The sequence below is a fragment of the Eschrichtius robustus genome, chromosome 10 (genome assembly GCF_028021215.1).
Source record: "Eschrichtius robustus isolate mEscRob2 chromosome 10, mEscRob2.pri, whole genome shotgun sequence".
Lineage (NCBI taxonomy): Eukaryota > Metazoa > Chordata > Mammalia > Artiodactyla > Eschrichtiidae > Eschrichtius > Eschrichtius robustus.
In genome coordinates this window covers 9,145,942-9,434,299 of record NC_090833.1, presented here as the reverse complement: position 1 = coordinate 9,434,299, position 288,358 = coordinate 9,145,942, and the positions used below count along the sequence as shown (strand labels likewise).

The following is a 288,358-nucleotide window of genomic DNA, read 5'->3' as shown; positions in this document are numbered from 1 at the left end:
TGTGTGTGTGTGTGTGAATAAGAGGCCATCTCCCAATGGTGTCCTGGATATGATTCCCTTAGGGAGACTGGTAGTCTCCCTCTGAGATCTTGCTTCTCTTCCTTTGGTAAATTTCCTCAAGCACCATTTCTGGTGTAGCAACAGTGAAGACATGGCCCCTTCTCTAATGCTGTGTTTACCTTTCCCTTTCATATTCATCTCTTCTGCCTTCAAGATCATATTTGCCATCTCATATCCATCCAGTCTGGTCCCAAGGTCTTAATCTTTCTCTTCCTCCAGCTTAGTGGAGCTGCTTTTAATTGTTTCCTTTTTTCCACTGCTCCCGATCTGGTAATTCATCTGAGGGATACTTTTCTCTGTATACGTTGATTTTCTGGACAACTTAATTCTTCGAGACAGAGTTCTCCAAGAACAGGCATCCTTACCTCCTTCTGTAGGTTTTGGGTTTGCACTAACTTTACTGAGTTGTTCTCTATGAACCTAGGAAGGTAACACCTCTCTTTATAAGACTACCTTTTCCTTTTTATTTGTCCATTAATAAAATATGCTGTTCTTCTGAGAATAAATCCTCAGTTTGGATCTCTAAAATTCAAGGCCATGATATTTCAGAGCCAACTCTAGACTACATGGTGGGGTACGTGACCCCTAAGAGTCTGTGGAGAAGCCACATAAATGCACCTGCTTTGGCCCTGAAGGTACCATAAGACAACATAAAAGGGCCTGGGGTTTCGGCAGCCTACCTATACTGTCTATGTTAGCCTCATACTAACAATATAAAGGTGAGGGCTCACACGTGTACGTTTGTGTAGCATGCATGGAACTTGGGTGCAGGATAAGTTTTTCTTTTTTAAATGAGATTTTTAAAAAAATTATATATTTATTTATTTTTGGTTGCATTGGATCTTCATTGCTGCGCATGGGCTTTCTCTAGTTGCATTGAGCAGGAGCTACTCTTTGTTGCGGTGCATGGTCTTATTGCGGTGGCATCTCTTGCTGTAGAACACAGGCTCTAGGCATGCGGGCTTCAGTAGTTGTGGCTCAAGGGCTCTGGAGCGCAGGCTCAGTAGTTGTGGCGCAGGGGCTTAGTTGCTCCGCGGCATGTGGGATCTTCCCGGACCAGGGAATCGAACCCATGTCCCCTGCATTGGCAGGCGGGTTCTTAAACCAATGTGCCACCAGGGAAGTCCTGGGTGCAGGATAAATTTTATTTAAGAAACAGTGAGGGCTTCCCTGGTGGCGCAGTGGTTAAGAATCTGCCTGCCAATGCAGGGGACACAGGTTTGAGCTCTGGGCGGGGAAGATCCCACATGCTGCAGAGCAGTTAAGCCCGCGCGCCACAACTACTGAGCCTGCACTCTAGATCCCACGAGCCACAACTACTGAAACCCACGTGCCACAACTACTGAAGCCCGGGGGCCTAGAGCCCACGCTCCACAACAAGAGAAGCCACCACAATGAGAAGCCCACGCACCGCAACGAAGAGTAGCCCCTGCTTGCTGCAACTAGAGAAAGCCCGCGCGCAGCAACGAAGACCCAACGCAGCCAAAAATAAATAAATAAATAAATAAATTTATAAGGAAAAAAAAAAATACAACTAAATGATTTAAAAAAAAAAAAAAGAAACAGTGAAAGCAAAAAGTAATTGTTCCTCCCCTTACTGTCTAAAAAGGTCAGCAGGGTAGGCTGAATAATGCTATCCCAAGATGTTCATGTCTTAGTCTCCAGAACCTGTGACTGTGTTACCTTACATGATAAAAGGGACATTGCAGATGTAATAAGTGAAGGATCTTGGGGTGGGGAGATTAGACTAGATTATCCCAGTGGGTCCTAAATGCAGTCCCAAGGGTTCTTATAAGAGGGACATTCAGGGTGAAGAAAAGTTGATGTAACAACGGAAACAGAGGGAGAGAGATTGGAAGATGCTAGGCTGCTAGTTTTGAAGGTGGAAGAAGGGGTCAATGAGCCAAGGAATGTAGAGGGTTTCTAGAAGCTGGAAAAGCAAGGAAGCAAATTCTTCCTAGAGCCTCTGGAGGGAGCACAGTCCTCCCAAACCCTCAAGTTTTGGTCCAATGAAACTCATTTTGGACTTCTGATCTCCAGAACTATAAGACAATCGATTTGTGTTGTCTTAAGACATTAAGTTTGTGTTAATTTCTTAGAACAGCAGTAAGAAACTAATACAGTGTATATATGGATAAATACACTTTTTCTCCTCTGTAGTAAAAGTGTTCCCCTGCTATGCCTATCCACTGCAGCCCCACAGCCTGGTGTGTGTGTGTGTGTATATAAAATATATGGCTATATCGATTGTGTATATATATATGTGTGTGTGTATATATATATATATATATATATATATATATATATATATATATATATATGCCAGGTATATCCTCACAGGAACCACATGAGTCTCAGTCTATTATTATCCTCATTTTACAGATGAGGAAACTGAGTCTCAGTTTGCCCAAGGTCACGTAACTAAAAAGTGACAACTGGGATTCCATGTTCCATGTCCATATTCACCACTGCCTCTAAAATAAATGGCAGAAGGAACAGATGGAACGGAGCAGTCCACGTTCTTTGCAGAATAAATTGCTTCCAGGTAGCGTAGGAGAATGCTGATTGACTAAAATCATGTTTAGTCCTGTGTGTGAACCTGAGAGGGCACAGGCAGCCTACCTCTTAGCTCTGGTTGGCTGAATTGTAAAGTAACCTTGGGCAAGGAAAAAAAATAACTTTTTATAGTATATTGTAGTTGGTTGTCTTACATATGTGACATACGTGCATATTTTTAAAGAAAACTGTTTCATAGACAGTTAGCATTATGAGTGAATGAGCATTAAATGGGATATGATTTTATGCCAAGATTTTGGCTATTTTTCAATGCACTTGGCAAAAAATGGACTCTTCTTGCCATGCCCTACCCTCTGAAGGACTTCCTGGTAGCAGTAATTTTCCAAATGCTGCCTAGACACTGGGTCTTGGCCCAGACCCATTCACTGATGTGTCCTGGTTTAGTGGAAGTGTAATCAGTGTCTGACACTTTGCAGGATTTAAAAGAGTTCCCCCAAAAGAGAAAGCAAAATGACTGCAAGAAAAAGCAAATCAGGCATGTGGCCACCAAAGAGAACAGTGGCCAAAATGTCTGTGATGTTATATTGTGAATTAGCCCCTAACTTTAAAAACTTCATAGTAAGATATATGGTGGTAAAATACCTTTATACTTCATGCTTTAAAAAAAAATGAGACTAGTAAAGTATACCAGCAGCTACAAAAATAATTTTGTGTTTCCAACCAACTCATTTAGCAGGAATCTGTTCACTTTGTTCTTGAGTTGACCCTACATGACCCCTCCTCCAGAAACAAGGGCAGCTTTGTGTTTGAGCTCTAGTGAGCACTGGAGTAGGGGGTAGGGAGGTGGTCAGCTTTTCTTTCTGTATTTCCCATCTGCCTTCACAATCATGGCCTGTGTGGAGCTTTGTAAGGCAGGAGGGCCCCAGACGGGGAGAGCTAATCTGAGAGCAAGCCATCTCTCCATACTTGAATCTTGGATAATTCAGGACGAGGGTCAGCCCTAAACATTGCGACGGCAAACAAAGTCTTGTTTTAGAAAAGCAGATCTGACACTGTGACTCTCCCACTGAAAATCCTTCTATGGCTCCCCTTTGCTCCTGGGAAAAATTTCAACTGTGAAGGTGGTCTGTGAGGCCTTGCTGGGTCTGGTGCCCATTCCCCTCATTTCAGGCCCCCTTCTGATTTCTTTTCTTTTCAATTGAATTTAAAAATTTATATTAAAGTTCATGGACATGACTTAAAGAGTTGAATAGGAACATAAGGTTTATAACAAAAAACAATGGTCCCTGCTACATCCTGAGTTTCCCCTTCCCAAGAGACAACTTTCAACTTTTGGCGATCTCTTTTGCTATTTGCCTTTGTACTTCGAAGCAACTGTGTACACTGCTAGTTCCACCATGTTGAAGAAAAATATATTGACTTTCTAGTAAGAAAGATGAAGATTTAGTGCTCTTACATCATACTTCCCCTCTTCCCATCCTTCCAACATAGCTATAGCACAATTTTTGACAATTGAACATTTAATATTCATATAATTAGGACTATGTAAATATTGGTCCCAGTTGAGCCACATAGTACTATTAATACATTCTTTTATTGTACAACTTTTGTTATTCGTGGAGTTAATAATTGCTTCGTTTGCTGTATTTGCCTAGTTTTCTATGATTCTTCGCCACTTCAGCCTCAGACTTGCCAACGAACTGTAAAAAAAAAAAAAAAACCCTCCCAATATGGTCAAACTCATCAGGTAATATATCTTTTTTTCCTTCACTGGACACAGTCCTCCTGTGGCTTTCCATATTCCCACTATAATCCAGGGTGATTTTTCTCTAGGCCTAACTGGTATACAGCTGTCATCCTGATACATTTCCTTCCCATCATTCCAAGTTTTCCTTTTGCCTTTCTGTTGGATCTCATTTCCTGTATCCCATGCTCTTGTCTTTCTTGGTTTTCTCCCTTATTTAGCTGTAGCATGTCTTCTAATAGCATCCTGAAAAGAAATGCAGAGAAGCTAATATTTTTTTAAAATCTTGCATGTTTGAAAATGTATTTATTCTTCTTTCATAGTTAGTTGATAACTAGGTGAGATTCAGAATTATTGGTTGGAAATTATTTTCCTTTATAATTTGTAAGTCTTTGTTCCATTTCTTCTAGCTTCCAGAGTTGCTTACTGGGAAGTTTGTTACTATTCTGGTTCCCAATTCTTTGTATGCAATGTTCTTCCGTCCTGAAAGTTACTAGGGTCTCTCTTTATTTTTGGTGTTCTAAAATTTCACAGTAACATGCCTAATTGTGTGTCTTTTTTCACTGGGCTGGAGTGTTCCCGTTCAATCTGGAAATTCATGTCCTTCAATTCTGGGAAATTTTTTTGTATTATTTATTCGGTAATGCTCTCTTTTCTGTTTCTCTTCTCTTTTTCCAGAACACCTATTAGCATCATTCTAGATGTCCTGCATTGATTTTATTTCTCTCTTTCTTGATCTCTGATTAGTTGTATGTTGGATGGGTTGAGCCTCTTATTTTCTCATATCGTATTTTCTATTTGAAAGAAACTCTCTTTATCTTTTATTCTAATTTCTGGGTTTATCGTCTAACCCTTTCATGTTCTCTCAACATTCCCTTTAAAAATATATACATAGCATTCTAATCTTATTTTATAGCTGCAACGCCGTCTTTTATCTTTCAGGGGAAGAGGAAATTATTTATAGGTGTTTATTTAAATGTTTCCCTGCTCCCTGTACTATCTCTCTTTCTCCTAGTTGCTTTTTCCTGTTTCCCTGAATCTTTGGTCTCTGTCTTATATTCTAGAGTTTTCTACAAATATCTGATGATAGTTGACTGTCATTCATATTTCAAAGTGTTGCATAAAGAGCCGAGTGGAAGCTTTTTACACGTAGGTAGGGGGTCACCCAAGGATCATTAGGCAGGCACTGGCTATTTCACTGGAGGGCCTTGAATGGTCTCTATAGACCTATTCCTTTGTGCCAGGCACTTTCCCCAGAAAAAAAAGTTTTCTAACTGCCTGACCTGAAGGGAGAAGGAGGCATGGAGATAGCCCTCAGCCCACTTGCCAGCGTCCTGTCAGCAACATGGGAGGACAGAGGTGCCAGTTTTAGCCTGGGCCTCACTCTTTGCTTAGCTAATGCCCCAAGTCCAGAGCATTCTCTGTCAACCTCTCAGAGGGTAAGCTTCTTATCTTCAGCTGTGGTGGGGGGTATGGTTGGTCCTGCGGCTGAATGAGGCTTTCACCTGCCCTCTCATGTTACTCCCTCCCAGGCCCAGTGGAAGCAACCAGCTTCCCATCCCTGAGCCTTTCCCAGGCCCGTGGGACTAACTGGCTTGCCCGTAGTCGGTCCCCCTTCCTACAGGCTCCAATTTCAGCTTCCCCTGCTCTGCAAGTCAATTACCATCATCCGTCTTCGTTCTAGCTTCCAGAATTTGGTCAGCAACCCTTGTCTGCTTTTGTCTCCTCTCCTGTTCTCTTTTTCCGGAGGATTCATACATCTTTAAATTCCATTAAAGTCCATTTTGGTAAGATTTCAGGAGTGAGTGGAAATAAACACATCTTCAACCAACCATTTTACCTATCTTTCTCCGTTACAGTTTTCTTTGCTTGAGCCGTCTCTGTCTCTCCGATTCTTAAACGTGCTGACTTCCTTTCTGTGTCTGGGCCTTTGCACATGCTGCTCCCTCCTGGAGCACTCTTCTCTTCTTTCTCCTGCTCATCCTCTGGCTAACTGTGACTCATCAAACATGTCTCAGCTTAAAAGTCACCCCTGCAGAGGGACTTCCCCAATCCTGGGCCTTCTGTCTACTTAAAGGAGCTCCAGTGGCTACCTCTGCACAAACCACGGCTGCTTCCTCTGGGTCTTCCCAGACCTCCTCCCTCTCAGACTCTTTTCAGAAAGAGGGAGAGAAGAAAGGAGGAGAGCTTCCTTCCCAGAGCCCCCTGCGGCCTGGCCACAGCCTCATCCATCCTCTGACCATATGTCTGCTGCCCTAAGTGGCTGAGCTGGTCCCTGGGATCCCTCCCAGCTGCCAGCCAAGAGCGAAGGTCACCTGACACACGCTTCCCTTTGTTCTCTCAGCCTCCCCGTGATCAGGGACTTTTTACTACACTCCCTCTCTTTCTCTGCTCTGTCACTGTCTCTGGGTCTCCGTCTCAGTGTCTCTCTCCCTTTCTCTCTCTGGCCCCTGTTCTCTCTCCACTGTTCTCTCCTCCCCCCCAACCGCCCGTCCCGCCTTTTCTTCTCCTGTTCTCTCTCTCTCTTTCTGTCCACCCACCTCATTTTCCCTTTGTCTTTCTCCACACTCCTCCTGCGCCCTCTCTGGCTCCGGCTCTGAGAATGCCTCTCTCTCCCTGGCACCCACACACTCAGAATCCTTGTCCTGCCCCTCTTGCGGTGCCTGGTCGGCGGGGGCCTTCCTGCAGTGGCGCCCCAGGTGTGGCGTGGCCTGGTGGCCGGCCGGACCGCCTGCTGTCTAACGCTCTTGTAAGGTTACTATTTATCTAGTGCAACCAAAGTTGGCACACACATCTGGCGCCTGGTACTTAGTGCAATTATTTATGATTTCCACCAAGATTTAAAAGCTCATCGCCGGCCTTGTAATGCAGTAACTGATTGCGCTGCTCATGTAATTAAGAAAAGATTATGATGTCCACGTGGCGTACCAGATGGTGGCATTCATAGTAATAGGCGCGCACAACTGGCAGACAACTGCGCAAGGGCAGCCGAGCGGAGGCAGCTGGAGACCAGTGTCTTCCTCCAGCCACTCAGGGAGGCGAGGAGGCTGCTGGGGGTGCTGGTCAGTGTGGCTGGGGGGGGCGCAGGGGGAGGGGAGGGGGGAAGCCTGGAGGGGCGAGGCGGGCTCCGTCTCCCCTGATGTGCTGCTCCGAAGTTGGCCTCTTTGTTATTACTCCCACCCCACACAGACTGAAAAGTTTTGCCTGTGTACGTACACCTGAAGGCACACACGGACACAAATACGCACTCAGATGGCCATAAATACGGGACTCTCTCCTTCATTTATTCAGAAATTTTGATCAAGCAGCTAGCTGGGCTAAGCCCTGGGCCTGTACTGATAAAGCAGACGTGGTCCCCTTCCTTGTGGGGCTCAACAGACTAGGAAAGGAATAAGCATTGATCAAAAAACGACAAGAATACATGTAGAATTGAATTGCGTTCAGTGTTACACATCAGAGGCTGGTGGTATGATGAGGGCTTCCCCAGGGCATTCGACTTGGTCAGGGAGTCCAGGGAAAGCTTCTCCAAGGAAGTGACAACTGAGGTGTGATCTGAAGAGTAAGAGCTAGCCAGGTGATGAGAGGACGGAAGGGTGTTTCAGCAGAAGGGACACATGCAAAGGCCCAGGGGTTAGAAGGGCCACGGCAAAGACATGCATCTAAACGGAGGCCAGTGCCCAAGAGTAGCCAAGGCAACTTGAAGAAGAGAAACAAAACTGGATGCCAAGAGTTTTAATGAGACTATAGTAATTAAGGGAGTGTGGTGTCAGCACGAGGATAAACAGATTGACCAACGGAACAGAGGAGAGAGTCTGGAAACAGCCCGGCACATACAGGATTACCATATTTCTGACAAAGATGACACCGTAGTCCAGTGGGAAAGGGATAGTCTTTTCAGTAAATGGTGCTGGGCCAATTCGATGTCCATATGAGAAAAAGTATATCTCAACTCCAACCTCACATTATACACAAAAATCAATTCCAGACAATTTGCAGAGCTAAATGTGAAAGTTAAAACAATACAGCTTTTAGAGGAACACCTTGGAATAGGCAAATACATCTTAAACAGGACACAAAAAGCCTAACTAAATAAGACAGAAGTTGTAAATCGAACATATTGAAACCAAGAAATTCTATTCCTAAGAGATACCAGCAAGAGTGCCATTGTAACTGAAGGAGAGGGAGGAGACATCCGCAATTCACATGTTGTACAAAGAACCTGGATTCAGAATATATATTTTTAAATGCCTACAAATCAGTAGGAAAACAAAACTGGCAATTCAACTTTTTTTCGACTTTAACAGATTCTTCACAAAAGAAGATGTTCAAGAGACCAGTGAATATATGACAAGGTGTTGGGCTCCATTAGTCATCAGGGAAACATGAGCTAAAATTACAGCAAGGTACCACTACCCACCCACCAGAATGGCTAAAATTAAGAAGGTAAAATCTTAAGTATTGAAGAGGATGTGGAGAACAGGAACTTCACGCACTGCAGATGGGAATATAGATTGGTACTTTGGCAAATTGTTATTATCCAATAAAAACTGAATATATGTGCAATGCACCAGTGACCCAGCAGTTCCACTCTGAGATGTATGGATGTATACCACACTAAATGTTTCCCAAAGACAGGTGCTGCAGTGTTCATCAGTGCACTACCTGCAAGAGTCAAAGCCTCAAAACTGCCTAAGTGCCCATAAATAGCAGAATGGATAAGTTTATCAAAATAGATAGATGGTGGTAGATTTATACATTGGGATACTACACAAAAATGCAAATAAGTAAGTGACTGCTGCATTCAACGTGGATGAACCTCACAGATATATTTATGGGTGAAAGCAGACAGAACAAAAGCATAGATACTAGATAATTCCATCTATGTCAAGTAGAAAGACAGGCAAAACTAACCCATGGGGTTAGAAGTCAAGAGAATGGTTATCCTTGGGGAAGTAGAGACTGGAAAGGACACAAAGGCAGCTTCTGGAGTTTGTGATTTTTCTGTTTCATGCCCTGTGTTCTGGTTACATCGGTCTTTTCATCTGGTTAAAATTCTTGGAGCTGTATACTTATGTGCATTTTTATCTGTGTGTGTTCTACTTCAATAAAGAGTTAAAAGGAAGAAGGAGGAGGGAGCTGATGTGGAGCGGAGCAGGTGGAGAGAAGCAAGATGAGGCTGAAGGGATAAGTAGGAGAAAGGGAAGCAGTGCCCGACAGGCCTCCTAAGGAGCAGTGGGGAATCCACGAAGGGGTTTAGACAAAAGTTGGGGTGGAGGTGGAGGGTGGAAAGGTGGTGGCATGGTCTGTTTTGCATTCACACATTTCACCCTGGATGACAGATTGAGCACGTGCATTTATCTCCTTTTCCTCCTAAGATGCCACCAAAAGGGGTGGAAAGAAGTAAAAAGGAAACGCCCTTACAGAGATGAAAGGAACCAGGAGAAGATATATCATGGTCCAAACCTTTCACCGAATTTCTGGAAGCCAAAAAGTGGGTGGGAGAGAGGTGCTGGTGGAGCTCTCAGGAGGAACTGCGGTTTCAGTGTAGTCCAAATGGCTCTCCTTCCAAAAGGACTTGATCCCATAGCACCGGGGAGGGTCTTGGTCTCCAAGATGATGTGCGCAGAGGCGGGTGGGAGGGACACGGGACGCTTAACACAAGAGGATTAATTGAAAGGTGGCACAAAAAGCCGTCGATTTTTATACCTTCCAACAGTACTCCTGTACACACAGAATGCACAGAACCATCAAATAATAAAGACTCTGAGAAATTAAACATTGAATTGCTCACATGAAAAAGTCAATAGAATTAAAAGATGAATTCAGTGAAATCTCCCAGAACATAAGACCAAAGAAAAAGAGGCAGAAATGTGAGAAGAAAATAAGAAAATTAAAGGATTTGTTAAAGGGTTTCAATAACTGACTAATGGTAGTTCCAGAAAAAATTAATTTACCAAAAGGAGTTGGGAGGAAGAATTAACAAAGAAATAATACAAGAAATTTTCCCACAAATGAAGGACATGAGTTTCCAGAATAAGACAGGCCCACTGAATACAAAAATGAATGCATAAAGGTCCATATATAGACATGATGTCTGGAAATGTCATAACACCACAAATAGAAGCTATTAAAAGCTCCAAGAAAGAAAAATATATGCTACCTAGAAAGGACTGAGTACCAAAATGACATCAGATTTCTCCTAGCGACATTCGATGCAATATTTCCAATATCCTCAAAATTTTGAGGGAAATGATTTTTGGCTATTATTTATATGCCCAGCCAAACTGCTGATCATTGGGAAGCGAGAAGAAAGATAGTCTCAGAAAATTTACCTCCAGTGCACCCTTTTTAAAGGAAACTACTTCAGAAGGTGCTCCAGCAGAATAACAGAAAATATCAAGGAAAAGGATTACATAGTGTCCGAGAAACGTTGGGCCAGTTCAGAAAGACAGTGAAGAAATTCCAGAAGAGAAGCAATGCAGCAGCTCTAAGGAGGGACAGTCCATGTTGGAGATGGAGTCTCCTGGAAAGGGAGAATGTAGCAAAACACAACTGGATGGGGAGGCTGGAAACAATGAAAATATGGTCATGGCAGACAGCACTAGTGGGAAGGGCAGGTGGAAATTCCGGTGGGGGAATGGTATTCAAAAAAGAAAATGCATATAAGAATAATACACTGGGGCTTCCCTGGTGGCGCAGTGGTTGAGAATCTGCCTGCCAATGCAGGGGACACGGGTTCGAGCCCTGGTCTGGGAAGATCCCCACATGCCGCGGAGCAACTGGGCCCGTGAGCCACGGTTACTGAGCCTGCGCGTCTGGAGCCCGTGCTCCGCAACACGAGAGGCCGCGACAGTGAGAGGCCCGCGCACGGCGATGAAGAGTGGCCCCCGCTTGCCGCAACTAGAGAAAGCCCTCGCACAGACCCAACACAGCCATAAATAAAATAAATAAATCAAAAAAAAAAAAAAAAGAATAATACACTACTTGACTCTGCAGTGAAGAGCATTTCAGTGTTTTCTGTGAGCTAAACCTTTACCTATCACAGCAGGAATTCAATGAATAATGTCTAAGATACATAAGAAACAGAAACGGAAGCATATTATTGGAAGGCATCAGGGCTACTGTAAATAGTAGTTTAAAGGAGCTGGAAGTTTCCGCCAGGATGAGGGCTAGGGGATTGGGGTAAATAGGGGGTGGCGATACATTGTTTTTAACCATGGCATATAATACTCGGATATCATTTTTTAAATTGCTTTTTCATTCTGGCTGCAGAGCGGAAATCTGATTGGAGGAGGTCAAGAGCAGACGCAGGGAGACCGCTTAGGAGAATAGTGCAGCAGTGCAGGTAAAAACAAAGGTTTATTAGACTAGATTGGTGGCAGTGGGGATGGGGAGAAGATGATGGATAAAAAAACACGATTAGCTCCAAATATATAAACAGTTCATGCAGCTCAATATTAAAAAAAACAAACAACCCAGTCCAAAAATGGGCAGAAGACCTAAATAGACATTTCTCCAAAGAAGACATACAGATGGCCAAGAAGCACATGAAAAGCTGCTCAACATCACTAATTATTAGAGAAATGCAAATCAAAACTACAATGAGGCATCACCTCACACCACTTAGAATGGGCATCATCAGAAAATCTACAAACAACAAATGCTGGAGAGGGTGTGGAGAAAAGGGAACCCTCTTGCACTGTTGGTGGGAATGTAAATTGATACAGCCACTATGGAGAACAGTATGGAGGTTCCTTAAAAAACTAAAAATAGAACTACCATATGATCCAGCAATCCCACTCCTGGGCATATACCCAGAGAAAACCATAATTCAAAAAGACACATGCACCCCAGTGTTCACTGCAGCACTATTTACAATAGCCAGGTCATGGAAGCAACCTAAATGCCCATCGACAGACGAATGGATAAAGAAGATGTGGTACATATATACAATGGAATATTACTCAGCCATAAAAAGGAACAAAATTGGGTCATTTTTGAGACGTGGATGGATCTAGAGACTGTCATACAGAGTGAAGTAAGTCAGAAAGAGAAAAACAAATATCGTATATTAACACATATATGTGGAACCTAGAAAAATGGTACAGATGAAGCGGTTTGCAGGGCAGAAATTGAGACACAGATGTAGAGAACAAATGTATGGACACCAAGGGTGGAAAGTGGCAGGGGGGTGGGTGTGGTGGTGTGATGAATTGGGCGATTGGGATTGACATGTGTACACTGATGTGTATAAAATTGATGACTAATAAGGACCTGCTGTATAAAAAAATAAATAAAATAAAATTCAAAAAAATAAAAAATTAATAAAAAACGCGATTAGGTCACATCGACAGGCCTTGCAGTGGGTTGGATAAAGGGATAGTGAGAAGGACAGGGATCCAGGGATGACATCTAGTTGCATGTGTCTGTATTTGAGTGGACAGTGGAACCATCTGCTGAGAATCCTGGCCAAGAACCAGGTCATTAGGAGAGTGTAGTGAGTTCAGTTGGACACACGTTGAATCCGAGGTGCTTTGGGGACATCGAAGAGATGTTAGGTAGACAGTTGTAAACACCATCTCTGAGCTCAGATCAAATACCAAGGGATAGGTAGTGACTAACGCTGTTAATGCAGATGAGGTCTCCTAGGGAGACGGTAAGATCCAGTTGCACTGGAAAGATTGAGTAAACTGGAGAGAAGTAATTGATGGCGTAAGGTTGACATGAAGTCTCCCATTAGATACATTCAACCCAGATGACACAGATATAAATATATCCACACAGGCATAGTGTCCTTACAGGCTCATAATAACCCAGAGGTTCAAAGATTACCCCTTACTTCACGTTAAAATCAGATAGTTCAAGCTCCCATCCGACACGCTGTGGAAGATCCCTCCATGGGTGTCCAGGCGGACTCTCCAGGGTCGATATGCACTGTAGCCACCCTCGCCACTATTCCCAGCCCCTAACTGTGGCTTTGACCTCCAGCTTTGGCCGTTCACACCCACTTCTATCCCGTTATTCTCCCCCAAACAGTACCAACAAAGGTTATTGTGTGAGCAGACTTACTGAAGGTTTGGGGCAGTGGGGACAGTTATAGCACACAGCAGGAAGCAAATTAAAACTCAGGATCAGACATCACTGTTCCTAGAAAACTAGCAGCTATACCTCACCATAGAAAATTCTGCACTGGCCTTGACCTTCCGTGGAATCCCTGCCTTGTTCCCTGTTGGGGTCCTCTTCCTGCTCGCCAGCCTTTCCCCCGCCTCCTTTCGTCTTGTATCTGTGCCTCTCACCCGCTACCTCCCAGGCTGCCCCCAGAAATTCTGTTGAGAAATCCAGCTGCCTCTTTGTTGCATCCCTTGCCTTCCAGGCCTTTTGCCAAGCCACTTACAACACCCAAGGGGGCCAACAATATACTTTTCAATATAAAGAGCCTTCTGCCCTGAGATGAATTACGTTCATCACCTAGAATGGTAAACTGGCTGCCTTCAGTTCATTCTTTAAAAAGCTTGAACTCACGTACACTCACGTGCAGACACGCACACTGACCATGACATTCATTCACGTACACAGATGCTTATGCTCTCACCGACAACCATACACTCATATGTGAATGTGAGCACACACTCCCAACTGCATGTACACACTGTGTGCGCACACACATTCATACATGCTTGGACATGCAGATGCACTTGCAGGCTTTTTTTTTTTTTTTTTAATAATATACTTTATTTAATCCAGTGTAACCAAAATAGTATCATTTCAACGTGTACTCAGTATAAAAAAATTATTAATGGGATTTTTAACATTCTTCTTAAATTCTTTTTTTAATTGAAGTATAGTTAATTTACAATATTATATCAGTTTCAGGTGTACAGCGTAGTGTTTCAGTATTTTTGCAGATAATACTACATTATATGTTATTATAAGATAACATTTATAATTTCCTGTTATATCCTTGTTGCTTATCAATTTTATACATTGTAGTTTGTATCTATTAACCCAATACCCCTAATTAGTCTCTCCTTCCTTCCCTCTCCCCTTTGGTAACCACAAGTTTGTATTCTATATCTCTGAGTCTGTTTTTATTTTACATATACATTCATTTGTATTATTTTTTAGATTGCACATATAAGTGATATCATATAGTATTTGTCTTTCTCTGTTTGATTTATTTCACTAAGCATAATATTCTCTAGGTCCATCCATGTTGCTGCAAATGGCAGAATTTCATTCTCTTTTATGGCTTAGTAGTATTCAATTGTGTGTGTGTGTGTGTGTGTATATATATATATACGTATATATATATATATATGTATATATATATATACCACATATTTTTTTATCCATTCATCTGTTGATGGGCACTTAGGTTCACTTACAGGCTTTTAACAACACCCAGGGTCAATCCTGAACCATTCCCTTAGGTTAACCCCACCCTCTATATGTGTGCATGTGTCTGTGTGTGCACAGGTCTGCCCTTTGCCACTCGGGTCATTGAGCTGTCCTAAGGGAGTGTTCTATTCCTGGACTGGTGCCGTCACCTGGGGAAGAGGCATCTCCTTGGTCCAGAAACTAGAACTGAGCTAGTGAGCCTGAAGGTACTGGGGCTGGGCTCTGAAACATGACCATATCATAATGTCACAAGGCAGCCCCATCCTGAGCACACAGCCAGGAACTGGCATCTGTGGTGGGTAGAAAAATGGTCCCCCAAAGATGTCCACATCCAAAACCTGTGGGTATATTACCTCACATGGCAAAGGGCCATTGCAGATGTGGTCAGGCTAAGGATCTTGAGATGAGCTGGGTGGGCCCAATGTAACCACAATAGGAAAGAGGGAGGCAGGAGAGTCAGAGAAGGAGATTGACAGCAGAAGGAGAGGGCAAGGTGAGGTGATAATTGATTTTGAAGATGGAAGTGGGCCACGAGGCAAGGAATGCAGACAGCTTATAGATGCTGGAAAAGACAAGGAAAGGATTTACCTTGCCTTGTAGATATTAAACTATACAGTAAAACTACTAGAATCTGACAGTATGGTAATGGCATAGGATTATTGGATTGACAGAAAACTTTGGAACAGAATAAAGAGTCCAAAACTATATCCCAGTGTATATAAGAATTTAATACCTAATGAATGTTTCACTCTCAGTAAGAAAAAATAAGGTTAATTGGTAAATAATGCTGGGAGAAAGCACCTATCCATTTGTAAGAAAATGAAGTTGGATCCTCACCTCACATCATATAATAAATTAAAACCCAAAGCATTAAGACTTAAATGAAAAAATAAAATATAAAAGCCTTAGGAGGAATTTTAGATGAATATATGTATAATTCAGGGACTGTAGGCCAGTAGGGGTGGGGAAGAGTGCATTTTTATCTGTGACAGGAAACCTAGAGTCTATTTAAAAGAAAGATGAACATCTTTTAGTACATAAAATTTAATTTCATCCAGTTGATTTTAATATTAATTTCAGATACTGTATGTCTTGGTTCTAGAATCCTCATTTGCTTATTTTTATAGTTTATTTCTCTGCTGACGTTTTCTATTTAATCATTCATTCCTAGCATATTTTCCTTCATGTCCTTGAACATAGTTATAATAGCTGCTTTAAAATTCTTGTCCATAAATTCCAAGATCTGGGTCACCTTGAGGTTGGTCTCCATGATTGCCTTTTCTCTTGAATATGGTTCACATTTTCCTCTTTTCTCATATGTCTGGTAATTTTGGATCAAATCCTGGACACTGTTGTAGAGACTCTGGATTCTAGTATATTGCTCTGAAAGAGTGTTGGTTTTTATTTTACCAGGCAGTTAACTAGCTGAACTCAAACTCCAAACTCTCTCTCCCCTACAGTTGGCAGCAGCTGAAATCTGTTCACTTATTTTAGCCACAGTTAGACTTCTAGGACTTTCTCCACTGAATTCATAGTTCAAAAAACACCCCAAGGCTTGGATGAAGTTTATAAGCAGAATTGGAACACCCTCTCCATGAACTTCTCTTTCTGCAATTTCCTCCTTCATTTTCCAACTACTGTGGAAACCCCCAATTTTGTCGTCTGATTCCTCAACAAGTAAAACTGCAGATTTCTATGCAGTTTATCACCAACTCATGTGGCACTGCTTGGGGCCCGCACTTGGGCACAAAGATGTTAAAATGAGAAACTCTTTTACTGTTGTCCCTTTCTTCCAAGTGTCAGTCTCTGCAGTTTCTGCCAGACTTCGATCACTTTCAGTGCCTTTACATAGCCTTTTAAATATTTTCTCCAGTGTTTATAATTGTTAACTGTCAGAGAGATTGTCTTTTACAAGGTATTCTGTCATTATCAGACGTGGAACTTTCTGACCACATAAAATTTAAATTTTTTTAGATGAGTAAAGATCCCCGTAAACAAAGTGAAAAGACAAACACTAAATTGGAAAAAATATATTTACCATGCCCATGACAGGTAAAGAGTTAATTTCTTGTTCTTACAAATTGGTAAGAAAAAGACAAAGCAACCAATAGAAAAATGTTCCCAGGATATGAATAGACTCAGAGAAGAGTAAACCCAAATGGCCAATAAACATACAGCCAGGCCTCCTCATACTCAGGGAAATGCAAATTAAAGTAACTTCTTGCCCATTAGATTGGCAAAAATTCAAAAGAATGTTCACACCTACTACTGATGAAAGGAAAAGTATATTTCCATATGTAACTGGTGAAAAAGAGAATTGATATTGTCTTTTTGGAAAGCAATATGAAAATTATTTTTTTTTAAGTATTTATTTATTTATTTATGGCTGTGTTGGGTCTTCGTTTCTGTGCGAGGGCTTTCTCTAGTTGTGGCAAGCGGGGGCCACTCTTCATCGCGATGCGCGGGCCTCTCACTATCGCGGCCTCTCTTGTTGCGGAGCACAGGCTCCAGACGCGCAGGCTCAGTAATTGTGGCTCACGGGCCTAGTTGCTCCGCGGCACGTGGGATCTTCCCAGACCAGGGCTCGAACCCGTGTCCCCTGCATTAGCAGGCAGACTCTCAACCACTGTGCCACCAGGGAAGCCCCTGAAAAATATTTTTAAAAATTCATTTCCTTCAACCCAACTATCCCACTCATAAGAATTTGTCCCATAGAAGTAAAGAGCACATTCATACATAGGACTATATAAAGGTGTTTAGTGCAGCAATATTTGTAGTGGCCAAAGAACTAGAAAGCATCCATCAATGGGAGAATGTTTAAGTCATGACACATTCATGCCACGGAATAAGATGTAGCCATTAAAAAGAATGAATTTACTTACAAGGGTTTCTACAATATTATTAATTGAGAAATTCAAGAAATATCTGTAATATGATCCATTTTGTCAACTAATCATGATCAGGATTGACAAGCCCTATATGTATATAACTATATGAGCATTTAAAAAGAGTGTGGACGGATTCACACCAGATTTAAACATCGGTTGTTGGAATGCTGGGGAAGGAGTAGGGAGATGGAAAAGGGGTCAGATAAAAAGACTGGTTTGAAAATGTCTGTGAGGGCTTCCCTGGTGCTGCAGCGGTTGAGAGTCCGCCTGCCAATGCGGAGGACGTGGGTTCGAGCCATGGTCCGGGAGGATCCCACATGCCGCGGAGCGGCCGGACCCGTACGCCGCAACTGCTGGGCCTGCGCTCTGGAGCCCGCGAGTCGCAGCAACTGAAGCGGGCGTGCCTGGAGCCCGTGCTCCGCAACAGGAGAGGCAGCTGCAGTGAGAGGCCCGCGCACCGCAACTAGAGAAAGCCCACGCGCAGCAACAAAGACCCAACGCAGCCAAAAATAAATAAATAAAATAAATTTTTTTAAAAAAGTCTGTGGAAAAAAAATGTATGATACATTTATGTGCAAACATACGTACAAAAGCAGAGTAACAGAAAGGTGTTCGAGGCACAATCATCAAAATGTGAATGATGAGGTTTCAGGGATTATGAATTTGTTCTTCATACACTTATATTTTAAAAAACCTTTTAATCACACGATAGAAAAATTAAAGCTATTTTGATCACAAATCAAAGATTTTTAAACTACAGAAGTTGATTTCTTCCCTAGGTGATGTTATCCAGCCCATGGCTTACCTGTACACTGATGACTTTGAATTTCCATCTCCATCTCTAATCATGGTCATGAGCTACAAGTTCGTTGACCAGGATACCTATTCAACAGTTCCACCTGTATGGGGATTTCAAGCTGGAGAAAGCCAGCATGGATGGCTTTATTCCCTCCCTTCCGGCGGGCTCTTGCACCAGTCTTTTCCATCTCAGTAAATGCTAACACCATTTAACAGGTTGATCAAGGCCCAGATCTGGAAGTTAGTCTTGATTCTTCTCTCTTTGATCCCACATTCACTCCAAGGGCAACCCCTGTCAGGTCTACGTTCGAAATATGTCCTACATCCTACTATCCTCAGTGCTAAGTTTGACCCCTTGGTTAACGGGGTCTGCTGGAGTCTGCCGTTGTAAAGGAAATTTTCCTACTTGACGTATAAAATTAATCCATTGGATGATACTCTGAAATTATGTGAACGTTCTGTGTCCCCAAGATTTTCTCCAATGGTTTTAGCATCCATTAGTGAATCTTGTTTGAATCAATTATTATATCGGTGATTGCAAAACAGTGATTTTTCTAATTTTATTATTTCCTCTATTTTTGTTCTACATTGTTGAGTACTGGTATAAATGCATGGATTATTGTTCAAGTTGATGTGCTATAATCATTATTGTCATTCTTTTTTATGCTCAAATTGTTCAAAATTGGGCCATCTCCATCAACCCGTCTCCCGTATCCTTTTGACATGTCCCCCCCAACTCTTGCAAGATACTCTTGTTTTCTGGCACAAGAGAATAGGGATAATTGGAGAAATTTAAACATAGGCCTTATCTTAGATATGATCAGTATTAAACTCTGAGGTGTGGTCATGGTATTGTAGTTATGTAGGAGAATGTCCTTGCTCTTAGAAGATATTCTGAAGTCTCTCAGGGTGAAATGTTGTGATGTCTGCAACTAATTCTCAAATGCAGGGAAGAGGGGAAGAAAACAAAAGTTGCAAAAATTTAACCGTCGGTGAACCTAGCTTATATTAAAACTATACCTTTCTTTCAACTTTTTGGTGGGGTTGAACTTTTTCAAAGTAAAAGTTGTGGGAAAGATAGGTTCTGTATCCAGTCGCTGGTCACTCCCTCCACCGCTGTCGAGCTGATTCTCACCACTAAGGTGGCTCGCCTACACTCCTTATTGGTCCCGGCTTCTCCCCTCCCTGCACAGTTCATTCCCACGGAGCTGCCAAAGTGCGTGTCTCAAGACTTAAATCAAAACTTGCCATTCCCTTGCCTGAAGCTCTCCGTGACTCCTGAAATAAAATCTAAATTCCACACTGAGGTATCTAAGGCCTTCTAGGTCTGACCTACCTGCCTGCCTTCCTCACCTCCACCCCTTGCCCACTCACTCTACTCCAGCCTTGGGTCCTTAACACAGGCTGTTCCCTCTGTCTGAACATACTTAGCCCAGATTTTCATGACGTTTTCTTTTTCTCATCATTCGCACTTTTGCTCAATGCCACCTCCATCTAAAAGCCCTGTCTGCCCACTCTTACTTAAATAGCTTCTCCATTTCCACCCAAACTCTATCCTTGACCCAACTTAATTTTCTTCTTGGTGCTTATTTGTTGTCTGTCTCCCCGGCTGGAACGAAACATGCTTCCAAAGCAGAGACTTTGTCTATTCCACATTGTATCCTTAGTACTGAGAACAAAGCTTAGCACATAGTAGGTGCACAATAAGCACTTACTGAATAAAACGATGTCGTCACTCACTGATACAGGTACATATACATAGATGTGCTTGTACACACAAATGCACACCACACAAATGCTTCCTGAGGTACATGTAGAGAAACAGAGTCACGTAGAAACATCCATGAACAGACATACAGCTGTACAGTTCCTACAGACACGAAAACACACACACTCATGCAGGACGTTCAAAGACAGATACACTCACGCAATAACCCACACTTACCTTTAGACATTTATCCACTGGTCCATATACATTCTCAAACATTGACCTACATAGGCACAAACATGCTCACACCATCACACGCACGCACAGAGATGCAGACATTTAGGCGCAGGAGCGTAAGTGAACACCTACACACACTCCCGTACATAAGTGTGCATGCACACACTCACCTTAGCCCGACCTGGCCTTTTACATCTTGCTAAGCCCAGCTTGGGTGGGTGCTGCTGGGCTACTCTACAGCCCTTGGCCGGGAGCGTCCCAAACCTCCTGGCGACACTCCCCTCCCGGGACAGACAATCTGGGAGGGGCTGGGGGCTGCTGGGCAGGCGCCCCCTGATTTATGGCTGCTCCAAGGCCGCCATTTGCAGCGGCAGTGTCACCGAGGCCGTTAGCTGTCTGGGCAGAGCTGTAAAACACGCCTGGCTCGGCGCCCCCTGCTCCAGCCATACTCGCCTCTGTGGTCGCCTGCCTCCCTGGGCAGGACCCGAATGCCAGAGGCGGGGGCTTCTCATAGCCACACACACGGGAGACAAGGGCAGCAGGGAAAGCCTTCAGGCCTCTGAGGTGTCCACTTACGTGGCTGGGCGGGGGGTGACCCTGTGGCGGGGTGCAGACAGAGGGTAGCGGTTCTCAGCAATTCCAGGCAAACTGGAATACGTTCTGCCCACATGCAGCTGGAGCAGGCAGGGCTGGGGGTGTGGAGAGGGCTACGGGTACCAGGGGAGGGGCTGAGATGGCACCTGGTCCCCCCAGGTAGGCTCCGCTGGTGCCAGGAGCTCCTGAGGCGCACTCGATGCCAGACCTGGGTAGCATACCCTCTCCAGGGCTCAGGAACTGGTGTAGCCCAGGCTGCCCAGGACTCCAGTCTGAGCTCAGGAAGCCTTCAGGGGGCTGGATGTCTCTGTTACCCCAGACACCTGGGTGGGAGACCCTGGGGAAACTTCTGCGTCTCCTGTTCATATGGGACCTTTGGGTGACACCCTCTGCTGGGCTCAGGAAGCAGAGGGCAACTCCCCAAGGGTTCCCGACAATATGTTCAAAAGCCTAGAAGCTGGAGAGAATACAGTTTGTTCAGGGGCTCCGTGACATAGCTGTGAACAAGGACCAGCGCAGTGGGGGGCTGAGGTAGGAGAGATGTGCTCAAGGCTTGAGAGAGACCCAGGCTAGCTGGGAGGGAGAGAGTGAGGAAGTGCGCGGTGGGACGGGAGGCCAAGGAGCAGGAGGTGCCCAAACCCTGCAGCCCCAAGACAAGGATCGGGGGTTTGAACCCAAAGTACTGGGGAGCCGCAGATGGGCCTGTAGCAGAACTGATGTGATCTGATTTGACACAGCATTCCTTGCCATCTCATACAGCGCATGGCTATCATTTCATTATGGAAGCGCAGGGGTGGACCCGGGCAGGAAAAGGGGAGGAGGACATTTTACAGCGTGTCGGGGACTGCACCAGCCCCCTGTTTTTTGCCAAAAGAACAACTGCTTGCAACCAGTGTTCAAACAAAAGGCTGGGTTTCTTCCATTCATTCATGCATTCATGCACTTATCCATCATCATATAGGCCCCATGGAGATGAGAAATAAACCAGGTCCTGCCATCCAGGGGTGTCCAGCCCAGTAGAGGAAGAGGAAAGGGAAGGGGCAGAAGCCGGGGTCAGCATTTATGGAGCGCCACTTGTATGCTGGACACCGAGTTGGGCAGCTGACATGCATGATCTCCTTTTGGCTTCACGATCACCCAGTGAGGCAGGTACCTCCCACCCCATTTTACAGATTAGAAAACTGAGACTCAGGGAATGAAGCCACCCTCCTCTAAGTCCTCACAAAGGGCTCTAGCCCCCGGCAGAAAGTCTTCAGAGAGTGATAGAGAACAGCCTGCGGTACTTCAAGGGTAATTTCCATCCTTGTCTTCAGGCCTGGCAAGGTTCTGAAGTTCCCAGAAAGGATGAGACCCTGGAGGATTCGACCAAGGGCCCAGCGCTGCCTCCCCCTTGGCCTGTGATTAATGCCTGACAGTCCCTCCACTCGCAGGGAACTCATCAGACTAATATTTCCTGATACGAACTCCGTGTCGCCCTAGAATGAGAAATCCCAGCCCCCTCGCATTCCGTGCCCCAGATGAATGGGCTCCCATCCTGGGGCCTGTGAGTGATGCGGCCTGTGGCTGCAGAGGGAGGTCGTTAAAGGCCCTTCATCAGCAGAATCGTGGCCTCTCCTGGCTGGCCAGCGGGCCCTGGTTCCCCTCACCCTGCTGCTCCCCTGGGGCTGGCCCTGGACTGCCCATCAGAGATGGAGAGGCAAGATCGGTGCTCAGCAGATGTGCAGGGGGGGGCCTTGTGAACAGAGCGACAGGCCTTCTCCAGCCCTGCACAGGAGTCAGGGCCCTTGAGAATCAAAGGGAAGTGGCAGGGTCTGCCTACATTTTGCCTTGACTTTGAAGCTCCAAGGAGCCCAAAGGAGGGTATAAGCGTGTAGCCCAAAACCATGAGCAAATGCCTCCTTAAGGTAACCTGGGACCTGAAAGGAGCATCCCCCCCACTGTTGGAACCAAGTGATTCTAGGAGCAGAAACACCAGTGCTTGTTGCTGTAGTAAGAGAAAATAGAAACGATAACCAGTACCATTTATTGAGTGCTTGCCATGTGCCAGGCGTGGAGCCACACATTGATGCGCGTTATTGCGTTCAGTCCTCACAGAGCCTCATGGAGAAGGTGGTATTATTCCATTTTACAGATGAGAAAAGTGAGGCCTAGGGCAGTTAAATGATACTCTTAAGTAGTGGTGTCAGGGTTAAACCTCAGATTTCCCTACCTTGAAGCCTGTGCGTTTAGCCATTCATCATCCAGCTGTTCAACTGATATTTGTGAAATGGCGTCTTCATGTCAGGCATTGAGTGGGTGCTGGGAACACACAAGACAGGCCCCCTCCCTGCCCCCGTGGAGCTTGCCGTCCCGTGAGAACCAATATCAGACAAGGTGACTGTGGTGCTTGGCTGAGAATGCGGCTGGGACGGGGTGCTCAGGAAGGTCTTACTAAGAGAAGGCGCAGTGTCTTGTCTTGCCCTCTCACAAGGAGAAACCAGTCCACCTCCCGAGGATAAGTCCTCCGTGAGGTGCCAAAGGTGGAAAGAATCCAGGGCTGGAGGTCAAAGCATTGAAGGCAAAGCCAGGGCAAAGAATGGTCCTCCCGTGTAGCAGGCACTGACGGGCTGATAGCAGAAGGTGGGGTCAGGACGTGGATGACCGGAAGGAAGCAGGGGTCCCCTGTGTGAAGGCAGCAGCCATCATGATCTGAACGGTGTGGTCCCTGGCTGGGTGGTGTTTGGCTTGCTTAAAGGTGGAGGTCGAGAAGGCAGCTCGTCACACCTGAGAGGGATATCTCCTCCTAAGGGTGTCCTTCAGCAGCAGGAGATACTTAGAGTCAGATACGCAGCAGCACCAAAGGGATCAGTTCAGGGGAGGTCCCCAGCCAGCAGCCAGAAGCTTGGGGAGCTGATGTGACTTTGGGGGATGGGAGCCGGCATGGTTTATGCAGGGGTTTCAAGCCCCAGCCAAGCAGGGTGGGTTTGGGTGGGTTCAGGGCAGAGTTCCAAGCCCAGCGGGAAAGCGGAAGTTGAGGGTGGAAGCCAGATCTGAGCCGATCCAGAGCCCGTAAGACAAGTACCTGCGGCCACCTGCTGGTGGCGCTGTGGCCACCAACCTGCTTTCCGCTCTGTCACAGTGGGGAGTGGTGGAGAGGGCTCCACCTGGAGAGGCAGGGAGGCTGAGCCACCCCAGGCCTGGCACTGCCAGGGCCTGGGAGGGTGGCAGCCTCAGTCCTGCTGCAAAGAGCTTGTCCTCTGTCTGCATGTTGTTAGTGCTTCAGCCCTGTGGCATGGGGTTCAGCTTCTCGAATTGCAAAGTTTGGGACCCTCAGAGCCTCTCATCCCCTCCCTCCCTGAGCCCCTCCTGCTCAAGGCTTCACCCTGTTGTTGAACCTGCCCTGAGCCTGACCCTCAGTTCATCCTTGACCCTTGCCCTGTCCCTGACTCTCCACTCCCTGCTGCCCTGCCCCTCCCCCATTCGGTTCCCCCATCTCTGACTTCTGCTCCGCCCCCACCATTTCACACCCATCCCAGATCCTTCCCCCATCCTTCCCACCCACCCTGCCTCTGGAATGGGGTCAAGACCCCATGTGAGATTCCAGGAGGAGAGATGGGGGTATCTGCTGCTCATATTCCTTATAAATTATTTTAGAGCTGAGAGGTCCCTCTTTTCTTCGGGGGCCAAAAATCGGTGGGAATTTCAAGATGACCTCATTAAAATGCTATGTGCAAAATCAATCCACAGCTTGAGACATCAGAATAGTGGTCCCCCTTGTGGGAGGTGGGGGGCAGAGGGTAGAGGGAGGGCACAGGGCGCCATCTGGGGGCTTCTGTCCTGTTTCTTGATCTGGGTGCTGGGTACACAAGTGTATTCAGTTGGTGAAGATAAATCAAGCAATACAATTTGTGTACTTTTCTGTATCTATGTTATACTTCAACAGAAAGTATTTTTTAAAATGCACTGTAGTCTGGGCATTTTGGGCCCTCGGGGCAATGGAGCTGGCCACAGGGTCCCTGTAGCAGTTGGAACATGACCACCTAGAAGGCTGGTTAAGCTGATTCTGCCTTAAATGGGCTCTTGGAAAAGCACAGTTAGGCTCTCAGTGTTCCCAGCACAAGCTTTCACCCCAACGGGATGCAGACACCAAGCCCCACCCCACCAGGCACCCCCTGTCCGCTGGGACCCTGCCTTGGTGCCAGCTGCCTTTCCTAGCCTAACAGCCGTATTTTTCAGGTACAATATGACAGGCTCAATCTATCCCTGTTATATATTTCCCAGTAAATGGACAAGGTGAAAACAGTGTCAGTTCAAATCACCATCATGACACTTAATTCTGATTTACTGTACCTTTTGCTGCAATCTTGAAAGTGCCTGCGTCTTTGCTGAGCTGGATTGCCCAGCCAGGCCCCACGGGGTCGACGTTAAGATCAGCTTCAATAAAAGAATTTAGGGTAAGGCAGCCCCCGGTGGGCAGGGGGCAAGCTGGGGCCCAGAGGACAAACCAGCAGAGACGCTGGAGCCCGGCTCTCCCGCGCCTCCCTCCCACCAACTCTGTGTCCCAGCCCTGTGTTTGCAGCAGCTGGTAAATTTACGGCGGCTCCATAAACGGGTTTTACAGACAGCTGTTAGAGCGTGCGGGGCAAGGCTTGGCTGTCGGGGGACCTAGTCGCAGGCTTACAGCCAAGACACTTAAATATTATGGCCTCACATATATAAAAAGCGTGCTGTGCACGTCCTCTGCTACCTCCTTCCTCCTGACCCAGGAGCGTGGGATATGGCCAGAGAATAGCATCGTTCCCGGCTGCCGGCTTGCCGGAGACCAAATGCCTGCAAACTCTCGCTCCAGCCCCTGCCACCCAGGCCAGGAGCCTCTGGCTGGGCTGGCAGCATGCATGCAGGGAGACTCATCCAAACAGCAGTGCCAGAGGAATGCCGGCCTCCTTCTGCCCTGTCCTCCTGACCCACTGTGCCCAGGCTCAGCTCACCAAGTTCTTTTAGCCTCAGGGCCTGGCTCCAGCTCTTTTCTCTGCCTTGAAAGCTCCCTCCCCACCCCCTCCCCCAAACTTTTCTTGCCCTGGCCAGTTCCTACCTACCCTTTCAGAACTCAGCTGAAATATTCCTTTCTCAGAGGCATCGTCCATGCTTTCTAGAATCAGGTCCCGTGTTATAAATGCTCACATCCCCCTTGGACTTCTTCATAACATTTATAACAATTGTAATTAACTAATTATTGGTGTCATTATCTGTTTAATGTCTATCTTCCCCACTGGACAATAAACTCTGTGAAAGCAGGGACTCTATTTGAATGTATCCCTAGTGCCTTGCACAGGGCCTGGCACTCAATAAATATTGAATGAATGAATGAAAGAATAAATGAACAAAGGAAGAGGCAGAGATGAATCACACACGACCCTCAGACATAGCACAAGGCAAAATGTGCTCAGATCCTAAGAGCAGGTGAAAGGTTTGTGAGGGTTCAGTAAAGAGAAGCCACTTTGACAAAGGGGGAATCAGGGAAGGCTTCCTGGAAGAAGTGCCGTGGAACCTCTTGGTATAGTAAAGTGCTTTCATTCAGAAGTCCCAATTGCGAAGCTTAAGATGTGAGTCAGAGGGCTAGTTTCTTAGTCTCGTTGAGCCTCAGCTTCCCGGTCTTTAAAATGGGGCTAATGATAGTGATACTGAAAGCTTGGCGTCTCTGCACTGGTGCCTCATCAAATCTCACAGACAGAGTTTTGGGTGAAGTAGAAAAGAATAGCTTTATTGCTTTGCCAGGCAAAGGGGGACACAGCGGGCTCCCACCCTGGAAAACTATGTGTCCAAACCCAGGGGAGTTCAGTGAGGAGTTTCATGGCAACTGTTCAAGGGTGGGGGTGCTGATAAGATTAGGGTGTGTGCAGGGCCTGCATTCCTTTAATCTCATGTCAGGTAATTTTAACTTGTCCGATTCCTTTAGTCTGGCCTCAGGTGGTCTTCTCCTATGAAGAATGCTGGCATCTTCCATTTGCTGGGTTTTAATTCTATAAAGGGCTTAAAGTTATGTGTATCCCTTGAGGGGAACCAGGACCCTGCCCCAAGACTACACTGTTGTTTCTTGGCGGCCCCTCCCTTGTCTTTGCATCCTATGCTTCCCTTCCTGGATAAGCAGCTGTTCGAATCTGCCCTTCAGAACTCAGGGAAGGTCACAGAGGTCGGAGTCAAGAAACGGGGGACAGAAAGGCTTCCATGCTCAGGAGCCCCACAGAGCCCTGCTTGGTTTCAATAGTGACTACATCATGTGTTTGTTGTGAAGCTTAACTGTATTTATAGCACAGCTCATGTAATGAGAGTTCCTTAAGGTATATTACTGCTGGATATAGCCAGAACTTGGTAATCCCAGGCAAAAGGGGCAGCATGTGTGAAGGTATTTATGAAGGATAAAAATCATTCCCCTTGATGTCTTGTGCCTCAGAAGCCATGTTTTGTATCTCATAACTTTAGCCTGAGCTACTTGACCAGGGGAGAGTGTCTGAGCCAGTAAGAGCCAGTCATAGGCTGGCCAGTGACCTAAGACCTATGGCTGGGCCAAACAGATTTCCTCTCTTGGGTGTTTGATTGAAGAGACATGGAAGAATAGGCAGGAGAGCCAAAGCTGAGAGTTCCATGATGAAAATACCATTGCACAGCAAAGTGGAAATTATAACTAAGCGCAAGGAATTGGAAAGATGCCTCGGATGCCTCAGCCCCCAGCCCATCTGTGGCCTTATGATAGAAGTGGTTTTTTTTTTTTCTTTTCTGTTTGAAGAGGCATTGTAGCAGTGCAATTAAATTTGACTTCTCACTCAAAGACATATTAGCTGTGTGACCTTGGACAGAGTACTTAACCTCTCTGAGCTTCAGTTTCTGTGTCTGTAAAATAGAGATCATAAAAGCATTTATCTCAGAAACTTGTGGTATGGATTCAATGAAATAATGAAGTAGATAGTGTTACTCTTCACTGATACCCTCCTCATTAAGAACACCAGCCTGGTGTAAAAGAGATTGTTGTAAAAGAGACTTCCCTGGTGGTGCAGTGGTTAAGAATCCGCTTGCTAATGCAGGGGACACGGGTTCGATCCCTGGTCACATGGGTTCGATCCCTGGTCCGGGAAGATCCCACATGCCGCGGAGCAACTAAGCCCTGTGCCACAACTACTGCATGCTGCAACTACTGAAGCCCGCCCGCCTAGAGCCCATGCTCCGCAATGAGAGAAGCCACCATAATGAGAAGCCCGCGCACCTCAACGAAGAGTAGCCCCCGCTCGCCGCAACCAGAGAGAGCCCACGCGCAGCAACGAAGACCCAACACAGCCAAAAATGAATAAATAAATAAATTTATAAAAAAAGAAAAAAAAAAAAGCAACCACCTTTTGGGCTCCAATCTTTCGTGGAAAGAAAAAAGGCAGAGAAATCTGCTCAATCCTCAAACTGGGCATGTTCTCTAATGCTCTCATCATATGTGGACGCGGAAAGGTTGAGCCGTATGAAATTGTCAATATTCAGTTCAGTGTTTTATGGACATTTTGATCCATTGAAGTGGATTTCCATATGGTTCAACTTCAGAAAAGAAAGGATTCCCCAAGAACCAAGAGCCACAGGGAATACTGGACCGGGGCATTCCTCCCAGGAGATGGAATTGGGGCCTAATCAAGGAACATTCCCGAGGCCCAGGGAATAGACCCCTGGAAATGTGTGCCCAGACTGATTTCAGAACCTACAGAGCTGTGACTGCCATGTGCTCCTCTTCTTGTCCCTTCAGAGTGGAAGTGTTTCTCTGTGACTCCCCGTCCCATTTCACTACAGCATATTGGGCCTGTGGGTGGCAGGTAGCTGGTCGTTTTGGTTCATAGGTCTCTGAACCAAAGCAAGTCTGTTCTCTCTTCTCTCTGACGATGAGAATTCCAGGCATCACACAGGAATATTGGACTTTGAGCTTGAGCCAGTGTCTGGATGGGACTTTTTGGCTTGCTTGCCTAGAGGCGAGCAGGTTCTACAAGTAGGGTGGGGCTGGGGAGATGGAATGTATGATGACCAGAAGGGCAGGCCAGGGTAGATTATTGTGTTGGTCACCAATGTCCCACCCCCTTGAAGTCAGTCTTGGCCACGCAGCTTACTTTGGCTAATGAAATGTGAGTGAAAGTGACACGTCACTCTAGGCAGAAACTCTATGAGCTAGTTTGTGCTTTGCCACACTCTTTCTTGCTGAAATGACAACCACAGCCAGCAGTGTTCCAGACAGAAGAGGCTCCAGAAGCCTGGGTCCTGGAAGAAAGAAAATAGGTTTCCAAGCCACAGCCAATGTACCTCATGCAGGTAGCATGAGTGGGAAGTAGACTTTGGCCATTATAAGACCCTGGCATTTTGGAGTGGTTACTGCAACATAGCTGGCCCATCCTGACTGATAAGATGATATGCAAAAAGCTTAGCACAGAGCCTGGCTCAGAATAAGTGCCGTCATGATTTTTCTCCTATCTCTTGAAAGCCAAGGAGTCATATTAAAGGCCTGGAGGCAGAAAGTATGATTTTGGTTTGGTAAAGAATTTGACGTAACTGGGGTGAAGGCAACATGAAGGGGAGTAGTTAACAATGAACGTGAAAAAGGGAGGCCAGATCATGGAGAACTTGGAGTAGAAACCATATGTCTGGCTTAACTAGCATAGAAGATAAAAAATAAAGTCACCTTTTAACATTCCACTGACTCTCGGACCCCATCTCCCCGGAGCAGAAAGAGTGTCTTTCTTCTCTCCTGACAGCACCTGCCCCTAAAGCTCCCCACTCACCCCAACTTAAGTTGAGATCCTCAGCAAGCATCCATTGGAATTACTTTTGTCTCACAAAGAGGATCAGAAAAGTGAATCTGTCCATCAGAGGGAGGGCCTGTGTTTCCCTGCCTCACCATGTCACTGCTGCAAACAGACTGGCCAAGAGCAAGCAGCATGAAACCAACAACTGACAGAGCTCACTACACTAAAATGCAAACCTTCCAAATGACAACAGACACCATCAACAAGCTAAAAACAAGTAATAGCCTGGGAGAAAGTATTTGCAATTTATATAACAGATAAGGGATTAGCATCCAGAATATATAAAGAATTCTAACCAATCAATAAGAAAAAGACAAATGGCCCAATAGAGCACTCCGCAAACGATAAAAAAAAAAAGTCTATTTATGGAAAAGGAAATTCAAATGGCCAATAAACTTGAAGGATGTTCAGTTTCACTAGTAATCAAGGAAATAAAACATTAAACTACCACAAACTATATTTCACTCATCAGATTGGCAAAAAAAAAAGAAATGAAGTTTGATATTAAATGCTAGTGAGCGTGTGTGGAAATAGGGACTCTTGAATACTGCTCGTGACAGTACAGATCGGCACAACCACTTTGAAGGCCAACAAGTCTACTTGGTAGTATCCCCCCTAGAGAAAACGTTTGCACACGTGCACAAGGAGGCCTGTGTAAGGATGTTTACTGCAGTACTGTCTGGAAGAGGAAAAAATTGGTGAAAAGCTAAATAGCCATCAACGGGGGATTAGCTAAATAAACCATAGCATGGCCATCCTATGAGGTACTATGCAACCATTTAAGAGAATGAGATAAATATATGACATAACATGAAAGGATATTCTTGGGTGAATAAAACAAGTGGCAAAAAATACATAAAGCAGGAAACTTTTTAACGTAGAGATAGAGAAACAAATATACACGATAATTTTTAAGAGATATAAACGCATAAAATATCTGCAAGGTTGATTCAAAGGGGAATAAGAGTAGCAACTGTGGGAAAGGACCTTGTGTGGTGGTGGTGTTGGGAAGGTGGTAGACAAGTAGGGTTAAGGAGAAGGAGTCAGAGGGGACTTGAGGGACTTCCATGGTGGTCCAGTGGTAAAGAATCTGCCTTCCAGTGCAGGGAATGCGGGTTCGATCCCTGGTCAGGGAACTAAGATCCCATGTGCTGTGGGGCAACTAAGCCTGCGCGCCACAACTATCCAGCTCATGTGCCACAACTGCTGAGCTCACCGTGCCTCAACTAGAGAACCCGTGTGCCACAACTACAAAGCCCACATGCTCTGGAACCCGTGTACCACAACTACAGAGCCCACGTGCCCTGGAGCCTGCATGCTGCAACTAAGACCCAACGCAGACAAAAATAAAATAAATAAATAAATAAGAAATAAATCTTAAAAAAAAGACTCATTTTGAGTTCTGAAATGCAATGTGCAAAGTAAGAATTAACAAAAACAAAAAAACAAACAAAAAAACAAAGGGGACTTGTACTGTATTGTCAATATTTCTGTATTTTTTACAGACAAGAAAAAGAAGAAGGTATTTATGGACTGCTTGTGTGATTGAAAATGAATTATTTATAAAGAGAAAAACAGGGTGTCTGGCCTGTGAAACCCCTCCCCACTGGCATCACTGCCACTGATGGGCAATTATTCTTTAGGTGCAAGGGGTGGAGCAGGAGCAGGAACTGTGGCTCAGTCGGGAAAAGGTCACTGCTGTAACTAACACCAACACCACCATCTCAGTGCCTTAACACAACAAAAATTAACTTCTCACTTATGTGACAATTCAATGTGCATGGTGGGGGAGGGGAAGCTCTGCTCCACACAGTCACTCAGGGGCCCAGACCCCTTTCATGTTCCGGTTGTATCATCTTGTGGTACCTTGTTTTCCTCTGCAACTGGCTGGTGAGTAGGATACAAGAGGCAGCGTGGAGGATTGCTTGGGAGACTTGTAGAGTCCAGGCTTGGAAGTGACCATACCTCACATTCTGTTGTCCAGAACGTAGTCATATGGTCCCACCTAACTGCCAGGGAGGCTGGGAGCTCTTGTCTAGCTGTGTGCTTGGGAAGAGAAACTGGCTTGGTGGTCACAGAGCAGTCTCTGCTTCACACCGGCTCCTATTTATACAGATGTTTTGGGACACACCCTGGCCTACCTTCTGGCAGCACCTCCCCCACCTCCCTGCACCTCACACTGTCAGCTTAGGAGGGGTTTCCGACTTTCACCATCCTCTGAGCCTAGACCTGAGGCAGGAGATAGACGGGCCCCAGGCTGAGCAGCTGGAGGTTGTCCCTTGTGGGGGAACAGGAGCAGAGAGGAGCTGAGCCCTGCCCAGATAAAAGATAAAGAGACCACATATTCCTCATTCTCGAGGTCAAGGAGACCTTCCCAACTACACATGTGCAGAAAGCCTCCTAGGAGGTCAAAAGGGAGGGGCGTCACTCCATAGTACGTGATGTCAACCTACCCACAGGCCTGTTCGCTAGAATCCATCTTGGCTAAGAGATGCACGCACGCACATGGGAGGACCCTGAGATGAACCAAATACGGACTCAGAAGCAGGCAAACAAGATGATTGGCCAGAGGAAACCTGGAAGAAATGCTCCATGTAAGTGATTCAAATTGCTACGAGGGCGTGACTCTCTCTCTGAGTCCACCCGTGTGAGTCTCTTCACAGGTACCCTTTTTCCTCCTAATGAACAGTTTACTTGTTTCACTACTTTCCGTCTCTTTGTGGGAATTCATTTCTAGAAAGCCAGCGGGCCAGGGCCTTGTCACTGGCCACTGGTCTAGCGGCTGGGATTCGGCGCTCTGACTGCCTCGGCCTGACTTCAGGCTCTAGCTGGGGAAACAAAATCCTGCTTCAAGCCACTGCAGGCCAAGGCCACCTGAGATCAGACCCACCCTCTGCCCTCACCTCAGTGTCTTGGCCCTGGAGAGCAGAAGAAATCCCTCCCCACCCTCATGTCCAAATGCCCATCCTATTTTTAGTCCAGTGGGATGTTGAGGCACACACGTGAGCAGAGGAGACACGCACAATATTTACGTCCACTGTTCCTTGCCTCCCTGTTGGTGTATAGTGTTTGCAATGCCCCACAAGCACAGAATACCGATGGACCCACAATGTGTGGGAGCCCAGTGAGACTTCAAGCAACTAGAAGGTGCCCACAGCCCCAAGTGGTCACATGTTCCCTTCAAATAAGAATTTGCTTGGAACGTAGAAAGAAGGCAATTGTATTCTAAGAAATATGAACTACCAAGCACAACCCTATCACATCCTTTGCTCCTTTCCGGTATTAGCCAAGCACTTAGGTTGTAAACGGTGACACGAAGGAAAGGAAAGATAGAGCAACCATAGTTCCTTTTCTTCTGATACTTCCTTACTCCTCAGTAAGCTCAGGGTGGACAATGCTAAGAGAATGTGCATATCAAGAAGTAAATAAGAAAAAAAACCAGTTGAGTTTGTTTTGTGCAGTGTTCCTATTATTCTGATAAGAAGAAATATCGGTCTATGTGAGCTACCAAATATGTATGTAATTTTGGTGATTCTGCATATGAGTTAAATGCTCTTATATATGCACTTAAGACTGGCATTACAAAATATAAAATACAGTTTATGCTAATAATTTTAAATTATATTATTTCTTCACCTAGCGTGGCATTAACTAGCAAATAAAAATATTAAAAGTCAAGAGATGTACCACTGAAGAAAGGAAAAAGCTTTGTATTTTAATATTTTTTATTGCACTTTTCCCCTGCTTTTTGAACAAGGGGCCCATGTTTTCATTTTGCAGTGGGCCCTGCAAATTATTTTGCCAGACCTAAGCTCAGGGTTTTGCTTAGGGCCTCAAGACCCAGGGAAAGTCTGTGCTCTGGGGAAAGCATTTGGGCTCACTTGCTTCTTGACCAGGCATTCGAGTTCTTCTGTAATTTGGGCCTGTCTCTGATTGTGGTGGCAGATTGCCCCATGGTTCAGAGCTAGGCTTGAGCCAGTCTGCTCCAATTCAAGCCCCAGCTCTGCTGCTTTTGCTGGCTGTGTGATCTCAGGCAAGTTACCTTATGTCTCTGAGCCCCAGTTTTGCTATCTCTTGAGCGGGGATTTTGATAACACTACTCACCTCAAAGAATTGTTGAGATGGTTAGGCCAGTTAATACCTGCAAAGTGTTTGGGACAGCCCTTGGAACCTACAGTTGGGGCTCAGTATGTGTGAGCTATTATCCACATGGCCCATGAGGCAAGTCCCTGGGTGCCCTCTCCTCTTGCGTCTTGGTGACGCTGAAAGATGGGACCAAACTCAGTCCCTGTGCTTAGGAAGGGGCTGGGAGGAAGGGGGCTCCCCAGCAGGAAGTGGGCTTCTGGTCTATGCGTGTGTGATGTGCTCACTGGGGATTCTGTGCAAGGCTGTGAAGGCAGCAGTGGGCCTGGGGTGGTGTTTGGGGGATGTTGGCGGTCACATGGTCTCCATGTCTGTTTCTAAGGCTGCCATAATGAAATACTCCAGGCTGGGTAGCTTAAATGGCAGAAATTTATTTTCTCATAGTCTGGAGGCTGAATGTCTGAGATCAAGGTGTTGGCAGGATCCGTTCCTTCTGAGCCCTCTCCCCTTGGCTTGCAGACGGCTGTCTTCTCCCTGTGTCTTCACATGGTCTTCCCTCTGTGTGCATCTGTGTTCAAATCATCTTCTCTTCTTATAAGGACACCAGTCAATATTGGATTAGGGCTCACCCAGTGACTTCATTTGACCTTAATTATCCCCTTCAAGCCCAGTCTCCAAATACAGTCCTGTTCTGAGGTACTGGGGATCAGGACTTCAACATGTGAATTTGCGGGGGAACACAGTTCGGCCCGTGATAATGTCTGTGAATGCGTGGCTGCTCCGTGGGTCCCTCTGGTCGCATGACCGCACACCTGTGGTTCTCTGTCAGTGTCTGTGTCCGTCTGAGTGTCTGACCGTCAGAGACTGTGAGTCTGTGAGGCCAGGCTCCTGGGTCTCTCAGTGTGCCTGAATTGGTAGACTCTGACAGTGTTCTGTGTTAACCTGCCTGTGTCGTGTGTCCCTCAGTCAGTCTGTAATCCAGGATGTTGTAAGTCTGGGAGGTGGGGGGCCTGGGGAATGGGATCTGCTCACCTCTGGGTCTCTGTGCATGTGAGTCCTATCCTGTGTGTGTCTGTGATTCTGAAATCTGACCAGGCATGTGGCTGGCAGGCAGGATTTGAAAGGAGAGGGGAAGGAGCATATTGAGATTTGAAAGAAGACAGCGTGTTTACAAAAGCGGGAGAACAGCGGGTTAAACATATGTTGGCGATGACGGTGAGAGGACGGCAGTTGGGGCCGGGCTGGCTCCGGTGTGAATTCTGAGGCATGCTGGTGTCTTTAAAACTGTCACGAAACCAGATACAGAAGGAAACAATGGGACTGAGCGGGGAGAGGAGGAAGCGGTGTGTCTGGGAGGCGGAGTCATGGTGGAGGCCGCTTTGTCTCAGCACCAGTCCGCACACAGCAGGGGGAGGGGTGGGGGGAGGGGTGGGGCCCGCGGACAACAGTGAACTTGGTCTCACTCTCCACCCCCTTCTTTCCAGCTGAAACAGGTCTGCACCCTGAGCCCCGGAGCAGTGGGGCAGTGGGGGCGGGTGGGACTCTAACGTCCAGAGCCCCAAATCAGGCGGTGCTGTGTTCTCTACTCCTCCCTACTGGCCTGCAAGGGGGTATTTATTATCTCCATCTAAGAGTTGAGGAAACTGAGACCCAGTGAGATGCACCGCCTTGGTCAAGGCTTTAGCAGCCAGGGTTTGAACTGAGGACTGTCTGATAGCTCTCAGGGTTCCTGGATGGTGTTTGGTTAAGAAACAATGAATGAATGAATGAATGCATGAATGAATGAATACATGCTTGAGAGAGAGAAGGAAAGAAAGGAGGGAGGGAGGGAGGAAGGAAGGGAGGAAGGGAAGAAAGAATTGATAGAATAGTCCCTGTGCTTTGAGGTAGAATCTATGTCCAGGCACTAGTTAATACCCTGAAGGGCAGTAGCCAACCCTTATTTTCTCCACCACACCCATCGTTCCTGTAATAAATGGGGTTAAGCATTTCGATCTATTCTTTTTGAAAAATCAGTAGCAGTCAAGGGACAGTGGACACGGTGTCTTCTAACTGAGGGAGCAGACTTTTTCTTAGGAAACAAACAAGAAAGAGATGGTCAGGACAGAGATTCTTTTGTTCCCCACCCTTCCCCAACACACAGACACTAAGTGCCAGCCTTGGTTTCGCTCAGCTGTGGATCCGGGTTTGAATATCGGCTCTACCACAAACTAGCCTGTTCATTTTCCTTACTCTCCTGTTCTGGCCTTATGCTTTCACGCCTCCCTTTATTTCACTGAGCAGGCTTAATGCACAGGGCTCTCAGGTTGTTTTCTCATCTCCAGGTCTTAAGGTACAAATGTCCCCCCCTGGATGTACCCGCTGGGTCTTCCTCTTGGTGGCTTGTTTCCTTGTGTGCTTTATAATTGTCATCTGTAAACTCACACACTATGCTTGTTTCCCCTGGGGGGTCTCGTGTACCTTGGGTCGTAGCTACAGAGCAGGTTGAAGCTGGCCTCCACTGGGGATTGCAAGGTTTTTTTCTCTGGTCCTAGATGAGTCGCCACAGCTCCAGGCTTTGTATGGGAGCATGTTGTGGCCCTGGAATCCCATTTCCTTTTCCACTCCTGACACAGGTGGATGGTAAGGCTTTTTGTCTCTTTCACAGACCAGTGGGTGGAAATTTTTCCCTATAAGTTTTTTAAAAAGTTTTATTGAAGTATAGTTTGATTTACAGTGTTGTGTTGATTTCTGCTGTACAGCAAAGTGACTCAGTTATAGATATATATATATGTGTATTCTTTTTCATATTCTTTTCTATTATGGTTTATTACAGGATATTGAATATAGTTCCCTGTGCTATACAGTAGGACCTTGTTGTTTATCCATCCTATTTATACTAGTTTGCATCTGCTAATCCCAAACTCCCAATCCATCCTCCCCCGCCCCCCTGCGCAGCCACAGTCTGTTCTCTATATCTGTGAGTCTGTTTCTGTTTCATAGATATGTTCATTTGGGTCGTTTTTTAGATTCCATGTATAAGTGACATCATATGGTATTTGTCTTTCTCTTTTTGACTTCTTTGCTTAGTATGATTATCTCTAGGTCCATCCATGTTGCTGCAAATGGAATTATTTCATTCTTTTTAATGGCTGAATAATATTCCATTGTGTGTGTCTGTGTGTATATATATATGTACCACATCTTCTTTATCCATTCATCTGGCAATGGACATTTAGTTTGTTTCCGTGTCTTGGCTATTGTAAATAGTGCTGCTATGAACATAGGGGTGCATCTATAAGTTTTAATAGGTAGAGTTTCTGTTCTTGTTTATTATTATTATTTTTAATATTTATCTATTTATTTATTTATTTTGGCTATGCCAGGTCTTAGTTGCAGCATGTGGGATCTTTAATTGCAGCATGTGGCGTGCATGTGGGATCTAGTTCCCCGACGGGTCGAACCTGGGCCCCCTGCGTTGGGAGCGCGGAGTCTTACCCACTGGACCACCAGGGAAGTCCCTGTCCTTGTTTATTTGTAAGTGTGGCACTTTCTTTTTTTTTTTTAAGTGGTAGGTTTCTGCTTTTAAGATTTATTTATTTATTTTTATTGATTGATTGATTGGTTGCTATGTTGGGTCTTCGTTTCTGTGCTAGGGCTTTCTCTAGTTGCGGCAAGCGGGGGCCACTCTTCATCGCGGTGCGCGGGCCTCTCACTATCGTGGCCTCTTTTGTTGCGAAGCACAGGCTCCAGACGCGCAGGCTCAGTAGTTGTGGCTCACGGGCCTAGTTGCTCCGTGGCATATGGGATCTTCCCACCAGGGCTCAAACCCGTGTCCCCTGCATTGGCAGGCAGATTCTCAGCCACTGCGCCACCAGGGAAGCCCGGCACGTTCTTATTTCCATGACGACATCTTCTTGGACCCATCATAATCTGGAAATGTCTTTGCAACTAGCTCCTTTCTTCCTTTCCAATTCCCTTGTTTATACTGTTGTCTTACCTAGTAATGTTATGTAGCTTTATTTGTTGCCTGATTCTTCCACCACAGATTTCTTTGAGGGTAAAAGTTCCCTGGTAACCTTGGCTTTGGCTCTAATCTATGAGTTTTGATGAGGCGTGTTCTCCAACTCAAATGTTCTAACGGCCATTGCAATTTCATCTTTGATCTTTCCTGGATTTATAAGTGCTTTGTTCACTTCCCAAGGTTTCTTTTCTCTTCTTTATCTTTTGTCAGTTCTAACAGACTTTTAGAGTAGGTACTAACTAGAAAGGACAACATGAGAGGTGTCTAGAGATGGTTTATTTAAGTTGAATGTTTAAATAAATTGACAGTGCCTGATGGGGCCGTACGCAGGAGGGGAATCTGGTGGCCAAGTTGAACCCCTGCTCCAGGCCTGACTTAGTCATGTCAGTTGGATGATCCAGCTCCGCTAAAGGTCTCGGGGCCTCTGGCTGCTCATCAGGAATATGGCGGCAGAGAGCCCTGGGCAGAGTGGGGCCTCTTTCTCTTAGCAAATACTTGCCTGTGGCTCTTGGCTTTATGGACGTGGCTCAGTTCCAGCCCATTGTGTTCACAGGGCCCAAAGCTCCCACTGGGCCCCCTCCCCAGGGAGCCCCTCAAGCTCAGATCCCGCTCACTGTTGCGACTCCGAATTCCCTCTTTGTCTAGTTCCTGGGGTTTCCTCTTTTTTGGCTTTGAACTCAGCTATGCATTTCCATTTTGGGGGTTATATTTTACCAAACATTTTAATGTGTGTAGAATAGGAGGGGGGATTTCCCATATTGACCCAATGTACCACATTGACTAGAAGTTTCTGATGTGATTAGCTGTATATCTTTGAGCAAGACCCTTAACTTCTCTGAGCTTGTTTCTTCATCTATAAAATAAGTAGGTCCCATAATAGGAATATCTACAAAATATTGAATAGGTTGTTATAAGAATTATGTGAGACAGGCATGTGAAGAGTTTAGCATATATGGTGCCTGGAACATAGTAGATGTCTGAGAAATGGTAGGTATCATTATCATTTCTGCTCCTGTTTTACATAATAAGATCTCGAGCTCAAAGTGATTAATTTGCCTAAAGTCACACAGCCGGTCAATGGACTAAACCCCAGATGTCTGAGTCTTGTCAGCCCAGATCCAGGCATGTGAGTGAAGAGGTCTTTAGAATGTCTGGGGCCCAAGTCACCAACTGAATATACCCTCATGAGGGACCCCAGGTGAGAACTGCCTAGCAGAACCCAGTCAGCCCCCAGAGGCACGAGCAAAGTAAACAGTGGCTTGTCTTGTAAGCCAGTGTTTGGGGAACGGTTGTCACACAGCAGTAGAGAGCAGGAATACTGTCCTGTTGCTTACTAGCTGTAGTTAAGTCCTGGGCAGACAGGAGGAAACAGCGCTGCATCATTTGTTCATTTGTCCGTTTACTCAGCAAACAGAGGTTGAGCCCCATCTGTGCCGCAGGCTCTTTGCTGGGCACTGAGGACTCAGTGGTAAACAAGACAGGCAAGATAGGAAACAAACAAATAAATTAAGAAAAGAAAATACCAGGTAGTGATAAATGCCGGGATGAAAATAAAGCATGATGAGACAGAGTGACAAACGGAGTCTTTTCAACTTAGGTGGTCAGGGAAGGTTTCTCGGAGGCATTTAAGGTGAGATGATGAACAGGAGGGAGTGAGAGCTGGCAGCAGAATATTCCAGGCAGAAAGAATTGCCAGGGGAACTGCCCTGCGGTGGGAGTGAGCTTGGGGTGTTTAGGCATCACTCAGAGGCTGGCATGGTTAGAGCATAGTGAACATAGGAGTACGGAGCAGGAGAGGAATGTCAGGTGGTGTGCGGGGCACAACGTGTAGTGCTTTGTAGGCCAAGGCAAAGATTTCAGATTTTTTCCAAGAAGGTACTGGTAGGTATTTTAGCAAGATGGTGTGTCAATAAGAATAGGACAGGCTATGCTGCAGTAGCAAATAAACCCCCAAATCTCAGTGGCTTCCCCAACAATGGAAGTTTATTTTCCTCTTACATCACAGCCTGCAGTGTGTGTGTCTGCAGGATTTCCTCTATTTGGCAACTCAGAAGCTCAGGCTGCCTCCATCTTGTGGCTCCATCATCTTGTAGCTTCAAGGTCATTGTGATGTCATCTACCTAGGGACAGGTAGAAGGAGAAGAGAGGGTGGGGAAGGCTCACCAGCTACTTATCTACCTTAACCTGGAAATAGTACAGATCACTTTGCTCACATCCTCCCATTGGCCAGAACTAGTTGCATGGCCAAGCTAACCAGGAGGCTGGGAAATGTGAAGGAGCACACAGATATATCTGAGAGCTCCCAACAGGCTCTACCACAGGTAGTAATAGAATCTGATTTATATTGCAAATTGGCACTCTGGTTACTGTAAAAAAAAAAAAAAAAAAAAAATGTGAATCATGAGTAGTGGGAAGCCGAGCTATGGTTAGGTTCTGAAATTGTAGCCTAACTTCTTTCCCTTTAAATTGGTCACTTGTGGTCTTAAATGCTGGGCAAATTTTACCTCCTGGAACAAAATCCACTGAAAGTTGTGTCCTGAAGGGATGCTCAGGTCAAAGCTGGAGTCAAGACTTCAAAACCAAATGTTTATGTCACACCAGTCAGAATGGGCATCATCAGAATCCCTACAAATAACAAATGCTGGAGAGGGTGTGGAGAAAAAGGAACCCTACTACACTGTTGGTAGGAATGTAAATTGGTGCAGCCGCTATGGGGAACAGTATGGAGGTTCCTTAAAAAACTAAAAATAGAGCTACCATATGATCCAGTAATCCCAGTCCTGGGCCTATATCCGGAGGAAACTCTAATTCGAAAAGATATTATACGTGCACCCTAGTGTTCACAGCATCACTGTTACACTAGCCAAGACGTAGAGACAACCTAAGTGTCCAGTGACAGATGAATGGATAAAGAAGATGTGGTACGTATATACAATGGAATATTACTCAGCCACAAAGAAGAATGAAATAATGCCATTTGCAGCAACATGGATGGACCTAGAGATTATCATACTAAGTGAAGCAAGTCAGCAAGAGGAAGACAAATATCATATGTTATCACTTATATGTGGAATCTAAAAAAATAATACAAATGCACTTATTTACATAACAGAAACAGACTCACAGACATAGAAAACAAACTTGTGGTTACCAGAGGGGAAAGGTCAGGGGGAGGGATACATTAGAAGTACTGTATAAAAAATAGGTAAACAACAAGGACCTACTGTATAGCACAGGGAACTATATTTAATATCCTGTAGTAACCTATAATGGAAAAGAATCTGAAAAAAAAAATATATATATATATCTATAAAAACTGAATCACTGCTGTACACCTGAAACTTAACACAACGTTGTAAATCAACCATACTCCAATAAAAAAACCAAAACAAACTCCAAATGTTTAATTAGGGAGGCCCTGATTCCCAGACTTTGGGATCCTGGATTGGTAAATTCCAAAACTAATTTGGAAACCAACAAAGAGTTATTTTGCCTCATAAGTACATACTGTCACCATCATTTCACTTTAAAAAGGGCATCTTAATATTTATAAGTTGGAAGGAAATAATAGCACAATATAGAACATTCCTAGAAAAGACAGTTGACAACTTTACACAGATCATACGTGCACACGCATCACGCACAGGCATAGACACACTAGCCGAATATGCACAGACACTGTACATTAGTGCTTCCTGAATTGCCCATGAGAATATTTTATCATCATTAAATAAGTGAGCTACTCGGAGTTGCCTGTGTGAGAAGCTGCTTGAGGCAATTTACCACTTCTCATTCAAAGCATCATCCTCAAAACTTTCAATTTGGGAGTCACAATTGAAGTCACTGTAGGTCTTCTTTTACTGTGATACCTTAATCCTCACGTCATGTGCCTCTTGATGGGTCACTTGACAGGCCTCTAATTGTAATAACTGTTTGCCTGTTTGAGGCATCTTTCCCCTTAGGGCTCCCAATGTGAATTTTGTGCTCACTGCGTAGCTTAAATTTTAAGCCAGAGCTTTCCAGACATTGTACTCACATTCATTATGTCCAGCCATGTTCCTGTGATATGGTAACAAACAAGAGGAGATGAAATTCTGTTTATATAATGCCACATTGTCCTTACTTTTCTCATTTCCCGTCTCACTGACAGGCACTGGCCCATGAACTGGTATTTGGAGGTTACAGGGCTGGGTGAACAACAGCAGCCAAGGTCCAGAGCCAAACACAGAGGTTTGGGAACCAGGATGCCAAGAGCCAAGGGTGGCCACATAGACAAAGGGCGGGAGTCTGGGTGAATACAGAAGGGGCAGGCACACGCCTTGGTGATTGGTGACAGGCCACAGAAAGCCTGCAGGGTGAGCTGGGGGACCCAGAGAAGCCTCGTCAGGCCCTGCAGGAGCTGGCAGGACTCTACGTGCTTCTCCAGCCTTCCCTCCTCTGGCTGCCTGCAGTCAGACTGACCTCCCTCCTTCTCCTATTCCTGTGCCCTCTGTCCTTTCTGCCTGCTTGACCTCCTTTCTGTGCTGCGATCCCACCATTTTCTGCCTGGCCAACTTGTATGCATCCTTCAGATGGAACATGCTCTGTCTTCTTCCACCAAAAAAAAAAAAAAAAAAAAAAAAGACAGAGGCAGACACAGGGAGAAGGAGTAATAGGAGGACACACGTGACTCTGGAAAAGCCCTGGAATTTTCCTGCCTTGTGATGGCTCGCATGAGAATCCCCATTTGTTCCAGGACTCCCAGTGAGGGATTGAAGGAACAACCGTTACCCATAGAGTAGCAGGGCTCTGTCCGTCAGAATGTTCTCCAGGACTCTGGGAATCCTGTTCCAGAGTTTTGTACAGCGAAAAAGCATTTGATTTGGAGTTTGATGCCTCCAACCCACACTTATAAAAATAAACTTGGCATTCAGGAGAGGCACCTCCTTTACTTCCCCGAGCCTTGAGGCTCACACAATAGATGTGAAGTAGAAGAGAGAAAGAGGGGGCAAAGATGGCTCCTGGGTTTCTGGCTGAGCACCTGGAAAGATGGAGTTTCCAGCAGCTGAGATGGGGAAGACTGAGGGAGGGGCGGGTTTGGAAGGGACCATCAGGAACTGAGTTCTACATGTGATGCGTCTGAGGTGCTGGCTAGACATTCAAATGGGCAAGTCAGGTAGGCTGTTGGATATATGTGTTTGGAGTTCAAGGAAGAGGACCAGGCTAGGAACATAAATTTCGGAGTCATCAGCATAAGGCTGGTATTTAAGGTCATTTGGGGGATGAGATTATGTGGAATGTGGCTCCCAAAGGCCTTCAGCCTGGGACATCAGAGCCTTCTAGCTGGCCTCGGCCATCACTTAACCTCACTGTCTCCCCTCCAGCCGTGTGCCCTTCACAGCAGCTCCCACAGCCCCTCACCCTTCCTCTGCACTCTGCGTGTGCCCACAGCTTCCCTGCTTCACCTGTCGCTGACTGCTCCTTATTCTTCAAAGACCAGAGTATCCGTCCTTTTTCTCTGTAGCTTCTTTCTGGAAGAATGAATACTTCTATTCTCACTATTACAACAGCACTCTAACTATATGTATTGAAACCCTGGGGCAAATTACTTCACACCATATTATAATACCTGTGTCATTGGTAAATATTTTGAAATATTTTACCCAGTGCGTTTTCTCCTTGGCAGTTCCTTCTAGCATCTCAGCCTGAGGCTCTTCCCTCTTTAAAGCCTCTTCTCTGAGGCTTAGTACCTCAGGGAAGAAATAGTACAAAGTAAAATCAACAAACAGCAAAAACAAAGGATTAACTTCTTGGCTTTGAGTTTTCAAATTTCACTATTAAAAATCCATAGCATCAAGGGAATAAGAAGAGAAGCTGTAGATTGGGAGAAAATATTTGTGAGCAACAGTGCCTGACCCTCAGGTTATTGGGTCCAGGGTAGACCTGACCATTACTAGACCTTTCAGGTTCCCCCCACTAAGACTGGAATTGGGGCTTAGAGATGCCTGTCTGTGTCTGCAGTTCTCTGGAACTGATGTGATATAGACAGGCTAAGGGTACTATCACAGCAGCCCCAGTAGATTGTGAACAGGGAGAAGAGAAAGGTAGCCTGTTAGAAAAGATGAAGAACAGAGGCAGGGACTTCCCTGGTGGCACAGTGGTTAAGAATCTGCCTCCCAATGCAGGGGACGCGTGTTCGATCCTTGGTCAGGGAACTAGATCCCACATGCATGCCGCAACTAAGAGTTCGCATGCCACAACTAAGGAGCCCTTGAGCCGCAACTAAGGAGCCCACCGGTCACAACTAAGGAGCACACGTGCCCCAACTAAAGGAGCCAACGAGCCACAACTCAGGAGCCTGCAAGCTGCAACCACAGGGAGAAGGAGTAATAGGAGGACACACGTGACTCTGGAAAAGCCCTGGCATTTTCCTGCCTTGTGACTGCTCCCATGAGAATCCCCATTTGTTCCATGGCTTCTCTTTTTTTGCCCAAGCTAGCTTGAGTGCGTTTCTGTTACTGATGATCAGATGGTTGTTGACCAACAGTAACTGAATCCCCTCCAGACTGTGAACATCTTGGGGGCAAAACTGACTCTGTTCATCTCTCTAAATCCAAAAGGCTGGCCAGGACTCCCAGTGAGGGATTGAAGGAACAACCGTTACCCATAGAGTAGCAGGGCTCCGTCCATCAGAATGTTCTCCAGGACTCTGGGAATCCTGTTCCAGAGTTTTGTACAGTGAAGTTATAAGCATTTGATTTGGAGTTTGATGCCTCCGACCCCCACTTATTGCAGTGTGACTTAGGAAGCCCCAATTTCCATAGCTGTAACTTGGGAGTCCCAGTTTCTGCTTCACAGGGTTGATGTCAGTATTGAGTGAAATAATTTCTGCAGAAGGACCTAGCCCAGTGTCTGGCACAGAGAAAATGCCCTGTGAATGGAAATCAGCATGATTTCTAACTGCTACTGAGAGCTGACATTATACATTCAAAAAATATTTGTTGAGTATCTGCTGTGCCCTGGAGTGGTGAAAAGAGAGACAAGACTCCTCTGGTGCCTGCCCTCATGAAGGTTACAATCGAAAGAAAAGGAAGCGGCTTTTCTTGATTGCCTTCTGTGTGCCAGCTCCCCGGGTCAAGCTCCTCTTGATTAGGGAGGGTGTTGAAAGAATCACACTTTGGATCTGTCATGATGTGGTGCCTCTGTGTAATAAAAGCAGTTCTGCACGTGGTTATGGTTTCTTAGTTTCAACACCACCATTTGTGGTTATGCCATGTTTATTTTTCACATCCTTCCAGTCAAACTCTTGTGAAAGAGAGCCAGCCACATTTATGCACCTGCCCCACGAACGTGTCCGTCCCACCTGCCTGCCTTCTGCTCCCACAGGCATCTGGGTTCAATCTGAGAGCACAGATCAGATTAAAAACTGTGCAGATCAGGGGAAAGTGCTGTTTAGACAGCAAGACTGGTAACTGATGAGAGTTTACCCTCCCTCTCTCAAGGCAGAGTCAGTCTGTTCTATCTAGTTCCTACAGATCAATACCAGAGAACAGCCTTAGGGGCAATGATGTATTTATTGAGAGAGCCCTTAAGGAGAGCCAAAAAGGATAAAAGTGATCAGTGGCGATCTCAGGTTCAGGATGCTGCCGGACTTGCTTCCTGACCTGCGTGGGCTTGGACTGGTGAGCAGAGAGCTCCATGCTGTTCCCCGTACTCTGCCCACCTCTCTCAGAACAAGTCATCTTTGTGGTATTGACCACCCTTTGGGATCTCATCATGTCTGAAGTACACTGACCTTTTTTTTCCCCCTGACTATAAAGGTTATACATGTTCATTATTAAAATTTAAAAAAATCTTAATGGCCTTCCTCCCTAATAAGGAAACAGTGATTATTTTAATTTAATTTTATTTATTTATTTATAAATAAATGTTACGTTTACTGGTTTTTTTTTTTTAAAGATTGATTGATTGATTGATTGCTATGTTGGGTCTTCGTTTCTGTGCTAGGGCCTTCTCTAGTTGCGGCAAGCGGGGGCCACTCTTCATCGCGGTGCGCGGGCCTCTCACTATTGTGGCCTCTCTTGTTGCGGAGCACAGGCTCCAGACGCGCAGGCTCAGTAATTGTGGCTTACGGGCCTAGTTGCTTCGCGGCACGTGGGATCTTCCCAGACCAGGGCTCAAACCCGTGTCCCCTGCATTGGCAGGCAGATTCTCAACCACTGCGCCACCAGGGAAGCCCCTTTATTTTATTTTTTTCACAGCTTTATTGAGATATAATTGACATATAGCACTGTGTAAGTTTAAGGTGTAAAACATGATGATCTAATAGATGTATATATTGTGCAGTGATTACCACGATTACCGTAGTAGCACATCCATCACCTTACACAGTTATTTTGTGTGTTTGTGATGAGAACTTGTAAGGTCTACTCTCTTAGCATCTTTCTAGTGTATAATACAGTATGGTTAACTGTAGTCACCATGCTGTATATTAGATCCCTAGAACTTATTGATCTTATAACTGGAAGTTTGACCCCCTTCACCCATCCTCCCACCCTGCCCCTGGCAACCACCAATTCACTCTCTGTGTCTATGAGTTCAGTCTTTTTTTTTTTTTTTTTAAATATATATTTATGTATCTGGCTGCGCCGGGTCTTAGTTGCAGCATGCGGGATCTAGTTCCGTGACTGGAGATCGAACCCGGGCCCCCTGCATTGGGAACGTGGAGTCCTTACTGCTGGACCATGAGGGAAGTCCCCTGAGTTCAGTCTTTTTAGATTCCACCTATAGGTGAGCTCAGACAGTATTTGTCTTTCTCTCTCTGACTTACTTCACTGAGTGTGATATCCTCAGGGTTCATCCATGTTGTCACAAATGGTAGCATTTCCTTCCTTTTATGGCTGAATAATGTTCCATTTTACATATCTATAGCTATATCTGTCTCACACTTCCTTTATCCATTCGTCCATCACAGACACTTAGGTTTTTCCCATGTCTTGGCTCTGGTGAACAATGCTGCAATGAACATAAGAGTGCAGATACCTCTTTGAGACCCTGTTTTCATATCTTTTGGATATATATCCAGAAGTGGGATTGCTTGTAATTCTATTTTCCATTTTCTGAGGAACCTCCATACTGTTTTCCAAGGGAACAGTGATTTTTATTGCCCTGGCAGTATGGGCAGCCTCAGGCCATGACTGACAAAGCCAATTTCCTAGCCTCCTTTACAGTTAGGAGTGGCCAGGTGACCCATTTCTGGCCATGGGATCAGTTTCTGGGAAAGATTTTGCTCCCCACCCCATCCCCCATCCTGCCATGAAAGAAGAGGCCATGACACCTGAAGCAGGAGGAGCCATGCTGTGTCCGTGAGGCAGCAAACATGAGTGTAAAAGACAACCACCTGAGGAGGTCAACAAAGGATGGAAGGACATGTATTTTTAATGTCTTCATTTCCCTGTAACAAGAAGACTGGAAGTAGATGACTCCTGGCCAAATACATGCCTATTGTTCAAGCCACTGTTGGTTGGGTGTTCTGTTATTTGCATCCATATTCCTAAATATGCTATAATTTAGATATACAGACAGTCCCTGACTTAATGATGGTTCAACTTAACGATTTTTGACTTTACAATGATGCAAAAGCGATCCGCATTCAGTAGAAACCATACTTCGGGTTTTGAATTTTGCTCTTTTCCGGGGCTAGTGATGTGCGGTAGGATACTCCCTTGTGATGCTGGGCAGTTGCAGTGAGCTGCCACTCCTAGTCAGCCACAGGATCACAAGGGTAAACTACCAGTATACTTACAACCATACTGTAACCAGACAACCATTCTGTTTTTCACTTTCAGTACAGTATTCAGTAAATTACATGAGCTATTCAGTGCTTTATTATAAAATGGGCTTTGTGCTAGATGATTTTGCCCAATTGTAGGCTAATGGAAGTGTTCTGAGCACTTTAAGGTAGGCTGGGCTAAGCTTTGATGTTCGGTGATGTAATAAATGCATTTTTGACTTAATGATATTTACAACTTATGACGGATTTATCAGGGTGTAACCCCGTCATAAGACAATGAAGATCTGTAGGTACACTAAAATAGAAGATGAAAGTCTCCACCCTTTCCCCAAATATAGCCACTGTTAATGTTTGGTATACATTTTTCCAAGTATTGTATGCATATATTAATACATATAAATAATCACAAATACATATAAAATTAATGGGCTCATAGAATAAATGCATTCTGTTCTATAAACTGCTCTTTTACTTAACAAAATACCATGGTGTATTTCTGTGTCAGTACAGCTTTTTTTTTTAACAAGTTAATTTTTTAACAACTTGTTTTTTTTAACAAGTTATAAGCAATGCTGAAATAATTATCCTTGAACATACATCTGTGTGCACTTGCCTGATTGTTTACTTTGGATAATTATTAGACATGGACAAAGGATATGCACATATTAAATGTTGACACATCTATCTATTAAACAAATGTTTATTGAGGGCCTAGTATGTGTGGCACAGTTATGCTTATTGAACAGATACCTTGGAGCTTTTAGTCTCGTGGGGAGACTGACAGTTGAACAGGTAAACAAATAGTACATAGTTACAAATTGTGATGAGTGATGAGCAGGAAATGAACTGATATGGTATGAAAACACTGGGGACATACTTAAATAGATGACCAGTGAAGGCCTCCAAGGAGGTGACACTTAAGGTCAGAGTTTAAGGATGAGAAGAGCCCAGGTCCTGTAAAGATGGAGAGGAGGAGTGCTCTGGGTGAAATCCCCCAGGGAAGAAGGAGCTTTGATGTTTACGGATCTAAAAGGAAACAAGTGTGGCTGAAACAGCTGAGAAGTGGATGGAGGGGCAGGCAAGGTCTAGACAAGACAAGATCTTGTAGGTCATGTTGGAGCATCTGAATTTTATCTTATGGAAAGTCACTGGAGGGCTTTAAGCAAGGGAGTGACTGGCTACATTTTATTATTATTATTATTTAATGACCACTCTTGTTGCTATCTTCCATTGTTTGGATGGAGGCAAAGCCAGATCAGTAAGGAATTTATTGAAGTGGTCTAGGCAAGATAATATGGTTTGGAGTGGGATATTAGAAATATTCAAATAGGTCAGTGGATAGAAACAAAGCATTTATAAACAGGGAACTTATACTAGTGGCCCACAATTTTATTTACTGAAGTTTTACATTATATATTAATATGTTAGAACAAGATTATTACTGCTCTAATAGATATTACACTATAATATAAAACTTACTTTATATTGTATATTCATCATTATTTTTAATAATGTTCTTATAATAATAATTTATTATTATTCAGTTTCAAAAATTTCTTGGATATTTTCCCGTATTTATTTATTGGGATAAGTTTTAAAATAATTTTGTCATGTTCCATTGCACCCCACCCCCAAATTATATTGGTTCTTTGATTTGGATTCCACTAAATTTATAAGTTGAGTTGGGGAGATCTGACATCTTTGCAATATTGAGACTTCCTGCCTGGGGATTTGTTATGCTTTTCCTTTACTAAGGACTTATTTTTTTATGTCCTTCAGTGAGGTTTTATAGTTTTTTTCCTATGGGCCTTGACATTTCTTGTTAAGTGTATGCCTAGGTATTTTATAGTATTCATTGCTAATGGAATATAATCTTTTTAAAAAGTCATACTTTCTAAATGGAAATCACAGATATTTAGTGTTGTAATTATGGAATCTTCTAAGTAATACTTCTCTTCCTCTTCTGAATTTGGAAAAAACTGAGGCATGGGTACAGAAAAGAGACATAGGAGATAAAAATACTAACTTCATCACTGATAAAGTTGACTGGAAAAATGTAGCTTTTGATCTGTAATCAAGTAGGCCTGCTGTATTTCTCCCTGAACTGGATAGATTTATCTCCATAAAAGCAGGTAGTGCTGGACGATAGTATCTTTACCCCGGAAACAGGTCCACTTACCACCTGGTGGAGAGCACATGAAAATATTTGCTCTCTGCAGTAAGCGAAAGCCAAAAAAGAGAACTCAGAGCATCTGTTCTTGTCTAGTTCCTTCTCCCAAGCTCACTAGTGAGATAAACCATTCATTGCCCTCTAGGGTGGAGAAAGGCCACGAGTCTTTTCTAATGCAAGTCCCTCTATGTGGAAAAGAAGTCTTTTCCCTTAACATTTAGGAAAGCCATTGATTTTCATTTTTATCTTATAACTAGCCACTTTACCAAAGTCTCTAAGCTTTTTAGTTGATTCCCTTAAATTTTTATTTTTATGCATGCATTTACATCATGAACAAATGACAATTTTTGTCTCTTCCATTATTTGTATTTCTTATTTATTTTTCTTATCTTATTGCATTGGCTTTAGTTTGTAGCAATTATAACGGGCATTCTTGTTTTGTTTCTGACTTAAATGAGAATACCCTTAGTGTCTTACCATTAAATATGTTTGTGGATGGCTTCTGATAAACTTTGTCATGTTAAGAAACTTAAGTTTTCTTCCTAGTTCATTAAGAGTTTTTAAAGAAAATTGTAAGGTATTGGTGTTGAATTTATCAAATATTTAAAAAATATTTCTCCTGTTGATAATATCCTGTGATTTATTTTTCTTTAACAATGAAATGAATTTACATACTCCCTAATGTTGAATCATCCTTGTACTTTTGGAATAGATCTTGCTTGATTATGGTGGATTTTGACTTGTTTTACAGCAAGTTGGATTCAAATTGCTAAAATTTTGCAACTACTATATAGTTAAGCAGATTGGTCTATAAGAGTAATGATTCACATGTTAGAGATTAATTGGTGAACTTTGAACAGGTGGTCCTGGCTCAGATGAGTTTGGGAAATGCCAGGTTAATCAGGTTTCTTTACTCTTGGACTTCACAGAGACCTTAATAATACTTATTGTGATTCTCCAAAAGATGGACCAGAAATGGCATGCAGCACTAAGCACTTTCTCAAGTTATTTGACTGCAGAACCTCTTTTTCAAAAAACACATTAAATTCTCTAGAGACTAGTGTTCTATAACTGATCTGTAATTCTCCATTTTGGTGTTATCTCTGTCAGTTTTGTTATCAGAGTTATGCTAAACTTGGGAAGTGAAATGGAAAACTTTTTTTTTTCTTCTGTATAACAGTTTAAATAACATAAGGATTATCTGTCCCTTAATGGTTTGATAGAACTTGCCTGTAAAACCATCTGAAGTAGTAGCATTTCTGAGTGATACAGATGCTCAGGAATGCACACACTAACAAGGCTTCCCCACAGGACATTTTTTCCCAACAGCCAATTCTTCCTGGCACCCTTTTCTTTAGGATCAAACAGCTGTTTTAGAAAAGCCTAGAATGTGTGAAAATTAGACTTGAGGCATTAGCGAAGTGATGCTGAATCAGTCCTGCAGTGTCCTCAGCTCTAACAAATAGCACATTGGCTACTGCTCCAGGGTGCCTTGCTGGGGCTGTGTAGGGCATTTTTGGTTAAGGGTGCAGAGTTGACTCCCACCTTTCATAGTAGCCACTCTAGCTGAGGGCCAAGCTCTGGACCCCTTTCCTCATCCAGTTCCATTTTATCCTCTGGCTTGTACCTTTTTCCAAGTACTGTAGGGCGATAGGTCTGCTTAAACTTCTTCTAGATGCTTCCTGGAGGCCAGCCCTCAATAGTCCTTGCTTTAGACCTCTGTGGGTAGATCATTTGCCCAGCATAAGGGAGAGGCAGAGAATTGCTAGGAGATCAGGGTCAGTTTGAGAGGCCTGGTATTAGCAGTGGGGACTAGGGCCAAGCAAAGCTTATGTGGGGTCAGCTGGACCAGTGGGTCTCCTGAACTGTATGAGCTGAAGGATTGGCTTGGGGTTCAGTAGGGCTGGGTGTCCCTTCAAGTGAGGGGGGCGGGTGGTGTGTGTGTGGCTTGGGGGCTTCTAGGGATCTAAGGCTGTGCTGAAGGATCAGTCTAGGGTACAGTGAGGCCTAGGAGAGCTGAGGAGGCTGCGGGTCCCTGGAAGAGGCCAACTTGGGGGAGGGGGCAATTGGGGCCCAGGCTCCGACAGGCCCGGGGCTCCCGTGGTTCTGGGCTGGGGCGGGGGCCGCTTGCGTACTCGGAGAGGCCAGGTCGGCGGCGCCGGGGCCCTGCCCGGGGCTAACGGGCCGGGCCGTGGGGAGGCGGGGTGCCGGCCAGGCGGCGGCGCGGGCTCCGGACGCGAGGGCTCCCGCTCCCTCCTCCCGCCCGAGCCAGCCTCGGGCGCCCGGCGCCTCCCACGGAGCCAGCGCCAGAGCCGGGAGGCCCCGGCCCGCCGCCGCGGCCCGCGGAAGGAGCCGCCGCTGTTGTTGCTGCTGCCGCCGCCGCCAGGCCGCGCCCCGCCCCTGCTGCTGCCGCTCCCCGGTGAGGCTCGCGCTCGACCTGCGGCGCCGGCCCCGCCGCCTGGGCCCCGGGCCCGGCCCCTTCCGCGCCGCCCGGGCGATGAGAAGCTGCTTCTGCGTGAGACGGAGCCGGGACCCGCCGCCGCCGCAGCCGCCGCCACCGCCACCGCCGCCCCAGCGGGGAACAGTTAAGTGAGGCCGGGCGGGCCGGGCGCCGCGGAGGCTCGGCCGAGCCGGCCCTGCTGCCCCCGCGGGCGGGCGGGCGGGCCGGCGCGGGCCCCGGGCCCCGGGCCGAGGGGCGGGTGGGCGGGCGGAGCCGGGCCGCACCGAGGCCTGCGGGCTGTGTGCCCGGCCGGCCGCGGGGACAGGCCCGGCGGCCTCTGCTCGGCCCTGCGCGCGCCGCGGCTTCCCGTCCCCGGCTTGGCCTTGCGGCTTGGCGGAGCCGGAGGGAGCTCGGGGACCAGGGTGCGAGCAGCGTCCCCTGGGCCGGGGCTGGTGAGGGCTCCCGAGAGCCACGTCCGCCCAAGTGAGAGGTGAGGCGGCCCACCTGTGCCGGGGCACGGCGGCCACCTGCACAGACCCGGACAGTGGTTTCGCTGGCCGGGCCCGGGGGCCGCTCTCTGTAGTCACGTGGGTGCCGAGCTGACTGCACCTGAGCCTCGGGCATGATCTAGGGTGCGGTCTCATCTGTGACCTGGGCAGAGCAGAGAGGACACCCAAACTCCAGGGCACCTGTGTGCAAGGTGAGGTGCCGGTCGGGGCACCCAAGACCCAGAGTACCCATCCTCGAAGGATGGTGGGCCTGTTGATGGTCACCCCACGGGGACTCCAGCGCAAATGAGGCTCAGGGGCAGGGGCCGGGTGAAGAAGGCAGACCCATGATCATCTTCGTCCTCTTTGTTACCGACACACAACTCTTCCTGAATCATCAGCCTTTCCGGCCATTAAAAATGACTTGTATTCCCTGTCCCTCTGCAGCCTCTTCAGCAAGGCACAGGGGAAGGCCCCAGGAGGGCAAAAGGCAAACGGCTGTTGCGCCTTCTCTGCTCCCCGCCCCCACCCACACCCACGAACCAGCCCCCCGCTCAGTTTTCTGCCACAAAGCAGACAGCAGGCCAGAGTCTCTTTAGGGGCCTTTGTCTCCGTGATTCCTTCTCAGTATAATCTCATTGTACATTTCTCGACAGCTGGCTGGATCTCATCTCATTTTAACTGGGCAAGAAAATCTTATCAGCTGCACCAGAAAAGCCTTAGAAAAGTTAGGAGATAAGCTGTGTGGAAGCCTAGACTAACTCAAAAACGCAGTGTACTCAGAAGATTAGTACAGGAGACAGGTGACACCTTTCTTGCTTGTGGGAAATTGAACCAGGTATTTCAAGACATTGTGCCATGCATAGAATATTTAAATGGGGCCTCTTCTGGGACCTGGGCACCAAGACCCATGTGAAGCAGTTGACATAGCAATTACTGGTTCATTTGAGCTTAGGATCATCTTCTTTAATCCACATTTTTCATTCCTTCCTTTTAGCTTTTAGGCCGCACTCCTGATTTATGCTGAAGGCATTTCCCTGCCCGGCCTCCTTCCAGCTGGTGGGCTTTTCCCCACTTTTAGCTGGAACAGTGCACCATGATTAAGTGCAAGGACTTATAATTAGGCCTCAGCTTAAGCCTTGGCTTTCCTACTTACTGTGTGTTCTTAGGGAAATTAGTGAACTTTTCTGAGCCTCAGTTTCCTCATCTGTAGAGTGAGGCTAATGATAATATCTATCTCATAGAATTATAGTAAGAAGCAAATGAAATATTATAAGAGAAGTGCTCAGCTCCATTCATGCCACAGGGCAAGTAGTTAATAGAAATTAGTGGTTATTGGGACTTCCCTGGCGGTCCACTGGTTAAGACTCTGAGCTTCCACTGCAGGGGGCACAGGTTTGATCCCTGGTTGGGGAACTAAGATCCCGTGTGCTGTATGGCGTGATTAAAAAAATAAAATGAAAAAAATTAAAAATTAGTGGTTATTGTTAAGGGTTTGTTAACTGGTTGATCAGAAGAGTAGCTTCAGTTTTTTTTTAGAGTGCCTTTCTGTTTGTGGTTATTATTTAGGGCCACTAGGAAGGGATGGTAGAGTAGAAAGAACACTGGGCTTAGAACCTCAATTTACCTCCTGGAACCCAGGAGACCCTAGGCAAGTCATGGAACCTCATGGGACCTTTCTGAATCCCCATTTCCTCATTTGTTAAAGGGGCCTAAGAATAAAACCTGCCCCGTAAGGCTGAATGGGCTAATGTGTATGAATGTGTGTGACACTGTGGAGGGGGTTGGTGGGTCCTCACTAAATGTAAGTGGGATCTAACGGCAGACCCCGGTTTGGTGGGTCTGCTGTTTTGACAGTTTGTTGTGGTGGGGGAGGACTGTAAGAAGAGCAATGCAAGAATATCTTGTTTGTGTACAAGGATATCTTGGTGCTTTACAAAACCATACAATCGTGTGAACACATTGTGATCCCCCTCAGGGCCTTGGAAGGGGGGAGTGGGCGCTGACGGTTCTTAATCTCTATCAGTTTCACAGCAGATTTGCTTCTGGGGGCATCAGAATCCAAGTGTCCCCAGCCCCTCTGCCTTAGCAGGTTGGAACTGCTCCATGCTTCGTGCTCAAAGAGCGACATCCTTGCCACACTGGAAAGTCATGATGGTGTTGGGGTCAAGAGTGGGAAATGTCAAAGGTGCTATTATGATGGTGAAGATAACAAATGACTACACGGTTGGATGCGGTGGGCTGAGAACACTGTATTTAGTTGGCTGTGGTTGAGTGAGCAGTCTCGTTTGCGCGTTGGCTTGTGGGAGGGGAGGCCTGGGTTCCTTGAATGAGCTGCCCCTCCCCAGGCTGTTCTCGCTGTCTCTGAGGCCCTCCCTGACCAGCGTTGCATCGGCCCCACTGGCTCTCCTTGGCCTCGTGCTCGCTGGGCCGCCCTTGGGAATTGTGGTTTCCCTGAGTTGTTGGCACTGTTTGCGGCGGGGTTGCCTACCTCACGTCTCTTCTCCCCAGCTGCTTGGGAGGCAGGGTGTGCTTGACGTTGCCTTCTTGTTGGGGACATCCTGTGGGCAAGCGTTGGTTTACTTGACACACTTCTGGCGGGATGCAGAGCTTGTCTAGGCTGAAATGTGAGAGGCCCGTGGGCCTAGAGCCCAGGGGTCACATACTAGAGCTTTGCAGCTCATACTCCCCTGAAGACTGGAGGGCCATCTTGCTGGGCCTGTGGCTAGGATCAACACAGGATCGTTCTACACACACACACACACACTTTTTTTTTTTTTTTTTAATAAATCTATTTATTTATTTTATTTTTGGCTGCGTTGGGTCTTCGTTGCTGCATGCGGGCTTTCTCTGGTTGCGGCGAGCGGGGGCTACTCTTCGTTGCGGCGCGCGGGCTTCTCACTGTGGTGGCTTCTCTTGTTGCAGAGCATGGGCTCTAGGCTCATGGGCTTCAGTAGTTGCAGCACGCAGGCTCAGTAGTTGTGGCTCGTGGGCTCTATCTACAGCGCAGGTTCAGTAGTTGTGGTGCCTGGGCTTAGTTGCTCTGCGGCATGTGGGATCTTCCCGGACCAGGGCTCGAACCTGTGTCTCCTGCATTGGCAGGCGGATTCTTAACCACTGCGCCACCAGGGAAGTCCACACTTTTGGTTTTTTTTTTCAAACAGATACTGATCAGCACAGCAAAATGTTCAAAAGAATATCCTTTAGGAGAGAGAAATAAATGAATTCTTAACGAACTAAGAATCCTTAGGATGTTTATTAAAATGCAGAACCCAGGGCCTCAAACCCAGATCCTGAATCAGAATATCTGGGGAAGGGGCCCCAGAATCTGCATGTTTAACAAGAATCTTGGGTTGTACTGATGCTTACTGAAATTTGAGAACCCCAATTATAGATGCTTTTTAAAAATATTGTGAAACACACAAAATAAAATTTACCATCCTAATTGTTTTTAAATGTGTACATCAGTGGCATTAAGTATATTCATTCTGTTGTGCAACGAATCTCCAGAACTTTTTCATCTTGCAAAACTGAAACTCTATACAGTTGACTCTTGAACAACACGGGTATGAACTGCGCAGGTCCACTTATACGTGGAATTGTTTCCATAGTAACTACTGCAGTACTACACCATCCGCGGTCGGTTGAATCCCCAGATGCAGAACCACAGATACAGAGGAACTCCGAATTTGGAGGCCCAACTATAAGGTATATTCGGATTTTCGACTGCTGGAAGGTTTGGCACTCCTAGCCCCTTCATTGTTCAAAGGTCAACTGTACTCATAAAACTCCTGTTTCCCCCTCCCCAGCCTCTGGCAACCACCATTCTACTTTCTAGGAATTTGACTACTCCAAGTACCTCATATAAATGGAATCATATTTGTGAGTATTTGTCTCTTTGTGACTGCCTTATGTCACTTAGCATAATGTCTTCAAGGTTCACCCACACTGCAACATGTGTCAGAATTTCCTTCCTTTTTTAAGACTGAATAATACTACATTGTATGTATAGACCACATTTTGCTTATCCATTTATCTGTCTATGGACACTTGGGTTGCTTCCGCCTTTTGGCTATGGCAAATAATGCTGCTGTGAACATGTATGTACAAATATCTCTTTGAGACCCATCCAGAAGTGGAATTGCCAGATCATATAGTAATTCTATTTTTCATTTTTTGAGGAATCACCACACTGTTTTCCATAGCTGCTGCATTTCCATTACCACCAACAGTGCACCAGGTTTCCGATTTTTCCACATCCTCACCGACACTAATTTTCTGGGATTTGGTAGCAGCCATCCTAATGGGTATGAGATGATATCTCACTGTGGTTTTGGTTTGCATTTCCCTAATGAGTAATGATGTTGAACATCTTTTCAGATGCTTGTTGGCCATTTGTATATCAGCTTTGGAGAAATGTCCTTTTTCAAGTCCTTTCCCCATTTTTTCATCGAGTTATTTCCTTTTTGTTATTGCTAAGTTGTAGGAGTTCTTAATAGATTTGGATTTTAACCTCTTATCAGATATATGATTTGTAAATATTTTCTCCCATTCTTTTGGATGTCTTTTCACTCTGTTGATTGTATCTTTTGATGGAAGTTCTGCCAGTTCTTTATACACATTAAAACCCTGTAAAGAAAATACTATCATCCATTATTCCAATTTGAGGGGCGTGGAAACTTAGGCCCAATTCAGTTGAGTCGCTTGGGGTCACACAGCTGTGTCAGAGCTGCGACTCAAGCCCGGGTCCCTCTGAGTCCAAAGTCTGCACCCTTTCCATTCCTCTGCTTTACCTCCCAATCCTTCCCTGAGCTAATAGCATGAAGAGGCCCTATAGAGTCTGCAGGAAGTGGCCTTGGCTTGAGAAGCATTCATTTACAGGAGAGGAAATAGGAACGCAAGACTTGGGAATCTTCCTTCTGACCACTGGGGCGCTCCTTCCTGTAGATCCACATCATTACTTAGACCTTAGAAATAGCAGAGAAGTGCAGACAGGTTTTTAACGGTTTTGTTTATTTGTTTGTTTGTTTGTTTGTTTAAGCGTTTCATAAGCTTGTTTCAGAGCCCATCTGCTACTTAACAGTTTCCCAGACAGTCCGGGACTGTTCACGCCACCATTGGTGCCGTGTCTTCTGCCTGTACTCCTTGCAGTACTCTGCACCCTCCATCTTTCAGGAAGCCCAGCTCCCTGACTGCCCAGCAAAAGGGAGCATCCCCTCATTTGCGGTCCCTTTCTTTCAGGACATTTCCTCCAGCCCGTGAGCCCTGCAGGCGGTACCCGTGACTTATTCGTCGCTGTGTCACCCAGCACAGTGGCACTGCACCTGGGCTCTGCATTCTCCAGTCTCTGACCCAGCCCAGATCAATGAGATCAGAACCTGGGGGTTGGGACAGGCAGCTGTAGTTTTTACAGACTCCTTAGGGGAGTCTTTGTGCAGCCTCCTGCCAGGCCCTCATCCAGCCTTCTCCAGCTGAGTCACACCCACTTCTGGAACCCCCTGGAGTGCCGCAATCCCACCTCCCTTCCTCGGCAGATGGCCCGGCCCTGGGATCCTGGTGTTTGTCCTGCACGGAGCATCAGTGACCCCAGCGTGGCACTCTCACCGTTGCCTCTGCTGCTTTACATGCCCTCCTTAATCCGGTGAAACACTGGCGATTTTGAGAGGAGGACAGGAACTTCATTCATCCATCCTCCCGTCCATCCGTCCATCCATCCATCCATCCATCCATCCATCTATCCGTAATCCATTTATTGCGTTCTCATTGTGGGCTAGGCACTGTGGTGGACATACACCTTTGCACAACTGATGTTCTGCTAGGGAAAGTATTATAGCCTTCTGAGAGGCAAGACTCTGTGTAAGTGTGTATGTGCATGCGTGCACATGTATGTGCTAAGGCCATGTCCTTGGACAACATCAGGATTCTTAGTGACAGCACCTGTCTGGCTGGGCAGTGGGGAAGGTTTGGGGTGAATGGGAGATGTGACCCAGATTTTGAATGGTGGGATGGGTGCCATAGGGGAGGAACTGGGTGCTCTTGGGCAACCTGTGTTGGGGAGGGAAAGACTGGGGGACTTACTCTGAGGCTGTTCCCCATGGATGATGACCTTCAGGTTCCTTCCTCCCTCCCTCCCTCCCTTCCTTCATCAAACATCTAATGAGTACCTACTGCCTTGTAGTCAAAGTTTGGACTACGGACCTGCTGTTTCAGCATCACCTGGATCTTGTTAGAAATGCAGCTTCTGGGACTTCCTTGGTGGCACAGTGGTTAAGAATCCGCCTGCCAATGCAGGGGACACGGGTTTGATCCCTGGTCCAGGAAGATCCCAAATGCCGCGGAGCAACTAAGCCTGTGTGCCACAACTACTGAGCCTGAGCGTCACAACTACTGAAGCCCATGCACCTAGAGCCTGTGGTCTGCAACAAGAGAAGCCACCACAATGAAAAGACCGCGCACCGCAATGAAGAGTATCCCCCGCTCACTGCAACTATAGAAAGCCTGTGCACAGCAACGAAGACCCAACACAGCCAAAAATAAAAATGAATAAAATAAAATAAATTTATAAAAAAGAAAAGAAATGCAGCTTCTCAGGCCCCATCCTAGACCTGTTGAATCAGTATCTCTGGGAGTGGCTTTAAGACTGTTTTAACGAATTCCTTAGATGACTCATGCGTGCTAGAGTTTGAGAACTCCTCATCCAGGATGTTGGGGTTTCCATCTTCACCATTGTTTCATGCTCAGCACAAGGGCCCTCCGTAAACATTTGTGGGCTGACTGTTACGCACCAGGTCCTGTTAGGTACCAGGAACGTGGGAGATGCTTCAGGTGGGAGGATGGCAAGGTCAGCCAGGTTTGAGGTATTAACGGGACGTGTGGGTGACCGTAGCCAACAGGGTACTAGATACACTCATCTGAGTCTCAGGAGAAAAGTCCGGGCCATGGAAGTAATCTGGAAGTCATCAGCACACAGAATGATTATACGACCAAAGAAACTCTGAAGACCCATGTGCAAGTCACAGAGCGGGTGGTAGTGATGGGAGGTGTCTGCTGACCTGAAGCCAGGTGTTCTGATGATTCTGGCCTGGGAGCCCATTTGCCTGGCGTTGAGGTGACATTTTTACTCTGTACACTGTGGCCATCAAGCCAAGGCTGTGACCGTTTTATGTCACCGAATATCAAGAGAATGTTGCTCTTGGGACCTCCTGGGGTGGGTTCATTTGTAGGGCATCTGCCTTCCATCGGTGTCCTTCTTCCTTCTCTCTAGGGGACAGTATGACACTAGACCTGATGGGAGTGGGTGGGGACGACCTTCATTTGCAGTGATTGTGAGCAAGTTGCAGGTTGCGGTGGGGCTCACAGTGTACTGGAGAACGCCCCCTCCTCCCCAGCACCAGGCTCCCTGGTTTTTCACGTTCGGGCCTATAGGGGCAGGCCTTTGGCCACGGCAGTGCTGTAGAACTTGATCCTGATTTATCTGGGGAGAGAGAACTCTGGGACCTAGCACTGCACTGTACGGGCTGCAGCAGCCCAAACCCCAGGCCCGCCTCACATGGTTTATGGAAAATCTGTTTGGTAATCAAATGGTTGATATCAGTCTAAACATAGGTCTGATGGAATGGATGCATTTGTACACCAGATTCTCCTATTAGAAGTAACAGACCTTCACTGGAGAAAAAGCAAGTGCTTGCCCTTGTTAGTTCCCTAGCTGGAAAGTTCTTTGTGATCTAGGGGAGCTTAGGAAAATGTTTGCTTTAGTTCCCCAGTATCTTAGCAGCCTTCCCAGCAGCCTGTGGCCTGTTGCCACCAGGTCGTACTCAACAGCATTTGTCGGAACGGTTTGGTTTCTGACTGGTCACTAGATAAGTGGTCCAGGCCCAAGTACAGGTGGCGCCAGGATGCTATCCTGAGGTTCCGTAGTGGACGCCTCTCAGCCTGTGTCCCCCATGGGCAGCCCCCAGAGCCGGCTGGCCATTTGCCTGGTTGCCGCAGGGACTCTGGCCTCAGCCTGCAGTCTCCGTAGGAGGTAGGGCTCTGCACCAGGGCTGCCTGAGGTGGCCCAGTTTGTGTATTTGTGTGTGTTGTGGGTGCATTGGTGAAGCCTGGCCTCCCCTGTCCTCTGTCCCCTGCTTAAGATTTTTTTAGCAGGAAGGTGCCAGGAATTATGGAGCAACAGAGGAGGGCATGGGTTCCCTGCAGCCCACTGGTACCACTGCTGCTGCTGGGAAACAGGCAGAGAGCTGCCGCACGACGGCCAGAGCCGGAGCTTTTACTGGGGGACGGCCGTTCTCAGTGGAGGCCCTGCTCTTTGGCCGTTTCCCACAGGGAGTGAAATATTTATCCACTGCTTTTCCCCAGCGCCACAAGCTGCTAGATGTGGGCAGACAGTTTGTCTTTTGTGCCCTTGACTTTGGATTTCAAACAATCTGATCACAAGTTCATCCTTCTGTAGGGACTTCATTAGCTCACTGGTTTTGTCATTTCAACTACAGTAGCTCAATTTAACCTGCTCCCCCCGCAATACTTTGAAATTACTCTCCTCAAAAGTTGTGTGCGAGTCCTGCCTTCAGCCCTGGTGGGCAGCAAGGGCTCCGCTTCTGAGTCGGCCTTCCTTCCTCGCCCGGGGTCCCTGCTGCGCCTCCTTTGAAGGCAGCACCCCCTGCCCCCCGGCAGTTGTTGCCTCCCCCCGCGCAAAGTGCTTTAAACTCCTCGGCCTGCACCCCACCCTGCTGCTGGAAGGGCCTCCGTGGAGAGAGGTCTGAGCTCTGCTAGTTGGGTTTTGATTTCAGTACAGGAGCTGATAAAACGAGAATAACCCCAGGCTCACAGGGCCGGGGAAATTAAACAGAGATGATATCAAAGTTCCCCTGAGTTTTCAACCGTGATACAGTAGCTTAGTTTTCTCCCAGACTGGGGCCGGGAGGCACGCCTTTGATTCTGAAACAATGTTCAGCATCAGTTAAGCCCAGCACTGCTGACTTTTAGGGATTAAGCACACTGTTGTAGTGATTCTTTGATCAGCTACAAGGGAGCCGGTGTGCTGTCTGTATGAAGGGGCTTTATAGTTAAAGTTCATTTCTCTGTGAACCTGGGATGACAGCACTGGTGAGGTGCTGCAGTGCTGTGAGCTGCGGCCTCCCCCAGGCACCGTTTGCAGCATTGCAGGCTCACGCAGGAAGCTGTTCTCTTACCCAGTGTTATTGGATAGAACTCATTGAGCACAGCGTGGAAAAAATCCTGCTGGCCTGGAAATCACACCTCACCCTAACTGACCCCATCCAGCCCCTCTAGTCCCAGTATGTACAACACACACACACACACACACACACACACTCATTCTCTGTCTCTCTCCCCACCTTGCAGAGAAATCCTCTTGGGGCAGACACGGGCACACCTGTCCAGAGCGAGGCTCTGTAGCCCCCAGCCTTGGCAGTGATCTGAGTGAGGCTGGCTGCACACTCGGGGTAGAGGTTGGGATAGGGACCAAATGACCTGCGAGGTCAAGCTAGGAGGACTAGCTCAAGGTCAGTGTCGCCAATGAACTCTCTCCGTGCCCGAGGGCAGATGTGACTCCCAGGTGCTGCCGCCATCTTCGTTCCTTACCTCGCATGTACTGAGAACCGACTTAGCTTCAGGTTGGCTCAATCCTGTAGTTCTCAGAAATCTCAACATCTGTTATCTTGGCCTCTAAAATACTGCATCAACTTTTGGCTTTTTCTGTGGAAGCCCTCCTTGTAGCCACAGCTGGGACGGTAGAAGTTTCCCCAATTGCACCTCCACCCCGGTTGGCCCTGTGACTTCCAGCTGGTCATGGAGCCCCCGTGTGCCGTGGATCGCACTCACACCGTGCTATGCATCAACCTATTCCCTCCTGTGCCGGGCTCAGATCTCCCTCATTAGGTCTAAATTTACCTCCGTCGTACACAAACATGGCCTTAGCTCAATTTTATTGTTGTAAATTATTTATGAGGGAAATGTTGAATCTTGAAACTGAGGTGTGGGGAAAATTAATCCCATGTTACTTCTATCTTTCTGTACTCTTTTCCCCCCTTGCTTCCGTTACTGGGCTACAGCTAGAGAAAGAAGAGCGTTGGCATTTTAAAATATAATTGGTGTTCAAAGTGCTTTCTTGATGGGATATCGGATGGGAAGTCCGTCTCTCTCTCTGCACAGTGTATGGAAAGCAGACCAGACTGGGGAAGGAGGGCCAGAGGTCCCGTTGGGCTCTGCCCTCTGCCAGCTCGTGGTGTCTGAGAACTCCAGGCTTCCGTTTTTCTCCTCTAAAACAGGGATAATAACGCCCCAGCCACCTTCTAGGTTTGGTGTGAGCATCGATTGAGAAGGAGCCCGAGAAAGCTTTTTGGTAATTGCAGGGTGCTGTTCAGATGCGGGGAGGTGTGTTAGTTTGTTCTGTGTGCAGCTAGGATTTGGAGATAGAGGTGGGTGCTGGGCGGGGAGTGCTGAGGATGACACCAGCTGTTGCAAGTAGGCCTTCGCGTTTTCTGCTGTAGCCCAGCATCGCATCTTGCAAGACAGGTTAATGTTGGCCTTAAACACCCTGCTTCCCCCGCTCCTCTCCCCGCGGCAGGTCTGCTCTGCAGCCCGGCATTAATGGCCTCTTCTCCCCCTCGCAGAGGCCTGGCCTGTGACCCGGGCAGCCGCGAACACAGTGGTGCCATCCCTTCTGGCTGGAGGCTTCGCACAGCCCGGGGAGCACCGAGAGCTAGTTAATAAATGGCCTTTTGTTAGGAAGGTCAATTGAAGTGACGGTAGAGACGCTGTTAAGAGTAATTTGCAGTCAGAAAATATGTAATTCAGGGCAGGCTGCTTTGAGTGATTGCCTCTGCCGTGGATATCTTGGGCGTTTCTCATTAAAAGCTTCCTTTACTGGCGGTGGTGCTTTCCTCCACCGCGGAGCTCCGCGCGGCGAGGAGTCATTTGTCTGTATCTCACAAAGGCTGCTGGATCCCCAGGGCACGGTCACTGCGGGGGAGGAAAGAGGGAGGCGTGCATCGGAGATGTTCGGTGCTAATGCCCTGCCCGCCGCATCCTCCCAGCCTGCAGGCCGGGCCGTGACCAGGCACGCGGGCCCGGCCGCCGGCTCCTTTGTCCGCTCCGGGAGGCCGCCCGCAGCCATCTTGGGGCCCGGTGCCGGGCTGCCCGGTGCATTGTGGGAGCAGCGGCGTCAGCCCCCCGCCCTTGCTCACGCTGCAGAGCAGAGGAGGGCCGTTGCCATCAGTACGTGGCATGTGGTGCCCCGAGGACGGGCATCTCTCAGCTAATAAAATGTTTCTTATTTATTCCCATGCTCACTTCCCCCCCCTCTCTCTCTCAGATAGTAGAAGCGCTACTATCTTAAAAAAAAAAAAAAAAAACAACACTTACCTCTGATGTTCTTTTATTAATTTCACAGCATGATATTTTAGCACTGGCAGAATTGTACATTCTATTAATGAGTTGTTAATTGCGAAGCATTTTGGTAACCAACAGCAGGTACCAATATTTTGCAAACTGCAGCAACGTTATTTCCATGTTACCAGGAATATGGGGTTTTCCACGTGAAGTACTTTTTGATCAGTGTTTGCTTTGGATTGGGCTGGTGCGGATATTTAATTCTAAACCTTCTTTATTGGGGGCATGCATGCGGATTCCGTCAATAAATATTTATTTAGTGCCTACTGTGTGCAGGAAGCATTAAGCCCTGTTCTTTATGCAGATAAAGCTGCCTGGTAAGTGAAATTTGAAAACAGAAAACGATGCAGTGATGTGGTTTGGTGTCCTGTCCCCCCTGCCCTGTGCTTCTAGAAGCTTATTTTCAGTAGAATTAAGTAAAGCATAACTTAGTTTGGCTTTTGTCATAAACAGAAGCTGAGAGTGTGGCTGCTGCCCGGCACTTCTAGCCTTGATCCGAGACTTGGCTCCGTTGCCCTGACAAGTCTGTTTCTGGAGCCTTTCGTGGGTTCCAGGGGACGCTGATTACACGGTAACTTGCATACAGCATTCTGGTTGTTTCTATTCAGGAGGCTGTAGTCATTTTTAATAGCCTCTGCCTTTTCTGATTCTAGGCTGAGAGCTAAGAATATTCCTCCTGCCTGCCTAGTTAGGCAGGGTGTTTGGTTTGCTTTAGAAGCAGTAACCAGCCTTGAGAGATCTGGCAGACCTACAGCCAGTGGAATTCAATTGCTGCAGAAGGAGGTAGAATTTAACTTGCTCTTTTTCGCTGCTTGTCCTTTTAAAAGCACTAGAAGTCATTTACATAAGGTGTTACGTTTTTTATTTGCTTTCTGGTGCACTGCCACTCGAGCTGCCCAGACCCAGTGCTCTCTATATTCTGCTTGTCTCCTCTGGTCACATCAAGAGGCAATCAGCAGCAGAATAATAATTTCATTTCCCTCCCTTTCTCCCAAAGTGCCCAACAAGAATTATGGCCATTGTTAGTGCTTAGCTTTGAGTAAGTGCCCACATGACCTGAGGGATTAAACACAAGAAAGGGACCCGCCAGTCCTCTTGGGAGCAGCACCAACCATGTTTCTGGCCAGTTACACTGGACCTTTGTATCCCAAACCCTCCAGTCTCATCTGCTTTTTGTTGAGCACCTACTATGTGCCAGGGAACCTCTCCAGGCCCTTGATTTACGCGACTCCTTTAGTTCTCACAGCAGCTCTGCGACTGTCAGTGTCCTGACCTCTTGCTTGCCCGGTCACCAGCTAGTAAGTCATGGAGACTGGACTCCAGTGCCATGCCTTGGCCTCCACGCCCAGAGCACTTTCTTCTGTGTGTTTGCAAAGCTCTGCCGCCCAAACAGTCCACCCTTGGATGTGGTAGAGGCTGTGGATTTGGAAGGCTGCACTTCTGCAGGGAGGTATTGTGAGGGAGAGAGACGGAAGGTACTGTTAGATTTAGCCGTGTCTGATTTATCCTCAGAGAAGCTGGTGGTATCTGTTCAGAAGTCAGGCAGCTGGGCAGGAGAGTGTTCAAAGCTAACTTGAGAAGAGCAGGGGCCGGAGATGACTTGAATTCTTGATCTGAGGAAAGGGTCCAGGGCTCCCTTAGCCATGTACCGTCCAGGTACATGGAGCTTAGTTCAGGATATTTGCCCCAAGACACTGGTTCTGTCTGTGCGAGACTTTACATCGTTCACTTTAAATGCTCGGTTTGAATTGTACGCTTTCTTTTTCCTTTTCGGAACCAGGAGCAATCCGCCATGCCTGAAGTCAAAGACCTTTCAGAAGCCTTGCCAGAGACGTCAATGGATCCCATCACGGGAGTGGGGGTGGTGGCTTCTCGGAACCGAGCCCCGACAGGCTACGACGTAGTAAGTCAAGATTCGCTGATTCGGCAAACAGTTATCTCCTGTGTTCAAGGCCCTCTGAACCCTGTGTGTAAGATGTGCTGCTTCTCTCTAGGAACTTAAAACAGGGAGGGAAGACGTCACCAATGGGAAGGCGTGGGGAGCGTCCTGCTTTGGGAGTAGATGACCTGAGCCCGTCTGGGCTGTTTCGTGGCCTTAGCTGGGTCACTTGACCTCTGTCATGGTCATCTTCACATTCTGTAAAATTAAAGGGTTGGATTAGTTGATTTCCAAAAGCATTTCTAGCTGTGACATTTCATGAAAAGGATCCAAGGGTCTGAAAGACCCTTGGTTTGTTGTCACAGATTGTCCTACATGTATAAATGTCGTGAGTGTATTGACATATGTTTATATAGCTCCTTACAGTTTACAAAGCAGTTTCCTACCCATGAACTCATTTGGCTCTCACGATTCCCTGGAGGCTGGGAGGGGAAGTTGCTTTCTCTCCACTGTGCTGATCAGGAGAACTCAAGCTCTGAGAAGGGAAGCGATGGAGCCCCAGCCCTTGGGAGTGGTGAATCAGGACCAGACCCCCTCCCAAGTCCAGGGCTCTGACTGACCACATCACTGCGGTATAGCAGAGAACTTGCTTTGCTTTTCAGCAGACATCTGTGGTGGTGTTCAGTAGTACCGATGGCTGGAATTGGTTATTTTGTTTTTTCAGTAGGTAAATTCCGTTTTGGGTGAAGCTTAAAAAGTGCAGAGGAACTATTGGGAGGGTTTAGTTAACAGTGACTGTTGTCATGTGTTCTGAGCTTCTAAGGTGGTCTTATTTTCACTTTCCTCATTTTGTTTATGATGATGTTTTATTCTTGCTCATTGAAAATGTGCACCAAGAATACATAAAAGAATACAAGTCTCATTAGCCAGCATTGAAAACCTGGCACAGTGATTAGATCAGTGTCTGATGTCCCAGGGGTGGGAGGGATGCCATGCCTAGTCCAGAAGAAGCCCAAAGGCAGGGTTTCTTAACCTTGGCACTACTGACATTTTGGGCCAGATGATCAGAAAATAGTGTGTAGTCGGGCAACATCCCTGGCCTCTTCCTACTAGATGCCAATAGCACCAACCCCCGAGTCGTGACAACCAGAACTGTGTCCAGACATTGCCAGATGTCCCCAGGCGGAGGAGGTGGGCGGGCAAAATCAGCCCCCGTTGCGAACAGTGCGGTGCATTTTGCGTCAGCCCATGCCGGGCCCCGTGTGAGAAGGGGAAACCTGTTAAAATGCTCTACATCACTTTCCCAACTGTTTGAAAGCTTATAAACATTTTAAAAGTGAAAGAATGGGGGAATCTTTTTTGACAAAGATTTGAGTCTTACCTGCGGCCTGACTTCAGAGCACTGTTGGAATGTATAACTTGCCATAAAATAGAATCATTAGGTATGGCTTTGTGCCATAAAACTCCTGGGGAAGCTAATAAAAATGTTCCTGATTTGAGAAGCCCAAGTGTCTTTTGATGAATTAGATGTGAAGCAGTGAGGCGTGAATCAGGGAAGGGGCTTGGTGCGTGCCATCTCTGGGAGGACTGGCTCCGGAGTGGCTCTCTGGGGGCAAGGGGTTGCCTGGGGTGTGGCCCAGGTCTTCTCGCTGTTCCCTCTTGCGGATCTGCGTCTTTAACATTCTGCTTGTACCTTCGGGGTCACCGTGAATGCTTGGCTAGTGGGCGACAGATGGCCTTTGATAGTCTGGTTTTCTGAAAGTCTTGGTAAGTCTGACAGGAGCAGAATCTATCCCTATCATTTTCTCCTAACATCTAGCTCAGGGCAGAAGAGCGCAGTGTCAAATGGGTAAGATTAATAAGCACATTTCATGATGAGGCTGTACCAGGCATTACCATGAAAGGTGAGCAGGGCAAGAGGCTCCAGAGGGTCAGCCCGGCAATTACCCAGCCCCTGCACGCCGAGGTGGAGTGTCCGAGCTCCCTCCGAAAGCCCTTTCAGGGAGGGAGGCGGGAGTCCTCTCTTTGGACTGACCGCTGGACTCTTCCCAGATAAGCATCTGCTTCCTCAGAGGTCTGACCCTGAGTTCAAGGGGAATGAGGGAAGGCACGGGGTGGGCAGGCAGGGAGGCACTCCCCATTCCTTTTATCCGGAGGAGTTTCGTGTGAGGTCAACATCCAAACCGAAGTGCGAGGCGTCGGGTGGTGGCCGGGCTGCAGAGATGCTGAGACAGAAGTGCGGTGGCTGAGGAAGCTCTCTGGACCGTGGCCAGGCCTCTCTCTCTCTCGGTCGCGTCTGCCGGAGGATTAATCCCTCCCTGTGCACAGGGCACGTTAAGTACCGTGGCACGCAGCCCCAAGAGCCAGGCGCTAGATGGGCTGCTGACCCTCGATGGTACAACCACTTTAAAATGAGCAGAGGCCCTGTTGCTGCTTGAAGTAAAAGATGCCAAGTATTTGTTTATAAAAATTTAATTTTGTAACTTCTCTGCAGGCCAGGGGAAGCTTCCTAGGCCAGGCAGCTGGGGATTATTTGCTAAACTTCTCAATTTATTGTCCCTGTTTCTGCAGTCCCCTCTGAAATAGCCTGCACTTCCTGCCCCTCAGCCACGCTCTCAGATCTGGGAGTGACTGGGGTTCCCTGCCCTCAGAGGGCTGGTGGGTCTCATGTGTCCACGGTCCCTGGTAGGATGACTCTGTGTTGTAGATGCGTGGTAGCACGTGCTGTTTTATCATATGCGATGGGCAGTTTTCAATGAATCGTGATGCCCTGGGAGCACTTCATGCTAAAACTCCTCTGCACAAAATTAACCTTTGATTACCAGGTCCCTCTGGGATGTTGCAGTGTCTAAGGGCATCAAGCTGGACATCACCGATGACCACTGTTGGGTGTATTTCTGTGTATTTCCAATGAAATACATCATACTTTTTACCTGCATTCTCTTGCCTTTCTCAGTGAGTGTTTACAACTCACAGACTAAAGCCACAACACTGTATTTGTGAGATGACTCTTTGTCTTTCCAAAAAAGAAATAGCTTCCTTTGATAATATACTTCTTGGTGACATAATTTCATCTGATGATATACTTTTTTGGCAAAAACAAAAAGTCAACAATACAGAGAAAGAATAATCAAACACTCCAGAGTGTTTTAATTTTAAGTTGTTTATTTGTCCAACCTATATTTTTGGGTACCTACTATGTGCTGTCTGTCTAGGAGCCGGGGGTATAGTGGTAAATGAAAACACATTCCTGCCTTCATGAAGCTTAAAGTCTAGATAGGGAGAAAGACAATTAAATGATCATACAAGTAAATGTAAGATAAAATTGTGATAAGTGCTTTGAAGGGAAGTCCTAAAAGACTGTTCCATCTTTCAGATCTAGCTTTCCAGATCTCCCCGTTTCTCTTGCTAAGTCCCGGATTGTGACAGCATGACCCTCTCCAGCTTAACTTCTAGAAGTTGCTCCCTTTTTTCCATACCCTGAGGCCTGCCCAGTGTCTCTCCTCCAGCTTTTCCTGAGCATTTCCCAGGGCACTGGCTCAAGTGTGCTTGGGGTCCTTTGGCTCTGGCCTTCTCCCCTGCCACCACACTGCACCATTTTTGTTGGTGACATCTGTGAGGTCGCCCTTGTCTGGGTGCATCTCCCCTGCTAACCTGGCAAGGCTGCTCCCCTCTTCCTGGCCTGAGTGTGGGGATGGACACTGCTTTCCCTTCCACTCCCTTGTTCTGTGACCTTCCATGGTTTCCCACAGAACAGCTGAGACCAGAATCACTTTTCGTGAGACTTTTCTGGAGCTCTGAGGATGATGGGAACAAGAGAGTGAGGCTCAGAGAATATTGCTGCTGAGGCCCAGGTCCGTCCTCCGACCCCTCCCTGCCCGGCCTCTGCCTTGCTGTTGGCTACCTTCATTCTACCTAACGGCGTTTACAACTGCCATGTGTAGGGGCCCCGCCAAATTGAGTCTTGGCCTCAGAGAGCCTAGGAGACTTTTTTTTTCTTTTTCTTCACTGAAATCTAAGACCTCCTTCATTCCCTTCCTGAGAAACCCCGCCTGACACCCAGGAGTCTTTCGGCACAGTGACTCTGAAGTGACAGATTATCCCCTAGTTCAAGGACTGTTTCCAGATGTCCAGGTGGGGGATTCTCAAGCTTTCGTGGGACTCATTCCTCTGCGGGACCCCACGCCCCGGGTTCCTGCTGCAGTAGGTCTGGGGTGGGGCTGAGAGTTTGCATTCTAACCAGTTGCCAGGTGATGTTGATGCTGATGGTTCAGAGGCCACGCTTTGAGAACTACTGCTCTAAGTTAGGTCATTCTTAAATAATCTGTACACGTGGTCACCACAAGTCTATCTCAGGAAGTGCTGTGCTAGCTTTTCCTGTTATTTTTTGGCCTCTCCTGATTTAAAGTTTAGAAAGTCTCAGGGGATGTGTGTGTACGTTTGTGAGTTTTTTTAAAAAAAACATATTTTAAAAGTACAAATGGGATGGTACTATTTATACTGTCATAACTTAAAAAAATATATTGTGGGCATAGCTCTATATCAGTCTATAGAGATAGGTCACATCCTCTTAATAATGCTTTTTTTTTTTTTTAAGGAATTCCTTTATTTTTATTATTTATTTATTTATTTATTTATTTTTGGCTGTGTTGGGTCTTCGTTTCTGTGCAAGGGCTTTCTCCAGTTGCGGCGAGCGGGGGCCACTCTTCATTGCGGTGCGCGGGCCTCTCACTATCGCGGCCTCTTGTTGCGGAGCACAGGCTCCAGACGCGCAGGCTCAGTAGTTGTGGCTCACGGGCCTAGTTGCTCCGCGGCATGTGGGATCTTCCCAGACCAGGGCTCGAACCCGTGTCCCCTGCATTGGCAGGCAGATTCTCAACCACTGCGCCACCAGGGAAACCCCGATAGTGCATATTTTATTGTCTGGCTGTACCAAAATTTGGCTAATAATCCCATATTGAAGGACATTGAGTTTGTTTCCATTTTATGCTTTTAACGTGATAAACAACATCCTTGTGTATGTATCTCGGTGTGGTCACCCTGTTAGTGCCATAGAATAATTTCATAGGTTGGAATTACGGGGTCAGAGTGTTCACATTTTAAACTTGCTAAGTATTGCCAATGCCTTCTAGAAATGTTGTGACATTTTGTCAGTTTCTATTCTCACTCAAGCGGGTGTTCAGTAAAGTGCAATTTGGGGGCTGAAGGATGAATTGACCAAGTTGCCCCCCTCCCCCACCCCAGGCTCTGCGCCCAGCTTCCTGTCACTGGCCCTCCTCTGGGCCAGGCGGACCTCTGGGGCGAGGGCCTGGATGGTGTGTTGTTTCAGGGGTAGCCGTGGATCTTCTCCCCAACAGCTTCCTCCTCTTGGGTAAACAGAGAGAGGACAGACATCCAACTCCTTTCACTCGGCGCACGTGCTCTCAGTGTGTCTTCCTGTCTCACTTCCTTCTACTCACTTCTCCTCCAGCCTCATTGAACCTCTTACTTTCTCATAATCGGAATAAGGAGCAACTTTGTACCATCAAACCCTTGAACCCACTTTTTCCATATTTTCAAGATTCCTGTCCTCCCCCCGTTTTTGGATAAAATTTTCCTAATCTTTCAGAACCCACTTTGAAAACTCCCTGGTGAACCTTTTTCTGATGTTATGCGTTCGTTTATCGCTTCACGCAGTGGCTTCACAGACGTTTGTTGACCACCTACTATTGTGCAAGGCCCTGGGAACTGCAGTATCCTGGGAGGGGTTCCATCAGGTGAAAGGCGAGAGATGAGGAAGGGTGGGTAGATGAGGCTGGATCACCCCAGAATGTTGTAAGCTACACGAAGGCATTGGCCATGCCGAGGGTGGTAGGAGTCACGAAAGGACTTTAAGAAAAAGGTTCTTAGATTTGTGTTTTTATAAGTTTCCTTGGTGTGTACAGGAAGGGAAATAATTGGAGGGCGTAGGTGCTGAGGCAAAAGGCTGAGTTTGGAGGCTCTGTATTGGTGTCGAGTGAGAGGGTGGAAGCCTAACCCATTAACAGTGGATCGACCTGAGGGACATGGAAACATGGGGCATGGGGACCCGAATACATATTCTTTCACAGAAAAGAAATGGGTTGAATGTTGGGAGATGGGTGCAGAGGTGAGGAAAGGGAAGGACCAGAGTGACACGAGGGTGTCTTGCCGGGCGGCTGGGTGGATGTTGATGCTTTCTGTTGAGATAGGAACATAGACAACCAGGTGGGTTGAGGGTGGAGGAGGACCGTTGGTTCGGTTTTGGACACACTGCGTTTGAGGTGCTTGTGTGACGTCTGGGTGGGGATGTTGAGCGGCCCTGTGTCTGAAGTTCTGGGAAGATGCCTGAGTGTTACCATTACATGGCAGAGACCGTGGTGTCATGGAGATGGTCCTGTCGTATCAGACTCCTCGTCAGAGTCCCCTGGAGCATCGATGATGAGGGATGGTTGGGAAGGAGGCACTCAAAAGAGGGCTGGGGCTGAGCATCCGGAGAGGTGGATGGAAAATTAGTAAGAAACTGGAGGAAAATGAGTATTTCTAGAAGAAGAGGTGGTCAGTAGTAGAGTTCACTAAGGGGTAAATAAAATGAGGCTGAAAGCTTACTCTTGGGTTCAGTAACAAGAAGGTGCTTGTGAACTTGGTGGTAGGCTGAGAAGCAAGATTGGAGTGGATTTGAAAGGCCCACCTGAAGTGGGAGGTGAGAGTGCAGATGGCCTTTAAAGGAGGGAAGGTGGCAGCTGGAGGATGATATGGGATCAGGGGTCTTTTTTCCTTTGTTAAAGGTAGGCAGGTGTTGAATGTTTAGTTGCTGATGGGAAGGAAGCAGCAGTGAGGAGGGTTGACAGTATAGGAGAGAGAGGTGCTGTCTGATGAAGCAAGGCCCCTGAAGGGGCAGAGGACTTGGTGTCCAGAGCCTGGTCGGAGAAAAGCCCAGGAAGTTGTGTTTGTGTTGCTCTTGTTCCTTGCCGGCACTGCGTGCTGGAAAGCCAGCCTTGGTCGTGGCCTCTGACCAGCAAGTGGGCCTCCGAGGGCCATGCAAGGACCAGGCATCCCCTAAGTCTCCACTTCCCATTTCTTCTGTGCTTCTTCTCTCCCCACCTCGTTTCTCTCAACACTCCTGTTTATTTCTGAAACTAATTAGACAGCAAAACATTTCTTAAAAACTGCTGGTCCTGTGTAGTTTATATATTTGGGATTTCCTAAATAATTGCAAGTTTCAAATGCTTGAACTGGCTTTGGGGGTGCTAGGAGTGATCAGCTCCCCTCTGGGCCTGTGGGCTGTGTCTAGGGGCATAGAGCAGGATAAGTTTAAAATTCTAAACCCGCAAATGAGGTCGTGCCTACCAAAGTGGAGAAAGAAAAAAATAATCCACTAAATGCTGAAGCTGATTGAAGCAAGTTGGTATTTTTGTATAGAGCTCAAGAAATTTAAAAAAAATCAATGAAAAGTATGTGAAGATGGGAATGATATCTTATTAAAAATATATGGTAGATATCAAGTGGGAGTTGTAGGACATAACCATATGTCCGGTCTGATCACAGCTGTCACATGAGTCTCCAGAAAGCTGAAGCTGTGTGGGAGGCCCGAGCCGGGCAGGAAGACCACCCTGCTCCTGTGGCCGGAGGACGGGAGAGCCGCCCCTCCTGAAGCTCTGGTTCCATGAAGCAGATGCAGGAGCAGGTGTGGCAGCCTCTTCCCGCTGCCCCTGGCTCCCTCCCCATGTGGCTTCGCTGTCCAGGGCCTGCTCCCAAGGGCAGAAATGACCGCAGACCGAGTCCCAGCTCACCCGCTGGTTTATTTTCAGAACCAGAGCTAGTTTTGATAAAAGGCACCAGGTGTTCCTCTCTTTTGTTTTGTGAGAAAATACGTGAAACTGAGATTTACTGAAAACACGGAAAGTAGTTTTATGACCAGCCCTTGGGCCTTTGTTTCCTGTGGCCTGGATTAGCAAGCTTCGGTAACAGCATTGTCCCTGCACCTTCCCCTGTGCCCTGCAGAGCCCTGGCCTCGGGCAGTGGAGCCACGCTGGGCAGGACGCACATGGACCACTTACACGTGCACATGCCTGGCTTCCCGGAGGGGTGCGTGAGGCAAACGTTGCTGCTGTCAGGATGACTCTGAGGTCATGGCTTTAAATTGCCTCGTTCTAAGTGTCTCTCCCCCACCAACTATGAATTTTGATTTTGACCCAAAGACTTTACTCTCCCTAATGACTTGTTCCATGGTTGGTTCATTTGGAAAGGGGAGCGGACTTGGGGAGCACTGTAGTATTCTGGCACTCCCTCCTGTTCGCTGCAACCTCCCATTCACTATGTAGAAAGGCTCCTGACAAAAAACCTCAAGTAGTGGATTAATGGAAAAGAGGAGAGACTTGCTTTAATCTTCCATTTTTTTCAGTTAAACTTTTTATTTTCAGATAATCATAGATTCACATGCAGTTGTAAGACATAATATAGGGAGATCTTGTTTGTACCTGTTTCCCCCCAGTGGTAATATCTTAAAAACTCTAGTACACCATCACAACCAGGATATTGACACGGATACAGTCAAGATACAGAACATTTCACTTTTAAAATGTACCTGGGATTTTATTTTTGTTCGGGTGTGGTGAGGCCTACAGATCAGGAGGAAACTGCCATTGAAAAGAGAGTTTGTTTTCACAGTCCAAGAGGAGGGGGCCTTCCACACTATGCAGGGCCACATGGGGAAGCACCAGGGTTGGTCAGCAGGCAGAGGGAGCAAGGGGAAAGTGTGGGCAAGAGCCTTTATTGTGGTTTCTGTGAGAAAGGCAAAGCAAGGAAGGGTAAGCAGATTTAGGATTGTCCTAATAATTTCAGTGTGCTCTGGGCTATAAGGGTGGCCTCTGGTTGTCAGATACCTGGCCTTGGGGTGATTTAGGGCAGGAGGATAGTGTTTCAGACTGAAGGAGCCTGAGAAAGGGGGCTGGTGGGCATATGGCCTCAGGATTGGTTGGTTTGCATATCGAAAGTGTACAAATTGTGTTCTGTCTCTAGGAATTAACTAACTTTCTCCTTAACCACTGACAACCACTGATTTGTTCTCCATTTCTATAATTTTGTCTTCAGGAGTATTATATGAATGGAATCATATAGCATGTAATCTTTTGGAATTGGTTTTTTCATTTTCAAAAACTCAGCATAATTCTCTGGAGATTCATCTAGAGAATCTATTGCATGTATCAATAGTTTGTTCCTTTTTATTGCTGAATAGTATTAATTGATACTACTGCACCGCAATTTGTTTAACCATTTACCCATTGAAGGACATCTTGGTTGTTTCCAGTTCGGAGCTATCGTGATTAAAGCTGCTATAAATACTCGTTTACAGGTTTTGTGTTAACATAAGTTTTCATTCCTCCAGGATAAATGCCTAGGAGTGCAATTGCCGGTCATATGGTAGTTGCATATTTAGTTTTTTAAGAAAATGCTGAACTACTATCCTGTGTGGCTGGTAACATTTTACATTTCCACCAGTTACTCCGCATCTTTTCTAGCATCTGTTATTGTCAACACTTTTTTGTTTTAGCCACGCGGATAGGGTTTTAGTAATAACTCATTTGGCTTTAATTATATTCCTTTAGTGGCTAATGATGTTGAACATCTTTTCATGTGCTTATTTGCCATCTTTATTTCTTCGGTGAAATGTTGCTTCATGTCTTACTCATTTTCTAATTGGATTGTTGAGTTTTAAGAGTTCTTTGTATATTATAGATATGAGTCTTGTTAGTTAAGTGGTTTGGAAACATTTTCTTCTAGTCTGTACTTGTCTTTTTACCTTAGCAGGATCTTTACACAGCAGAAGTTTTAAATTTTGATGAAGTCCAATTTGTCAGTTTTTCTATTTATCAATCATGTTTTTGGTGTCAAGTCCAAGAACTCTTAGCCTAGCCCAAGAACTCTTAGCCTAGCCCTAGATCCTGGAGATTTTCTCATTTTTTTTCCTAGAAGTTTTATGGTTTTACATTTCACATTTAACTCTGTGATACATCTTGACTTAATTTTTGTACAAGGTATGGATTTAGGTCAGAGTTATTTTTTTCCCCCTATGCATGAACAGCTGCTCCAGCACCATTTGTTGAAAGTTGAATTGCTTTTGAACCTTTGTAAAAAATCAGTTGGGCATATATGTGTGACTCTCTATTCAGTTTTTTTCTGTGTGTCTAGCCCTCTGCTAGTACCACACAGTATTGATTGTTGTAGCTTTACAGTAAGTTTTGAAATTGGATTAAATGATTCCTCCAACTTTATTCTTCATTTTTTTTTAAACATCTTTATTGAAGTTTAATTGCTTTACAATGGTGTGTTAGTTTCTGCTTTATAACAAAGTGAATCAGTTATACATATACATAGGTTCCCATATCTCTTCCCTCTTGCCTCTCCCTCCCTCCCACCCTCCCCATCCCACCCCTCTAGGTGGTCACAAAGCACCGAGCTGATCTCCCTGTGCTATGCGGCTGCTTCCCACTAGTTATCTATTTTACATTTGGTAGTGTATATATGTCCATGACACTCTCTCACCCTGTCACATCTCACCCCTCCCCCTCCCCATATCCTCAAGTCCATTCTCTAGTAGGTCTGTGTCTTTATTCCCGTCTTGCCACTAGGTTCTTCATGGCCTTTTTTTTTTTCCCTTAGATTCCATATATATGTGTTAGCATACTGTATTTGTTTTTCTCTTTCTGACTTACTTCACTCTGTATGACAGACTCTAACTCCATCCACCTCATTACAAATACCTCCATTTCATTTCTTTTTATGGCTGAGTAATATTCCATTGTATATATGTGCCACATCTTCTTTAGCCATTCATCCGATGATGGACACTTAGGTTGCTTCCATGTCCTGGTTATTGTAAATAGAGCTGCAATGAACATTTTGGTACATGACTCTTTTTGAACTATGGTTTTCTCAGGGTATATGCCCAGTAGTGGGAATGCTGGGTCGTATGGTAGTTCTATTTTTAGTTTTTTAAGGAACCTCCATACTGTTCTCCATAGCGGCTGTATCAATTTACATTCCCACCAGCAGTGCAAGAGTGTTCCCTTTCCTCCACACCCTCTCCAGCATTTATTGTTTCTAGATTTTTTGATGATGGCCATTCTGACCAGTATGAGATGATATCTCATTGTAGTTTTGATTTGCATTTCTCTAATGATTAATGATGTTGAGCATTCTTTCATGTGTCTGTTGGCAATCTGTATATCTTCTTTGGGGAAATGTCTATTTAGGTCTTCTGCCCATTTTTGGATTGGGTTGTTCGTTTTTTTGTTATTGAGCTGCATGAGCTGCTTGTAAATCTTGGAGATTAATCCTTTGTCAGTTGCTTCATTTGCAAATATTTTCTCCCATTCTGAGAGTTGTCTTTTGGTCTTATCGTTTCCTTTGCTGTGCAAAAGCTTTTAAGTTTCATTAGGTCCCATTTGTTTATTTGTGTTTTTATTTCCATTTCTCTAGGAGCTGGGTCAAAAAGAATCTTGCTGTGATTTATGTCATAGAGTGTTCTGCCTATGTTTTCCTCTAAGAGTTTGATAGTGTCTGGCCTTACACTTAGGTCTTTAATCCATTTTGAGTTTATTTTTGTGTATGGTGTCAGGGAGTGTTCTAATTTCATCCTTTTACATGTATCTGTCCAATTTTCCCAGCACCACTTATTGAAGAGGCTGTCTTTTCTCCACTGTATATGCTTGCCTCCTTTATCAAAGATAAGGTGACCATATGTGCGTGGGTTTATCTCTGGGCTTTCTATCCTGTTCCATTGATCTAGATTTCTGTTTTTGTGCCAGTACCAAACTGTCTTGATTACTGTAGCTTTGTAGTATAGTCTGAAGTCAGGGAGCCTGATTCCTCCAGCTCCATTTTTCATTCTCAAGATTGCTTTGGCTATTCGGGGTCTTTTGTGTTTCCATACAAATTGTGAAATTTTTTGTTCTAGTTCTGTGAAAAATGCCAGTGGTAGTTTGATAGGGATTGCATTGAATCTGTAGATTGCTTTAGGTAGTAGAGTCATTTTCACAGTGTTGATTCTTCCAATCCAAGAACATGGTATATCTCTCCATCTATTTGTATCATCTTTAATTTCTTTCATCAGTGTTTTATAATTTTCTGCATACAGGTCTTTTGTCTCCTTAGGTAGGTTTATTCCTAGATATTTTATTCTTTTTGTTGCAATGGTAAACGGGAGTGTTTTCTTAATTTCACTTTCAGATTTTTCATCATTAGTGTATAGAAATGCAAGAGATTTCTGTGCATTAATTTTGTATCCTGCTACTTTACCAAATTCATTGATTAGCTCTAGTAGTTTTCTGGTAGCATCTTTAGGATTCTCTATGTATAGTATCATGTCATCTGCAAACAGTGACAGCTTTACTTCTTCTTTTCCGATTTGGATTCCTTTTATTTCTTTTTCTTGTCTGATTGCTGTGGCTAACACTTCCAAAACTATGTTGAATAATAGTGGTGAAAGTGGGCAACATTGTCTTGTTCCTGATCTTAGTGGAAATGGTTTCAGTTTTTCACCAATGAGGAGAGTGTTGGCTGTGGGTTTGTCATATATGGCCTTTATTATGTTGAGGAAAGTTCCCTCTATGCCTACTTTCTGCAGGGCTTTTATCATAAATGGGTGTTGAATTTTGTCGAAAGCTTTCTCTGCATCGATTGAGATGATCATATGGTTTTTCTCCTTCAATTTGTTGATATGGTGTATCACGTTGATTGATTTGTGTATGTTGAAGAATCCTTGCATTCCTGGGATAAACCCCACTTGATCATGGTGTATGATCCTTTTAATGTGCTGTTGGATTCTGTTTGCTAGTATTTTGTTGAGGATTTTTGCATCTATGTTCATCAGTGATATTGGCCTGTAGTTTTCTTTCTTTGTGACATCTTTGTCTGGTTTTGGTATCAGGGTGATGGTGGCCTCGTAGAATGAGTTTGGGAGTGTTCCTCCCTCTGCAATATTTTGGAAGATTTTGAGAAGGATAGGTGTTAGCTATTCTCTAAATGTTTGATAGAATTCGCCTGTGAAGCCATCTGGTCCTGGGCTTTTGTTGGTTGGAAGATTTTTAATCACAGTTTCAATTTCAGTGCTTGTGATTGCTCTGTTCATATTTTCTATTTCTTCCTGGTTCAGTCTCGGCAGGTTGTGCATTTCTAAGAATCTGTCCATTTCTTCCAGGTTGTCCATTTTATTGGCATAGAGTTGCTTGTAGTAATCTCTCATTATCTTTTGTATTTCTGCAGTGTCAGTGGTTACTTCTCCTTTTTCATTTCTAATTCTATTGATTTGAGTCTTCTCCCTTTTTCTCTTGATGAGTCTGGCTAATGGTTTACCAATTTTGTTTATCTTCTCGAAGAACCAGCTTTTAGTTTCATTGATTTTTGCTATTGTTTCCTTCATTTCTTTTTCATTTATTTCTGATCTGATCTTTATGATTTCTTTCCTTCTGCTAGCTTTGGGGTTTTTTTGTTCTTCTTTCTCTAATTGCTTCAGGTGCAAGGTTAGGTTGTTTATTCGAGATGTTTCCTGTTTCTTGAGGTAGGCTTGTATTGCTATAAACTTCCCTCTTAGCACTGCTTTTGCTGCGTCCCATAGGTTTTGGGTCGTCGTGTCTCCATTGTCATTTGTTTCTAGGTATTTTTTGATTTCCCCTTTGATTTCTTCAGTGATCACTTCGTTATTAAGTAGTGTATTGTGTAGCCTCCATGTGTTTGTATTTTTTGCAGATCTTTTCCTGTAATTGATATCTGGTCTCATAGCGTTGTGGTCGGAAAAGATACTTGATACGATTTCAATTTTCTTAAATTTACCAAGGCTTGACTTGTGACCCAAGATATGATCTATCCTGGAGAATGTTCCATGAGCACTTGAGAAAAATGTGTATTCTGTTGTTTTTGGGTGGAATGTCCTATAAATATCAATTAAGTCCATCTTGTTTAATGTATCATTTAAAGCTTGTGTTTCCTTATTTATTTTCATTTTGGATGATCTGTCCATTGGTGAAAGTGGGGTGTTAAAGTCCCCTACTATGATTGTGTTGCTGTCGATTTCCCCTTTTATGGCTGTTAGTATTTGCCTTATGTATTGAGGTGCTCCTATGTTGGGTGCATAAATATTTACAATTGTTATACCTTCCTCTTGGATCGATCCCTTGATCATTATATAGTGTCCTTCTTTGTCTCTTGTAATAGTCTTTATTTTAAAGTCTATTTTGTCTGATATGAGAATTGCTACTCCAGCTTTCTTTTGATTTCCATTTGCATGGAATATCTTTTTCCATCCCCTCACTTTCAGTCTGTATGTGTCCCTAGGTCTGAAGTGGGTCTCTTGTAGACAGCATATATATGGGTCTTGTTTTTGTATCCATTCAGCCAGTCTGTGTCTTTTGGTGGGAGCATTTAATCCATTTACATTTAAGGTAATTATCAATATGTATGTTCCTATTCCCATTTTCTTAAATGTTTTGGGTTTTTTTTTTTTATAATTTTTATTTTTATTTTTATTTATTATTTATGGCTGTGTTGGGTCTTCGTTTCTGTGCGAGGGCTCTCCCTAGTTGTGGCAAGCGGGGACCACTCTTCATCGCGGTGCGCGGCCCTCTCACTATTGTGGCCTCTCTTGTTGCGGAGCACAGGCTCCAGACGCGCAGGCTCAGTAATTGCAGCTCACGGGCCCAGTTGCTCTGCGGCATGTGGGATCTTCCCAGACCAGGGCACAAACCCGTGTCCCCTGCATTGGCAGGCAGATTCTCAACCACTGCGCCACCAGGGAAGCCCCAATGTTTTGGGTTTGTTATTGTAGGTATTTTCCTTCTCTTGTGTTTCTTGCCTAGAGAAGTTCCTTTAGCATTTGTTGTAAAGCTGGTTTGGTGGTGCTGAACTCTCTCAGCTTTTGCTTGTCTGTAAAGGTTTTGATTTCTCCATCAAATCTGAATGAGATCCTTGCTGGGTAGAGTAATCTTGGTTGTAGGTTTTTCTCCTTCATCACTTTAAGTATATCCTGCCACTCCCTTCTGGCTTGCAGAGTTTCTGCTGAAAGATCAGATGTTAACCTTATGGGGCTTCCCTTGTGTGTTATTTGTTGTTTTTCCCTTGCTGCTTTTAATATGTTTTCTTTATATTTAATTTTTGATAGTTTGATTAATATGTGTCTTGGCGTGTTTCTCCTTGGATTTATCCTGTATGGGACTCTCTGTGCTTCCAGGACTTGATTAACTATTTCCTTTCCCATATTAGGGAAGTTTTCAACTATAATCTCTTCAAATATTTTCTCAGTCCCTTTCTTTTTCTCTTCTTCTTCTGGGACCCCTATAATTCGAATGTTGGTGTGTTTAATGTTGTCCCAGAGGGCTCTGAGACTGTCCTCAGTTCTTTTCATTCTTTTTTCTTTATCCTGCTCTGCAGTAGTTATTTCCACCTCTTGGGCTGGTGAGTGCTGGTTGGCAAGGCACCGATCCTCTGTGCGGGAATCTCTCTGCTTTGCCCTCCGCACCCCTGTGGCTGTGCTCTCCTCCGTGGCTCCGAAGCTTCCCCCCTCCGCCACTCACAGTCTCCGCCCGCGAAGGGGCTTCCTAGTGCGTGGAAACCTTTCCTCCTTCATGGCTCCCTCCCACTGGTGCAGGTCCCGTCCCTATTCTTTTGTCTCTGTTATTTCTTTTTTCTTTTGCCCTACCCAAGTACGTGGGGAGTTTCTTGCCTTTTGGGAGGTCTGACGTTTTCTGCCAGCGTTCAGTGGGTGTTCTGTAGGAGCAGTTCCACGTGTAGATGTATTTCTAATGTATCTGTGGGAAGGAAGGTGATCTCCTTGTCTTACTCTTCCGCCATCTTCTTCGACCCCCCCCCCATTCTTCATTTAAGAAGTTGTTTTAGCTATTCAAGTTCCTTTGTCTTTCCATGTAAATTTTAGAGTAATCTTCTTGGAATTTAGATGGGAATTAATGTTTAAAAGGCACTGTGGGACTTCCCTGGTGGCGCAGTGGTTAAGAATCCACCTGCCAGTGCAGGGGAGACGGGTTTGAGCCCTAGTCCGGGAAGATCCCACATGCTGTGGAGCAACTAAGCCCGTGTGCTACAACTACTGAGCCTGCACTCTAGAGCCCAAGAGCCACAACTACTGAGCCCACATGCCACAACTACTGGAGCCCACGCACCTAGAGCCCGTGCTCCGCAGCAAGAGAAGCCACCATGATGAGAAGCCCACACACCACAACAAAGAGTAGCCCCTGCTTGCCACAACTAGAGAAAGCCCGCACGCAGCAACGAAGACCCAATGCAGCCATAAATAAATAAATAAATAAAGGGACTGTGGACCAACATGGGGGTGGTTCCCTTTACCAACAACAGGCAGTTCTCAGACACCAGCTGTAGGTGTCCTACAGTTCAACAGTTCTGACACTGTCTACCTGGAGATAGCGTCAGAGTCCATAGGTTAAGGGCTCAGTCCCACAAGACTGCCCCCTCCCAACTTCAGACACTGATCACCAGCCCAGGTTGTCAGCTGTGTGTCTGACCAGCTGGCTGTAGTTCGGGGGTTCCAATGACCCCCTCCTTAGGTTCAGTTAATTTGCTAGAGTGGCTCACAGAAGTCAGAGAACATTTTACTTGCTAGGTCTTTGGTTTATTATGAGAGGATATAACTCAGGAACAGCCAGATAGAAGAGATTTATAGAGCAAGGTATATGGAAAGGGTGAGGAGCTTCCATGCTGTCTCTCCCAGCATGCCAGTCTCCCCAGATCTCATGTGTTCATCAGCCTGGAAGCTCTCCAAACCTCATCCTTTGGGGTTTTTATGGATGCTTCATTACATGGGTATGATTGATTAAATTATTGGCCATTGGTAATTGAGTCAACCTCCAGCCCCTCTCCCCTCCCTGGAAATCAAGGGGTAGGCCTAAAAGTTCCAACCCTTTATTCACGGTTGGTTCTCCTGGCAACCAGTCCCCATTCTTAGGTGCTTTCCAAAAGTCACCTCATTAACGTAAACCCAGTTGTGGTGGAAAGGGGCTTGTTATGAATAACAAGACACCCATTTCACTTTTATGGCTCTGAAGTGATTTCAGGAACTGAGGACAAGAGACCAAATATGACAAAAGATGCTCCCATTGCTCTTATCATTCAGGAGATTACAAGGGTTTTGGGAGCTGTGAGCCAGGAACTGTGGGTAAAGACCAAATATGTATTCCTTATTATAAATCATATTATCACAATGTTAAAATTGTACATCAATTTGAGGAGAATTCCCATGTTTATTAACATTGTGTCTTCCAATTCATGAGCATAGTATGTCTCTCCATTTATTTAGTACTTCTTTGATTACTTTCAGCAGCATTTTGTAGGTTTCAGCAGGCAAGCTTTATACGTGTTTTGGTTGCTTTAAGCCTGAATGCTTTATTTTTTATTTTGAGCAATTGTAAATGGAATTGTATTTTTAATTTTGATGTCCGTGTGTCTATTATTATTATATGTAGAAATAAGACTGATTTTTGTATGTTTATCTTTGCTGATCTCACTTCTGTATGTTTATCTTTGCTGAATTTTGAGACCTTGCTGAACTCACTTATTGGTGTATATTCCTTGGGATTTTCTATGTAGACTGTCATGTCATACTTTCTTCCTTTCAGGCCTGTATGCCTTTTATTTCCCTTTCTTGCCTTATTGTAATGGCTAGAACGTCTAGCACTGTGTTGCGTAAGAGTGGTGAGAGTAGACATCCTTGCCTTATTCCTGATCATAGAGGGAAAACATTCAGCCTTTCACCATTCAGTATAACATTAGCTGTAGATTTCTTTATAGATGCTCTTTATCAAGTTGAGAAAGTTCCTTTCTGTTTCTGTTTTTCTAAGAATTTTTATTATGAATGGGTATTGAATTTTATCAAATGCCTTTTCTGCATTGATTGATACATCATGTGATTTTTTTTTTTCTTTAGCCTGTTAACGTGGTGAATTACATTGATTTTTGAATAATGAACCAGCCTTGCATCCCTTGAATAAGTCCTATTTGGTCATGGTGTATAATTATTTTCTATATATCGCTGAATTTTCTTTGCTAATATATTTTTAAGAATTTTTGAGTCTGTATGCATGAGGGATATTGATCTGTAGTTTTCCTTTTTTTGTACCATTTTAATCTGGTTTGGTAATATTAGATTCATAAAATGAATTGAAAATTGTTCCCTCTTCCATTTTCTGGAAGAGACTATGTAGAGTTGGTGTTAATAAAACGTAAGCTAGGATTTAAACGTTAAGTAGAATTCTCTAGTGAGATCATCTGGACCTGGAGATTTATTTTTTGAAAGTTTTAAAATGATGAATTCAATTTTCTTAGTAGTTATAGGGCTATTCAAATAATCTGTTTCATGTTGGGTAAGTTGTGATAGTTTGTGGTTTTCAAGGAATTGGTCCATTTCAACTAAGTTGTCAAATTTATGTGTGTAGAATTGTTCGTAGCATTCCTTTATTATCCTTGTGATGTCTGTGACGTCTATAATAATACTCTGTTTCTGATATTGATAATTTGTGTCTTCTCTCTTTTTTCTTTATCAGTCTTCCTAAAAGTTTGTCAATTTTATTAACATTTTAAGAAACTTTGTTTCATTGATTTTTCTGTATTATTGTGTTTTCAATTTCATTGATTTCTACTTTTATCTTTATTATTTCTTTCTTTCTGCCTGCTTTGAGTTTATTTTTCTCTTTTTCTAGATTCTTGAGGTAGGAGCTTAGATTATTGATTTGAGAGTCTTCCTCATTTCTGATATATGCATTTAGTGCTATAAATGTCCCTCTCAGCACTGCTTTAGCTATGTTCCACAAATTTTCATATGTTTTATATTTCTTTTTGTTTTCATTCTGTCCAGTGTATTTTTAAATTTCTCTTTAGAATTCTTTGACCCACGGATTATTTAGAATTGTGTTGTTTAGTTTCCAGACATTTAGAGATTTCACTTTAATCTTTCTGTTACTGATTTCTAGTTTGATTCCATTGTGATTGGAGTACACACTCTATATGATTTCAGTTCTTTTAAATTTGTTGAGGTTTGTTTCATAGCCCATGAAATGGTCTATTTTGGCATGTATTCATGGTTACTTGAAAAGACTGTGTATTCTGCTATTACTGAGTGGAATTTTCTTTAAATATCAATTAGACCCTTTTGGTTGATAGTGTTGTTGTGTTCCTCTGTATCCTTGCAGATTTTCTGTTCACTTATTCTATTAATTTTTGAGAAAGGGAAGTCCCAACTGTAATTTTGGAATTGTCCTTTTTCCTTTCAGTTCTAATAGCTTTTGCTTCACATATATTTTTCAGCACTCTTGTTTGGTGCATACACATGTAAGGTTGCTATGTCTTTTTGGTGTATTGACCATTTTATCATTATATAATGTCCCTTTCTGTCTGGTAATTTTCTTAGCTCTGAAGTCTATTTTGTCTCATATCAATATAGCTACTCCTGCTTCCTTTTAATTAATGTTTTCATGAAATATCTTTTTCCATACTTTTACTCTCAACCTGCCTATAGAATTATATTTGAAATAAGTCTCTTGTAGACAGCACATAGTTAGATCATGTTTTTAAATCTACTCTGCCAGTCTCTGTCTTTTAGTTGGTATATTTAGACCATTTGTATTTAGTGTAATTATTGATATGTTAGGGCTTAAAGCTGCCATTTTATTTTTTATTTTCTAGGGTTTTTTTCTCCTGCCTTCCTGTGAGTTACCTGAACATTTGTTAGAATTCCATTTTTAGCTTATCTAAGTGTTTTTGAGTGTATTTCTTTGTATGGCTTTTTTAGAGGTTGCTCTAGGTATTACATTGTGTGTGTGTGTGTGTGATAACAATCTCCTGGTAACATCATTTTACTAGTTCACGTAAAGTGTAGAACCCTTACTCTCTTTTATATCCTTTTACCCTCCCTCATTTATAAATATAATTGTCTTAAGTATTTCCTCTACATATATACAGAACCATATCAGAAAGTGTTGTAATTTTTGCTTCTACCATCAAACATAATTTAAAAAATTCAAGAGGAGAGGAAAGTCTATTTTATTTACTTATATTTTTGCTTGCTGTTTTTTTTTCTTCCCAGTGTTTCACAGTTCCTTCTTTTATCGTTTCTTTTCTGTTTAGAGAACTTCCTTTAAGCCTTTATTTTAGAGTACATCTGCTGGTGACACATTCTCTTAGTTTTTCTTTATCTGAGAATGTCTTTATTTCTTGTTCATTCCTGAAGGATAGTTCACTGGACATAGGATTCTGGGTTGACAGTTCTTCTAGCGCTTGAAAAATGGTGTGCCATTTCCTTCTGGCCACTATGATTTCTAATGAGAAATCTGCAGCCATTCTAGTTGTTCTTCCCCTATAAGTAAAGTGTCATTTCTTTCTCAAATCTTTAAAATTTTTTCTTTGTCCTAGTTTTTCAGAAGTTTGACAATGATGTGTCTTGGTGTGGATTTATTTGGATTTATTCTGTTTGCAGTTTGCTTACCTTCTTGACTTTGTGGATTTATGCCTGTTGCTAAATTTAGGAAATTTTTAGCCATTATTTCAAGTACTTTTTCAGCCTTACCCTCTTTCTCCTCTCCTGGAACTCTGATGACAGGAATGTTAGATCTTTTGTTACAGTCCCACAGGTCCCTGAGGCTCTGTTTATTTTCTGTTCAGTCTATTTTCTCTCTGTTGTTCATACTGGGTAATTTCTATTCTGTCTCCCAGTTCACTGATTCTTTCTTCCCTGTCTTCCATTCTGCTGTTGAGCCCATCCATTTGGTTGATTTCAGTTGTTGTATTTTTCAGTTCTAAAATTTCAGTTTGGTTCTTCTTTTATCTTCTGTTTAGTTGCGAGCCTTTCTATTTCTTTGCTGAGACTTCCTGTTTTTTCATTTGCTTCAAGCATGTTTGTAATTGATCATGAAGCATTTTCATGATGGCTGCTTTAAAATTTTTTTCAGATAATTCTGACATCTGTCACCCTGACTTTGGCATATTGATTTTTTATTTTTATTCAGTTTGAGATCTTTCTGCTTCTTGGTGATTTTCTTTGATGAGTGAGTTTTGATTGAAAACTGGAAATTGGGGGTATTATGCTACATGAGTCTGGATTTTATTTAAACTTTCTATTTTAGCTAGCTTCTTTTGATACTGCTCTGATTCCTGCCAGCTATGAGTAGTAGTCCAGTTTCCCCACTTGGTGACACCTAAGGAGGTGGGGCTCCTTTTTATTGCTGGATGGAGGTGGGAGCTCTAACTCCCTACTAGGTCTCACTTAAACCTTCCTGGTAGGAGTGCCTCATTACAGCTCCCCTTGTGGCCTCCACTGGCATCACAGGGTTGGGGAGGTGGCCTTGGTAGATACTATGGTGAAAGTCCTGACTCCCCACCAGGCCTCTTCAACATCACCCCACCACAGGGAGGGGTGCCTCATTACTCCCTGGTGTGGGTGAAAGTCCTGGCTCCCTACTTGGCCTTCCCTGGCACCATCTTGAGGTGTTGATGTCTTGTTACAGCCCAGTGAGGGTGGAAGTCTGGCCTCCCTACCCTGGTTTTGCTGGCATGGGTCAGGGGGTGGGCACCATATTTTATGTGGTGTTTGGCTGGAGTAGATTTGTTACTGCCTAGAAGTTTCTGTCTTGCTAAGATTTTCCTTTGGCTAGAGAAAGCAGGCTTTTGGGGGGGCTTGTTTTGGTCTGTCTGTTGCTGTTTCTGGGTTGCTGGCTTCTCTAGCTCCAAGTCAGGGATATGTCAGGCAGAAAGAAACCCCGGAACTCACTACTATGTTGTTCCTTGGGTCCCAAGGTCCTTAGCTGCTTACCTTCTTCTCTCACCTTTCAGAGTCCACTTATGTTTGTTTCATATAATGTCCAGTGTTTTCAGTTGTACTTAGGAGGAATAGGGAAACGTATATCTACTCCATATTCCTGGAAGCGGAAGTCCTGGCTCACTTTAATTTTATGTTAATTCAGGGTTAACTAGAGAATCTGTTTGTTTCCAAGCCTGTCAGAAATCTTTCCAAAACATTTATGTTCCAGCCTTATTACGTATGTAGGCAGGAAATACGGTACTGCGTGCTTATAAAATACGAGCTAGTTATTCCTTAATGCCTGTGAGACTTGAAATGCTCAGGGCCACCTTTCTCAATTTTTGTGGTCCACGTTTACAGTATTAACAGGCTGTTTGTGTGAGGATGATGTGTATCAGGAAGAGGAGATGTGACTGAAGTTGAGAACTGTGGGTGGTGAGCTATATTATTGAAAAATCAAGATCGCTAAAAGGGAGAGTCCGTGAGATGTCTCCAGAAAAGGGACGTGAGGCTAGGAGGAAGTATCTGCTTTGGTTCTTGAATAGGCGGACATCCAGGGGATCTAGCAACCAGTTCCATTAATTAACTAGCTATTTGTAAAGTATTGTTTTGTCTTAATAACAAGTAACTATTGTTAACAGTTTGGTCTATATCCTTCCAATCCTTTTTCTATGAATTTGCAGATGTCTAATATATAGAGAGAGGCTGTATAGTTGTGGTCAAAAGCATAGACCCTTTAACCCTCCAACCTGGGTTCAGATCTTGGCTCCGCCACTTATTGCTGTGTGACCTTTGTCAGGGTACTCTACCTCTTAGTGCCTCAGTTCCCTCACCTCTAAAGTGGGGATTAATAACAGAACTTTCCTCAGAGAATTGTGGTGAGGATTAAATGAGCTAATAATGTTCATAAAGTGCCTAAAACAGTGACTGGCATTAACTTGAGCTATGTAGCTGTTAGTATGTTATTGTTATTATTATTTGTACAAATGCTATACATAATATTCTTTGACTTTCCTCTTTTCCTTAACAGTATATATAGGAAATCTGTCCATGTCATGTCTGGACAAATATATCAACCTCATTCTTTCTAATGGCCGTTTTTCCACTGTATAGTAAGTAACTTGTTAACCACTGCTCTGCTAATGAAAACTTTTTATTTTTGCCTTTGCAAAGCAGTACTGTGATAAGTATCCCTGTACATACATCTCTGGGTGTGTGCTGATGGATCAAAAGATATGTCCATTTAAAATTTTAGTAGTTACCACCAGTAGCTTTTGAAAAATGCTTTACCAGTTTATGTATACTCCCAGTAAATGGTATACAAAATTTTCTATTTACCCTCATCCTTACCATCATTCTTTATTATCAGTCTTCTTATTTTTATTTTTCCAAACTAAGAGATTGTGGTGTAAATTTTCAGTTCTGTTACTAGTAATGAGGTTGAGCATCTTTTCATGTTTACTGGCCATTTGTGTTTTTTTTATTAATTTCCTGTCTTTACAGCTGACTCATTTGGTTGGCTTTTTCTTATTGATTTGTAGGATTCCTTCATCTATTCTGTTTATTAATTCTTTGCCTATTATATTTGTTATGTATATTTTTCTCAGACCATCATTGTCTTTTAACTTTGTTCATAGTATCAAACTTGGTTTGTTCATCTAATCAAAGTTTTTCATTTTATGTAGTCACGTCTGTCAAATGTTTTCTTTTTGGACTTAGTGGTTTAAAAGATCTGTCTAGATGCTAAAATTAGTAGGTAGAAGTTTTAGGAGAAACAGTATATTTACATAGTCTCAAAGTATCTCACAAAATACTAATTACAAAAGAATAAAAGTGGGGAAACCAAGCAGATACCACCTTAAGCAAGTGATCCAAGTTAACATTACCAGTAAGGAGACAAATCAGTATCATGTGCCTCTTGATATGATTATAAATGTTACATATATATGTGAGAGAGAGAGAAGAAGCAAATATGGTAAAATGTTAACATTTTAGGGAATCTGGGCAATGGGTATACAGGAATTCTTTATATTATTTTTGTAACAACTCTAAATCTTAAATTATTTCAAAATAAAAATTAAAAAAATTAAAGACAGAAAAAGCCTGCCTATCCCAGGATTATAGAAATATTAGCCTCTATTTTTAGCCAATACTTCATCTTGTTTTGTTGATTTGGCTTTTTAAATATCCAGATTTTTATTTTGGAGTGTAGTATACGGTGGGGTCTAACTTATTTTTTCCAGATGTGTAGCTGTGTTCTGAGCACCACCCGCTACATGTGCTGCGGTTGTCGTAGGCTAGATCGCTGCATATACTGCACAGGGTTGTGCTTTAGTCTGGCTAAAAGCTCATTTCCTGACCCAGAGGTGGAACTCAGCAGCTTCTTTTCCCTTAGGGATAGGGCCCTTATGTAGACAACACAGTACATGAGGCAAACAAATATAAGCTGTATTATGGTCTCCCTCTGACCTCTGCCGACCCTCAGCCAGACCACCAGGGTTGAGGGGGAGTTAGTTGATCTGGGGGATCCACAAGGAATGCTGGGTGGGCCTTGCCTGTAGGGCTGGGATGTGAGTCCCATGTGCCTTTTCAGTAGGTATAACAACAGCTACACTGCAGCAGGCCCAGGGCCAGGGGTAGCACCCCAGTTTGGTCAAATTATACCACTAACAAACAGCAAATCGTGCCGTTAACATTCAACCCTGGCTTTTGTGCTTAAATCTAAACTCCTGCATTATGACAGTGTTGCAACATCTTGCTTATAACTGGAGGCCTGCAGCCATCAACTCATTTAGGAAGCAGTTTGGTGATGAGTCTTGTTGCAGGATGACATTTGCTTGAGCCCCAAAGAGGGGAATTTTCCAGACTATTTCTAGGCTTTCTTCCATTTCATTAGTTTATTTAACCTATTCTTCTACAATAACACACTGTTTTAGTTATTGAAATTTTATAGCATGTGGATTTTTTTGAAGTTAGTAATTCCTTGATTTTCTAAAAATTGAGGTGAAATTAACCATTTTAAAGTGAACAGCTCAGAGGCATTTGGTGCAATCACAGTGTTGTGCAACCATCACCTCTATCTAGTCCCAGAACATTTTGTCACCCCAAAAGAAAACCATGCACCCCTTAAGAAGTCACTGGCCTCCCCGCTCCCAGTCCCTGGCAACTGCCATCTGGGTTCTGTCTCTATGGATTTTTACCTATCCTGGATATTCTGTATAAATGGAATCATATAATGTATGACCTTTTTTGTTTGGCTTCTTTCACCCAGCATAATGCTTGCAAGGTTTTCATAGAATGTGTGATATCTGATAGAGTGATTTCCTTCCTTTCTGTTTTCATTTTTCAAAAATTTTTGGTTATTACAACCTACTATCTGAAAGAACTTGAGAATCAACTTGTCAAATTCCACAAAATATTATGTTTTGACTCAAAGTACAATGCACTGAGTTAGTAAGTTGATTTGAGGGGAACCCATATATTTACAATATTGAATTTTCCCATCTAGGAACATGGTTTGCATTTCTGTTTATTTAGGTCTTGTTTTATGTCCTTCAGTAAAGTTTTATAGTGTTCCTTGTATGTCATATCATTTCTGTATGCGCTTTGTTTCCGATGTAAATGGGTTCTTTTTAAATACAGCTTTATTGAGATAAGATTGATCTACAGTATACTGCATACATCTAAAGTGTTCAGTTTGATCAATTTTGACGTAGGTATGTATACATCTGTGAAACCATCATCACGGTCAAGGTGACAAGCGTGTCCACCACTGCCACAGACCATTCCTAAGACACCACTGGTCTGCTTTCTGTCACTGTAGACTAGGTTGCATTTTTTAGAATTTTAGATAAATTCTTTTTTTGGCCTGGCTTTTTTCTCTCAGAATTTTTTTTGTTTGAATTTTTGCTCTCAGAGTAATTATTTTGAAATTCATCTTTATTGTTGAGTATATCAGTAGTCTTTATTTGCTTGTTAATGAGCAGTAAGTACTTCATTGAATACTTACATGACAATTTGCTTGTTGATGATTATTTGGGTTGCTTCCAGTTTGGGCTATTAAAAATCAAGCTACTCTGAACTTTCAGATACAAGTCTTTGTGTGGACATATGCTTTCATTTCTCTTGGGTAAACACCTAGGACTGGATGCTGGATTGAATGGTAGAAGTATGTTTAAACTTTTTAAGAAACTGCCAAACTGTTTTCTAAGTTTTTATATCATTTTGCATTCCTACCAGCAGGACATTAGAGTTTAGTTGTTTCATATCCTTGTCAACACTTAATTTTTTCATTCTTTTTAATTTTAGCCATTTTAGTGTGTGCGTAGTGGCATTTGATTATGGTTTTAGTTTGCATTTCTCTGATCACTGATGATTTTGAGTATCTTACCTTATGCTTTTTTGCCATTGGTATATCTTCTTTGGTGAAGTATCTGTTCAGATTTTTTTGCCCATTTTTTAAATTGGGTTGTTAGTCTTACTATCCAGTTTGAAGAGTTCTTTTGTATATTCGAAATATCAATACAAGTCCTTTGTTGGATATGTGTTTTACAAATATTTTCTCCCAGTCTCTAGATTGCCTTTTCATTTTCTTCACAGTATTTTTGAAAGGCAAAAGTTTTAAAGTTTGATGAATTCAGTTTATTAATTTTTTCTTTTGTAGTTAGTGTTTTGTATTACATTTAAGAAATCTTTGCCAGGGGCTTCCCTGGTGGCGCAGTGGTTGAGAATCTGCCTGCCAATGCAGGGGACATGGGTTCGAGCCCTGGTCTGGGAAGATCCCACATGCCGCGGAGCAACTGGGCCCGTGAGCCACAACTACTGAGCCTGAGCGTCTGGAGCCTGTGCTCCGCAACAAGAGAGGCCGCGATAGTGAGAGGCCCGCGCACCGCGATGAAGAGTGGCCCTCACTCGCCGCAACTGGAGAAAGCCCTCACACAGAAACAAAGACCCAACACAGCCAAAAATAAAAATAATAAATAAATAATAAATAAAAAATTTTAAAACAAAACCAAAAAAAAAAAAAGAAATCTTTGCCAAATGCAGGTCAAGACTTTTCTTTATAATCTCTCCTAGAAGTTTTATGGATTTATCTCTTACATTTAGGTCAATGACTTATTTCAATTTAATTTTTATATGTGTTATGATATAGGGATCAAGTGTCACTTTTACATATAGCTGTCAAATTGTTATAGCACCCTTTTTTTTAAAAAAAGATTATCCTTTCTTCATTGAATTGTTTTGGCACCTTTGTCAAAAATCAGCTAATCTTATATGTATAAGTATATTGCTCACTGTATTCTATTCCATTGATCTATATATCTATGTGCCAAGACCACACCCTTTGGTTATTGCAGCTTTATAATAATTTTCAAAATCAAGTAGTCCTCTAACTTTATTCTTTTTCAAAGTTACTTTGGTTATCCTAGGTCCTTTGACTTTTAATATAAATTTTAGAATCAGTATGTCAATTTCTACAGAAAAGCCCTGCTGGGATTTTGATTGGGGTTGTAGTAAATGTATGGATCAAAGTGCAGAGAATCGACATCTTAACAGCACCGAGCCTTCAGATCCAATAACATGGTATATCTCTTCATTTATTTAAGTCCTCTTTAATTTCTCTCGTGAATCTTTTTTTAGTTTTCAGTGTAGAAGTCATGAAGATCTTTTGCTACATTTTTCCTTAAGCATTTCATATTTTTGATGCTATTGTAAATGGTATTTATTTCCATTTTTAATTAACTCTGTTTTACAGAGATAATTCATTTTTGTTTATTGACTTGGTATTCTGCAACCTTGCTTAGTTCTTATGCTTTTTTTTTTTTTTTAGTATTCCTTATAATTTTCTACATAGACCATCATGTTGTCTGTGAATAAAAACAGTTTTGCTTCTTCATGTCTGGTCTGTATGCCTTTTATTTATTTTTCTTGTCTTATTCACTGACTAGAACCTCCAATGCACTATTGAGTTGAGGTGGTGAAGGCAGACATGCTTGCTTTGTTCCAGATCTTAAGAGAAAATCATTCAGTGTTTCACCACTTAATTATAGTGTTAGCTGTAGATTTTTTTGGTAGATAGTCTTTAACAGGATTAGGAAGTACCCTTCTAGAGAGTTTTTATCATACATGGATGTTGAATTTTGTCAAACACTTTATCTGCCTCTATGTAGATGGTCATATGGTTTTTCCTTTTGTCTTTTATTATGATGAAATATACTGATTGACTTTCTTTAATTAATTTTTATTGGAGTATGGTTGCTTTACAATATTGTGTTAGCCTCCACTGCACAACAAAATGAATCGGCCATACACATACAGATATCCCGTCCCTTTACTGATTGACTTTTGGATGTTAAACCAAACTTGCATTTCTGGAATAAACCCCAAATGACATATTCTATTGTCCTTTCAATATATCATTAGATCAGTTTGCGAAAATTTTTTAAGACATTTTATATAGAGGTTCATGAGAAATATTGATTGTTCTGTGGTTTTCTTTTTGTATAATTTCTTTGTCCGGTTTTGGTATTAGGGTAATGCTGGAGTCAGAGAATGAGTTGGAAAGTGTTCCTTCCTCATCTGTTTTCTGGAATAGTTAGTGTAGAATTGGTATTTTTTCTTCATTAAATATTTATAGAATTTACCAGTGAAGCTATCTGGACATAGGAGTGTTTTTAACTTCAGTTCAAGTTTTTAAATAAATATAATGCTATTTAAGTTACCTACTCTTAAATGAGCTTTGGTAATCTGTGTCTGTCAAGGAATTTTTCCATTTAAGTTTTCCAATGCCTGGGCATAAAGTTGTTCGTAATATCTCCTTATCTTTTTAAATCTCTCTAGGATCTGTAGAATATCCTCTTCTTCATTCCCAATAATGATATTTGGTATCAGCTCTCTTTTTTTCTTCCTCGGGCTGCCTGGGTTTTATTAATCTTCTTAAGAAACTAGCTTTTTTGGTTTTATTGATTTTTCTCTATTATTTTTGTTTTCTATTTTATTATCTTCTCTTTACTACTTCCTTCTACTTACTTTGGATTCAATATTTTTGTTTTGTTTTGTTTTTAATAAATTTATTTATTTATTTTTGGCTGTGTTGGGTCTTTGTTGCTGTGCGCAGGCTTTCTTTAGTTACGGTGAGCGGGGGCTACTCTTCTTCGTTGCGGTGTGTGGGCTTCTCAGTGCAGTGGCTTCTCTTGTTGCGGAGCATGGGCTCTAGGCGCGCGGGCTTCAGTAGTTGTGGCACGCGGGCTCTACAGCACAGGCTCAGTAGTTGTGGTGCACGGGCTTAGTTGCTCTGCGGCACGTGGGATCTTCCCGGACCAGGGCTCAAACCCGTGTCCCCTGCATTGGCAGGCGGATTTTTAACCACGGCGCCACCAGGGAAGTCCCAAAACAGTGGACATTGTTTTTTTTTTTTTTTTTTTTTGGCTGTGCCGTGCAGTTTGTGGGATCTTAGTTCCCTGACCAGGGATTGAACCCACGCCCCCTGCAGTGGAAGCGTGGAGTCTTAACCACTGGACTGCCAGGGAAGCCCCTTGGTTTTTTTTATATATCTATTTATTTGTTTTTATTTTTGGCTCTGTTGGGTCTTCACTGCTGTGCGTGGGCTTTCTATAGTTGTGGCGAGCGGGGGCTACTCTTCGTTGTGGTGTGTAGGCTTCTCATTGTGGTGGCTTCTCTTGTTGTGGAGCACGGGTGCCAGGCGCACGGGCTTCAGTAGTTGTGGCACACAGGCTCAGTAGTTGTGGCACACGGGCTTAGTTGCTCTGCGGCATGTGGGATCTTCCGGACCAGGGCTCGAACCCGTGTCCCTTGCATTGGCAGGTGGATTCTTAACTACTGTGCCACCAGGGAAGCCCCACCCCCTTGTTTTTTAAAAGTAGAGGTTTGGGTCATTGATTGGAGAGCTTTCTTCATTTCCAACAAAAGCATGTAATGCTGTGAATTTCCCTCTAACTCTGCATTAGCTGCATCCCTCAGATTTTGATATGTTGTGTTTAATTTTAATTCCATTCACAGTACTGATTTCCCTTTTGATTTCTTTTTTGACCCATGGGTTGTTGAGGTGTGTGTTACCTTGCTTCCATATGTTTGAGGATTTTGTAGATATACCTTTGTTATTGACATCTTATTTAATTCTGTGTCATCAGAGAATAACTCAGTTTTATGGCCTAGCATGAGTCAGCAAACCTTTTCTTAAAGGTTCAGATAGTAAATATTTTAAGCTTTGTGGGCCACATAGGGTCTCGATTGCATATTGATTTTTTTTTAACCCTTAACAAATAGAAAAACCATTTGTAATTCACAGGCTGTACACAAACAGGCTACAGGATGGATTGGCCTACATTGACCCCAAGCCTAGACTATGATCCATCAATGTTTCTTTTCTCCTGAAAGGAATGTATATTTTGCTGTTATTGCAGTTGGAAAATTTCTGGTCATTATTAAAATAGTTCTCCTTCATCTTTCTTTTCTCTGGGACTCTAATTACATGTATATAGACCGCTTGATATTGTCCCACAGCTCAAGTAGCTTAGATGAACACATGGAAGGAAATAACATAGATATAATCATGACGTAAGAGAAAAGAAATTAGAAAAGAGGGGAAAGTTGTTAATTGAGAATTGATTCTTTGTAAAAAGCATAATAGATAAACTTTTGGCAAATATAATAGTGAAAGGAAAGAAAATAAATATAAGCAGAATTTAGATTGCAAAGAGGAAAGTAAGAGTGTAAGGACATTTGAAAATTATAAAAGAATATGATGTCTAGCTCTTATGTGCAGCCTATGCAACTAAAATTGAAAATCTTGATGAGTTAGATCATTTCTACTGCTATTTAAGAAGAAATTTCATAACAAACCCATATCAAAGGAAGAAATTGGAAAAGTCATTAGAGAATTATTACCAACAAAAGCACTCAACTCTTTGAGTTGGCCCAACTCTTTTTAAGGTAGCAGTCTATAAAATTGTCAAGAACAGGTAATTCCCACATTCTGCAAACTATCTTAAAACTTTGAAAAGAGTTGGGAAGCTTCTCAGTTTGTATAGAGGAATGCACTCCGTTCCTCTCCCTGTGGAATTACGTTCGAGCTCTGTGTTGTGATAGTGCCTTTACTTTCCTCCATTGCAGCTCTTACCACTCTAGTTACAGAGGCCAGTTAGCGTGCCCCTTGCCCTGCAGCCAAGGCCCTGGAGGCCGTGCAGTGGTGTCTTTCATAGGCTCTCCCTCCAGCACGGTGCTTGGCTGCGTCCATGCTCCACCAGGCATGCAACGAGCGTTTATTGAAGTAGCTGACTCCTTTCTGTTTTGCCTTTCTGTGTCTGGGATATTGGATGCCAACATCCAGCTAAGTTATGTTTGTGTTAAACATGAATTGAAATGCAATTACAGCTGGCAAAGTGGTTTGAGGGCTGAGTAATAGAGTAAATAAGAAAGGTGACTTAGTCACGAGTGCCAGTTCATCTCTTTTGCTTTCCCACCTCCTGTCATTGAGTGTGACTCATGAGCGGCACCAGTTCAACTTGTCTTCTCTTAAATCCTATCACTTTCACTCTTCCTGTGCTCCTAGCCTTGTTGGCTCTCTTCCAGGGCCCCTTTGTTAAAACCGCTCAGAAGCCCACAGCCAGGCCTTTGCGGGCTGGTTGGTTCCCACAGCATGTCCACGGCCCGCTCCGGTGGTCTGTGCGGAGCCTGGGCAGAGGGGGGGGCAGCGACACGGGGCAGGGGGAGCCTGGGCCAGGCTGCAGCCGGCATCCTTCCTCAAGCCCCGGAAGCCATGCACGGTCGCTGGGGTTTCTGCTGATGCCAGGATCACTAGTTTTCACTATTTTCTTAGCCAGATCCTGCTAGTACCCTAGCTGAGGCAAAAACAGTGCCGTTTATCAAAGGTGTTGCCCCCTTATCTTAGACCCGTTTTGTTTTTCTTAGCCTCGTTGAACTGCATTCAGGAATTATATCTTATAATTCGGTCTTACCTTGAAGTTAATTGATTTGGTTTGATGGAAAAACTTCCCTCTTGTTCTGAAAAAGACACTTAGATGTCTTGGGGTCTCCAGAATCTTTCAGCCCTGTGCCCTTGCTTGTTAATGAGCATTTCCATAGTCTCCCTAAGTCAGCCGGCATGCTCCTTCATAGAAGCCCACTCTCCTACGTGCGGAGGAGGGTTCCTTAAACTTTAGAGACGGAGCAGCTGAAGAGGGGAAGCATTCAGGTGTTAGCAGTCATTTATCAAGCCCTCACCACGTGCAGGTCCTGCGCTGGGCACTGGGAATTGTCAGGTGCAGTCGCTGCCCACAGGCCACTCACAGACCCAGACAAGAGGGGTAAAATGAGCAAAGACATGGAGCCCCTCTTCCTTCCCAAGATTGATCCCCCCGTGAGCGGGGATTTCTCACTTCCACGTCTTCCTGCCTTGGTTCTTGCTTGTAAACCCCTCTCGTGAAAATCTCTCTCCTTCTCTCCCTCTTCTCTCCCCGTTCCCTCTCCTCACAAACATGCTGCTGCCCCTCTCTTCCTGAAATCAGACGCAGCTCACCCCGTGCTCCCTAAGTGTCTCGCTCAGTAGCTTTTTCCTAATTTTTATTCTTCTTGATCTCATCTCAGCTTTGCACGCTGTTGACCAGTTTCTTCCTTCCTTAATGTATTCGTTTTCTGAATATAGAACTAACGCATGCTCATTGTAGACAATTTGGAAGATATAGAAAAATACAAGGAAGAAAAAAAGTGGCTCATAATCCTATCACTCAGAGGAAAAATGCTGTTAACATTTTGACATACATCCTTTAGTTTTTTCCCTCTGTGTGTGTGCTTTAGCAGTAGTGGGATTCTATCATATATGCTATGTAATAACATGCTTATTATTGCATTGTATGTTATTAATATACTATCGCAGTGTTTTCCTGAGTCATCAAATATTCTTCTCTAGCCCTTCTTTCCTGAAGCACTCTTATCCCTTAAATGAGATTCCGCCTCTCTTCTCCCTTGTTCTTCCCCGATTTCCCCTTTGCGTGGTATCTCTGCCACACCACCACACCCCCAGGCTCTGACCCAGTCTCCTTCACTGTATGCTCTCCTCCAGCCTGGGGCCCAGCCACTCCCCACTCCTCACCCACCCATGCTAGGCTCGCTCCTCAGCCAGGCCCACGTTTCCACCTGCCTGGCAGACAAGCCCACAGGTCGTGGCTGGCTGACACTCAGCCTGAATATTCCCAAACGGAACTGTCTTGTGTGTCCTCCCCAACTCCCCACCCAGGTCCCCAGCGCACAGCCGCCCCCGCTCTGAACTCCCTCCCACTTGGAGGCCAGACTCCTCCTGGGCCTCCTCCGCCCAGCCCCCTGCCCCTCCCACACCCCGTCTGGCAGTTTCTTGGATTCTTCCCCCGCCCCGCTTCATCTTTTGCATCATCCTTTTCTGTCTCTATCACCCGAGGGCAGGACCTCACCATTCTTGTCCTGGATAGTCTCTTCCAGGAGGACTCTGGTCCCTCCCTTCTCAGCTCTGGATTTTCTCCTTTAAGCGTCACTCTTAGAATTTCTCCTCCCGCTCTGAGCTTTCCAGACACTGTCCCTGTTGCTCAGGGGCGAGCCCTGAGTCCGGCACCTGCCCGGCTCCTCCACGCTGCCGTGTGTCTCCTCTCACAGTCCAGCCATCCCAGCTCCTCCCAAGTGGGCCTCTTAGGACCCAGGCCGCTCTCATTTCTGGTCCTGTCTTTTCTGGGGCCGTGCCTTCCCCTCTTCCTCTGCTTCGTTCCTGCCTGTTGATGCTTTATGAGGCCCCCACCTAAAGCTGCCTTTGATTCTTCTCTCACCCCACCCTCTCCCTGCACCCTGAATATCCGTGCTGTGTCTGTCCCTGTGCTAGTTGCTTCCGTAGATTGTATTTACTTCACAGAGTGACCGCATGAAGATACTATTATAATCTTATTTTACAAATAAGAAAACAACCTCAGAGAGCTCAAGGGCTCAAGATCACACGACAGGTGTGGATGAGCCGAAATGAAACCTGGGTCTCCTGCCTCTAAGCGTTGTGCCCTCTTGCTGATTCATCGCATCCTCTGGCTTTCCTCTGGGGGAGGTTCCGCGTCTTACTCATACTTGTACATGCTGAAGCGCATGGTGCAATGCCTTGCATGTCGTAAGTGCTTAGTAAATGTTTGCTGAAAGAAAAGTAAAGACTTGTGGCCTGAAGAGATGAATTGCAGCCTAGTGATGACTGTACCCACAGGTAGAAGTCTCTATTTAAAGCCAGGTCAGCCAGCATACCCCACTGCGGCACGGGAGGGACACAGTGCTTCTGATACAATGTGAGCAGCAATATTTACCACTGAGGAAGTGTTTTCTGTATGCTAGGTGCTCGGCAAGGCTCATAATTGTCTCTTTTAATTATTACTACAACTGCGTGAGATAGACCCTATTGTCTCCATTTACAGAGGCAGAAGCTGAGGCTCAGAGAGGTTGAGGAACTCAGCCAAGGTCACACAGCTACTAAGTGGCAAAGCCAGGATTTGAATTCACATCTGTCCTGTACCAAAGCCCATGTTTTAAGCTGCTGTGTTCTGCCTCCTTGGCCCAGGAGAGTAGGTATTGGGCATATGAGGCCTAGGTTGTTAGCTCATAGCCAGAAAGGGACTTTGGAACACTGTGCCATGGTTAGCCGGGACAGAGAGGGTGGTCTTTAGGGGCTGAGCTAGGCTTCAGCAGCAGCTTCTCTTTTGTTCTCTTTTCCTTCCTCTGCTTGGCAGACGCATCCTCCATGATGAAATTCTTACTCTCCAGATTCCGTGATAGAGAGAGAATCAGTGAACCCTGCCTTTTTTTTTTTTAATTAAAAATATCTTCATGACATTTTAAAAATTATAAAAGCTCATTTCAGAAAATCCAAATCACATAGAATTACAGAAATAAAGAGCAAAAATATTACCTTTTCTTCCCTGTAATCCTACGTGTATTATTAACAGTTTGGAAATATCCTGCTAGGCTTGTTTTTTCCTTTTGCAAGAAATTGTATTTATTTTTAATAAAATAAGGAATACAAAAACTTCTTATTTTAGAAATATCAAACAACACAGCCAAAGCTCAAGCACCTTTCGACCACACCTCTGATTTCTATTAGCTGCTGTCATCCGTTGGCTTTTTCTTCCTTCTCCTCTGCATTTGCATATGTAAATAACTTTCAGAACTATAGCTTCATAACTTGTCTTCTCAGTATGAATTAGATCATGCAGTGAGCTCTCGCTACATCTTTACGGAAGGATGCACATGTCATTTAGCTCCTCCTAGATCAGCATCTGTAGGTCACACACGTTCCCGCTCCGCGGTGTGTGGTGTCCGTGTAGGCTGAGCGCTCTGTGCAGGCGTCCTCCCGCTGCTCAAGGTTTAGGTTCATTCCGGTTTTTCACTAAACAAAGCCTTAGTACAGGCCTCCTTGTTTGGGTCGCCAGGCTTAGCAAATAAGAATACAGCGTACCCAGTTAAGTCTGAAAAATTTGAAATTTTTTTAAAATTTGAAAAAAGTGATCCATTGCTTACCTGAAACTCACATTTAAGTGGGTGTCCTTCCTGTGTCTCCTCTGGTAACGCTCCTCCTTGTGCACATTTGCGAGTATTTGAATGCCTCACTCCTTTATTTTTAAGGTCTCTATCGTCTGATTTTTTTTTAATTAAAAAATTGTGATACAAAACATTTCATATATATACAAAAGTGTAGACAATAACGTAACAAATATCCACATAACCGCCATGCATCTTTCCCAAGTCTTAACGTTTCACCAGGTTTATGTGAGGTTTTTTTTTAATAAAAGAAACAAAATGTTACTGGTGCTTGTGCACCCTCCAGGCCCACGTGTCCTTCCACGTGCCAGAGTAACCACTGAGTTCGGTATTTATCATTCCTATATGTTCTTTTCTGCTTTTATATAGATGCTATCATATGGAATACATATCATACTGTACATATTTTCAACTTGCTTTTTTGCTTAGCATTGTTTTTGAGATTTATCCTTGGGGATATGTGTGGCTCCCCTTCATGTGTCTTCAAGGCTGTGTGGAATTCTGTTGCATGAATATACTGTGATGTATTTATTCACCCTTCTGTTGATGAAGATTTGGGTTGTCGCCAGTAATTCACTACTATGAACGGTATTGCAAATAATATCCTCATATCGTTATGCTAAGACTTTCTTTTCTAGGGAACAATTTAGGAGCAGAATTGCTGGGTCATTTTCCCCTTACTGAACATAGTAAATGTGTTCTCCAAAGTGGCCGTGCCAGCTTGTGCCCCACTCATTTTGGTCAGATAGTTATGGTTTAGTCAATGATTTACCATGAATGGTATAAAATTGTCATTTTTAATTTGTATTTTCCTAGAGTGGGTGAACATTTTCTCATATGGCTTCTACATATTGTATATAATTTTTCTTTTCACTTATTTCTTTTTCTCCTTGATTTGCAGGGGTTCTTTATTTATTTTGGATATTAATCCATTGTCAGTTATGCATTTCTCACAGTGTGAGGCTTGTCTTTTCACTATTTGAGTGATCTTTGTAGTATCAAAGTTTTTAATTTTAGGATAGTAAGAATCATCAGTCTTCTCTTTTATGGATTTTCTTATACACATGTGTTTATTTCTTTAATAATTCCCTCTATTAAAATCATAAGATAGTTTACATCTTCTTTGAAAAGTTTTAAAGTTTTGCTTTTCACATTTAATCTTTAATCCACCTAGAATTTGTTTTTATGTGAGGCAGAGCTCTAGTTTAATTTTTTGGTCCACAGTGCTTACTAGGTATCTGCGTGCTATTGATTGAGTAGTTCATGCCTCGGGCACTGGTGTGTCAGCAGCAGCTCTGTCACAGATTGAGTGCTCGTGGCTGAGAGGAACCCACCCTCCACTTGGGTGCCAACCAGCCACGAGGGAACCTCTAGGCCACTGATGCTGCCCTCCATGGGGTCTGTGGAGGTCCAGGGCTGTGTCCTGGCGTGGCTAGCTGCAGGTGGCAGAGGCAGGAGCATTCGTGGCCCAGGTGCTCTCTCCTGACCACCAAGAATGCGGAGGAGATTCCCCTTTGATGCAGCCAAGTGCCCTGCGCATGTTTCCTTCCCATTTCCTGTCTCATGGGCCTCACAGTCCCCAGGAACTGATTTCCCTGTGTCTTCCCTTCCCCATCAGCAGATGCAGAAGCAGGGCTCCTGATTTTCAGGGGTGTCTCCAGGGCCCTTTGCTTTCTTCCGCCCTGCCCAGCACCAGGAACCGGTCCCCTCTGTGCCTGCGGTTACCACGGCAGCTGCAAGGAGGGTGGAATAAAGAGAGGGCTGTTCCATGCAGCCCCTGATGTGCCCCCTTCACTCCGTGTACATCTTTCACACTGTACATTCTTTTACTTGTTCATTCAGCCGTCTGACAAATACCTGATTGTGTCCTACCAGCAAGGCCTTGGGCTGTGTACTCTGAAAAGTTTAAGGAGCAGAAGTAATAACAAAGAGCTAACATTTTTGGAGTGTCTATCACGTGCCAGATCTTATGCTAAGAGTTTAAAAAAAAAATACAGCTTTATTGAAATATAATTCACATACCATAAAGTTCGCCCTTTAAAAGTGTATAATTCAGGGGCTTTTCATGTAGTCAGAGTTGTGTAATCTTCACCACTGTCTAGTTTCAGAATATTTTCGTCACCCCAAAAAGAAACCTTATACTCATTAGCAGTCACTCCCCATGTCCCCCTGCCTCCAGCCCCTGGCAACCACCAATCTATTTTCTGTCTCTATGGATTTACCTTTTCTGGACATTTCATATACTTGTGCAGTTATCTGGCCCTTTGTGACTGTCTTGTTTCACTTAGCATAATGTTGTCAAGGTTCATCCACGTTGTAGCGTGTGTCGGTACTTCATTCCCTTTTCATGGCCAGATAGTATTCCATTGCATGGATAGATCACATTTTGTTTCTCTGTTCATCAGTTGATGGACATTTGGGTTGTTTCCACCTTTTTTTTTTTTAATTTTATTTATTTATTTATTTATTTATTTATTTATGGCTGTGTTGGGTCTTCGTTTCTGTGCGAGGGCTTTCTCTAGTTGCGGCAAGCGGGGGCCGCTCTTCATCGCGGTGCACGGGCCTCTCGCTATCGCGGCCTCTCTTGTTGCAGAGCACAGGCTCCAGACGCGCAGGCTCAGCAATTGTGGCTCACGGGCCTAGTCGCTCCGCGGCATGTGGGATCTTCCCAGACCAGGGCTCGAACCCGTGTCCCCTGCATTGGCAGGCAGATAGATTCTCAACCACTGTGCCACCAGGGAAGCCCCCTGTTTCCACCTTATGGCTCCAAAAATCCAAGTTCTTTCCTCTGTCTCATCGTTTTCTCCATATTAGAGAAGGTTTGATGCACGCAGCTGTCAGAAGGGAAGATCCTGGAAGAAGAGAGTTCGCTCCTGGCTAGTGTGGGCAGGGAGGCCTGGCAGGGTGGGACTCTGTCAGCCACCCCCTGAGTGACGAGAGGGAGCCACGGGGGCAAAGCCGGGGAGGGGGAGGCCACAGGAGGTCGCTGGGCAGATTAGGAAAGATGAGCTCGAAGAGGGAGAGCTCGGCCCGTGCTCTGGGACGTGAGTGGAGAGAGCAGCCCGGAGGCTGAGGGAGCGGTGGCAGGCTCAGGACAGAGCCGCGCATTCGTTTCTCTTGCTAAGAAATATCAGACATTTCAGCTGAAGACGTCTGGCAGACTTGAGTCTCCAATCAGGATTCAAAACAATAAAATGATGCAAATCAAATCAGAACCGAAAAGCAAGCATTCCTGGGCTCATCAGCAGATAAGTCAAAAGGCTCTTTTCACTTTATCGTCTTTAGAAAGCATTTGGGCACACCTCCTGTTAGGGATCCAGAAGGATGTTGTGCCCACACTGGTCTGAATAAGGGTTTAAGGGGCTCCACGGTTGGCCACTGTCTGACCTGGGCCAAGTGTGTGTGTTTCAGCAGAGGATGATCTAACACATCAGGAGCCCTTTGAACGTTGCTCTTGTTTCTAGTGTCCGCCAGATATTTCCTTTGGAATGTCTGCAGAATTTCCTGGCCCCTTTGATTGCTTTCTGTCTGGCAAGCACATCTTTGAATTGTGGGTGGGCTCTCTTAAAACACCAGGGTGTGAACAGAGTGACAAAAACCGGTGGTTAGCTGTCTTTCAAGAGCTACTCTTTGGGCAAGAGTACTTGATCCTGACATTGAAGGACCTCTGACAGTTTTAAGGATTTACTGCATAGACCCTCTCCAGGGGGCTTAGTTGGAGAGCTGGTTTACAGAGTGTTTCTCAGGTTTAAATCCAGCATATCTTTAGTTCTCATCCCATCAAATGAAGTCTTTTAAATTGTTTTTCTTTTTCTTTTAATATTAATTTTTTTTTAATTTTTGTTTTTCTTATTATACAAGCTATATAGAGTGAAAAGGTACAAACTTCCAGTTACAAAATAAATAAGTCATGGGATGTAATGAACAACATGGTGACTGTAGTTAACGATACTGTATCACATAGTTGAAAGTTGCTCAGAGAGAGTAGGTCTCTAAAGGCCGCACAGCACACACGCAAATTCTGTAAGTACATATGGTAACGGATGTTAACTAGACTTACTGTGGTGATCATTTCACAGTGTATAGAATATTGAATCATTATGTTGTACAACTGAAACTAATGTAATATTGCATGTCGGTTATACCTCAATAAAAATAAATTTTAAAAAATACCATTAAAGAATACCCGTAATCTCAACTGTGCAGAACCAAACAGTAGTTAATACTTTGCTTTGTATTTGTCTAGATCCTTTTCTGTATAGATAACTTTTAAAAAACAAAATATGAGATTGTACTTTTTTAAAAAAATTTTTATTCAAATATAGTCGATTTACAGTGTTGTATTAGTTTCAGGTGTACAGCAAAGTAAATTGGATGGATATATATATATATATATATGTGTGTGTGTCCATTCATTTCCAGATCCTTTTCCCATATAGGTTATTACAGAATATTGAGTAGAGTTCCCTGTGCTACAGTAGGTCCTTGTTAGTTGTGTATTATATATATACAGTAAGTTTGTATATGTTAATCCCAATCTCCTAATTTATCACTTCCTCCCACATTTCCCCTTTGGTAAATTTGGTTTTGAGATGTGTGAGTCTGTTTCTGTTTTGTAAATCAATTCATTTGTACCGTTTTTTTAAATTAGATTCCGGGATTGTACTGTAGAAACCATTTTGTAACTTATTCTTTCCCCTGAACTTTCCATGTTAGTAGATACCTGTCCTCAAAGTTGTTTGAAAAGGCTGCTGAGTCTTCTGTTGTAAGGGCGCCCTGTAATCATTAGAAATGTGTCACTCCCTCCCCACTTTTGCCGTTACACTGTCTAGACGGCACCCCTCCCCTCCTACCAGGCTCCAGTCCCGAGCCCCTCTCTCTGCCCCTGTCGCCCATCAGCCTTGCTCCCCCTGCTGTCCTCACAGCCCCCCGCCAGCCCCCTGCACAGCTCTGTCTCCAGATCTCATGCCAGCATCTTCCTGTCACCTCCTCAGAGAGGCCCCCCCGGTCCCCCACCTGAGTAGCCTCTCCCTCCCCTCCGTCACTGTCCCCATTACCCTCTTTTATATAAGATGCTTATTACCTCCTAAAATTATCTTATATATTTGTTTATTTGTTCACCTGTTTATTGTGCATCTTCCCCCGTCTAGAATGTGACCCCTGTGGGGTCAGGGACCGAGTCTGTCTTGTCCAGCCCTCTGTCCTGTGCACCTCATCGGTGTCTGGCACCCAGAAACTCAGTATGAAGGAGCAAATGATGACCCACTCTTGTGCACAGAACCGATTATCTCCTCAGGCTCTCTGCCCAGAAGTGGAATTCCTTGGTCACAGAGCATGTATATCTTTAAGGCTTTTGATATGCAGCACCAAATGAATGTAATTTAAGGCTGTACCACTTAGTACTCATTTCTGGAGCAATTGGTGTGCCCATTTCCCCCTTATATGGATTCTCTCATAGGCTTTTTGGTTAAAAGATCCCCCCACACACACACACTTAATAAATTATGGACATAATTCTATATATAGACATACTTCATCCTTTCTAAGAACTGAATATGTGTTCCATTACATAGACATACCATAATTTGTTTAGCCAAGATCCTTTTGTTCCTCAGTTTCCTCATCTATAAAATCAGGTAGTAACTGATTATTACTTACAGTAACTCATAGGGTTGTTGTGTTAAATGAGTGACTTACACTAACAATTTGAGAATAAAATACTTAGGGCGGGTCCTGGCACATAGAACACACACAGTAAGTGTTAGGTGTTGTCATGGTCCTCGCAGCGTGGAGAAGGCAGTGGAATAGACCGCAGAGTAGGGTCATCGATGATGGTGGCGCAGCGTCTCACATAAGTCCATGCGTCTCTCCATCGGGGTCCTGAGCAAATGAACCCAAGTGTGTTCTCTTCCTAGGTCTGCCTGCTGGGGCACTCCTTGGTCCTCGTGTGCCAGCATCCTCTAGTACCTTTTCCTCCACCTCCCCCTGTGTGCGTGAGCTCAGGTACTCCCGTGTCCTGCAAGTTAAAGAATGTAATTAGAACGCTAGGCCTTGCCTGCATGTACAGGACCTTTTAAAACCATTAGGGCTATTAGCTTAAATTTAAGTCTCACAAAATAAGTCAGTCATTGCAGCGTTACAATTAGCTTGTTTTCTTCTCTTCTTCTGTCGTCAAAGCGAAGCTCTCCAGACCCACGTGCTTCCAGAAGTGTTCTCAAGCCCTCTCTTCCCTGCGGCATTCAGCCTGAACCTGTGCCATGTGCCCACAGCTGCCTTTCACTGTGGCAATGCTGGTGCTTCTTGAAAGTGGCCCTGGGTGGTTCTTTGTGTTTGGGTCCAGGGAGGCCTGCACGTGGCTTCTCAACTGACCTAAAGGCAGGGCCCACGGGTGTCCTGGTTTTGACCTGGGAGGTTGACTGTCCTTCCCTGGGCCGTGGGGGGGCGGGGGGGGCTCTGCTTGCTGGGTGGTGAGCGGGGAGAGGCAAGGTACAGGGACACCCACCTCTGCTCTGACCAGTGAATGACTTTGAGTTTACAGAGGTTCTCCAAGCCTCATCTTCTCATCTGTAAACTGGGTAGTAAATAGTACCCATTCCATTGGGTGGTTGGGAGGATTCGGTGAGAAACTGCACATAACCTGCTTCGACCAGAGCCTGGCAAACAGTAAGTACTCGGCAAGAATTCCTGCCCCACCACCTGTCCTCAGACCGGGAGGGTTTCCTACATTTAACCTCAGGATCCCCTCACACGGGCTTGCCCCATAAGCCAGCTGCAGGCAGCCAGCCCCGCTCCCCGCGGGCCGTCAGGGCTTCCTGAACACACGTTTCCTTCTGGGACTGCCGCATGTCGGTGCAGAGTTTGACCTCTGAGCTTGAGCCCGAGAAGGAAGGAAGTCGGCGGCCTGGGCTGTGTGAGGCAGAGGCTGAGCCCGCCCTGGGCAGGCAGCTTGTTCACGTCCCGGCATTGGTTCTGCAGGACTGGGGGCTGCCGCTCGCAGACACTGGCCTCGGGGCTGCGGCTCCTCCTCATCCTCATGTTAGCTCTGGTGGACTCCGGCAGTGGAGAAGGCGCGTGCAGCTTTGACCATTGTCACGCATTGGGACACACTACAGAGATGCCTAGAACCGAGGTCATGTGCCTGTAGGAACATCCCTGATGGTCCTGATAGTAATGCTTCCTCTAAAAGGAATGATACCCCCATACTGTCTTCCATGGGACATTTTCCCAGCTCTCTGATTTTTTAAAATTAAAATTTGTTTTTCTTTTTAACAAAGTGATACACATACAGGTTAAAAAATCAGAGTACTAAAAGGCTTATAAGAAAATTCAGCTGCCCCCAGCCGTGTCCCTGCCCGCTCTCCATTTTTCGCTCCCCAGAGGCAGTTACTTTCAACTCTTTTAGATTTTTTCACTTCTGGTACATCTCCTTATTTCTAGATAACGTGCTTATACTGCTTATTTCTTGATCTCCCTATCCTCACGTTTAGTTTTCTCATAATCTCTCCCCATCAGGCAGTATCACAGTTTCTGGTAAATTAGTGGGCAGTGTTTACACATGTAAACATTGGGTACCACTGAATCAAGTAATACACCAGGACTAGAGTCTCTTTCTTGTAACCCTTTCCTTTTCCTGGAATTAGTTCTTGACTTGTTTCTTTCATTTGCTTTATTGTCTAGGTGCCTACTGATTTTTATACAAGAATTTAACGTTTTTCTTTAAAATTTTCAAGTTAGTTACTAAATTATGTTTTCAAACAGCTTTACGCCTCTGTTTTTAATTTTGTAAATGCTCCAGTACGTCTGTCACGTGCCTGTCTGTATCTCTTCCCAGTGCTGGAGTACAGTCCCGTACTCCCTCCTCCCTCAGAGACGGCCGCATCTCTCTTTGTTCCACGACCTTCTCTCCTTTCCCTCCTGTCCAGGCCCTGCCCAGGGGACGGGCCACCGCCGTCCCCTGGCTGTCCTGTGTGGGATCTGTTCCTGGAGCTCAGGGTTTCCTCTTTATTGATTCAATCCCCAGCCGTGCTCATGCATCCTCCTGTAGGTTCAAGGTGGGCAGGGGATGAATTTAGTAAATTGTTGCACGTCTGCAAAGGTCTTTATCCTACCTTCATGCGTACTTGACGTTGGTTTAGGTGGAGAATTCCAGAATTCCTCGGAATTTTGAAGAGGTTGTTCTCTTAGTTTCCAGCGTTGCTGGTGAGAGGTCTGAGGCATTCTGATTCCATTCCTCTGCACGTGGCCTGTTATTTCGCTCTGGAAGTTTTAAAGGTGGTTTCTTCATCCCAAATTTGGTGGGATTCTCCATTGCTTTGCTTTGGGGTGGGGCTTTTTTATTCACTGTGCTAGAACTCTCAGGACCTCTTTAAGGTGGAGGCTCACCTTTTGTTCCATTTTTTATTTCTCTTTCTGGAAATTTCATTAATTGGATGTTGTATTGATTCTTCAGTTTTCTTAGTTTTTTTCCCCTCTAGTTAACCTCTTCATCTTTGTATTTTACTTTCTGGAAGATTTCCTCAACTTTCTCTTCCAATATATTTTTTGAATTTTTTATTTTAGCCGTAAGTTTTTTATGTCTAAGCTCTTTACGTTGTCTTAAATTGTTCCTTTTAAAATGTTTTTCACAATATTCTGTTCTTGTTTGGTGGTTGCAATGTAGTCACTCATCCCTCTGAAGATATTCATTATAGGTTTGGTTGTTTGTTCCTTAGCCTTCACTGTTTCCTCGTATTATCTGTGCTATTTTCAAGTTCCCCTTTTCCTAATAATTTGGGCCCTGTCTTTCATATTTGAGACTCCCCGCAATGCCTGGTGACCCTTTGTTGTCAGGTAAGAGTGAGGCCCTAGCTCCTGGGGTCGGAGCCCTGCAGTGGGGTAAGGCCTGATGACCTGCGGGCTGCACAGTGGGTGATGCAGCAGGGAGCTGGCTTCTGTAACAGGAGGCCACAGAGCCTGTGGGTGCTGGTCCTCTCTCTGGAACTCTTTAGTTTCTCCAGAGATGCATCCTTTAATTTCCAGCATTTAGAGGGTACGCCTGGCTGCCGAGGTGCCAGGAGCAGGAAGGAGGGTGAGCCTGGACGAGGCCACCATTCAGTCACCGTTCACTCTGCATAGTTACCGCCTGCTTTCACTCTGGAGTCTTACTTCCTCCTTGACCTCGTTCACCTCCTTCCCCATCAGTCTGGTGTTCTGGAGCCCTGAGCCCTACTGGTCCCATTTCTGCAGAAAATACTTCTGAAACAGGGGTAGGGATCTGGGAGTCTAATGGCTTTGTTTATAGGCCTGTTCCCGTCTGCCTGTCTCAGCCCTAAACTCGCACCCACCCACCTCCAGGCCCTCCACCCTCATCCCTGGGGTATCTGGTGGCTCGGGGCCCTGGGGCATCCGTCACCCCCTCCACTCTGCTACACCCCCCCGACCTTGCACTTACCACACCTCCACACATCCGATGGCATCTCTCTCGCGTTGTACCCCTCTCTTGCTCTTTATTTTAGTGGCCCCAATACTTCCTCCACTTTGATTGTCATCTTAGAAGAATATTGGCAGAGAAGAGAGATAAACCCATGTGTCCATTCTGTCACTGCCCACCTACTCCTCCGCAGAGGCAGCTCCTGTACCGGAGAAGATGCGAGAAAGAGAAGGAGGGTATGAGAGTGTGAGTGGGAGAGTGTATGCGAGTGTGAGTGTGTGAGAGAAGAGTGTGTGTGTGTGTGTGTGTGTGTGTGTGTGTGTGTGTGTGTGAAGCCCTGTGACAGACACTCTGGGGGCGCTGCAGGCCAGCAGCAGCATTGGACATGTTCTAGTCATTTGGGGAACGAGGCAGGGTACAAATAAGAACCGAAAGGATAAGTGGCCTTATTGTTGAAATGGGGATGTGGCCTCAGAGTGGTGATTTTGAAGCGGATACATACACTCAGCTCAAGGGATTAAGTCCTGGAAATTTCATTTTTTAGAATTCTTATTACCTCACTCCAGGAGTTGGCAGGGTCCTTGGTGTTTCACGCTTTGCTCCAGATTGACTGGCTGATTCTTTCATTCATTCCTTCAGCAAGTTTTGGTGGAGCCCATATGTATCAGGCAGTATGCTTAGTGCAGGGGATAAATGGCCACCAGGCGTCGTCCTCGTCCTGGTGAAGCTTTTAGTACAGTGGTGGGGCAGTAGGGGCAGGTAAACGTTAATCACACAGGTCCCTGATTTGCGTCTGAAGACCAGGCCCAGTCCCAGAGATGGGGAAGGAGTCCCAGAGATGAGGAAGGAATCCCAGAGGACCGGAGGTTGGAGCTGAGCCCGATGTGACAATGCAGGGCTTTTCGAATCCTGACGTAGTGTGGTATCACTTTAAATATCTGTTTTGCTGTCAGACCAGACATCCTCGTGTTTAGTGTAGACCTGTTGGCACTGGCTTTGTGGGGGTCCTGAGTGAGCACTGAGGCACGTCTCATGCATTATCCCCTCTGTCCCTGCAGCGCCCTCAGGGTAGGGGGCTTGCTTAAGCACTGGGGTGTCAGGTTGGGGTCTGCTGTGCCTAGAGCACTTCTTCCGCCTCCCCCTGCAGCCTCCCATCCTGGGACTCAGGACTGAGCTCACAAGGGCAGAGTTCAGACGTGAACTTCTGCAGGGGCGCCCCTGTAGCCACCTGCCACATTTACGTTGTAGCTCATCTCACTTGGGATGGGAAGAGTTTCGGTCAGTCAGCACCTTTACGTGCCTGGGTTGTAAAGAAGCTTCTGGGTACTTCTTATCGCTCCACGGAGGGTAGGGCTTCCAAGGCCCAGGCTGTTACACCGGGGCCACTTCCCTAGTCCAACTGTGAGCCAGGCCCGGGCCTTCCCACTCCCTGCTTAGCAGTGGAGCCGGCCGCCAGTGTGGATCCGGCCTGCGGGCCCCAGGCTGCGAGCAGCTGCGCTCTGCCCAGATACACACACACACACACACACACACACACACACACGCTCACGCTCATACTCACACTCACACACTCCCCCACCCCCTCTCTTTCTCTCCCTCTTCCTCTCTCTCACCCTCACCTCCCTCCACACCTCCCCTTGGCTGGGGTTGGAGGGCGATACACATTTTCACTTCATTGCAAAGGAGTCGTGGCCTCAGGGCAGAGCTGGGCCTTTGGTTGTCTGTGTTGAACGTTTCTCAGGAGCGGATTGGATGACTGTAGCTGCCAGGGTGAGAAGGAGAGAGGTGGGGGGGGGCTTCTGAGGAAGGAGCAGGTCCACTGCCTGCTTTCTCCCTTTGCATTCCTGCACCGGCCTCTTTATCCTACCACGGTGTCTTCTCATTCAGAAAAGGGAAAATTCTAGCAGTGGGGTGAGAGGAGGGAATCATCATTTTCAAACCCTGGAAACAATAGCCTTGATTTAGGGTGCATAACACCCCTTAGTGGAATTTCCAGTAGCCTGGAAAGCCCTTCTGAGCCCCCTGCCTTTTCCGTGGGAGGTTGGACACAGCTCCCTTCCTTCTGAGTCCCAGCCTGTGGTCCCACAGCCTTTGAGTGTTCTGCAGTCTCTCTATTTTTAAAAATTTATCAAAAATAATGCATTTATTATAGAGAAACCACGTAGGTTTCCTTATTTCTTTTTTCCTATAGCATCTTTTCACATTCTAATCGTTCTGAAATGAGGATGCATCTTAAAATAGGTTTGTGCATTTTTTTTTTAAAGATACAGATTTTTTTTTTTAATTTTTATTTATTTATTTATTTATTTATGGCTGTGTTGGGTCTTCGTTGCTGTGCATGCGCTTTCTCCAGCTGTGGCAAGTGGGGGCCACTCTTCATCGCGGTGCGCGGGCCTCTCATCATCGCAGGCTCTCCCGTTGCGGAGCACAGGCTGCAGACGCGCAGGCTCAGTAATTGTGGCCCACGGGCCCAGCCGCTCCGCGGCATGTGGGATCCTCCCAGACCAGGGCTCGAACCCATGTCCCCTGCATCAGCAGGCAGACTCTCAACCACTGTGCCACCAGGGAAGCCCGGTTTGTGCATTTTGATATGATATTTCTTTTTTTCCTGAAGGAGTGTTCTTTAAATCCATGGGTGATTCCCAAATGACTACATCTTAGAACTGAGGAAATACAATAAAAGTACAGTTTGGGAAACAAAAATCTTTCAAACATGGAACCCATGGGCGAAAACAAAGCAAAAGGGATCCTTGGGAGTGGGAAGTTGGGGCCACTGCTTCAAATTTCATGTTTTCTGAGAAACTTTATGTATGACCATTACGGGGGGAGATGCAGACAAGGCCTGATCCTGTTGCGTCGTGTTTCTTTCTGTGAGGGTGACATACTTGGAGCAGACGGTCCCTGAGATTGTCCCCATACCACTCCTCCTTCAGATTTCAGGTCAAACATATCCACGTATTTAGAATAAGGACCTTTCTTTTCCCTTTGTTGCACTTGCTAACTTACGATCGTTCGGTTTGAAAGAAGGCATTTTTCTTTTGCCAGTTGGCCTTTGGGCTTTCCAGAGGCCCCCTCAGAGAGCGTGGCCGTCGGGGCTCTGGGACTGTCCCCGTGGAGCCACCCCCGCACCCCTGCCCTGCGCATGTGACAGTCCGAGGTCGTGGGCCTGCTGAGCAGTGTGGACACGGGATGGGGCTGCATCAGGGCCATTTTGTGTAAAGAATGGAGGTGCTTTCAGCAGTTTGTGAGAACAGTCTGGAGCTTGTCAGATCAAGGACGGCTTCCCAAAGTCTAAGCCTCAGAAGGACGAGCAGGGAGATGCCCAGAGTGCCCTGGTGGGGGGAGGGGTGGCGGCTGCAGAGCTCATCCCCAAAGGGGCACTGCTCCCAGTCTTCCTGGAGGTCCCCCGTTGGGGTCTAGCCAGGGTGTAGGAGCTTGATTAATACTGACCTGTTAGGCCGCTGAGGGAGGAAGCAGCCCAGGCCCTGATGGTCCGTTAACGAGTATCTTGGAGAGAATGGGGAGAGCGCATCCTGGCCGGCCTCCGTCTCCTCTCCTGTGTCCTTGTGAACTCTTCCCACTAATAGCCCCAGCCCCGCAGTCCCATGCACAGGTCCTGTAAGACTCAAATCAAGGCTGGCTTCATCCTTGAATGCTTAGAGGAAAATTTCTGCAGCTGAATACGAGAAGATGGCTCTTTAGACTATAAACAAGCAGCTGAGTCTTTTTTTATTTTCCTATCATGCTACAGTTTCCGACCTTGACTACCACTCGCAGAGCTTGTGCCGAGAAGAAACAGTGAATTTCCCAACTCCCCACCCCCCCAGTGCCCAGCAGAGTCCCAGCGATGGCAGCCCCTGGCCGGCCCGGGTCCCGGACAGAGCAGGAGGCCGTGCCAGGCTCACGGCGGGCGGTGCCCCTCTCAGGTGGCATTTCACGCCCCACTGGACTTTTTTCTGTACCCTGTACTGTCCCCCGAGTAAGTGGTAATGAGCAACTTAATGTGCTGACTTCTCCAATCCCTTCTTGGTCCATGACAACAAAATTTGCTCTTTTCTCATTAGAACCACTTTTGTCAGGGTGTCTTTAATCAATGGCTTCCCCAGGGACAGTATTTTTAGAAGTTGTATTTTTCACACTCTCCCTTTACCCCTCTTGGAAAATCTCTTCCCAGGGCCTCATGAAATGGACTAATGAGATGCCGCACGAGTCCAGGCCGGAGTTAATTGGTGCAGGTACGAAGAAGCTGCTCACACACGCCCTCGGCTGCATCCTGCCTCACCTGCTGTCCTTTTCTCCATCTCTTTGGTGTAGGTTGCACAGACAGCAGATGGTGTGGATGCTGACCTCTGGAAAGACGGCTTATTTAAATCCAAGGTTACCAGATACCTATGCTTCACAAGATCATTTTCCAAAGAAAATGTAAGTCTTAGGGGTTTTCTGTTTGCTAAGTGAGCCCAAGTCATTTACATTCCTGTCTGAAATCTCCTCGTTTTTTGGCTGTGGTTTATTTTCATCACTATGTTAATTTATCTGTGGTTTTAGTGAACGGGGTAGAATCAGCAGCCAACGCTGTGTTTCATTTATTAACAGTATTATTAACCACATACCCAAGTGTACAGTGAATTCCATTAAAACGTGTTCTCTGAAGGAGACTAGGAGATTTCCCTCACAGCTCGTCTGCCTGCCTTTCCTCCAAGTAACAAATCACAGGGTAGTACGGAGGTAAGTGTCTTCCAGGGGAGCTGCATTTAAAGCTGACCAACAGATGGGAACATAGCTAGAAGGATGCCACGCGGTCACCCCTCCCCCAGACATGGCCTTGTTGACTTTTCTCCCCGAGTCTCTCTGACATATGACATTTCACTGTTTCTGCAGGTAGGTGTCCACCACACAGGCAGATTTCTTTTACTGTGTTGTTTTTAATACTTAAGCCCATAAATTAGGAAATTTTAAAGACATCTACTAAAGCTCTTCCAACAAAGTATTCTAATGGGTGGCTTAGAAAAAAGAGAAGTGGCTTTCGTGAGTGTCCACCCCGTGTGAGGCCTGTCCTGGGCACTGTGTAAATATGCCGCTTCTGTCCTCAGACAGGCTCTTGAAGTACTAGCTCCTTTCTGACGTCAGGGAGTTTTCATGCTTGTCCAAGGCCACCTGTCTTCCCTAACTCCAAATAGGGAGCAGTCAGATGTTCATTTTTAAGGTGACATTTTATTTTGGGCCTGAATGCTAAAAAAAAAAAAAAAAAAAATTGGGTGGGAAATATTTTTATAAGTTTTATTATAACAGTAATACATGTTCATGATTTATAAAGAAAAAATCAAGTTCAAACATCCCCATTCAGAAGCATGGAAGGGGAAAGGCAACGGTCTTTCTCTCCATCACAAACCCCACAGCCCCATGGTCCTGTCACGGTCCTCGTGCGTCCCTGCAGCATTTGCTGGCCGTGGACAGTCACACAGTTCTCTGGCCCGCACTCTCTTCCAGCAGCCATTCGTGTTGTTTGTTGGTAAGTCTTTGTTAGGAAAATGATTCCTAACGTACTCAGGGAGAACTCATTGCTTTAATTTTTTCCCACTGATGATGAGAGTAATACATGCTTGCTGTAAAGAACAGAGTTTCTGGTGGAGTAGGGGAAAGTCCTGGCAGCTGAGCCTGCGGTGGGTCTGAGCAGGTCCCTCAGGTCACGGTGCAGCCGAGGAGACCCCAGGAACAGGTCTGAAGGCCGGGTTGCCCTTCCAGACGTGGGGCTCGTGATCTTAGGGGTAGTGCCCCCTTGGCCCCATCCTTCCCTCCTGCGTCCACATCCACATACAGTTCACTCTTGTCCCCTTTGTCCCTGGAGCTTACCTAAACCTTTTTTGAAACTAGTCGTATCCTTAGCTTTTGTCACCTCTTTTCTGCCCACTGGCTACCCTTTCTGCAGAAGGCCCGTGTGTTCACTGCCGCTCGGGGCTGTGAGGACCAACTCCTGAGGGTTGAGCATCTCGTTCACACCCTTACTCTGCCTGGTGGTTTCATGTGTTCACTCCTGGTCTCCACACAGCCTCAGCCTATCCTACTGAAGAGGAGACTGTGGCCGCAGAGGACAGCTACGATCTCATTGGTCATTTTTAAAATTTATTTATTATTTATTTATTATTTATTTTTAGCTGTGTTGGGTCGTCGTTTCTGCGCGAGGGCTTTCTCTAGTTGCGGCAAGCGGGGGCCACTCTTCATCGCGATGCGCGGGCCTCTCACTATCGCGGCCTCTCTTGTTGCGGAGCACAGGCTCCAGACGCGCAGGCTCAGTAGTTGTGGCTCACGGGCCTAGTTGCTCCGCGGCATGTGGGATCTTCCCAGACCAGGGCTCGAACCCGTGTCCCCTGTATTGGCAGGCAGATTCTCAACCACTGCACCACCAGGGAAGCCCTCATTGGTCATTTTTGATTGCTGTTTTTGTTGCATTTCCTTGAAGGCTGTGGGGTGTCGGTACTCTAGGCCAGAAGAGCCCCTGATCCCTTGGAGTGGGGACAATGACAAGTCTCAAAATGACGGAGAGAAGTCACTGGGGCTTGGTAATTTTAGGTGTCACGGGTAAGTGGATGATAGAAAATACACCGATTTAGTCAACATTTGTCGAACGTTCAGGAGATGTTCCTTGAGTGCCTACTATGTGTGTCTTGCTCCATGAGGCCTGGGCAGACGTGGGGAGGTGGGTGTGATGAGGGGATGTAAGATGAGGACAAGGGCAGTGGGAGAATCCTCTGCCCCTCTTTTGAGGCAGTAAGGAAATTAGGTGCATTTTATTTTCAGAAAAAGAATGAATGGGTCCTGTAGTGAGATCCAGAGGGATACAGCTCAAGGGGTGGCAGAGGCCCACTTGCCAGCCCAGGATTAGAGCAGGAATAAGGCATATTTTAATGTTACAGCCGGTCTGTCCCGGCCCTGCTGTCAGAGCCAAGACTTTGCATGACATAATTTTTTACAACTGCAAAGGAGGGATGTGGACTCTCAAGACTGGACAGATTCTTAATTAGGTGACTTGAGACTCCCTGTGTAGGAGTTTGGGGAGACTCCTTTGGAACCTAAATTCCTTCCCTCCAATAATGCTATTAATACAGAAACCTGGCTTTGGAGTGACATTGCTTCCTGGGGAAGGATTGAGATTAATTGCACTTTTCGTGCCCTGTACTTTCTGCATTACCTGTAATAATAATGTACATGGATTAGGTAGGGAGGATATTAAACAGAAGAATTTATGAACATTTGAATATTAAGTTGGTTATCTGTGGCTACCTTAAATGCAAGGTTGTCAAAAATAATTACAGTATACTAGCAAATACTGGCTACCAGAGACAATATAAATACCCTGAGTCAGTGCATATTGGGCTTTTGGCATGAATCATTTGCTCAACAAGGATTGGGAATGCGTTCTTCATATTTATGAGGAGGAAATGAAAGAGAGCACGGGATGGGGGAGGGGAGAGGAACAAGCAAAATTAATGGTGTCGCAGACGTACTGTATTAAACCCGGTGCAGTGGCAGCCCCTGCACGGAGGGACCACACTTGGGCTGCGGGAAGCTCTGACAGTGCAGGCTCCCGTTCCATGTGCACAGGAGGGGTTTTTTCATGCTTTTTTTTAATGGCTGCACCACTGATGTTCTGGTTTTATGATCAGGGACATTTGTAGAGTGTGGAGTGTGAGGTCGCTAAGTGGTTTGCAGTTGACTTCTGTAAAACCCAACTTGTCAAGTAGAAGACATTTGAGAAGGATATTGATGAACACCCATCCGTCTGTGGGGCAGGAAAACATACCCAGTTGTTAATTTCTCAATGCAGAAAACAGTGATGACATGGAAAAGCAACTGCCATGAAAAAGAATTATGATAGATTAGATCAGGTGACTCTGAAAGCAGCTGACGTTTGCGAGTTGGGTTAATGGTTCAAACCCTTCCTCCACAGTCAGAGATTTATTCCGCATTAGTGAGGGTTCCGCTTTCCACTTGCTGCGCTGGTCTGTGCATTGTTTTCCTGAGACCCAGCTACCTGAAATGTAATAATATTAAAATCCTCAGCAAATACCATATTTCTGGAGAAACGGTTTTGTGACCACAGTGCCGAAAAAACACTGGTCATAGTTTACACTTGACATTTTGACCTTCATGGCTAAATTTCAAGAATTTATTTCACTTGTGTACTTTTGGTTTATAATACGTTTATTAAATATACTTTTAATATATCTATTGATATTGTTTAGATTCATCATCCAAGCAAACCCAATTTGATTTCTGATTCTGAGTGGCCTGCCCAGTTAAAAATGTACCAAAAAACATTAATTTATTCAGCAGATAATTATTGAGCACCTACTGTGTGCCCAGATCTATGCTAGGCTTGGATATATAGTAGTAGCAGAGATAGTTTTGGTCCTCATGGCTCTCAAACTCTAGTGGGGAAGCAGATATTAGATAAAAACCTCACAAATATGTCATTATAAATTGATATGAAGGAAAATTGAGAGGGCCGGGAGAGAACATAGCGTAGAGTTTAGATGATAGGAATTCCCTGACTGGCTTTCAGGGATGGTGTTGGCACTGCGCAGGACGGGGTGGGGCACAGAGACGGAGGGGCACGCCCTTCTCTGAGCAGGACGGGAACGACGCCTGAGGAGTTGCTGTGCAGGGCAAGGTGGTGGGGTCGTCCAGGAATGCAGAACAGGTAAACTGAGGGTGTGCTCATGGGGACTTGTGGGGATGAGGCGCTTCTGGAAGGTGAGCATTCCAAGTGCATTGCTAGTATCCTAACAGGAGAGATTTGGGATCAGAAGGCATCATTCTTTTTTTAACTGAAGAATTTAATGAAATCTCCGAGGTGGGCCCACATATCTAAGTTGTAGGGTAGATCGCTTTAGAGCTTGTTTCCAGCTTGAAATGTAGGCTGCGAGTGCCAGTGCGTTTGCAGAGAATTCTCTCTTGCAATTACAGGATGGCGTGCTGTCTTCGAAGATATTTTTGCACTGGTTACGGAAACTGCGTGCTGTGGACCCCGTGCACTACCACTAAGTAGCAGCTATAAGAGGCCCTTGTGCATGTCATTTTAGAAGATGTGTAGTATTAGGCAGCAGGGCTTTTCACTGTGTATTAGTTTATGATTCGTGGGGTTTTACAGAATGTGTCTAGCCACCGAAATGTGTGTCAGTATGCAGACTGGCGATCACTTAGGAGTGTGATTGGTTCTCTGTCAGGCTGAGATGCAGCTCTCCCTGTGCAGCGACCACCCCAGGAATGTGCTCTTTCTAAACCTGCTGCCCCAGCAGCTGATGCTCAGGGCTGAGTGGCCGCGTGGTCCCGCGACATGTGTGCACAGCTGCCCTCTGCTGGGTTATGTCTCAAGCATCTCCTGGGTTGCTCATCTTGCTAACCAAGGCCACATCTGAGTGAGTGGCTTTGAGGTTCTGCAGATGAAACTCCTCCCCGGGGGCCACCAGAGTCCCTGTGTAACTGCTGGGGAACATTAAATGACACCTACTCTAATTAACCTGCTGTCGTAAAGCTGCACGAGTCTTGTGTTAAATATGCATTTTGAAGCCAAAATGGCAAACCCACCACAGGCGTGTTCAGATTAATCATCTGTATCTCTTTTCTTTCTTCCCAAGAGCCATTTAGGGAACGTGTTAGTGGACATGAAGCTCATCGACATCAAGGACACTCTGCCTGTCGGCTTCATCCCGATTCAGGAGACGGTGGACACACGTGAGTCACCCCTTACTACTTCTTGTCACGATGAGAATTTTCTTCCTCCAGGTATTATATTTTTAGACATTTTTATGTGCGTTTTTCTTCGGAAACATTTTAGGAGGCCTTACTGCGTGCCCCAAATAAACTCTGCTGCTTTTGACATATGCCTGACTTGGTTCTCCAAGGAGTTTTCAGCGTTCTGGGTAGCGGCATGTAAATGAGCAGAACGGTGCTCCCTGCTGAATCGGCTCACTCAGGAAGGGGACAGCGAAGCCGGTTATAGTTTGTCCTTAGCCCGTTCTCCGGTGCTGCTGAAGCCAAGCTTGGCATGAGACCCAGAGGCAAAAGGAAAAAACTAAAAGCGTGCAGGGACCACAAATGCAGTAATATCCCCATTTTTGGCTCTTGGAGCGCACAAGAAAAGTCAGAACCAGAAAGACTGCAACTTAGAGTCCTCAGGATTCGAAATTGAGGGAAGACTCTGATCCCTGAGCAGCACAGAGTGGAAGTGAGTGGCTGACACGTCGGAAGCTTCTTCAGGATCCTGGGGCACTTCGGGGTTCTTGTCGTGCACGCCAGTTATTAAATAGAGCTGGAAACCTCTGGGTAGTTGAGCCTCCTCATTTTGATGTGCTATAACTTGTTTTATTTTAAATTACTAATGACCAATGTTAGGATATCCACAACAGTGATGCAGTAAATAAAACACAAATACAGAGAATCCTTTCTTTATGACACATGATCCATTTATGAAACTCTGCATTTCACTTTTTGTCACACATACTTTATGTTTCCATAGTCAGCCCCATTTTGGACCTACTTTTTTTTTTTTTTTTGCTGTTTTTTTAGAAGCATTTCTTATGGACCAGACTTTTCGTATTTACACAGACCCCACATAGCTGTTATTTTAATGAAACAAGTGGATTCCATTGTGTAGCCTACTTTTCTTAATACGCTCCTCACTTTTGGACATTGGGCTGCTTTTGTTTGTTACTGACATGTATTAGCTAATAATTGTGATAGTTGGTATTTAGTATGTCTTTACTGTATGCTAAATGCTCTACATACCTGGTCTCATTTAATCTTCAGAAGACCCCTATTTGGAGATGGGTATTATTATACCCATTTCACATATGAGAAGAATGAGGCACAGTAACAACTTAGGTATTAAAGAGCTTATCCAAGGTTACACATCTAGAAGTGGGGGAATGACTAGATTACACACACAAGCGTGACTCCCCACACTTTTAACCATAGTGCCACTCTGTAAAAGCATGTGTTTAAGCACCTTGTACCGATAGATTTTATATATTTATGTATTGGAGTTTTGGGATAACAGCTTTCTTGAGGTATAATTCACATACCATACAATTTACCCATTTAAAGTTACAATCCAACGGTTTTTAGTATATTCACAGAGCTGTGCAACCCTTACCACAATCAATTTTTTATTGAAGTATAGTTGATTTAAACAAATGTATTCTTTTGCATGTGAGTATCCAGTTGTTCCAGCACCATTTGTTGAAAAGACTGTTCTTTCCCCCATTGAATTGTCTCAGCATCCTTGTTGAATACCAATTGACTGTAAACGTGAAGGTTTGTTTCTGGTCTCCGAGTTCTGTTCCGTTGATCTATATATGTCTTTCCTTATGCCGGAACCACACAGTCTTGGTTACTGGAGCTTTGTAGCAGGTATTGAAACCAAGTGGTGTGAGTCCTCCAACTTTGTTCTTCTTTGTCGGGATGATTTTGGCTATTCTGGGTCCCTCAAATTTCCATATGACTTCTAACATTAGTCAGTTTCTGCAAAGAAGCCAGCTGGGATTTTGATAGGAATGGTGTTGAACCTGTAGATCAGTTTGAACATGTATAGATTTTGAATGATTTCCTTGTGATGTGTTTACAAGTACTTGAGGCTGCTGGGTCATATGTCCTCTACGGCCTGCTCCCAACCTTCCTCTACAACAGAGGTCCCCAGGCTTTTTGGCACCGGGGACCGGTTTCGTGGAGGACAGTTTTTGTCGGGGGGGAGGGGAGGATGGTTCAGGCGGTAATGCAAGCGATGGGCAGCGGCAGACGAAGCTTTGCTCTCCCGCCGCTCACCTCCTGCTGTGCGGCCTGGTTCCTAACAGGCTGAGGACCGGTACCAGTCTGTGGCCCGGGAGTTCAGGACCCCTGCTCTGCAACGTACTTCTTACCTTCAAGCACCCCATGCTTTATCCAGACCGAGCCACTTGCTGTGCCCTCTTCATGCTCTTTTCTTTTCTGACTCCATGTATTTGCATTGTTGTTTTCCCTGCCTGAATGCCCCTTCCCTCAACTCTGAATATCCACACCCCATGTCTTTCAAGGGTGAGCTCAAGACAGCGTGAAACAGCCTCTGATCCCTAAATGTGAGTCTGAAGCAAGCTCTCTCTCCTCTCCACAGTCAGCTACAATGGATGTGTGTCTACTGTGGGCACTGCAGGCTTTGGGATATAAAGATGAGCCTAGGAAAAGAACCCACAAGGAGCTTAGTCTAGCGGGTGGCTATAATCAGTCGGAGGTCAGGGTCCCCGTCTGCCTTCTTTACTGCTTTTCACCTGCCTGGCACAGCACACATGTGTTGAAGGGAGGGAGGAGAGTAAGCAAATGCCAGTAACAGTGGTGGGAAGCCAAAGGGAGTGGTTGATTCTGCTTCTGAGTTCCCATCTTTACCTCTGTTAGGACAGACTGCACCAGGCATAATGGGAAGAACTTGGGCTCTGGAGTCAAACTCTCCGAACATTGAGTCTGGCTCTGCTACTTACAAATGAGGGACCCTGGGCAAATGACTTCAGCCCCCTGGGCCTCAGTTTCCTCAGATGGGGGGGATATTTGCCTGTTTTCTTCATGTCTTTGCCACTTACTTTCTTCGAGGGCAAGATCCGTGTTTAATTCACCTTTGAATCACCTAAGGTACCTGCCATACACAGTGCCTTGATCAGAGGATGGGCTCAATACAGATAAGCTTTATTATCCTCTGTTGCCAAATTAACTTCCAGAAATACCAGTTCATGTTGCCGCTAATGATACCGGCTTGTACCTGCTTTCCACCGGCCTGCCAGCATAGGCTTTACATTTTTTATTTAGTTTTACTATCTAATTTTATTTAATTTTCACTTATTATTTATTAGCAAAACTGAATATTTTCACAAGTGTTTGCTTGCTACTTTTGCTTATTCTTATATGAATGGTCTCCTTAAGAACTAAAATTGCCTTGTAGACTTTTTGTATTAATTTCCTACTTTTCCCCTGTGTTTTTCTTAGTTTTAAAATTTGCATTGTCATTCGTTTTTGACAACTAAGTGGCTTAAAATGTCTTTATATTGATATACTATAGAGCCAAGGGAGTTCTCATTCTGTTTCCCTCTCAATTTGTTGAACCAGTTGAGCGAGGAGGCCCAGGGCCGAGTCCTGGTCTAGCTGCCGTGGGGCCCCAGTGATCCTGGGAAGTTCCCCCACCGTGACTGGGGGTGCATTGGTTGCTGCCCCATGGACATTCTGAGGTCGGGCCCTGGCACCTCCAACAAATGTCTTATCACACAAGGAAGGGTGAGTTTAGGGTCGCCTGTTCATTTAGGGTCATGCGGTCATTCCTGGAGCCTTTACCCAGGGACAGGTGAGCTCAAGCTGACCAGATGAACCTGTGGTCAGCTCTGTGATGTTTGAGAGCATTTAGGGTCCTGATTTTATAAAATCAGCCAGAAAGATGAGACTCCTGTAGTTAATTTAAAATACGGTTTGTTGCAATCTGTATAGCACTTAAAAACTGGAAGACTGTTTGTTTTAGTAAAGTGCTGTGTCCTTTCTCTGTGTTCATTAGCATGACTGAACACATTTCTGTGGACTCTGTATGTTTGCTTAAAATCAGGCCTGTTTAAGCATGCGTAATTAGTGGCTCCATCTCTTACCCCGAGTTTGCTGTAGATGGAAGAATGGAGCAAAGAGCAGCTGGCAAAGCAAGTACACAAAATACCTGCATCTTATTTTACTTTGAGGAAAGGTCTCTCCTCCTTCATGCTTTCAAAGGCCTGATCTTATCAGCTCATAGTTTTTGAAGCTGCAGGGTTGCTGTGGACAGTTTACCCCCAGTTACCACCCCTGCCTTCTTGGATACAATATTTGGGGTCTGGATTCAGTATCCAGTATTATTACTCATAGCTGGTAGATCCGATCTAGCCCTCAGTTTCCTCACTAGGAAAAGAACCCACAAAGTTTCTGAGTTTCCATCTGGTTCCCCCAAAATATCAGCACCTGATTCTAATCTCCCCTTGGTAAAATCAAGACCAGCAGCAGGACTGCACTTCCCTCTTTATCCTGCTCCCTGATTTAAATGTGCATATTTCCTGCCACAGAACTGAAAGGTCTTGAAAATCAATGCCAAACACTGACACGAATTGTGTGCCAGAGGCTTACTTAACAATAATACGGTAAGAACATCCATGGCCGTTCTTTACTGAGCACTTACTGTGTGCCAGGCACTGGGCTAAGGGAAGCATATGTGTCATAGCATTTCATCCACCCAGTGTCCCTATGGCCTCAGGTTTCATTAACTCCCTTTTACCGATAAGTCACTTGCCTAAGATTATGGTGCTGGGTAATGGTGGAGTTGGAATTTCAACCCAGGTCTATCCGACTCATGTACCGAATGGCTGCAGTTGATTGAAAGTCATGTTTAAAAACCACAAATGAACAAACAAAAAACACGTGGGTGGTTGTTCACCTCTGGCAGTTGCTGGGGTACCAACTCATCACTCTAAGACTTGATAAATAAGAGAAAAGAATCACATATTTATCTCTCCTTTCCTATAACAAAGCATGTTTCAGGGAGACCAGGTAGTTGAAAAATAAGATGTTTTTTATATAGAAAAATTCCAGCTAATAAATGCAGAAGGAATGACAGAAAATCACTATGTTGACGACTTTAATGAGATTATGAATCTAGGCAACAGTCATCAGGGGATGAGAAAACCTCATGAACGTGGTTGTTGGGGACTTTATAACTGAGGTACCAACAGCAGTGGAACCTACCGAGGGCGGCCCAGCTGAGCTCCAGGCCGCATGTGTGACACCATCGGATGTACGTTGCATCACCTGTGAAGTGCTCCTGCCTAATCGGAATCGAATCGAGCCTTTCACTCTGCCGGTTTACAGGAAGTACAGGGGGTGACCTGAGTTCTCCATCCTATCAGTGCCCTGAAGATAAAGGGAAGGTGGAGAGGTTGCCACAGAACAAGAGACCTAACAACCAAAATGCAGTGCACAGACAGTGTTTGGGTCTTGGTGCAGACAAACCAACAGTTAAATGACACTTTTGAGATAATGGAGAAAACTTGAGTATAGACTCTTGGATGATATTAAGGAATCATTGTTCATTTTGTTAGGAACGATAATAATGGTCATGGTAAAAAAAAAAAAAAAAAAACAGCCTGCCATGGATGCCTACTGAGATATTGGTGGGTGACGTGACATGGTGTTGGGGAGTCATTCTAAATCTCCAGCAAAGCTGAAGGGGGCAGGGGAAGGAGATGAAACCAACTCGCCCATTGTTGACAGTGTTAAAACCGGATGATGGGAACATGTGGATTCATCTTACTGTTCTCTCTGTTTGGGGGAATGTTTGAAAATTTCTGTAATAAAAAGTGAAAAAGGACTTCCCTGGTGATCCAGCGGTTGAGACTCCACGCTTCCAACTGCAGGGGGCGTGGGTTAGATCCCTGGTTCGGGGAACTAAGATCCTGCATGCCGTGTGGCATGGCCAAAAAGTAAAAATTTAAAATATAAATAAATTTAAAAAATTTTTTAAAAAGTGAAAAAGAAAAAAGACCATGTAGTGAAATGTGTTGACACTCAGGGTGTCCGTGTGTTTGTATCTGATGGCTGGAGCAGCGAGCAGGTTGTAGTCGTGGGTTTATACCAGGATGCTCCTTGCAGAGGTGTGTGTGCCCTGTGGGCCCCTTCTCGGCAGGGGGTGTCGGGGGTCAGGCCCCGAATGCAGAGCAGGGTGACTGGGCCTGTCCTCTGCAGCCCTGCGCCCAGCCCTTCTTTCGGGCGACTTGGATGGCTGGTCACTTCCACTGCCGGAAAGGGAACGTGACAGGAGACATGGTGTTGAAAATGGAGATGTGGGCCCCTCTGGAAGACTCACCCCTTTTCTTGTCCTTTCCTTCAGAGGAAGTGGCTTTTAGGAAGAAGAGGCTGTGCATTAAATTCATCCCACGGGATTCAACCGAAGCTGCCATTTGTGACATTCGGATCATGGGCCGGACCAAGCAGGCCCCTCCTCAGTACACGTTCATTGGGTAAGTGTCAACAACCCCAGTCTCATCTCTGCTGTCTGCCGCGAGTGCTCAGGTCACCCCTGGGGACCGGGTCCTGAGACCTGCTGTGTGACCCGTGGGCTCAGCCGTCTGCCTCTCATCAGCCTCTGGCCTTAGCTCTCCTTGCTGCCCTTCCTACCTGGGAGGCCGCTGGTTCAGGACATCACGCTCCTGACCAGTATTCAGAAGTTCTAGAATTCATTCGCCTTGGTCTTGATTGATCTCACTGGGGTCACGTGCACCCTGAGCCCGTCACTGCTGCCTGGAAAATGTCAATCTCTGATTGACCAAGCCTAAGCTGAAAGTGGGGTCAGCTCCTTTGGAACTCAGGCACTGGGAATGAGGGGTGGCTGCTCCCCGAATACGGAGGGAAAGTAAAGAGTCAGAAGAGGGATGAAGGGATGCTGGACGTCCAAAAGATAATAGATGTTCACCCATTGTACTCAGTCAACTGAAATTTGGGTCTCTCGAATTAATAGTGTGGTAGAGGGTTTTCGGCCTCTTGGCCATGTGCCTCTCCCTGGGTGGCTTTGCAATCTTCTTGCTTATCCCTGTGGGTCCCTACATCATGGATGCGTTCTCCTACTTGGCTTTCGAGGTCAGCCTCCTGGATCTTGCTCATTTGAGCCCAGACCCTCCTCTTTACTCGAAAAGCCACGGCCTTTCCTTGAAGGCTGCTCACGGACTGGGTGATAGAGAGAGAGAGAGAGAGAGCTGTGGTGTTTGCTTGAAGCACATGGGGAGTGGGTGTCACAGAAATAGAAGTTATTTTCATCTTGGTGCACGATAGCTTGTTTGGACTCTTCAGCTATGGAATCTGATTCTCTGTCTCAAGATTTTGTGGTTCTTAAGAAGGACTCAGGCTTCCCTGGTGGCGCAGTGGTTAAGAATCCGCCTGCCAATGCAGGGGACAAGGGTTCAAGCCCTGGTCCAGGAAGATCCCACATGCCATGGAGCAACTAAGCTCGTGTGCCACAACTACTGAACCTGTACTCTAGAGCCACAACTGCTGAAGCCCGGGCACCTAGAACCCATGCTTTGCAGCAAGAGAAGCCACCTCAATGAGAAGGCCGGGCACGGCAACGAAGAGTAGCCCCCGCTCGCCGCAACTAGAGAAAGCCCGTGCGCAGCAACAAAGACCCAACGCAGCCATAAATTAATTCATTAATTAATTAATTTTTTTTTTAAAAAGGACTCTATGATCATACCCTTTCTACACACTCAAAAATCCTGTTTTGCAACATGGTTTAAAGTCATTATGGAAACAGGATTATGGAAGTAGAAAATAGGTAAGAAAATAACCATGCTTCAGGTATCTTAGAAACAGCCATTTACATACAAATAGTAGAAACCAACAATTTAATAATTACTACATGTATTATGTATATTCAGTTGCTATGTGTATTCAGTTCTTTAAAATTACACACTATGCTACTTTAAAAGATTCAATTTTTAACCAATTTAAACAATTCTAAAGAATAGATTCTTACCATATATGTCTTGGTAATCAAAACTAGAATCCTTTTTTATATCATTTTGAAAAGATTGCTAAATAAAGTATATTTTTTGTTTCATCTTGGGGCAAAAGTTCTTTTCCAGAGGAAGACAATTCCAGTGTTATTTTTAAGGAAAGAGAATTCAGTGTTCAGAACTCTGTCACTTCTTCTTAAAAATGGGCACAGTTCCACAGGTTACTTTGCAAAGGTCTGGGGTTGTCAGACTGGGAACAGGTCCTCCAAGGCCTGACTGTGGCCTGATACCGGGAGGTGGCAAAATCAGTGCAGCGGATTGGAGTCAACCATCTGATAAGACACGGCTGTGGTTCAGAATAGTTCTGCAGTGTACTGAGAGGCTACCAGAAGAATCCTCTGAACAAATCTGTTCTCATTTTTTTGGAGAGATGATCTTCCTCTACATCCCAATGTGTAGTTCTGTGGGGCAGCTGAGCAGTTGGACGTTGATGTGGCTAAAATAATCCCGTTACAGTTCCTGCGAGTATGCCTGTCTCACAAACACTTGTGACCGTGGGGCATGGGGCCGGGCTGCAGGGGTGTGTGCAGATCAAGTAACAGGAACCCTGACGTGGCATCCTTCGGGCCCTGTTGTCACCACCCTTAGTTGTGGTGGTTCATGGGGCACATGCCTCGGGCTCTGTGAAGATGTCTCCCAGACTGACCCTGAGAATGAGGCTGACTACAGGTGACACCAGGCAGTGAGGAGCTTTATCCTGGAGGTGGGGGGGGCGGCACGGCATGGAGCTGGGTGGGGCTAGTTCTCCCCATAGTTAAACACCAGGCACACGTGTCAGCCCAGTGCCCTATCTGTCTCGCCCCAGCAACACAAAGAACTTGAAGCGGATGATTGCACAAACACCCACAATGAAATGGCAGAATACAAAGAGTTTTGCAGACCGAGAACCAAGGAAAATGTTGATAGCATATAGTAGGAAGGCAGGAGGCCCAGGGGTGGGGGAAGAAGATGGCCATGTCAGACGGGCCTGCTGAGTTGGGACAGTTGCCATCACGTTAGGCTTTGAACTGTGAAGCCCAGAGCACAAAGGGAGGTGACGTAACCCACCTTCATGGGCGAGCATCGATTCCCTGGCGTCTGAGGCTATGATTCTTTTAAATGAGTTGGTTTGCTTTGTAGCTCAGGTGATTTTATGTTAAACGGTGCCATGAAGATTTCTCTTTTCTCCTAAAGGGAGTTGAACAGCATGGGGATCTGGTATCGAATGGGCAGAGTACCAAGAAATCATGACTCATCTCAACCCACGACACCTTCCCAGTCATCAGCTGCTTCCACCCCAGCCCCCAACCTTCCCAGGTGAGGCCCCGTCAGTGGCATCTTGTTCTGTTATGCATGTCACAGAGTCATGTGGTCTTGGGTCCCACTGCGTAACATCTTAGAACCCCTGCACTTGGTATATGCGGAAACATTGCAGAAGCGATATACCTTTAGAGGAGATTTTACAAAGCCAGTTAGAAATCTTTGCATTACATGAACGTAAAAGCCATTCTGTAGTCTATTGTACCTATTCTGCAGGCTTCTAAAATAGCAGAATATGCAACTTAAAATGGGCTTGTTATTCTAAAGAGCTCATAGTCGCACACAGACACATGACTTGTAGCCACGCTGCCGGGAGTGCTGGCCGTAAAAGGTGGAATTCCTTCTCTGCCTTGGCCAGCAACTCTTTCAACTCCAGGAGGGTTGGTAAGTAATATTGTTCATTTCCACATTGTTCCTGTTCCCAAAGAGCTACAAACTAAGAGATAGGTACTTTGGGTAGGAGAGAATAGTGAGAAGTTTTTCAGGGGCTGTTAGTTTTAATAGTTGTTTCCACAAAGAAACTTGGGTGAGCAGACTGGTCTCTGCACCTGATTTTACCTGATTTCCGTTGGAGCAGAGGCAGTAGTGGTCTCAACACCTTCTGTCCGATCAAAAACCTCTGCGTCATTAGCAGTAAATTATTTGAGGACAGGGAACAAACAGCAATGATAGACTAAGCTTGAGAAAGGAATTACAAAAGTAAATAAAACCAGTAAGAAGTGGTGAGGTGGTGCCATTTGGAGATGGACGTAACATAAATGAGGACGGATCTCAGAGCTTCCATGTGGGCAGTTCGAGATGAGCAAAATCGGTCAGGAACAGGACAAAACCACTACTGGGTGCTTCCCCCTCCCCACACCCCGCGGTCCACACCCTGCCCCCGGGAGTCAGGGGAGGGGGTGGTATAGGCGGTGCCCTGCGTCCTGTTCCTCTGCTGGGCTTCCCGCTGCCTCGGACGAACGCGCGGTCGTGAGCCGGCAGCTCGGGGCCTGTCCTTCGGGGTGTTCTCCAGAAGACAGTCTGGCCTTTCTCACTCTCGACAGTTTCACAAACCAAGAGCGGTACTTAATCGTATCTACCCCTGCCATCGCCTGAAACTTGAGGAGTATTGACAGTTTTCAGTTTCACTTTGGTGTGAAGAGATATGACTAGCTGATGAGCTTCCCAGAGTTGCGCATCTTTGGTTTAGGAGTACAAGGCTCGCACAGCTCAGTTCAGCACTTTGGAGTTCCTTTCTCACTGCCCAGGGCACCGTCAAGGCTGCGATTCCCGTCAGGTGTGCTCAGGGTCAGCTCAGGCCCATCGCCTTGGAGAGCTTCCAGCTGCTCCCTGTTGACATCATATGGTCTGGAAAGGCCTAGAAATAGGCACCACCTCAGGGCAGGTTTTGACTTTCTGTGAGATAAAGGAAGAGCTCTGATTCTCCAGTTAAGGCAGGAAGAGCGATCTCCCCAGAAGCTAGCCGGTCAGCGTGGGCGCACGGGCTCTAGGAACTGAAGCCAGGGGACCCAAGAACACAGGCCACAGAGAGCCACGCAGAACTGGAGAGAGTGCGTGGGAACAAGCCTTATGAGGCTTATGTATTTTATAACCTCTTGTTGTACAGTTTATGGTTTACACTGGCTGCAAGGAAATTGGATCAGTTTTGTTTTACTTGCCAAATAAAGCAAATGTCAAAATAGTCAATATAAAATGTATTCTAATTTGACTGAGTTAAGTCAGCCAGCAAGCAGTAGGATAACTGAATGTTACATTAATGCTTCTCAGTGAAAACGACTTGTCTGTCCCAAGCTCTCCTCTCTCACTGTGCAGTAATTTACAGGTGGCCTGTACACCTACATGAGCCCCCTAATTCATCAGGGTTTTTTTCATGTTCTTCAGTTTTCGTATTGTTCGCCTATTGTGCATCTTTGATAAGAAATGAAATGCTGACTTTTCAAATTTTCCACTGAAGATTTATGAAATGATGTGTATGCTATGCCGTGAGGCTTCGGATCCCTGTAATCTGTCCAGCAGAGGAACCTAATAGCTTTCTCTCTGGCGGTGAGCTCTGGATGAGGCTTTTGTTTCCGCTGGGGGTCCGCAGTGGGCCTGTAGGATGGAGGCCTACAGGTCTGGATCCCAGGACTAGTCTTCTCTCTCTCGTCCCCACGCCTCAAACTTTGAACCAATAGCCTCTTTTCTCCTTCCTGTTTTGTGCTTCTGTGCCTTTGCTCATGTGGACACGTGTGCGTCAGGTGTGTCTCCCATCCCCTACCTCAGATGTCAGCGCAAAATGCCGCCTCTCCCAGGAAGCCTTCCCTGAGTGCCCTGTGCCAGGCTCTCCCCTCAGAGCGCTTCTCAGCCGTTATACCTTCACTCGTGTTGTAAACTCCTTAAAGGCAGGGACTGTGTCTAGTGCCTTTTATTGCCCAGAGCTCAGCCCAGGTGCAGGCATATATTCAGTTTTGCAACAAATGCTTCTCCAACAGCCTCAGACCCTGGGCTGCAGCCTCTCCACTCCCACCCGCAGACAGCTCCTGAGTCCCTGAAGACTCCTCAGGTTTTTCTGATTATGAGAGGAATACAAGCTTGTAGAAAACTGACAGAATATAGAAAATAATGAAAAAAACAAATTTCATCTCCAGTGAGCAAAGGCTCATAACCTTTGGCTATATTTCTTTCAAGTCATTTTTCTGTGTACTTTTTACATAGGTGATATCATATCATAAAATAGCAAGTTTGTTTTTGCTGCTGCTTTCTTCTGTACTATTAAACCACAAGCATAAGAAATACCTCAGCTGTGGTCTTTGTGTGGACACAGGGATCAAGTTGCAAAGCCCAGGCTGGAGAGAGAGTGCGGTGACGCAGCGCCCTCTACTGACCAGATTTGGAGGAGCCTGGAGGACAGGCAGGCCGGTTCCCCTGCGGGCAGCGGGCCGTTTTCCCAGCCAATCCCCGGGGGAAGGAAGGGAGTCAGGGAGGGCCAGTAGCCGACCTTGTTGCCTTCTTGAGCCGGAGCTTATGTCTCAAAAGCTAAAAATGTGTTCGCTGCCTACATTTCTTTTGTTGTCACTCATATATCAAAGAATTTCCTGCCATTTTTTGGAGAGCTGTCATCCCCAGCTTATGTCAGACAGAAGGGGCAGCTGGTGGAGTTTCTGATGGTGAGTCATCACCTGAGGCCCTTGTGGTCCTGGCAGAGCCGCCTTCCCTTTCCAGAGGCTGGTACTGCCCCTCAGAACGAGCACCTCCTGCCTCTTTCCTCCCTGTTACTGCAGAGAATGCTAGTCGCGGGGCCAGATGTGGCGTTGTCCTTTCAGGATGGGCAGTCCCCTTGGCCTGTATCCGGTGAATGGGACACAGTGGTCGAAGTTCACGGCCAAAGGCAGGATAAGATATGTTAGCAGAGCTCCTCTTCCTCATCCAGCGAGCCTTCATCACACACACACACGTCTATGCGCTCATTTCTTGACAGTTTTTCCCACATGAAGAAGGGCATGCCACTTCTTCCGGGTGCCTGGAGCCTCCATTTTCCCCCTGGCCCCCAGCGCTGCCCCGTCCTCTGCCGTCTGCTTCACACACATTGATCAGCAGGGTGGGCCTGGCCTTGGGCATCGGTCGTGATCCCACGTCCCCACCTCTCTCCCGGGCTGGCCTCAGCTTTGCAAGTTGGCCTGGTGTGTGTGAGCAAATGTTGGGGTCCCTGGATTTGGGCTTTTCCGATTGCTTCTTTGCTGCTGCCTTGGGGCACGTGCAGACAGAGGAAGCACCTTCCCCCTTCAGCCAGAGCAGCCCCCGCTCCTCCCCCACACACCGGCTCTCACATATGATTCTGCGGGGAAGAGGAGGTTCAGCTTCTGCTGGAACCGAGGTCCGGAAAAGCTCGGGGAGGCAGGTGGGCTCGTGGTTGATGGAGTACCAGTAGCCCCAGAGTGTGGCTGAGTGAACGGTTCTGTGCCTTCCCACGAGGGGCCCTGGGGGGCTGCTGCCCCCCGGCTTGCCGAACAGCAGAACCCGTGGCTTGATAAAGACATCAGAGGCATGCATATCAAATGTGCAGATGACACAGAGTCATTAGGGAGAGCTGATGTGCTGAGTGACAGAGTCAATACTCCGCATCGCCTCTACAGCCAGAACGCCCTGCCGCTACCGGGGGATGAAAGGTGATGGGCGAAAATGGACAGGGCCCCCCAGGGTTCAAAAAGTCAACTGCTCGGGCACCAAATTGAGGAGATGTGGCTTAGCAGCGGTTCGTGTGAAGTAGCCAGGCTGGGCACGAGCCTTGGGTGCCTCAAGTGCAGCCTGGCATGCACAGTGGGGCATGCCCCCTGACCCGGTGTCCTGCACCTGTCAGGACATCAGGAGGGTCACGTCCACTGCCACGCACCACCTTGTCAAAGTTACCCGACTCAAGCATTGAGCTTGAGTGTGAGGAATCGCTGAGTTTTGATCGGAGTCGAGACGAGGCAGCTGGCTTCAAATGTCTAAATGGTCACCGTGTAGAAGGGAAGGTAGAAGTGCTTCCAGGTAGGGCTGGGGCATTGGGAGCCCCTGAAGGCAAAATTAGATCAGGTGGGATGAAGTTATAAGGAGGTAGGTTTGGACTTAACATTTTAAAAAATTAATAAAGAGAACTTCCCAAGGGTAAAAAAACCCCGTGGCATTGGAAGAAGCCGGCTTGCGAGGTCATGTGCACCCAATTGCTGGCAGTATTCAAACAGTGTTTGGGTTTTCAGACCTTCAGTGGTTCTTGAAATGCATCATATTCCCTAGCCCCACCCTCAGAAATACAGATTTAGCAGACCTGCACGTTAGGGCCGCAGACACCTTGCCCCGGGTGACTCAGGGAGCTCCAGCGGGCACCTGTCACCCAGGTCTGCTCGCGCCGCTGTTGGCGCTTCCTCATCCTCCGACCTGCAGCCGGGCCTCCTCCCGCGCACTGGAGCCGTTGTCAGGACGGAGCTCGGGGCCTGCAGGGTGGCCACTGTGGCGCCCTCCTGAGACGGAGGCACAGAGGCCCAGGCGCTGCGGCCCGTGGCCCATCCCAGCGTGGGCAGGCAGGAGCTCGCTCTCGGAGTCCAGCTAAAGCCAGTAGTCTGCACCCCGGAGTGCTGGGATGTCCGGGCACTTCACGGCTCTGCGGACAAGGGCTGGGCGGGGCCCCATGGCTCCGGCAGCGCCACTCTGCCCTTCCCGCTGGCCTGGGGTCCTGAACTCTGCCCCCCAGACCTCAGGCCACGGGCTCCTCCAGTGACCCTTCACCGATACTGTCCCCCCAGGAGAACATGTCATCTTCCGTCCCAGAGACACAGGGCGCAGCCTCCCGGGAGCCTCTCCCCGTGTCCGCTGGGGCTGAGCTTCCCTTATAAGGCGCGCGGCACTGCTCTGAGTTGTTCAGGAATCTTCCGGTGATTTGTCAGCTTCCAGCAAGTTGTCAGTCACAGGTTCCGAAGTATGTTTCTTAGTGACAGACATAATTGTACTTAACTTTTTGCGTGGATGTTATCAATCTGTGACAGATACTCTGGGAAATGGGGCATTTTGATGGCAGAACATCTGTCACGTGCATTTAGTCTTCCACTCAGGGACACCAGGATTCAGTCACAACTTTTGCACGTCGATGTCAGGTTCTGAGAACAGAGATCCTTGCTGACCTCAGAAATCGTTTCGTCACTCCCGTCCCGGGGCTGTCATCTGAAAGGTTAATAGCTCTTCCTAAAGGAGAGGAAACATCCCTCCGCGGTGATCTAGCATTCAGGCCACGCACGTCCGGGCTCATCTCTGTCACATCCGTTGTCAGGAGCCTGTGGGCTGCCGTGCTCCGTCCTGGCCCCCCGACCCCACCTTCCCGCGGGTGTGGGATCCACGGGGCCACTTGATCCACCCACGGAATAAGCCGACAGTGGGGACGGAGGCTTTGCTCACCGGCTGCAGTCCTGTCGTCTGAGCTGACGGCCTGAAGTGCTCGGGCTGCCTTCTGTCAGTGTTCAGTCATAAGATGCTCTTTGAACCACAGACGACATCTGTCACCCGCCCTGTTGTGGCAGGACTTGAACGGGAGGCCTGGAGTTGCACAGATCAGGGAGGCTGTTCTCCCTTTCCTGCCGAGGTGTCTGCCTCTCCCCGAGGGGCGGCTGGCTTGGAGCGGGGGGCATTTGCCTATGAAGAGGCCCAGCAGTTTTTCCTCTTTTATAGGTTTTAGTAGGAGAAGGCTCGGCCCAGAGGATTGGAGGGAATTCATTTTAGAGTTGAAAGCTGTTGTTTAATAAGGGTTCATCATTTATGGAGAAGGGTTATATGTGTCCCACGTCAAGGTAAGATTAGAAGGCAAGCCCAAGGGCTGATTCCAGTGATTCTTTTTTTTCCCCCCATAGTAAACAATTTATGACATGGATTTTGAGCTCCACAGTCGCAAGAGACAGTTTGGGGGTACGTGAGCCCAGGGAGGGCCTGCAGGACCTTGCGCCTCTGCAGGCCGTGGCCAGGCACAACTGCGGGTCTGGCTTTACTTAGGAGAAAGTAGACTTACTTTCTGTTCATGCGAACACCACACACATTTTTGTTTAACTCTGAAGATAGGACACACGTGTTCGTATCCTTCCTGCTATGACCCTCCTTTGAAGATGGAGACGGTAACACAGCTTTGCTGTTCCGGCACAGGGAGCGCGGGAATCATCCTCACTCCGCTCGTGGTACCCTCCATGCGCTCCAACTGAAAGCACCAGCCACCAGGGGTGTCCCAAAGAAGAACCTGCTGGAGGGGCGGGACCAGAACACGAAATCAAACTTAGATTAGAGGCTCCTGGGGCTCGGTATTATTTCATTTAAATAGCCCACGCTTACATTCTTTGTCTGGAACTTTAAAGTCCTGGGTTGCCTGCCATCCTGTTGGGGTTCTCAAGCATGCACGTGCTCTTTTACCTGTCCGGAGCCTTCGCTGGCTTCCTATTGCCTGACACGCCTCCCACATCATCTCGCTCGAATCAGGCCAGTCTCCTCTCGGCGCCTGGGCACCCTGTCCTCATCCCAGATCCATCTCTGCTCGGGCCGTTGCTGTGAGCCCCTGCCCCCCTGAAAGACGCAGGCTGGGCTCCAGAGTGCCGAAGACGGGTCCTGTCCACCCTCCAGCCCTCGCCTCGCCCTCACCTCTTCTGGAAAGCCTGGCCACATCGCTTTCCGCCTTCCTCTCCTCCAGTTGCCTGCACCGTACAGTCTGGCATTTCACGTTTCCCTGTCATTGCCGAGTTTATTTATGTTTGGTCTTATGAATAGATTTGCTGGCTTACCGATGACAGGGGTTCTCATGTTTCCTTTTTCTCCTTTAAAGCCTCAGAAAAGGCTAGTCACAAAAATAATGATGATAATGTTGCATCACTGTGTATCAAAATTTACCGAGTACTTTGAGCTGCATCATCTCATTTGATACAGTAAGTATTCAGTGAAAAATGTGTGGCTCCAAAGTGGTAGGGACCTTTGAACTCCAGGTGCCTGGCACGTGGCAGCACTCAGAAAATATGAATTGAATGTATAAAGTGAGCTGATTTAGACACATAGGACCAAGTATCGTATATTGATACATCTCTCCTTCCATCTATCCATCCATGCAACCAACCAACCAGCCGAGACTTATTTACTGGGTGTCAGGCACTATTCAAGTACTTTACAAAGAAAAGCTCATTTAATCCTCATAACAGATCTGTGAGTCGGCTACTATTTTTTCCTCCTTTTCAAGGTGAGGAAACTGAAATCAAGGAAGTTTAAATTCCTTTCCCAAGGTCACACAGCTACTAAGTGTCAGAGCTGGGATTTGAACCCAAACGGATGAGCTTCCCCTGGCTTGCAGACTGTCCCTGTGCCCTGATGCTCGTGGTCACAGGCTCGCTGGTGTGAAGCATTTCGCTGGGGAGCGGAGCGGTGGTTGGGTGCAGCCCCAGGTGTCCCAGCCCTCTTCACGCGCAGCTTCTCCAGGCTCCCGACCGGCGCTGGAGAGAAGGACTTCCCAGAGCCTGCCGTGCGGGCGGGAGCTGGGGGGCCAGTCCGCTTGAGTTGTGGTTGCTGCCTGAGGAGAACCTGTGGGGGCCATACACCAGAGGGTCCCCTCGACCGGCTTCCAAGCCCGCGATTACACAAGATTGCGAGCAGTTTGATTTATTCTGGTGATCATGAGAGTGGTGTGAGAGAGACCTACAGAGCAAGGTTATTTGAATATCTTTAAAATGCGTGGGCCACAAAGCCCGCACTGCTTTTGTAACGGTATCAAACTTAGTTTTGGTGTCAGAGTTATTTTGAAGGTGAAATTTCATTAGAATGCAGTTTGGTATTGTTAGATATGAATGGTGAGTTTAGGCTGAGCGATATTATTTTTGATATTAATTTTTAATATGGCTTCTTGGGAAGTCAGAGCTTCTATTTAATGAACAATTAGGTAGCAGTCAGTACGGCTCCCACCTCTGAGCTGGCCTTCCCTGCTTTCAGTCTCGCGCATCAGATTTTTGACAAGGTATATGCTGCTTGTAAATGTGTTATCTTTGTAATTTTTGTGACTGTGAGTGTCTTGTTTTTCTTGGTGGTTATGATGGTTATGTGGGCTTGTTGTTGTCCCAGAGAGCAGCTTTATAAATGTGAAATGATTCCCTCCTATGCCTGGTTCTCAAATGTGCGAGGGCTCTTTGCACAGTGGGTTTGAGCTCGGGGGGTTGGAGAAAGGGCCTTTTTCAGGATTATGAAAATAGTTTTCCATGTGTCAGAACAGATTTATCAGTTCACTTCAGGGTCGGTTTTGTGAACCAGACCATTTAGAGGAGGATATTTTGCCTTTTATCAGAGTGGAAGCTGATAGTCTGTTTGCAGGTGGCTCTATGGAATATTTCACCTGGATCTCTCAGTGTAAATCTAGCCTCCAAACAAAGTAAAAATGAGTGTTAAGTGAAATTTCCTGGTATTTTACCACCTCTGCGTGCACACCGCTCCCCCTGCCCCCCGCCCATGCTGTTCTGTTTCAAGGCAGGGTTTCCGTTATTAATTTGGATATTTAATAGAATCCTTTGCTTGCAGTAACTTTTCAAAGGCCTTTTGGATTTATTTAGGTGGGACTTTTGCCTGTGGGTAGGGTAGCATTCAACGTGAACTTCCTTCTTGAGCAGCAGATGTTTTGTTTCCAGTTGAATAATAATATTAATAATTATCAGAATAAATACAATCATCACCATCATCATTATTATTTCAGCTACAATTTTTTGAGCGTCTTGTGCCAGGCATTGTGTAAACACTTCATGTATATCGTTTTAATCTTTACAACCATGCAGTAAGGTGAATAATCGTGTCCTCATTTTAAGAAATGAGAAACCCGAAGCTTGGAGAGACGGTGACTTACCCAAGGGCCAGGATCGGAGCCCAGGCCCCACCATCCTGTTCCCCCTGTCTTCAGGGAGCCTCAGGGCTTCCTGAATTTAGGACCCTCCACCTCAGTGTCCCCTGCAGCCAGTGGTACGGCCTCCCCCGGGACCAAACCCAGCTGTAAACGCTTCCAGACCAGGACCCACATTCCACCTCCTAATTAGTCATTGCTTCATTTTGCTAAGCAAATTGTTTTCCACAGCTCTGGAGATTGATTGGGCGAGAAGGGGAAGAATGTGCCTTGGGTCTTTGTTGGGGTTTGTTTTCTGTCCAGGCTGCTTCCTGCCTGCCCTGTGCTCTCACGCACGGGGCCTTTCATGAATCTGGGTTTGGCAGCCTCGCTACTCTTGAATTTTGGAGAAGCGGGTATTTTAGTAGGCTGGAAGAAGATGAAAAGCTAGCAGTGCCCATATGTTCCTTGTTTTTAAAAGCAGGGTCAGTGAGGTTTAGAGACTCTTTAAATATTTCAGTTTATAAGATGAGACTAGATCATCTGCAATGGAAGTGCGGTGCCCTCAGCCAGGCTTGGCTTTTTTCTTCATTTCTTTTATAATGGAGGTAGGTGTTTCGGCATTTCAGGGTTCAAGTGTAGTAAAACTTACATGTAGTGAATAAATACCATGATTTGGAATGTTGCTGCAGCTATGAAAATTAGTTTCCCTTTTTTTTTTTCGCTTTTTTGTTTTATGAGTAGTCAGTGACTTGAAAAATAGCAGAGTGGTCCAAGAATGGTAGTTCAAGAAACCGAAAACTCCCAAGCGTTAAAGCAGTATAGGCTCTGACATTTTTCTAAGCAAGCATTTTCTTCACTCAATTAAATCTTCCCTGGTTGAGATTAGACATCTATCCTGAAATACATATTTGAATACTGTAGTTTGAAATTCTACACAGGTGCCCATTTTTAGTTAAGACAGTGTCATTCTATGCCCCCACTTTCCCTTGAATTTTGAAAGGTAAATGACATGGTGGTGGTTTTTCTTGATCCCAAGTTATTTATAGAAGCCCAGAATCTGAGTGACTGTCTAGCCCAACCCTAAGTATCCAGCAAGGGGCTGTTGGCAGTGACTTGTTGAGGCTGGCACATGGGGAGAGCAGGGCTGGAACCAGTGTCTCACCTCCCCATCACGGTGCACCTGGGAGGTGAGACACTGGCCACTGACACGAGGTGCAGGCGGGGATGGCTGTGCTCACGGCCCTGGCAGAGCCACCAGATGCCCAGAGAGGTGGGCCCTTGATCCGAGTTGTCTTCCAGGGCCCAGCCCTTCCCCGCCGTGGAGTAAGCAGGAACTCCGTTCTGCTGGCATTTCCTGGCATGCTCCCTTCACTCTTCATACCTCTCCGGTTCTAAATTTCACAAGTAATTTGTCACTTTAGAGGAGGGAGTCATTAATAACCATTATTCAGAACTGTCGAGTCTTCCTCTCTGTGTGTGAGTGAGTTAAGCATCCAAAAAATTGGCCTTGTTGGTGGCAAACAGGGCCTCCCTATTGACAGATCAGACCTGCCCCGCCCGCGCTGGCCTTTCTCACGTTCTGGTTATTCCAAGTCTGTCTTTCATCACTGAAAGGGTGGTGACAGAGTGGTTAAAGCACGTCCTCCTGGAATTCATTAGTATTATTACCAAAGACCGTGTTGTAAATTGTTGATTTTTTTTTTTAAACTGCTCTGAAAAAATTTCTCCTGAACTATTTCATTTTAACGTACTTTAAAAAAAAAAAAGATTTTCCTCGTCAAACATTTGAAACAGAATAGTTCAGGAGCCCGGACTTCAGATCCCACCGGGGGAAGGCTGGGAGTGGTTGTCCCAAGTGAAGCTCTGAAACTGTGTCGCCATCAGGTTGTGGGGTGAGGGGTGGAGGAAGATACCCCCAACCTTCCAACGGTGGTTGCGGAAAAGAATTGGCATTCGATGTATGTTAACGCAGGTTACGATTCTTTAACGTTAAAATTCCACTGAAGTACTAATAATTACTGTTAATATCTTTCAGTGGAAACTCACAGTAAAGGAGCAGTAGTAGAAACAGTATTTAAGGGAGAGCTGCCGGCGTGAGAAGAATGCAAATAAGCGTTATTAGCCTAATGATTTTGCCGTCGCCATGGTTGTGCGGCAGCAGTGTTGTGAATATGTCATCCGGCACCCGTGAATTTGGAAAGTGTGTCAAAACACAACTTCAATTAGTTTGCTCTAATTATGGCTCTGGAGAGTTTGTAACTACATCACTCCTCATTAAAAGAGATTTTCTTGTATGGATTAATGTGATATACAAAGGAAAGTTTCAAAGTTCCCGACGCCACTTGCTCCCGCAAGGAGCAGGCTCAGAGCAGGGCTGCTGGATCCTGGGTCTCCTGCAGCCCGCACGCCGGGCAGGGGGCCGAGCGCGGGGCTGCGCGGCCGGCTCTTCCCTTCCATCCCGTAATCCGCTTCCTGCCGAGAGTGGCCGCTGCATATGGAGCTCTGGCCACGTCCACGGGAGGGTAATTGAACCCATCGTGAGCTTCTAAAAGAAAATTGCTAGTCGGAAACCATCAGGACGCCCCTCATTCTCAGCACCTCGGTGGAGTCTGGAAGCAGAAAGATCTCTGAACCCACCATGGCCAAGCGCAGTGTGCACAGCCAGCCTTTGGCCCCATTCTGGGGGTCTTGGGGGAGATTGCATGGGAAAATGTGTTACTTTTGGTCACTCAGAATCACATGGCACCCGTGAAACGTCAATGAAAGTCTTTTCATACAGTGAGAAAGAGGACCTTAAGGAAATGTAATCTCTTGTCCAAACTGATAGGTAGTTATAAATGCTACTGTTGAGCCATTGCCATTTTGGAAGAAAAGAAAACCAAATTCACGTCTTCTTGTCCTGTTACTGACCGCGGCCACCCGGCCACCAGTGGCGGTGTGCAGTGACTGCCTCGGCAAGGCTCCCGCGTGCAGGGTCGGGGCGGCAGCACCAGGTGTCAAGTTTGCAGTCCAAGCCTGTTTGCTTGAGCTTTGCTGCCCATGCCCTCACCCGTCTCCGGAGCAGCTGGACACAGCGTCATTGTGATGTCCCAGCCTGGGGAGCTCAGTGGTGCATTTTGAATGTAAGAGATGGATTTTAGAATGCTGCTTGAGGAGGCCTGGGTTTGGTTGCCCTCTCCCTCCAATTTATTTGCATGATGCAGAATACCCAAAATACAGCTTTAAATACATTTTTATTGACTGTTAAGTGTTTTCCTTGTCACTTTTGGAGAGTACAACATAGGGGTGTGTGTGTGTGCGTGCATGTGTGTGTGTGTGATGAGTAACTTGGCCTTCTTGATACCACTCACAAGCAGTGATACCTTGAGTAAGTTATATCAGTCCTCTGAGCCTCAGTTTCCTTGTCTATCAAATGGAGATAAGAATACCTTCTTTGCAGGGTTGCTGTGAGAACCAAATGGGGAAACACATGGAAGTGCCACGCCGGGCACACAGTGGACACTCGCGCATGTGACTTTCTGTCTTGGTCCAGGGTTCGTTTCAGAGTTCACTCTGGGCACGAGCAGTTCGTTCCCTTGGACCTTTTCTATTGTCACCATCTGGCCCCTCTCAGCCTCGATCGCCAGCATCCCCCCCTGAGTTCCCACGGCGTCAGGCTGGGCACAGGCCTTCTCCCCCTCAGAGCTGCGCTCACAGGTGAGCAGCTGGGAAGGGGTTAAGATAGCAATTGTGTAGGTCTTGCAGGCTTTCTCCCAGTTCTGTGGTAATTTGATGAAGAACTTCACCCTAATTAAATATTCAAATTAGGAATAAGTGTCAATATGGCTTCCCATTGCCTGGAATGATGATTAATTGTATTCAAAACTCTAGTGGCCCACTGTAATCTAAACTGAACCGTTGTTCTTGATTATTTCTGCACCACACTTGCCATGTTTCTGTTTTAAGATTTAAACTAGTAATTGATTTGCCATATGCTGTCGAGTATGTTGTCGTAACATACTTTAAAGTTACGCGTTTAGGAACTTGGGGAGTTTGGAATTGAGATTTCCTTAGTCTTCCAGTGGCAGCTTTTTTTCCCTTGTCCAATGCAGAGTGATTTGGTTGGAGTGTGCTTGTGTGTCTGTGTGTGTGTCTGTGTTGCCCATGAGGGAGACTCATTACATAGTCAAGTTGGTAGGTTGAAGTTATATTGATCGTGGCAATTGGGTTTCCTGAATGGAAAATGAACAAGTCTGCATTCATACTTTTGTGCTTGTGTTGTCTTGGTAAAGCAACATGGCTTTGTGGAAAAAACATAAACTCAAATCCTAGCTCAGCCAGTTCCTTTGGCTGTGTGACCTTGGACAAGTTCCTTAACCTCTCTGAACCTTCTTTCTTCCTACCTGTAGAACCCACTGGGTTGTGAAGATTAGAGGTGAGTGAGAAGCATGAAGAATGTGCTCAGTAAGTGGTGACTGTCATAAACACAGGTAATAACAGGAACAAAGCATTCAGTGCCCCCGCCTCCAGAAAGCCACTCCCAACCGTGAATCGGCAGTGACCTCCCAGGTCTCTGACTGCAGAAGCCTCTGTTGCCCCTCCCTTACTTTGTGACATTTCTTAGGTCGTTGTCTTGACTCTTGAATTGCTGTTTCATTGCCCCGGGCTTTCCTCCCCCACCACGTTCTTCCCTCTTGGCAGGTGGCACTGCAGCTCCCACGTCCCTGGGTACTTCACAGGCTCTAGTGGAGGCACTGGTGTGTGGTAGGCCCTCAACAGATGTTTGTTTTGTTTTATGCCATTGCTTTAAAATTGAAGCATGTAACCTTACAGTCTTCTCTTTGTATAGCTTATGATATTTAGAGCTTTTTACTTTATGATAGAGGGGATTTACGTATGTGTTTCAATTTACTTATAGATACAACTAAAGGGGAAAGATATGAGTCTTATTTGGGTTTGGGGGGTTTTTTTTTAATTATTTTTAAAAGACTTTATTTTTTTAAAGAAGTTTTAGGTTTGCAACAAAATAGAAAGGTACAGAGATTTCACATATACCCCCTTCCCTCACTCATGCCTTACTTCCTCCATGATCAATGTCACTCACTCACCAGAATGGTTCCTTCTTTATTTTTTTTTAAGATGAACCTACATTGACATATTATAATCACCCAAATTCCACAGTTTACCTTAGGGTTCACTCTTGGTGTTGTACATTCTGTGGATTTGGACAAACGTATAATGACACATGTCCATCATTATAATATGAACAGTATTTTCACTGCCCTAAAAATTCTCTGTGCTCTCCCTGTTCACCTCTCCCTGAGGCCCCTCTGGCAGCTACTGATCTTTTTACTGTCTCCATAGTTTTGCCTTTTCCAGAATGTCATAAGAGTTGGAATCATACAGTATGTAGTCTTTTCAAATTGGCTTCTTTCATTTAGTAATATGCACTTATCATTTTTAAAAAACTATCCCAGGGCCAAACACAGTGCTTGGCATACAGTAGGAGCTCAATTAAAAACTGGTGGACTGAGTTGGTCACAACGTATTGATTCTAGTACCCTTGTATGCCTCTGGATCCCACAGTCTGTCTCCCCTTGGATGGCATCAATTTATTGGGTATATTTGGAATTAAGTTTCACGTCTGGGCATGGAAGGTTTAAGATAGTGAATTATCATTGCAGAGGAAATAGGTCCATTTTAGGTTTTATAAAACCACACTTGACTTTGCTGGTGTCATTTACAAAACAGAACAAAACGAAACGTCTCATCAGATCACGAGAAAGGGTAGTAAACTTTGCACTTTCTGAGGTTGGCTCCAAAATCAGTGAGAAAAAAAATCGCCACACCTAAAAATATTTTAGGGCCCAGGGTCATAACTGACTCTCTGTTTAGTAGAACCAGGTTACAAGAAAATGCAGTGTTTTCTCACCTCTCCGGGTCTGCACAGATCTGAATGGTAACTCAAAATCTCGGTTTGGAAGCACAGGGGACCCGGCGCAGGAATCCTGGCTGTGAAGTCCTAGAGGAGGATGTGAGCGCCGGTCAGGCCCTTCCAGCTGAAAGTGATCCATTTTAATTACCTTCCAGAGCGCTCCAATACCTGAGCATATGGTCCTTAAGAAATCAGCTTCCCCAAACTGTCAGCGAGTGTGGGCAGTGGTCAGGGACCTGGTTCTGACACCGTTGACCAGCCTTGGAGAGCGGACGCTCTAGAAGGTGCTTATTAAAATGCCAGCAGGTGCGGCGAAGGTCTCCCTTCTTGTGACTCCCTCACCCTGCTTGTGCCAGGTGTTTTATAAGAGCCTTTTTCTTCATTAAATGGCATTCATTAAGCACGTCCTTACACCTGGCACAGAAGCTGTGTGTCACAGATGACTTCTTCCCAATGGTGTTTTGCAGGGATGAAGTGGAATTTCATTTAGCCATTTGCCGTGTTCTTTCTCCCCCTGCCCACCTTCACTCAGTTATTGTGGCTTTTGCATATTCCTCCTCCATCCCTCCCCCGATTCCGTTACTTTCTTTTGCACATCACCTCTGGTCCTTGTCCACCAGCAGCCACATTAGCTGGAAAACAAGATGTTCCTTTAGCACCAAGTGCTGTGCAGGACGTGTTTATATATACCCTTGCTCTTCTAGAATTCTCCTCCTAACGTTTGCCATCTTTTTTTCTGATACAAAGAAAAAGAATTTCTCGTTGAAAAAATTAACATATAAAAATATATAAAAAGCAGGGGGAAAAAAATCCACACCCTGACCTCAGAGACTTGTATGGTCCACACCACAAACACCGTCCTGCACCGCAGTCCTGCCGGTAGCCCAGGGCCATCACTGCTCTAAGCTACCAGGTCCTTTTTGTCCTGGGATATATGTGTATGCGTACCCGTAGGAATATATTGTTTGTGTGGTGGCTTACATATATGTCATTCTGCAGCTTGGTTTTTGTTTTATTCCCTTTTGTTTTGACCTTACAGCCACGTCCTTGAGATCTGACCATGTTGATATAAAAATGTCTGGCTCGTTCCTTTTCCTTGGTCTGTCCTGCTAGCATTGCATGAACACTTTCCCAACCCCTTGCTCTTACAAACGCCACCCCAAGGATCCGGTTTCTGCCTCTTCCTGCAGCCGAGATCACTGTCTTCAACACAGTCTGCGCCCGAATTCCTCACTCAACATCATGTCATAAGCACCCTCCCCCAATTCCACCCAGAAAACCTGTAAACATCATTTCACGTCTGTAAAATATTCTGAATCAGACATCTTATAATGTTATTTCCTGTTTTTGAGGAGAGAGTCATGACTCAGAGCTGAATTTTGTAATTTGCCTCATCCAGGTTCAGATCCAAGCTCTGCCCCCTCAGGCAAAATGCTGAACCTTTCTGAGACCTTCTGTCTAATAGGGATGATCTCAGCGCCTCGTTATAGGATCCGGGTGGGATTACATGATGCATGTGAAGGGTAAGCCCTGCGAAAATGTCAGCGAACATTATTTTACTGTTTTTATCTTAAATAAGTCATTTCTCATGTTTCAGATTGCTTCCTCAGGCTAGGTTTCCAGAGGAAAAGGATAAACGCCAGTCCTTTTGTCTCATTACTTCCCTATTCTTAGGTCTTAATTTTGAATCACCTGGAGCATGTTTTAATGTATTTATTTCAGGGAAGGGGACGGGATCTTTTTTGTTGTTGTCTTCACATGTGAAAGGCAACTAGGGATTCAGAAATTTTTCATCCATTCAGCTTTCTTTCCCTTCCTAACTCTGTGGCTCCCTAGCCTTCAGCATGTAGTATGACGGAAGAAAGGTCTGAAGTCACCGTTAGTATTTGCCAGGATTCATCGTGGGTCTCTGTTCATTGCCTTTTCTGGAATACTGTGAACCCCGTTGGCTTCTTTATTAGGTCTTTTTTTTTTTTTAAGATCAGGAAAGTGTTTTCAGCTTTACTGAATGAAGTATACTCGATGTGCAATAAATGCACATATTTAAAGTGTAATTTGATGAGCTTTAACATAGGTAGGTGTACACCTGTGACACCATCACCAAAATCAAGATCATGAATATATCCACCACCCCCCAAAATTTCTCTGTGCTCCTTTGTAATACGTCCTCTCTCCTCAGGCAATCACAGATCTGCTTTGTAATCCTATAGGTTAGTTTGCATTTTCTAGAATCTTATACAAATGGAATCATGCCATATGTACTCTTTTTGATCTTTCTTATTTTACTTAGCATCATTATCTTGAGGTTATCCAGTTTGCATGTATCACTAGTTCCTTTTTGATTGCTGAGTAGTACCCATTGTATGGCTAGACCACAATATGTTTATCCAGTCACTTGATACTGGACATTTGGCTTGTTTTCAGTTTTTTACTTTTTACATATAAAGCTGCTTGGTACATTTGTATACAAATTATATGCTTTTGTTTCTCTTGGGTAAAAATCTACAAGTGTAATGGCTGTCTTGTACCATAGGGTACGTTGAACTTTTTAAGAAACTACAGACTGTTTTCTGAAGTGGTTGTACCATTTTATATTCCTACCAACAGTGCATAAGAGTTCTAATTGCTCCTCAGTAATGTAGGAGCAATTAGTAATATCTCACTGTGGTTTTAATCTGCATTTCCCTAATGACTAGTGATGTTGAACATTTTTTTCATGTGCTGATTTACCATTTGTATATTTTCTTTAGTGAATTGTCTGTTCAAATCATATGGTCTTTTTTAAATTGGCTTGTTAGTCTTCTATTAGGTTGTAAGTTCTGGATATATCCTAGTTATAAGTAAGGTATGTGTTTGCAAATATTTTCTTCGGGTCTGTGGTTTGCCTTTCCATTTTTGTAACAGCATCTTCTGAATAACAAGAGTTTTAAATGTTGGTGAAGTCCAATATATCGATTTTTTTTTTTCTGGAAGAGTTTTGGTTTTTTGTGTCCTATTTAAGAAGTCTTTGACAAACCTAAGGTCACAAAGATTTTCTCCTGTCTTTTCTCTGAGAAGAGGCCATGCTATGTCTGGTCAATCAAGATGTGTTTAAATAAAAAGTATCAAACCCCGGGGCCTGGACTTAATAATTTACCCTTTCCTTTTCCTCTTTTCTAGAATAGTTCTGTGAATCTCTTGGGTTATTTTATGTATGTATGTGGTGTGAGGTAAGCGTCAAGGTTCTCTTTTTTTGTGTGTGGCTATTCAGTTGTTCTAGCACCATTTGTTGAAAAGATTACTGTTTCCCAGTTTAATTGTCTTGGCACCTTTGTTGAATATCAATTGATCGTATATGTGTGAGTCTGTTTTTGGACTGTCTATCTGTTCTGTTGATCTATATGTCTGTGTTTATGCCAGTACCACACTGTCTTGATTACTGTAGCTTTACACTAAGTCTTGAAATTAGGTAGTCTTGAAATCAGGATTTATTTGGCAGTGAGTCTCTATTGATTTTACTTGGAATGTTGGAAGCCCTATTGGCTTCTGTATTTTGTTGTTTGTTGTTTAGTTGGTTTTTAATCAGGCAAGCTTTAAACTGTTTTTTATTGTTACTTCTCTTTTAATTGTTCTGATTTCTTTCTAACACCTAGAATATTTAGATTGGTCTTAGTTCTCCATATTTATCATATTTTTCCTCAACATTGTCATCTCTGTGTTCTTTCCTTCTCTGCATTCTGGAAAATAGTGGGGGGTTTATCCACGATACTGCTGATTCAGTTTGGGGGATTTTATTTCTGCATTATTTCTAATGCAGATAGCTTTTTCTGTATCCTACAGTACATTTTTTTCCCAGAGGTAATGTTCTTTTTATCTTGTTGTGTGACATTTTTTACAGGCCCTCGTGAGGATATATATTTCTAGACTGAGTGTTGGCCAAAGGGCAGGATGTGTGAGTTGCTCCTTCCCTCCCCTCCTCTCCCTTGGGCGCTCATTGTTTGGTGGTAATCTTCTGAACCTTCATTACCTTTCTCTGTTCTCATTAGTTTTTGTAGACCCTTGGTGACTGGAGTCTGGCTAGAGCCACGTCTGACCCTACAAGTCATATAGTCCTGATGTCTTTTTAGGGCATGTATCATTTCATCCTTCTAGTTTGAATTATTTTCAGTATTTTAAATATTTTCAACTAATGATTCTTTTTTTTTTTAATTAATTAATTTATTTATTTTTGGCTGTGTTGGGTCTTCATTTCTGTGCGAGGACTTTCTGTAGTTGCGGCAAGCGGGGGCCACTCTTCATCGTGGTGCGCGGGCCTCTCACTGACGCGGCGTCTCTTGTTGCGGAGCACAGGCTCCAGACGCGCAGGCTCAGTAGTTGTGGCTCACGGGTCCAGTTGCTCCGCGGCATGTGGGATCTTCCCAGACCAGGGCTCGAACCCGTGTCCCCTGCATTGGCAGGCAGACTCTCAACCACTGCGCCACCAGGGAAGCCCTCAACTAATGATTCTTTATACCAGTGAAAGTGAGTAAACAAATGTTATTTCTCATTATTTGGGTGATATACTGTTTAAATATCTAGAGTAGTCTGTCATTCTGACTCAGAGGAGCCTTGTGTCTAAGGAACATCCTGACCCAGAGGTAGTACAACCAGACATCTGCCTCCACAGAGTTACATTTAACACATTGTCCTAGAAGAGTGGTTTTCAAACTTTTGGGTCTAGGACTTTAATAGTCTTAAAAATTGAGGATTCCATCCTGCTGGAGAAAAAACAAAATGAGGATTCAAAAGAGCTTTTGTTGATGTGGGTTATGTTTATCTATATTTACCTTATTAAAAATTAAAACTGAGAAAAATGTAAAACACGAGACAGAGTGATGACATCCTCATAAGCTTCTGGAAGTTTTTTCTGTCTGCTCGTGAGAGGATGAGAGGGAAAAAGGCAAGTGATGTCTTAGTGTTATTATGAAAGTAGTGGTGACCTCGTGGACTCCCTGAGAGAGTCTGAGGAACCCCTGGAGGTCCCTGGAGCACGCATGGAAAACTGCTGCCGCACGCAGAAGGTGGTTCTGATATAGCCAGAAAACAGAATGGGAATTGTGATTTAACACCACAAAATTTGTTGGTTGCAAGTGTGTGTGTGTGTGTGTGTGTGTGTGTGTGTGTGTGCGCGTGCGCAGGAGGTGGAAGATAGAAGTGACATCTGTCTCTAACCATGAGTCCACCTCTGCCGTACCAGCCACGGGCCCCTCAGCGCTGCCCTCCAACAGTTTGAGAGGCGAGCCGGCATCGCGGCTGCGTGGGCAGAGCCATCTTCATTACATGTGGCCACTGGGTTCGGAAGATTAATGGTAACATTTTAAAAATTCACACAGACCTGGAATCAGCACTAGAAAATACAGATTTAAATTAACAAGGAAAAAGCAGAATCCCATCAAAGGAAATAAATCGTGCTGGCAACTAGTGTCACATAATAAAATGTATTCTATAACTGAAGGGCTTTTATATGGAGCTGTCTGCGGCTTAGTGGCCATGTTAATTGAATAAGGTGCCAAAGACTGACCTGGGGGAAAAAAACGGAATTTCCCTCAGCCTCTATTTAGCCGGAGCTGTGGTTGGCAGCACATGCGATGCTGGCCTATTTGTTACAGAACAGCCAGCGCCCGTGCAGAGAGACGTGATGGCTTGCAGGGTGTGCCCTGTCTTCTCTGGGCCACTCTGGGGGTGGGGGACAGGGAGGAAAGCTTGGTAAAGCTGCCCTAGGATTCAGGGGCTGTCCTAGTTGGAATTCTCTGGTTACCAAACAGATTTTGGAATCATGATCCATCATTTGAGTCAAGTGGCAGAAATTGCTGGCCTCTAACGGTCAGTCCCCTGTTCCAGTGGTCCAAGACCTACTGGGGATGGTACCAGAGGGTCTTCATCTCTAGGTGCCACCCCAGGTAGAGCCAATTTCCTGAGTTCTTGGGTTTACTTCTCCTTGGCCTGCTGGTGATCTTTATGAACTCTCTTAAAATCTAAAATACACTCTTCTAGATCAACAGAGTGATCTAGAGGGATCACAGAGTGATCAACAACTTTGGGGCCCATTGAAATGACTCCACTGAAATTGCTGTCTGGGTGGGTCCCAGCCAGCATCATGGTCATGGACTTTGTCTCAGCCTTGTTTGATACTCGTTCTTGTAACTCCCCTGGCTTAGGTGCTTCAGAAAAGCTGAGTGTTTAGTGGCCATGTTCTACTGAAGTGCCTGGCTTCTTCTTTCTTTCCTCATCCAGCATCACCCAGTGCCATGAGTGGCGCATCCCTTTAATCTTACTAGATCATCAGGTTACGGGCAATAAGCCAAAGAGTGTTGGGTTAACTGATTATAATTCCAAATGTAAAAATAAGGGTTTTATATTTTTTCTCAGTAGGCGCTATGGTAATGGGCACGAGCTCAGGCTATTAAGTAGTCTCTAAAATATTTTAAGTGACTGTAAAATATTTTATCAGATGGCTGTACTGTAATTTTTTAAGCAGTCCCCTATTATTTGATATTTAATTTGATTCCATTTTTTGGCTTTATAAGCAATGCCATGACGAAGGTAATTCCTATAAGTTTCCCCAAATGATCTCTAATTGCAGGTCAGAACTGGATTCATTGGTTCATTCAACAGCATTAGGTAACCTTACAGGGTTCTCCCTAATAATTTTTAAGTGCCCACTGTGTGCAGGGCACTGTTGTAGGCACTAAGGATACGGTGGAAAGAGGAAGTGTCACGGAGATCGTGTCCTAGTGACACATAAACAAATTGACAGTCCTGTTAAGCGGGAAGGGCTCAGCAGAAAGGGAAGTGAGTGTCGAGGGGGCACGCCACCAGAGAGAGGTGGGGTGCTTCCCCAGGGGTGCCTGAGGGAAGCAGGAACAGCAAGTGCAGAGGCCCCAAAGAGGGAATGCGAGTGAGGGAAGGAGGGGACCAAAAGCAGCTGGTGAGGGTGGAAGGTGTGAGTGCAGGGACCACAGACAAGCCCAGGTCAGAGAGGAGGGATGGGCCAGAACTGGCAGGACCTGCCAGCTGTGGGGCAGCTCAGGTTTCATTCTAACGCAGCGGGAAGGTACAGGCGTTTCATAGTGGTCTTGTACTGAGGCCCTCGCGAGCGGGGCTTAAAACAGCGCCGGGGGGTGGGGGGGCAGGAAGGGGAAGAAGCAGAGCAGGAATCGTACTGCCACGTGCTTGGCACGTCCTGGTGCTGTGCTGTCGGCTCTGCCTGCGTCTGTGCACTGGGAGGCAACACCCCCTTGCTGAAGGGCACCCAGCCCCTGCTGGTGGCGCTGGGATTTGAACCTATGTCGGGTGGACTCTGGGCTCGGTACTCTTCACCACTACACCAGCACTGCCTCCACTGGGTGTCCAAATCGGCCTGTAGCTTTTCCCTTTTTCCCATATTAGAGGGACTGGGACCTGTGAGGGTCACTGAGCTAGTAAGTGGCAGACAGGTCGAGTCCCTGGCATCATCGGTTTCCCCGGGCCTCTCAGGGTGGACCCCAGATTCCTGGTTGAGTGATCTCACTCCGTGTACCTGATGGTGAAGACAACCCGTCAGGGCAGCTTTAAGATGACGGTGGTAACCTCCAGAGGACACGTGGACCGGCCTGCTCACGAATTCTAGCTCGCTTCCGGCAGCTTCGTCTCGGAGGGCCTCAGTTTCCTGTTCTGTTAACTGAAAGTGATTGTTCCTGCCTAAAAAGGTTGCTGAGAGGATTAGGCAAGGTGACATAGGTGAAGGAACCCAGCCCAGCACCTGGCAGGTGGGTCCCCACCAGATGCCGAGGAATTAGAACCTCATTTCGCTCTGAGGCTCGGCTGACTGCAGGGCCGTTCGTGTCCGTCCTCACTTTCAGGCTGATAGGAGGTTGAGCGCCCCTGGGCCACTTCTCCTTCAGCAGGGGACTTTTTCGTTTGATTTAACCACAGGTGATCTGTCCCCTCGGCCCAAACTGTCCACTCTCATTAACGGGAGGCCTCGGTGTGCCTTTTCGTTCTCCTGTCCCCACGTCCCTTCCTCCCTATGTCCAGGAACAATAGAAGTGAAAATGCAAAAGCAGCAGCTATTTGTGGTGCAGGGACTCCTCTTCCTACGGCCCTCTCTGGCCGGGGGCCGTCCCACTGTCTGGTCTTAATGCTGCCCCGTCGCCCTCACCGTCAGCCACCAGAGCTGGAGTTTTTGGCAACCTGATTTCAATTTGATGGATTCCTATTGAACAATTGGTCTGTAAAAGAGTCAGGCCTGCAACTTGAATTCTCTTTTAATTTCCCATTTACCACATCAGCCCCACATTGTCTCTCATATGTGATCAGAAACTTTTTCTTTTTTTTCCCTTGTAAATTCCTGGTTGCTGCCGCCACTGACTTCTTACGTCATACCTGTTTTCCTCCGTAGCAGAGGGGAGTGGGATGTGTGGTGTCATGGGTCTCCCAGAGACCCCCTGAGTCTAACTCAGCAAACACACAGGGGAAAATGCAATGGTAGAGGCAACAGCAGTTCATGTCTGAAAAGATCCAGGGGTTTTAATGCCGTAGGTTCAACACTCGATTTGTTCAACGGCCATTTGTTCAGTGATTGTCTACCCTGGGGAAGAAATTGTCCTGGAAAATGGGGTACCAACTTGACCTGATCTGGTCCTGCTCTTGAGAAGGTGTCTTGGGATAACTGGAGTGAGAGAGGACGCACAGACACCCAATCTAGCCTGGGACAAGCCCAGCAAGGGTTTTACCAAATGAGGATGAATGGAGTCTTGAAGGACGAACGGGAGTTTGAGGAGGAGGGAAGGAGGAAATGGGGATTCTAGGAGGAGGGAGTGGGGTGGCTAAAGAATCAGGCTGAGGCGGGAAAAACCGTGGCAGATTCAGAGATGTACAAGACTTTCACTCTTCCTGGTGGAGGGAGGGGTAAGCAGTGACAAGAGAGTCTGGAGAGGTGGGCTGGTGTGTGAGGACGGCTAAAACCAGGGTACAGATGTGGGTTAGGTTGCCCAGGGTAAGTGTGTGGAGTGAGAGAACACACTAAACCAGAACCCTTGCCGACAGCAACCCTCACGAGGTTGGAGGAGGAGCCAGGAGGGGCTGCTGCGAGACAGAAGGAACGAGGCCAGGGGAGGAGGAGTTGCAGAGTGGGGTCAGCCAGGCAAAACCTGTTGCCCCAGAAAGGCAGGCAGTTTCGGCCAGGAGGTCCCTGTGGACAGGGCAGCTAAGGAGCCGGGCGGCTTGATTCTCTAGCATACACTTCTTAAGTTCCGTGGGCCGTAGAATTACCCCAAAACTGTGCATTTAGAGGGTCACAGCAGGTGGTATTGACGGGAACTGTGGAGTCTGCACGCAGTAGGTGCCGCATAATTGCTTGCAGTTCCATGACAGTCCTCATCGTGATTGGCTGCTCTGTTCCCAGCTCCCGTGGCATCTCAGTTTTTTCCCTCACTTTCCCGCAAGCAGGTCTTTTTTTAAAATTGTAAATTGGATCTCGTCACTTCTCTGCTTACAAACCCTTCAGGATAAAGTCAGAGCTTTGTGTGGGGTCCTGGGTGCCGTGGCCCCGAAGCTCTCTTCAGCCTGGTCCCCTACCCTCTCCCTAGCCTTCAGGCCCTGACCACCCCGGCCTCCTTCCTCCTCAGCCAGACCTCCTGCTGCTTAGGAGATGCCCCAGAGCCCCTGCCTGCCTCACCCCTCCACCCCTGCCCATCCCCAGTTCCCCACCGGATCAGCACTTCCTCGGGGGAGTGGAGAGCCTTCCTGCTTGCCCTGCGTCAGCCGCTGCTCCTGTAACTTCATGGACGTGTTTGTGTCCCTTGCTGCAGGGTGAGCTCTGCAAAAACAGCGATCCTGCCTGTCCTGCCGCCCCAAGTCCCCCCCCTCCCCCGCCATCTGGGTTGATGTGGGCCAGGGCTTGCTCAGCCATCTCTGACAGCTGCATAGCTGGGCTGACCCTGTCTTCTCATCCAAGGAGGAGGCCCTCTGTGCAGTCACCCAGGTGCACCTGTCGTCCGAGGTTCAGCCAACACGCCACCTCCTCTGCGAGCTTCCTGGAGCGGCTGTCGCACCGTGCAGATGTTCCGTGTCCTTAGTTAGGTGGGATGCACCTTCTTAGGGCTCTCGGGGCCCAGCAGTCTCGGGGTGTGGGTTCTTTCCCGGCTCGTGGAAAAGCCCTCGGCGTACAGCGGGTGCAGTGCCGACACCTGCCCCCCGCCAGCTTCTCGTGTGTGCGGCCAGTGCATCGCATGGGGCCCCGCGCTCAGGAGGGCCCCGCGCTTGGTTTAACGCTCTGCTGTCGCCATCTTGAAATTCTTAATGATACTTGACAGGCCCCCCCCATGGTTTTGCACCGGGCCCTTTGCCTGCCTTGCGGGGGCGACGTGCGGGACCACGAGAGAACCCTGGGATCTGTAGACCCCGGGGCCCAGCTCAGGGCGAGCCCTCCCTGCAGGGTCGCCTGTCACCATCTTAGCGCTGCTCACCCATAACCACAGTCAGTAACTCATTCTTCTGTTTGCTCAGCTTCATTGACTAAGTGCTGTGGTCAGAGGCATCGATCAACTGCGTAAAAACGCTCTGCAGCTGCTCCTCCTCCTCCCAGGGTTCCCGGACGCGGCCTGTCTTCAGAGGCACTGCTGGGGCTTGTCCGAGAGATGTCTGGGCTGCACCCAAGGCCCACGGAACCAGACTCCCCGGAGCTGGGACTGTGAATCTCTATGGTTAGCGGTAGTGCCTGCCTCTGTGCTGGGACGGGCGGAACGGAGTGTGAGAACCTCCGTCCAAGCGGATGAGCCCTTGGTGTGGCGTTTGGTGTCCTCTCGGTCTGGCCCCGGCTTTGTCTCCCACAGGCAGCCTAACCCTGCAGCAGAGTCAGCGCTCCCTGACTGCCGTCGCTCCCGTCTCCTCCTGTAAGACCGGCAACCTCCTCTGAGGCGGTGTCCCCGGAAGCCCCGCCCGCCTGCTTTCGTGCTCACTCAGCACGGGGGTTTTTAATTCTCCTCCGAGCACGTGTCCTGTTGCACAGTGGCTTGTTCCTGCCCTGTTGTCCCCCCAGCCTGAGAGCTCCTTGCAGGGGGTAGCTCACCTCTGCATCCTCAGTTCATCAGGATTGAGCCGTGGACACAGGACTCGCGCTCAGCAAGGCCCCACTCCCTGGTCCAGCTGGCCGGCCGGTGGCAGAGATGTTTGCTCCTCCGGGGCCTGTGGGAACAGGCCCTGCCCAGAGTCATTCTGGGAGGTCACGCGTTTGTTGTATGGAAAGGGCAGCACGTAGAACGTAAGCTTTCTTTACGGGATCATTACCCACCCCTGTTCCGTTTTAGAAATGACCGTGTGTGACCAGAGCTCAGGCTACTGAGCTACTTCAAACCAACCCCCAGTCACACCACGAAGAGGTAATTGTGTTGCTTTTGTCCCCCAGACCTGTTGGGTTTTAAATGGTTTTCCTATTATTGTAACCTTTCTTCTCGGCATTGGCTAAAGGCAGCTGATGACCGCAACAAGCGGATTATGTGTTTTGATCGAATACCTGCTTATGTGTGGGCATCATGAGCCTTAATGGCCAACACCTGCGCCATAAAAGACGAGCTGGGTCGATGGAAGGTACTTTCTGAGCACCTACTGTGTGCTCCCACCTGAGGGGGACACGCGGACACAGCAGTTCAGGGGAACGTGCCATTGTGGTTCTCAGTGGGTGTTCGTTTCCTGGACACACATGGTAATAACACCTAACGCCTTCGTTCACAAAGTGCTTCCTGGGCTGTCACCCTCCACAGCCCCGCGGGACAGGCGTGGAAGCCACTGGGTGGGTAATGGGACCAAGACAACAGGACAAACCAAGTCCTCTGCTCAGAGCTGAGTGTCCTGGTCCCACTGGTGCACTTTGCCCAGTGGGTAGAGGTCAGGATTCAATCACCCACTTCCTCGGAGCACCTGCCACATCACTTAAGGCTTGGGAAACCCTTTCTTCCTCTTGGATGTCCTTCCCCGTATGGAAAAAGGTGGCCACTGATGTCTGGAAACTTCTGAGTTCCTAGGGGGACTCGAGCTGGTGGGGCAGCTCAAGTCCTGCTTGAGAAGGCGGAGGTCCCCAGGACTGCCCGCTTCCCGTGCTCTGTGTGCTGTCGGTGGCGCCTGTGCTTTCTGAGCTGTGGGGACTGCTCCGTGCACCCTGTAACCTCCTTTTTCTCCTCTGTCTTTCTCAGGCACATCTCCCTCACGCTCCCTGCTACCTTCCGAGGCAGGAACAGCGCTCGGGCTGACTACGAGTACCAGCACTCCAGTCTGTATGCCATCTCAGGTACGTGGGGCCGCTGCGAAGGGCCCGCTAGCGCGTCTGTGTCCCAGGCACCGCCTCCCGCTACGTGTTTCCTGGCTGCTAATGGCATCTGTGTGTCTTGCCTCTCTTTTTACCCCTGCAGGGGGCCCGTTCCCTGCAGGGACCAGGCCTTCCCTTTCCTCTGTGTCGCCGTAGCACTTAGTGAAGGGCCAGATACTCGGCATGTTTTGAAACTAATGATGAAAAACAATGCGTGGCTTTCACAAGCTTGAAGGGAGGTTTCCAGAGAATAGTCACCACATCGTTCACCTGCCAGATCCAGGGCAGGTTCCCCGCGGGGACTGGGGACCCCGCAGACCTGAGGCCTGGTGCCGCCTGCCCTCGGTATCCACGTCTGTCCTCGTCTCTCATTTCTCAAAGCCAGGTCTGTGACCAGCGGGTGCGCTGGCGTCTCCCCCACCCCCAGCCCCATCGTATGAGTCTGTGATTTCTGAACTCGGCCTTGAAATGGATAGTGTTACCTTGGCAGGAACTTCGTCAGTCCTAGTTTCCTTTTTCAAAAAACTTACAAGCCTTATTACAGAATTGAGATTCATTAGGTGCCTGGCAGGGCAGGTGACTTGCTAAGAGCTGAGGAGACCCACAAACTTGACTCTGGTTATACGGGGCCTCCAGTTGGGGGGTGTTTGTATATAAGGGGGAAATGGCAAATCGGTGCCACTTACCAGCACATACCCTTAATGGTGAGTGACGTTTTGAACACGGGAACATGGCATTCATTCATGTACCATAATGAATCGGTTATTTGAAAGGTAATCTTTTTCTAAAAATTGCAACTTCGGGTTACTAAATAGATGAAATAGAACAATGGTATAATTCGTGTCAGTATTAGTTTTTCTTGTTATGATCACTCCCTAATAGGTTTGGAAGTATAAGCAAAGGCCAGTTGTTCCGTTTCTGGGTGGCGCTCCTGCTGGGAAAGGGGAAGGGGAAGGACAGGGACGTTCTCAAAGCCCTCATCCTGGCTTTTCTCCAGGAGCCAAGCTCCCCAGGGCAGCGGGAACGTGTTGTCTAAGAGAAGCATCTCCAGGGAGAATTTCTTTTGTGCGCTGGCTATTTTCAGCAGAGTCGACAAGGAGCATAACAAGTGTGGAAAGATGACCTATTTTGTAGAAAAGCTGAATATTTCCCCAGATGCCTAGTGGCAGAGTGGTGCAGAATAGGTCTGTGAAATCCAGCAGGGCGGCCCGTTCCGAATGCACATAAGGAAAGCTCAGTCAAAGCAGATGGCCTTTTTCCCCTCCAGCTCGCAAATCTTTTTCCAGCCACGGGGTTCGGCTGCCCCCACCTTACCTGGATTCTCTGATGGCTTTCCCAGCTGTTGACGTTTCTGCAGAGAAGGGCCCACAGAGTGAAATCTCTGGTTTGGCAGGAGTGTTGCTGTCTGCCTCTGGGCCACTGCTTCCTCGCCCCGCGGCTTTGATGAGGTGTTGTCTGGGTTCATTTCAGCTGTTAGTTTAGCAGTACCGAGGTAACAGCCTCAAGACGCAGGGGAAGCCATTCAGAAACTTCCTGTTACATTTACGTAAGTGGCAGTCAATTGGATTTTATCTTCCAAACAGAGGTAGTTGAGGCTGTGGCCCAGGGCAGCAGGCAGCTCGGGCCTCCTCGGTGGTGGCAGCACCAAATTGCCCCGCCAGGGTCCAGGACTGCTTTGTCATGATGCTGCCAGGCATGCCCCGCGGGACCCGCGGGCTCCATGAGGCCTGCAAACTCAGCACTGCGCGGCCGTGGTGCAGCTGGGAAGCCTGCCCAGCGGCAGCCTGCCTGCGAGCCATTCTGGCTAGAAGGGAGCAGAGACCGCCCCTCCCCACCCCCCGTCCCGACAGTATTTGGCACTGAGTGGCATGTCTCAGTTTGGTATTGCGACGTTAAGGTTTCAGTGGTTCACTCCAAAAACAGGCAAGGCAACATGTGCCCCAGCCCCCAGCCCCGTGCACAGTGCCCAAAGCCATGATGTCTGGCGCTCTGCTGGTAGTGGAACGAATCACCAAACTGTTCTCCTCCCGAACCAGCTCTGGCACACGTTCGCTGCGGACGTCAGGCACTGAGCCTTTGGTGCGAACTCCTGGTCTGCTCTGGTTCGTTCCTGAAACCATTTGATTACTGCGCCCCTTGCTTGTGGTCCCTTCCTAAGATAAGTAGGTTTCCAAACAATGTAATTAGAAGTTTGAAGAGCAGCTCACATTTAATTTGAACATATGGTTATTAAAGTAATATGTACTTTTAAATGTTTTCCCAAGGGCATACCTGTTAATATATTCCTCCTGTACCTTTCACTGAGACAGTTCATCTCTGTCCTGCCTGCAGAGGGAGAGACACTGCTCAGAGCTGCCGAGAGACCGGTGGACACAGCATGTAGCTCTGTCCCCAGCACACAGAGGTGCACGTGAAATGGCTGTGGAAGGAAGGGGGGAGGAAGGAAAGCATTTAGCCTAGTGTCTGCCTTGCCTGGGAGCACCCTCTGACCTCTGGGGCAGGTGATCGTCCTGATTTGCTGCTCCAACCCTGCAGTGTCTGGGCCACCATCTCTGAGCAGCCCAGCCCATCTCTGCACGGTGCTCCCGTGTTCAGCGGGGCTGTCTTGCCGTATCTTCATATCCACCCAGCCACCTGGGGTACCACACATCCCGTCAGCGTCGCATGCCGACTGTTCTGCACTGTCCAGCCAGTGGGTAGTTCTCTCTTGCCCACAGAATTGGGGTGAGGAACATCGTGCTGAAATCCTGAGCAGCTTATTCCCTTCTCTGCCATCTTGTACCCTCATCACAATGGCCATGAAGCACACCTTTGATCCGCACACTTCCTCTTCCAGGAATTTCCTCTGGAAAATACAGATGTGCAAAAAAGATTTATCCACAAGGGCGAGCACTGCTGCTTTTTAAATATAATACCCCAAAAAGGGGTGGGGGGTGGATATCGTAAATGTCTAAAATAAAGGCAAGTGGTTAAATTATGAAACATCCATACAGTGGCCTTAACTTTTCAAGCATCAGAAACAGTTCTGATTTAGATAAAAAGATGTGCATGAATGCTGTTAAGTGGACAGCCAGGACATGCAGTGTGATCTCATTTTTAAAAATATATCTAAAGGTCCGGGAAGGTACATGCCAAGGTGTTTAGAGTGGTTTTCACTGGATTTTCCTGCTCTTCTTTTTGTTTCTTTGCGGTGTCTCATTTTTCTGTGATAGCACGTATTGCTCTCCTAAGAAGAAAAAATAGAGGACCGGTGTTAACTTGGCACGCGCTTGGGAAGCCTTGTTGATCCCAGCGATCGCCGTCTCTTCTGAGTGCTCGCTAGTCTTCTGACTCATAATATGCTTTCAGATTCTAGTGGATATCACTTCCAGGCCACAGATCAATAACTATCTTATTATCCCTTTTCGAGGACATGATTTTTTTCTGTTGTTCAGTCCCCTGGAACCTCCGGTCCACTGATGTTCCTCAGAGACCACTGACTTATCCTTTGCGCCCGGTGGCCCTCCAGACACCGACTGAGCTTGAAAGCACCAGGCTGCTCCAGCCGTCCCCTCACCTTTCTTACCCCTCAAATTCCCCATCACCATGTTATTCACTCCCTAGGGTTTGAGGATGGTTTTCCTTGAAAGAGGAGATGAAATAAAATAGTGGGTACCTGGTGTGTCTCACTCTGTAACCTGCATATAGTAGGGTTGGCAAACCACTTTCTAAATTGTCCTTACTTGTGATAAATGGCAGCTCATGGGCTCATGCTTTCCTGGCAATCTTCTTACTGGTGTGTCTCCCTCAGTTACATGCCCTTAAGAGCTTCTCCTGGGAGGACTTGCTGCAGGGCCATGTTGATTTCTCTACATTCTGTCCCAAAGCCCCAGCTCCTAAGTTTCCTTGTCAGAACTTTTAGTGGCTGTTAGTTTTCTTTTAAAGAATATCTCCTCTCTCCTGAACATCTTCTACTTTAGTCCCAGATGATGGTATCCTCCCTTTTTTTTTCCTTATAATTTTTTTAGATGTTTAGGTGTCTGACCGTGTGCTCATTCCTCTTCCACCTATTCCAGAAAGATTTAAGGTAGCTGCAAAAATGCATGTAACAAAGTGAAAACGAAAGGGAAAAAGTAAGAGTGAATGAAAATACAGGATAGCAAAGTAGGTTGCAGCTGTGGGTGAGGCTTTGCACGAAGCGGAGATTCTGGATTTGGTTCTGAGTCAACAGTTTCCTTACAGACAACCTAAAAATAAGCTGGTTGTTCGAGGAGAGCCTAACTATTCCTTTTATGAATTTTTCTTTGTACAGAGGGCCCTGTAAGGTGCTGGGAACAGCAGAACAGCCGCTTTTCCGTGAGTTTGATAAGGACAGACTGTATGGCCATGTGAGGCAGATCCACTCATGTTTAAACCCCTAAAATGTTTGGAAGTTGAGTGAGATGTTTCTTAAGAAATGTTCTTGTGCTGGGCGTCATGTGCCTTAGAGGCTGGGGACCTCGGGGGACGTCAGGAAAGAGGAGCTCCCCGACGTCCTGTCCAACCTGAGGGCCACCTGTGCCGAGGGTCCCTGTAACAAGCAGCTCAGCCCAGAGGCACCAGGATTGCTTTTTCCAACCTAGGAATGTCTTGTCAGCCACGTGGCAGGTTTTACTTAAGGAACAGGTGACAGTAGGTATGGGACACTACGCTGTAAGAGTCTTTTGTTTTTGTGGTGGTTATAAACTGATTTATAGCTCCATGTAAAGAATTTTTACCAAAGAACTTGTTTTTCTCCGTTTTGAAAAAAATTGACACAGTCGTATAAATTAGTACAGTAAAGCAGATGCATATTAAAACCAGCATGTAGGGCTTCCCTGGTGGCACAGTGGTTGAGAATCTGCCTGCCAACGCAGGGGACATGGGTTCGAGCCCTGGTCTGGGAAGATCCCACATGTCGCGGAGCAACTGGGCCCGTGAGCCACAGTTACTGAGCCTGCGCGTCTGGAGCCTGTGCTCCACAACAAGAGAGGCCGCGTCAGTGAGAGGCCCGCGCACCGTGATGAAGAGTGGCCCCCGCTTGCCACAACTAGAGAAAGCCCTCGCACAGAAGCGATAGACCCAACACAGCCATAAACAAATAAATAAATTAAAAAAGAAAAAAAACCAGCATGTAATAAAACCAAAAATCTCCAGCTCAGCCCACAGTTTCAGGATGAGCCACGTGCAGAAGTGCGCTGAGGCCTCGTGGTGCGGGGAAGCACCTTTTAGCGCCTGACATCTTCATCTGTCTATCAGCACCAGGCTGGCCACGTGATTTATTTTCTACTTCGTCACTTTTGAGAGTGAAAGGGGCACAGAGTTGCATCAGGACAAAGCCGGAGCCTGGAACCGACCAGGCAGACAGGGGCTGTGGTCACCTTGCCTTTAGCTTTTCTGTTTTTTTCAGGTTTTTTTTGTTTCTGTTTTTGCTTTTGTTTTTTGATTGCTGGAAAAGCCAGCTTATTGCCCTGCACAGCTGTTGCCTCTTAAAAACCAGTCTCTTTTCAAGATGTTTGACATCAGGAAGCATGTGAGAGTGGACAAGCCTGAGTCCATCGGCCGGCAGTTTAGCCACGACACTCGTGCAGAGAGAAGGAGAATTTTATCTGAAACACAGAACCCCGTACGAGCCGTGTAACTCTGACATCAGACCGGGAAAGCGCAAAGCAATTAAAAATAATTAATGATTTCTGAATATCAGCCTTCTCCATGCAGTTTTAATCTAGTCCTCATTTAAATTGGAAGATGGACATTTAATTATCAGTATTATGAAATTCATGATTTATATATTTCATCCAACTGGATAAAATTTCTGCCATCAGCTCTTCATCTTATTATGAAAGAAAATCTGTATATTTCACAGTGTGATCATTTAAAAAACTCATCTGCAGCATACCAAACAACTGCAAACATATTTTCCTTTCATTTCTGGTGATTACATTATTTCTATCTTTTAATTAGGAAAAAAAAAAATCTCACCTGGAATATCGGAAATGAACTTAATACTGTAATGATCATAAAGCACTGCCGGGTCAGAAAATGAAGACCAAAGGGCTAAAACAATAGGGTGTGTGAGAAATGCTGTTCTTTTCTGTGTAAGGTGTTCTAACAGATAGCTGCTCCACACGTCACGTTTATGCTGCAGAGTTTGCGTGTGGGGGGGGGTGTGTGTGTGTTTCTCCTTTTCCCATGCATGTGGGTGAGTGTCAGCCTGCGATTGGGTTGACAACCTCAAAGGAGAGGAAGGGCTGCCAGCTTCTAGTGGAAGCCCCGGAGTGATGTGAATCGCCCCCTGCATTCGCAGGTACCCCTGTGGCCTCTGTCATTAATGGACGTGTTCAAGCAGCTTTTGTGGCCTTGAACTTCAGACCCCTGCTTTCCTTTATCCTCTGATGAGGATTTTCAGACTCACCTAGGACTGGTTGGAGAGGTGGGGGGTGAGCACGTGGGAGGGAGGCAGGGATCCGAGGGAGGAACATCAGTTTGATGCAGCCCCAGATTATAGCATATGGGGAAAATTCCTCAATGAAGTGAAAAAATATTTATAATAACGGTGCTCAAATCAAGGAGGAAATAAGTCATTTTAAAGACATATAAATTTTTATCATCCGCTCTAACAGCCATTGCGTCCCTTGTCTATCCATCTATTCCTGCCCTGACAACAAAGGAAAATAGGATAAGAAAAAGCAGAAATGAATGGGAGCGGGTGGGCACTTTATTGCATAGTGTATCTGTACATCCTGACGTAAAGGTGCAGGTGACAGGTGGCCAGGTTTGCTCTGTACACAACCATGTGTGTGCTGTCAGGCGCTCACACGCTGCCTTGTTTCAATTGATGAATTGCCTGCTTTCTTGATTAAACCTTCCGTCACTTAAGAAACAAAAAGCCTGTGTTTAGATGGCAGAGTGGGACACGTCAAAAAAATCTGTCTCCTTTACCTTTGTGCAGATGTTGGGCACAGACTGTAACATGTATTATTAAAATGAATGTGGCATTTACTGTGCATTATTCCTTTCCTGGGAGAAAGGACTGTAAATTATATGCTAATAATAAGCTTTAACCCTTTCGAAATGCAAAAGATTTAAGAGTGCAAATATTCATGTAGGCCTGGCTAATTGGACGTGCTTTCATACAGCCACTGTGGTCACTGAAGTTAATGAACGGTGTGTGCGGGCAGACACGCAGGGCGCTTGGGAACTCGAGGTGCTCCGCTCTGCAAGTGCCTCTGCTAGGATTTTGCGGAGAGAGACCCTGAAACCCCTTGGCTGGGCTCTGGGTCATCTTACGACAGATGAGGTCCAGAGCCATGTCCAGTCCCCCCGGCGCATCTTCTGGACCTGAGCATCAGGCGTGGTCCTCTGGTGTTCTCCTGTGTCCCCGCTTACGGGGCTGGCTGGGCTCGGGCCCGGCAGGTACCAGGTGTTGGTGCCTCGCACTTGCTGGACCTGGCTTATCAATCCTCAGTCCAGTTGCCCAGGTGGCACACTCATGTCCCCAAAGCACAGCCTCTCAGATCAGACCTTGCATTCTTTCCATACTTCACCTGCCCGGCGTTGGGGCTGTCGGTGGCCAGGCTCCACCTGTCTGGTGTCCCTTCCTCTGTGCCCAGCAGCCGGGGTCGCTCCCTGTGTCCTCACCTTTGTGTCTTTCTGTGCATCTGCCCCTGCCAGTCCCATGGCCCAGGTGGCCCCACCATCTCTTCTCCTTTTCTCTGTTGACCCATCCTTGAAGGCCTGCTCCTACACTACCTCTTCATGAAGCTTGTCTGCGTCCCTTCCAGTCGGGGCTGCTGGTCTCCTCCCACACTGCCTTTGTGTTAGAGCGATTGCACCTGGGAGCATTCTGAGGCAGCAGAGGCTGTGTTTAGAAGAGACGATGGAGGCTGTCTCCAATCCTTTTTGAATCCATGAGGTTGTAATTAAAGGCAAAGAGACCAGAACGACTGTTTACTTCCCTGTTCATTCAGCAGATAGCGCTGCCATGTGCCAGGCGCCGTGTTCCCTCTTCGAGGGAAGCGTGTGGAAGAAGGTTCAGCATGTGACTGACGGGGCGTTTGGGGTCAGAAGCACATGTGGCCATCACGCAGAGCCACTGTGAATGGCCGCACCGCACAACGCATGTGAATGGTTCCTGGCTAGAGCTGTGCAAGGGCCCTGCGTTATGTTACCCTGGGCAAGTCACTCAACGCTAGTTATTCACCCCTGGAAGGTAATACAGTAACCGCCCACTGCCTTCCCAGGATTCTTGTGAGGATCCAGGATATGGACAAGTATGTTATAAATCAGGAAGCAATGCAGGAATGTCACTTCCCTCCATCCTCGCCTCCCCTGCAGGGCTGTGGTCAGAGTAGGAGCCTCTCAAAGGTTTGATGAGAATTATCACTCAGGACACACTGGCGCATCTTCTTAGCCCCGTGCTCCCTTATGTGATTTTATGTGTAAGATTACTTCTCAGCAGTCAGAGTGCTCTGAGTGCTCAGCGAAAACATCTTCCTCGGGCCAGAGAAGCTTGCAGTAAAGGCTCTGGCAGGGCTCGGCTTGGCATCCCCTGGAAACCGAGACCCACTGTCACGCATCGTCACTTAGGCGTTGGCTGCTTTCCGTGGCAGGCAGCCCATGAGCCCTTCTCGGGAAGGTGACAGGATGCTGGCTTGAGGGCGGGAAGGAAAGACGCGCTTGGCAGAGTGAGCTGGAGACTTCCATGAAATCTTCCAACGTGACTTTGCTGTTTTTGGAGGAAAAGTGCTGGTGGGCTGGCTGCCTTCCGCACCAGGCTTTCATTTCTGCTCTTCCTGTGCTCCACCGGCAGGAGAAAGTTACGACTTTTTCCAGTTTCGTCATCGTGAAAAATAAAAATATTATTAGGTGACAGATACTTCAGTGCTCTTAAAAGGTGGCCACCCCCCTGCTGTGCCTTCAGTCTCTCTTCGGTTTTTAGGCACGGCAGAGTGCAGGCGGCGTTGGTTTAATGGGCCACGTCCCCCTCTTAAATCCTCGAGAGAGGCAGCTGAGAGGCAGCGGGAAGAGCCAGGGCAGGAGCCGGAAGAGCCGGGTGCAGGCCCAGCCTCTCCTGCTGACTAGCCCGGTGATGCCAGGCTCGGCGCCGAGCGTTTCTGGATCTAAATGCCCACGTCTCTCGACATCAGTAATTGCAATAACAACATCAGTAATTCAAATGTAACAGTAGTTCAGCTAATATTTTTTGGAAGTTTCCTCTGTGTCAACCGTTGTCTAGTATCTAAGGTAGCGGTGGTAACAGCCGCCTCCCAGGGCTGGGGTTGTGTGGGAAGGAGCCTGTGTGTTTTTCGGGTTGGGATACCTGAGGTGTTACTAGCAAATGTGTACTTATTGACTCCAGACTTCAGAGAAATTCCATCCAAACGCTGTCTTGACTATAAAGTTCCCAGACACGGACAGTTTAGAGAAAAACCAACTTTCTGACACCGTTCTCCCTGCGTGTTTACCTTCTTTGTCTAGTTTTTAAGCAGAAATATGCCTCCATTTCCCCGTCGTAATTCCCTTCCTGGCAGGCAGCATGATTGTGGTCCTTTCTGAAGGCCTAGCCAGGGAAATGCTGAAAACAGAGGGAAGACGCTTAATCCCAGCTCCTCATCTGCTCTTAGCACTTCTTAAGAGGTTTTCTCTGGGGCGAATGAAGTCGTCACGTTTACCAAACACTCCTGCCTAGGAGCAGCTTATATCAGATTAGCCCTTTGTTTCTTTTTCTATCTCTGTCTATCCCTATGTCGCAATAATAGACTATCAGCTGAGAGGGGGAAATGATATAATTAAGGAAAATTCTTTAAACACGTTTAGGGAGCTGAAGTTGTTTTTGCTTTTATTAAAATGGATTGCATTAATTTATTTTAATAATACCTAGCCTTCTTCTAGCACTTACTGTGTACAAGGCTCTGTAGTAAGCCCTTTCCATGCATTTTGTTATTTAATCCCAACAAATCCTTACCAAGAAAACCTTACAGAAAACCTTTAGGATTTGTCCTATTACTACTACTATCTCTATTTTACAGATACAGCACAGCTGCCCGTGTTGCTGAGTTCCTATGTTCAAGCCTTGTTTCGAGCCTCATAAAATAAGTATCTTTATTTTACAGGTGGAGAAACTGAGGTTTGAGAGAGTGATTTACCCACAGTTACACTGCCAGTAAGCGGGAGGGCTGAGATTCAAGCCCATCCAGACCCTAAGCTCCCAGCCCCTACGTGAAGGACGCTCCCTCTGGCTGTGGACCATTTCCCTGCCTTTGTCAACTGAAGTTGGAAGGACACACACACCCAGAGTGGCTCATGGTTTATTAGGTCTCAGTGTTGTTTCAATCTCAGATGATCCCTGGCCCCTCATCTCTGGGACCGCATCAGAGTGAGGGCTTTGATGCTTGACTGGCAGTGACCCCCCAGTCCGCAGGGCAGTGCCAGGAGTGGTGTGACTCCTGTTGGCCGTTGCTGGGCAGAACAGTGAAGAGGTGAGCACACAGCCCCTCACTGAAAGCTGAGTGACCTTAGGCATGCGGCTTCACCTTTCTGGGCCTCAGTTTCCTTGTCTGTTAAATGGGAATGACAGTGGTTTGTAGTGAAGATTAGAACCGTGCCTGGTACATGGAAGGTGCTATAGATGTGTTGATTATGACTGTAGTTATTCCACAGCCCCTCCCTCCCGCCCCTTCTCAGATTCTTTCCCAACCAGGAAAGGGAATACTCCAGATGCTTCAAGGAACCTCCTCTCCATCAGTAGACAAGCCTACTGCTGGTCTTGTGTCGGAGACGGAGACCTTTGTCGGGGGCTAGGGTGGGGTGTGGAGCTCTGGGCATCTGGATGTCCCCTTGCTGTGGCCTTCCATCAGCCCTGTGGTGGCAGTGGGCAGCACAAACACACCATTTCACATCTTGGGACTCAACTGTAGGCGTCTTCTTCCCCTGTCCCAGCTTTCTGGACCCTGCCCACAATAGGGCTCTTATTTGAACTGACAGTCACCTCAGTGCCATCCGCTTTGAAGCTTCATTCTCTAGATCGGGCCTCCTAAGGTGCCAGCCTCTGCTGAGGTTACGGAGCCATTCCAGACCCTGTGCGACCCTCTCCTGAGCTCCTGTTCCCAGCTCCCGTCCTGCTGCCCCCACTGCCTAGGTTCTCCTGCTCCCACGTGGGCCCAGCTCCCAGGCTCCAGCCTGGCTGACTTACGACAGTAGTCACAGGGGATCAGCTTCCAGGTGAGCGTCTTTAAACTCCTGAGGACTTAGTGAGTAAAGGTGTGGGCGTCGGCAGAACTCGGGGAGAGGTTGGATGGCTGCACGGAATTCGGTGCTGAGATCAGGAGTTATCCTCTGTCCGTCACACAGGATGTCAGGACGAACGCATTTAACTGCTAACATTAGGACAAAAGACATTCTGATCTGTTTTGTAGCAGTGAGGCCACCTTTCCTCTGGACAGAATACCTGAATCCATCCGTTGTTGTGCGTTTGGTGTTTGTGTCCTGAATACCCAATGCTTTTTTCCCTCTTTTTATAAATGGCCGGTGGCGGTCTTAACCTTTTATGTTTAAAAACACAATCTTCACTGCTCCAGCCTAGGGTTTGGATGGGATGTATTTGTCACATACCCCGGAGGACGGGGCTCCTAACTCCTCAGATTTGTGTTTTGATTGTCTCTGAGACGGTGAGTGATGCGGAACTCTCCTCCAAGCTTGAGATCCTTTGTTAGAGGGCAGTTTCTCGCGCCTGGCTTGCGTTACAGTGTGAACGACCTCATGATCCACTGGCGAGGCAACATCCATAATTTTGAAGGAGAGAGGAAAGCGTGCCTCGTCGGCCCTAAGCATTGCTCCTGGTGACACACTTAGAAGTACTTAATCGCTTCCTACCTGGAGGCAATAAACTCACCCATCTTTCTGTTCCATTGCCTCCTGTGTTTACCTTAAATGTGCCCTGTGCTAACAAAATGCCAGTGTCACTCCTGTCAGAGGGTCCTTTGGCTCATGAATTACACAGCCCCCACTCACCCTTCTTCTGCCAAAGGTGGTTGGACCTTTTATAGGCCCAACGTGGGCAGCTTCTTTGGCCATAAGCCTCTTGGCTATTCGTGTTGCTTATAAACTTTGGCCGTCTGACTGGTTTCCCAGTTCTAATAAGGGCGACCTGTCTTTGGTTAGAATGTCTGGTTCAGTGCTCAGTTCTCTGCTGGAGTCCAGGGTCCGTCCCAGGAGGTTAGGACCACGAGCCTCATTCACTGGCGTGTGTCCAGGCAGGGCCCGGCCCGCGGGAGGCGCTCGGTGATATTTGTTGTTGGATTGCTTCTTGATATCCACCCTTTGTATCCGCCCTTCCCAGCTGCGTGACTTTGGACAGTTTGTGTAACATTTCACTCGTCTCCTTTTCTGAATCTTGAGGATTAGGGATAATGGATGTGAAGTGCCTTGTACTGAGCAGGCCCCGCAGAGATGGCAGCTGAATGACTGTCACAGACACTGTCGTTCCAGGGAGCGCTGGTCTTAGTCCCCTGCAGTAAGACCCCCACCTCCACCCCGCCTAAAATACAGTCAGGAGGGGCAGCTGGTCCACTAGGCTGGGCCAGAGGGGAACTCACAACTCACACCTGGAGGGACCCTGCCCAGTTCAGGGGACTTCTTGGTGTCATATAAGACCAACCCCCCATCCTAGCTCAGAAATCGGTAATTGCTTGAGATGTAAGTTTGTTACTGGGTAAAACAATTTAAAAGAGAACATCTCAACGTTTAAATGAGCCTCCAATTTTCCCCTTCCCTTCTCATCGAACCAGCTCCGACTGAGAAAGGAGCATATCCGTGCTCAGCCCTCTAAACACTGTGACTTCTTTCTTCTTTGCCTTTTGGTTTGTGGCTCTTTCTTTCCTGCCTCTGTCATCCCAGGACCCTTGAGCCAGAGTCCTTACATAACTGTGAGCCAGGGCTTTGGTTTCAGGGTCCATGAGAGTCACACCACCCACCGAGCACACTGTGAAGGCTTCCCCGCGCTCCAGAGCTGCTGCCAGGCCGGGTCCCGGCTCCAGGGCTTGTGCCGAGGGCTGGCTCGGCAGCCACGGGACACACCATGCACTGAAGACGATCTTTCTTGGGGTTTGGGAGAATAGTTTAAACAACTTTCTTAGATGTCCCCATCTTAGGGGAGGAAGCCAGGGTATCTTTCGATGCTAAGGGACTGCTCCTTTCTTCAGACTACATTTTTTTAAAAAGATACTGTACCTTTTATTTGGATTTAATGAGGACAGACATTTTAATCAGAGGTTAGTCATTTATTTTTTCAAACTATTGTTTTGATTCATCATTTTTGCAGATAATTAAATGGTTCAGTTGGCACAGTGTGTCTACTTTATTAAAACAGGTAATTTTGGAAAAAAAGAGAGAGAGATGCTATTTTTTGGATCACTGCACAAGAATTGCTTTTATCTTCATCTTTGAGCATAGTTTCTGGTTGTTTTGCCAAAAGGCTCTCTCACGTTCAAGCATTTGGTATACTCTCTGGTCTGGGGGGGCTTGCCCTTGAATGATTGGGTTGTTAGCCTTTATGCCCTTTGAACCGGGAGGTGAAGAATAAATTCTGTGCTGTTACCTTTTAGAAAGACTCCTAGGTTTTAATTGGATTGGGGAAAAGAGCCTACAAGTTATGAACTTTGCAGAGCAGCAGTTCTTATGCTAAAAACAGATTAGTTGTAGCCCTCGCAGTGGGTGGAGTTTAAAAGTCAATTACTGCTTGTCCTATTATAATTTACACACCTAGGATTTGAAAAAGTCTGTCACTTGGTATAAAAATGAAAAGGTTACGTGTACTAGTTGGAGTATTCCTGTGACTTTTCATTTGTAAATGCTTTAGCTACACATATTTGTGTGTATGCAACTTGTAGCTGCGGAGTTCTACTATTACTACAGCTGTGAGCAAGATTCTTCAGGAAGAGTAACCTTTAAGATTTCATTCTTTAAATCCATAACCGCTTGGAATATAGTCCTTTGTCTGGCGGTTCATTCCACTTGTAGGCACCGTGGCAGCCCCTGCAGGGCCTTGGGGACACTCCACTCCCGGGTCATGAACCAGTAAGGGATGGCCCTTCAGGGGTCAATTTTTTAAAAACAAATTGCTCACGACGTTTGCCTTCTTTGATTTGCCCATGTTTGCATCCTGAATCCGTTAATTCACTCGTTAAAAGGATTTATTTTAGGTGGACCAATTAAAACTTTGGAAGCTAATTTTTTGCTGAGTAGCACAGACCTCTGGAAGCACAATTTATAACACAGCTTCTGCCCTTTCCCACCGAGAGCTGCCTGATCGTGCTGCAATCCCTGGTGCTCAGAGTACGGAACCACTGTTCTTTGTCCTCCCGTCCCGGGAAGCTGCCGTGTGGGCGGGTGTCTCCAGGCCTCCGTTGTTTTATGGGGAACTGGCAAGTCTGAAAAACCCAGCCCGGCCCGGGAGTGGCTCGCAGGATTTGTTTGCTTGCATAAACCCCATAGTTTAATTTTTTTTAATAGGAAGCTGCTGTGTAGTTGGGATATTTAAACAGTTATTAACCAAATGACAATTAACAGATTGCATAGACAGATTTTCTTTTGAAAACCTCTGAAATTGAATACAGTTTGCAAAACTATCACGGCCTAGTAATGACAATGAATTTTGATTTCCCGGAACTGATATTAGACTCCTTATTAAACTATGTGCATCTGCTTTTAATTTACTCCAAATAATTGGAAAATGCAATGAAGCTTTCCAATTAAAGCACGGCTTTATGCTGTTTAATAATACCCCCATAATATTATAGCTTATGAAGTGACAGGTGAGTTGGTGTATGAATAAAACATAAAGCCAGCAATAAGGGACAGAAAACCGGAGACAGTTGTGGGGATTTTAAATGCTGGATGTAATTTGCATATATTAATCTCTTCTTTTCAGCCTTATCAGGCGTTCTTCAGTATTTGAAGTTAAAATAGCGTTGACAGGCGGGAGTACGCTTAGTTTTTTCAAGGATTTATTACTTGTATAATTTCTGATCTTTAATAAGCAGATATGACTGATCCTCATAGTTCTATAGAACTCGGTTAATTGTTCCAGATGGCGTGTACTGATTATGCAAAATTACTTTTCACACCATTTTTTTTGTGATGGAGTTTGGAGTAAAATTAAATTTTTTATAGCCTTCTTATCATGCTGCTTTACAGTGGTTTTTCCACAGAAGTTGAATTTAATCTACTATATTACATTGACCAGCACAGTTGTTCTAATGTAGCATTTTGTGATTTGACAAAGAATAATAGAGCACATTGCTCATTGTTCATTACTGTGTCCCTAATAAAAAGGAGCTCCTGTGTATAGAGCATAGCTGTTATTTATGAAGAATGCCTAATTCATACAGTTAAAAATGCAAAATTGTACTGTGTAGTAGTTCCTTTTGGGGAGAGAATATCTGGGAGAAGCAAATGGAAATAGGCTTGTTGCTACAGATTTTACATGCTAGAGGAGGGGTCTTCTTTTAATGACCAGAGTGTTTAAATTGTGCTACTTTCTTCTTCTGTGAAGGAAAAAAAAAAGGCTAGATAATCTCATTCTATTAAGAGAGGTGTCACCAGTTGACTTGTCTTGATTTACATAATCCCAGAAGTCTTTCATAATTGAATAGCATATATACAAGGTGGTTATACTTTGGTATAAAGTATCAAAAAAAAAAAGTCTAAAAAGCTCCAATGATAATTCGTCTCTAACGTTTTCTATAGCGTCCATTTTTGCAAAGCATCTTGCGCTGGTGTCAGATCCAAGTCCAGGCTGTGCGTGCTACCGGGTGACATTAATCTAGGCTTATCCGTGTCCAGGTTCTCAGATAACATTCTCTCTACAATTCAGCTGGTAGTGGGATATGATGGACTCAACATATGCACCCCAAAATGGGATTATAAGGCTCTCACCTTGATGCGGAGGTAGTTGCAGTTTCCTTCCTTTGGGAGAACTCCTCCCAAGAGCAGGGGGAAGGGGATAGATTTTTCTGTTGCATGAAGACTCCTGTTCGGGTGCATAGTATTTTAAATACAGTATATAAAGAAGAAAAGCATTTCTAATGTATATAATCTGAAGTTTGACTTGTTTTCAAGAGGCCGCTGGATAATACGTCTTATCGGGATTTTTATAGACTCGGGATATACATTTCTATTTCAGATAGAGTAGAATCCCTCATACAGGGAGACCCACAGGTCTTTCTGTGGCCCGACCGCTTGCTCTGGGTAGTTAGTTCAGTTCTGTGCGTCAGCACCTCACACCCGCCGCCGTCCTCCCGCAGGCCCTGAGAATGCTTCCTTGTTTGAACAGACTTGAGGTGGATTTGGATCTGTTTAAAAGGTTCAATTCCCTTAGCCCTGGGGGAATCAAACTTTTAAAAAAAAACATCCTTCTACTAGCAACACTGATTGCTGTTCACAGCGAGGGCCCCGGAGTAGAAGCAGGACTTCACTGATGCCTCCGTGACAGGCTCAAGGGAAACAGACAAACAGAAGGTTGCAGACCTCAGAGGTCAGAGGACGTCTGTCCAGCTGTCTGCTGAGGGTGGGAGCACACGGTGCAGGGCAGGGGTGCTGTCTGGGAGCGTGGGCTCTCCAGAGGGCCCAGGAAAACAGATTCAGTTAGATGCCCAGATGTTACCACTGCCAGTGTTGTGTAGATTGTACTGTATTCTAGTCTTCAAAATATTTTCGGTTAAGGTCTACTTTGTTTTCTTTTAAAGACAGTGAAATAGAGAGAAAGTCTTTTTTTTTATTTTTTTTTATTTATGGCTGTGTTGGGTCTTCGTTTCTGTGCGAGGGCTTTCTCTAGTTGTGGCAGGTGGGGTCCACTCTTCATCGCGGTGCACGGGCCTCTCACCGTCGCGGCCTCTCTTGTTGCGGAGCACAGGCTCCAGACGCGCAGGCCCAGCAATTGTGGCTCACGGGCCTAGTTGCTCCGCGGCATGTGGGATCTTCCCAGACCAGGGCTCGAACCCGTGTCCCCTGCATTAGCAGGCAGATTCTCAACCACTGCGCCACCAGGGAAGCCCTATACTTGTTCTTTTAAGCAAAATACATGAAGTGAACCACATATATACATACATATTTTTCTATGGCTTGCTGGTTTTGGCTAAATATTAGAGCTCTTTTCCATGTCGAAGGGTACAGGTCTATTTATTCTTCTTAATGGCTGGGTAGTGTTTCATTGGTGATTGGTTTTGTTTTTTTTTTTTTGAACAAGTCTTCTCTGGATTTTGAGGTCGTTTCCCTCTTTTTTTTTTTTTTTTTTTTGCTATAGCAAATAAAAATGCTCAGTGGACATACATATCCTAATATGCTATTGTAAGTACTGTGTATTTGTAGGCTTAATTCTTAATAGTTAATTGTGGGCTAGATACTTTGTATCTAGTCTAGTCGTGAAAGAAGTTAAATGGTAAGGTAAATGTATTTGGCTGCCTGTAGTACTGGAATGACTAATTAAACCAAACGTAAAGAAATGTGATTCGGAGCCCAGAGCACTTTCAATAAGCAGTACTAACTAAATTCTGTATTCGCTGTACCTCCAGAGTGCTTCGAACACTTCAAACCTTTTGCATGCCCTCTTTTGTAAACTCAAAATGTATTTTGTGAAAATGAAAATTATATGAAAAAGAAAATGCATAAATCAGACATGATTAAAAATATTTGTTCTAACACAGTAATAATTTGGTAGTAATGCTTTCATCAGTATAGCTTAAGGCTACATTAAGTGGACAGGCTTTATATGGGTTCTCTAATTTTAATCTTCAAAATGCTATCTAATGTCTCATTAAGACTTGCATATAATGTATCTTAAGTACAGTCATTAAATATAGTTTAGGGAGATTTATGTTCAGATATTGCTTAAAGATGTTTTAATAGGCCCATTTACTCTGATGATATTAATGAGCTCTTAATACAGACTAAGCTTCTAAAACTAATGGTAACGACTCCAGCCTGAACACAACAATTTGGGCTTAGAACCTGGTTTGCACAAGAGCCCACAGGTTAGCCCTGCTGACACGCAGGGTCAGGGCAGACCCTCTGTGGAACCTTAAGTTTTTGGAAAACGGTCTCCCCTGACTTGGTCTGACTGCTGACCCAGACGACTCCCTCCTTCTGCCAGCCCTGAGCACAGTCCCACACCGTGCACAGGACATGTGCTAATTTGGCCGGATCGTCTGTCTCCAAGGTCATCTGAGTGGCATCGACGCCCTTGGCGTTATCGCTGGGGCACAGGAGGGTTAAAGGGGGCTGTTGCTGTGCTTCTCCTGGAAGCATCTGCCAGGTAAGGTGTGCACAGCCTGGCAGCATTACGTGAACAACTTCAATCTGCCATAAGTGAACTGTAAAAGGTCGCGTGGGTGTGCTTTCGTAGGCATTCCCAGTGACTGAAATATACGTAAATCAAGTGGTCCTGCAAATTCAGAATTGGAAAGAAAAACCCAGCCCACCAGGAGTCCCTGTGTGCCCCGCGCTTGTGCACAGTCGTTCCCCAGGCCCCACTTCTAGACGTGTTGCAAAAAAGTCTCTGTTGGTATTTCCTTTTCTTTCAGCGAAATGTTGAAAAGCACTTTTTTCTTGCGGGGAAGGGGGGTGCTTTCAATTATTTTAGGGGAAGAAAAAAAAAAAGAACCTATGAGTTCAGAGCCTTTTCTAATTACTAAATTGGTTTGTTATAAAAAGATAATAGCAAATTTCTTCTTTTCATAATTGGACGTTTCTTCCCTGTAGGCTAATGCATGCACAGCCCCTGCGTGCACAATAAGTTGTGCTTCTGAAAAGCCATAACTAGCTAATAACAGCTACAGTGTCATCAGAGAGTAATGGTGTGCTGATTAGCATAATTAATGACAAATGGTGGTGCAGAATTGGTGGATTGGTTTAGCGGATGATGAATGTGGCGAGGCCTGGGCTGGGACCTGCCAACTAGGCCTCGCTGACTGTCAGCCCTTCTGTTCTCGCCGAGGCAGCCCTCATTAGTCACGATGGGAGGTGCCAGTTTGTATTCTGTTTGGAGCACAGAAAACTTAATAATCCAAGCAAATGTGGCTTTCCCATTTTCCTCTGTTTTTACTCCCAAAACTCTCTTCTCGCCTGTTCCCACTATGGCTGATCCATGAGCACACAGGTCCTTCGAGACGCTGCCCTGATCCTTGAAGGGGGAACACAAGGTAGCGTAGTGGAGGGACACGTGTCGCCCGGCTCTCCTCTGACCATAGATGAATTACTTCCGCTAGGAGGACTTCTGCTTGTGACTCTGTTTATCTGGGTATTTATAAGGGGAAAAGAATTGAACTCGGGTAAGCTATACATTCTGTCCTGAAATCTGACTAGCACATTTATCTTTGACTTGATTAATCAGACCTAATTTGCATTCTCAAATGAGACTGATAAAAATGGATTTACCTTTTAACCTTTAGAGGGGAAAAGTATTTCTCTGCAAGGTTTCTAGGGCTATCTTTCCTTAACTGATAAGAAGCAACTGCTTTATCAATAAAGATGAAAATCCTTAATTTGCATTAGTGAATGAGACTAATTATTATATAGTTAATTAGCATCTGGAAATGAGGATTATCTTAATTACAAAGCACAATTTCCCTAACAGCTACAAAACTGTAAGTTTGATCTCTGTGGAAATTGGTAACTATTATTATGTAATTAGTGATAACATTAATAGTACAGAGTATTTAGACATCATTTGCATATGCAAATGTAATTTACCTGAGCCAAGCAATTGGACCATTAATGATTAGAACATGACAGAGCTGAGTGAAAGTTCTAGATAGCTAAATGGTATCCATTATGCAGAGTATCTAAATAATTGTCGTCGAGTAGGTAAGGACCTTTTATATTTAGATGGTCAGAGTGGTTTTTGTTTTAAGAAGAATCAGGAGTGGGAAGGTAAACCAGGACACTTCACTGCTTAGGGAAATAGCTGGCCATATAGTCATCTCCTTGACTCTGATTTCCCCATGCTTCCCAATATCCCTTGAATCTTAGATGTACTTTCCCTGTATGTTTTAACATTTCTGAATATTGGCTCTGTCTTACAATTGATGTGTACTCTTAAAACAGTTATACACACACATGAGCGTAGTGAATTACGAAGTTGATGGTGCAGCTTACAGTTCGCAGGGGAAAATTCAGGGCTTTCTGAATTTTATCTGCGTATTCCTAGAGTCTCCTCCCTTCAGAGCTGCTTCTTTATCTACATCTCCTCTGGTACCCATCTACTCCCTCCTCAGGCTGTAGCAGTGTTTCCCAGAAGATGGGGTGCATGCCCGTGAGGGAGTGTGAGATGCGGATGGCCTTTAAAATTACTTTATTTCAACCATAATAGCACCTCAACAGATAGTACTGTTGAGAATAAGATTAAAGCAGGTGTATTAATCAGTCTTTGCTGGGTAATGTTGCAGTCAGCAAACAACCCCCCAAACCTGAGTGGCTTACCATACCACCATTTTGTATGTCACTCAAGTTCCAAGTTGGTGACTGCAGGTTAATGCTCCATATGTCATCTCTTTCTGGGACCCAGGATGAAGGAGCAGCTCCCATCTGCAACATGCTGTTCTCAGAGTAGAGGGGAAGAGCAGGAGACCTGGAAGAAACAACCAGTGGCTCCGAAAGCCTCTGGTCAGACATGGCAAGGCGTCCAGCCATCCTCCTCCCCAGGAGGCCCTGACCTCCCACCTCTCACAGGGAAGTGGGAACACACACCCAGGAATGGTAACTTTGAGTTTTAAAAAGTAGTTCAGAAAAATTAAATTTAAAATGATAAAAATAAAATAACATTTTTTTAATTTAAAAAAATTTTAAGTGAGTTTTCAGGTGTCAAGAAAAATATAAAGTCAGTAATAATACTGGAAAAAAATAAGTGAATCTGGGACATGAGATACTATTTCCTGAAGTGTGGGAAACATTGGCCTAGAGTGTCTGCTGCTTATCTTCAGCTCATCAGGAGCTTGAATTCTCCTGGGATGGTTAGGGATTCGCTCAGGGATTTTCACAGGTGTCCCAGTGTGGCGGAAATAGCACTGCCTTCTGGGATTTAAGGCTCATTTTGACCACTTCCAAACTTGAGGAAGTCGCTTCCTTTGCCTGGGATTCAGTTTTCCCAGCTGCAAAATGAAGCTCTTGAGCCAGGTGGTCCTTCTTGCTGCTCGGCCCTCCCACCACCCCTTCTGAGCACCTGTTGGGAGCCAGGCACCTGCAGGGACTGGAGCAGAGGTGCTCCAGAAAGTTCTGCCTCAGGGCTGGTGGGACTCAGCGGTTCCTATAAGAACCTAAGAAAAAGTTTGTTGCTAGACAGAACAGTTCATTGATACTTTTTATCAAAATAAACACAAACTTTTCTGATTTATAAAAGTAGAAAAGTTGGAAAATATATAAGAGCATAGGGAAGAAGATAAGTATCACTCATAATCCCGTTATCCAGAGAAACAATTATTTTAGGGTATATATCATATATATTTATATATAAAAGTATATTTCTACCTAACCATCCATTATGGGTTTTTATGTTAGATTTATTGAGGTATAATTTATATACAATAAAATTCACCCTTAATTTTATTGTGTATTTATTAAAACTATAATGTGTACAGTTAATGAATTTTGACAAATGTCAAATCACATGATAAATGTCATGTAACTACCACCAGAAGTAAGATATAGAATTTTTCCATTACCCCCCAAGGTTCTCTTTTTCCTGTTTCCAGTCATTTCCTGCACCTCCCCCCAAGTCCCTGGCAGTCACTCATGTGTTTCATGTACCATAAATGGAATCATACCGTGTGTAGTTTTGTTGTCACTCGGTGTAATGTTTTTGAGATTCGTTGTTGAATGTATCAGCAGCTCCTTTTTATTCCTTAGAATGTCCGCTCCATCTGGAGACCCGCTCCTTTTTACTCATCATTTCCAGAGCCTTCCTCAGGGCGAATTGAACGTTTGCACGGTCTTCCTCATGGATCCAGTGCACTTTTCCTAACCAGTCCTCTGTGACTGGATACTTCTCTTGTCTTCACTTCTCAAAGTTATACTTTGGTGAGCATTCCTTTAGATAAGTCTTTGTTCCTTAGGTTAAGTGTGCATTTTTAAACATTTTGATGCGTAATGACAGATTGCCCACCAAAATGGTTGAATCCATTTACACTTCCACCTAAGCCTTGCTTTCCCTGAAGCCTTTACCAACTGGCTGTTGTTTTCCCAACTCCTTATCAATTTGGAAGGTGAGATAGTGAGCGGGCTGTTCCCCATGTGGCTTGGCCCCCCGGATCCCTCCAGTCTTTTCCTGTACCCGCCCTCCCTCTCTTCTGTTGAAGTCCGGCTTTTGCTTATTGAGTTGCAGCAGCTCCCTAAGGACAGGGTCTTTAAGGACATGCTGTCATGTTACTACTGCCTTTTTCCAGTTTGTGGTTTGACCTTTAATTTTGCTTTTCCTTTATTTGTTGTGCCTTTGCCCATCACATCTTAGAAGGACCTTCTCTATCTCATGATATATTCTGGTACCTTCCTTTTCTTTAACATTTAAATCTGAATTTCTTCTATAACTTGATATATGACATGAGATAAGGATCTAACTATGTTTTCCCAAATTATTTATCATTGTCCCGGTGCTACTTATTAAATAATCTTGTTTTACCAACTTACTTGAAAACAATCTTATATTAACCTCCTGTTGTTTACTATGATATATTTTGTGGCTTATGTCCTGTTCCATTGGCTTGAATGCATATTCTAATGAGAGAATCACACCTCTAAGTATTATACATGTGTATGTTTTGATATCTTGTCTTATTATTCTTTGTAGTTGATTTTCAAAATGTTCCTGGTAATTTTATCTCAATTTTTTACCCAGTTGACATTTGGAATCACTTTAAGTTCCAAGGAAAATACTTTCAAGATTTTGACTGAGAAAATATTGAAATTGTAACTTAATTTGGGGAGAATGATCATCTTTAAAATACTTGATCTTTCCTTCTAGAAACGTAATATGACACTCCATCCATTCAAATGTTCTTTTATATCATGCAATAAAGTATTATAGTTTTCTTCCTGATTATCTAATTTCTAGGTTTTAAATTTGTTGTTGTTGTTGCTTTGCCCATTATGTTTTAACTGGGGATTGCTTATATATATTTTAAAAGCTACTGTTGGTTTTGAATATTCATTTTGTAACTGGCCACCTCTCTGTTTGCTTGTTATTTCCAGTAGCTTACAACTGATTACTTGGGTTTTCTCTGTAGACAACAGTGTCATCTGCAAATACGATTTTGTCTCTTCAATAATATTTATACCTCATTTCTTTTTCTTGCTTTATATTATTGGCCAGAATATCCAAAGCAGCAAATGATAGTAGCAATAGCTTGCATTCTTATCTGGTTCCCGACCTCAATTAAGATGTTTCTAGTGTCCTGCAGTCAGGTTTAAGGTAGGCTAGTAATTTAAGAAAGAGAGTTTGATGATGCTAAAGGAATGATTCTTCTATTTCTATTTTCCTGGGAGGTTTTTTTTTTTTTAACTTTTCGTTTGTTTTTTGTTTGGGGGGGGTTTTTTGTTGGCCTCACCGCATTGGCATGTGGGATCTTAGTTCCCCGACCAAGGATTGAACCTGCACCCCCTGCATTGGAAGTGCGGAGTCTTAACCCCTGGAATGCCAGGGAAGTCCCAGTTTTTGTTTTTTTTTTAAATTCAGATGCTAATTTCAAGTTCATATAAAAATAACTTCAGAATCTATCAATGTATTATTGTATTCATACTCGTTTAATTTATTGATATGAATCCTTTTATTTTGATGATTTAGCATTTAGAAAATTATTGCTATACTTCTGAAATAAATCTTACTGTCATATGGTGCATTATTCTTTATGGTACTAGATTTGAGCTGCTGTTATTTAAGTTAAGAGTTTGGTATTTTATATGTGAGGTTGGGCTTAATGCTTATTAAGATATTTTTGAGTGATCTAAGAATCAGTTTTTTCTTTAAAATAAAAGAATATTTTAAAAATATTTTAATTTCTGTTCTTGGGGGGGAAAAACAATACCTTGTAAAAACTAAATGGACTTGGAAGCATTTGGGGGAGCTAGGGGTGCTTTGGGAGGAAGGACAACAATTTCAATTTCTTTCACAGTGATTTTTTTTCAGGCTTTCTGCTTTTTTTGGTCAGTTTTGTCATTTACATTTCCTTTGAAAGAAAAGTCAGCCCTTTCACCTAAATGTCAAAGTTTAGTGGTACAAAATTGCACCTAAGAGTTTATTTTCATTTTAAAAGTAACATACCTGTGGTCATATATATCACAAATGGGCTTTTTTCTTCCTTTTTCTTAGTTATCCTTACTAAAGATTTGTTTTATTTATCTTTTCAAGTAACCAGTTTTTTATTTGCTTGTAAAGGCATTAGGATTTTGCTTTACATTTCATCATTTAGTTTTATCTTTATTAGTTCCTTTTTTCTACTTTCTTATGGCCTGTTCTGGGTTTTTTTTTATAGCTTCTTGGGTCGAAAGGTCACCTCATTTGTTTTCAGTTCTTTTTGATTTTTTTGTAAAAAGTATTTAAAGCTATATAAATATTCTTGTGTATTGCTTTGATGGTAGTCTGATATATAGTAGTCACATTTATAAATACATAATAATTTTAGTTTTGATTGCCTCTTTGACTTAAATGATAGAAAACTTTTTTTCTGAGTGATTGGGATTTTGTTTAATTAATTTCTAATTTTATTGCATGGTGGTCAGAGAATATGACCTCTATAATTTTTTTATTTTTTCACATTTATTGTGTCTTTGTCATCTAGTACGTGAACAGTTTTAGTAAATGTTCCATTGTCACTTGAAACTATGTCTTCTTTCTGTGAGGCACAGTGTTTGACATACACACTACCGTTCTTTGATCAAATAGGAAGAATGGATCCATATCCATATGCATATATACATCCATCCGTCATGTTTGACCAAAGACGGTAGTGTTTATTGTTTTTTAAATTTCTTCTTGTGTCATTATCATTTCGATCATCGGTTTTGTTTTTTTCAAAGTAGTGTTATTCAGGCCGTGAAGGTTTATGATTGTGTATTTTACCTTTCATCAAAATAAAATTCCCCCTTTTTGTTCCAGTTTGTGTTTGGGGCCTTAAGTTCTATAATGTTCTTGTCCCACATTGGCTCTCGAGTTCTTAGCACGGGCCCTGAGGCTGTGGGCTTGGTCACTCTTCCCTCTCTCTGCTCTGGCCGGGTAAGGCTCCTCAGGGTGCTGCCCACAGGGGCCTTGCTTTGGGCTTCCTTCTGCCCTAGAGAGCCTTTCTGTCCCCTCCACATCCTCACCAGCCCCTGCCCTTCACCCTAGCCCCAGCTCTTCCCAGAAGCCATTTATCCCTGTTGACTCCTGTTGCCCCCTGGTTCCTTCTACAAGTGCGTCCAGCCCACCTTTGTACCCAGGCGTGAGCACAGTCTCGCAAGTGTCCTTCACGTGCACGCCAGCTGCCCTGCATCAGCTTCGTCCACTGCTTGCAGACAGGAACTCTGGTCTCGGAGTCTCCCAACCCTGGCACACGGTACCAAGTCTAGCCCTGCTCAGTCTTTCTTTGCCACACAGTTACCTTGTTACTAAAGGGGCTGATTGCTGCTACTGGCTATTCTGTGCTTAGAGAGCAATCGTGAAACACCAACTATTTCATCTTTCAAAAATTAAGACCCTTACTCTAAAACTTTGATCATCGGAAGTGCTATTGAAGCCTTGCACATTCCCTGGCGATACTCCAGGGACACACACAAGAATACCAGGTGCGGGGCGGGGGCTGGGTAGGGGAGAGCGCAGGCGCTTTGGAGACCCCCGCTGTCCAGTAACTTGCAGCTGCTCTCATTCAGGCTCGCAGGGCTCCCTGCACCCGTGTCACACTCGGGCCGTGAGAATTCACGAAGCCGTCCACTCATTCAGCAAGCAGTCACTGGGAAACTCCTGAGGGCCCAGCCTGGGGGCCAGGTGTGGTAGGTGACACACACAGTGCCTGGCAGACCCTGGGGACGGTGGGCAGGCGCTCAGAGTGTACCGCCCACCACACTGCTGTGACCCACCACCAGAAACGTTCGAATCACACGCTGGGAATCAGACGTGTTCGTCAGCTTGTGGATGTGTCATTGAAGAAGGTTCGGTGGCCACAGGCACACAGCGCCACGTGCAGAGTGAGCCTGGCAGGTGGGGACGGCCCCAGAGAGCCGCGGGCCCTCTCTCTCAGGCTGGGTGTCTGGCAGACAGGCACGGCCTCCCTGGCTTCCTGTCATTAGCGTGGTTTCAGATGAGAGTGGATGTGCCCCAGCGCCTCCCCGCTCAGGCTCATTCCCACAGGAAGGCAGAGGCTCGTCCTTCATGGTTAAGAGTAAGGAGAGCCTATAACTGGGGCAGATTTAGACACTTCCTACCTTTCCTGCCCGGAGACCCCAGAATTTTCTGAACCTGGAGGGCCTGGCCTGGGCCCAGTAAGCCCTGAGCCCTGTGGGCAGCTGTGCCCGGGCTGGGATGACTGCTGTATCGTCGCCCACACTGAGAAGGGCTGGCTCCTCTCCTCCTTGGACCAGCCGTCCCACGAAGGAGCAAGCGACACGCTTCTGTTTGGTTTCAGGAATAATAATATTCATTGAGTGAAATTGCTTTCCTACAGGAATTTATTTAACTGTTATTCCCATTTTATAAATGAGGCACAGAGGTTCAGAGAGGTTAGTGGGTTTCCCAAGGTCAGACAGTAAATCACGGCAGTGCCCCAGGGTGCGTTCACGGTGCCTTCTGCAGAATTCCGTCGCTGCCTTTCACCATCTCCTCCTGGTTTCAGGTGTCTCTCTCGTTTCCTAGACGGGATACTCCATGAGGAAAGTGCTTGGCCTTGTCAGTCTTTATACCCCCAGCCTCCTGATGTTTATAGCTTTGACTGCGAGGGCTCTGCGGTCAAGTTCATACCGCCTTTCGGTCTCCCCTCCGGCTGACAACCTGCGCCACAGCACAGCGGCAGCAGAGTGGTCCGGGCAGGGAGGCTCACGAGGTGGTGAGCACTGCAGGTTACCTGCCTTGTGTAGAGCCAGGACCCCAGGCCCTCCCTGGGAAGGAAGGCCTGGCTCCCAGGGAGGTGGTGGGGAAATTCCAGTTCCTCTCATGAGGCAGCCTAACTGATGGCCTGCTGAGCTTGCAGATCTGTCCAGGGACGGGTGGACTCTCCCGCGTGCTCCCAGAGCAGCCTGGGAAGCCGGCCCCCGGCGGGGTGGCACAGATGGCAAGCCCAAACGACAAAGTAAACTCCAATATGTCTTGGAGACGTTGTCAGCCTGCAGCTTATTTGTCATGTCACAGCAGCCTCGTGGATCAGGGACGCCCCCCTCCCTGTCCTATTCCCTCCCTGCGTGAGGATTATTTACAGGAAACTGGTTTTTGTAGGTTGGGGGGAGGGCAAAGCGACAGAGCATTTCCAGAATAGACGTTGGTCATTTTCTTTCATGTTTGGGAAGTGAATAATAATAACAAGAACAAATACTTAACCTAGCATTTATGAAGTGTCGGCCCCTATTCTGAGTGTTTTACCTAAACCATTTCTATACTCGTAACAGCCCTAAGGGGTGTAAGTATCATTAATCCCAGCTTACAGATGCAGAAATGAAAGCACAGAGAGCTTAGTTAACTTACCCATAGTCACACAGCTCAGGCAGGCTGGTCCAGCAGCTGCTCAGTCGCCACACTCCAGTGGCCAGTGTGTGGTGGAGGCTGAAAGGGCACTTGCCCCTTACTCGGGGCTGGCACCCGGGGCTAAGGTCACTAGGGCAGCTGCCTGTGGGTGCAGACCAGCCGCTCCTTTCAGCCTGAAATGCGAGACAGTAAGGTGGGGGTGTCTGGACCATCAGGCCTTTGTTCCACCCCAGGTTGTGGCCTAGCTCCTCGCTGGTGACATCTTCGCATCACTGGAAGGGCAGGGGTCGAGTCTCCCCCAGCTCTGCCTTTCACCCCAGACCGTGATCAGGAGGCAGGCCCCTCACCATCTGGGCCTCAGTTTCCTCAGCTGTAGAAACAGAAATGGAGGCACGAAAAGCCTCCTCAGAGAATGCAGTGAGGATTCAACGAGGTAAATGGCCTGGCCCACAGCAGGAGCAGAGAGTGGGCCGGGGGCGGCAGCGAGGAGGAGGCTCAGGACCGTTTCAGGCGGAGGAGCCGTCGGGGACGCACGGTGGGCCCCTGCTGAGGGGATGACCCTGAAGGCTGGCTGCACCTGTAGGTCCTTCTCCGGAAGGCGGCCGGGCGCCAGGCCACAGCAGGGCTCTCAGAGAAGCAAGGGCGGGGAGGTCGAGGTGGGACTGCCCTCGTCCCTGCCTTCCAGAGGCGGGAGGAGAAAACGCTCAGGGCCTGGCTGGGTGCCCAGGATGCACCTGGTTTATGCACAGATACCTGATGTATCTGTCTTTCTGATTTAACTTTAAAGATGCCCCGGAACTCACAGCCTCTGGTCACAGGTAAGCAGTGAAAAGCAACTTAGGTGAGCCATGTGATGGTCCCGAGCTGTTTGCGGAGTCTCTGTGTAAATTCCAGGCCGGCTGGCTGACTGGGGCCACCGGGAATGTCCCGGGCTTGGCGGTGATGAGAGTCCCACTGCCTCACTACTCGGACCCGCTTACCGCTCGTGTGACGGTTTGTACAGGAAACCCCGTTCCCTCAGCCCCTGTGCGCGGGGGAGCAGGGCAGCTCGTCAAAGCCTTGGGCAGACGTTCGAAATGAGGTGCCTTGTTTTCCTCTGCAAGATGAAGGAAGGAGAGAGGTTACGGAGTGCCCGGGGGGGTCTTCATGTCGTGTGTGCCCGTACAGACGTATGCTGTATGCTTCATGCTCGTGTGGCCACATGCATACGCGCAGGTGCACACCCACACACGACCGGGGCTCTCGAGTAGAATTTGCGTTGTTCCTGGTGTTGGGTGTAGGCCTTTCAGCCAGTCGTGTATTAAACCCTGAAGCTCTGCTCCCCAACAGTCACTCTGCTTGATTCTGGGCCGTAAAAGGCAGAGAAGGCGGCCCTGCCCTGGCCGGGGGCTCTCCCTCAGGAGGCAGCACGGCTCTGCTGTGCACATGGGCCTGGGGCTGGGGAGACGTGTCCCCCACGGAGCACAGTCTGTGTGGTGATTTGGGGACAACCGCAGTAACAAATTTCACGGGGCCTCCAGGTTGTTTGGCTGTCCTGGAAATTTGGTTCTATTCCAAATATTGCTGGAAATAACAGGGGAGCTGTCAGCCTCTGTGCTGGTGAATAGGCGAAAAGGGTTTCAACCAGAGAAGGACAGAGCTGTCAGAACCCTCTTCCACCACACGTGGGCTCTCTCAGACCTGTGTGTTTGGGGTGCAGTGATTTGGGGTTGGGGTGAGCTTTTTGGCCGAAGTGCTTGCAATAATAATTGAAATAGTAATTGAAATATCATAGGAGGGAGGAAGGAAGAGAAGTTCAAGGGTAGATGCCGACTGAGGCCAAAATAAAAGCACCGTGAAGCACGTAGCACTCCAGGCCTCTCTGCAGGCCATGGTGCAGCTCCTTCTCTGGGATGAGTGACCTGCCAGCATTGGGCGGGGGGACGGGGGGTTGGCTGCAGGACAGCGTGGCTTCATTTTAAAAGCCCTGGACTCGCGGCGCAGCTCTGCTCCTAGGACAAGTCACTCACCTTCCAGCTTCAGCTCATCTTCTGTCAAATGGGGATTGTGGGACAGACCACAAGGAAGATGTGCTAAAGTGCCCAGTCAGCTGTGAGATGCGTAAGGATGGAATCCCGATTTCCTCAATGCAGCAGGTTTTTACTGAGCATCTCTTTTTGCCTGTGCCAGCGTCATGTACACAGAACCCCATGAAGGCGCCACCTCCCTGTGAGCCCTCCCCAGGTCAAGCTGGTCCTCGGCATCCCTGCCCACGGGGTGGGAACTTCCTGGTGCATGAACGGTGCGGGCAGCGGGGAGGGGGTGATGAGTGGGAGCGGGCCAGGGACCTGGCCAGGGCAGCAGAGACACCCTGAGGGCCATCCGCATTTGCTCCTGCCACGTTCTCAAGTTTGGAGTTTTATTGTCAACTCTACTGTTGGAAATTTCCGTGACAGTTTTCTCTTCGTTCCTGCGGACTATGAAGGAACTGGGTTGCCAACATCACTGGCCCTGTGTGTGCCCGGGGCTTCGTGGAAGAGGTCGCTAGTCACACCTGTGAGGCTCGAGTGGTTTCTTTCTTCTCGCTGTGCCACTTTCTCATCCACACACATGTGCACATATGTGCACACACGCGCGTACACACACACACGTGCACACCTGGCCCTGCCTTCTCTCTGGATCACCAGCATTACCAACCCAGTCACCATCCAGGCCCCGAGAGAGCAAAGCGAGATGGAGAAAACAAATGTCTCTTGTCCCATCACGGAAAAGCTAAGCCAGGAGGAGATGCAGTACAACCAAGGCAAGCATCCGGAGACAAACATGCAAGCGTGTAGCTCTGATCTGGTGTGACTCGCCGCCCATTAGCGCCTTCCCTTGGTGCCTTCAGTAGTTTGAAGCCATCTTTCTATACCGAGACGTTGCCTTTCTGCTTTTATTTTCAGACTTCAAAGATTACTTTTGAAATAGTTTTTCCTATGAAATTCCAGAGGTTTTACACATATGTGAAAGGAGGAGTTTGGCTGTTAAAATGTGTTTGTCTGCCCCTCGGTTCTCTTAACTATAAAGGTTCTGAGACCACCGCCACTTTGTTCCCTTAAATGTTATACCAGCTACCTCACCACCATGTAGCGCATCGCCCCAGCCTCTTCCCAGCGTCCCCCAGGCTGATTTCTGTTCAGCTAGAGCCCCATGGGGCAAAATTGATTTTTTTTTTTATTACTGGAAGAAATATTTTGTATTTGGGCACTGTTCACAGCTCTCGGCCCTCCCATGAACCCCGGTCTCGGTAACTGAGACAGCCACAGTGTCCAGTGCTGGGCAAGAGGGGTGATGGCCCTGGTCATGGCCAAAGGGATTTCCCATCGAAGAGTAGGGGTAAGTTTGCGGTGGCCAGGGGTGTGGGCATGGTTGATTTTAACTCCTGCGTGTCTTTAGCCCCACAAAGACCCAACTAAATAATTGGGGTGAGGGTGGATTTTTGTGCTTCTAATGCTCCATGTTGTGTTTTTGTTGTCATGGATGATTCTAGACTAGTGAACTTTGATAGGTCATCTTGAACATCTCATCTGAATACAGTAATTAGACCATAAATGTTTTCATGGGACGATTCCCCAAGACATTCCCAAATGCCCAAATTTAAAAACAGCTCTTTAGCACATAATTTCTCCCACAAAATCTAGTAATGTAGAAGTGAAGTGTGTTGGTGAACCTTTAGAACTAACGATTCTATGAATAAAAACTGACATCATTTATAAAGGTTTTAAAATAAATTTTGTCATTTAAGGAAATTCCTCCATATATTACATCACCATTAATAATAATTTTAACTGTGGGTTTTGTTTATGTAAAAAAGAATTGGGCCAAGACCCAGGCTTTTGCTAATCAGGCTGTCGGTGTGCTTGGCCCAGGTTCCCATTTTGCCCCTTCCCGCGCCCCAGCTCAGGATGTTCAAAATGATGGCGTGAATCTAAAGACAGCTGCAGAGGGAGTTCCCTGGTGGTCCAGTGGTTAGGACTTGGCGATTTCACTGCCAGGGCCTGGGTTCAATCCCTGGTCAGGGAACTAAGATACCGCAAGCTACACAGCGCGGCCAAAAAACAATAAATAAATAAAAGTAAAGACAGCCGTGGAGCCCAAGGAGCAGTTGTTCTTAGGCCACATGGAACCCGGAAGCTTCCTTTGCTCCAGGAAGATCCCACATGCCACGGAGCGACTAAGCCCGTGTGCCACAACTACTGAGCCCACGTGCTGCAACTGCTGAAGCCTGCGCACCTAGAGCCTGTGCTCCACAACAAGAGAAGCCACCGCGATGAGAAGCCCACGCACCGCAACGAAGAGTAGCCCCCGCTCGCTGCAACTAGAGAAAGCCCGTGCGCAGCAACGAAGACCCAATGCAGCCAAAAATAAATAAATATAGATAGATAGATAGATAGATGCTGCTTTTGCAGGAGGAAAGTGGGAAGTATCCCAGATGGGCCGAAATTCAGGTGCTGAGTGTCTGACGGGCTTACTTCCTGGCCAAACACCCCACTCATGAAATTCCAGTTGTGCTTTTAGCAAAATGACGGATTATTTCACGTCACGGCCTGCAGGGTTTCCGCCCATAGCAGCCACCGCGAATACCGAGTACCGAGGAGAGGGCCGTTTCAGGGGCAAGGACAGCTCCCCTTTCTGCCTTCTCTACTTCCGATCACACTGCAGACGACCCCAGAAATGGGGAAGTGTCCCCTCTCACTCCAGAGGGGAGAGGAGGTGTGCTGGAGGGGCACCCCTCACCCCTGGCCACTGGGGACCCCAGGCAGAACAGTTAAAGCCACCTGGTGTTTTCACAACCCTCCGTGAAAATGAAATCACAGGTTGGTGCTTGTCCGGCAGCCTGGACGGCATCAAGCTAAGGGCCCCAGTCAGCACGCGGCTTTGCTCTCTGCCAAAAACTAAACAATAAAAACGAGTGGAAAAGGTGTGCTTTCAAAGTGTGTCTGTCAGAAGACAATTTGGAAACTCTTTCACAGTAAGGACTGAGCAGACTGTGAATGGCCCGTGTCCTCGGAGCCCCCAGAGCCGCTAGACCAGCAGCCCTGAACTTTCTCTCATCAAGAGGCAGCCTTTGACTTTGGGTTCTGGGATCTGTTCAGGCCTCTCTGCTCAAATGGTTTTTCCACTGACCCAATAAATGATTACATAGTAGTTGGGAGACCCGTATTCAACACCCGGTTTTGTTACCGGCCCGCTGAGTCGCACTGAGCAAGCCAGTAAACCTCTCTGAGCCCGGTGTCGTCATGGCGAAACTGGGACAGGGTCAGCCTCACGGGCACAGGGTGGAGACTAGGCTAAAGGAAATCATGGGCGTGTGGCCCAGAGGACAGTTGCAAGGCGCCACCGGTGTCCACCGGGGCTGCTCAGGACTCTGGTGTCCGTGCTCCCCGGCCCAGCCGAGCCCACTCCCCACGGGCCTAGAGCTGTGCCCACCTGCATGGTTTCTGTTCCCCCGAGGGGTCTGGTCTTTTTTTTTCTTTTTTAATTCATGTAATATTCCCCTTCCCCTGGGGCTTTAAGGAAAGTATTTTTAAGAACAGGCCCCTGGTTTCCTACTGACCTGCCTTTCTCGATGGTTCCGTGCTCCTGGCATGCAGCTTTTCCTCCCAAGTTACTGCAGCAGCCCTGAAAGCCTCCTGGTGGAGAAGTCACTTAGGTGTGTCTTTTTGAGCTGTTTGCTCCCATTGAAATGTGGACTTTCACACTTTGTTCTGACCAAAGGGTCCCTTTAAAAAATCCAGGGCAGATTTTCAAGTGGCTAGAAGTCATCACTCAGAGAAACACAGAAAGGTTTAGGAAGGAAACTCAAGAATCCGGTACAAGTGAGAAATGTGTTCCTCAGCTTCAAAATGTGAAGAGTTCAATTTGAGTTCAAGGTGGGGGAGGGGGAGAGAGAGAGGGGGAGAGGGAGAGAGATGGAGAGAGAGAGAGGGAGAGAGAGAGGGAGGGAGAGAGGGAGGGAGGGAGAGAGAGAGAGGGAGAGAGAGAGAAGGAGAGAGGGAGGGAGGGGGAGGGAGAGAGAGAGGGAGAGAGGGAGGGGAGAGAGGGAGAGAGAGAGAAGGAGAGAGGGAGGGAGGGGGAGGGAGAGAGAGAGGGAGGGGAGAGAGGGAGAGAGGGAGAAGCCTTCTGTCTGGATTCCAGAAAGACAGTCACAAGCTAAGTGAATCTTTTTTACCTACTAGTGAAGGTAAAAGCCATAGAAACCTGAGTACTCAGAAACCTCACTACAGATGAAGAGCCAGGAAAACCAAGGACCTTTCTGGGTTCCTTTTCCCTTGTGAGTTTTAGAGGCTCAGTGCACGAAGGGTCTGGACCGAAGAGAAATCCAGGGTTAGGTTACAGCATAGGGAATAATCCATTAGTGAGTAGAGTCCCTGGTTGTACTTTGGCACTGGTGTTTCTTGACACCAAATTCTGTAGGAGTGTCGAGAGCCCGGCCTCCTGAGCTAGACAGACGTGGGTTACAGTGCTGGCTTCCCTTTCGACTGGAAGCACGGCTCCCTTGCCTCTGGCGGACATAGGACAGGGTGATCGCGTCCGCCTGGCAGGGTTGTGACCGGGAAAGGGTGGAGCAGAGTGCCTGGCACTAAGTCCAAGGCTTTCACCAAATGACAGCTGTGACCGGTGCTACGGTGCTGCCTTCCCTGCCGTGGTTAGTCCTTACAGATAACAGAGAGCCCTGCTTGTGCAGAAAAGCTTCACGGAGCTGCACCCATGAGACCTTCGTAGCCGTTTGGTCCATGAGACCCTCAGCGAAGCGCTCTCTGGCTCTAAGCACAGAGCGGAGTTTCTCCTGGTGCCATTGTCCCTAAGTTCCTGAGCCCGTCTCTGGAGGTTTGGGGCTAGGGATTCACATTTTTAACGAGCATCCCCGGCCATTCTGACACACCTGTAAGTCCGAGAACCTGTGGTTTGGAGAGAGAGGATGCCTCCTCTGGAGTATGGGGCCAGCTCTGAAGGCACTGTCTTTAAAGCGCTAACAAAGGCCGGGCTCACCGGTGCCCACCCTCCCTGCCTCCCCCGTCTGGACCAGCATGTCTCCCATGGTGGTGCTACTGGTCATCTCGAAGGGTGCGATTGCTCTCCAAAGAGAGGGCCCCTGTGGTCGGCTTCCTGAGTGAAGGTGCCCTGGTTGAGAAGCAGTGACCCTACGATTGAGATTATCTGCCTGGACTTTCCATCTGGGGCTCCTATTGAAACCACTGTTTTTTCCCCTGCCTGTGGCATCTGTGATCTCATGCAGCTCCATCTCAGCGGCTCTGTCTCTTTGAGGGCTCCCTAGCAGTCCCCCAGATGAATCTGTGATACACCTCACAACCTCTAAACCTGGCAGAATTCCACCGAGCCACGGTTGCTCGCTGTGGCTCTGCTCAGACCTCCTGACAGGGCAAAACGAGGCCCTGACCGCCGGGTGGGGCCGGCACTCACTGCCTAACAAGTCGGGACCTGGGCGGAGGTGCCCTGGGGCCTCAGGCAACCTGGCTTGAGCTCTGGCTTTGTGGCCGCCTTGCTGGAAATGTCCCTGTGAAAATCATGAGACTCTGACCCACGTGTCTCCACCTGAAAAAGGAGGGCATTCCGCAAAATAGGCCACCGAACTGCTGGCTTGGGCCTTCCCATGTCCCTTGAGTTGTTTATCCTCAGAATTCTAACACCCCTGTTTCAACTCACATCAACTGTGTTTTCAGCTGTCCCGCTGTACGCCCCAAATGCTCCGCTTTTGTTGCACTTCCCATGTACTGTGGAAGCGACTGCTTGGACCCCATTTCTTTCCACATCCCCTTCTGTAAGAGAGGAGACTAGAGGGAGCCAGGGGTAGCGAAGCAGCTAATGTCAGGGCCAGAAGGGTGGACATCCCCCTGGGTCCAGGGCAGCAGAGGTGGGCAGGAGGGCCAGGTGCCAGAGGGATCCCTGGGTAGAATTAAGAGGCACCGTGGTGTCGCAGGAAAGAGTCAGGCTCCTGGGTTCAGTTCCTCCTCCGCATCTTGCTGGCCATGTGCTCTTGGGCAGGTTGCTTACCTGCTCTTTGCCTGAATGTTCCTTGTAAAATGGGGTTGATGATGATGATTTAAATAATAATAATATGTAACCTCATGGGATTGTCGTGAGAAATCAGTCAATACACAGAAAGCACCTAGACCAGGGCTTGCACAGGGCAGTTCAACTAACTGTGAGCTGCTGCCACTGACCGCCCTCTTTGGGATTTAAAGAAACTGATGCCAGATGAGAGGGAGGGGGCAGGTCCCTGTGGCTCCAGGCCCCGGGGTGGGTGGTAGAGCCGTTCACCGGAATTGGGAAGACGAAACAGGAAGCTCCCAAGGGAAAAGAGATCCACCCTTGCTTGCTTCTCTTTCCGAGAGGGCAGAACAATGCCTGCTGCCTCTGCCAAGGTCCCCTCGCGGGCTCGGCCACGTGCAGGCAGAGCCCCCGCGATTCCCGCCCGCCGGCTACGCTGCAGCTCTTCAGGGATTGCGGTCTATTGTCTTTGAATCACACTGCTGGGGAGTAGTTTGCATAGATTCCCAAGTTTGTAATTAAAACAATTGAGAAACAATTTTTACTGTATAAAAAAAAAAAGAAATCTCTTTTAAGCAGATGTTGTGCTGTGAGCCCTGTAGAAATATTATCTTATCATCAAGCCAACACAGTTATCTCAAAGCTCAAAAGAAACCAAGGGAACATCTTTTCTCCTAACCCAGCATTTTTTTAGCGCCTAGTATCATTTCACATTTAAAGGTGACAGCAATATCTTTAACGTTTTTCTATTGGATTAATAACGTTTAACGTTCAAAGCAATAAAGCGAAATGTTTTCGTGAGGCTGCTTTATATCACTAGCGGAAAATTCAAGTTAAAAAAAAGACCACACACACAAAAGTAATAGACGTCGAGAGCCATAAACTCAAAAGGGAGCCTGGGCGTGGAGCTGGTTTCTCGAGCTGGCGGTTATGAGTGTGCAAGGCGTGAGCCCCGCCCCGCCTGGCGCCAGGAGGGGCTTCTGCACTTGGCGTGAGCGCTCAGCACCCTCACCCACTCCCCCAGCCATTCGTCTCCCCCCAGCAGCGGAATATGACAATGTTAGCATTTTTCATTTCCCTGACGTTACCATTAATAAAGCAATGATCCAAAAGGGGCTTTGCTGAGTCTGTCCTTTATGTTCCCATCACTCACGACTAGATAATTTCACACAGGATCGTTTTAAAATTAAATGACGATAAAAACGCTCTGCTGTTCTGTGTTCACCAGTTCATAGAAGTCTATCAAGTCATTAATGTGTCATGACAAACTGCTCGATGGATACAAGAGTAATTAATTATTTGAATAAATAACAAGTTGAACTTGGGGCTTTGAACCACAATGACATATGCATCCCATTAAGGGCGTCTTAGAACCTTTCCAGGGCGCTGGTATGAAGAGTTAAAATGCAGGCCAGGGTATTGGAAATGATGAAAAACAATTTCGTAAACACAGGGTAATAATTTTACGAGGAGAGAGCCAAAGTGTCATGTTTCCATGCCCACATGGAGTTCGGTGTTAAAAGTTCTCCGGCTATGGCCATTTCAAGATACCACTTCATCAGTGATGATTTCAGAGAACAATTATACAGATTTTCATAATCACCATTAATCTCTGCATATTTTTCAAGATAATTACAGCAATTATTATTTAGATTTCTCTTTTATATGCCCATTGTAGAAAGGAACAAGTGCTTATTATACTGGATAGTTCAAAGAACCTTGGATTAAAATTCTTTGTCATCTCCGCACTCATTATTTCAACTCATGTTGCCTCTGAAAGTTCATCAGCTCTAGAAATGAGAGCAATATTATCAGGCTCTATTATTAAATCTTAAGGTTGAGCTCAGACTGTGGTTAGCGAGGGTGGCTGAATTGTTCGTTTGTGGGACTGCTGGGTTCCGTTGGAATTACTGTCAGGTGGCAGGAGATGCCCATGACAGATGTAGTCAGAGCTGGGTGGCAGCCTCACACCTATTTTCCGTGATAGACTTACAAAGTGAGCTCACAACCAATATTTAGAGAATACATTTCTGTGACATGCCCTTTAAAGGTTAATATTAAATCTGAAATCTGGGTAATTTGTGGCATTGTACTTCAGAGACAAAGCAACCAGATAGAAGGGAGCCCACTCCCCAGTATTCCACATCAAATCGGGTGTCAGCCGAGGCGTTAGTTCTGTCTGTGGCTGCTCGTTTTCTTCACATTACCGTGCTCCGGGGAGCTTGTCCACTGGAGCTGAATTTTGGAAATGTGATGTACTGTTTTCCCGAGAAGCTGTTTCCCAGGGAAAAGTCCCTTGAACGTTCTGCTGATTGGAAAGGCACCTCTGTGTCGGTCAGTGTGCCTGCCTGTGCCCTGTCCCAACTACAGGTGGTAATTCTGTCGTCTCCTGTCATTGCGCACCCTCTGTGGGCACCAGCAGCCTGCCCTCCTCACAGATGCTGCAAGTCTAGCTACATGAAGGGGAGGAAGCCCAGGCCTTTGGTTTTGAAGTGGGAAGTTCAGTGTTTGAGAAAAATACAAGGTGTAGAAATGGGGTTTTTTTCTTTTCAAATTAAGTTTTTTTTTTTTAATTTTTTTAAAATTTTATTTATTTACTTATTATTATTATTATTTTTGGCTGTGTTGGGTCTTCGTTTCTGTGCGAGGGCTTCCTCTAGTTGCGGCGAGCAGGGGCCACTCCTCATCGCGGTGCGCTGGCCTCTCACTATCGCGGCCTCTCTTGTTGCGGAGCACAGGCTCCAGGTGCGCAGGCTCAGTAGTTGTGGCTCACGGGCCCAGTTGCTCCGCGGCATGTGGGATCTTCCCGGACCAGGGCTCGAACCCGTGTCCCCTGCATTGGCAGGCAGATTCTCAACCACTGCGCCACCAGGGAAGCCCTAAGTTTTATTATAAAGTTACAACCTGGTTCGAAGGCACACAGGCAGTGCAGTCTTATGTAAACATAGATTGGATTTTGATCGTTGTGAGACTTCCCGTAGCAGGTCGCTCTTCATTTGGTCCATGTCTGTCACTGTGGCGGGGCTTTTGGAATCACTGGGCAGCTTGGGGAGGATGAAGCCGGGGGCCTCCCGTGGTGGCTGCCCCTCCAGGGCCCACCCCCGACCGCAGGGCTCAGGGCCTTGGCTCCGGGGCGCTCATCCTAAGTTCTTCCGTTTACTCAGGGGCGCCCAGGCCCTGGGGAGTGTGATCCCACTAATCACGATCAGAAGGTCTCTGTGCTGTTGGTACCAAAGTGTCACATTTTGTACCATTTTCCTTTAACCTGTGGGCAATCTTTTTTCAAATCTTAAAATCTATAACGAGGTTATACCTTTCCAGTTTGTGTGATGCTCAAGCCTACTATCCTATTGTTAAAGTACTTGGGCAAACAAACAAGTAATTAAAAGCTTATGCATTGATCATGGAATCGGAAGAAAAAGAGTTAGAATGTCTCTGTTTCACGGAGTCCTAGAGAATTCCCATCTCGAAACACAGCTTTCTTCTGAAAGGTGGCCTTGCATCATTTATCTGTCCATCGCCTCATCCTTGCAGGCCCTGGGCTAGCCTGGAGCTTGTCATCTGGGGAAAGGCATTGGGATGGATGATTGCAGCAGAGTGGCAGTGGGAGCAAGGCCACTGACTCCAGTGAGTGACAGCTCGGGAAGTGACCCACATGGGTAACTTTCAGCTGGTTTGGGGGGTTCACGGACAGGAATGGACTCTCCAGGCCGAGCACACAGCAAGGAGAAGGGCATATCGCATACAGAATGCATGGCTTGGTCAGGAAATGGTGAGTAGGTTGGCGTAGCTAGATCCCAAGGTGTGGGGAGCCAGGGTGGGAGGGCAGCTAGACCACAAAGCTAGGGTGGGGTCAGCCTGTGAGGGCCTGGGCTTAGGCATTTGGACATCACCCTTTAAACCTGAGGAAACAGTTGAAGATTTTAAGTAAAGGAATAGCCTAAGGAGACCTGCATTGAAAGCCATCTCCAAAGATCCCTGGGGCAGGTATGTCTGTCTGGGCCACGAGTGCTGTCTCCCTGGGGCGAGAGCCCAGAAGACACCATGAAGACCCCGCACATGCTGGCTTCTTAACACCTTCCAGCTCTGCGTACCTTCCGTTCACATGTTCGCCCTTCTCGATTATACCTTTCTGCTTCCATCCTTGGATGACTCCTTCATGCCACGTAGGGAGGTGTTCCCACCTCCTCCTCAAGTGGTGGGAAGGCAGTGGACTTGGAAGAGCTCCCTTTCTGTACCAGCTTTGCGGCCCTGGCCAGGCCCCTCCCTCCTGGGCTTCAGGTCCCTTTGGCAGAGTGGGGATGGCAACACCCACGGGGCTGCTGGGAGGTTTAAGAGGGCACGTGTGTAAGTGCCCCGACGCTGTTCCCTGGACGGACGCCCCTGGCGCAGTGCTCTCTGGAGCGTGGGTCAGCGCTGGCTGTAGACACCCGGACGCCTTGGGACACCTTCTCTCCTTGCCCTTTGACTCCAGGGGTGGGGAGGGGAGGGGAGGGGAAGGGAGGGGAGGCATCTGGCCCAGAACCTGCTATAACTCTTCCTGATTGTTGTTTTTGAGAAGGCTGTTTGAGTAGAATCTAGAGGAGGGCTAGAGAAATCAGTTTACCTACAATGGGCCAACCTTGGTGGATTTTGTACATTGTATCTTCTGAGGTTTAAATCCAGATCTCAAATCACCAATGCGTATTTAATACTTAAGGTGATTGTTATGGTTTGTGAGACTGAGAATGTCAGGGTTGGGAGGGATTTTTTTTAACATCTTTATTGGAGTATAATTGCTTTACAATGGTGTGTTAGTTTCTGCTTTATAACAGAGTGAATCAGTTATACATATACATATGTCCCCATGTCTCTTCCCTCTTGAGTCTCCCTCCCACCCTCCCTATCCCACCCCTCTAGGTGGTAACCAAGCACCGAGCTAATCTCCCTGTGCTATGCGGCTGCTTGGGAGGGATTTTTGAGATCATCTGATGGCCCAGGGCTGCACACACCTAGCTGCACATATTCTCACCTGGGAGCTTTGAAGAACGACTGATGCCCGGAGTCCACCCTCACACCAAGTAAATCAGAACCTCTGGGGGAGGAACAGCAGGCAGCAGTAATAATTTTTTAAAGTTGCCAGATGAGCACCAGCCGAGTGGCTGATGTGGCCCAAGCCGTTCACTCACAGATGAGGACTCTGAGACCTGACTGGCCTACACGTGGGCCCCCTGACTCCAAAAACAGTTCTCTTCACTGTTATTTATTCTCAGTGCATCATATCAGGAGGTCCATGATGTTGGCATGACCCAGCATTGGTAAAATTAGCTGGGATCACGTGGTTGAAGTGCTGTTTGCCAGGTTTCTTCACTGTGAAATTTCTGTTTTTCCTTTTGTAATTAATATGTAATTTGCGGGAAATACTTCAGGACTATGTAAGTAGCTCATTCCTCATCAGATTTTCACCTACTAGTTTTAGCACCCATTCATTTTATAACTCCATCCTTCCTTCAGTATTTCTTACTTGGCATTTTTTTATAAGGAAGAGCTTTCCCTTATCCCCAGTTTGTGTGTATTCGTGTGGACTAGTGGATTCTTATTCATTCTTATCATTATTTATTTTGATGCTCAAATTTTTTCCATATTTAGCCCATGGGAGCCCTGGCTCCTGTGTCCCTCTGATGCATTTCCCCGATTCTTAGAGAACGTCTTTACTTTCTGGTGCAACAAGATGTCCCAGGTGTGTTCCTTCCCTGCTCAGTGCTGAATCAGCCATTTCTCCAAAGAGCCCTATTTTTTTTAGAGGAGAATCCTGGAAACCAAAAGCTGGGCCCTGGGTATGCTCATCACTCTCGAGGTGCCATTGCTTCCAGGGCCTCAGCAGATAGAAATATATTACGTGTGTGTGTGTGTTGGAGCACATACACGTGCATGTAAATGTACATGTGTATTTACATATACATATCTACATGTATTTACACGTATACCTGCTTTTCTTTTTTTGAAGTATAGTTGATTTTCAATGTTGTGCTAATTTCCACTGTAGAGCAAAGTGACTCAGTTATACATATATATATATATATATATATATATATATATATATATATATATATATATATATATATATATATACATTCTTTTTTTTTAATATTCCTTTCCATTATGGTTTTTTTTTTAATTTATTTATTTATTTATTTATTTATGGCTGTGTTGGGTCTTCGTTTCTGTGCGAGGGCCTTCTCTAGTTGTGGCAAGCAGGGGCCACTCTTCATCGCGGTGCGCGGGCCTCTCACTATCGTGGCCTCTCTTGTTGCGGAGCACAGGCTCCAGATGCGCAAGCTCAGTAATTGTGGCTCACGGGCCCAGTTGCTCCATGGCATGTGGGATCTTCCCAGACCAGGGCTCGAACGCATGTCCCCTGCATTGGCAGGCAGATTCTCAACCACTGCGCCACCAGGGAAGCCCTCCATTATGGTTTATACAAGGAGATCGGATACAGTTCCTTGTGCTATACAGTAGGACCTTGTTGTTTATCCATTCCAAATGTAATAGTTTGCACCTACTAACCCCAAACTCCCAGTCCGTCCCTCTCCCTCCTCCTCTCCGCCTTGGCAACCACAAGTCTGTTCTTTCTACAACGGAATACTACTCAGCCATAAAAAAGAGTGAGATAATGCCATTTGCAGCAACAGGGATGGACCTAGAGATTATCATACTAAGTGAAGTAAGTCAGAAAGAGAAAGATAAATACCATATAACTTCACTTACATGTGGAATCTAAAATATGGCATAAATGAACCTATCTACAAAGCAGAAACAGACTCACAGACATATATCTGCTTATTAAAACCAAGTTTATACTAACACCTCCAATTTTTTGATCCATCATCACCGAGTACCTTCTAATCTCCTTCGCATTGTTTTGCCAGCTTCTCTTCCTCAACCTGAGTGTTAACTGTCAGCATCCCTCAGTGTTCCGTCCCAGGCCTGCCTCTATCCTCACGTGTTTTCTTCCAGAACATCTTCCCTTCTCTCGTGTCCTTGGTTATCACCATGCCGGTAACTCCCAATCGCTCCGTCAGGGCTCACTTCTGTACTTGCATCCGGGCGGTCCTCACCAACCAGTCTTGCATTCTTGGTCATGGCGTTCCCACCAGTGTTGGCCAGGGTCTTCCCTTGGATGTCTCAAAAGCCCCTCAAACCTGGCACATCCAAAATGGAACCCACTGGCTCATCCCCGTGCTTCCTACTCCACCCCACTGGCCCCCACATCCATGCCTGGCGTCCCTTTCTCCCAGCTGTTTGAGGCAGAACCTCAGACACCCCTGACTCCGCCCCCTCCTCCCTTACCCCTCCACAGCCCGTTGCCGGATCCCTGGATTCTGCCATCTACATATTCCTCCATGTGTCCCCTCCCCTCCGTTCCTACTGTCACAGTCCTGGTCCAGGCCACCACAGCCCCCCTTGATTTACTGTCACAACCTCCTCCTGGTGGTCCTGCCTCCAGCCTAACTCCCTCTAATGTGCCTGGACCAGGAGACATCCCTCAAATATAAATACAGTGTGTCACTCTCCAGCTCAAAAACCCTTCAGTGGCTCCCCAGGGGCCTCACGGGGACATTCACGCCACTTTAAATGGCAATCAAGGCTCCTTATGAGCTGGCCCTCGGTTGTCGCCCCACCCTTACTTCCGTGCAAGTGTAACAAAGACTGAGATAGATCTGTAGCTACCCCGACACGGAAACCCTCTGACAGGTGAAAAAAGCAAGTTGCAGAACAGTTAGTTATGCTGTGATGCTATTTTTATTAAAAACACAAACACATACCCCCGAAAATTCTACATTTCTTCTATACATGCAAACATATACATAAGCCCATAGGAAATGGGCTGGGGGGGGACCCCAAGGACTGTGCACAGACCACTACCCCGGCTCTTCCCCCGAGGAGACCCCCGAGATGCGGCTCTGGAGTCAAGGGGTGCTTAACGTAGCTGGACTACTGGAATTGTTTCTTTAGAGAATGTATTCGTTTTTTGAGGGGTTAAAAAAAATAAAACTTAAAAATATATATTAGTTAGTTTTGAGAAGGTGAAAAGAGCCCTGGAAATGAAAGTGCATCTTCCCGTGCTGGGGCCCGAGCCCTGCCCAGGCCTGTCCCGTCCCCGTCAAGGCTTTGCCTCAGTCGCAGGAGGACAGTGGGTTTAGACCATGCCTGCCTCCCCAGGAATGTGCCTGGTGGCAATACCCCTGTGTTGGCCCCTCGGTTCAGCTTTTTATTCTGCACACCCAAAGCCCTTTTTGTTGGTCTCGAGCTCACCGAGGAGTTTCTGTGCGTGTGCACTGGGGAAGCAGGTGTGAACACATGGTGATGGTGACTTACCCAGGAGCCCCTCAACAAGCAACAAGGAAAAGTCTCACTTAATTGGATTTTATCTTTACTTTGAGCAAAATGCAGTTGGTCTCTGCCGCAAGCCATTAAGTACTTATAAAGTTTTGAAATGCGTTTCTGTAGCAGAGTGAGGACCTTCTCTTTCATCTATTTAGAGTCCCTGCGGGGCACGTGGCCCAGCCTCCGTGGGCTCCCGCCTCCCAGCACAGACCCACGAGGCGTCCTGCTGCAAAGCCCCGGGGGCCCGCTGGGCGGTTACTCCAGAAGGAGGGGTGTAGGAGGGCTGGAGGGCCCTCAGCTTCCTCCCAGGATGTGGGGACGTGGAAGGGTGAAGCAGGCTGCAGGGCTGAAGTGACAGTTAGTGTCAGGTGCTCCGCGTTTTGGAGGCTGGAGGGGCGGTGGGCAGAGAAATGGCGAGGGAGGGCTTCCTAATTACCCACGCGAAATAGAACCTCAGAGAATATTCGTTTATGGTGTGAAGGTGCCTTTATTTGAAGAGTATGGTATTTCTGACTAACCTGGTGAATTAGCCTCCTGACACCCAGGGGCAGTTTTCTTCTCTTTGCTTTGGGGGTTCTTTTCCAGGGGACATTTAGCACCTGGGCCCAGCTTGAGCCCTGCTCCTGCCGTTGAGCTTGACCTCAACGGCAGATGCCAGGAGAGCCATGGTCCGGACACCAAGGGAAGCCCTCCTGGGTAGGCTTCGCTTCCGCACCTCCAGAAGCCTTTGGATCAGGAGTTACAGCCTCGGGTTACGTAATTTAATGTGGATGCACTTGTGTTTTTATGTAAAAGCAGGGAGAAGAAAAAGGTCTACCTTGGAAGGGCTTTTCCTCTAGTGCCATGATGATGACAGTTACTGAGCAGTTAGTTTGTACCTGAGCCTTATGCTTTTTTAAAATTTTTTATTTTTTATACAGCGGGTTCTTATTAGTTATCTATTTTATGCATATTATTGTATATATGTCAATCCCAATCTCCCAGTTCATCCCACCCCCACTTTCCCCCCTTGGTGTCCATACGTTCCTTCTCTACATCTGTCTCTATTTCTACCTTGCAAACCGGTTCATCTGTACCATTTTTCTAGATTCCACATATATGCATTAATACACAATATTTGTTTTTCTCTTTCTGACTTACTTCACTCTGTATAACAGTCTCTAGGTCCCTCCACGTCTCTACAAATGTCCCAGTTTCGTTCCTTTTTATGGCTGAGCAATATTCCTTTGTATACATGCACCACATCTTCTTTATCCATTCGTCTGTCAATGGGCATTTAGGTTGCTTCCGTGACCTGCTGAGCCTTATGCTTTTATCTCATTTAAACTTCACAGCAATCCAGGTATGATTTCCTTCCTTCTACAGTCAAAGAATCAGGCACAGAGAGATTGAACGCTCGTCCTAAGTCAGAGATGGGGCAGAGGGCCTGACCTGAATTCACTCCTCTGAAGAAGCAGTGGGCTGCTTGGTGTGCCTGCTGCAGGCCCCTGGTCCCTTCTGGTTTCTTCCCATCAGCCATGCTGCGGAGCGGCCGTGGCTGTCCCCCTTCCCCGAGGACAGGCAGACGCGGAGGCTAAGTGGCCTGCCCAGGCCCCAGGGTGCTCACGCGCTAAGGCCCCTCTTTCCTCCCGCGCAGCCACCTCATGCGTGGGACTCGGGAGGCTCTCGCCGTGGCTGATAAATCACTCCTTCTGGCTTATGAATAACGTGGCAAAACAAATTACTTTGGGGATCTAGAAGGAAGTTGTTGGCCTTGTGTAAACTCAATTGGAATGTCACCTAGCAGACAGCTCTGGGGCGTCTACAAATGTCTTCCAAGGAATATCCCCAAAGTGAAATCACCAGGAAAGCCGAACGGGCTTGGTGTTTTGGTTTGCAAATGAGTTTTGAGAAATGGCCTTGAGATCTAGAGTTGCTGGCATTTTTCCCATCACAAATTGTAAAGAACCTTTGAAATGCCGCAGGAAAGGGGAGAAGAAAGGGCCAGGTTGCTGATTATTTACAGCTCTGAGCCCCAAGCAGGCCCACAGAATTAAAGGTCTCCTACCATTCCAACTACATTTAATTTTATTCTGAAAATGACTGCCTGCCAATAAGCCACGTTGTTCACCCTCATCTCTGCAAGGACTTCTGAGGAACCATGACCAAGCTCACTTAACACCACTTGGCAACTGTAAGCAGACAATGGAGATGCTAGTAATGGAATCTTTTTAAAAATTTCACATTTTTTTACCACATGACTTTACGAATCTCTTTATCAAGTGCGTTGAAATTAACACATGTGTCGACTGGAGTATTTCCTCGTTGAGGAAGGAATCGGCAGGCCTGACCAAGGTGATGGGCTGGTCCTGGTCCGGTGCCTTTGGGAGCTGGTCAGTGGTGGGTTTGTGCTGAGCCCTCAGAAGTCCGGGGGTGTGCATTTGGAGGGGAGAATCAAGGGAAGGCGCTGAGGGACTGCCTTGGCAAGTACAGTTACACAGTAGCTCCCGTACGCAGGAGCTGTGACCCTATCCCCTTGCCAGGCAGAGTTCCTACAGATTCATGGCAGAGCTGTCTGTGCAAAAGCCGAAATCCAATTTTATGTCCAAACAGATACGGCACCCAAATTGGACTTCTTCCCCTAGGAAAGCAAAGGCAGGTATCCCGGTCAGTTGGGGGAAAAAAAAAAAAAAAAAATCACCCCCCCTCCTCTCCTTCTTTAGAATAGGGGGTGGTATTAATACAGTAGCAGATTAGAGCTTTATTTGTTTAAACCTTGCAGATTCTGTAAGCATTCACAATCCTCTTGACTTGTAGTGCCTGATTGTAAAAAGAACAGTTGAATGAGCTCATTGTTTCCTGGTTTTTTTCTTTAATGTATTTTACAAACACTCTGGTGACAGGCCTGACACACTGATTTCTATGTACTCGCACTTCAGTTTGGGATTACAGCATTAATAACAGAGTTCCATGCATCATGCCATTTTTAAGCATGATCGTTATGATAAAGGGCATATACTTAATTACAGGCCTGCTTAATTACAGCTCTGCTGAAGCTCGTTTGTTTAGGAGAATGCTAATTGCACCACGGAGCCCACGGCACATCCTCGCTTTCATCTGCTCTACGCCGCTCGGTGCAGAGGATCAGCGTTTTGTTAAAACTGCCACCAAAACTAAAATAGAAAAAGGACAAAAAAGGAAGATGGTGAAGAAAGCACTGTCCTGGTCCTGAAAGGGAGCCTGCCTGGCACGGGGCTCTGGGTTGTCGCAGAAGCCCACGTTGGCTGTGTGCCCCTTCCAGCCCTCACAGCACCTCCTAGGACAGCTGGCTGTGTTGTCCCTGCTTTACAGGCAGGGCGGCCAAGGCTCAGAGAGATGAGACTGCCTCTCGGCCACAGTGCTGCCCCCTGGAGTTCAGGCCCCTCCTCCCTGCCACACCTATGGCAGCGCCACACCCACGGCTCTGGACTTGAATCCTGGCCCCATCAAGCTGTGTAACTCCTGCAGCCTCAGTTTCCTTAAATGTAACTTGCACGTGATCATTTTGAGGGTTAAGTTATTTGGTGCATGTTCACTCTCTAGTATGTGGTCAGTAAATGTGGTTTCCTTTCCTTTTCTCTCTTTCTAGCCTAGAACTGGGCTAGGGGAGAAGTTCTGTTACAGCCAAGGTTTAAGGGAGCCGAGGGGCCTGGAGATCGGACTGCTCTGGGCCCCGGGAATGCCGCCGTTGGTGCCAATGAGGAAAGGACAGGCTTCCGTGTCCTGCCTCTGTGTTGTGACCATGGATCGGTCAGGCCGTGTCCGTGTGAGAACCCTGTACAACCCCAGGCTGACTGGGAGGGCCGGTTGGGGGGCGAACATGTACCCCCTGAGCAGTGGCTCCATGAGAGCTGCCCCCTCGTCACGGCTCTCCCTCCAGTCCCTCCACTGCACGTCACTCTGAGTAGGACTCGGCAGCAGGCTGAAGGCTAGAAGGAGGATCACGGTGAGGCCGAAACCCTGGCCTCAGCTCGGGAGAAAAGGAAGGAAGGAAGTAAACGCGGCTCCCCACAAGGAGCCCAGATGGAGATGACCTATGAACTTCTTTTGGAACGCATGAAAAATGTGTGCCATTGATTTCAAGAATTATGTTTGGCAAACCTCTAGATATCTTAAAATATGGAAAGGCTGCCCAGATAAGGAGAACAGAAATGGATGTCATGGAATTAGAAGGGGATTTAGCAGTCCCACAGATCAGCTTTCTACCAACACACAAAATCCCTCCCTAACTCCCTGACAAGCGGCCGTCCACCTGGACCTTTGTCAGCCCGTTCTTCTGGTCCTGCCTTCTGCCTTTCCCCGAGGAGGGCAGGGTCCCCCCTCTGAATCATGCCCCGTCTCTCTAGCCCCTCTTCCTGTGACAGCTCTGAGAACATGTGCAGACATATGACCACATTCACCTTCAAGACCTCTCGTATCTGGACCAAACCCCATCTTGCTGCACTTCCCATGTGCCGGGCACGGCGCTGGGCTCTCGGGTGCCAGGTGGGGTGCAACGATGAACAAAAGTGGACGGCATCAGGCCTTCCCGGAGCAGCAGGTCTGATGGCTTCCTCTCCTTCCCTCCTGTGGGCTGGCTTCAGGTCCCTCACCATCTGGCAGGCTGCCCAGGATGACCCTCTGAGAGTGCAGTCCCAGCACTGAACCCCTCCCTTGAGCCCAGAGCAGACCAAGGTGGCGGCTCCCTCACCCTGGCACCAGGACTGCTGCACTGTCCCTTACAACGCCATCCCTCCCCCTTTCTAAACAGTCAAGTCACGCTGTTGACTTGTTCAACTACAGACCAGTCTTTTTTCATGTCTTCTGCTGTTATTCCAGCATGAACATCTCTTTCATTCCATCTAACGCACTTGGTGTTTTGGACCTAAAGTACAGGACTTAGCACTGACCTTTAGTAAATTCCATCTGTTAAATTTAGCCCGTGACTCCAGCTTTTTGAGATCTTTATTGGTCTTCTGTTATCCAGTTTGTAGACTGTCCTCATCAGCCACATACTGGATAAGCCCACTATGCATGTCTTCATTAGAGTAATTGATAGCACCCTGGGCACCCTCCAGAGAGGTCACTTTGAGGTCAACATCAATTTATTAATCAGCGTCTTGAACGTCTAGTGCAACCAGTTACAGATTCTCCTACCTTAACGTTGTCCAGCTGTATTTATCCATCTTATCCGTATGGGTAACATGGGAAACTTGTCAAGTGCTTTGCTAAAATCCATGTTTTCCTCAGCCTACCATAATCTTGGCTATATTAGATTTTTTAAATAAGTGGAACTTGGTTGGCATATCATCTGTTTAGCAAACTCTCACTGGCTCCTGGGGACTCTGGCTCCCCTTTCCAGGGACTCGGGACGTGTCACCATGGCGACTGTTCGGACCATTCGGGAGCTTCAGCCCCTGGGACCCTATGGACTCACTCTCTTTTCTTCCAAGATTGTTAAAGTCTGTTTTCTAGAATACAAGGAGCATCCGGCTGTGCCCGTCTTTCTGTCCTGAACTCTTAAGATAAAGTGGTAACTTATCCCCAAGTTCGCATCTCTCTCCCTTCCCCAGACAGCTCCCCTTGAGGTCGGGGTAGGTCCGAGTGGATCTCCACACCGTCTCCTCTGCTGCTAAACCCTGTCAGGAGGGCATCAGCCCCACAGTCCGGAGGGCCACCCTCACTGCTGCCTCTTGCTTCGCAGACAGTCTTGGGAAGGCGTCTTCCCTTTCTTCTCTCCAAATGTCCCCAGGCTGGAGCCCCATTACAGGGGATGCTGAGCGCCCCAGGAACCCCCTGTGCTGGGACAGGAATGCAGAGGTGGCTCACACATGGATGGCCAGAACCCTCAGCCGAGAGAGGAGATGCGGCCCTGGCTAGGCACCAAGGGGGCCACTCTGAGCGGATCCCAGAGGGATGGCGGTGGGTGGACGTAGGGCGAAGGGGAGGGGCATCCTGTGCGGAGGGGCAGTAAGCACCCCACCTTGGAAATCCTCCTGTCTCTTCCCTTTGTATGCAGGCTTGACTGCCAGCCTCGCGCTGGGCAGGGGTCACCAGCCTTCCTCACTTTCGCCCAGTGCTCCCTAGGTCTCTCATTTCCCGGGGTCGTCTGGCCTTTGCAGGTCACTTACCTTGTCAGAACACCAGTTCTCTGAACACGTGTTGACATTTGGATGGAAACAACTGTCACCAGGGAGAAGGGAGATCTTCACCATATCTTACCAGAAACCCCCAGACACTAAGGAGGTCTTTAAACACCAAAGGCAGAAAGCCTAGTGAATGAACGAGCGGGGTTCTCCACTTAGCAATGTGGCCAAAGATGTGCTCACTGGAAACCGCTCTCCAGCGTTGGGTCGGATTGCTTCCCGAGCTCAGGAAGGGAGCTCTGCCCTGGGCCCCACCGTCTGTCTCCTGGGCAGAGAGAAGCTGGGAAAGAGGTGCGTGTGTGCGGACATGTGTGCAGAGAGCAGAGGGTGACATGGCCAGGGCAGGTGACAACAGGGGGCTTTGAGAATCTGAAGAAGAGGTAAAGTAGGCTGTGGCTTCTAGCGCCTGACTTGGGGTGGCCAGGATGGGGGCGGTGCCTTAACAGTGAGGGGGATGGCCAAGGGAAGAGTGGCTTCGAAAAGACCATGATGGGTCTGATGGGGCTCTTTGCACACAAGCCCACCTCCTGCCCCATAGGTCTGAAGGGAAGGAGCTGGTAGAAGGGCCAGCTAGACACCTGGTGGTGGGGGGGGAATGGTAATGTCAAAACCGTGAAAGGCCCTGGGTGTGGAAGAAGCAGGTTTGCTCTCAGAAATTTCATGTATACCTCATGGAAGGGCCAAAGACTGGAGTCACTGCTTGGCACCTGTGTGGGCTCTGACCCCCAATCTGTGAATGATCAGAAATGCTGTCAGTGTTGCGTGCTCTCCTGCCTCCGTGGCTTTTGAAAGGGGCTGGGGTCAGAGTGCCGCATGGGGTGAGCCTTGACTCCCAGCCACGTTGAGTGGACGGTGGCAACTTCTGGGAAGGGAGCTTGGCCTCTCCTTGGGTCCTGGGTGGGCCTGGTCCTGCTCTTTCTAGAAGGCGTCGTGGCCTTTCAGGGACCATCTATTCAGGGATGGGTTTTCCCAGCTGTAAATGAGCATAGGTGCTCAGACTTCATTAGTATATTTGCGTGTGTGCTGTACTGTGTAAGGTTACTGTGGGCTTTCCCCTGTCTTTCTGGGGAGCTGTCACACTGTCCCCAGTGCTTAGCTGGTCCTCTTCCAGGCAGTGAGGGCAGGTCGCAGGGCCTCCATGATGCGAGGTCTCTGACCAAAGACTTCTCTGTCGGAGCCCCGTGGCCAAGCAGGCTTCCCAGGAAAGGAGGAAGTTTCCAGTGCAGCAGCTGCAGCCATCTGTGCTATTGCTTTTTCCTCAAACTTCCCAGAGAAGGTTCCATTTTTATCTTCCCAGAAATTAGGAATGTAGCTTAAAATGAGACATGTGGTTCATCTTGCTGATCAGAGAGGCTTTGTCCCAGATTTCTTTTCTTTCTCTTATTTCCTTTTCTTCTTTCTGCTTCTGTGACTCTTATTCCTTAGGACTGAAAAAAAATTGTCCACCACTTGTGTACCAGAGAGGGCCCCATCTTAGATGTCGGGGGAGGCAGAGATGATCGTTTCCCAGGGAACTCATCACTCCGTTTCTTCTTATGACCACAATTTACCAGAAAACCGCTGCCCTCGGCGTGATGCTCCGCGCCACGCCAGTGGCTGGGACCAGGGAGGCCGGGTTTGGCCTCTGTTCAGACCTGAGGGCGAAGCCGGGCCCCAGGAGAAGCCCCCGCCCGCCCCACAGCCCGCGGCTGCCGGGCCTTCACGCTGCGGGGTACCGGCGTCACACGCTCGGTCCGGCGCGACCTGCTCCTCCGTGTGCCGAGGTGTCCGCACTGACGTCATAATGCCGCTCCTCCCGGGAGAGCACGCGCTCGGGGAGGCAGCTCCCGGTCGTGATTTGACAGCGATGACCTGGGGACTCGGTGGGCGCGGGGCTGTGGGAAAGGAACTGAACCGCTGACACCACCACCCCCGCCCCGTTTTCCTTTGCTGGGGACCCATTCCCGCCCCTTCTGTGTCCTGTTAACACTGAGCAGACAGGGGAGCCGCGATTCAGCCCAGGAAAGCGGACCAGGAGCCGGCGATGGTGGCCGCGCAGCCCCGCCTGCCGAGCACCTGGGCGCCGGGGGCGGAGCCTCACACACAGCCCGCTCGCACCTACTCGAAGGCCGCGCCGTCTTCCTTTTAAACTCGAGCGCACCCAGAGCCGTGGCCAGGGTCCAAACCCAGTGTGTCTGACTCCAGAACCACTCTTTCCTCCAACCCGGACCTTTCCCGGGAGCCTGACAGCCCGGCTGGGATGAGGCTCAGCTGGAAGGACGTCTCACCAGCACGCTTACTGCCCACCTCCTCGCCGAGCCCGGCCTTGTCCCCTCAGCGCTCGTGCGCCTCTGTCCTGCCACCAGCCCTTCAGTGGCTCTCACCGCTTACAGGCTGGACCCCGGGTGGGCTCTGGACCCTTCCCCGCTCTCACAGCTCGTCTGCCTCGCTCACCAGGTGTGTGTCCTTCCTGGGAGCAGGAATGGTACCTGGGCACCCATTGCCCTCGGCCTCGCTCACCAGTGCACCTGTCGGCCGGCTCCAGCCCCTGACCGGCCTGTACTGTCTGTGTCAGTATCTCAAGGTGCTGAACATCAGTGGTGTCCGCAATGCCATTTCCTCTCTTTTTTTCTTCTTTTGCAGCAATGGATGGTGTGCCATTTATGATTTCAGAGAAGTTTTCTTGCGTTCCAGAAAGTGTAAGTTTTAAGCACGATCGCCCTCCTCTTCTGCCCCACTCCCCTTCCCCTGCCCCTGCTGGAATCACTGCTGTCCTCGTGTTCTCCCCCCGCTGGAAGCTCAGCCCTGCAGCCTACAGCAGGGCTGCCTGAGAGCCGGAATTGGGTCGTGTTCCTCCCTGGGCCCCTTCAGCTAATACTGCACATAGTGGGTGCTTGAGAAGTGAAAGAAAGGATGAGGGTGGGGAGGGAGCGAGACAGACTAGCAGACACACTCAGACACAGCCGCAGCCGAGGCTTTCTGATTCAAATGTGATGGCAAATTGTACTGAACTTCACCGGCTGTAAATGTTCTTGCTTTCCAAGCTCACCTTATTAATTTCTGTTCTTTTTTATTTAACAAAGTCAGTGTCCAGCAGAAAGAAAGCTGCCTCACTTCCCCATTGTCATTGCCGCATTCCGTGATGACCACGTTCTCTGCTCTAAATCGAAGGCATCTGAATGGCAGGGCTGGGCCTGCTAGTGCTGGGTGCCCTGCAGCTGTGGGTCTCCCGCCCACTGCAGGCTAGCACGGACCCCATGATACACGTGAGGCAACTGAGGCCAGGCTGGGCCCTTGAGCCATCTTTAGTGACAAAGGGATTGAGTGAGCTAGCTGGGTCTGAAGGCCAGAACCCAGATCGTGAGAGGCACCCAGCACGCACAGCTATGCGGGCCCCGCCTGGCACCCCTGTGCCCTCTCTCCGGTGGCGCCTGCCCCCCAGTGTGGCAGTGGCCCTCCCTCAGCTGTGCAGGCCTGGTCCATGCTGGCTCAGTAGACTGCTTTCTGGGCTTTTTAAAATCCTTTCTGCAGAAGTTTGCTTTAAGTAGCTAATAAACATGAAGGCCCTAGTTTGGGCACCAGCTAAAGAATCCTTCAGTGTTTTTCTTGGACCCAGCTTAAAACCACCCAGCTCGCGATTTGACCTGCACTGGAGTTTGCATTTTCATGAAATATAATAGGCCTCCTCTGAACCCTTCTGGTAAGCAGCTTAATCTTGAAAAACGCTCGTGACTTGACCTGCGGAGCATGAGTAACTTCAGCGGACTCCACTTGGCCGCGTTGCCATGGAGATGCTGGCGCCTCTCCCGCCCACTCCCTTGGAGCGGCTGTTCTGTCCTGCGCACCGGCTCCAATCAGGAAAGTTTAGTGGGGCAGTTAGAGCCTAATGATACAACAGCTGGATCTCTGCTGGATCCCGGGCCGCTCGGGCAGGCAGCCCCACTCTCTCACCACTCGGGCTGGCAGCAGGAGAAAGCCAAACTGTTTTGTGGCTACTGGCAGAGCAGCCCCAGGAGCTGAGTGCCTAATTCGGTGGCCCTGTCCCAAGATCGGGCTCTGCCGACTCAGCAAGTGCTCAGGCAGGCAGATTCGGGCCAATCCCAGTGCAAGAGCTTCTGTGATTAATCTCAGCAGCCCAGCCGGCAGGGCCCGCCCGCAGTGCTTTGTAACGGGAGAGGAAATGCTCGAGTGATTAACCTGCCGCTGCTGCATCACGAAGGGGCACTGAGCCCAGTTAGAATCCAAGGTCCGTGGGCTCAGAGCCGGCCTCTTTCTACCACCCCTCCCAGGAAGTCCACCCCCTCCGGGCTGCAGTTCAGAACCGTGAAGGCCCCGGGGTTTTGTCAGAGATTCTCAGGTTTCACCTGTTCATCCCCGGCTGCCAGCTGCTGGCCTGGGCTGCAGAAGGCTGGGCTGGTACCCCTCGGGAATACAGACCACTGATGATCCCTGAGGGGACTCGGACCAGGGACCTCAGAGACCAGGTTCCCTCTGCCCCTCACCATGCATTATTTCAGCCCAGGCTTTTCTGGGCCTCCAGCTGACTCTTGTTGCCATGTGTATTTGATTTTTCATGCTGTCTGGAAAAGCCAGCGTTTTTAAAGAAAGGTCCCCATCTCTATGAAGTTACAGAAACACCCATTAAAATGCAGTGTTAACCATTTTCCACCACCACTGACTTCTTAAACGACAGTTGATGGGCAGTTACTTCATTTACCTTGCATTTTCAAAGACCTGGAATTCCCTCCAGCTCCTTCTCTGATGCCAAGGAATCCCGGGCAGAAGATTGGCTGCCTGCCTCGTGGAGTTCCTTAGACCCGTTCCAGCACACAGACGCGGATGTCAGGGCGGTGTGGGGAAGCCGTGGGCACCTCCATCCCCGCGGCTGCAGAAAGAGCACACCGGCTTTTCCTGTGGGCAGGGAGAGACAAGAGGCAGAAATTATTGGTGATAGTCATGGTCTTTCAGGAGAGCCGTGACCCGCCCCCCGGGTTCTGTAGACAGGTGCCTAGGCTGGGGTCCCCACCAGAAGGGACCCCGGTGACGGCCAGGTCTTCTCAGTCTGCTCCTGCTACTGGTCCATTTACCCTCACTCGTCACTATAGTCACACTGATGGTTTCCATGGAAAAGGAGTGGCGAAAACGCCAGATCACAAGGGGGTTTGAAGTGTCACAATTGTGAATAAGAACAAATGTGAAGCAGCATTTTTCCAGCCGTTTAAAAGGATGACTTGATCTGTATTTTCAGATGCAGCCCTTTGATCTCTTGGGAATCACCATCAAATCTCTGGCAGAAATTGAAAAAGAGGTAAGCAGGCTTCCCAGAGTGGGGCAGGTGGGGGACCTGGGTCATCACTCACTCGACCCAGGGTCTCCCATCCCCATTAGGGTTTGTGTTCCAGGAACAGGAGGGACCTAGGTGTGGGGTGACCCTCTGAGAAAAATACTTTCATTTCACTCAAGTTTATTTCTGAGAAAAAGAAACTCACTTTTAATGTGTATATTACTTAAAGTAATAGGACAGAAGGTTTTACGTGATACACGGAACAATCAATTCTGCTTCATTTTTTTTTAAATGTCATGGCGTAAAGAAGGTAGAGGTTGGGGGGGGGGGTGGGTGCGGAGTTGGTTTTTCCTCCTTCTGTTTTATTATTTGCCACCAGTAGGAGTTTGGGGAAATGTCAGAGGCTCTTCGTGATTTAGAGGAAGGATCACGGTACATTCCATTGTGCTTGATAAGCCAGACCCCACTTGGCAGCCTGTTTCGAAAGAGTTTGGATGTTTTCCTAATAAAAAAGAAAGAAATCCAGGATTGGAGCACATGTGACAACTCCGAAGAAAGAGAGTTGAGATAATGGAATCAAGCTAGAGGTCAGATCTGCCGGTGGTCTCCCCACTTTCATAAGACAGCGTTAGCGTGTGTGTCGTCTTTCACATGTAGACAGTTGTTAAGCGGTCACATGCTTGCAGCCAGCTCTCCTCTGAGAGGCACATTTGTCTCAAAGATGGAAATGGTAGAACCATTTCAATATTCTCAGTTCCTCTGGGTTTTCTGTTGTGTACCCAGCTTGCAGAAGCAGGTTGCATTATTGAAAGATGGCTGAAATCAAGGAAAATTGAATCAATGTAGTACAACAAATTTCTAAACCTGTCATAGCAAAAACAAGACAAAAAAGTCCCCTTTTGTCTTTGATTTTCAGTAAATCATAAAAACCAACATGATTGTCATCTATAGATTTTGGGGGGCGGGTAAACTTAGGAAAAAGAATGTCTGGCTACCACACCAGAAATATACATGTGCGTGGAGCCCCCGGTCAGCCCTGCTCAAAACTGAGGCGGCCATCCGCTTACAGACTGCCTTTGCTTGGGGTCCCGCACAGAGTGGCGCCAGCGAGCCTATGTGGAACGCCTTTGCCGGGACCTGCTCTGGCTGCAGGCAGTGAAGCAGGGCCACGCGTGGCCTGTGACCTTTCAGGATGGACAAGGTCACACAGACCTTAAGGGGCGCGCGTGGGGGTCCGGTGGTCACGCCCCCTCTCTGCTTAAAGCCAGGATAACAGTAGAACCTGTCTCACGAACACTAAATGGATAGATGTGTGAAACACTGCGGGCAGCAATTGCTCATCGCCCTGGGTAGGCGGGGTAGGTGGTGAGTGCCAGAGACGGGGCAGCTGTGAATGTCGCCCCTTCTCTCCCCGCCCATCCTCCTGGGCTGTAACCAGAGCCCCGTTCATTTAAGCACCTGCTACATGCTCCGCTCTGGGCCTGGGCTTTACCTCCGTCATCACCGATTCTCACCCCAAGTTGACCAGGTGGCATTGTTCCTCCCCATTTCATGGGGCAGAAGTTGAGACTTAGCGGTGAAATAGTAATAATATTAATACCCAAGACAAGATTGAGACCTAGCGTGTCATACTCCAAATCCGCTCCGTTATGACGTAAAGTGTGTTGCTCCCTGTCCTCTGATGGGGCTGATGGTGACAGTGGTACCTGGGAGGCCCGTCGACCTGGGTTCTGACCCCGGCCGGGCCTTCAGGCTACCAGGACGGGGTGAAATAGGAGAGAGCCCAGTGCAGAGCCAGTACATGTGGTGGAAACCACCCTAAGTTCTCTTAATTCTCTTCCCCACTAAAGGGCCAAAAATGTGTTTGGTTTGAATGCGTCGTCTTGATGTCAGGTGCTCTGAACAGAGCCCGGCGGGGCAGAATCCTCAGTTCCTCCACTTAACCTTTCTGAGCCTCAGTTTCCTCTTCTGTAAAATCGGGATAGTAATAAAAGTGCCCTGTAGCATTTATGGGTTTGACCGAGACAGTCATGGAAGTGGCTTAGAACAGCACCTGCTCTGGCTACTGCCCAGTTAGTTATCGGCGGCTGCCGTCATGGTCATGGTCATTGTTACTACTGTTCCCCTGGTCCACAGGAAGCGGGGAGAGTCGGTGTAAGTCTGTCCTGTTGCAGCCTGGCGAGCTGCCCTCTTGCTGGTGGTGGAGCAGAGACAGCCCCGTTGACCAAGCTTGGCTTGCTTCCTTGTTTTCAGTGATGAGTTGAAAACACATGTCTGTGTTCTCTGTTGAAAGAAATTAGAGTTAAAGAAAATGTAGGGAAACGGGGAGAGGTTAGAAACGCTAAATAGAGTATAAAACCATCACAAATACCACTGCAGTCAAGGATGCTGTGGAGATTTTCATTTAATCTGAGGATTTAAAAGTTACTTCCGCCAGCCATCCACGTGCATTTAATGGTGATTAGTATATTGACATCTACACACTTTGGTGAATGGGCTCCTCCTTCTGCAACAAGGTCAGAGGATTTTCTCCGTAAATAAACTGGAACTTGCCCCTTTTAGCCGCTGAACTCAGCATAGCTCCAAGGGTTGGAGGCCGAGGAGAAGCTTTGCCCACGGCCCCCTGGCCTCACACTTGGGCTCCGTGGGTTGGCCCTGAGTGGCTGGGGGTCCCCCTAGTCAGGATGATTTTTCCCCTTTCCATTCCCAGTCTGGCTGCCCTGGTGGGGGCAGGGGGATGTGCTTGGGGAGGGGTCTTGGGGCAGGGGTGCTCCACTGGGGGTTTGCTTTGCTCACATTTACACTATGAAGCCAAGCGCCCTCCCCCAAGAAGGCGGGAGACTTCAGGGCTGACCATGACCTGCACTGTCCCGTTGCCCATCCCGAACACCCCCTTGGATTTCCTGGGATTCCCAAGCAGCGGGGAGAGCCCAGCATCAGTGGGGGCTGCTTTGTCTGGGGCAGGCGCTCCCCTCCCTTATCCGTCCATGCCCCCTGGGAGAGGTGGTGTCACCCCAGCTCACAGCAGAAACCTGGGCTTGGGTGACCCTGGCTGTAAAGGAAGTGAGAGTGCTCGCCCCTGAAGGCAGCATGCTGCCTCCTGTCCAGGACTGGCGTGGGCTCGCTCTCCTGCCAACTTGAACGTTACTCACCCTGCCCTGCCTGGGGGATGCTTCTGAATTTTAGCCTGCGTGCGCCCTGTCACCACCATCTAGCCTCGGGGACAGGTCACCCCCTGAACAAGCCCCATCACCCCATCAGCCTTGAGCTTGGTGATTAGGGACCCGAGGGATCACCAACAGCCAGCCCAGGAGTGCTGTCCCCAGCGGCCCTCATCACAGCGCGGACCCGCCATGAACTGAGTAACAGATGCAAAGAGATGAGGTGCTGCCTCCCCCCAGTGGGTGACAGTGCACCTCCAGCCCGCCAGCCCGAGAATCTGACGAGCTCAAGCAAGAGCGTGCCGCTCGGCCCGCCAGCAGGAGGGTGGGACGAGGCTTGCTGGCGGTGTGGGCCGGAGCCGCCTGCCGTGTGGGTGTGTAGATTCCGGGTGTCTGCAGGGACGTTTGTGGACAGTGTAGACAGTGGAGGCAACACGGCATAGTGGAGGGACACAGTTTTCTTTTTTTTAATAATTTTTTAAAATTTATTTATTTATTATTTTTGGCTGTGTTGGGTCTTCGTTTCTGTGCGAGGGCTTTCTCTAGTTGCGGCGAGCGGGGGCCACTCTTCATCGCGGTGCGCGGACCTCTCACTATCGCGGCCTCTCTCGTTGCGGAGCACAGGCTCCAGACGCGCAGGCTGAGTAGTTGTGACTCACGGGCCCAGTTGCCCCGCGGCATGTGGGATCTTCCCAGACCAGGGCTCGAACCCGTGTCCCCTGCATTGGCAGGCAGATTCTCAACCACTGCGCCACCAGGGAAGCCCGGGACACAGTTTTCGAGTCGAGCCCCCTGGGGTAGCATGCCAAATCTGCCACCTAGGCTGGACCCTGGGGCAAGTCCCCTGGCCTCCCCCTCCTCAGGTTGGCGTGCAGGCCCAGGGATCCCACCCTGGCCGGAGTGCTGGTCCCAAGGCTGCTGCTGTGGCACTGACGGGAGGCCCCGGCAGTCGTGGTGTACGCAGCACCTGGTTACGTTTCCTGAAAGGCCCCCAAGGAAGGTCATGATTAAAATCAGTGCCTGTGCCATCCGGCAGATTTGGGGGAAAAAATTCTTCAGACGCGCTCAGGTGGCATGGGCTGTTGAAGCAAAAAGGCCAAGGTTGTAAACCAATTCCCGCTGTGAAGCTGTCCCTCTCCTGGTCCCCAGCGCTGAGCCCAGCCTCCTTGCTGCCCGACCCCGCCCTCTAGGGGATGTGGCTACATCCCCTGCCGTCCATGTCCTTCCGAGGCTCAGAGCAGGGGCTTTGCGTGTACATTACCCCGAGGCAGGAGAGTGTGTGTTTGCTCACCTCCCCTCCGCCCTGGGAGGCGACCAGGGAGCAGCCAGTGGCAGCTGTTGGCAGCAAAGGCCGGTGGGGGGGGGGGGTGCCTTCTGGAGCAGCCGTCTGGCTCTGCAGGAGGGTGGCTGTGACCCCGGAGGGCTGTGTCCCAGTGAAGCCCTTATTGTCCTCCCTGCTGCCCGAACAAAAGGTTCTCTCTGTTCAAGAGTCAGGAAAAGTGTAATTTCGCAGCCGACCCCGTGATGAAGCATCTTCTCTCGGAGTGAGAAGATGGGCATATAAATATTCTCTGTCTCTGCCGCTCTTTATTTCCCTTGTAAGCAGTCACCCTATTTCTCCATCTGATGGATGCCCCATCGCAGCCAGGGTGAGAGCTCCCCAGCTCCTCAGATCGGGCAGCAGCTTCTAAAACAATTCCTGCGTCGCGGTTACCTTTCCTGCAGCCTGTTTATCCTCCCTCCCCGCCCACTACCCCACCGTCCCCTGTGGCCCGTCCATCCCCAGCCTCGCCTCCCTCACAGACTGCCCTGTCCCTTGTCTCACGAGTGGTGGCCAGGAGACAGTGGCCTCGACTGTAGATTCCATGCCGCGTGCATAACACTGCAAGCCTCTAGAAATAGGAGCCGACAATTCCTGTGATTGAAACGGCATCCAGAGTGCCTTCCAGACCCGCACACAAAGCCCTTTCCCCACCTGCTGCCGACCTTCCATGGAAAACCACAATGCTCACCCTGCCTTCTCTGGGCACCACACTCAAAAACGTGGCAAGGGAGCGTCATTAGCCCACCACACTTCCTGGTGGAGCAAACAGCCTCCATTTTCACTCGACTTTGAGGCTGAAAGACAAGGGAGAGTCTAATTAGTAAAGGGACGATCTGATATTAATCACTCCTTTAAAACTGACAAGGGAGGCAGTTCATTTAACCACTTAATTGCTACAGGTTTTTAATGGGCTGCTGTTTGCAGATGTATTTAATGAAGAAATTATAAATCTAAAGGAGCTTAAAATTTTAATTTTATACCTAAATATTTTCCTTGTTCTTATGTTTGTAGTCAATCCTCAAGAGTGTAGTCACGTGGAATGTTCTTTAAATGAACATATTTGCTAACTGGCGTGATTTCAGTTTTTAAAACATTGGTTCCAGCAATTAGGCATTTTTTTCAGTTCCCAAATGACTGGAGAAATTCGTCTTGATTATAATTGCTCTTAGCCACGCATATCTAATTTGTGTCTTTTTAAGTGTTAATTAGTAAACAGTTTGAGCTGACATCTTTATGTGTTTGTGTATTGAAAAATGGGGCTTATTGCTTATTTAGCTTGGGGCAGATTACACTAGCATTTACGTCACGACATTGAGGTGAAATTAGTGGAAACACGTTTGGCATCGCGAGGTAAAAAGAATTTTTGACTCCAACTTCTGTACATCCACTTTGCATGGACTTCTGCAAGCCCTTCCAATATATGAGATTACAGTGGATTTGGGATCTGCATTGTGCAGGAGGAAAGTGAGGCAGAAGATTTTTGTATCAGTAATGAAATGGCAGAGTCCAATTTTACAAAAGCAAAATGTTCATATCCCAGCACAATTGTTCATTCTTTCTACTTTTGGAAAGCTTTCATTGTGCTTATTAATGTTAAAAAGAATTTCGTAGAGGGAGATGTTGCAAAATGTGTGATCTCTTTGCACCATCTAGTGGTCAGGTCTTAAGCTGCAACAGGAAATAAGGTGTTTTCTATCTGTGAGACTTAGTATTTTCAACACCCAGAATCTTTTCTTCTTTCTTTTTCAGTCAGGAAGCTGATATGTTTTGGGAAAGAAATTTGCCTACTTCATTTATTAAATAAAAGTTAGTTAATTAAATAGAAGTTAACCTTTCTTATATATTGTTCCGCTCCCCTTTTTTATATTGTTCAAAGACATAGAGCTGCCACCAAATTCTTACAGAGCTATCAAACTGAGTTGAGATAATTTCAGCCAAAAACAAAGGAACCTAATGAATTAGTTTAATGGATAGCCATTCCAAGCGCATAAAAGAAGTGTTAGGCTTCTTTTGAAATGTAGGAAGTAGCCTGGGGACCTCCACTTCTTGGACTTTCCAGGAGTCTGACCACAGCTTGGGAACCACTGTTTGATGCCACAGACAAGATTAGTTCTGTCCCCATAAATTGTGGCAGACATCCTGGGCAGTTTGTCATCTTAAGCAGCTACCCTGCCGATCAGAATCGATTTTTTAATATTTAGTGTTTTCTTTCCGAGTGCAAAGGTTGTGCGTGTTTATTAAAACGCAAACATTACAGAAACATGTCAAAGATGAGAGTCCCCCGTGGTCCACTCCTGGGAGAGACACACATACACACACACGTGTGAAACAAAGATCACAGGAGTTCAACACTGGACATGATATTCTGTATTTTGCTTTCACACAGACTGGTGTATCTTGCACAACTTTCCATGTCATTTCACACAGATCTACCTCATTCTTTTTAATGACTACATGTGGTTCCCTTTTATGATTATGTCATAATTTATTTAAGCAATCCACTATTGATTGACTTTTGAGTTGTTTCCAATTATTTGCTATTACACCGGTGCAGTGTATATTTCCTTGTATGTGTGTCTTTGCTCCCTGGGTGTTTCTTTAGAAGAATGCATGGTATTACCATTTTGCCTTCCAAAAAGTGTGCCCATTTAAACTTCCCCTCCCCCATCCTGTGGTGTGTGAGGGGGTACCTGTTTCCCACATCCTCACTATAGCTAAGTATCACTGGTATTTAAAGGTGAACATCTTTTCATATGTTTATTGGCCATTTGTATTTCTTTTGTGAATCTCTTCTGTTTGTGCCCTTTGCCCAGTTTTTTCTGCCCTTCTTTCTGTCCTGTGTTCAAACACACACACACACACACTCAACCAGTGGCTTTTCACCTTGTTAAAGATGTGTTCTGCTATACAATGGTTTTTAATTTTTTCATGGGCAATTTTGTCTTTGTTTTAATGTTTTATTTTTGACTTCATGTCCTACTTAGAAGATTATAAAAATATTCGCCCATATTTTTTCATACCCTTTGTTTTAATATATTAAAATATTAAATACTTTTCAACTACTGAATCCATCTGAAGTTTATTAGACGGTAAGATCTAGAACCAGCTTTATTTTATCCTAAAGTGTTAGCCAGTTTTCACAACAGTGTTTACTTTCTTCAGTGAGTTTTCAGTGTTACTCTTATCGGACAGTTCCATCTGTAAGTGGATCAATGGATATTTTTCTTGACTCTGTTCATCTCTGTTCTTTTTATATGATTGCCACACTGCTTTGAATCTGATAGCTTTATAATCAACTTTAATATATGATAAGGTTAGTTCTCCCGTCTGCCCCACCTCAATTTTTCTAATTATATTCACATGATTATTCTTCCAGCTGAACTTGAGAATCTTTTCAGGGGGAGAAACTCCGTTCTAGATGTTTATTGTGACTGCACTGAGCATATAGATTAATAGAGGAACGATTGGTGAAAATCCTCCACCCGGGTCTTTGTTCTGTCGCTCAGCAGAGTGGAAGGGTGTTCTTTGTGGAGAGCCTGCACCCTTCTTTGTAGGTTATTCCTAGGTGTTTGATGTTTTCATGGCTCTTGTGAATAGGATCTTTTCTTCCATTATATTTTCTGTCATTTATGTATCAAAGAGCTGTTGACTGCTGCGTCATTTTGTGGGCTGGCTCTCCCACTGACTTCTTCTGTTTCGGACGGTTTTTCAGTTGCTTTTCTTCAGTTTCGCAGGCCGGAGTTTATGTCGTCTGCAAATACCAACACCGCCTCCTCCTGTCCCTCTTCCTGTGCCTTCGCCTGGCACCGCGGCCAGCTCGGTCAGGTCACTGGGCCGCCTTGTCTGGACGGAAGTTTCTAGTTTCTATACTAACCCATAATGCTGCATTTTGGCCTGCTGCATATAGACATATCTTTTTTTTTATTATCATGTTAAAGAATTAGCCATCTATTTCTATTTTCCTAAATGTTTTTATCAGGATTAGATGGTAGCTTTTGATAAATGTCTGTTAATCATCCATTGAGATGATCATATTTTTTCTCTGCAGGAATATTAATACAGTAGATTACATTAATAGAGTTCCTAATTCTGAGAGTCTGCGTTCCCCCTCCCCCCCCGCCCCGCACCCTCTTTGGTTCTGTCGGCAGCGGTGTCGCCAAGCAGCAGCCGCCACCCAGGTCACCAGGTCGCTCCTCAGCGGCCCAGGGCGTTCATCATATAAATGAGGGAGCCAGGCTGAGCCAGAGCTGATGTTGGGTGGACAGAATTACCTGCCCTGGATACTGTCATGAGTTGTATACCTGGGTCATGCAGAACTGAGGTCAAGATGAATATTCGGTCTTTTGAAGTCCATCATAAAAGGATTTTTCTGTCATTTTCTGTCCTTTTGGGAACTCTCATCCCCCAAGTTTGAAAGTAATACCCCCCCCCCACCAGTTGAACTCTTAGAAGGTTGCCTGGCATGTAGGTAAAAAAATGAGCAGAAAGATAAAGAATGGGTAGGGCACCTTCCCAGAGTGACCCCACGGCTTCTCCTTTTCCGCTCAGAAATCAGCGCCAGAATGCAGCATTGTTTGAAATATTATCCACAAATAACCTAGGAGAGGGAAAATACAAATATCCATTTTTTAGGTGACATTCAGATGAATTCTGACATGCTGACTCACTAAGGGGTGAGCCCCCATGGCTCTTTGCCAACAGAACCAGCGCTTATTCAGCCGCAAAGGCGTCCGTCAGCCCCCAGCCCTGCCCAGAGCCCCATGCCGACACCGCTGGTTGGACCCACAGGTACCCGCTGGGCCCCCAGCCTTGCAGCTTGGGAGGGGCCAGGAGAAGTAAGCTTGTTATTAATCACGCAGCAGTCCTGGTGCCACCACAGAATGTGCTTTCCCCCATTTTCCTTAAAATGCTTGGCCTTCTCTGTCTTTCATCTTTCTACTTTTAAGAGTCATGGGTGCAAGAAATATTTCACTTTCTTGCTTTGTCCCCATGTGCCCACACAAAATGCACTCACAGTGATAACATGGCAGTTGACACTCTGGTTGGGCTGTTCGTAGGGAATGGTGGGGACTGCGGCAAACTGGAAAGCACGCCTCTCTCTAAAGGAAGCAGCCTCCATTCCCCTGTGTGAGGCTCAGGGTTGGGGTGCAAGAATGAAGGTCCAAAATTGCCATAGCCCCCTATTTGTTTTATAAAATCTGGAAAATGTTGGCATTGTATGCAAGGTCTCTTCAACTTTTCAATGTTTATAACTATTTTTAAACACCACATAGGCCACCAGTGTGTGAACCTCCAGCTTGCCCATGTCTGTGCATGGAGATACAAACACAGATCACATGTTGACTCATAATTTCACCATTCACAGGGGTGATGTGGACAAGCCCTGGGGTCAGCACTTTGCCTCCATGAGTTAAATACCACTGATTAGGGGCCATCACACCATCACGCTCAGAGGCTGTGGTAATTCAGAGGACCCAGGGCTGGACCGACACACTGCTGCTTCCAAACACTGAAGACCAGAATGACCTCCCCCCTGCCTGAGAACTGAGTTCCTAAGCTAGCTGTCTTCTCTCCTTTGCATTGAGCTGTCCCCAGAGCCTGATCTGTCCCTTCACTCACCTATCGATCCACCCGTCCATCCATCCACCTGTGTCTCCATCCACTCATTCATCCACCCATTCACCTCCCCCCTCCCCACATCCTGTACCGTCCGTCCATCCATCCATCCATCATTCATTCATTCATTTATTCATTTATTCATCTATTCTGGCCCACAGCCTCTACGAGCCTCTGAAGCTACAGAAATGTCTGAGGCCCCATCCCGACCCTGAACTTAAGGAGGAGATGGAAAGTGATGTGGGGTCCTGGAAGCTAGTGATTAATCCTCCCTGGAGGAGGACGAATGTCCCAGAGAGAGTACCATTCGGAAAGGCACAAAGGTGTGGTGCTTGACAGGAAGAGGGAGGGGAGATCTGAGAAGCCATGTGTGGGGAAAGGTCTGTGCAGAAACCTTTTGACGCCTCACTCTCAGAGCAGGGGCTGGGGCTCCGCCCCGGTGGGGACGTGGGAGTCACTTCACCGCTCTTTGATGCTCTGTCGGTTCCTAGGTGGAGGTGCTCCTGAACTGAGGGTGCCCTGAGAGTGGGGGGCTCTTGCGGCGCTGAGCCCAGGGCAGCAGGCCGTATAGGGTGCTAGTGGGTGTCACCATCCCCCCCGGGAGTCCCCGGCTTAGAGCAGGAAAGGGGGAGGGGGTGCTGATGAGGGTTGATGAAAATGACCTGGGTGCCCCGGAGTCAGAAGAGGTACGGCCTGAATCGGCACGTGGTCCATGCATTCATCTGGCAGCCGTGCCCCATGCCCCATGCCCCGTGCCCCGTGCCCAGACAGACGCGGTGCCTGCTCCTGGAGCAGGTGGGTCACGAGGGGTCCTTTTTCAGCCCCTCATTTAGGGTGAGACTGAGCAGTGGGACTGGGTGGGGCTCAGGGTTTCTGACTCGGGGGTTGCTGCTCTCGGGTCAGAGCTGAGGAACCCAACGGGAAAGCCGGAAGGGAAACACAGAACAGGCTTCCTGGGAGGGTCGGGGCTTGTTGTGGGACCCTCCTGCTTCCCGACCCCGGTGGCCTCGGTCAGGCTACTCCCCTCTCTGAGCCCCGCTGTGCTCGCGTGGGAAGGACAGCAGTACCAGCTTCACTGGGCGTGAGGATTCTGTCCCCGACCCTGGCTTGGGACCCGGCGGCTCCTGCCCCTCCTGTCCCCTTATTAGTGACCACAGGGCTCATGGGCTGTAGTCCAGGAGTCCTGATCTCCAGGCCCAGCTGTGGGCTTTCAGCAAGTGAGGGGATGAACAAGGCATCTCCCCAGCTCGGGGGTATTTCAGGACCCTCCCCCCGCCAGGTCTGGGGGGCAGTCCTGGCTTCCGTTCATCCCCTGGGCCCCAGTCTGCACGTGACAGCCCTTCTCTGGACAGAGCCCTTGTACGGGCTTGTCAACCCCAGGGCCTCCCCCTTTCACCCAGTTTTTGAGATGTGTCTGTGGAACCATGATCCAAGTATGAAACGAGCACTCCTGTGGGAAGAAATGAGGAGACCCAGACCATAGAGTGTCCCCTCCTCAGGCTCGTCCCTGCCCCTCTGGTCCTCAGTGGCCCTTTTGACAGCTTGAAGGGGTGGACTATTCAAATCAGCTGGACGGGCCCTCCCAGCACACGGAGGAGACCTGCGCCATGGCACGTGAGGCCCCTTAGGGCCCACTCCTCACAGTGGCACCTGCCCCTTTCCTCTCGTACCCGAGATCCAGCAGCCAGGCTTCCAGAAACACATGGGAGGACACAGAGCCCTCGTGTGAGGAGAGGAAGCTTCCTGGAGCTGAAATTCCCAGAGGGGCTGAAGCCGGGGTGACACAGCAGGTGTCATGGCCTGGCCCATGGGGCCAGGACAGGCTTGGGAAAGGCAGGCTGTGGGGACGGCCGGGGCCACTGCTCAGAACCTCACCCACCACCCGTCTGCCCTGGGGACCCGCCGTGACTGTCACTCCAGCCCTGAGCCAGACTTCAAGTTGGCTGGTGTCTTGTTCCTTTACTTCCCCCTACCTGTCCTCACCTGGCCAGGGCCCTGAGGCCCAGCCTGGGCTCCTTCAGACCCGCTCTTGCCACATCCTTCCAGGCCCTTCTGTGACCCCACCTGCCCCCCATTTCGGAATTCCACCCGTATGAGAGGTGCGTGTAGACACCGGTCCTGAGGCTGGTTGCCCCACCAGCAGTGTGCCTGTCCCCGCCCCTGGCCTCATCCAGCCCTCGGGGACCTTGGGAAGTTTGATCCTTCCCTGAGCCTCAGCTTGCACATCTCAAAATTCGGGTTCTAAAAACAATCCCTTACTGCTGTTTCTTGTCTGGAGCCCTCTCGTTGACTTGATAGTTACAAGACCCAGGGAGGGAAGGGTGGGAGGGTGTACGCTTGCCTTTACTTCTTTCTCCTCTATTTTATTTAGCAAAAGGTTTCAGGTAGTGGTTCTCTACCTGCTTAACCATTAAAGTCCCTTGGATGCTTTTAAGAAATGCTGATGCCTGCCCTGCCCTCACCCCACCCCGACCCCAGGCGGGGCCCAGGCAGCACTGGCTTTGGTTCAAACCCTTGATTATGATGCACATGGAGGACTGCTTTTTCACTCTCAAGAGTGGGTGGGGGGTTTGATCACCCTCCTTCTGCCATGAGGCTGGGGCTAGAGTGACTTGGCCTCCCCAGTGCAGCTGGAAACCAAGGTCGGCATCTCCCACCGCCAGGATGCTGGCCTCACTGTGACAAAAGGCTCTTGGAATCTGGAAATCGCGTGCCGTGGCTCGAGAGGTCTGATACGTTGGTGGCAGGGTCTTCTGCCAGGGGCCCACCATCCCCGGCCCAGGGAAGCCCCGCAGAGCCCCTGACAGCGACGTCTCTTTCCTGGACTTCCTGCTGCTGTGATAATGGCCCGTGCCCACCAGGGGGCGCTGTGGCCAGGGCCAGGCGCCGCTTGGCTGGGCTCAGCTCTGCGAACCAAAATGCTTTTTAATTGAAAATTTTTTTAATTCAAAAAGGATTTGCTGTTTGTACGCGAGTGCAGGTTTTCCTCATGCAGGAGGCTAATGTTCTGAGTCAACAGATCCGGGCCCAAATCCACCTTCAAAGGTACTCAGTGTTTGCCCAAGGGAGTGAAAGGGCTTCCAGAAGCGGCCCTAGTCTCTTGGGCAAACACTTTGGGGCCAGCAATCCCAGGCAGAGGACAGCGTCTGTGGGAAGGGCTATCCACGGCCTAAGGGGGATTATGACGGGGGACATATGTTGAAATTTCATTTGGGGAATTAGAGAAAACAAGAGGTCCTTTTCTCCAGCCAAGATAACCTACAAAGGGAAGAATCTCAAGGGCAGGGGCGGGCGGACAGCAATCTGTGCAGCGGGTCCCTGGCCCCCTCCTGGGGCGGCGGCGAACTCGGGCCGTGAGTCAGGAGGAGGCGCCGTGTGTACTCCTGATTCTCCTCCCGCCCCCGAGAGTGAGAGAAACAGGAGTTTAGCAGTTTGTCCTTGAAGACCCTTCTATACCCACCCCCGCAGTGACCGTGTCCCTACCCCTGGCCACAAAGACTGGCCTCCGACCCCCCACCAGGGCCCTTCCACCCTGGCCTGCCCACCTGTGCCCCCTCGTCCCCCCACCCCCACCCTGCCATCGGGAGCGCCCTTTCCGGGCCCACCCCGGCAGTGTCCAGGTCTGCGGCCCCGTTCCAGGCCGGCTCTGGACGTCTGGGAGCGCGGGCTTCCATCTCTCTCCACGTGCTCTCTGTGGCCAGACCCCAGCTAACCAAGGAGGCCTCGCTGCCCTGGGCGTCCCCGCCACCCTGGGAGCCGGACACAGCAAACACTCTGGAAGAGCAGAGGTGGCACAGCCCACAGCTGTCTCCCCAGCGCGTGACGGGGCCCCTGCAGGGCGCCTGGCACTGGGCTCGCTCCCTCACCTCTGCTGCAGCCCCAGGTGGGCGTCTCCCAGGCAAGGCCTCAAAGCAGCCAAAGCGAGGCCCCCCCGCCACCAGCCTCCTCCCCACCCTCTCCCCCAGCCCCTCTTCAGCAGCCCCTCAGCCCTGATGCCTCTGGTCTCCTCTCTGCTCATTCCCATCCACATCCGCTCCCACATCTCACTGACTGGGCCACGGAACCGACCCACAGCATCAGGTCACCTGGGAGCTGGTTGACGGTGCAGAATCTCAGGCCCCACCCCAGACCTACTGAGTCAGGACCTGCGTGTGTTAAAGGCTCATTAGCCTGCTGTTAACAGCCTCTTCAGAGCGGGGTGCCACCCTCTCCCCACGCCGGAGGAGAGACCACACTCGCCTGCCCACGTCAGCACTGCTCTCTTGAACCTTTGCCCACCCAGAACTGCCCCTGCTAAGATCACCGTGTGTTTTTAACTACCGTGCCCCCAGCCTGTGCAGCTCAGGCACTGCTGCCCTCCTCGCTGGCCCCTGGGTCCATCGTCAGGGCTGGTTTCCTCCTCCCTTCCTGGCCCCAAGTGCCAGGCCCATCCTCTTGTCTTCCGACTCTGGGTGCTTTTCTCGAAACAGCTCCACACCTGTAACTCCAGATAGCCTGCCCCCCAAGTGCTTCCACTTCCCATCCCTTTATTCCTGGTTCCACATGTCTCCAGCCAGGCTTGTGGCACCCCCCTGGGTGCTCCTCAGGGACCATCCTCGGCCATTGGCAGAAATGCTTTTATGCTGTCTCCCCCAAGCTGCTTTCGTCCTGTGTTGCCCATTTGGGTTAAAGGCCCCGGTGTGCCTATGTCCATCCCCTGCCACTGTTGTAGGGCTCTCACCTGGCCCCAGCGCCCAGCGCGGGGGCAGGGAATGTGATGGGCGCCGATGGAGCCGTGATGCGCCTGAGCAGCCACCAGGTGGCGGCATTGTCCCAAACTTTGCCCAAAGACCTGGTCCGGGGCTGCACTGCTCCTCCAGCCTCCTGGGAGCTGGAGTCCCCAGGCCATGGTCATTAGCGGGAAAGTGGGGCTACTTTAATGGGCTCCCCCACGTAGCCAACAGATGTGCAGTGAGTGCTTGCCTGGTGCTGGGGCAGGCGGGCCTTTAACCTGCCGCACCTCGTCCTACCTTCACAATAGGCCCCAGGAGTAGAGATCATCACGCCACCTTTTTTTCGAGGTATAATTGACATATAACATTGTATTAGTTGTAGGTGTATAACATGTTTCAGTATTTGTATATATTGCAAAGCGATCATCATCATAAGTGTGGTTAATATCCCTCATCATACACAGTATCAATTTTTTGACCTCTGATGAGAACTTTTAAGATTTAGCAACTGTCAAAGATGCAATACAGTATTAATAACTGTAGTCACCAGGCTGTACGTGCCCCCTGCATGGCGTTAATTATTTCGTGACTAGAAGTTTGTGCCTTTTGACTCCCTTCACCCGTTTCGCGCACCCCACCCCACCGCTGCCTGTGGCAACCACCCATCTGCTCTCTGCACGGTGAGCTTGGTTTTGTAGTTGCTGTTGTTGCTGTGTTTTAGAGTCCGCATGTAAGTGAGATCAGACGGTGTTTGTCTTTCTCTGTCTGACTTATTTCATTTAGCATAACGCCCTCAAGGTCCATCCGTGTTGTCACAAAGGCAAGATTTCATTCTTTTATTTTTTATTTATTTAAAAAAAATTTTTATTGAAGTATAGTTGATTTACAATGTTGTGTTTCAGGTGTACAGCAAAGGGATTCAGTTATGTATGTGTGTATATATACACATACATACACATATTCTTTTTCAGATTCTTTTCCCTTATTGGTTATTACAAAATACTGAGTATATTTCGCTGTGCTATACAGTAGGTCCTTGTTGGTTATCTATATTATATATAGCAGTGTGTATATGTTAATCCCAAACTCCTAGTTTATCCCTGCCCCCTGCTTTTCCTTTGGTAACCATAAATCTGTTTTCTATGTCTGTGGGTCTATTTCTGTTTTGTATATAAGTTCATTTGTATCGTTTTTTTTAGATTCCACATGTAAGCGATATCATATGATATTTGTCTTTCTCTGTCGAATTTACTTCACTTAGTATGATAATCTCTAGCTCCATCCATGTTGCTGCAAATGGCATTATTTCATTCCTTTTTATGGCTGAGCAGTATTCTATTGTGTGTGTGTGTATATATATATATATATATATATATATACCACATCTTCTTTATTCATTCGTCTGTTGATGGACGTTTAGGTTGCTTCCATGTCTTGGCTGTTGTAAATAGTGCTACAGTGAACATTGGGGTGCATGTATCTTTTCGAATTATGGTTTTCTCCAGATATATGCCCAGGAGTGGGATTGCAGGATCATATAGTAGCTCTATTCTTAGTGGGGTTTTTTTGTTTTTTTTTTTAATTAATTAATTTATTTATTTATGGCTGCGTTGGGTCTTCGTTGCTGCATGCAGGCTTTCTCTAGTTGTGGCGAGCGGAGGCTACTCTTCGTTGTGGTGAACGGGCTTCTTATTGTCGTGGCTTCTCTTGTTGCAGAGCACAGGCTCTAGGCGCGTGGGCTTCAGTAGTTGTGGCACGCAGGCTCAGTAGTTGTGGCTCACGGGCTCCAGAGCACAGGCTCAGTAGTCATGGTGCACAGGCTTAGCTGCTCCGCAGCATGTGGAATCTTCCCGGATCAGGGCTCGAACCCGTGTCCCCTGCATTGGCAGGCGGATTCTTAACCACCGTGCCACCAGGGAAGTCCTATTCTTAGTTTTTTAAGAAACCTCTGTACTGTTCTCCATAGTGGTTACACCAGTTTACATTCCCACCAACACTGTAGGGAGGGTTCCTTTTTCTCCACAGCCTCTCCAGGACTTATTATTTGTAGACTTTTTGATGATGGCCATTCTGACCAGTGTGAGGTGATAACTCATTGTAGTTTAGATCCGCATTTCTATATTAGCGATGTTGAGCATCTTTTCATGTGCCTTTTGGCCATCTGTTATGTCTTCTTTGGAGAAATGTTTATTTAGATCTTCTGCCCATTTTTTGATTGGGTTGTTTGGGCTTTTTTGATAATGAGCTGTATGAGCTGTTTGCATATTTTGGAGATTAATCCCTTGTCAGTCACATCATTTGCAAGTATTTTCTCCCATTCCATATGTTGTTTATGGTTTCCTTTGCTGTGCAAAAACTTTTAAGTTTAATGAGGTCCTAGTTATTTATTTTTGTTCTTATTTCCATTACTCTAGGAGATGGATCCAAAAAGATATTGCTACGATTTATGTCAAAGAGTGTTCTGCCTATGTTTTCCTATAGGAGTTTTATAGTATCTGGTTTTACAGTTAGGTCTTTAATCCACTTTGAGTTTATTTTTGTGTATGATGTTAGAGAACGTTCTAATTTCATTCTTTTACATGTAGCTGTCCAGTTTTCCCAGCACCGCTTATTGAAGAGACTGTCTTTTCTCTATTGTATGTTCTTGCCTCCTTTGTTGTAGATTGATTGACCATAATCGCATGGGTTTATTTCTGGGCTTTCTATCCTGTTCCATTGATCTATATGTCTTTTTTTGTGCCAGTACCATACTGTTTTAATTACTGTAGCTTTGTAGTATAGTCTGAAGTCAGGGAGCCTGATTCCTCCAGCTTCATTTTTCTTTCTCAAGATTGCTTTGGCTATGCAGAGTCTTTTGTGTTTCCATACAAATTTTAAGGATTTTTCTTGTTCTAGTTCTGTGAAAATGCCGTTGGTAATTTGATAGGGACTACATTGAATCTGTAGATTGCCTTGGGTAGTATAGTTATTTTGACAATATTGATTCTTCCAATCCAAGAACACAGTGTATCTTTCCATCTGTTTCTGTCATCTTCAATTTCTTTCATCAGCATCTTATAGTTTTTGGAGTACGGATCTTTTGCCTCCTTAGGTAATTTTATTCCTAGGTGTTTTATTCTTTTTGATGCAGTGGTAAATGGGATTGTTTCCTTAATTTCTCTTCCTGATCTTTCATTGTTAGTGTGTAGAAATGCAACAGATTTCTGTGTTAATTTTGTATCCTGCAACTTTACTGAATTCATTGATGAGCTCTAGTACTTTTCTGGTAGCGTCTTCAGGATTTTCTATGTATAGTATCATGTTATCTGCAAACAACGATAGTTTTACTTCTTTTCCAGTTTGGATTCCTTTTATTTCTTTTTCTTCTCTGATTGCTGTGGCTAGGACTTCCAAAACTATATTGAATAAAAGTGACGAGAGTGGACATCCTTGTTTTGTTCCTGATCTTAGAGGAAATGCTTTCAGCTTTTCACCATTGAGTATGATGTTAGCTGTGGGTTTGTCGTATAGGGCCTTTATTATGTTGAGATAGGTTCCCTCTATGCCCACTTTCTGGAGAGTTTTTATCATAAACGGATGTTGAATTTTATCAAACGTTTTTCCTGCATCTATTGAGATGATCATATGGCTTTTATCCTTCAATTTGTTAACGTGGTGCATCACATTGATTGACTTACAGATGTTGAAAAATACTTGCATCCCTGGGATAAATCCCACTTGATCATGGTGTATGATCCTTTTAATGTATTGTTGGATTCAATTTGCCGGTATATTGTTGAGGATTTTTGTGTCTGTGTTCATCAGTGATATTGTAATTTTCTTTTTTTGTGGTATCTTTGTCTGGTTTTGATATCAGGATGATGGTGGCATCATAGTTTGAGAAGGACAGGTGTCAACTCTTCTCTAAATGTTTGATAGAATTCGCCTGTGAAGACATCTGGTCCTGGACTTTTGTTTGTTGGGAGTTTTTAAATCACAGATTCAATTTCAGTACTTGTAAGTTGGTCTGTTCATATTTTGTTTCTTCCTGGATCAGTCTTGGGAAGTTGTACCTTTCTAAGAATTTGTCCATTTCTTCCAGGTTGTCCATTTTATTGGCATATAGTTGCTTGTAGTAGTCTCTTATGGGCCTTTGTATTTGTGTCAGTTGTTACTTCTCTTTTTTCATTTCTGATTTTATTGATTTGGGCCCTCTCCCTTTTTTTCTTGATGAGTCTGGCTAAAGGTTTATCAATTTTGCTTCATTTTTCAAAGAACCAGCTTTTAGTTTCATTGAAGATTTCATTCTTTTTTTTTTTTTTTTTAATCGCTGAGGAATATTCTACTGTATATGTACCACATTTTCTTTATCCATTCATCCATCGATGGGCAGTTAGGTTGGTCCATATCTTGACTATTGTAAATAATGCTGCTGTGAACATGGGGGTACGTAGAACTTTTTGAATTAGTGTTTTCCTTTTCTTGAGGTAAATTCCCAGAAGTGAATCATAAGACAGTTCTATTTTTAGTTTTTTGAGGAACCGCCATACTGTTCTCCATAGTGGCTGTACCAATTTACATTCCCACCAACGGTGCACGAGGGTTCCCTTTTCTCCACATCCTCGCCAACACATTTCTTGATGTGACCCCTCTTTAGAGATGAGTTCACTGAGGCTCAGAGGAGGAAAGACCTGCCTGAGGTCACTCTGCAACGTCAAGTCCTTCCCTCCCTGCCCCTTCTGTTTGTAGGGACCACAGCCCCATCACCAGTGTCACCTGGTCCCTGTAGCTGCTCAAGGCTGCTCACCTCTGCTGCTCGCACGGGACAGCCAGGGCCAGCCCAGGCCTCGCCCCCGCACCCAGCGCCAGCCTGGATCTGTGTCTGTCCTGGGTCGGCCTCCGGGACCACTGGCAGGGTGGCTGAGGACGCAGTGCTGCAGTGGTAGTCTGCTGGCTGCCTCGGCCTCCCCACCATTTCCCCGTGGGAGGAGTAAAACCCTCCAGAAGCTTCTGCTTCCCCTCATTCCTAGAACGATCCCTAAAGCCCCTCAGCCCGTAGCTGTGCTCCTTGCTCTGCGTGGCCCTCAGAAGTGCCTCCTTGCCACAGGCAGCTCACTTTGGGGGTTGGGAGGGCATTTGGAACCCATGGCTGCGGCTGGGGTCTGCACCCTACTGGGTGGGCACCCAGCGGTCACCCTCCTGCTGGGACGGTTCCACGTCACCGTCCTGGCAGCCCCCCACTGGCATCCCCAAGGTGACAGCTTCAGGTAGTGGCTGAGTTCAACCAGGCAGCTCAACTTTGCTTTATGTAGGGAAGCCCGTTTTATGGCAATTCTACTGCTAAAAAGTTTTAAAATATATTTTAAATGTTTAACGACCACTGACCTAATCTAAGCAACTCATTTCTAAGCCCCATGGACCCAAGTAGCTGCCCTGCGTGGTGTCCAGGCCATTCCTGCAGCCCCGCTCTCCAGCCCCGCAGCCTCAGGCCTGGCCCTTCTGCCCAGTGGGCACTCCTCACCTGCGCCCCCTCTTCTGCCTGGCATGCCCTGCCCAACATTTGGATGTTGACATCCTGCCTGGCCTTCAGGTTGAACCACAGGTGTCCCCACCCCTTCTCTAAATTTCCGCCAGACTCGGAACCGACCTTCTGTCATTTCCGTGAGCCGGGGTCAGGTAGGTAAGCTCGGGTCTCAAGCGGGAGGGTTGAGCTCAGGTTCGGGCCGGCAGCAGGGCGGGCCGGGCACAGGTAGGTACACTCTGCCGGCGCCCGCCCTGGCCCAGGCTCATGGAGCCCCAGGCCCATCACGTGCGAGGAAGTGCCTGGGAGCTCAGTGTGGAGCGCGCTTCGGGCTGTGGGGTGGCACCCCTTCCCTGCGTCCCATGTCAGCCGGTGTTTGTCTTCAGGTCAGGAAGCGCTGAGCAGAGCAGCAAGTCCAGGGGTCCCCCAAGCCTGGTGGCTGCGGCTAGCCCAGGTCAGGTCTGGGATGGAGCCCCAGCTCTGTCCCTTCCCATCCGTGGGACTCCTCCAGCAGCAGGAGCGTGGGGACCATCCGCCGGGGGGTGGCAGGGCGCACGCGGGCAGCTGTGTGCATCCGCCGCTGGCACCGCGGCTTTGGGTGCTGCTGGTGCCGAGAGCTCACCTTTCAGGGGGTGGGCAGGGACCGGAAGGCACCAGCTGTCACAAATTAGACAGCTGCTTGCAGCACCAAAGGCGTCTCCCCCCGCCCGCCGTGCACGTGCACAGCTCACGCCTGCGGTACGTGTGCACGTGCAGAGGGCCGCCCTTCCCGTGTCCTCGGGGCCTCCGCCTGCCTGTCCGAGGCCGTGGGGGGGGGGGGTGGTCTTCTCTGCTGTCCTCGCGCCCTGACTGTGCTGCTCTGCCCCCTCCCCCTGCAGTACGAGTACAGCTTCCGCACGGAGCAGAGCGCTGCCGCCCGGCTCCCGCCCAGCCCCACCCGGTGCCAGCAGATCCCCCAGTCCTGAGGGGCCGCCTGCGGGGAGAAGATGCATTGCCCAGACTACTGAGCGCCCCCTCGCCCGGTCCCTCCCGCCGCCCATCCACACTGCCCTGCTTGGCGCTTCTGGGAGACTCTGGGCAGCTGAGCTGTTACCTCCTCGGTCATCGGCGTGCCTGACGTGACACCCCGCTCCCCTGGGGATGCTGTTCATAATCTCGACTAATCTGTGTGTGCTGTAGTGACCAGTGGCTCCTACCATGTCTGTGTGATGACCAGTTGTCCTGCGAACAACCCTACCCACCACGGGAGTCACCCCGAGGGCCCTGGACAGTTGTTCTGGCCGCCCAGTGACGCCACCGGCTCCCTGCTCTCCGGACTGTCGCCACCACTAAGCCGCTGCTTCCTCCCAGAAGACCCTGAGGGGCTGGCGGCTTCGCACAGGGCCCTCCAGGGCTGGCGGACCGCCCCAGACCCATGGGACACATCGCTCATGCCAACGGCATCAAGTGCCCGAGAATTTCACAGGGACCCTAAGGAAACATGGGAGGAGGACGCCAGTGGGTCCCCACGTGGACCCGGGCCCGCCTCCCTGCCCGCTGTGGACAACCTCGGACTCACCCCTCAATTCACACACTGGATGCCCTGAGGTCGGGGACAGCCATCCCCCAGCCACTGGCCCAGAGAGGACTTGCCTTCCCGGTGAGACGGCCGTGTGGCCAGGTGCTTGCTTGGATGTGAGTTTTGCTGCCAGGACGCTGGGCTCACCCACCTCACACCTTCATCCCCAGAAAGGGCTCATCTCTGCGGTGCCCACGTGCCAACAACAGCTCCAACTGCCCGGCCCGGTGCTCTGACCGTGACCAGGCCGTGGGTGAAGAGGCTCTGTGAGCCCGTGCCCAGGGACGTGGACACGCGGTCACCCAGGTTCTCAGAGCCAGGCTGTGTCTTGGTGGCCTCTGCTAACAGGAACAGTTGTTTTGAAAAGTCCCTCTGACCCAGGTCACCAAACTGGGGCCAGAACTGACATTTCTGCCGCGAGTGGCCAGTGGCCTTGCTGGCGTTCCCCACAGTGCCAGCTGGGACTGGGTGCCAGTCCCATGGGTGCCATGGGAACGGGGCCGCTGTCCTCCCTGGAGGCTCGGGCCTCACCCTGTGGCTGCCTTGTCTGGCCGTTAGAATTTGTCCTAACTCCCCAGAACTTGGTCTCACATCTTGGGGGTCACCAGATGGTTGGCGCTTTGGACGTGAGGTTCGATGTGTGTCTGGTCGCTGGCGTAGGAAGGCAGCCTAGGAGAGCCACTGCCCAGCCAGGGACAGCCCCTCCTCCCTGCAGTTCCTCGGGTGGCACAGGGCCGGCTGGGGCGCAGCAGGAACTGGCCAGCAGTTAGGAGCCGCTGCCTCTGGCTGAGAAGTGAGGCCGGGGCAAAACGTCCCTCACATACCTGCATCAGCCCCACCGTCCCCAGGCCCTCCCCTCTTCCCCCACGACTGCCCCTTGATCTTCATCTCGATACCTCCTGATTTCTGTGCGTCAGAGATGTGCTCACCTCTCCCCACTGTCCCCGAGACCTGAGGACATCCCCGCTGGGGCTGGCCTTCCCGTGTGGCCAGGTGGCAGGAAAAGGCAGTTAGTTGGTGGAACCCGCCAGGGCCCGGGAGGCGCGGGATGGAAAAGTCCCCGCGAGGACCCTTTGGGATCGGTGCTTACCCAGGACAGAGCCGACGAACCGGTCTCAATTGTACCCACTGAAATGAGCGGGCTGTTTCTGGGGAATTGGGGGAGCCCCGTGGGGCCCGGAGAACCTGTGTCTGCTGCTGCCGTTTGGACGGGCGGGGCTGGTCCGAAACCGGCAGAGGGGTGACGTCTCCGCTCACCTCTGTCCGGCTGTGTTGGCTCGCGGGCTCTGTCCTTGCACCTCTCCTCACTCCCCAGCTGTGGGATCATCTCCAACAGGTAACACCCCACGGCCTTTCTCCCTTGACTGAGAACCAAGCACTTTGGCCGCTCCGATGGGCCCTAGGAGGTCCAAAGACAGCCACGTGGGATCCCCTGTCAGGGAGCAAGAGGGCAGTGAGGGTGAGGTTGGGGAGAGGAGCCGCCAGCCCCCCCACCCCCAGCCCAGCCCTGGGCCATCCTGCAGTTCTGGGACAGGCAGAGCAAGGCAGGGCTGCAAGGCCTCCAGGAAGAGGGCAAACCTCTGTGGACTCAGGCGAGCTGGAGAGGCCTCCACAATGTTCCAGACTTGGTCTGGGTCTAACAGTGACTGTGAACGTCGCCATGACGGCAGCTTAAGACAATGAAGCAGTGACAGTGTTAAGGAGAAGTTGGCGTCCGTGGTAGATTTTAGGCTGCTCCAGACTCTGCATCTTTCCTTCTGAGGTGGGTGCCCACGCGCCCCGCCTGCCCCGTGTGGACGTGAAGCTTGCTCACCTCGGGACCGAGCCACCTCTGTTTCTTTCTGGGACGGTGCTTTTTTTCACAAACCCTCTGGCCACGTGGGGAGGGAAGGCAGGGGTTCTCTCGGAGACGTGAAGGGCAGCAGCCTCCATCCTTCCCGGAAGGACTGACCAGAGCACAGCATCCCCTGCTGCCTTCTCTTTCCCCCTGAACGTTCCAAGTCTCTCTCCAAAGGCCTTGGAAACAGCACAACGGTGATAAGGAGCAAGCAGTTGACTCCAAGTTCACCTGCAAATTTATAACAAGGCTTTTTCCACCCAAGTCCGGGAACTGATACCAGCCACAGCCTCCACTCGGAGGGATGAGCACCCCGGTGGCAGGGAGAAATAGCGGGTTAGGCCCCCGCCCTAGCTCCCCAGAGGGCCACCCTGCTGGGAGGCTCTGATGGCCACCACCTGCCCCCGTGTCCTTCAGAAGGCGGCGGGGGACGAGGAGGACCAACACGTACAAAGCACCTACTCCTTGCCAGGCGCTAGGCTGGCACTTGAAGCACATTTTCTCCTGTCACCACCCCTCCCCCCCAAAAAACCAAATACTCCGAAGCGTATGCTGTTTGCTCCTGGTTCCAGATGAAGAAGCTGAGACATGTCCGCAGGCGCAAAGCTGGTAAGCGGCAGAGGCAGGATCTGGCCCCAGAGTCCCCGGTGCCAGCTGTCCCATCACGAGCACCTGCCTCCAGTCCAGTAATGGGTTCCCAGCTGTCACCGGCCCTGCTGGTGTGACAGTGTCTCGCCGAGCACGGGGCGAGAGCTGGGTGCAGTACCGGGGCTGCGGGCTGCCCATCACCGTTTACAGGGGTCCCAGCCCGCAGCTCCCCTGAGAGCTGGTGAGCCCAAGGGTGAGGACACAGAGAGGCCTTGACGGCAGCCCCGTGCCTGCCGGGCTCACAAAAGCCGAGCTCGCCTCCCCAGGGCCTGGAGGGGCCGGGTGCCCACTCTCACCACGCCCCCGGGGTGGCCAGCTTTCTTCACCTGTTGCGACCGTGCTGGCGGGGCCTGTCACCACCAGGAGACAGGCCTCAGGCAGGTGGCTATGTCACTAGCTTAGGAACAATGTCCTACCGCGTGTATTTATTTGAGGTGACTCTAGTACTTGGCAAAGGGAAGTTTCACTGTGTGATTGTCTTCTTAATATGATTTGTTAAATAAACGTTTGTTTTAACCTTTCCCCAGCTCGCTGCTGTCTCTGAGGCACCGAGAGAGATCGGCGTCCCTCAGGGGCTGCTCTGGGCTCCAGCTCTCTCTCCAGCTCATCCCGGCTGCTGGCTGGACTGGCCAGCACCCTGGCCTTCCAGCCTTCTAGAAAGAGCTGGTGGGTTTCTTCGCCCCCGTTTAGCTTAGATGACCTGGTGACAAGCCAGAAGGATCCAAGAGGAGCGAAGAAAGCCCTGCCATTCTCTGGCAACAGCCCTCTGGAATGCTTCTGGAGGGAGAAAACACCAGTTTCCATAAAAGCATGTGAAACGCGTGCATTTTAACGGGTCGCCAGCAAGGAACGCAGAGGGGCGCTTCCATCTCCGGCTCGCCCCAACCCTTGTCTGTGCCGGACCGGGGCCGTCTGGCTGCCGGGAGTGGGGGGACATGCAACCGGTGGTTTTGTCCTGTCTCCACTGCTCACCTGCTGGCAATATGCCACCCCAAATGCCAGGGAGGGGCTGCCAGCCCTGGACGCACATAGGCTCCTTGTGAGCACACGACTGGTCAGTTTTCACCACCAGAGCTCTTTACCTTCTTCATAAGTGACTGCATTTTGGGGCTGGACACCCGAGTCTGAGCCGTCACTGCCTCCCGGCCTGTTCATGCCAGACTCAGGCGAGAATCGGGTGACCCTTAGCTCTCATTAGGACCATGAGAGTCCCCAAAAGGGTACTGGCACCTCCAGCCCAGGCCCCCACCTCTGGCATCCCTCAGGTCTTTTTCCCCACAGTGGGAGAGGGAGAACAGCCCAGAGAATTCCACGAGAAACCCACGAAGAACATTCAACATGGAGTTTGAAGAGTCCCTCCTAGTGCCGGGTCACCAAGGAAGTACATGTAGTAGCCTTTGACATCCAAGACACAGAATCTGTTTGCTGGAGGCCTTAAGCACTGCTCGGGGGCCGCCGGGGGGAAGCACCTCACACACGGGCCTTTGGGCAGCAAGAAATTGAAGTCCACACTCTACAGCCTGGGCCAGGGTGGGCTTAGTGGCCAGACCCAAAGGACACTCGGACCCCAAAGCAGAACACAGCCTAGCCTCAAAGAAGGGGCCAGAGCAGGCAACACCTGTTTCTCCTCTGTCTGTCTCACCCACGCTGCCTCGTCTCTGTCTGGGCGTCTTCTTGCTTCTCGTTCTCTCACACCCTGGCCCTCCCTCTCCCATGCTCTGTGCACCAGCATACGTGGCACATGCACGCTCACATGGCCACCCAAGTTCGCACATTCTCAGTTCACAAGACCCAGAGACGAGTCCCAAGACACACTCTTGATTGGCTGCCTGGGTCAGGTGACCCCCTTCTGCCCCTAGCAGCTCTGGCCCTGGTGGAAGGGGGAGTGTGTGATCACAAGGCATCTGGAGCAGGTGTAGGTTTAGACCCTCTAGAGGCAACTGCTACAGAGGGGGAGTGAGGCTGTAGGCAGAGGGGTGGGACACCTCCCTGGAGAGATGGAGGAGCCCTCCACCACTCTGTGACGAGGGGGGAGGATGGTGAGGTGGGTGGAGCACCATTCGTCCATCCACACATCCACCCAACCGTCCAAGCCGTGTTGTATGAGCACCTTCCACACACAGGCCCTGAGCCGGGCACTAGGGACTCAGCAATGACTGACACCACTGACGTCCCTGTCCTTGTGAAGCCGACGGTCTAGCCCATCCCACTCCACCCCACACACACACATCCCAGCCATGTCTCTCCTACTCCCCCTACTTCTGCCTGCTATTTCCCACCATAACTGGCTCATCCCTAAAACTCTAGAGGCTCCCTGAGCCCCACCCTCACCTTTCTCCCCCTCTGCATCCTCCCGGCAGCTGGGAGCAGCTGTGTCTTTAACTACCCTTAGCTCTATTGCGGCCAGTCTCCTTGAGGTCCAGCCGCATAGTCCCAGCAGCCACCTGGAGGTCTCCACTTGGATGTTTCACCCTGACCTCAGCACATCCCGGGCTGAATGTACCATCTTCCCCCAGGCCCCACATTGTTCCCCTTCTTCTAACTTCCCCGTCTCTGGGGCAGCTCCACCATCGCTCACGAGAGTCACCCACACCCCCACCTGGAGCTGTCTGTGATCACCCTGTTTCCAGCTGGACAGTTCTCTCATCTAAACTTGCTTTCAAACTCAGCCACTATTATTCTTGCTGCTCCTTTTTAAGTTCTGGCCTCGACACTTTTCCCTGGATGACAGCATCAGCCCCTTAACCATTCCCCTGCCGCCCGTGTCCTCCCCTCTCATCCGTCTTCCTCATGGCCAGGACCCAATAGGACTGCTCCACTGACAGTACTTCACCCCTCGCCCTAAGAATGAAATCTGAGTCCCCCAGGTTTCCGTCCACCACTGTTCTAGGTCTGACCCCCACCTCCCATCCCAGCCTCACCTGCCACTAATCTCCCTGCTGAATTATTAGTGCTTCCTCAAACCCTAAGCTCTGCTTCCTTGCCTTTGCATATGCTATTCCCTCTGCCTAGAATACTTTTCCCTCATTTTTTTCTGCCTGGTAAACTCCTGTTCATCCTTCAAGACTTGCTCATATATCTCCTCTGGGATGTCCTTCTTGAGCCCTTCAAGCCACTGTACACCTTGCATTTTAAAGCCATTGATCCATTGGTAGTATTGGAGCCATTTGATCCTCTCATTAGGTTATCTGCTCCTGGAAGAAGGGGTATATGTCTCATTTATTACACATTCCTCCCCAGCCACACATATACTCAAACTGAGCACCCAGTACAAGCCTAGAGAAATAGCAGGCGTGAGCAAACGCTCTTTGAATGAGTGTCTTGACGTGGGCGGGCTGGACTCAATTGCTGAGGAGCCCAAGAAGAATGGGCCCCAGTGGCACTTGCTGTGAGGCTTGGGACCACCCCAGGGATCATGATGACAAGCACTGGGCCTCCGTGGACAAGTCTATGCTGGCTTCAAAGACACCAGAGACAAGAGTGAGAGCTGGGCCCTTACCTGGCTCCTTTCTGAAGCCGCAGCACCCAACACGATCCATGATGGCGGTGGGGTGGGGGCAGGAAGGTGGACTGCCACGGGCTGCTGGTTCTCCCCCTTGAGCCCAACTCAGGGAGATGCCGGAGAAAGAGACAGGAAGATTGGTGGACCACGGGACCCAACACTAAAGCTAGAAGGGGCTCGGCGAACGGCAACAGGCCAGAGGGAAAGACAGCCAATGCTACAGATGAGAGATTGCACGGGGGAGCGGTTTTCTGGCTTTGCTCATTCATCTGCCCTTCCCCACGCACACACACATTGCTCTGGGTGGGTCATTTTCATCCTTTCACCACTAAAACAACAGCTGGGCTGGACCCCTCCCTTCTCCCCACATCTTGGGCCAAGTAAGTGCAACCAGAGACACAGGTCTCAGGAAAGGTGGTTCTGGGGCAGAGGTCTTGGACACTTTCCTGAAGGTCTGAATTTCCTGATTGGGGAGGACACACGGGCAGAAGTTGGCACAGATTAGAACATCCAAGGTGCATCAATTCCTCTATAACCCTCCTTGTCCTTCTCTGGAGGGAGCACAAGGGTTTGCAACATTGACTGCACGTTAGAATCACCTCGAGAGTTTTTAAAACTTCCTGTGCCCAGATCACAGCAGAATCTCTGGAGGAGGGACCCAGGAGCCAGTTGTTTGTCAAGCTCCCCAGTGATGTTAGTGTGCAGTTGAGGTTAAGAACCAGCTTCCTTGCCACTCTGCTCGGCTCCATTTCCAGCCAGTGGAGCTGAGAGGCCTAGGGAACAGTGAGTTCACACGGGAAAAACAGACACCAGAAGAGCTGGTCCACCAAAAGGAAGACAAGAATCTAAGCCACCAATACCAGAAGAAGCACTGATAGACCAGACAGAACATGAGTTTAATATAAACAAAAAGTAGCCCTTAAGAGATATGGGAGGACACTGAAACATTAGGCAGGAGCTAGTTGTTTCAAGTCAGAGCCTAAAAGTTCTGAAATACCAAAGAGGAAAAGAAACAGATAAATCAGCAACTGCACTTGAAGATTTTAATACAGAAACTGTAGCCAAATTGATAAAATACGAGAAAATATACAAGGCCAGCATTACCCTGATACCAAAACCAGACAAAGACACCACAAGAAAACAAAATTACAGGCCAAAAGCCTGATGAACATAGATGCAAACATACTCAACAAAATATTAGCAAACCAAATTCAACAATACATTAAATGGATCATACACCATGATCGAGTGGGATTTATTCCAGGGAAACAAGAATGGTTCAACATTCACAAATCAATCAATGTGATACACCACATTAACAACATGGATAAAAAATCTTATGATCATCTCAATACATGCAGAAAAAGCATTTGACAAAATTCACCATCCATTTATGATTTTTTAAAAATCTCAACAAAGGGGTTTAGAGGGAATATTCCTCAACATAATAAAGACTACATATGACAAACCCACAGCTAACATCATACTCGACAATGAAAAGCTGAAAGCTATTCCTCTCAAATCAGGAACAAGACAAGGATGCCCACTCTCACCACTTTCATGCAACATAGTATTAGAAGTCCTAGCCAGAGCAATTAGGCAAGAATAAAAAAAGGCATCCAAAATTGGAAAGGAAGAAGGAAAACTGTCACTATTTTCAGATGACATGATATTATATATAGAAAACCCTAAAAACTCCACCAAAAACTGTTAGAACTAATAAATGAATTAAAGTTGCAGTATACAAAAAACAATATACAAAAATCAGTTGCATTTCAATACACTAGTAATGAACTATCAAAAAGGGAAATTAAGAAAACAATACAGTTTATAATTGCATCGAAGAGAATAAAATACCTAGGAATAAATTTTAACCAAGGAGGTGAAAGGACTGTATATTGAAAACTATAAGACACTGATGAAAGAAATCAAAGAAGACACAAATAAATGGAAAGATATCCCATGCTCATGGATTGGAAGAATTAATATTGTTAAAATGCTCATACTATCCAAAGCAATCTAAGGATTCAGTGCAATCCCTATCAAAATTCCAAGGTCATTTTCACAGAAAGAGAACAAACCTAAAATTTGTGTGGAACCACAAAAAAATAGCCAAAGCAATCTTGAGAAAAAAGAACAAAACTGGAGGCATCATGCTCCCTGGTGTCAAACTTTATTACAAAGCTTTAGTATCCAAAACAGTATGATACTGGCATAAAAACAGACACATAGATCAATGGAACAGAATAGAGAGCCCAGAAATAAACCCATACATATATGGTTGATTAATTTACAACAAAAGAGCCAAGAATTTATAATGGGTAAAGGACAGTCTCTTCCATAAATGGTGTTGGGAAAACTGGACAGCCACTAGCAAAAGAATGAAACTAGACCACTATCTTACACCATACACAAAAATAAACTCAAAATGCATTAAAGGCTTAAATGTAAGACCTTAAACCATAAGACTACTAGAAGAAAACATAAGCAGTAAACTCCTTGACATAGGACTTGTTGATGATTTTTTGGATTTGACATCAAAAGAAAGGTAGCAAAACCAAAAATAAGTGTGGCTACGTAAAACAAAAAAGCTTCTGCACAGCAAAGGAAACCATCAACAAAATGAAAGGCAACATACTGAATAGGAGAAAATATTTACAAATCGTATGTCTGACAAGGGATTAATATCCAAAATATATAAAGAACTCATACAACTCATTAGCGGAAAAACAAACTATCCAATTAAAAAATAGTCAGAAGATCTGAACAGACATTTTTCCAAAGAAGGTATACAGATGGCCAACAGGTACTTGAAAAGATATTCAACATCACTAATCATCAGGGAAATGCAGATCAAAACCACAATGAGATATCACCTCACACTTGTTAGGATAGCTGTTATCAAAAAGACAGAAATAACAAGTGTTGACAAGGATGTGGAGAAAAGTAAACCCTTGTGCCCTTTGGTACAAATGTCACTTGGTGAAACCACTATGGAAAACAACATGGAGGTTCCTCAAAAAATTGAAAAGAGAACTACCGTATGATCTAGCAATTCTACTTCTGGGTATTACCTGAAGAAAACAAAAGCATTAATTCAAAAAGACTTATGCACCCCTATGTTCATTGCAGCATTATTTACAATAGCCAAGATATGGAAACAACATAAGTGTCCATCAGTGGATGAATGGATAAAGAAAATGTGGTATATTTATACAATGGAATACCACTTAGCCATAAAAAAAGAATGAAATCTTGCTGTTTGCAACAACGTGGATGGACCTTGAGGGCAATGTGCTAAATGAAATAAGTCAGACAAAGAAAGACAAATACTGTATGATCTCACTTACATGTGGAATCTAAAACATAACAGTAAGGACCTGAATCAAGATGGCAAAGTAGAAGGACCCAGAACTCACTTCCTCCCATGTACACATCAAAAATACATCTACAGGACCTAGAGTCTGTCATAGAGAGTGAAGTAAGTCAGAAAGAGAAAAACAAATACCGTATGCTAACATATATATATGGAATCTAAAAAATCAAAATGGTTCTGATGAACCTAGGGGCAGGACAGGAATAAAGATACAGACGTAGAGAATGGACTTGAGGACACGGGGAGGGGGAAGGGTAAGCTGGGATGAAGTGAGAGAGTGGCATGGACATATATACACTACCAAATGTAAAACAGATAGCTAGTGGGAAGCAGCTGCGTGGCACAGGGAGATCAGCTCGGTACTTTGCGACCACCTAGAGGGGTAGGATAAGGAGGGTGGGAGGGAGACGCAAGAGGGAGGGAGTATGGGGATATACGTATGCATATAGCTGATTCACTTTGTTATACAGCAGAAACGAACACAACACTGCAAAGCAGTTATACTCCAATAAAGATGTTAAAAAAAAAATACATCTACACGTGGAACAATTCTTACTGAAAACTAACTGGAGACTAGCAGAAAGACTCCTGTACTAACAAAGCTGTAAGATACAAGCAGAATCAGGTAGGAGGGGGAAAGAAGCGATAAGGTCAGGACCTGTGTCCCCGGGAGGGGACTCAGAGGAAAAGGGAGATTAGATGGGTGGAGACCCTCCCTGGGGGTGAGCCACATATTGGGCATTCCAGTCCTGGGGTCCAATAAAGGGAAGACGAGCCCCTTGGCTGGTTGGAGGGCCAGTGGGCCTAACAGGAGAGCTGTGGGAAGCCTGGACTCTGCTCACGAGGAGTGCACAAATGCTTGCTTGCTCCCAAATCAGGGCAGAAAGGGCAGACGGAAAGAGCCAGCTGGCTGAATTGTTTCCCGCTACCACCCCAGTGTGCACCCCAGCCTGAGCCAAGCAAACGCTCCAGCACCCTTTGCCTCACGTTGCAGCTCCACACTGGAGCAAGGGCTGCCACAACCAAGGAAAAAAGCTCGGGCCATGAAACACTGTGTCAGCTCGAATGTTAAGTGATGACTTAGTGGGGAGGGGGCAGCCATTACTGATGATTGCACAGGGAGGCCATCAGAGGCACTCCAGATCTCTGACGGCAGCCAGACCACCACACCCCCTGCCCTGACCCTCACCAAATACCCACACTGGCCCCTCTTACTCCAGCACTGCTCCCCTCTGGGACTGAGGGTGCTGGGCCTGGGAGGGGGAAGAACACACACTTAAAGGGAACTGAGCCAGCTCAGAGCCAACCCTCAGGGCTTCTTCTCCAGCAACTTGGGACCTGACCCCACCCCCAACAGGGTGGTGACATCCACTGAGTAGAGGGAAAGCTCCACCTCACACCTGGCTCCAGCCCTAGCCCCTCCTTCTCCAGCCCCAGCTCCTACCAAGGAGATAGCTGCCAGAACACCCTGAGGAAAGATGCGACTTATGTTCATGTCAAATCCAGCTCTCCCACCAAAGCCACTGGGCACATGCAGACTGTATAGGGAAACTACCACATAAGGACACCCCTTCAAGACCACCATAAGTAACTGTTTCACGTAATTCATAGAGACAGAGAAAGATAGGCAAATGAAAAGACAGAGGAATTTGTCTCAATTGAAAGAGCAAGAGAAAGCCCCTGAAAAAACAAAAAATGAAATAGAAATAAACAATTTACTAGATAAAGAATTCAAAGCATTAGTAGAATAAGATTGCTAACTGAATTAGGGAAAAGAATAGATGAACACAGTGAGAAGTTTAACAAGGAACTAGAAAATATAAAAAGGAACCACTCAGAAATGAAGAATACAGTAACTGAAATGAAAAACACTCTGGAAGGAATGAACAGCAGACTGGGTGATACAGAAGAAAGCATAAGTAATCTAGAAAATAGAATAATGAAAATCACCCAATCAGAACAGCAAAAAGAAAGACAAATTTTAAAAAATGAAAACAGTTTAAGGAATCTTTGGAATAAGATCAAGTGTACCAACATTCACATTATAGGGGTCCCACAAGGAGAAGAGAGAAAAGCAGGGGCGAGAGTCAAAAATGTATTTAATGAAATTATGGCTGAAAACTTCCCAAGCCTGAAGAAGGAAACAGATATCCAGGTACAGGTAGCACATATGGTCCCAAACAAGATGAACCCAAACAGACCCACACCAAGATATAATTAAAATAGCAAAAGATAAAGAGAGGATTCTAAAGGCAGCAAGAGAAAAACAAAGAGTCCGTTACAAGGGAACCTCCATAAGGCTATCAGCTGATTTCTCTGCAGAAACTTTGCAGGCCAGAAGGGAATGGCATGATATATTTAAAGTGCTGAAAGGGCAAAACCTGCAACCTAGGATACTCTACCAAGCAAGATTATCACTTAGAATTGAAGGAGAGGTAAAGAACTTCTCAGATAAACAAAAACTAAGAGTTCATCAATACTAAACTGACCCAAAAAGAAATGCTAAAAGGACTTTTCTAAGGGAAGAAGAAAAGGCTATAACAAGAAGTATCTATAGAAAAGGAAAAATCCCATTAATAAAAGCAAACATATAGTAAAGGCTGAAGACCAACCACTTAAATAAGCTAGCATGAAGATTAAAAGACAAAATTGTAAAAATCAACTATAACTAAAATAATCAGTAAAGGGATAAACATGAAGGTGTAAAATATGACATCAAAAATGCAAAGTGTGGAGGAAGGGAGTAAAAAATGTAGGTCTTTTAGAATGTGTTTGAACTTAAAGGACTACCTAGTTAAAGCAAATAGATATATAAATTAGGATATTGGGATTAACACATATGCACTACTATATATAAAACAGATAACTAACAAGGACCTACTGTATAGCACAGGGAACTCTATTCAATATTTTGTAATGAACTATATGGGAAAAGAATCTTGAAAAGAATGGAGATATATATATATATACTCATATATATATATCTGATTCACTTTGCTGTACACCTGAAACTAACACATTGTAAATCAACTATACTCCAATAAAAATTTTTTAAAATTAAAACAAATATGATTTTAGGTCAACATGTATGAACCCCATGGTAACCAAAAATCAAAAACCTACATTAAATACACAAAAACAAGAGAGAAATTAACACAAGCATACCACTAAAGAAAATCATTAAACTACATGGGAAGAAATAAAAGAAGAAGAAGAGAACAGGGAAGACCTACAAAAACAACCAGAAAACAAGTAATAAAATGTAAGTAAGTACACACCTAAAAATAATTACTTTAAATGTCAGTGGACTAAATGCTCCAATAAAAAGACATAGGGTGGCTGATTGAATAGAAAAAAACAAGACCCATCTATATGCTGCTTACAAGAGACTCACCTTAGAACTAAAGACACACAGAGACTGAGAGTGAGGGGATGGTAAAAGATATTTCATGCAAACAGAAACAACAAGAAAGCTGGGGTACCAATACTCATATCAGGAAAAATAAAACAAAGTCCAAATCAAAAGACAAAGAAAGGCATTATATAATGATAAAAGGATCAATACAAGAAGAGGATAGTACACTCGTTAACATATATGCATCCAATACAGGAGCACATAAATATATAAAGCAAACATTAATAGACATAAAGGGAGAAAATTACAATGTAATAATAGCAGGTGCTTTAACACCCCACTTGCATCAATGGACAGATCATCCCAACAGAAAATCAATAAGGCAACAGTGGTCTTAAATGACACATAGACCAGTTGGATTTAATAGATATCTACAGGACATTCCACCCCAAAACAGCAGCATACACATTCTTTTCAAGTGCACATGGAACATTCTCCAAGATAAATCCTATGCAAGGCCACAAAACAAGTCTCAACAAATTTGAAGACAGAAATTATATCAAGCATTTTTTTTCTGACCACAATGACATGAAACTTGAAATCAATTACAGGAAGAAAAATGGGAAAAGCACAAACAAGTGGAGACTAAACAACATGCTATTAAAAACACCAATGGGTCAATGAAGAAATCAAAGAGGAACTCAAAAAATACCTCAAGACAAATGAAAATGGAAACACAACTTTCCAAAATCTATGGGATGCAACAAAAGCAGCTCTAAGAGGGAAGTTTATAGTCATACAGGCCTACCTCAAGAAATAAGAAAAATCTCAAACAATTTAATCTTCCATCTAAAGGAATTAGGAAGAGAACAAACAAGCCCAAAGTCAGCAGAAGGAAGGAAATTATAAAGATGAGAGAGAAAATAAATACAGACCCAAAAAAGAAAGAAAGAAAGAAAAGAAAAGATCAATGAAACCAAGAGCTAGTTCTTTGAAAAGATAAACAAAATTGATAAACCTTTAGCCAGGTTTATCATGACGAAAAGAGAGAGGACCCAAATAAAATAAGAAGTGAAAGAGGAGAAATAACAACCAATACCACAGAGATACAAAATATAATGAGAATACTATGAAAATTATGTCAACAAATTGGACAACCTAGAAGAAATGGACAAATTTCTAGAAACACACAACTTTCCAAGACTGAATCAGGAGGAAATAAACAATCTGAACAGTCCAGTCACTAGTAGTAAAATTGAATTTGTAAAAAACAAACAAACAAAACACACAGCAAGGCTTCCCTGGTGGCACAGTGGTTAAGAATCCACCTGCCAATGCAGGGGACACGGGTTCAATCCCTGGTCCGGGAAGATCCCAAATGCCGTGAAGCAACTAAGCCCATGCACCACAACTACTAAGCCTGCGCTCTAGAGACCCCGAGCCCCAACTACTGAAGCCCATGTGCCACAACTACTGACGCCCGCATGCCTAGAGCCTGTGCTCTGCAACAAGAGAAGCCACCGCAATGAGAAGCCCAAGCATCACAACAAAGAGTAGCCCCCGCTCTCAGCAACTAGAGAAAACCCGTATGCAAGTGAAGACACAATGCAGCCAAAAAAAAAAATTAAATTAAATGAATAAATAAATAAATTTTAAAACAAAAACAAACAAAAAAACTCCCAGCAAACAAAAGTCCAAGACCAGATGGCTTCTCAGGGGAATTCTACCAAACACATAATGAAAAGCTAATACCTATCCTTCTCAAACTATTCCCAAAAATTGAAGAGGATGGAACACTCCCAAATTCATTCTATAAGGCCACCATTACCCTGATACCAAAGACAGACAAAGACACTACCAAAAAAAAAAATTTTACAGGCCAATATCTCTGATGAATATAGATGCAAAAATCCTCAAAAAATTAGCAAATTGAATTCAACAATATATAAACCATACACCATGATCAAGTGGGGTTTATTCAAGGGATGCAAGGATGGTTTAATATTTGCAAGTCAATGTGATACACCATATTAACAAAAGGAATGATAAAAATCACATGATCCTCAATAGATGCAGAGAAAGCATTTGACAAAATTCAACATCCATTCATGATAAAACTCTCATCAAAGTTGGTATATAGGGGCAAGAAGGGAATAAAGACACAGACCTACTAGAGAATGGACTTGAGGATAGGGGGAGGGGGAAAGGTAAGCTGGGACAAAGTGAGAGAGTGGCATGGACATATATACACTACCAAACGTAAAATAGATAGCTAGCGGGAAGCAGCCACATAGCACAGGGAGATCAGCTCGGTGCTTTGTGACCACCTAGAGGGGTGGGATAGGGAGGGTGGGAGGAAGATGCAAGAGGGAGGAGATATGGGGACATATGTATATGTATAACTGATTCACTTTGTTATAAAGCAGAAACTAACACACCATTGTAAAGCAATTATACTCCAATAAAGATGTTTAAAAAACAAAAACAAAAGTTGGTATAGAGGGAACATATCTCAACATAATAAATGCCATTTATGACAAACCCACAGGTAACATCATACTCAACAATGAAAATCTAAAATCAGGAACAAGAAAAGTAGGCCCACTCTTGCCACTTCTATTTAACATAGAATTGGAAATCCTAGCCACAGAAATCAGACAAGAAAAAGAAATAAAAGGCATCCAAATTGAAAAGGAAGAAGTAAAAATGTCACTATTTACAGATGACATGATACTATATATAGAAAACCCTAAAGTTTCCACCAAAAAAAAAAAAAAACAACTATTAGAATAAATGAATTCAGTAAAGTTGCAGGATACAGTATTAATACACAGAAATCTGTTGCTTTTCTATACACTATTAATGAACTATCAGAAAGAGAAATTAAAGAAACAATCTCATTTACAATCATATCAAAAAGAATAAAATACCTAGGAATAAACTTAACCAAGTAGGTGAAAGACCTATACTCTGAAAACTAAAATATTGATGAAGGAATTTGAAAATAATGCAAAGAAATGGAAAGATATCCCATGTTCTTGGATTGGAAGAATTAATATGGTTAAAATGCCCATACTACCCAAAGCAATCTATAGATTTAATGCAATCTCTATCAAAATGCCCATGGCATTTTTCACAGAACTAGAAAAAATAATCCTAAAATTTATATGGAACCACAAGAGACCCCAAATTACCAAGGCAATCTTGAGAAAAAAGAACATAGCTAGAGGTATCACACTCCCTGACTTCAGACTATACTACAAATTTACAGTAATCAAAACAGCATGATACTGGCACAAAAACAGACACATATATCCATGGAACAGAATAGAGAGCCCAGAAATAAACCCACACACTTACAGTCAATTAATCTACAACAAAGGAGACAAGAATATGCAATGAAAAAAAGACAGTCTCTTCAATAAGTGGGGCTGAGAAAACTGGGCAGCTACATGTAAAAGAATGAAATTAGAATATTTCCTCATACCATATACAAAAATAAACTCAAAAAAGACCTAAATGCAAGCCCTGAAACCATTAAACTCCTAGAGGAGAACATAGGCAGAACACTCTTTGACATAAATCATAGCAATATTTTTTTGGATCTGTCTCTTAAGGCAAAAAAAAGAAAGAAAAAATAAACAAATGGGACCTAATTAAACTTAAAAGCTTTTGCACAGCAAAGAAAACCATCAACAAAATGAAAAGGCAACCTACAGAACGGAAGAAAATATTTGCAAATGATATGACTGATAAAGGATTAATATCCAACATATATGAACAGCTCATACAACTTAGTATCAAAAAAATAAACAACCCAATCAAAAACTGGGCAGAAGACCTGAAAAGACATTTTTTCCAAAGAAGACATACATGTGGCCAACAGACACATGAAAAGATGCTCATCATCACTAATCATCAGAGGAATGCAAATCAAAACCACAATAAGATGTCACCTCACACCTGTCAAAATGGCTATCATCAGAAAGTCTACAAATAACAAATGTTGGCAAGGATGTGGAGAAATCCCACTGTTGGTGGGATTGCAAATTGGTGCAGCCACTATGGAAAACAGTATGAAGTTTCCTCAGACAACTAAAAATGGAACTACCATTGGATCCAGCTATTCCACTGCTGGGTATATATCTGAAGAAAATGAAAAAAATAATTCAAAAAGATACTTGCATCCCAATGTTCATAGCAGCATTATTTACAATAGCCAAGATATGGAAGCAACCTAAGTGCCCATCAACGGATGGATAAAGAAGATGTGTGTGTGTGTGTGCGTGTGTGTGTATGTGTATATATGTGTGTGTGTGTGTATACATACATATATATGTGTATATAGGTGTATATATACACATATATATAATGGAATATTACTTGGCCATAAAAAATAATGAAATTCTGCCATTTGCTACAATGTGGATGGACCTAAAGAGTATCATGCTTAGTGAAATGTCAGACCAGAAAGACAAATACTCTGTTATCACTTATATGTGGAATCTAAAAAATAAAGCAAAGAAATGTATATAACAGAAACAGACTCACAGATATAGAGAACAAAGCAGTGATTCCCCGTGGGGAGGGGAGAGATAGGGTTATGGGATTAAGAGACACAAACTACTTTGTATAAAATAAACAAGCAACAAGGATATATAGTACAGGGAAATACAGCCATTATTTTGTAATTTTAAATTGAGTAAAACCTATAAACACATTGAATCACTATGTCATATACCTAAAAATAATATAATATTGTAAATCAACTATACCTCAATTTTTTTTAAAAAGATAGAAAGGGCAGCCGTTATTACCATCATTTTACAGATGAAGAAACCGAATCCTCAACAGGTTAAGTAACTGCCTAAGGACATAAGCTGATAAATGGTGGATTTAAAATGGGGACACAAAGCTAACTTTCCAGATACGATTTCTGATTCGTAAGCACTTTGCAATGTACTATTTATAAATTAAAAAACACCACCACCACCACAAACCTAGCTCATAGTATAGAGGACAGACGGGTAGTTGCCAGAGGTGGGGGTGGGGGTGGGCAAAACGGGTGAAGGGGGTCAAAAGATACAAACTTCCAGTTATCAAGTCCTGGGGATGTCATGTACAACATGGTGACTACAGTTATTAATACTGTATTGCATATCTGAAAGTTGCTAAGAGAGTAAATCGTAAAAGTTCTCATTATGAGAAAGAAAAAATTTTAACTCTGTATGATGACAGATGTTAACTAGTCTTATTGTAGTCATTTTGCAATATATACAAATATTGAATTGTTATATTGTACACCTGAAACTAATACGTTATATGTCAATTACCTCGATGAAAAAATTAAAAATATTTAGAATTAATAGAGTCCAATTATCAATCTTTTCCTTTCTGCGCCCTGTTTAAGAATCTTTGCCCATCCTCCCGAGCCCTTTAAAAATGGCTTTCATATCCCACCAATACCGTCCCTTGGAGAGGAGCCCTGGAAGATGGGAGAGAACGGGTTCCTACAGGAGACAAGGTGTGCGCTGACCTCTAAGGTGGATGGACTGGGATGAAGGATGTTCCAAGGTTGGGGGGCGGGTTGCATTTGGTCACACAGCCCCGGCACACATTTACGTAGGGCAACAGCGGTTCTGCTTTGCGTGTGTTATCACCACACTCCTGCAGGCGGGGCCTCTCCACTTGAGCGCCTGTAGAAACCAGGCTGCAGAGAGTGCTCAGAAGCACGGGTCAACCACAGGGAGCTCAGGAAGTCCAACCCGAGCATGCCCAGCTCCCGAGCTGTGCCCGAAGGCAGCCGGGATTCCGTCCCCCGGAGAAGAGGCGTCCTGTCTGGTATCGGGGTGACTCATGAGGCCCGACAGGCCCAGCTCAGGAACCAGCTCTGCCAACTCCCCTGAATGCAACCCTGGGGCTCTGGGATAACAGCCAGAAGCCACCCAGAGCTTTCCAGAGGAGGAATTGAGATCAGACCCGCAGCATGCTTGGCGCAGGGTGTGGCACAGTGCTGGCCGGCACCCAGCAGAGAGCACTGGGCCACAGGGAGGCCCCAGAAGACCCCTTCGCCATGGGCAGGAAGGGGGACAGAGGGACTAAGGAGCCCCCGCCCCCCCCAAGACCTGTCCACCCAGTGTGGGAGCCCCTGGCCTGGTGCACACTAGCACATCAGCGTTCCCTGGCTGGATTTTGCCAGAAAATCCAAGAGCTTCGTGTTTGGAATTTGCTTCCAGCGCTACCGCACCCATCAGCGCTTCCTGCTGGGTAGTAAACCGATGTGGGCCCCCGGCACACACACACACACACACACACACACACACACACCCCGCCACTGACTGGAGGGGCTCCCTAGGGCAGGCCCCTGCAGGGGCCGGGACAGCCTCTCGCTGCTTCCAGGGAGGAGGCACTTTGGAGGGAGGCAGGCCCCCACTTTGAATCCCATTTCCCAGTTGGGGGAAACTGGGAGGTCTCTTGCACTTTTCTCCTGCCTGTTTTCCCCTCTGTAAAATGGGGACCATCCTAGCAGCTCCCTTTCAAGGTTCCTGGGTCCCTGTAAAGCGCGAGGCCCTTCTCAGCCCACACACCGGGCCGCGAGTTCGCGCGCCCGAGTCCGGCCACGCGGGGGCGCTCTGCTGCGCCCAGCCCGGCCCGGCGCCGGCCCTCGCTGGGCTCTGTGGGGACTCCTCCGCGTGCGGGAGATCGGCGAATACCTCCGACAGTTGGAAAATGAATCCATCGGCTCCACCCTGCGGACATTTGTTTGGAAGGAGGCCAGCCCGCAGCGCGAGCCCCCTCCGCGCCGCTTGGAGGTCCCACCCCTGCTGCGCCCGCCGGCTTGCGGGGAGCGGCCCGTGTGGGCTCTGGACCGCCCCGAGGGGGTACCGGCCGGGGCCAGAGCTCGGATCCGGATCAGCTGGAGGGACCCAAAGCCCCCAGCTCCGCCCTCCCTCCCCAGTGGCTTGAACGAGCCACATCACGGCGCCTCGACTCCCAGCCTCAACTTGCACATCCATAAATCGGGGAAGTCAACAGTCCCTACTTTGAAAAGTTGCTGAGAAAGTTAAAAGGAGATTTATCACTGTTGTCCAGCTTCCAGGCCTTAGGCAAGCCACTTGCAACTTTCTGAGCCTCAGTTTCCCCAGCCACAAAATGGGGGTAATAAATGTCCTTACCGCCCAGGGTCATTAAACAGACGAGATTGCAGCAGCAGCCACCTGGCACCCCCTGACCGCTCAGTCAGTGGAGCCATTGGGGTTGTTTGGAAAGCCCTGCAGAGGCCCCGAGTCCACAGCTCATGCCTGTGCCCCAGAACCACAGGTTATCTTTTAGGGATCAAGCCACCCAGTTTGGGAGCTGCTGGCTTAGAGCCAGCTGACGCTCCCTCACTTCCCTGGCTCCGATGGGGCGGGTTCGCTGTGCAGCCCACAAGCGCCTGGGCAGGGGGCTGGGAGGCAGTGCCCCCCTCCTCCTGGCTGGGCTTCAGGACCCTCTCTGGTTGAGTCACCAGGCAAAAACATGCAGCTTTGACACCATCCAGAAAATGAAAATGTCCCGGGCGTCTAATCCTTCCCTTCCTTTTGGCAACTTAAACCACCCTGAAACATAACCAAGATAGCAAACCCAGTGTGAGTGTTCACGATGGAGGCCCGGCCCCCCTGTAAAGCCGGCCCCGGGGACTTTGCGCAGCAAAGCGATGCCTCCGGTCAGACTTGGCCTCACCAGGTATGCAATGACCCCTGACCTCACCAGTCCACATCCGTGCCTCCAAACCGGCCCCGACCCGAGGGGCACCCTCGAACCCTGACTTCCTTCCCAGTCAAGGGCTGTTACCCACCCCCATTCCCCCACCCCCAAAATATTTGGAATGGTCTTTGACTGAAATGAGATTAATCCTCAGTTCCCTGACAGTGTCTTTGGGCATGTGTTTTTATAACCTCCCTTTCAAATGAGAACCATTTGTCGTGGGGAAGCTGGGGAGGCCCAGCCCCAACTGCTGGGCCAGACATCACAGGCACCTGATTGAATGTCAAGGACAGTGCGAGGGGGCAGGGCCGAGGTGAGGGCGGGCTGTAAGCAGTGATAACCTGTCCCTTGCTGGTCTCTGGCCCCAGCCCAAGCCAGTGGCATAAGCCTGAGGCTCCTGGCTCCAACCCTGCCTCTCCCACAAAGCAGCCAAATACCCTTGAGCTGGTGAGCCCTTTAGCCTTTGCCTCTCTTAGCCTTACTTTCCTCATCTGTAAAATGGGAGAGCTGATGGGCCCTACCTCCCAGGTGATATGCCCAGCCCAGTGCCTAGAAGACAGTAGACCCTCGATGTCCAAAGAAGCGTTCGGTGGGAAGGCAAGTAGCCTTGGCTGGGGTCTTCCAGGGGGCTGCAAATGTCCATCCTAAGTGTGGCTCGACTCTCCCGCCCTTCCAGGCTCACCCTAGGTGAGGGAGGCAACCCTGCATAGAACTTGAGTCGCTGGTGCTTTAATGCCGAGAAAATACGGAGAGGGTTAAGTTGATAGGTGCCACAACGCAGTCTCTCTAATTAACCCTGAGCCCTCTATCAGTGGCTTCCTTCCTCAGCACAGTCTCCCCACCCCACCCCAGGTCCTGTTTGAAGTTTGCAAATCCCCCACCCCCTCCTGCCGCCCCTGCTTGCTGAACCAACTACAGACCCTTGGGGCTCAGCTGGGAGGGCTTTATTGGCGGAGAATTTCAATCATGGGTTCTTGGCTCAAACTTGTTGCTTCCCCCAAAATCTCCCCAGCAGTTTGATACTCATGGAACTGAGGCTCAAAGGAGGGACTCTGATGATCTCAGAACTCAGAATTCCACCTGGGCCTGTCGGGGAGTTCACAGCCCCTCCCTCGGAGGAAGGGAGCACAGAGCGGCAAGAAAGATGCAGGTTCCTGAGACGATACGGAGGTACCAGAATTTGTTCACTTTCCAGGAGCTGCTTAGAAACTATTTCCACCTTCAACAGCACCCCTCCCCCAGCACTGCCACTTGTGTACAGGTGTCTGGATCTCCGTGGTGGGAGCCCCCTGTTGGTCTCGGGGCTGGGAACAGTGGGGGCATCGGAGTGGAAAGCCCCAAACTGTAGAATTGGGCACGAGAGCCACAGAGATGTGCCACTTTTCTGAAGCTGTGTGCCTTTGCCTCTCCAAAGGCCTTCCCCCGGCAGTTTCCAGACCAAGGAGCCCACCCTCTTCCCCGGGAGCCGAGCCAAGAAGGTCCTGGGACAGAGGGCCCCATGTGCCGCTCATTTTTCTCCCCCTCTGGGCAGAGCTGACTCGTTCCGTGCCTCAGAGAGATCTTTGCAATGATGGATAAGCCGTGGCCCCGACTGCCGTGGCCCTGGGGAGAAAAAACATCTTTTGCAGTTTCGTGTAAAGCCTCCCACTTCTCGCTTAATAAGTGCTGAAAGCGGCACAAACAGAGAGACCCCGGGCTTGCCATGACTAACAAGATGACCACATCAGGCAGCCGAGCTGGGGGAGAGGACCGCGCCGGCCGGCCCGGCGTCCCCGGAGCGAGGTGTCCGATTCCGATTCCCTCCCGGGACGCTCCGCCAGCAGTGCTTTGAAGCCGGGCCGAGGCCGCCGCGGAGCTGGGAGCTCGGAGGCGCGGAGCGGAGGGGGGAAAGGGCTGGGGCTCCCTCCTGCACGATGGGCACAGATCGCCCGAGATAAAGGAACCACAGCCTCCGCCAACTTGTGCTGAGTCGCTCTTTTCAAAAGCCCTTTCAGATGGTTTCACTTCTCCGCGCGCGCTTTGTTGAAAGATGTAAAAATTTCAAACCACCACAGAGTAAACATTTCAAAACTCGCTCTTTGCAAAATCAGTCACATTTTCAAAAATCCCTTGAATTCCATCTCTCCACCCCCTCCGCCCCTTCTTCTGCGCTCTTCGGATTCGAGTGTTTTTCATTAATTTAGAAGCAGTCCAGGTAAAGCTGGTGTTTGCGAGCTGGTGTTTTACGGGCGGAAAGTAGCTTTGTTATTTAGGAGATGTTTTAGATAAGTCAATGTCTTGTCAAAATCAAGCAGGTTTTCTTTATTAGGGTGAAATCGTAATGAACTCATCTGCTTCTAATATTTATAAAGAGAAGAGAGGCCATTAATTCTACTGCTTGTGAATAAAACCATCTGTGATTTCTTTCCATTTGATGGGTTTTGGTTTTAATATACACTTTTCACAAATAAGCGCAGAGATTTTTTGGTGAAAATGTCACATTCAGGATCTCATAAAGAAAGAATGCAAAGAGAGGAAGACGAAATGTTTTGTTAGCTAAGTAATTTCTCACCTTGCAGAGTGGGGAACATTTGAGCCAACTTTAGCACATCAGGTGATAGAATCACCCGTTCAACTCTAATGCAATCCATGACATGTTACAACTCGAACCGCGTCCGTTTTGAAGTTTGTTTTCCTTCGGGAATTACACAGTTCGTTTAACCTAATCTGTCCTGACACTTGAATTATAATATTATGAGCTTCTTCAGGGAAGTAAAACAGTAGTTGCCTGCTTAAAAGCAAAGCAGAAGTTAATAAAGTGGGCAAAATGTCAAGGAAAGGGAGCTAATCGAATCACAGTGTCATTCTCTAGAGAAAATACAGTCAAGTTGTATTTTTTTTTTCCAGTCGCAATCTTGGACGCCTAATGACACATTTCTGTCCAGGAAGAAATTCGAACTCTGAAACCGAACTTGATTAAACCCCAAACTGCGAGACCTTGCCCACTGGGACTGCTCAGGGACTTTGACTTCTGGGTGTCAGAGCTTAATTAAAATATTCATCCAGCTGCTCTCCCCTCGCCAAGGGGGCCCAGAGGAATTAAACCAATAAGCCTAATTCTATTAGTTCACCTGCCTGTGTACACAGAGATGGGGAAGACCATTTACGGGTTCAGAAAAAAAGCACCAGACCCACCATGCAGAGTCAGCGTTGGCCGTCACTGCATCAGCGAAACGGTCCCCTAAACAGAGTTCCACGTAACACTCAGGAGTCTCAGCTCCTGGCTCTAAACACACGCAGATATTTTTAAATTCTCTTTCAAGAAAACGAAAATGCCAAGCAAGTCGCTGTAAGGATTTATGAGTGTGTGTTATGATTTATATGTCGTCTATAATAACATGTAACGTTTACTGAATTCTCTGTGCCGCTGGGCTGAGCCTTTCCCATTCACGTCTCATGGAAATCTTCACTTCCACTCTGTGAAGTAAACACCATTACTATCCCCACTTGACAGATGAGGAAACTGAGGCTCCGTGACACGAAGTGGCTTGAAGCCCAGAATTCTCAGACCACAGAGTCTAAGCTCCTAACCCCTAATATAATGACGGCTTTCCTGACATCTTGATCTTTGTTTTAAATTTTAATTATTTTATATCTGCTCTACACACACACAGTATAAAATTCAGAAGGTAGAGAGGCTGTAAAGGGGAAAGTCAGCCTTGCTCTCACCCTTCCTCAGTCCCCTGGTCCCTTCCCCAAAGCAGTCACTTTGGACAGTCTGCTTCCAGAGTTGAGGCTTATTCCAACAAATATGTGTATATTTCCTTTATAAAAAACACATATAGGACTTCCCCGGCAGTCCAGTGGTTAAGAATCCACGCTTCCACTGCAGGGGGTGTGGGTTCAATCCCTGGTCAGGGAACTAAGATCCCACATGCCGCACCGCCAAAAAAAAAAAAAAATTTTTTTAAATAAATAAATAAATAAAAATTAAAAACCACATACAAAAAAAAAAAAAAAACCACATACAGAGCATAGCAGGTACATAATTCTGCAGCTTGCTTTTTTCATTTCCTAATACATCTTGGAGAGTTCTCCATCTCATGCCTTTTAAGACGGCAATGCCACAGCGCAGGAAACTATATTCAATATCTTGTAATAGCCTATAATGGAAAAGAATCTGAAAAAGAATATATGTGTATATATATACACACACACATACATATGCACATGTATGTATAACAGAATCACTTTGCTGTACACCTGAAACACAACATTGTAAATCAACTATACTTCAGTAAAAAACAAATTTTATAAAAAAGACTGCACACCATTCTATGCAGTAGATTTAGTAGATTGAACCATATGAGAGTGTCAGTATTCAGCACTGTTTATAGGTACCCCTTGGCACCTATAAACAGTGCTGTGCTGGATGACCTTTCACACACTGACAGGTACCATCTATAGCACAGACTCCTAGAAGTGCCACTATCTGGGACGTGGGTAAGTCAAGTCCCTTCCCTTGGCCCAAAGTCTTTGAAACAAAGTGGCCACATCGGCTAATTTCCGAAGCCCATGACATCCCCACATTTGTAATCCCACAGCCTAACTAGAGATGCCCCCACATCTCATGAACATAACTGCAGCTCCGGGGCCCCCCAGATTACTGTGGAAACAAACGTTTTCCACCAAACACAAACTCCCTTCCTGCTGGCTGTATTTGTCAGCCAGGGAATGAGACATTTCCCAGTGATCAATACAAATAGAATAGAAATCTAGCCCGGGCAGCAGCAAGATGTGGTTTTTCAATAAGGAGACCTCCAGAGGATATTGCATATTCCTATGACAACAGCAGACAGATCTTGATTTTTAGTGTCAGAATCTGTTTAATGCGAAGGCCTGCGGCTGGGGCGTGGCCGAGCACTGGGTGGGTTGTCTTGGGCTGGAACCAGGCTGGTCCTTCAAGGCTGCTGCAGAAACCAGCCGCCACCCTTGCGGACCACCTGTTCACAAAGGTGGCTGCGTTTGCCAGCTGGGCTGCCGTGGAGACTGCACGGCTGGCCGGCCAGAGGTGATCTACAGCCACGGACCTGGTTATTTACAGCTCGCCTGTGGTCCCCAATGCCTGGGCATCTCTAGGATGATGGCAGTTTGCCTTAAAAAGGACCAGGTACCTGGCAGAGGTGGCAACAAACGTGATTGACTATTGACAGTCTTTTTCTCATTATAAGTTCATCTGGTAACAGAGCAAGTCGAAGAGACACTCTGAGTTGGTCGCTATTTGAAAAGACTTGAGAAGGGCCAGCTGTGAACTGTCCAGGACAAACTAGGATGTTCTAAAAACACGATTCTTGCCCAAATAACCTAGATGCCTCTGAGTTCCGTCTCTTGATTCTTCTGCCTCTTTTAAAATTATCTGCTGATACAGACCAGGGCTGAGAAAGACGGCAGAAACAGGAAGACAGCTGGCGTTTAAGAGAGATGGGATCGGCAGTGATTTATTCCAAGGATTTGATATTTTAAGTTATTGTTGTTGTTATGTGTGTGCAATAAATCATGTTTTAAAGTATCTGTTAATAGAGTGTTTTATTCTTTAAAAATATTTTTTTTTCTTTCAAGTGGATGGATTGTTTTTTGAAGCTGAATTCCCAGGTTTTATGAAAAGATGTGATAATAAGTAAGAATGGGTCAATAAATTTTTCCACTGGGAAATTTTACCACCCAATTTTATCACCTAGAAAAGGTCTTGTCCTTTAAAAAATTAGAAGGAGAAGAAGAAAGGGAGCCTTGGATGGTATTGCTTAAAATACTTTGTTTGAATTTATGTAAATGTATTTAGTCCTTTGGCTTCTTAACCACTGAATTCATGTTTTTGAATTTTAAATACCATGATGGGCTCTCTGAGTTTCAAACAGCGACTCTCAAAGCTGCATCTACCAAAGCCCTTGAAACCAGGGTATAGTGGTCCCCCAAGGAAGGTCTTGGGGGATGATTACAACATTCCTTTCTGCGACACAATAACGCCCCGCTCGTGGACACTCTCGGACCCTCTGCTGAAAGTAACTGACTGGGCCGAGGCTTAAAACTAATCTTGTCCTCGGCTCCCCAGCAAGAGGTCAGGAGGCGAGTCTTTCAGAATATGATCTCCGGCAAGATCTGAAGGGCTCCGAGAATATAACAAGTTGTAAAAGGGCGGGGGAACGGGGAGAGAGAGAAAGGAAAAGAATAAAAGCAAAATTAAATTTTTACAATTAAATATATTCCTTTTTTTTTATTTAGTTAATTTCCAGCTGCTCACGTTTATTGCACATTAATTATGCATACAGCTTTTGTGCAACTTAAAACGTGAAGAATGTGATCCTTATCCTTTTATGGAGGATCCGGCTGCCACGCTGGAGGCCCTGCCAGAGAAGCTTCAGGTCAGACGGGGCAGGAGCTGCCAACAGCCAGAGGCCTGGACAGTGCTCTCCAATCCCCCACCTCGACCTTCTTAAAAGCGTTTCCTACAGCAGGGGTGATGGCCGTGGGCCCCAAGGGTCCAAATCTAGGGAAAGGATCCCAAACGAGCTCCCCTTGGCTTGTCTTGACCAACATCTATTTCAAAGCCACTGGCCAGACCTGGGGCTAAAACACAATGTGACGAACAAGGGGTGTTGGGGACCCATTACCTTCCTCCAAGTCCCCACCCCACATGCCAAAGGAAGCAGAGGAGGCAGCAGCCCAAGGTGGGAGACCCTTCCCCTAGTCCCACCCAACCCCAGCACCAGCCTCAGTGCCCGCACCAGTGGCCTCAGGAAGGGACTGGCAGGTGGCCCTCTGCCAGAACGCTCTGTGACACCAGAGAGGGCCACAGCCTCTCTGTGCCCTGTCAGGAACTGCGCAGAAAACCCTCTGGATGCCGGCAGGCCCCGTGCCTCTCTTCCTGCCCGCATTTTGGCCTCCCAGCCCAGAAACCCCCAAAGAGGAGCCCACCGCCCAAATAGAGGTGGGGATTCATCACTTGGTACGTCCACCGGGTGGGGCTCAGGAGCCCCTTCCCCAGCTGACCAGACCTGGGCCAAGAACATAGATGCAGGGGCCCCAGGCCCCTAACTCCAGGAGGGAGAGACCCTGGGGGCTGAAAGTCGCCACGTTTGGCCAGGACCCCCGGGCTCTTCTTGGAGCGGGGCTCCCTGTGTCCTCGGAAGCTGTACTTCCTCCCCAGCCTGAGGGCAGCTGCCGAGTCACCTCGAGGATACCCACCCTGAGCCAGCGGGGCAGGGCCGTCCCCCTACTTCCTGCCTGGCTTCCAAGCAGACTCGGGACCCTAGCCAGCCACACTCTCACTGCTGGGCGGCTTGGGTAACAGGGCTCCCTCTCTCTGATCCCCAATTCCTCATCTGAAAGGGGGGATCAGACTGGACACAGGGCCGCCCTGGGGTTGGGTGGAATATGGCCTCCAAAGCGCCCAGCCCAGGGAGAGCACCCAGGAAACAGGAGCTCACAGCAGCCCCAGGGTGAGCATGGAGACCCCATTTCACAGTTGAGGAAACTGAGGCTTTTGGAGGGAAGCACCCCCCAGTCTCAGTGGCAGGGCCAGCTGCATGACAGCTCCCAGTGTCCTCCTCCTGGGTCCCACTGCCCTCAGCTCACGAGGGGCTGGAACCTCCACCCCTCCATCCACTGTGGGTGGAGAGGAGGTGAAAGGAAAGGAAGCACATGCTCGGTCCCTCTCTCCCTCGGCCGGCTCTCATGGAGGGTTTGCCAGGGGCTGTCCACACCCTGCACGGCCTGTCGTCCCTGCTCCCTCCATTTACAACCACAAACCGGCTACCCAGTGCCGGCCTGGGGAACAAAGGCTTCAGGGAAGGCCCAGCCGAGAGGCCCGCAAGGCGGCCCGGGCAGCGCGCGGCTCCCACCGCAGCCAGACAGACATCAGGAGGTCAAGGCCGGGGCCCAGGACAGGCGCCCGCAGGCCACGCTGGCCCCCTGACCCGTGCGTGGGAGGGGGCTTTGGGCCTGGGCTGCCTCCTCCTTTTCTGTCGTTTTAATAAAAACTGCTCTCTACTCGGATAAACTGGAAACCGTGCCTCCCGCCCTTCTTTTCTAGACTCCCCACCCCGTCCGGCAGGGACTCGGTGACAAACTTTAAAATAAAATTGTCATCATAAAAGAAGTCAACCGCACATACTAATAAACAACACGATTAACATTTATTACTCTGCCTTCTGACAAACTAAAATGTGAAAACATGCCAAAATTCGGGTTTCATAAAACAATTTTTCATCAAGTTCTTTCCTTTGACAAAATGCCTCTGTTTCATTCCTGGTTGGCGAGACTCGCTTCAAACAGAAACGTTTCCAGAAACGGGTCTCGGGTCTGACGCTCCCAAGCACCTTCAGCTCTCTGAGACTTTGCCTGATTGACCACGCTGTGGGCTTTGCTAGGGAGCACCCAGGGTGGGGGAGAGGGGGGCACCATCGTTCTGCAACAGAACCTTAACAAACCAGCCAGTCACAGGCACCGAAACCCCACCATTTTATTGTGGTAAAATACATAATATTTCTCTAACCATAATCCTAACCATTTGTAAGTGTGCCGTTCAGTAGCATTAAGTACACTCACATGGTTGTACAACCGTCACCTGCATCCATCTCCAGAACCCTTTGCATCTCGCAAAGCTGAAATTCTGTCCCCATTAAACCACAGCTCCCCATTTCCCCCTCCCACCAGCCCCTGCAACCACCACTCTACTTTTTTTTTTAATTTTAATTTTTATTTGTTTATTTATTTTTGGCTGTGTTGCGTCTTCGTTTCTGTGCATGGGCTTTCTCTAGTTGCAGCAAGCGGGGGCCACTCTTCATCGCGGTGCGCGGGCCTCTCACTGTCGCGGCCTCTCTTGTTGCGGAGCACAGGCTCCAGCCGCACAGACTCAGTAACTGCACCACTCTCCTTTCTGTCTCTGTGAATCTGCTCTAAGTACCTCACATAAGTGACATCACACAGTTCTTGTCCTTTGGTGACTGGCTTATGGCACTGAGCTAACAACCTCCAGGTTCCTCCATGCTATAGCCTGTGTCAGGATTTCCTTCCTCTTTAAGGCTGAATACTATCCCATCATATTCCACCCAAACTCTCCTAACGTCACACACACAGGTACAAGATGCTTCCCCTCAGGGAGGGGAAGGGGCCTCACAGCGCCTGGGGAGGCACCACATCGCACCCTCACCCAGGATGTTTCGATGGTCCCGAGGGAACTGGAGATGTGGGGGTACCCCAGTCAGCCCAGGTCTCAGAGATTCAAACAGCTCCAGTCTGTCTGCCAGGCAAGCCCCCACTCTCCCCACATGCCTCCCTCCTCTGGGCAAGGAAGGAGCCGGAAGGACAGACCCCTCTGTACTGTGGAGCATAAGGGGGGATTCAGGGATGGGCTGTGGCCGGGGATGCATTCAATCAACAAACACCTCGAAAGCACCCACTGTGTGCCCACGCTCTGCTCTCGCGGAGCTCACGGGCTTTGTCACCAGAGTGCCGTCCCCTCCTCCTCCAGCTGCCGTGGATAGAGATTGAAACCAAAGGAAGCTTTTAAAATAACACTCTGCCAGGCCTTTTGTTTTTCTGAGGTACCAGCACTTGATTTTTAACTAATTATCAAAATCCCTCCCTCTCAAATTACTGTTAATTTTCTTCACGTGGTAATGGTGTTAACGGTTACCGAGGGGAACGTCCTTATTCTTAGAAAATGCACACTGAAGTATTTAGGGATGGCATACGGAATTTACTTTTAAACTTATAACAAAAAATACACAGACACAGATATGTGTATACAAAGATAAAGCAAGTACAGTAGTAAGTTCGCTTGTGTTGAATCTAGGAGGTGGGTATGTGGGCATTCCTTGGACTGGTCTCACGATTTTTCTATGTATTTGTAATAAAAAGTTCTATGTATTTGAATATATTTGTCACCAAAAAAACCAACCCGGGCTTCCCTGGTGGCGCAGTGGTTGAGAATCTGCCTGCTAATGCAGGAGACACGGGTTCGAGCCCTGGTCTGGGGGGACCCCTCATGCCGCGGAACGGCTGGGCCCGTGAGCCACAACTACTGAGCCTGCGCGTCTGGAGCCTGTGCTCCACAACAAGAGAGGCGGTGATAGTGAGAGGCCCGCGCACCGCAATGAAGAGTGGCCCCCACTTGCCACGGCTAGGGAAAGCCCTCGCACAGAAATGAAGACCCAACACAGCCATAAATAAATAAATTTAAAAATAAAAAATAAAAAAATAAAGGGAGGAAAAAAAAAAAAAAACCAACCCAATTGAAAAATGGGCAGAAGACCTAAACAGAGATTTCTCTAAAGAAGACATACAGATGGCCAACAGGCACATGAAAAGATGCTCAACATCACTAATGATTAGAAAAATGCAAAGCAAAACGACAATGAGGTACCACCGCACACCAGTCAGAATAGCCATCATTTGAAAATCTACAAATAACAAATGCTGTAGAGGGTATGGAGAAAAGGGAATCCTCCTACACTGTTGACAGGAATGTAAATTAGTGCAGTCACTATTGAAAATAGCATGGGGGTTCCTCAAAAAATTAAAAATAGAGTTGCCATATGATCCAGCAATCCCACTCCTGGACATATATCTGGACCAAACTATAATTCAAAAAGATACATGCGGGGGCTTCCCTGGTGGCGCAGTGCTTGAGAATCTGCCTGCCGATGCAGGGGACACGGGTTCGAGCCCTGGTCTGGGAAGATCCCACATGTCACGGAGCAATTAGGCCCATGAGCCACAACCACTGAGCCTGCGCGTCTGGAGCTTGTGCTCCGCAACAAGAGAGGCCGCGATAGTGAGAGGCCCGTGCACCGCGATGAAGAGTGGCCCCCGCCTGCCGCAACTGGAGAAAGCCCTCGCACAGAAACTAAGACCTAACACAGCCAAAAATAAATAAATAATAATTTTTTTAAAAAAGATACATGCACCTCAATGTTCATTGTAGCACTATTTACAATAGCCAAGACATGGAAACAACTTAAATGTCCATTGATGGACAAATGGATAAAGATGTGGTATATATACAAACAATGGAATACTACTCAGCCATAAAAAAGAATGAAATAATACCATTTGCAGCAACATGGATGGACCTAGAGATTCTAATACTAAGTATGTCAGAAAGAGAAAGACAAATACCATATGATATCACTTATATGTGGAATCTAAAATATGACACAAATGAACTTATCTAAGAAACAGACTCACAGACATAGAGAACGGACTTGTGGCTACCAAGGGGGAGGGAGGGGAGAGGAGGGATAGATTGGGAGTTTGGGATTAGCAGATGCAGACTATTATATATAGAATGGATAAAAAACAAGGTCCTACTGTATAGCACAGGGAACTACATTCAATATACTGTGATAAACCATAATGGAAAAGAGTATGAAAAAAATGTATATATATGTATAACTGAATCACTTTGCTATACGCCAGAAATTAACACATTGTATAATAAATATACTTCAATAAAATAAGTTTTTTTTAAAGTTGGGGGAAAGTCCTCTGCTCTCATCATGCCCCTCCCTTTATCACTGTTTCCCTCTGCACCCTCTTACCACAAATGTGACCCAGACGTCCAAGAGGGCATGTCAATGATGGGACATGGAAAGAACACTCTGCCAGGGGCTCGAGCAGGAATTCTCAGCTCTCCGGCTCCTAACGGAGGCGTCACGTGGCCCCGCCCACAAGCCGCGGGTCCAGGTGGGAGCGCGAAGCAGCAGGGGCACCACTGCCCCGACACACACCATCCCTAGGGACCCACAGGGGCCACGGGAGGGCTGCCACCCCACAGTGTGAGGCTCTGTCCCCAGCTCTCACTCGGGGCGCGGCTGCACTCTGGGGCGTCCCGATCCACTGTGGAGCGTGTGGCCCAGAACCCACTGCTGATCAGAATCAGAAACCGCATCCACCTCACCGGCCACTGTGCCCCCAGTGCCAGCCCAGGGCCTGGCACAAAGTGGGTGTCTGATGGAATGAGTCAAGGCTTACAAGGTTCTCTTTTCACAAGTTAGACAAAAGTTAAGGTCCTTGCTCACAGCCCAGCGGACCACAGAGATCAAGAGTGACTGGCCGCGGCGATAGGGGCCTTGGGCACAGCTGCCGCCCGTCTTCCAGGCAGCAGCAGCGAGGATGAGCAGGCAGCGGGCCCGAGGAGCCCTGATGGGAAAGCCTCAAGGGCAGGCGGCTGGGATCAGGGCAGGGGGGCCGGAAGGCGGGGGTGGGGCTGCAGGCCACCAGGCCAGGGACAAGTCTGACCCTGAAGTCCAGGTGAGCCTCTCCGGAGCTGCCTTTGAAAGCGGGACCTCTCTTGTGGGAAGGCCCTGGGGGGGGACAGTCTCTCTCTGGCCACTCACCGTCTGCCGTCCAGAAAGGGGGCTTTCCTCCCTGATAAGGAGGAACCACCTGAGAGGGCGTGTTCTTCTAATCAGAGATCACACACAAGTCCCACTGGCTGGGGGTCCTCTTCTCTCCTCCTGCTTCAGGGTGCCTGGTTCAAGGCTCGCCCCTGCCAGAGCCACCGCCCGGGGCAACCTCTGGACACCGGGGGGAGGCAGGACCTCAGGGCTGGGGTCTTGCTAACATTATGACTGTGGTCTTAATGAAAGCCCAGTCACGTCACGGGTAAGAAGAAATGAGGGAGTGTCTGTGCACCTAGAAAACTGGTGTGTTGAAGGGGCTCAAGGGCCAGCTGAGGCTCCCGCGCCTTCAGGAAGGCCAGTGGTTAAGAGCTGGGCCGTGGGGTGACAGATCCAGTCCCATCCTGCCTCTGACCAGTAGGCCACTGCACTCGGAGCCTCCTTTTGCCCCTCTGTAAAAGGGGCACAGTATCATCCTTGTCAAACATTTGGCTCGGTGCCCAGCAGAGTGAGCTCTCAGTAAGCAGACAGCATTATCTTTGCTGCCGCTGCTGTTACTGACCTGTGTTCCCTCACCATGCCAGCACCCCCCATGGCTGCTAAGAAGCATTTTAGGTGATTGTTTTTGCTGGCGGCCAGCGGACCCGGTGTGGCTGGCAAGCAGTTCTGAATATCAAGCCCAGCAAAGCCCCCTCCTCTCCCCCAGTCCGTGGCCTGGGCCAGCATCCCCACTCCAGGGCTTGCCACCTCCCTGCCCTTCCCAGGAGGTGGGATGGCCTGTGTCCCCTGAGAACAGAGGCCAGGGACTTTGGCCCCCCTCTGTCATGAAAGAGCAAAACTACCGCAGGGTTCAAAAGGAAAAGAGGAAAACCTGGTAACTCGACCCAGACGGTCCATCCGCTTTACCAAAGCTGAGTCCAGGGAGCAGCGTTCCCACCAGGAGAGGCCACAGCCTCATTAGGGAGCTCTGGGGACGATGAAAAAGCCCGGCCGTAGCGCACATCCCTAGGACAATTAGGCCTTGTCCCCTCCCTCCCTCCCCCCCCCGCCGCCCCCGCCTTCAAAGGCAATCTGTGTGTGTGTGTGTGTGTGCGCGCGCGCGCACGCGCGCGTGTGTGTGCTGTCTTTTTGATTCTGTTTCTCTCTCTCTCCCTCCTTTCCATCTACCCTCTCACCACTCCCAGCACCAAGCGATTCTGCATGCCGTTACCGATCCATCCTCTGCCCACTGGGTACCCACACATGTTCCATACCAGAAAAGAACTCCCCCCACCCCCAGAGACCCTGCTTTCATGTCCTTGGCACTGGCCCCAAGACGCTGCCCCCAGACACCCAGGTCAGCCAAAAGATGGGAACGGTGCGATCACTTCCGTGGATTCCTCCTCCTGGACTCCAGCTCTCCCAGCCCCGGGGACAGAATGCAAACTATTCCCCCAGAGCGAACTCGCAGCTCCGGTTTCCGGATGCCTCCCTCCACGCAGCAGTCTGAGCCTGAGCGGAGATTCTTCTCCAGATCCCCACGAGCACCTCCCCCGCCCCTTCCCATGGAATGTTCCTTACCCACTGGCAGGAGTCCTAAGCAGGGACAGTAACACATTCCACTGTACCCCGGAGGCTGCCTGGGACTTCGTTTGAGAGGCATCCTGCTGTCAGGAGACACGGACTCGTTTTTGGAATGCCACCCCAAATAGACCCAGACCCCGAGCACGACACGGGCCTCCCCAGTCCTGCCAAGCCCGCCGCCGGCCGCCCAGGCCCCTGGCACCGTGGGACTTTCCTGTAACCAACAACGCCACTTGGGAGATGCCGATTCTGACGTCAGGCAATTATTTGAGGGGATCAGCATGTTGTTTTAAGTGAGAAGGCAAATTCTAGAGGCTTGCTTTTGTCATAACACCAGAGGAAGCGGGCGCAATATTTGCGAAATTAGAAACAGCCTTGGGTCTCAGGCCCTCGCTGATGGCACCCAGGTATTAATCCATTAAGGCAATCAAAAGAGCTTAAATAAAAGTCTGAAGGCTGCAATATACATGTCCATGAACAAGCAGTAAAACTTCCTGAAAAGGTGATTTCAAAGCCATATTGCCCACGCTTGGCAAATTGCATATTTAATTATTTTGTCAGTCCTGCTCTCTCCTCTAATCTTTGGGGAAAATGCCTTTGGACATACGAAACCAGTTAGGCTAATTAAGGTAGGATGGAATTAGGTGTCGGCTGATTTCTCAGAAAGATGGCATCCTCTAACCTGGTATGAGATGTGTGCAGGCCCCAAAAGGCAGTAACGTTGGTAATGTCTGCCTTTCTATAGAAAGATCAAAGGTCTTTTGCCCCTTTCAAGATGTTTGTAGAATTTGTTTCCCAATTATCCCACATTTGCGCACTGGGACATCCTAGTTAACTCTTTGATGGCACCTCTGGAATTGGGCCGTAATTGACATCAAGCCGCACTTTCCGGCTCCAGGCTCCGGGCCAAGATTCCGATCTGAGATCTATGATCCCAAAGGGAAGAGGATGGATGGGAGCTGGAAAGGGGGTGCAGGCTGAGGTTTGGGTCCCTTGGGTTTCAGCCAGGCTCTTTGCTCAGTGAAGCAGAACTCTCCCCATGGTTCAGACTTGGCAAATGGAGTTTAGGTAAACTCCCCTGCTCTCGTTCTGGTGTGAATTAGGACTAAGATTTTGTCCTTGCAAAATTTTGCCATCTTTAGAGCAGACCCTGACTGCCTTCGGATACCATTCTAGAAAAGAAATACACTGAATACATTATTTTCGCATATTGGAATATTTCTCCTGGTCTGGGAAGATGTTTAAAAAAAAAAAGAAAAAGCCATCAAATATTTGGAAAAAGTAAGAAAAAGCCATCAAGATTTGATGTTTCAGTTATGGCATCTTGAAACTAAACGTGATTAGGATTAGCACGCCACGGTATAAAGTCAGATGTCAAAAAACTTTAACGAAAATCTAACATAAAGACTTTTTTCTGTGTGTTTTACTTGCTTTTTATCTGTTTCCTTTCTTTTCCGTGTTCTGTTGATCTTTCTTGACTCTGCAAATATTTTTTCCTGATTGCTTAGTTCAGATAATGTCTTTAACATCTTTCTGTTAGCTTAAGAAAGAGAGGGAGTGGGAAAGAAAAAGAAAGACCTTTCTAAGAATCTTTCTATACAAAGGCAATGGCCCTTTTGGAAATAATTTTTTGAAAAAGACCTCAACAATTTGAAAAATGAAATACCATTGATCCCAAGAATCATATTCCAAGGGCTGGCCCGAGAACATTTGCTGGTATTTTGTCTTTTTCCTTCCTTCCATTTTACGTCTTAAAAACATCCACCTGTGTCCTAGCAAGTTTTAAATCAAGGAGATGAGCTTCCAGAAGCATCAGAGGGAGAAGTTTGCCTTACACCGTCGGCTGTTTTCCATATTCTTCCAGAGAAACGGAGATCACAGAAGCAGCTTGCCCAGCACTGCCGTATCCTCCACAAACGACGAACTCAAAAACGCCTCATTTCCCTGATAAATAATTCCCCTTGTGAGGGAGCCCTCCAAGCCTCCTCCAAAAATATATACCGAAAGAAAGATATCGCAAGAAAATGCACTTTCTGTTCTTTGCAACAGTAAAGGAGTGATTACAGCCTCTGGCGTCTCCGAATTGTGAGAGCAGTGCCTCCAGCCCGGGTTCCTACTGCCAGAGAAACGCCTGGAAGGTTCTTCCTGGGAGGGCACAGCAGTCCCAACTGGGGAAGGGGCCCTGGGTAGAGTTGTCAGATCTAGCAAATAAAAATACAGGATGCACTATTCAATAGGAATTTCAGGTAAACAAGGAATAATTTTTTTTAGTGTAAGTCAGTCCCAAATATGGCATTGTACACACTTACACTAGAAAATTATTCCTTGTTATCTGAAATTCCAGTTGGATAGAGTGCCCTATATTTGATCGAACAAACCTAGCCCTGGGTTCCAGAAGGGGTCAAGGAAGCTGAGCAGGGACATCCTAGTTTTCCATCCAGAAGCAGAATCAAATCATCAAGAAAACAGTGCTTCAGCTTGGGCTGGAACAATGCTTGGCCACTATCGTCTGGCCTTGACTCCACAGACCTGTTACATTCTCTCTCTCTGTACCCCGGTTTTCCTATCATGAGTTGGGGACTGGGGTGAGGTCTGCAGGAAGGAAGGAAGCCAGCCAGCTCTGCACCAGCCCTGAGCATGGCTTTCCGGGGTCTCTCCCACTCCTCCCTTCCCAAGCCCCCCAGGTCAGTGGCCCTGGCCCTGATGCGAGGGAGGAAGTGCCAGGCCGGGTCACCCTGTGAGCAGACAGCCTGTGCTTAGAGCACCGGCTGAATGCAGACACCTAGATATTTTAGTTGGATTTTTAAAGCACCAAAGTATTCACTGTGGGTAGAACTGGGACTTTGCAGGCCTTCCTCACCCTTACTTTACAGTTTAGTACTTTACAGTTTATCTTGATGAGCTATGGGGTTGGGGGCTTCATGCTGGGGGGCTTTGGCCGCTAAAGGTCTCACCTCCTGGGACCAGCTGTCCCCAGCCTGCGGGGGCCCAGACCTCCGAGACGTGGGTCTTCCCGGAACCCTGACTGTTTAGCCTCAGAGGCTCCTGTCCAAGGCTTGAGGCCCCAGACCGCTGGCCCTGCTACTGGAGCAGTGGGGCTTCTGGCGCACGAGGCAGGGCTGGGTGGGAGAGGGTGGTGGATTCATTCAAATCATGTTGTAGAGGAGGGGGGGGGGGTCAGTGCATCAGGGCTAACTTTCTGAGTTCTCTCTCTCTCTGGCCCCCAGGCCCTAGCTCGGAGCTGCCATCCTGTTTCTTACAGCTCCTCAAAGCCCGACCACTCCCCTCAGCCAGTTCTTTCTGCTATCCCCCCTAATTCTCTCCTGCTGTAGAAGTTCTTCTGGTTCTGCCGGGCCTCCAGGGAGACAGAGAACAGCTGGTCAGCATCTGGTGCTCTCCATTAGCCGGGGCCCCGGCCCCCTGGGCCTTCCGCTCCCCAGGCGCAGTGACCCTGCTTCCTCTAAATTTTTGGCTGGGTCCCGTGCTCCGGGCCTTTCATCATGTCCATCGCCGCCTCTGAAGCTGCTGCAGGCTCCCTGGACCTCCTATGGCTTCTGCTGGCCCGGGCCAGGCGGACCAGTGGGAGTCGGGGCAGGGGGTGAATGACCCTCTCTCCTCCCAGCACAGAGAAGTGGTGTGGGGGGGGCAGCCGTGTCCGGGGGACGGAGGCAGAGGTCAGGGCCCTGCCAGGTTCCCCCACTGTTAGGTGAGCCTCAGCTTGTGGTCTGCAAGCTGGGCAGCCTGTGCCCTCCCTTGAAGGTCTGATGGGAGGATGCCTGCAGGTGATACGGGTAGGGTCCTCTGCTTCTGTTCCCAAACTCTCTTCCTCCACTGGGTGACTTTGGGTCAGTAACCTCACTTCTTAAACCTGAGCTTCCTGGCACACAACGGGGTAGTTAAGATTCCAGAGGTAAGCCCCTGTCCTCCGGGTGCTTGGCCCTGACCCGCAGCAAGACCTCAGGACCTGTATTATCACGGGTGCTGCACCCAGTGACGGGATCGTTATCGTTATCTTCCCAGACAAGGAATGTGCACATCCCAAGGCTCAACTGTCCAGGCCCTGCTCTACCGCCCTCCCGGCCCCGGATCCGGAGACTGTGGGATTCTGCGCAGCCCCCTGGCTGGGAAGGAGGGGCCTGCGAACGCAGCTGAGTTAAGTGTTCCTCCTCAGGGCTTTCAGAAAGATCTGGATTATCTCCTCTTTCCAGAAGCCTCTGTGGCCCCAGTGTGTTGTCTGTGCTGAATCCAGCAGCTGCTCTCCCTAGCGTGGGTGGCTTCCCTGGGTGGGGGCGTGCGTGCACCAAGCCATATGGACAGACCTCAGGTCATGTCCCTACCGCCGCCATGGAAGTGTCCCAGAAATGCCAGTTATTAAGTGTCCAGAAGCAACATACACCCTTTGATTTAGGGATGAGCTCAGCATCCCGACCTCTGGTCCTCAGAGACACCTCGTCCTGGAAGAGGCTGCAGATCCATGTCGGGCCCCCATGTCTCTCCCCTGGGCCTCCGTGAACCCCCAGGAGCCTAGGGCTGACTCTCCAGCTCACATCGAGGTGAAGAAAGAGCCACTGGCCGCATCCCCACTCCCTCAGCCACAAGGCATCGTATCTGCCCATAACCCAGCACATAGCTCGCGATTTATTTGCTGATCACGACATGGAAAGAACCCCGGAGACTAGAGAGATAGTTATTAAATGCAAACTTCTAATTAATTCATGGAATGCAGATGAAAACTACTCCTTAAGTAATCTTTTTTTTTTCCAGTGACTGAGCTACCACCTATTTTTCTAGCAATTACCTTTAACATCCCAAAAATTGCCCTGAAGATATGCAAAACACATTTCCTATGAATCGCACTTAAGAGAGGCAAGCTCTCTTTTCTCTGTCTCAGTTACTAAGAAAATGGGAAGTCAAATTTATTGATAATCACATTTCCACAGCAGATCCTAATGGGGGTGACTCTCTCACAGCAAACAAGGAAAGGAAACCAAGAAATCAACCAGAGAACACGCCTTCAACGTCTTTGTGTGTTTGCCAAGCCTGCCAAAGTGTGTGGGTTCCAGGGCGGAATCCTCCTGATGTCAAGCGGCCGCAGCGAGGCCCCGGCCCACCCCCCCACCCCCCAGGGCTCTGTGAGTGGCTCGGATGGAATCTAGGGCCCTGAGAACTTACCTGCAGGCATCCGAGGGGCAGGTCGGTCTCCGGAGCTGCCGGTGCCAGGGCTGGCCAGGGGAAGTTGGAGGAGCTGTGTGTGGAGGCCCTCTGTGGACAGGTGCACAAGCCCACCTCACTCCCAGGCTACCTGCGGTTTAGTGGACATTTATTAGAAGCCCACGCAATCTCATGAAGCACCTGCAGGCAATAAAAACCCCTCACATGTGTGAGGCCTTAAGGAAATTAGCGGCCCCTCCCTGGGGATGCATATTTTGTGAAGATGTTTATTACAGATGAAGTGCTCCCGGGGTGGAACATTAACAAGTTGTAGAGTGATAAAAGGATTTTTATCCTTTTTCAGTGATAGAAGTAGGAAGAAGGCTTTAACGGAATCTATAAAAGACCCCATTTCCTAATGAATTTTCTTAACTCTTTATTAATAGGGTTGGCTGAGTGGAGTCAGGGTCCTTGGACTGCTGGACAAGGGGGGTGGGGCAGAATGGGGGCTGCAGGGCCTGGATGTTGGACAGAGGATGCGCAAGAAGGATGTAGGTGGGAACTCCAGGCACAGAAGGCCATCGGAGAGCCCGGGCACATGGGGAATGCTTTCTGCCCCAGGAAACTCATTTGGAGGCCCTTCCAGGTGACGGGATAAGTCAGGCCAGAAAGCAGGTTCCAAGCCCCTGTTTTTAACCCCCTGTTCCCCACTCCAGCCTGCAGGCCATTACTGAGATGAAAGCCCAGAGAATGCCTTTGGACCATGACTGAGGAATCTAATTGAATTATATGAACGCAGTTAAACCTCTGCTTCAGAGAGGCAGGGCTCACTTTCAAGACTGGATGCTTCAGCAGTTAATAGGCTATTTGAACAATATAGGCTGAGAGCCGAACACAGGTGGGCTGTGTTAATAACTTTATTTAGACCCACTTTTTTTTTCCCCTTTGAGGCGCACAAGCCTTCCATTAATGCATTCATTAGAGTTTATGGCCGGGCTCCGGTTTTCTCCTAATGACACTGTCCAGACCCGGCTCCCCAGCTAATTGAGGCCAGCTGCCCGGCTGCCCCGCCCCGGCCTCGGGGCCCAGTGTCACCAGGATTAGCTGCTGGGGCTGGAGCTGGACCTGGGCCTGAGCAGGGGTGGGGATGATAGCAGTTGGGGAAGGGAAGCCTACTGCTCCCCCCCTCACTGTAGCTGCAGGGGAGGAGGGGGTCAAGGGAGCCTGTGTTTTTGGAGGCCACCCCAGCCCCGCCCAGATGGGTGGGCTTCCATCTCCACGTCTCCTCATCGTGGCCGATGTTGCCTCCACTCCTGCCCCCTCCTGGCCCTTCTCCCCACCGCAGTCACACTGATGTTCCAAGAGGCCAACCTGATGCCACCGGGCCCTGCTGAGCAGCTTGCTGTGGCTCCCCAGGGCCCTCAGAGAAAAGTTCAGACGCTGTCTTGGCACTCGACATCCTTCTAGTTGCCTTCAGTCTCATCTCTCATCCCTCCTCTGCTTGTGTGTGGACCAGCAGCCAGGAATGCCTCCCTCTATTCCTCATGGACCCCCATTCTCTCAATTCTGCCCGACCTAGTTCAAATGCAACCTCTTCCAGGAAGTCTTCCTTTTCTGCCTGGATCAGAATCCTATGAATATGTATATGTCTTGTCACTGACCACCTCCCCCTACTAGAACATGAATACCTTGAGGAGAGGATATATGTTCATTATTATTACTAAAATAACTATAACACACTAGTGGCTCCCACTTGTCAACCATTTGCTGTATGTCAGGTACTTTATAAGCATTAACTCATGAACTCTCCACAGCACCCCAGGAGATACGTTTTATTGTCCCCATTTTACAGATGAGGAAACTGAGGCTCAAGGACAGGAAGTTACTTGCTCAAGAATACCCAAATCTCCCATTCACCAGCTGGGTGACCTCACTTCACCTCCCTGACCACAGCAACGACAGCATGGGATTGTAGCAGCCGTGTGCTGGAACTGATTCAGACCGGCTCACAAGAGCTGCTTGTTAAATTTTCAGGAATTAATTTTGCAAGTTGGTCATTAGAAATCGCCATTGTTAAAAATTGAATTAGGTAAACTTACAATTAAATAAGCAATATTAAAATTAAAGGTAATAAATACTCCAAACCTGTCAATTCCTATAAAATTACTTCATTTTACTCTCATCGATGCCCTGGAGGTTGTCTGAGTCTATTGTATCTGTGGTGGAAATTCCACACGATGCTGTGCCACTGCCCATCTCTTCAAATTCCACCACCCATAACATCGCGTCAGTCGCTTGAAATCAACCATGGTTGAAGTATTTACATCATGGAAATTGGCAAACTCTACAAATCAGGGTTTGTAAGTCTTTTCTCCAGAGAGCTGGTTGGGAGACCCGTACCAGCACACCACTGGGTTATAGAGAAGAGTCAATAAAGAAATCACTCTGAGCACAGTGTCTGGTACATACTAAGTGCTCAATTAAAGTTCGCTTAGACGAAGATTGAGTGGGGATGATGAAAACAATGACGTCATGCTCCCCGTGCTCCAAGCCCAAAACCTCTCTTCAGCCCAGGCCTCCCTCCTGAGCTCTAGACCCACCTGGCCCCAGCTTCCCAGACACCTCCACTAGGTTGCCCAAGAGCCCCTTGGACTTGACACGCCCAGAACAGAATCTCCCCTCTGGGACTCCCCAGCTCAGTGAGGGGCAAGGCGTCATCAGTCTCGCCTTCTCCCTGCCTCCCTCCCCCTGAACCAGCCCTTCACCCCTACCCCTTACCTGCACTGGGGTAACTTGCCAGTCTCACTCCTTCCACGCCACGCCCCTCCCAACGGGCAGCGTGACCATCCCCAAGCATAAATCCAACCACTCATTACCCTTGCCTGGCTCCTGATTCACTCAGAAGAAGGTCCAAGCTCCTTGCCATCACCCGAGGCTTGCCCCCCTCCCCAGCCTGCCGCTGCTATCCACTGGCTCCCAGCCGCACCTCCCACCTCACCCCTCAGGTATGTTCTGCTACCAGCAATGCCAAACTGCTTGTATTGATTGGGCACATTCTTCTAGATGGTGTTCTGAGTACTGGGGCCACAAGAGTGAACAAGACAAACTCCCTGTTCTCCCGAAACTCCCATTTTTAACAGGCAAAAAAAAAAAAGTTAAAAATCATATATATATAGCATATCATATATTATGATATACACATACATAGAGATAAAATGTGTGTGTATGTATACATATATATGTATGTGTGTGTATAATATCAGGTGGCTTTACTAGCTTGGAAGAAAATAAAGCAGTGTAAGGACAGAGAATAACTGAGAGGGCTGTTGTTTTATACAGGGGACGAGGACAGCCTCACCAGCTGGTGACATTTGGGCAGAGACCCAGGGAGAGTGAAGGTGTGAGTCTCTAGGCAGAGGGAACAGGCAGTGCAGAGGCCCTGAGCTGGTACTGTTTGGGCTCTCCAAGGAACAGCAGTGGTTGGAACAGAGTGATCAGGTAAATTCGGAGAAACACAGGGGCCAGATCACATCAGGCCTTGCTCACACAAAGGACTTTGGAAAAAGTCCTAAAAAGCCTTTCGTGGATTTTCAGCAGAAGAGTGACATGACATGCTAGGAGGCAACTACAATCATCCTGAGAAGAGATAACAGAGTTGTGCTTGTTCTTCCTTCTGGATCTTGGCTCACTATATCCCCTTAGCATAGAATGACCTGTCCCCACTTCTCCTCATCATGTAAGACTAATTCCAGGGCCACCTTCTCCAGGAAGCCTCTTGGATCTCTCTTCTGGGTTGGGTCGGATGGCCCTTCCCCATGCTCCCATAATGCCACTCATATCCCCCCAGCTGCAATTACCTCACTGTGTATAATGTGTGTTTACTCACCTGTTTCCCCAATAGCCAAATAGCACCTTGAATACAGGGGCTGGGATTCTTTCCCCCCCAGGGCCAGCATGTGACCAGGCACAAAGGAGATGCTCAGTGAACATGTGTTGATATGAACTAAAAGATACAACAATATTAACACAGTGAATGCCATTCAACAGGAATTCAAGGAACACCTATCAAAGGGAAGCTTCTACAGGGTGCCAGAGATTCTGCACTGAACAAAACAAGCCTGTTCCTATCCTCTTGAATCTCCTACTCTAGGGTCTGGGGAACTTCCAGAAGTTAGATGTGGCCAGAATATAAGAGAGGGAGGGAGAGGGATGAGAGCTGGTGCAGAGTTCAATCATACTCTACCTTGAATGTCAGGCTAAAGGATTTGTGCTTTATCCCGTGATCAATGAAAAATTATTGAAAGCATATGGCATAGGCATATTTCAGTTTTAGAAAGATGACACTAAAATGGCATCAGGCCCAGATGGTTTTATGAGCTCTCACAAAAAATATATAATTCACATGCAATTCATACTTTCCCAAGAATAGGAAAAGATGAAAAGCTTTGCTTATAATAGGAAAAGGTGTAAAGTGTCACTTATAATTCTCTGAAGCAGTCAAAAATCTAATGCCATAACCCAACAAAGACAGTGCCGTAAGCCCAATAGACCAATCTCATCTGAAATATTGATGGGAAAATGGGAAATCAAACACTATCAAAGGGAATCTGGTAGAACATTAAAAGTCTAATACACTGTTAATTAAATAGCATCTATTCCAGGAATGAAGGTCCAAGAATACATGGTCAACACCAGGAAAAACTACTTAAGTAGCCCATTACATTCAATGCGCATTTAAATATTATGCAGACTTTGTACTTAGGAGTGAAACGCCAGCAGCAGACAGATGAGCCAACCCAGGTTGCTGACAAGGGTGCCTGTGATGGCGGCTAAGCTACAACGTTGTCCAGGGGTCCTCCTCCTTTTGTCTTAGTGAACACAGATACACACTTACATACCCTTCTCTTCATGGCCCCCTCCAGGTATTGAAAGTGGTGCTCAGCAGACTAAGACACATCTGAGGTTACTGGTGATTCCCAGACCACAGACTGTAACCCACCCACTCCAAATAATCATGACATACCAGTGAGCTAAGAGGAAGTATAAATATTGGAAAAGAAAGCATCACCATTTTCAAATGAAGATGCTGTTTGCCTATAAAATCCAAGACAATCAAATAAAAAAGTATTAGAACTAAAAAGAGAGCTTGGTAAAATAGCTAGTAGTTAGATGATTAGAAAGAAATGACTTTTCTATATTTCATTAGCAAGCAGTTAGAATATATAATGGAAAAAATGCCATTTATGAAAACCATAAAAAAGTACCAAATGCCTAGAAATAAGCATAACCAAAAATGTATAGGACCTATACAAATAAAAATTTAAAACTTTATTGAGAGACACAGAAGAACTTTTAAATAACAGGGAGACAAGACATTTTATGAGATAGGAAGAGAGAGTGCTATAAAAATCTATAAAATGCCTATCTTCTCCAAAGTAATCTACAAATTTAACACAAATACAAATAAAAAGTCAATGGAATTTTATTTTTCAAATTAAATGATTCTAAAGTTCATCTGGATATACAAATGTATTAGAATCACCAAGAAAGTTCTGAAAAGAAAGATTAATGAGGAGGGTTTGCTTGTAAGATTACAAAGCATATTATAAAACTACAGTAATTAAATCAGGGAGATACTGGCAGAGGAAGAGACAAGCATGTCAGTGAGATAGATCCAAAGACAATAAGAATTAATTACAGTAAAAGACAATTCAAATCAATAAGGAAATAATGGGATTTTTAATAAATGACCTGGAGACCTAATGTCTAATGAACCATTGAGAAAAAAATAAAGTTAGAGCTCTACCTTAAGTGAAAATAAATTCCAGATAGATTTAGAAGGGAATTCATTTTTTAATTAGAAAATATTGATGAGTATTTTTATAATGCTGAGCGTAGCAAAGGTCTTTCTGACTGCAAAGACAAAAAAAATTTTCATTGCTCTATTTAAGTACATAAAATTGCAAAATATTTGGTATAGCAAAGTATTCCAAATGAGTAAAATATAAAAGACACACTGTAAATTGGAGGGAAGAGGGATATTTGCTAGATATGACAGAAAGAAGTGAACATATTTACATATAAAGTACATATACATATAAGTATCTCTCACAAATCTAAAAATATGTTAGAGACAATTCACAAAAGAAGAAATGAAAGTGGTCCATATGTGTAAGAAAAGGTACTCAAAGTACCACCAATACTCAAAAAAAGGCAAACTAATACAACATCAAGATAGCATGTTTGGCTTATCAGATTGGTCAAGATTCAAAAGAATGATAATACCCAGTGCTGGTGAGGCTGCAGGGAGAGTCGATTGGTCAGCCTTCTGAAAGAGGCAGCATATATTGACAGCCTTTAAAATATACATAATGTTTTATACAGCATTTCTGCTTCTAGGACTTTGTCAGGAAGATAGTGAGATAAGTTCCATACACGAGCATTCAAGGAGGCCCCATAAGTTATATGAAAACTAGATACAGCTAAAAGTCTAGGAGACAAATTGTTGCACATCTATCCTAAGCAGCATTAAAAAGAATGAGGGAGATCTTTGTGTGTAGATGTGGGACCATCTCCAAGACTATGGGTAAATAAGTAAGTAAGCAAATGCCAAACAGTATTTTTAGCATGTTTATAGTTATGGGAAAAAAAACATATATTTATATCTATGTGCATAAAAATTCTGAAAAAATGCCCCCCAAAAACTGTTAACAGTGGATGGTAAGGGGGATATAGCTATTTGTACTTTAAAATTGTTTATCTTGTGGTTTTTTTATTTAAAAAAAATAAAACAAAGTTATACTAGATATGTGTGTGCATTTTCACATGGGAGAGCTGTCAAAAATTAGCAGATTACTAACTAGCACAAATAACATGATACCATCTTCTAAAAAAAAAAAAAGAAATACGTGTGTGTGCACGCACGTGCGTGTGTATGTGTGTGTTTTGTTTGTATCTGGCTTAGTCATTGTTTCATCTCATTGCTTGGCACAAAATTGGGGCTTAATAAACATTTGTTGGATAAATCAAAATCCACGTTCCTGGAAGATATATGTTAATATCTTAACATGGTGCTAGTCCCTCGGTGATGAGATTATGAAAGATTTTAATTTTCTTTGTCATTTTCCCTTAAAGTTTCTTTAATAAATATTGTGTTTATTACTTTCATTACCTTTTTGATTAAAAAAAAATAAAAGCCCATCATTTCTCTACAAAATGGGCGACTGACGGCTGGTCAATGGGCCAAGTGGTTGAGGTCTGGTGACATCATGGAAGACAGATGGGAGGGGCCAGACATCCTGGCACAGTCTGCCTCGGGCGCACACCTACTGAAGACCCCTTCCCCACCATCCTGGTTTCCATCCCAAATAAGCATCAGTTTCACCTGGAAGCTTATTAAAAACAGTCATCCCACAGTCCCAGCCCAGACCAGCCCGCTCACCAGAGGTGGCCGAGGGCACTCTGGTCTGGAGCCCCCAGAGCCCAGTTGGCACCAGGGCATGGGGCAGCCCACAGATCAGGGCTCGACGACGCTGCCCTGCTGGCACCCCTGCGTTCAAGGCCTCTCATGACCTGGCCTCAGTTTACAGCTCCAAAGTCATATGGCACTTCGCTTCCCTTGAATTGCATTCCCCCCAACACCCAACTAAAGCTCTCACTCTTCCTGGAATAGGCCTGGCCCCTTTGCACCTTTGCACGTACAGCTCCCCTGTCTGGGATGCCCCCACTTTGCCTCCTGGCACCCTCCTACCCATGGAAGCCAATTCTGGGTGCCCATTCAGAGACTCCCCGCATTAACAAGCGGGGTCTGGAAAGAGCCCGCAGCTGCCCTGCACCGAGTGTCCCGGGGCCCTGGAACGACTCTGATCGCCCCGCCCAACCCAATTCAGGGCAGATCGCCTGCAGCCTTAGGCTCTAGGACCGCCCCCTCTTACAGATACGGTTACTGACGCCCAGGGACCACAGCTGCTAACTCACAAAGGACTCTTACACATTAACAAGCAACTGTCAAGGCCCCATCAGAAAAATGCCAATCTTCTTCCAGTAAGCCCGTGGGGTGGGGGGGCGGGGCCTTCCTGATCTGTAGGGACCCTCAGTGGCTCAGGAACCTCATCTTGGGATGGAGGTGGGGTCCTGGCTTGCCCCTGGCCTGTGGAGGCTCTGGCCCGCCTCCCTTGCCCCTCACCTGGCCCAACCCCTACCCCAAGCTTCTCTAGCTGGACTTGGCATCTGATGCCCCCAAATACAGGATTAATAGCCTCCCTCAATCTCCTGCACCCTCCCAGCATCCTCCTCACCCCACCTCGCTCCCCGCAGGTGAGGGCAGAGCCCTGGACAACCTGGGGAGAGAAGGGCAGGAGGAAAGGGGGACGTTGTTTGGGGAGGGGAGGCTGAGGGCCCTGGGGTCTGCATGGGGGCTCATTGCGGGCATGGCCACGTGCACACCCCACTTCCCACAGTGCCCTGGAGTGCGGCGGCACTATCTGCCCTCTGGTCCCCATCTTTACGAAACCCCACCCGAAGCCATGGCAGGATGGGGTGACATAAACCAAGAGATGTAGGCCTACCCTGGTGACTTAAGGACTCCAGCTCCTCTTGCCATTCGACCAGTCCTCCGGTTTGGATCTCAGTAAATCTGGTGGCCTGGCCAGAGGATTTGGGATCTCACAGGAGGGGGACGATATTGATTCTGTCCCAGTTGAAGTGAGCCCTGTCCAAGGCCTGGCCTCTGGATGTCGTAGCCCACCTCTGCCATCAGCTGCCTGGCTACTTAGCTGTGCAGCCTCAGGCAAACTCCCACCCTCTCTAGCCTCAGTCTCTCCCTCTGTTAAATGGGCAGGATGCCCGTGTCTATGTCACTGGCTGTTGTGCGGATTAAAGTAGAGTATGCACATAAAGCTCAGCCCAGTGCTGGCCCTGAGTGAGCGCTCCCCTCCCCCGCCCCGCTCCTCCCTTCCTTTCCTCCTCTTCCCGCTCCATCACTTTGAAAGAATAATAACTAATAATTGAGAAGAAGGAGAGGTTTGAAGTCTCTGAAGCCCACTGGGGATCCTCTTTGCAGGCTCCTGCCCTGGAGAAGGCCTTGCCCAGGGAGGCCCATGGGATGGAAGGGAAGCGATGGTCTGTAGTGGAGCAGCTCTGGGCCCTGGGCCCTGGGGATGAGGAAGGAATGGTGCTCGGAGCCTGGTGGGGAGTCAGAGGCACGAACAGACGAGGGGACCATCCGGAGCCAGGGCGGGGCCCGCTCTGACCCGCCATGAGCTTCAGCTCCCCGTCCCTGTCCCTGAGAGGGGCATCTTGCTGCCTGTCCTCTGTGCCCTGCCCGTGTCCCCCAAGCATCGGTGGGGAGACCTCACCAGGCCCTCCGGTCCTCCCTCAGGCCCCTCCGCCCCAGCCTCTCTCATCACCCCAGCCCAACAAGCTCCCCTTCCCAAGGCAGTGAGGACCTTCCAGTGGGAAGTCCCCTTGACATCTTAGGGCCCCAAATGGAAGTCCCCCCACTCTGGGGCCCGCCTGGCCTGCAGTGAACCCCTTCTGCTGGGCTCTGCCTTCATCAGAGGCCCCTTCTCTCTCTCTGCATGCACCCTTGGCCTGTAACCTCTCAGGTCTCTCCACTTTTTAAAACAAAAGCCCTTTGACTCCCTCCCCCATCAGTCACATCCTCTCACTGCTCCCCCGCTGCACAGGCAAGCTTTACAGTAGGGTCCTGGGCACCCCAGCTGCACTCCCCCCACAACAAAGCCCTGCCCTCCCGGCCTCCTGATTCCAGGCACGTCTCCACCCATGTCAGCTCCCCCATCCAGCCTTCCTTGGAGACCCTGCCTCCTCTGGGCTTCCCTCCCGCTCTGCGCGCTTGTCCCCCCACCCCCCAACTTCCTGACCTTCACGGAGAACATCCCTTTTGTTCCTTGCTGAATCCTGGGCACCTAGAACGGCGCCTGGCACAGCTGAATGAGGGAGTGAATGAACAAGTGAGAGAAGCCAGAGCCCAGCCGGGGGGAAGGGGCTCAGAGGGTCCAGAAGGCAGGGCCAGGCAGGAAAGTCCACCGTGGTCAGCAGGGTGGGTGTCACTGTGCTGGCAGGAACCCCCGTGAGGCCGCAGAAGTCGGTGGTTGAGGATAAGGATCACAGAGCCGAACGGTGCTGATTCTGCTCCCGACTCTGCTCTCCAGGCCTCTGTTTTCTCATCTGTGAAGTGGGGCTAATACCCTCCCTGGGAAGGTATCTGTGGGGATTAAGCAAGCACATGACACTAGCTTGCTTCTGTCCTGCTTGCTGTAGGGGCCTGGGCTTATCTCCTTCTCGCCACAAGCCTGGAAGTAGTCAGACTATTTTCCCCATTTTTCAGGTGAGGACACCAAGGCCAGAGAGGTTTGGTGGTTTGCCCAGGTCCGCCGGGCTCAAGGGCTATGGGGATGGGATTTGAACCCAAGCAGTGTGACCGCAGAGCCAGTATTCCAAGCACAGCACAGCAGCCAAGCACATGAAGGTGCTGCAGCCGTGAGGGTGCCCACTCAACAAGGGGCTTACTCTCTGGGGTTGCCCGGAGATGGAGGCCCCAAGAGGCAGTAAAGAAGCCCATGACGGTGAAGACTTTGGGCTAAAAGTGAGGATGCATCAGGCTAGATGAGAAAGGACAGGGAACCTCACACTTCAGGCTGGGAGTTGGAATGTGAGCCAGGGAGCCAGAGCCACAGGGAGCCAGAGCAGGTTCTTGAGTGAGGGGAGCCCTCCAGCAGCAGTGGGCAGGGTGGGTGGAAGGCGCCGTGTGCGTGGAGCAGAAGTTTACACTCTAGGAGGACAAGGGTCAGGCCTGGCTCGTTCACCACGAGGCCCTCTGTGCCCTGCTTAGTGTCTGGCGCATAGTAGGCTAGCTGTGATGTTGAATAGGAGGAAACTATTGATGGAAGGATGGATGGATGCATGAGGTTGCGGTGTTAAGATAGATTCCACCCTTCAACCCAACAAGTTCTATTCTGGGAATTGTTCTGCAGACAAACAACCCAATGATATGTGTACAAGATTCTTCCATGCAGCTTTGTTAATAATAACAAAACACAGGCCGTGATCAAAATGTCCACCATGGGGCTGGTTAAATAAACCCAGGCATCTGCACAGTGGAATACTAAGCAGCTGGGAAAAGGAGAGGACCCTTCATAGCAACACGGAAAGATCTTCAGCATGTAGTAAGTGAAAAGAGCGAGGTAGGGATCTTGGGGCACAGTGTTTTCGCTTTGTTTTGTTTGCACCTTATAATCATATCTAAACGTATACGTGCGTAAAGAAACTCGGGAAGAATACCTGAGAAGCTAACGGCTGTGGTGCCCCGCGGGGGTGGACGTGGGAACTTCACTGTTCTGTCTATATATAACTTTGAACCATGTGAATTGTTACCTATTTTAAATAATTAAATTTAAAGTATTTTGTAATGGGTTCCAGGGTGAGGCAGGGTCTGGGAGAAGAAGACTCAGCTGAGCCCTGAGTCTAGCCTGGGGGAGCCGAAGCCAGGGCTGTGCAGTGCTGGATACATGGTGGGTGCCCCTCGGGTGCTGGATACACCCCTTCCCCAGGCAGAGTGATGGGTATCCCTGATGTGCGGGTGAGGAAACAGAGAAGATGAATCATTTGCCTGCCTGTTTTCTAGCCTGGTAAGAAGTAACACTGGTATAGGAGCCCCTGTTCCAAACTCGGGCTTGCTCGTCTGCTTCATTCATGCATTCATTCATCCATTCATATATCAGATATTCTCTGAGCCCCTGTTCTCTGGCAGGCTCTGAACTGGGTGCCGGGGATTCATATGCAATCAGAGGAGGACAGGGAGGGACACTGCGGGCTGGGACTTGAAGGACAAGTCAGAATCCACGAACAGGAGGCAGGGCAGAGGGACCAGCACAGGCAAAGGCTGGGAGGTGGGAGGGGAGGTGCTGCTGAGATCACAGTGCCTGGCCTCATCCTTCCCCTCCAGATTCAGCCTCCAGGCAGAGCTGGAGACCTGCCCGTTCCACGAGCACTGATATTTGGCTGCCCCGGCCTCCAAGGTGCACTAGGGGATCGGGCCAGGGATGCGGGCCGCAGGAGAAAGACAAGACCTGGGCAGCTGGATGGGGGAGCAGGTGTGGAGCCAGGCCAAAGGCTCAGACCCAGGGATGGAGCAGCCCACCAGTGTGCACTGCGGGAGTGGGGGACACAGAGTGGGAAGAAGCGGGGGTAGAGAGGGGCGGCAGCTGCCTCCCAGGCCTCATCATCCCTCGCTGGCTGGGCGATGGGCAGGGTGATAGCAGCGGTGTCGGGCCAGCCGAGGGGCTCACTGCGTCTTCCCTGCAAAGTTCCTTATCTGCAGGATGCGCCGTTGCCAGGAAACCCGCTTCAGGCCCTGCTCCAGCCGTTGCTGGGAGGATTATCAGAAAGATTTGAGTCTTTTTAATTAAATCCGAGCTGAATGCAATTCTGCGCCCGCCTGCTCAGAGAAGCCCATTTGGTATCCTGTCGACGACTCCGATAGCTTTGTCTCACAGGCCCTGCTATCAGGCTACCTATCTGGTCACAGAGCGGGCGCCCTTGTCCCCAGCCTGACAGCTGCAGGCACCTGGGGTGTAAACCTGCTGGGTGCTGCTGGCCTGAGGGCCTCTGGGGAGACCGCCCTGAGCTAGACCAGAAAACCAGGCATGGGCAACCCTCCACTCAGCTTTAAAAGCCACCCTCATGGGCCAGAGCACCCAAGCCCACGCCTTTTACCTGGTGCCAGGTGTTGTACCTGACTGCGGATTCCTCAGTCTGCAGCCCTAAAAGGAAGGCTCTATTATCATTCCCATTTTACAGATGAGAAAACAGAGCCTCAGGGGAGAGTCACTCACCCAGGTCCAGACAGCTAGGAAGTGGCAGAACCAGAATTTGAACCTGGACCCTTCTGACTCCCAAGTCTCCACTCTTAATTGCTGCGTCTAGGACCCTGAATGCCCAGCCTGAGCCTCCCCAGCCATCCCAGCCTCCCTGTCGCCAAGGCCTCCTGGGCTTCGTGCAGAAGCTCCCACCACTAGTGGTCACAACATCGACAGTGTTAACAGCCAACCTTTGCTGAGCAGTCACTGTGTGCCCAACGGCCTTCCTCATTGTCTCATCCAGGCCTCGCCCAGCCTCAGGGGGCAGCTTCAGCTTCCTGATGCAGAAACAGACGATCTGGGTGGAGTGGGTCACTTGCCCTATAGCACAAAGCCAGGGAGAGTCCTGCCCGATCTTCCGCATTTCAAGCTGGCATTCTCGACCTTGCTCCTCCACAAAGGAGGCAGGCATGTGCCTGGCACAGCCTGGGAGCTAGAGGCAAGTCAGGGTCGGGGCTCGGGGGCTCGGAGTTGGTTCACACTGTGACCAGAGGACAAAATTAACGCGATAAATAACATGGGCATGCGGGGGCAGGGGTGTTCCTTTTAGAAAACCCGGGAGCTCTGGGCACCCTCGCCTGTGTGCTGAGTTTATAGAGCTAAATTTTAATTGCAGGCCCTACACCCTGGCTGCAGCCGCCTTGCAGAGGAGGATGTGTGTTCTTTTTAATTAAATCTGTCTGTTATCACGGGGTATTGTGATGAAAGGAGGCCCATTAATGGTGCATCGGCTGCTGGGAAACCTCTTGCTGCACTGGACGCGTGGCCCTGAGAAATCCCCCATGGGGCCAGATTCCCTGACCCCTCTCCCATCCACGCTGTGCCACCAGGGAGATGCTCTGGACAGGCCCCCTCACACTCAGCTCTACTACACTCCAGACAGGCACCTGCCATCCAGAGCTCTTACCAAGCACAGGAGCCCCTCACACCAGAAACTGGAAGGAGTTGGGCTCTGGGGTCAGAGAAACCTGGGCTGAATCCCGGCGGGGCCACTGGTTTGCTGTGTGACCTTAGGAGGGTAACTTCACCCCATTGGTCATGGTGGCGATGGGCAGCTCACATAAGCTGGCCCATCCTGGAAGGTAAGCTATAGGCTTTAAGAGCACAATCCTACTGACCACACACAGCACCCCAAGAAGTAGAGGCTATTGTTATTCCCCTTACACAGATAGGAAAACTGAGGCTCAGAAACAACTTACTGTGGGTCATTATGACTGAGCTAGGACTTGGATGGATCCCTGCCTCAGTTTTCCCACCTAGAAAGTGAAGATAATGATCTTCAAGCGGGAATGGGGGCTTTAGATAGGACAGTGAAGGGCATGGAATGAGTCTCAGTAAATGATGTTTGTTTTTACCTGAACTTTGT

The 288,358-nt window shown here is 47.3% G+C and overlaps 1 protein-coding gene across 3 annotated transcripts; it reads left to right on the top strand.

Annotated features, from left to right (window-relative positions):
- Positions 1-52,203: 52,203 nt before the first annotated feature.
- MVB12B (multivesicular body subunit 12B) lies at positions 52,204-234,325 on the top strand. Of its 3 annotated transcripts, none has more exons than XR_011075188.1 (11): positions 52,204-52,357; positions 65,891-66,013; positions 115,075-115,182; positions 120,396-120,492; positions 126,671-126,800; positions 129,522-129,644; positions 157,081-157,175; positions 210,045-210,100; positions 212,650-212,709; positions 233,385-233,452; positions 233,877-233,957. XR_011075188.1 is itself a non-coding variant. In XM_068553281.1 (11 exons), the coding sequence occupies exons 3-11, from the start codon at positions 65,903-65,905 to the stop codon at positions 233,961-233,963; spliced, it is 867 nt and encodes a 288-aa protein (XP_068409382.1). In that variant the 5' UTR covers positions 52,272-52,357; positions 64,564-64,681; positions 65,891-65,902; the 3' UTR covers positions 233,964-234,325. The 3 variants fall into 3 exon arrangements, 2 of the variants coding, with proteins under 2 accessions (XP_068409381.1, XP_068409382.1); XM_068553281.1 differs by lacking the exon at positions 233,385-233,452 and adding an exon at positions 64,564-64,681 and having other exon boundaries at positions 52,272-52,357; positions 233,877-234,325; XM_068553280.1 differs by lacking the exon at positions 233,385-233,452 and having other exon boundaries at positions 233,877-234,325.
- The last annotated feature ends 54,033 nt before the right edge of the window (positions 234,326-288,358 follow it).

Coding starts and splice junctions, on each gene's coding strand:
- MVB12B (XM_068553280.1), top strand. CDS start 52,271: ATGAGAAGCTGCTTCTGCGTGAGACGGAGCCGGGACCCGCCGCCGCCG. Junction 66,014..115,074: donor CCCCGACAGGCTACGACGTA/GTAAGTCAAGAT, acceptor TCTTTGGTGTAG/GTTGCACAGACAGCAGATGG. Junction 115,183..120,395: donor GATCATTTTCCAAAGAAAAT/GTAAGTCTTAGG, acceptor TTTCTTCCCAAG/AGCCATTTAGGGAACGTGTT.